Raw genomic sequence first — 278,770 nt, 5'->3', positions numbered from 1 at the left:
GTCGTTTTCTGGTGTCGATAAACATCGCTGAAATGTGAACAGCAAAGCTTGTTGACTGCTCCATTATATGTCTAGATATAGACTTTTAGTTGACATTAAATGGAATATATTTGATTTTATTGCAAATTTGTGCCACACTTTACATAATTACTAGTGGTTTACCTCAAGCTCAAACTTTGTGAGAAAAGTGTTACAGTCAAGACACGTCACTATGAATTATACATTTAAATAAGGAAAAAAAATATGAAAAAGGAGATATTGTGTCAGCAAATTTTGAGCATTAACAATTATGAGGTGACCCTGGTAGCATGTGAAATGATTTTACTTGTTTTCGTTTGCGAATATGCTCAAATCAGCTCCCCTCAAACTGCTTGTATGCACTTGGCGCATAAATCCAATTGCCTTTCTTTAGTTTTTGTGATGAGAAGGAACCAACCTTTGGTTGTTTGCTTTTCGGCTTTTTTTTTCCATGCCACTGGAGGAGAGAGAGACTTTAGAGATGGCTAATAGATGCCAGGGTGCTGCCTTTAGACTCTCTCCCGGCCTGGAAGGATTTGGGATGGGATATGGAAGACAAGACGCCATCTCAGCCTCCAAAAACCCCTGTCTTAAAATGACTGCGGGTAAGAGGATTAGGGCAATAATGCCCTTCTCTTCTTGAAGGGTTTTTAGAGAAGATTTCTTCTCCCGGAGCAAAACCGTTTAGGTAGGGAATTAAGGGCAGCGCAAAGTAGCCTTTTAATGTAAAGCTTGCATATTTTGTTGGGAGATTCTTTTGGAAAGTGCTTGGCCTATGACGCAGTTTTATCTCTGACCATGTTTCTCACTATTCTCACAAATTTAAACAGGAGACAAAAGATTTCGTGGAATGGAGAATATTAATGTTCATGAGTTTTGCGAATATTAAAACACGCAGCACACAACTGCACCAAAAATACACTTTTAAGGGACAATCAGTGGTTTTTAGGACATTTATAATAGTTTTCACTGGTAACTTGAAAGGTGTGTGTGCGTGTGTGTGTGTGTGTGTGTGTGTGTGTGTGTGTTTGTGTGTGTGTGAGAGAGAGAGAGAGACAGAGACAGAGAGAGAGAGAGAGAGGGGGGGAGGGAGGGCGTTATTTATTTTTTTTAGAATTTCTTGTAATGTTTATGTCAAAATAAATCTTGTATTTTAAATAATTGGCACCAGTCAGCCGCAGAAAATATCTAATATGAAAGTATTGAACTGATTTCAAATTTCGAAATGAACCATAAGATTAAATGAAATGAAATGAATAAAAATGGTGGGAGGGGCGGATTAAATACTGAATGTTTATTTGCTTAAACGTTGAATTAAGTATTTAAACATGAATAAATCATTGAATGTGTAACTGTGGTTACTGGCATATCTAACAAGAAAAACGTCTGGGCCATAGCCTATATTATTATTACTACTATTAGTTTTATTATTAAAAATATTATATTTTTATTATTCATACCTGGCATGATTGATGTAGTCGATTTTTTCTCTTTTAGATTTGTTTCTTTTTAACCACCTGAAAGTTTTTCCGTGTGCACTTCAAAGTCTGCCTCCTAGAAAACTCGTGTGCCTCTCTGGTTCTGTCGCCTTGGTAGGCTCCTATCACTCGGTTTTCTCCGAGGTCTGAGAAAGAAAGAGGATTAACTTGTGAACCAATGGAAATAAGAACTTAAACGGGAGGTAAATCTGGCCACTGTCTCTTTGTGAGGACCGTCTCTAAAGCAATTAAAGCGAGAAAGAGTTTCTTCTCAGCGCCTCTCCACCTAAAGCTCCTTAGAGCGACTAGAGCTGTCCAGCGCATCTGAGGGGCTTAAACGCCAAAAAACAGCTCCCCTTACCCCTGTACCCGGCGATGCACTGCTCAATACAAGGTGGGTAAACAATGACCTCCACGACGAACAACGTAGAATATAAAAATGTTAATTTGGCAGAGACATTAATGATCTTCTCCTTAAAAGTCCCGTCATCTCATTCAAGTTTTAACCCCCAAAAAGTGATGAAACTCTTCCTATTTGGGGGGAGGAGGGGGACGTCAGCTGGTTAAAAAAAAGAAAAACTATTTAGTTTTTTCTATTAATACAGATATGTAAGTGAACTTACTCTGCTTGTCTCTGCCTGTATTTGACAGAGGTATGAAGTACAAAACCATCTTTAATGCCGGTGAATTCTGCTCTCTAATAGCTAATTAATACTCTTAATGATGTTTCTGCAACTTCATGAATACATTAAGGTCTGCAATCCAGCAAGCCTCAGCCTCCCCGGCACCATTCAAGGGTATTTCAGCATCTGTTCATCCCACGGCAATTAATCATTTTGATGTGTAGTTTAAAATCGACTTCTTGCAGGAGACCTTTTTGACAAGAATAACAAAGCAATTTGCCAGGAGCCACCTCTTAGACACGTTATTAGCAGCACTTCCACAGTAAGACCCCGCTTTCCCTTTCCTTTATTTATTTTTTTTTTTTTTTTAAATATTTCTGGATAAATGAATTTAAAGAGACAGCGACAATTTGCGGTTTATTGTCAGCACCACGCCTCTGAATCCTCCTGAAATCCCTTTTATTGGTGACAAGATCTCAGGATCTCCTCTGCAAATCCCTTATCTAAAAGTTTTCAACCTGTCAGTTTCCTCTAAAAGCTGTATAATTCCCCCATCTCTCTTTTTCTCCATCCATCCCCTTCTCTTTTTCCTCCTGCCCTCTTTTTCTCCCTTGTCTCAATCCCTCTGTCTCATTTCTTTTCCTTGCCTTCTCTCTCCTCTCTCTCTCTCTCTCTCTCTCTCTGGCCCGGATCCCTCTGCACAAGGGGCCCCATTGTATAGTCCTAATCCAGAGGCAACACAGCTTTAGGGACATGCAGGGATAAAAGGCCCATCAAGCCCACAACTTTATGGGGGCAAATCTCTCCCTAATCCTTCGCTTTATCTAAACAAAAGCCCCTCTGCCTTAATCCACCTATGTGTTGAAAAAAGAAGAAGAAGGAAAAACTGGAGAGACTGACAGAGAATGAGAAAGAAAAGGAGAGCGAGAACAAGAGATTGTTGGAGAGAGAAAAAAAAAATCTCACACACTCATGGATTGAACGAGGAGAGATCATACTCCCCGTATGAGGTCGAAGTTTCCTTGAAGAGTTCAGTAATACTGACAAACCTCCACCATTAATATACCTGCAAGGAGGAAACTTCATGTGCCAACATTAACTCCTGCATGCACCATGATCCTCTTTCATTTGAAGACCCAGTTCATAATTTTGACCACATAAATGCACATATATAATATAAATTCATACTGGTGAAGAGATTATTAATAGTTTGATATTAAAATGGACAAATTGAAGTATGTTTTTTTAGTCTCTGCTGAGTGAGAGGAGGATGTTGTTGGGTGAAGATAAAGAGAGTAAGGCTCCGTACAAGAAATTAAACATTTTCACACAGATATAAATATATGAATATACATAATTAAACAGTTAGAGATATAGTTGGAGAGCTGGTAAAAATGTGGAATGGGTTTCCATAATTATAATTTAAAGTATATGGCCTGTTACTGCTTACAAACATGACTGATGTAAAGAAATTATATGAGCATCACAAAACATTAATAACTTTAGTTGTTGATTGAGGTTATCACATGTGTTAATAGCCATGTTAATCAATTTGAGAGTGACAGCAAGTTTTCTATTCTGCATTTTGATCTTAAGTTTGGACTTTCTGCATCTTGATAAACCCTCTTTAACATTGTGGTTCAGTGAGTGAGTACATAGTGACAAGATGATAAAAAACATCAAAAAAGCAAGGTGAAAAATGTTTCAATTTTCCTAAATGATGAAAATATTCATATTCCGTGTATTTACAGGTGTACATGTAGTGAGCCAAAGTCTCACCCTGCTTCCAGGCTAAACTCTGTCCCACCAGCCTCAGTAGTACGATGTGTTTTGGGGGGATTTCCTTCATCATTCTCAAAGACGTTGAGGATTTTCTTTTTATACTCTAAATGAAGACTGCACTACTGAAAGCCTATTGGGTGATAAAATGTGAATATCTAAATACTGTCATTTTAAAAAGATAAAACACAGAGTTTTTCTTTTTTTTTTTACATTTCAACAACGACAGCTCCTGTCACAGTGCCTCATGGGATATATTGTTATTGGATGCAAACAAAGTCATCTTTGTTTGACATTTGTTAAATTGATGAGGTGCTCAGATACACATTTACCTTACAAAGACTCAGTACCATGTTGCATCTTTTAGTTGTATCTGTTCAGACAGACACCTGCTATGAGAAACTATATTGTCATACAGTTAAAAAAGGGCTGAGACTTCAGCTCTCTGTCAGGACTTCTTAAACATTTACCTCCATGTCTACAAGTTTGAATTATTTATATGAAAGTATTTATATTTTCAATTACATAATTGTCATTTTAAAGTTTTGTCCTGGTTTATCAAAAATAAGTGTCACACTCAAAAATTGCCGGACTATCCACCTGTGATATTCTCCACAGATTCAAGATAATGCTATTTGATGCCAGTGCGGCCCTCTCTCTTATAACATCTGTTAATATTGACACTGGTTGTGACCTGCTTTGCCCAGATTCCTCCTTCAGTTAAAGTAATGGGTTCATGAGGCCAAATCTTAACAGCGATGACAATGCTATCCCCTGTAAAGCTCCTCTGTAGAGCCAGAATCCCTTCTCTTCCTCTAAAACATCTGTCTTTACAACAGAAAATCCCACCATATCTGCTCCACTACGGACAGTCAGACCTTAATCTGGAGCTGGGTTTAGGAGACTGAGAGCTCAGAGCTTGAAAGGGATAGGTGGTGGGACTAAGTATACCTGCAGCATTAGAGATCAATGTTTACACCCAAATTTGAATGAATTTCTCCAACTGTCCAGTGTGTTGAACATGCAGTCGTCTTGTATGATTGATGGGGTTTTGGCAAGGTTTTTCCTTTTTGGAAATCCCACTTATTTTCCTTTTTAAATGTAGTTTATCTGGGATTATTCCACATAAAAAAGCCCCACCAATCTGTCAAAGTTGGCAAAAGCAAAAGCATCACACTTCTACTTTTAATTTTAGCCACGTTCAGCATGGCACTCATCATGTTGCCTTCATTAACGCTCTCAATTACCATCTCCTCCTCGGCTCCGTTCCTTCCTAATAGAGCTAACAGAGCTAATGAAGCAAGTAGTTGGGACAATTTAGTCATTACAGGCAATTAAGACAATCCAATGCAATCCAACTCAGACCAAGAGACGAGTAGAGCTGTTGGGGAGAAATCCAACAAGCAGCCACCCAAACCAACACAGTCCTTTGTGGAGTCAGCCAGTGTAGAGAAAGCTGTAGACTGGATTGAAGGAATTTTCCCTCTGGTGGTATCACTCGTAATACTTGAACCATTATAAGGCTGATCAGCAGCTGGCTGAAGGCATCTGTGTTTCCTCCATGCAGGGATTACACCTGGCCTCAGGAGGGGGAAAAGTGTTTCCCAAAGAGGCAGACGGAGAAGGAGACGTGAGGCAGCCTCGATGCATTCCACCACAATAAAGTATAAATCCTCTTCTTCACAGCGTATTACAGGAATGAACATAAGGGATTGTGTCATTGTTGCCCCGTAATCTGGCTTTAAACTCCTTGTTTTACAAATGGTCCTCTTTAAAAAGCTTGTTCTTTTTGTGTGGCTCTTTTTTTTTCTCCTCTCTTCATCCTGTATTAACCTGCTGTTTCCTCATCAGCAGCCTAAATATAGCCATCCGCTATATTTGTAGAATCAGAGGTAAGGTCACCCTATGGTGATGCACTCAGGTGTTGTGTAAAGTGTGTTTGATTACACACAAGGAAGGTGGATCTGCTCTCCTTCTAAAGGTCATGTGTAAAATGCATTATATTTCCTATAGTGAGAGTATGCTCCTAACTTGACATGTCTCCAAAATAGATCATTCACACTGCAAGATACACTATATGCTAAGATATTGTAATTTTCCAAATGCCTTTCCATGTGTCCTTGCCCTCAAAAGCTAAGGGTAATATCCTATCCTGCTTTGGAAGTGGAGATGGCGGCACTTTTTTCTGTTCGTTGAACAGGCAGCCTGCATGAAATAACTGCTGATAGAAATGCTGAAGCTGTCATCCTGCCTTGCGTCTCCATCTCCTCTGTCTTTACTCAGCCATCTGAACAGATCAAATGTATTTCATGGTATTCAAATGAATGAGGCCATTTTTGAGTTGTCTTTGTGTTTTTCTACAAGCCTGCTTTAAGTCGGCTAGAATGATTCTCTACGAAACAGATTTTTAGCATTAAGCAGTAATCAAGTTATTCTGACCAGCTTTCAGTTCTTCATCAGTTTCTTATTAAGATGAATTAGTTGTGGTGATTGAGTTTTCAGAGACTTCTGATAGATTAGAGAAACAAGCAGCTGTAACTGATAAGAGATGTGGCTCAGTGAGTGTGGGGTGCAATGATTTATGGAATATCGATGTTTTGGCTTGCTCCAAATTCACACCTCTTATCTAAAAAAAAAGAGAAAATAACTGTGATTACCTTGTTCTTAAAGTTATAATCCTTAAGATTTTCATCATATAAAACCCACATTTTGTACCATTTATGACTATAATTATATCATATATCATTAAACATATCAATACATATAGTAGTTGCCTTTCTACATAGTAGTTTGCAGTAGTGGCGGAGTCCACCATTCTGGTGCTGGAGTCAAATTTGGAAGAAGCTGCAAGTGCATATTTTATGTAATTTGTGGACATGCAAATTTGTCACCTAATGACGTAATCTAGAAGAGCAGAACATTTTGAAGAGGAAACATGTTTGCATTTATACAAGTATAGCTACCGTGATTTATAAAGAAGACAGAGTAGCTGCTCAAAGTGTGCTTCCTGTTCCTAGTAATCGATAAACGTGTCATTTAGTGCAAAACTCCTGGACTATTATTATTAAGACGTTCTTAGAGTTGACACCAGTAACCACAGGTGTGACCAAATGTTTCAGAATTTAAATCTTAAGGATAATAACCCTACTGGACAAAAATATTTAACTTGATTTTAGTATTTCAATCACGTTGAAACAATCACACACACACACACTGACAGATTGGGGTGAGGCCAGGCAGCAGGTCTGATTTCAGCCTCTTCACTTGTTCGCTCCCTGGTTTTCTCCATCCTGCTCCTTGTTTGAGTCTTTCAGAGGCCCCGTCACTACCTCCTCCTCCTCCTTTGCTCTCTCCATTGCCTCTGAAAGGAACCTTGCTGGGCCCAACTGTCTGTGTAACGAGCTGGGCAGGGCGGTCACAGTCGGGTATGCAACGGTGTGTGTCAGTGTTTACATTTGTGTATATGTGTTTGCAGTGAGCACTTTGGGGTTTTTTTAGGGAATCTCCCTATGAAAACGTATACTTTAAGCCATATTTGCTGTCACTGCTAACACTCACATGTATATGCTCTCACACACACACACACGTTCTCACCTCTCAGTGATCCTCCAGTACTCTTCCACAGCAGGGAGCAGAGGGAGGAGGTGGAGCAGGAGGCTAATGGATATGTTTGTTTACCTATTTGTCCTTGACATGATCAATTGATCAGCAAGCTAATTCACTGCCACATGGGCTCATTACATTTCCATTTAAATTGCAAATGGATTTCTGCGAGTTTTCATCTCCCATTCCCACTGCGTGTGTGTGGCATGGATGTGCAGTAGGTGTGTGTCTGCGGACACCTCTGGAGCTCATATACTGCACAACATAATGCCTTTGTCTGTATAAAAAAAAGAATGAGACAAAAGTTGTATTCAGAGGAGAAACCCAAGCTGAGTCCCACCTTGTGTCACCTCTGTCTCTGTTTTCCTTGTTTTAATTTTTATATAGTGTTCAAGAGGGATTAAAAGGTTGTCATTAAGTCACACATACTAACACACTCTCCCATGGGAGGAGTGTGAGCTAATTCCTGAGTGTTAAAAGCCTGTGATTATGTGTTGCTGGGAAGATTACAGTGAACGATTACTGATGTGGAATTTAAACAGTGAGGAACAAACAGCCAAATTGAGCAGCAGCGGGAGATTGCTAAGCTAAGCGCTAATTGACACCATCATTGATCAGCTTCTGCTAAATCAGTTTGGCTGTAGTTCATGACATTTGAACATTGTGGGGTGATTTTTTTTTTATTTTAATTTATGTTAACTTGCAAATTTGAGCTCTGCTTGTGCCCTTTTTTTAGTGTTAGATAAGAAGATTGATTCCATTTTCATGTCTGTGCAAAAAAGACGAAGCTAAAGCCATGCAGGAGACGGTTAGCTTAGCTTAGTATAAAGTTTGGCTGGTCGGACATGAGAGTGGTACAGATCTTCTCATCTAACTCTCAGCAAGAAAGCATATAAGCATATTTCCCAAGATGTCAAACTGTTTCTTTTAGTGTGGAAAGTTAAAACAAGCACACTTCAAATAGGTCATTTCTGTTATTAAAGTCGAAAAATCGACTGATAGTCAGACAAACGGATGTATGGATGGATGGATGGAGACATGAATGGCAGGGCCTTTACTATGACATCTCAAGGGATTCATTTGTTTCATTGGCTTGTTTGGTCATAATGGGCTTTATATGATGACTCCTCACCCCTGTCAGATTCCACCATGATCCATACCAACACACACATTCATCACCACCAACACACACACACACACATGCACGCACAGCTGCGATCAATGGTCATAAATTTGATCCTTGACAAGCCTGACACTTGCACCCACGAGGCCTTTGGTCACTCTGTTTCTCTTGACCACTTCTTATGCAACACACACTCACACACACACACACACACACACACACACAGACAAGCACTTCTTTCCCACTCCTTCCTTCCCCTGACACACTTGTCAAGCGCCTCGTTGACCCCTGACCCCGCCCCACTTGGCACTGTTATTGATTTTTCCTCTGACCCTCTCAATCTGGGATGAAGAAGGGTGAGGATGGGGGAATTAGTCGCCATAGTCAGGTATAACGGAGGGGACGCTGAGGATGAAGGGGAGCAATCAATGCGTGCTGATGGCTGAGCTTGCAGCAGCAGAAACAACAGTCAGCCATGGAGAAAATCAAAAGGGCTTGAGGCAAGATGGGTGAGCAACACTGATGAGGGTGAGAGAGGGGAGACGGGGGGGAGAAGAGGGAGGCAGGAGGATTGGGGAAAAGGTGTTGTTTGTTGTCTTGTTGTGTTACAGATGCATTGAGTATTTATTGACATTTTACTAAACACTTGACACGAAAGAGCAGCAAAAAAATGTCCTAAAGATGGAAGATATGAGAGAAATAGTCACATATTACAATAATAACAAAACCAGAGCATTCCTTTTATCATACAATACAGTTTCTCATATAAGAACTAATGTATAAGTTTGATAGGAACTTCCCAAAAGCCTTGCAGTTGACAGTACAATAGTGGGAATGTTCAGTGCGACTTTCCTAAACTACTGTATGCACAGGACAGTTAAACATGACAGTTAAAACTGATTTAAAGGACTTAAAACATATATTTGAAAAGTTTTCATGCATCCTCTGATCCCTCTTAGTCTGTCTTTATTTTCCTCTTTGCCTCGTGTCTCCAGTTATTTAACGGCATAGAGAAGATTGGCTGAGGAAAAATGGACATTTAGGGAAGTTTGATTACCTTGATGCTTATGTATAACTGTTCAACTACTGCACAATGTGATGGGTTCAGACTAAGTAACTGAACTTCTCTTAAGATGTCAGTATACTCCAAATGAATATTGTTCGATCATGTCTGAAGGCCATCTGTTGTGAACGGCCACACTGCAAGGCGGGGTAAAAGCCAGCCATCATAGAGAGGGGCAAGATGCGATGAATTATTCAAATGGGCATAACAGCTCACACCTTCACTCAGTCCCTCCTCAAAAAGTGGTGGTAAAGTAATTGTGTGAAGAATGAAAAAAGAAAAGAGAGAAGTTCAAACTCTGCTTACTTTCTCATCCCTATACACCTGCCAATCATTGCAAAAGGTGTGTGTGTGTGTTAGGGGTGGTGGGGGGGGGGGATTCCAGATGCTGTTCAACCGTCCGACAAGCATGCTATCACCTTTACTATCCAAAAGTGTGCTGATACTCATCATGAGACATGACGCACCACCTGCCTCTGTGCAGTTTCACGAAAAACAGCACCTCATATCCACTGTGCTTGGACCTGCTAACCAGAATTAATCTGCTGAGCCCCTAAACTCCTCCTCCCATTCCTCCCCCTCGCTGTGCATTGTGTGCAGTATTCCTATACTGGAATATTACCTGGTCCAGAGTTAGCTGTGTGTTTAAATAGCAATGCAATTAGAAATCTGCACATTGTAAGCTCAATTTTCTGCTGAAATGATAAAAGCCTGCAAACTAGACCCCCTGGTGGTTGGTCACTTTGCCCAGTTGGTAATCCAGTCTAAATCCTCAACACCACTGAGAAGCAAAACAAATACAGAGAAGACAGCTTGTCAAATCTTCCACCACCTTTTTTCTTCCATTTCATTTGGAATTTTTACCTCTTCAAGCTCAACTCCCTTGGTTTTGCCAGATTCAAGTTTGTTAGAACTGGGAGTTAGTTGTATTACATAACTTTATCTAAAACACCTAAAAAAAATTGTCAAGATTTTGAATTTTGTAGTTTTCAAATGACTCTGCTTTACAGACTGTGTAAATAAAGTAAAGTGACCTCAGTGTTTGAGCTTCATTCTCGTTGTATGTTTGTCTGTGAGATTATACACGTTTCAAAGCAGAAATATATGTGGAGCATGTTTCACAGATGAATTCAGATTTCTAGCCAAGATGACACGTTGCCTCCTTTTGTCTTTGCTTGTTTTTGTAAGTCACACATAAAGTCGATACATCACGTAGACGTGTGTTTGATATATGTGTGTGTGTTCTCTCTTAGTGGAAAGCAAAAAGCTTTTTAAGCAACCGTTTGTCCTTTTTCAACGCGGCTTGCAATAATCCATCCCCGCTGCTCCACTCCACCACCACCTCCTCGTGGATCAGGTTAGAGATTTCACAGCAGTGTTCGGAGGTGACACACTTAAACATAATCTTTTTTTTCTTATTTAATTTCCCACCATCCTCGCAGCTGATTCTCCCCCTGTCACTTTAGACGCAACTGAGAGACTGATTTGGCTTCCATAATCTCTTCTTGCACTGCCCCCCCCACTCCTCTACTTGAAGAAACCTCGAAATATCATAAGGAGATTATTTCATTCGTAATTGATTGAGTGGCTCCTCACCACAGACCAAGATACTTCAAAGTGTCTGAATTAAGACTTGGGGTGGGCTGAGTGAGGTGGGGAGGGGTGCCAAGGCAATGTGGCTCCATGAGGCTGGGGTCGTACAGCTGAGCCTCTTTGGCTGGCAAATAAGAGTTGAATCTGATCCTGTGATGGGAGCTAATTGGCTAAAGGAAATACATATCGGTCAGGGGAACATTTAGATAAGGGTCTGTCAGCCTCTACAAACTGATTTTCAGGCTACAACTTGGTTCACAAAGGCTACTTATGAGGAAGAAGTTTGTAAACTTCAGACACCTTTAACCTTTTCCAGACTCACAAGTTTTGATACGGTTTTTTGTCTTTTAGCACACATTTGGATGCTGCTGTTGAAGAAGCAGTCAGACATTTTGGGAAATATGCTCAGTCGCTCTCATGCCAAGAGTTAGACGAGACGATTGATACCACTCTTGTGTGGTTGAATATGAAGCTAGAGCCAGGAAATATTAGCTTAGCTTAGCTTAGCATAAAGAGTGGAAACAGGGATAAAACCAATCCTGGCTCTGTCCAAAGGTCACAAAATCCACATACCGGCCCCTCCAAAGTTTAATAATTAACATGTTATATATCATTTGTTTAATCTGTACAAAAAGAGTGTAAAGATGACCAGTTGTGGTTTTGTGGTGGATTATGTGAGAGACAGTTTCTTGGCCAGGAGCAGTGACTTTCAGGAGTTTACTTGCAACAGTTTTTTGTAGAGATTAAAAGAGATATAATGTATTCATTAGTGAGCTTTAGAGGTGCTTGAGGATAGATTTTGTTACCTTTCAACAGAACCAAGCTAGCTGTTTCCCCTTGCTTTTTAGTCTTTGTGCTAAGTTAAGATAACCATCCCCTGATTGCAGCTTCATATTTAACAAACAGATGTGAGAGTGGTATCAATCCGCTCATCTAACTCTTGGCAAGAAAGTGAATATGCATATTTCCCAAAATGTCAAACTATTTTCTTAAAAGAAAGTTGGGGTCCAGAGGAATACAAATTATGTTTCTTAATATCAAGTCATTTGTTGGAGCATTTCACTGGAGGTTTCACTCTACACACAGACTTCACACTAGCCTCTAAAGCCCATCATCCTTCTCTATTACCTTTAAACGCTCAATCCTGCAGATTTCTAACTTCCTGAGCGATCAGCATTTGAAGTCCCAGCCTGCTCATACCTTCTTGCAGCCTTCAAGCTCTTCCCTTGGCAGCAGATATGCTGTTAGCTCCCAAGTTGTCTCTGGAGCCAATCCAAGTATCAGGTTAAGCATTATCCTGCCATTTCCTATCAGGGGGACGCACAGATCCCACATGATCACTTATGAGTCTGAAGCAAAGTCTTTGGGCCCTGAAAGCGAGAGGATGAGAAGGACAGTTTCCCCCCCAGTCTCCATTTCATATCTTTTCACCCCAAATCACCCATCTCTATCTAATTTTCTCTTCATCTCCCTTTTTTCTCCGTCCCTCCTCTCTTTCTGCCCGTCTTCCTTTCTCTGTTACTCATCCTTTTGTCCCACCATCACCCCATTCCTCACTATCAGTCCTGACCCAATGCTGATCTTAATCCTCTTACCTCACGGCTCCATTACCCACTTCAGCCATTTTTGCATATACACCAAAGAAAGAGGGGCTCCTCTCTCTTTCTCAAACCCCCAAAGCTCAGTCCTCCTATCCCTCCCAAATATAGACCCCCCAAACCTCATATACCTTTTCTGATTATATATGAATTCATTTTCAATCAAATGTGAATGTTTTTAAATCTGAGGGGACAATTTTATGGGGGCAATGAGGCTTTGGAGGGAGGGGGTAAATTATTCCAACCCCCTTTTCTTCTTCCAAGCCCTCATCCTTCCATCCAAATTGAAAATGGCGTAAGTCAGTTCCCAGGCGGGTGTGGCCGAGCTGTGGGATTATCTCCTGTTTTGTGTTGTTTTTAATCCCTAAATGCCACTTCTGGTCCCTTCAATGCTGGTAGGGAAATGCAAATGTTGCGCTACACTGTTCATTTTCTGTATAGTAATTTAGCACGTCATTGTTAATAACATAAGTGAACAAGAAGTCATCCTTCAGGCAATTTCTTTATTTATCTGAAACATGCTTTTTCATGCTCTGTAATTCATCATGTCAGCTATCTCCCTTTCAACACGGCCATTTATGATCTCTTCTTTTTCTCCCCTTTCTTTCCTTTCTAATTTACTATTTCTCTCTCTCAAGGGAGAGATTAACCCCTAATCCCCTGATGTCCCATGGTTAATTGATATGATTTAACTATTACAAGGCCCTGGGTGGTTCCACACTGCTACCTCAGAGAACACGCTCCCTCCGCTGAGAACCACGACCTTCCCTTATTCCCCCGTCTGACGCTCCCCTTGCCTCCCCCTTCAAGCCTCCTCTCCTCTCTTTTCTCTGCTGCTTTTCTCCCATCTATCTCTTTCATCTCCCATCTTGTTGTGCCTCCCCTTTCCCTCCTCCGTGTCCCTTCTTCTGTTCTCCTGTGACACCCCTCTCTCTCGCTCCCAAGGGCCACCATTCAGCAGCAGTTAGCGGGGCACACTGGGAGTTTGTCTGCACCATGAGACCAAAAGTTCAGCTGAAACAGTGAAAGACTTGAAGGAACCTTAAGTGCATTGGGATGGTGTGTATTCTGAATTATGTTTATAAGTAGAAAAGGAAAAAAAGCTCAGAAAAAGGTCCCTCTCCCAGTGCAACCTGTACAATATTTGATTTGTATGTGGACATGATGTTCAGTGTTTTCAAAGAAAAACTGGCTTATATTTTTTATATACTATTTTATAATACTTTTATTCACAATGCACATTCCAGTGATATATTTCACACTGAAAATGATTCTTTTCCGTATCCGTTGTGCATAAAAGTAAATTCTTGACCTTGGAAATGGTGATTTCACCAAAAAAAAGCAAACTGCATTGACTTAGGAAGATCATAAGATGTGATTGAAAGCACCATAAAAAGCGAATAAATGGTAAGTGGTCCTTGACTCAAGATTTCCTTTGTCAAATAATGTTTATAAATTTGTTTTTACAGGGCTTTAACTCTTGGATCCTGGTAAAGTTTGTGCTGTACCAACTGAGCTCTCAGGCTGTGGTTTTAAGAACAAAAGATAATTTTTGAGTCTTTCATTAATGGTAAAACCACATGCCAACAAGAACTGTTGGTGGTTCAAGGTCATATGACCAAAAAGCGAAAACGCTGTGTATCTCACAGTGGATTAAACATCTAAACCACGGTGGAAAATCCCAGGATTTTCAGGCATTTCCCACAACAAATCCAGCGATTAGTCTGAATCTCTGTTGCTCATAATCTTCAAATCTTGTTTGTCTCATGGCAAGATGATGCCATTAAAATCCCATAAAAAAGCGCTACTAAAGGGTTTTATACATTTCTTTTACGCCTTCTTTATTTTTGTTTTAATTGAATTAAATTAATCTGTTGATTATTGTCTTTCACCTCCCGCACACTGCCTTTCACTTTCATACTGTGTGATCTCTGTTACACTAGAGAGCCCACTCTCTGTAGGTCTTTGCAGTTTAATAGTTGCTGATAAACATAACACATGCTGCACTTAATTACTGTGTAATTCCACTCTAATTATCAGAGTAAAGCAGGTTTACAGCCTGTTCCACAGTTTATTCAGCAGAATAGACTCAGCTTTACACGTCTGGCTCCTACCAACAAAATAGTTCTTACATAGTTGAAATGTTCCCAGTTAGTGAATAATTAATTAGTGAAACATTGTTATGGACAGTGAATCCAACAAAAATGTGTGTTTGACTCACTTTGTCTGTTTGGGCAAGTGTGTTGTGAGTGAGTGTGTATTAGTCTGTGGTGAAGAAAAGTTTTTATTTGACACTCTTACATTCCTCATATACATCCTTCTGCCCCTAAACCTGTGCAGAGTGTGTTGACTCTATTATCAGTCCGGTGCTGAAATGTTACACCCTTACTGCAAATACGTAACATGAACTTCCCTCTTCTTCTTCTCTTTCTTCTTCCCTGACTCACCCTCCTGTCTCTCCTCTCTTTACTCTCTTTCCATCTTTCTCTCGCTTCCATTCCTCTCTCATTATATAGCCTATATATACGTAATCACTTTTCTCATGCATGTCCACCACCACACACATACACACACACACACACACATACACACAAATCCTTGCCTATACCTGTGCTGAAACCTGAGAGTGTGTCAGTGAAATCACTGTCATATTTCTCAGGTTGATGGAACATTCTGCCTGGGCCTGAAAACATAATAAATAGAGGGCCGCACTGTCTGCTCTCAGCTTTAGCATGTATTCGTAATGTGATCATCCTCAAACCCGCAACCTCCTCGAGTGCTTTTATCGTCGCCTCAGATCACAACTTCCTCCCCTCAGCTTTTAAAGTAGAAAGAAATAACAAAGACCAAAGGGCTGTAAGTGATGGACCTAAAGATGCATACAGTAGGTCCCTCCTAATACTGTCCCTAATTTACCTACATTACATAACATCGACATACATTTAGTACTTTTAAAAGTAGGATTTATTTATGCTTGAAGTTGTACTCAAGCGTGAGCATCATGTAAAGAAATAGACAGTAACAATTTTTTTTTTTTTTTTGGTTTGTGTCAGCTGAGGATTTGGCTGTATTTTGCTCGGGGAGCTCTATGTAGGTGTTGAGAGAACGTGTCATCAGAGGGATGGAGGTGTTTGGGGTTTGGAGAGTTAACGGGAGAGGGCCAAGAAGGTATCACTTCGTGTGTGTGTGTGTGTGTGTCTGCGTGTGTGTATTCCGGGTTATGTGTGTGCATTGCCCTGGCGTTTACCTTTTGGCTCACCTAAATGTCTGCGTCCACTCGTCTTTCTTCTCCTCCCACTCATCCTCCTGCCCTGCTCCTCGCAGCCCCTGTAAGCCACTGAGGTATTTCCACAGCTGTGTGTCAGTGTTAATATTTACTCTGATCTCATGGTTGGACAGAGGAGCTCCTCCTCGTCGCCCGGCGTACACCTCTCTCACCTCGTCTGCCATGTTTACAACACTGAATGCCAAAATTAATTTAATGAAAATATAATTGGCTGAAATAAAACTCCTGTATGATCATTCATGTTTTATTTCAAGTATTCAAACGTGTGTGGTTGCATTTACAATGTGAAACATTGCAATGGATGTTTATCAGTTAGTATACATGCTGTGGACACTTTTAAAAAAAAAATTTTTAGACACATAATGCACATAACTAATAACACTGATAACTGCTGCATTCAGTTTAGGTGTTTAGCAGATATTTAGACTTGTGAGAGGCATAATGAATAACATTAACAATGGATCTGTTGCACCTGTTACAACTTTATCATACTCATCAGTACATGCCATCCTAGCTTAACTCCACATATCTTCAACCTGAGCAGAAGTCTAATCAGCCAGAGAAACTGAAAACACCAGTGTGTGTGGGCCTTTAAGAGCTACAGTAAGTCATGCTGGTGAGTCAGCATGAAGCCATAATTAATGTTATTAATTACAACTGTGCTTTTCATGCTATCACATGTTTTTATCTGTAACTGCTTACCGCAAAGGTATCAGGCCCGTTTTTGTGGCAGAGGCTGAAATCTGGATACGGAAACCAAAACCATTCTTTTAATATACAAAATCAGGTTAGACTGCATGTTGTTCTATCTCAGTTACACCTTTTTCTGGTGCTCACTTTACTTATATGTTTCCTCCTAAGTTAGTGAAACATCTCTGCTAGCCTAAAGTACACAGTGAAGGGTGTAAATGTTTGTATAAAATAAAACAGCCACTCAAACATTTTCCACATGCAAAGCAGAGAAGCATGTTTCAGTCTTAAGTGTCACATCCTTTACTCAAAACACAACCTGACATTGTGACAGCAGTGCATTATGTTCTATTGAGGCAGCTCTGAGAAGAATTTCATATGATCATGGAGCATCGGTGCAATATAGCAACTTTAGAAAGATATTTATTCTGAGAGATTGACAGTCAAACCTGACATATTGACTTGTTTCAAAATTTAACAATTAAACAAAATCTGACATCTTATCCATGAAAAAAGGGCAACACAACACACCAAACAAAAACAAAAAAAACAGCTCAGAAAGCAACGGCATGTTGTGTTTTAGGATGAATCTTCTCTTTAAACTTGTTCTTCCCTCATGCGTACGTGCCTGTGTGTCTTTCTGTGCAGTAGTATGTGTGATGTTAGCATGTTTATCTTTTCAAAGCGCTGTCTCCATGGAGCTGAGTCGTCTAGGTCAAACCTCTGGGTCACAGGGTCGTGAACCCTGGGTAAACTTCAAGCTGCGGCCTCCCAGCAGGAGAGGCCCAGATCAGCTGCAGATCAACCATAGTGCTGCACCAAACGTCACTGGACTCAGTAACTGTGAGAAGAAACTTGGAGAAAAACAAGACGGTTATAACATTGGAAAAATTCTGTTTTGTTGCAGCATTTGTCAAGAAGTTCTGGTTGACCTCACTTTGTAGAAATACGTTTATTTTTTCTGAATGACGATGGGGCTTTTGAATTATTTCAGATTGCTGCTCAGGAAAAAGTCAAGTTTTCTTACTTTTGGGTTGTTGGCTGCTGAGGAATCACCTCAAACAAAAGCTACAAAAGACACTCATGAAATAATGAAATCTTTATTGTCGCTTTTCCTTTATCCCAGTCTAACCCTTATCAGAAAGTACTTTATCAAGCCTTCGATTCTGTCTTGTGTCTTGTTTTTCTCCAGATTCATTGTTTTCTTTGCTCTCACAGCGGACTATCAGACTTTTAATTGGCCCCTGGCAACAATTTGACAGTCAATAGAGCAACGACCTTCATTAAACACCTATTTCACATCCATTTGCTATTAAGAGAAAAACAGAAAAAAAACAATCAGCAGAGTCTGACTGCTGATTGAGAACAATGATGATTTAGTTAAACAGAAAATCCAATGCCTCCCTCCCTCAGCCCTGCGATCAGCACAGAAAAACACCTTATCCAGTCGATCCTACAGGACAAAAAAAAAAGAAAAGCTGGCTCCTTTTCTTTATCCCCAAAGCAGGATAACAGCCCGCGTTAGGGGAATATCCACGCCTGCCAATTGCAGTAATGGCCCCTAATTCCAAATTAATTCAGTCTAAATGAACTGTCAGAGGGAGATTGATTTGTTGGAGCTGCTGTCTTGATGAGTGCTGTCGTGGGAGGGGGTGATTAGGCGCTGAGGCCTGCGTCGCTCTCCCACAGCCTGAGGCAAAAAAAAAAAAATCTTTCTTTTTTAGCAGACCTAGACCTGAGCAGTGGCAACACCAGCTGTTTCTGGGATGACAGGTAAGGGGACATGTGGCCGCTTGGGGATGACGTCCACTGGGTAGATGGAAGTGGAGACCGACCGATCTGGGGCAAAATTTCTGTTGAAACTGACGGGACAATCTGACGCTCAGGGGGAGGTTGATAAGGTTTCTGAATACTGAGTGTGACTTGTATAAAGAGAGAACTTCCCAACAAAGAAGACCATCTCATTTTCAATTATTTCCACTGTTATGTCTTGTGTGTTTCTTTGTGTTTCATCTATAAATTGAATTCTAGCCTCCTCCACGCCAAAAAAGTTCCTCCTGCATATATAGTTTCAGGCTTTCTCCATGAAGACAGCCTTATTAATAGGCTCTCTTCAAAGTTAATTAGCTGTGGAAACGAGGCCAGGGGCACTGGCGTTTCTACCCCAGAGGACTTTGCTATCCCCGCTGATTCCTGGGCTAGGCTAATTATTTCCCAATAACCTTACTTACTGGCCATGCTCCCTCCTCTGGGCCTGAGCCTAACAAGCGTCACCCTGCGAGTCGAGAGGCTGTTCTGCTTGGAAGTTTTTAGCCGCCTGCCTCCCTGCATGCATGCCACCCCGGAGATGATTTCCTCCTCTTCCTCCTTCTGAGAGGAAGCAAGTTCAGAAGCTTCTCAGAGCCCCAACACGTGGAGAGGCGAGAGGGTGGTGGCTTTCTAAAGGCGCCGCTGTTTGATGTTGAAAATTAAATTCCTTCAAATTCGCCATTAACGCTATTACTTAAAGTATTGGACACACTCCTAAGTATCCCAATGGCATTATGTCTGCTGTCATTAATTTCGCCCTCTCCTGTAGCTCTGCCTGCAAATATCAATATCAGAAAAACCTAAATAGTTAACCTTATTACCCTGGCTATTTATTTTGACTGTTTATTTACTTTCTTATTTATATATTTCCCTCTCCCACACCCAAAGCAGACTTGTCTGCTCTCACATACCGCACATATGAATAAATATGGGCCACATACATATTCGGAGGGCTGAAAAGCTGTTTATCATGCAAAGAGGGAACATCAGAGGCTAAGAGGGGAGGTGGCTAAAATAGGCTGAGCTATTAGAATAGATATTGGAATATATTAGAATATTGGAAATTAAATTTGAACTTATGATCCTTTGACATACTTGAAGATGAAAGGAGAAGAAACACTTTAAAGACTAACATTTAGATAACAGTCAGGCTTTACCGTGTGAAATAGCATTTTCCAGGTGAAAGTCATGATAATTGTTGAAATGTATCTCACCATGAGAGTTAACAGTCTTGTCAAAGCTATATATTTTTTTGATATACCATATGTGCCCTTTTAATTACTGTACATGTATATGTTTGTTTCTACAGATCTTTACAGGAGTGTTTTTCTCATTCGGCCATACTGCATTAATCCCCCTTTAAAGCTGTCCCATTACAATCCTCACTAAGCACACAGCCTGAGGCCACTGCTGAAGCCGTACATACACTAACAGACCATTGACACTAATGGTCAGAGAAACATGTTTTTCTTCTTCTTCATTGATACTGATCATAACAGATTAAATCCGAGGTTTCTTCATAATAGCTGAAGGATGCATGACATGTATCTTTAGTAAGTTGGTTGTTTTTTGTTGCGGACTTGTCATGTATACAGCTTTAACTGTTAATTCCTGACAGAATCCAGAACATCAGCGTCTAAGAGATGTTTGTTGGGTAAGAAAAATATCTGCCTTAGACATGAGATGTCACTTTGTTGTTCTTGTAATCTCTTCGACAGTACAAATATTTTCCTCAGATCAAGCACAAAGTTGACAGTCAGATAACATCCTGAGGTTTTAGTGGAATACATATCAGATAGTTAGAGAAAAAAACACATTCAAATCATGTATCAGTATCAGCACACTTAATGTAATAAAGATCTGACAGGACATCCTCCTTTGGTGCCCTCTTTGAAGGAGATCTGCATCTAACTCGTAGCATCTAACTTGAGTTTAGAAATCTTGCTCTCTTCAAGCAGGTTTATGATATTACAATAGACATTAAATATTTAGGTTTAGCCTCCATTATTTGAACAATATTCGGACAATCATATGTCATACACATTTACAAATTAATTGAGATAATGTGGTATTTCCCCACGTTCAAGTTTTAATAGTATTTGTTCCTGGTTAAGATGTCCAATAAACATAAGATATATATTTTCTGTAAAACATGCAAAAGCATCAATATGTACCTGTAATGGTTAACTATAACTTAAGTTTAATAAAATAAAGTGAAATGAGCTTTCCTTCATCAGTTTGACTTTCATGAGTTTTACATTTGAGCACAAACCTGCAATGACAGCCTACTGTGAAAACTGCTAAACAGTGGTAGACTTAAATTGACAGACTGTAATTCTCATCATAAAAACAGAGGTTCATTCATTCAGATATATATGTAGTAGCCAGAAGAAGAAATGTTCTGCATCATATATATATTACACATACAGTATAACTATAATTTGTACCTATCCTCTATGCCTGACTATACAGTGTACAGGACAGCCTATAGCCATCAGGAACCACATCTGCAGATCTGAAGAAATCTCCCACATGTGGCAAAATGCTTTAATTGTTTTGTAAAGGAAGAATAAAACTCAAAAGCAGACATATATTGTCAAAATCTTCTTGGGAAACGTCCTTGAATGTGGAACACTGTTCGTACTTAAAGGCAGCTGCTTATCTGTACTGTGGCCAGTTTGCAGTAAGCCAAGATATGATTGTGTGTAGCTTCAGCCTGTACAGCAAACCAAGGTTGTCAGTTTAATGTGATGGTTTAACTGGATAAAATGAAAGGCACCCTAACAGATGGCAGCTGTTTTCTCTTATTCATTACTTTCTCATCTCTGAGTTTCTCTTTTTAACAGTAATACTAATTTGACCTTTAAATCTGAACAAATATATTTAGCACGCTTTCAACGTTTCCTGGAGATGTTTCTCTGTATAAACCTTTTATGGAAGTAAAGGATCAAAACCTGTGAACCATCGTAAGTGTTGTAATGTGAAAGGATGGGGAAATTGTATTGTTTTGGCAATTGGGAGCAGATCAGAAAACAAAGAATCTTCTCACTGAAATATGATCAAATATGTTGTGGTAAATAAACAGAGGTTCAATATAATAAGTAAAAATTTGAGCAACTTCTATTTACTTTAGTATTTTACAATTGATGCTGCTGCTTCATCCTTCTGCTCCGCTGCATTTAAATGAATATTGTATTTCTTACACCATCACATTTTATCTGAAGCTATCATTAATAGTTACTTTGCAGATTGCAATTTTACATACAAAATATATGATCAATATATAAAATTAGATATATTGTCACAGATTAAACTACAGCACAGTATATAAAGTCATTAAAATGAGCTCTCTCTCAGCCAGATACAATATTAAAATGCAGCTTATATGTAAATGCATCAATAATAATAATCCAAAAATTGATATATGATCATTTTTATGATAATAATGATCATCATTACATGATAACTTCAAAAACTCTGATAAGAGTTATTCTGCAGAATAATGAGTACTTTTACTTTTAATACTTTAAGTACATTTTGCTGGCAATATTTATAAACTTTTACTTTAGTTTTACTCCTACTTTTATGTTTTTCCACCACTATATAAGTATTTACAGTAATCTCTTTAAAGAGTCTGTTCATGAAGCTCAGGAAGAGCCAGTTCTGCATCCAGAATGAGGAAAATACAAAGTAGAAACACAGAAAAATAATAAATTCTTGCCCGTCATGTCTGCAGGAAGTATATGTAGAAAGGAGCTAAATGAAATGTTTTTTTTTTTTTTCACAATTTCAAAAATAAAAGCCAACACTTATAATAAAATTAATACAACATGTGGATTCTCCTTCTTTCTTTTTGTTGTCTACAATCTATTTCCACCAAAGTTTCCTTTTTGTCCTCCCATAATGCACCTGGGGCCATAATAGAACCCCAGCGTCTCATTTCCCTGATGGACCTGCGCTCTGCCTGACACCGCTGTCCACACACTCATTAACAACTTTACTCCTCCCGTTGCCCCCGGCAATGCGCTGGATGGATAGACGGCTGCGACGTCTCCTTGTCTAACTCTCGCTCTGTCTCTCTCCCTCTTACTCCTCCTCTCAGGTTCTTCCTCTGTCTCTTGTGCAGTCATCTTCCAGTCCTCCCTCCGCTGCACATTCTTCTGTTTCCTTGTTTCTTCCTCTTTGTTCAAGAAGTCTGAGCCATTCTGCTTTAAGCCCATTCTTTGATCAATACAGAGTGGAGCTTTCTGACTGCATACATTCTACACTTTGGCAGCTTAGCCTATCAATACTATTTAAATTCTCCTTATGGCCCCAAACAAGCCGCTGCATTATTTAGCAGGTCTACAGTCAATTGCACATTATCTACACAACATTAACAAGTAAATGGCGTTCATGTGGAATCTGTCTAACAGTGGTGGTTGAGCGATGTGGCTACTAGCAACTTTGTCACACTGGTCAGTCGATATGGAGGGTTTAGTCTCTGAATCCAATATGTAGATCTCCTTATCTGTCTCTAACTTATATGACATTTTCTTAATTCAGTGTAAGACAGAGAAATGCTGGTGTCTTTTAGTGGAAAAACTACTTAAAAAAAAAACTTCAGAGTCCAGCTATTAGAGAGGAAAAAAATGCACAACACACTGTTACAAACAGCAGGTAAACCCACTTTATTTTACCCTTTGAGTTTCCTTTGTTGCCCGCATAAAATGGAGCAGGCTTGTTCAATCTAAAGCGGCAACACAAGCGTAAGTGTAATGTACTTCTAGATGTAGGAAAGAACGGGCTACAATAAAAGCCGGGTCTCATTTAGTGTGGAAATGTTTTCCCATCTCCTGAGTTGAAAGGGGAAATATTCATTAAGGAATAAATCAAATGAGGCATGACTGCGACAAGGTTGCAGTGGAAATTCAATTTGTATTCATAAACAGCCACAAGCAAGGAGGTGATAATTCAGAGTAGTTGGGTTACTGAAGCTGTTTGCTACTTGTTATTTAAAAGACTCGTGTTGTGTTAGTGTGTGTGTGTATGTATGTATGTATATGTATGTGTGTGTGTACATATACAGTACATCCATATGTGCTGTTGCCTTTATGTGTGTGTGTAGGTTTCATGCTCGCGATCCCCTCATAAAAATCATAATGGTGTCTTTTGGATCTATTAGTGATGATCATTTTCCAAGTATTGTTTAAACTGTAAACTCAATCACTTGTAGAGCTAATGTTCTCCCATTAATGTAATGAAACAAGGTGTTTTTGTGATTATTTTCAAATGATTCTTCGTTAATGATATAAACTGCATGGAGGTGCAGACTTCATCATTGAAACTATTGTATAACTGGTTTACATGAGAGTCCTCCACACATGAAATCAGTTGTTTTTGTTCTTCTTAATGGGAATTAGTACTCATAAACTAAAACTTTTTTGCATTGAGGGAAAGGCTGAAGGTGGCTTTCACATTCTTCTTTCTTCCTTCTTTGTTCTTTCGGACAAGAGGTTGGATAAAAGTGTGGATTCAGTGGAATCAGCTGTTGATAGCAGGAGGATTTAGGGTTGTCTCTATAACCTCAACTTGTCAATATCAGTCTGAGCAAAGCTTCATCCATGATTTGACCCAGAATTGGTCACTTCAAGCTGGAATATCCATCACTACATCTTACAAATATGCCTGTTCGCTAAATACCTCAGAAGTTAAGATATGTGTATTATCCAAGTGTCACTCATTCAAAAAGCTCTAAAAGTCCAGCCCCCACAGGCTTAGAAGAAGCAATATACAGTATAGTGTTATTCATAATAAAAGCATGAGCACACACACACTCACTTGTGTTACGCACTAATCACCCTGTGACCTCTAATCCATACTCGCTCTGTCAGATGGTCTTTTTGTCTAGCAAGGATTTTCAGTTCCTGTTTGTCTGTATAGGACGGGAGCAGAACATAAGTAAACAAAAGGCACATTTCAGTTTTGATCATGTGGCTATAATGTTGTGTATGTGTGTGTGTGCCAGACAAAATATCAAAAAAAAGAGCTGAAAGCAGAAGACAATAGATGGAAGACAATCACAGACATACCAGTATAAAATATAGAGGTTTGTTGCTCACAATTACATTCATGTTGTTCTCAACAGTTGTGGTAACATGATGGTTTGGGGAATTTGAGTTGTTTGAAAGTTGTGTTGGGGTGAAACCATGTGTTTCATTTTACAATTATTACTATGTCTGCAGATTTTGTGTGTGGTTGTGTCCAAACTTTTGACTGGCACTGTATACCACTACATACAACATCCATACCACATTACTTTTGGTAGGAAAGCTCATTAAACCAAAGACCAAGCTCTGGTTGTTGCACAACTCTTCCCCAAGCTGACCCCTCCACCCTCCATAAACAGCTGGAGTCTTTTCTCTTCTCACAAAGTGTCTGCTGGGAGAAAAAAAAGAACAACAAACATATTTAGAGCAGAGAGAAAGGAGGAGAGATGAGAGATGGAAAGAGGATGAGTTCTCTGCTGTGCTAGAGAGGCCGCCAAAATCCATTACCTAAGTGTTCTTTATCTTTTCCATATGCTTTTGTTGTCTAATCTATCTCTGCAAATCCTGGATTCACAAAACAAACAAATGGATCAGTCCCATTGCTTGCCGCAACCAAATGCGCCACTGCAAACACCACAGAGGCACACTGCTGCAGCACTGCCCAGTGGCCAGGGGCAGAAGTGCAGGGAGACGTGTAATGATGGATGGATGAAAAGAATATAGACACAAGTGAGTGGATGATGGGGAAGATAAACAGAAACCGCAGCTGGAGGAATTCAAGGACAGGAGACGGAGTTGCTAACTCTACTTTCTGCTCTGTCATATCCTCTACTTTGGCCCTCGCATCCTTGATCCTCTCGGCTTTTACTCCCCCCCATCCCCCCTTCCCTCTCTTCTTTTAAGGAGGATTGGAGTTTATTCCAGACAATCCACCCCAGTTCAGGAAGTGGAACGAGAAGGACTCAGGGAAATGCGGGATCATGGACGGACTTCCGAGGGGGGAAATCGTATCACAATAGCGCTGGGACTCCTATCAGATTTAAGTGAAGGGGTTTGGGGTTTATAAAGCCAACAGCTCTGGCTCAGTGGTAAACTTTTAGATTAGTTGGGGGGAGGGAGGGATGCACTGATTATTGAAATGAATTTGAACCTTACAGGCTGCTAAGTTTCTCAACTGGACGGGAAACATAGAGGCGTATCATGCGTCACTGCTGCGGCACCCTGATTAGCTTTTAGCTAACACTGAAACAAGATGCAAACTGTGCTCTGCTGGATGCAGACTTCATACAAACATCAGTTAAGGATTTGTTCTCGGAAGAGAAGATTCTTCCCCCAACCTTAACTAAAACAAACTCTGACTTGACCTCAGCTTTTAAAGAAACAGTTTGACAAGAGAACACTTTTTTGCCTTTTTGTCAAGAGTTAGATGAGAAGGTCAATTAAAGCTGGGAGATGATTAGGTTAGCATAAGGACTGGAATAAGGGGGAAACATCTAGCCTTGCTCTCTACAGAGATAAAAAGTACTCCTATCAACACCTCTAAAGTACAATATATCTTTTTTGTTAATCCATACACAAACAGAAATGTAAAAACAAAAATTTGTGGTTTCAGGATGGGTTACGTACTAACTGGCTAACTATTTTCACCTGCTTCTAGTCTTTATGCTAAGCTAAGCTAATCAGCTCCTGTTCTTAATGCTGAAACAAGAGAGCATAAATGTATTCCCCCAAATATACCAAAATTTATTTAAACTAAACATTCAGTGCCTAAACCTTTAATCATACCTAAACTCTAGCACTTTTGGGATTCATCATTTTAGCATGCTATCACGGGTGTATGATATGTCAAAAAAAGCCTAAAGATGCTCTTTTTCCTGTGTTTAATATCAGTTAACTGCAGACAAATGACTTGCTGGAACACAGCCACACAGCCGCACACTTCTGTCATGCTTCAACCCTCCTCAAACCCCAGTCACGCTGTAGGCTAAACTAGCTAGCGATCAGTCCCAGTCATTAAGCCCTGCAGCAGCAGCATGCTGTGTGAACAAACATCCCTAATCACAGCCTCTTAAAGACTCCTAATGAGTCTCTGCTAATTAGGCCTCTCTCACAGAGTCAATCTTTTCTCTCTCTGCCTCACTCTGTTAGCCCGGCCTCATTTATCTGGTATAGATTAGTGGATGGAGGGGTGTGTGTGTGTGTGTGTGTGTGAGAGAGAGAGAGAGAGAGAGACAGAGAGAGGTTGGGCCAAATCAGCCTATTGAAAATCATCAGTAGTTAAAGTGAGGGTGAAGTTAGGATGGAAAGTCATCAATGATTAAAAGGGAGGTTTGTTCTTTTTAGGGGAATATTGTCCTTAGTCGACCCAAAAATGATCCAGATAACGTCAAACATTTCAACTTCTACTGATGTTGCTCACAAATGCCAAAATGAAACCATAATTATTCCCAAAACATCTGTGCTTTGTTACAATTATTAAAGTAAACATAAACTGTTTGGACACTCATTTGTGCTTCTAAATATCATTGTAAATAAAACTTTTTTCATGCTTGTGGAAAAAATGTCACAAATTATGCTTTTTCTGCCCAACAACCAAACAATATCCAAAGTATTCAATTTGAAATTCTATGAAACAAAGAACATAAAATTAACTTCTCAATTTGCAGCAAATATTAGCTACTCAAGTGACTAAAATGATTAATCAGTTGTCAAAATTGGAACCAGATATTTAGATTTTTTATGACACAACTAATCGTTTTAGCTCTATGATGTATGTACGGTAAAGTACATGGAACAAATCTTCCACAGAACAGACCTATTGGTTATTGCAGTGATTGAGAACTGTTACATATTGGTTATGGGACAGTTTCTAATCCCTTCTAAACTTGATCCAATCAAATTAATTTAATATCACAGTATTTTACTGCTCACACATCTACAATTGAATGTATTGTGTACTGGAGCATTGTTTTGCCAGTCAGATCTACAATCAGTAACATGTGACCTTTGTTGTCTCCCGATCTGTCCTCCATGTTGTTCAGTCTCTCTTCCTGATCCATGGTGGCTCCCAACCTGCATCATCCTCAGCATTTTCAGATATGTGCGGTCTTTGGAGGACGAGGCCTAATTCTTTGTCTCTTTTACCACATTCATAAATTGTTTAAAAGAAGATACAAGACCCAGCTAACTTCATGAGCTAAGACAGTCACAATCTCAGTGTATCTAACAATTCTGCAGGATAATATGTGTTATACAGGTACCTGACGTCACTTTGTGATTCCTCTGAACATTTTCAGAAAGCTTAACTGGGTCATCAGCACATCTCTTCACCTCCACAGAGTGAAGGCTTCCAGCAGCAGCTATCGACAGACTCCAAAAACCCCCAGATTCACATTCAGGCGGAACAATACAAATCCGGGACATGAGACACTACAAGAGAGACCTCATCATCTGCCAACCTGTGAACCGTGTGTGTGTGTGTGTGTGTGTGTGTGTGTATGTGTGTGTGTGTGAGAGAGAGAGAGAGAGAGAGAGAGAGAGATCAGATCTCGGAGGATAAGTTTGGAGATGAAGATGATTTGCCCTGGGCTTTCACTGACCACACACTCAACTGTTCCCTGTCTGTCTCTTTTTTCTTTCTCTCGTCTTTCTTTCTCTGTTTCAAATCTGTGTCTTAACTTGACACCAGTTTAAATGGGGTTGAATGTGACCAGCACTGTAGTAGACATCACAGAGCTGAGCAAACCACCAAACAGCAGAAATAATGAGCTAGTGTTATATCAGTTTGTGTATGAGTAACAGTATGTTGTGAATGATTGTCTGTGCAGCTCTGTGAAGATGGAGCACCAACAGATATTCAAACATAATCTCAGTTGTAATCTCAGGTGTATTTTAAATTTCTTTTTGCATGTTTCTTTGTCGAAAAAGTAAGTTTTTAAAGTTTTAAACCTTAAAGCTGCACTAACCATCATATTTTCAAATGAGAAACAGTTTAATTCTATGTTTAATGTAAAGGTTGTTGCTCATAGTGACAAACCCACAGAAAATTATTGCTTGAGTATTGTAATTTCTCTTATCTCTACTGAACTTTTTAATGTGGTTCAGTTCATGTTTTTTTGTTTTCTGGCTCACAATTTTCCTGTTGTGGTTCAGTCTCAACGCTCTCATCAGCAGCGTTTCCAGGAGCAGCAACAAGTTGTTTTCATCAAAAATGCTCTAAAAATCTACTGTATGTTACCCGCTAAATACCAAACATAGTGGAGCATTTAGCAGCTTAAGAGCCAGATATTTCTCTCTGGACCTGGTGGAGACCAAAAAAGAGCTACAGGAAGAGTAAATATTAGAATTCCATTCATCAGGTGGTGAGAAATACAAGTCCAAATGAATTTTAATGTTGCTCTATGTCAGCTGGACTTTATAAGGTGAAAACATATCATTGTTGTATTTAAACCTTGCTTCACTGCCCCCAAGTGGCTGATTATATCCTTAATATTTTCATTACATCAGATTATACTAACTCTCTGTATTAATAACACCTGACACCTGTTGTGTCTCCAGTGAATATGTGTCGACAAATAAATAGACTCAAATCTGAAGGATCATCACTTTAAACACTCTTTTATGGGGTATGACTAAGGTTTACTAGGTTGATACTGATGTGTGAGCTGCCAAACCAAATGGATTTCCTTTTGGCACTGTTGAAAACACACACATAAGCACACACAAGCCCTTGCCGTAGACTGCCAGGCAGCCGGCTGCCCTGTGAAGGAAGGCAGTAATGGCTTGTTGAGCTGCTATAAGGCTGGGCCTCGGGGCTGGTCACAGCCATATCTCACACAGTATCGATCAGCTCAGAGCTAAGTGTGGCCCAGAGCCCGTCATCCCTTCCTTCTTCATCTCCCTCTCCCCCTGTTCCTGATCCTGTAAAGTTATAACTGTACTCATGTCAGCCGGGTAATTATCATTGATCTGCTGCTGCAGAAGGTGACAAATTCCACTGTTGCCCTGCCAGCTGATCTGTGCTTTGTCACGGCCTGCTGCCCTGACTTCACCACAGTGCAGATGGGCACCTGTTGCCATGAAATTTGACCTCAGCTGGATGAAGGGATTTGACTGAGCATGGGGTATTTTACTGCATACTCATCATCACCCAAACCTTCTTCAGATTGATTTTAGAATATGTTTATTTCTCTTCCTCTGGCCCTTAAAAACAATACCAAATTTGAATGGATTCCTGTATTGGAGTTAAAGTAAATGCACCCAAAATTCATCAGATAAAAACAAAAAAAAACTCTTTCCTCAAGATCAGATTCTTGTTACTTATATACACAAGCCTCTTAGTTTTTCTCTATTTTAGTGATATGTTGGCATTACAGTGTTGTTATGTGCTAAATAAATGTTGACATTAACAAAAATAATGACCACTGTAGACTGGGCTGCAAACAATATAGAAACCTGCCAGTAAAAAACAAAAAACTGCTATATGCGCGATGCTCCTCATCATCATCAATTCCCAGCCCCACTTCACTGTTAGTAGTTTGCCTCCTTCTGTGTCATTCATTTTTCAGTTTTAATTTTCCATAAATCTTCTGAAGTTTAAGTTCAAGGTTATGTTTAAGCAATATTCCGTCATGGCACCTTTTTTGAGATCTTCATGAAGAGTTTGCTTTAGGGACCCCTTCCAAATTTCCAATTTCCCCTCCATTTTTTTGATTAAAAGTACCGGTCAAATGGAATGGGAAGGTGTGTCCAAACATTTGAGTGGTACTGTAGCATAATTGCCAACACTTTTAAAAATACAATACAATAACCATAACAAATTATGACCTTTCCCTCCTTGTCACTATGATAAAAGATTCTTTGAATAATCCTCTCATCTCCTGATCATCAGTCTTATTGCTGTACTGTTGTCTATTCTCGGCTACTAGACAACACAACAGAGAAAATGCTGTTCAAGTTCCTTCAGCACCACAAACAGCATCATCTGCTCCCAGTCCCTTTCTAATCATTGGCCATGAATTAGAGTGAGCTGGTGAAAGTTTATTATTCAGCAGACTCTGCTTAGTGTACATAGCAAGAAAAGTGATTTCTGTTTATGCAGTGTGGTTATAGCAGCACTGACAAATTTGATCAAATTTGATCAAGTGTGATCAAGTAGATTGATATGATCAACTTCCCTGTTTCCCCCTTCCTTTAATGTTTATGCAGTGCTAAAATTAGAAAAGTATTTGAAAAGTGGAACAGCGACTGTAAAACTTTCAAAAATTGGGGAAGGTCAAAATCACAATTGTATGGTTTCATTTAGTGAAAGAAAACAGAAAACATATGTATAAAAAAGTTGCAGACTATCACTTTAATTGTATTTAACTTAATTATCCGCCAGTGACAACGTAATAAAATTAAAGTGATTCACTGGCATCATAGAGCACCCTGACACTTTCATCCCACTTACCTGCTGGTACACACTAGCAGCAAGTTCATCATCATAGAAAAGAGTCTAGATGGTGTCACATCATAACAAATTAGGCGGACAGGGCAACAGGGCAGCAGATTGGTACATTCATCACAAGAGAAATAGATCATGTCACTGTTGTCTGTTCCATGGAGGCCTATCTGCTGCTCCTGTGGGCCTCTGGACGGGGCTGCTAAGGTACTACATCAAACACAACTGTAGGAAATGAGGCCTTTATGACAAGTAATAGGTTTTATTGAGTGGATGATTTCAGATATATCAGGACAGTCTCAGTGTGGCACACTTTGTACTTTCTCACAAAGCACATAAAGTTCTCCCTGTTCCTCTGGACGTCTGATGAATGATTGATTACTGAGGTGTGTGGAAAGATTTATTAGTGTTTATCCAGTCACCTGCGGCACTTAAACCACCAACACACAAGGCAACAAAAGTTGGTTTGAGTCTATACAAGTATTTGACATTTTTAATCTGCCTTTTTAAATGTGCTCTTTCAGTTTGCATTTAAGCACCTATCAGCATTCTCAAATCAAAGTCCATTATGGAGAGAGTGTGATTGCGTGTGTCTCAATGTCCCTACATCCTTTTGTAAAACACAACTGATAAATTCCCTTTTTGTAACCTCTGCAGGGTTCAGTGGCCACGTTCAATGACTGTGAGAGAGAAAGAGACATGGAGAGGAAGAGCGACAGGCAATCATTTTTTCTGTGCGAGCGGCAGAGCGGGTAGGCGAGCAGACGAAAGCCCATTTTCCTCTGATTAAGTCCTCTGAAAATATTCCATTTGTCAGTGCCACTGCAGCTGAGACAGGCCCTGGCCCGCACAGCCAGCCGACTGTATCTGTTGACTATGTAGCCACCGCGATTTACATCGCTCACTGACAACATCATCATTTCCTCCTTTAATGTCCTCCTTCACTTCTGTCTACACCACCCTCCCATCCCTCTATCCCTCCCTCCTCTCCTCTCGTCCCTCCACCTTCGCCGCTGCTTTCCCTCCTTCATTCCCCCGCTCTCATCCCATCCACAGTGCTCAGCACCCGTTCTTCACCCTCCCACACCCCACTCCCTGCCCCCCTAACAGCCTATTTTTGTTTGATCTGCCCTCATTGCAAGGTTGACTGCTACCAAAGAGGGGAGAGCAAAGAGGGACCTGGCTCTGTCTCCGTCATAGTCATTTTCAATGTCATAAATTTCAATTTCCAATCTTTCGGCCCCTTTTTTTCCTGCTCCTACTTCTGTTCTTCAACCCCCTCCCCTCCTCTCATGGCATACCCATCATGGGAATTTGTCAATTCTGTTTCTCTGTGTCTTTCTCTCTCATTCATTCTGACTCCCTCTCTCCAAACACCTATTGGCTATTATCCTGTCTCATGTCTTCCCAGACTTCTGCCACACAGAATGCAATTTTCCCCCGGCCGCATCTGTGATGAGATCCAAATGAAAGATCATTAATATTTGGTTCAAAAAGAAATGGAGTTGTGTCTCCTATTTTAAATATTGCCATTTTCCCCTCCGCGTGCTCGTCTGCCATTGAGATGCTCTCTCTCACCTCCACATCAGGGGGATGCAGATGATCACATTTTTTCCTGTTACCGCACCCTCTGATGGATGCATATGTGTGCATGTGTGTGCATGTGTGTGCGCTGGGCCTGTAAGAGCTTCGGGAAACCTGACAGGCATACAAAAAGATATTTGCTCTTTGTCTCTTCAGAGGGTCTTTAACTTTGAGACACTGACAGGAGCAGATGAAGCAGCTGTGATTGCTGTTGTGTCAGAAAAGACGGAGTGGCACCATTAACCGAGTCCAGGCCGAGTCTCTCTGAAAGATCGACTGAAGTATAAAGAAGGAGAAAGAATGGAATAACTAAGTTTATTTATTGATGGTATTGATGAACATGATAAGCTTTGATATTTAAGTGAGTTTAAGTGAGTGTTGTTTTATATTGTTATTTATATCATGATTTAGAAAGATGCTATTAGGTAGAACCAAAAGTTTTTGATTACTTTTTGGTGGAAGATTTTGAAATAATGAAACAACCTTCTGAAATGGACATTTTTCTGTGTCCACTTGTGCACGCACACATAAATAAAGTGTTGTATAGATAGCTTTGATAATGTGTCACTATTCTGCTTTTGTGTAAAGCATGTTACACTTTGTTATCTTTGGTTCGAGAACTTTTACAGTATCTGGTCTGCAGCAGTGGTTTGTCTTTCTCTGTAACATGAATGTCAACTGCCTCAAATCTTCTATTTATATGTGGTATTATTATGTGTAAGTATGTAATCCAATGTGGAATGGGACATTTCACTGCTATTCACAAAAATTTAAAAAAAATTTCATTCATTCATTTTGAGCCCCAGATCACAAGTTTGTCTCAAATGGATTTACAGTCTGTACAACATACAACAGCGTCAATCCCAGGCTTGGATGAGGAAAAAGTTAAGAGCTCATGAGAAGAAAATGAGCACACAACAAAAAACAAAGTGTAAAAATGATAATTTGTCATTTTAGGTGTGGTTTGTGTTGGACTGTTTTTTGGCCAGGACCAGTAACTTCCTAGAATCTGGCTGCTAGGTCCAGCAACTTACTTACTGGCAGCAAGTTGGAAGTCAGCAGAGAGCACAGTTTGAGACCACTTCAAAACCAGTGCCCACTTCCCGTCTCAACCGACTAAAGCGAGTGTTTTTAGCGAGACATCAGGACATTTGCGGCCCTTTTTCTAGTGAGAAAACCGGGTGTTTTTAGTGAGACATTGGCCATTTTTATTTTATTTTTTATTTTTATATTAACCCAAACCATGATCTTTCCCTAACCCTAACCAAGTGGTCTTTGTGCCTAAACCTAACCAGACCTTAGCCACAGTGTTGTCACACCATAAAACATCATTATTCAATGGGTAGAAATGTGAATATGCTACATTTGTGGAAATGTTGATATGATACGTTTTACACGTGTTGAACCGTATATATTCAATGTTTCTGTGGTTTGCAGAGACATTCAATGGCAGACAATGGCAATGTTTTCTTCTGGCGATTGGGTTGAAGGGTTTTACAATCTGCACGAGAAAAGACACTCTCGATCCTTAGACCCTGTTAGACCCGACATTGCCATATCTCAAGCCATGCCACTAATTTGGCTAAAAAAAGGGAAAAACCTCAAAGAAAGAAGAGATCTTTCTTACAGGATGGAAAGACCTGAAACACAGATGTCAAACATCTAAACATTCATCCGTCCAACAACCAAGTCCATACGTGAAAAATAAGAAACACAGAGGAGCACAAGCTTCTTGATTGGAAACAGAGCGAGGACAGTTGAGTGGAAGCTGAGGAATTATTTTGCTGAACAGTTGTTGTTGTGGTGTGAGTGACTACTGCTTCAGATGGCTTTAAACCTGAGTTTAATGGGGCTTTAAAGACATGCAAGTACAAATTAATGAGCAAAGAATACAACTGATTTAATAGACAGAAATATGGTTTTGATGAAGAACATACACCAGAGAAAAAAGAAACAATAAAGTTGTGAAATGTAATTTGAGAATTAATCAGCATTCATTAGCCCTCAGGGCCTTTCCACCCCAAGTCTCTCCTCTCATCTCTCCGTCTTTCTATCGCTTAATGTTCCCTCTCTCATCGAGGCATCATGGGTAGCCCACTCACTGCTCACCCAAGCATTGCCCATTTGCCTGCTGTCTCGCCAGCTCGCTCTCTAACCAAACTTTACCTCCTACCTGACACCCCCCCCACCCCCTCTCCTCATTAGCATCACATTAGCATTTCATTATCATGTCTTCAATCTGATTCAGTTCAAACTGCTCTGTTTCTCACATCCTTTGGTTTTATTTTCTCATTTCTCTGCCCTCAGTAGAACTCCTGTTTCGAGGAGCTGCAGCACCTAAGCCAACAAAAGATTTGGGTGACTTTTGGAAATTTTGGGAGATATTCAGAGAGAGTTACACATTTTCTGTGATCATTCCTTAAAGGCACAAAGTTTAAAGTACTATACCAGTATTTTTGCATATTTTAACTACAAAACTCTTTTGTTTAAAAGCTTTCTGATATGTCTTAGAGTTTTTTATTTATCACTCCAGATCAGTTTATCACTTTAACAGGACGTGTCTTTTATCATAGACAGTGATGTAAAATATCACTAGAAGGACAAACCTGCCACGCTGTACTGTATCATGACAATGTCAGTAACCTCACTTTTCATGCCAATGAAGCTTGAATGGAGTCAAATTCATTTCAATCTCTTGACTGGAAAGACACAGTAATTAGCCAGGTGAGCAGAGCGGGGTGGGGTCACGCTCAGGCAATTAAGAAAGTGACAGCCCATCCAGCACAGTGACAGGCCTATAGGCCTCACACACAGATACACACTACAGGATCCACTAATGCATTTACAGGAATACATGTATGCACGCAACCAATGTCCATGATGTGGCCAGTTTTTTGAAAAGTCGTCCAGGCTAATCAACATAAAAAGCACTGGATCTCTGTCAGCAGCTCTCATCTCTGTCTTACGTCCTCATCCTGTTCATGAGTGGAAACAAGAAATTCACCACAAGCATTTTAACCCACTAAGAGCCACTTATTACCAGTAATTAAGAGTATTGTCATGTTTTATACCATGTAGAAACAAAACTTATAATCATCTGTAAAGTCATGCAGGCTTAGCTATACTACAGGCCTAATTGATATGAGATAAAGTTCATTGTTGCCACTCGAAAAACAGTTTAAAAACAATCTCATCTCAAGGTCCGTTTTGTAGCTGTTCTGACCAGTGTGGACATTAAAGTGATCAGAATCAGAACCTCTTTTATTGTTTATGCATACAAGGAATTTGATTCTGGTTTCTAGTGGCTCTCAATGTGCTTACACACAACAATCTTTAGAAAGATACACAAGGACAACAAGCCAAATAAAGATAATTAAACATAAACATATCACTATTATGTACAAGCAAATGGGTGAAAAATAGATACATAAATATAGAAACAACAAGTGGACAAAAACATACAATGTCTATATATACAGGTGAAACTGTTTCTGTAAACTATAAACATGATACAAATAGTGCAAAGGTGTGTAGAGTGCAAAGAGGGCTGAAATAAATATTGAATGGGTAAAAAAGTGAGATACTTTATATACATAAATACATGCTCAAATGTACAGTAATGACTGATATGTATATATGTTTTTGCACATTTTGTATTTGAAGCTAAATATATATAATTTGTAGGTTCAGTGATCAGAAAAAAATTTAACATTCCCAAACACCATGACCATATGCTGACAAAGATCACGTGATATGGTCAAAAGCTCAGGAACAGCTATTAAATGGACCTGGAGGTGAAATTAATGATTGTATTGTTTTTTGACATAAAAAATAATTTGGAAAAAGTTGTCAAATCTGCTTCAACTTTTCAATATATTCCACTTCTTAATTCTGCAAAACAATTGGACGTAGAGTCGTGTACAAAAATTAATATAAAAACAGTTTTTGCTGGTTTTGTACTGAGGATAAAGAAACACACTATTGTGTTGGAGGATTAGCAGTTTGATTGTTAGCAGTTGATCAAAGTCACCCAAATGACAACAAACTCCTTGTTCATTCTCAGAATCTCAACAAACCATGAAGCTTTTCAAATCACATGATCTATCATACTGTATATTGATCAGGTGTACATAAATGCTATGTCAAGACATTGTGTGTGTGTGTGTGTGTGTGTGTGTGTGTGTGTGTGTGTGTGTGTGCTTGTATTTGTACCCTTATGAGGACTCATTTCAGTATTAAACCATGTGAGGACATTTTGCTGTTAAGTTTTTTGAAGGTTGAGACTTGGTTTTACGACTATGGTTAGAATTAGGTTTAGGGTTTAGGCAAGCATGTAGTTGTGATAGTTAAGTTAGGGGATAGGGAATGCATTTTGTCAGTGAGGGTCCTCACAAGTATAGAAAGACAAATATATGTGTGTAGCAGGAAGAGGGACGTGTTGAAACAGGTAAACAGACTAAAAAGCTCTTCAAACTCTAATTCGGGTATTTCATCTATAACTGCTGAGCACTGTGAACTGATGGCAGATGAACAGTGATATTCATTTTTAGTCATCAATTGAAATCACTCCCTCATTTTGTGCACACACACACCCTCCTGCATCCTCTCCCATACAGACACACACACACACACACACATCATGCACTGATCTAAGAGGCTGACTGTTTGGATGTGATGCGACACTTTTGCGCAGTGCTCATCTGTGCAGTTAAGTGTTAATGTGTTTGTGACATTAGCCAGAAGAAGGGTGCACTCTCCCTTTGTCTTCCATCTCTCCGTTGCCACCCCAACACCAAACTCTCAGTGTGTGCGTGTGTGTATGTGTGTGTGTGTGTGTGTGAGGTGGTGGGATATGGCGTCAGGCAGTTATAAATGGCCATCATTTCCCAAACCACTCTGTTCTCCATTGTGGAGCGCATGTCGCCGCAGGGCTGGAGGGAGGTGATGTGTGTGTGAGAGTGTGTGTGTGTAGGAGGATGTAAGGGTGTGTGAGGGGGTAATAGAGGAAGTGAAGGGGCTGATAGTCCCAGAGGAAAAGTGTGACAGTAGAGAGTAGCAGAGACGCACCACTAGGTAGTCTGGAAAGCTGTGCTGGAATCACTGTGTATGGAGAAAGAGACAATTATTGTCTAAATATAATACATGAGATGCAGATACTATATATTACAAATTGAACCAAATTCATACCCTGATTTCACCAAAATTCCCCCCAGTGCAACCCTGAATACACCAATTCAAAAGAAAACTGAATATTTAAAGTTGTTTCAAGTTGTATTTATTCATACAACTGTTCCATTGTATTTCCTTATATACCATCTACATGATAATCTAAATTCAGTTTTAAATAATTCTCCACATTGACAGGAATTTTGGTAGTTAATACTGGTGGAAAAATGCTAAAGTTTTTCATTTTACTTTAATTTATTTTTAAATTAACGCCACATTATAAGACCTTGATTCCAAAGAATATCAGAACCAGCTTTAAAAACTCACCAAATTTTCTGAAACAATACTTCAGACATGACCTCGGTGTCCTCAGCGGTTGCCACAGCCGTGTAGCTCTAACTGCAATTTGAATATCACCACCTGTTCAATGGATCTTTCTCTTCCTCTCTTATGACCACAGCTTTTTGAGTTTTTGTGCTTCAGAATTCTGTGTGACCTGCCAGTCATGCTGAGTTTCTCTTGAAACATCAGCAGGTTGATCAGTCCTTGATCAGTTTGATTCATGCCAGCTGTACGGCTGTCTGCTAGTGTTAAAGATGAGAACTTCAGCATGAAGGGATGTTCTTCGTTTAATCATCTCAGTGCATCTCAGTTTGCTGTAAACCATTTATTAACTGCTTCTAAATGCTAAATAGGGGGACTTCAAGTGTTACCTGTATGGGAAGTTAAATGATCAGCCACTAAAGGTAGTAGCTCAAATACAAACTTCATCAAATCTACTGAAAAGAAGAAAAATTAAATGAATCTTAAACATTGATTTCTTCTATGAAAAAAATATTGTTACAATATCCACTTTTGTTTATAAGGTTAAATAACATCCAGTTTAAATCTATTCAAATGAACACATTTGGAACATGAGGGGTGGTCATGAAGGTCATCTGATAGGACTGTTGGGGTACATCAGACACAAAAGGTTGAAATCCAAACTTCTGACTATTTCTTTCTACAGTAGCTGAATTTGCCAATTTGAATTGCTAATAAAGTGACAGTGCTGAGACTTAATTTCTCCACTGTGTGTCAATGGTTCATTTCAAGTGTTATAATACATAATACTCTCAGAAGCCATTCTTGGTGCCAGCTAAACCTTGGGACATAACTGCCTTTTGTTTTATTGTTATATCCCTCTTTTCCATCTCACTTGGCACTCTCTCCGAGCTTTAATTCACTCTACTGTATCTGCATTCATTCTTATAACTTAAGAATCTTTTCTTAATGGTATTTTGATTTCATTTGGCAGCCATAAAGTTTCTGATTTAAAACAGTTAATGACTTCTGGCTGTGTGTGCCCACTATGAGCTTATATTATCCTCTTTTCTCTTATGGTCTTAAAGCAGTTTGGTTACAATGCAAGTCCAACCATTGTGATTAAATTGGTCTATAAAAAAAAGCAACTCTTCGAAAGGTTCATCCAGTGATTTGGATTTCCGTCAGTGGATGTAATAGTAACAGATTCCAAGAGTTATTGTCTCGTTCTGCATGAAAAATGTAGCAGTTCTGTGAAATCTATTGATGTCTCTTTTCACAGTAATGCATGAAGTCGACTTCCCTCTCTTCTTCTCTGACACACTAAAGAAACATCTTTCTCTCAGTGCTGCTGTATGTTAAACCCATTTACAAACATTCAAACCACTGTGATTCCTGCTAATGATCTCATTACTCTTGTGTCACTCCGGACCAGCGGACAGCTTTTGATGTGACCACAACACCTCTTGTTCCCATAAACTGGCAACACTCCATCTTCCCCTCTCCCCTCCAAAAAGAGGCTGGAAAATTAAACGGCAAAACAGCAGGGGAGTATGTGTGTACACCCACTTCGATATATTACAAATGTCTCCCACTTAGGCCTATTTCAACTCTAATATGGTTTTTGATACAAGAGACAAGCGAGGCAAAAGCGAGAGGGCCAGTTAAGGAGGGGAAATGGTTGGTGTTTGACAGGAGGCCTTTCTAAATCCCACACTCATCCATCATAAGTGGCATTTGTGCACTCTGAAGGCCTGATAATAGCCTGCCTTTTGCATTTTCACACTGCGCTTTGCCTTCTGGATTTGATCGGGAGACAGAGAACGATGGAGGAAAAGGTGAGGAAGGAGGGATAGGACACACACACACACACACACATATACAGTAGTTTCATTCATTCTGTCTTTTTTTCCCCTCCAACTCATCATCATCCCACTCTCGTTTCTCCAAGGCTGCTTCTCTTCTCTTCCCCTACATTTTGGGGAAATCACTCTCTGAATTGGAAAAGGGACCCCGGGGCCACAGGCGCAGGGTCCATGTTTTTTTTCTTTGGATAATTGACTCCCGTTGCCTGGTAATTCATCGCTTGCATATGCCAGCTAATTCATCAGTAGAAGAGAAGCTGCCGACCTCACAACCTTGCATGCCCCACCGCCCCGCACGCCCCCTGAACACACACACAGACACACATACACTTCATATCTTAACACTTCTCACACCTCAACCTCACACATTGCTCACGCGTATATATGCATGCACATATATACAAACCCACGCACACACACACACACACACACACACACACACACACACACACACAGGAGGCAGAGTTCAGTTTAGCCCCCTTCACCACCACCACCACCCCCCAACCCCCCCAGAGGAGCTTGGAATAAGAGGAGGGAGCAAGCGGCAAGTTAGTGGATGAAAAACCTGAGATGATAGATGGGGCGCATTGTGGCATTATGAATGAATTATACCTCCCAAATACCTTGAGCAGTGTAGACTGTCAGCCTGTATCTATACTAATCTGGGAGAAAATATAGCTGTTTCCACATTAAAGGGGGCCGGCAAAGAACGGGCCACAGAATTAATTGAGCAATCAGGCCATTAGAGAGAAACATCATACTGAGCCCCGTTTCTGATGTAGCAACATTTATCATTGCTGACCAGGAATCTGCTTCCATTCCTGTGTTTTTTCCCCTCCTCTCTCTCTGTCTGTCTCTCTCTCGTTCTCGCTAATGTTGCCCCATCTTCAAACAGATTAGGATTATTGTGACAAGACAAAGGTATCTTTTGTCTTTTTCCATAGCGGTGTCAGTGCCTGCTGCATTTATCACGGTTGTCACACAGTCTTAAGGCTTTCAGCTTGCACACCTTGTCCCATTTTTCTCCCAGCTGTGGGTCCATGTTAAATTTGCAAAGAAAAGTACATTATTGGAAAATATACCCTGATGAATTGTAGGCTGGATTTCCAGATACACATTTGTTCGCAATTCTTTACCCCCTTGTTGTGTTCAATTTTATGTTTATCAGGTGGATCTTGACAAAATTTGATTTAGATTTTCCCTCTTCAATGTCATGGCGACATTCCAACTCAGTAGGTCCTGAGGAGTCCCGTTAGTACTGTAGGTGCTAAGAGATATTTGACATTAAGGTCAGTAAGCAGATAAAGATTAGCAGGCAGGAAGACAACAATGTGCAGCAATCTTTGATGTTTATTTTTTTCTTTTTTTTAAATACAGTAACCTGTACAGAAAACCATTGCCATTATTATTATGTATGACCTGTTATATCTTATTGTCAAATAGAATTACAGTATGACATATAGATCTTATGTGCCAGATGCAGCATGTGCACATATTTGAAGCTGTACAGGAAACACAGGCTAAAGCAGGATTGTCCTGGACGCTGGTAATGATACTGTGACATCGGAACAGCATCATTACAGCACATTGGAACTTGTCACAGTATTTAGACCACTTTGTCCCTCTGGCACAATGAAAGCAGATGACTTTGGGCAGTAGTCTATTCATACATGCATCTGTCATGTGTCTCTCTCTGTGCCACAGGTGCACGTTTGTAAAGAAGATCCTATTAGAAGAATTAAATTAACTTAAAAGCAAAGTAAGACATTTTTTCTCTCAACAAGGAGCATGTTCTCACTGTTATATACTGTATCTTCTCACCTTTTACAGTGACATGGCATTTGTTTTGATCCTCTAACATTTGTAAATGTCTATGAATTTGCCAAAAAGTTAACATCTACAGTGAGAGAACACACCATGGTTAGCATGCAAACTCAAGCCAAAAAACCCACTCATGTAAACCCATAAGACCATATAATAAACACACTAAACTAGATAATAAGTCATGTCCAACTAACTGGACGGGACAGTTTGTCTTGGTCATCCAATATCTAACATCTATCCCCCTCTAGTGGACAAATCAGAGAACTGTGCCAAGCTCAGTTAAATCTGCACACGATGCTCTGAAATCAATATAATAAAATATTGGATGTGTGCAAAATCAAATGTTGAGAGTTTTTCACTTTTTCACTATCTGTTAAAAGTATTCCTTGACTGTACCTGCCTTTCACTTTTAAATTATCTCAATTATATTAACACCTCAGATTTGCAGTTCAAACTGCTGTAAAATCCAACAGTGAACATTAAGTTACTTTATTCATTGTAATTACTGGCTTGACTTGATTGGAGTGGCAAATTTATTTGAGGAGAAATAAATAGTGACTGTATGTTTTTTTCTCCTTTGTTGTGTTCTGAGTAATTATTACTTCAGGGTGATGAATTGTTGTTTGAATTGATTGAATTTTATGTACTTATGTGTTTGATCATTATTTATGAATGTGATGTATTTATCTGCTAAAAGGAAAATAAGAGAGATTTTGATGTGATCTTCTCTATCCAACATATATATCGACACATATACTGCACATACATATATTTGACCACATACAATAATGTTAAATAAACAGCTACAATATTCAGCTAAATGTTATTTGGTTTTTAAATATGTTGCTAATAACATCAGAGTTTTGGGGGCAAATGTGAACTTAACAATAAAATAGAATAACTCATACTGAAAGTATAAAAGCAGATTTGAAGGGTGGTGTTGTTAACTGCTCCTCCCATGTGCAGAATGTGTTGCAGTTGTTATTTTGTTCACAGATTTGAGGGTCTATGTTTTTTTTGTTTGTTTGTTTTTTTTTACCTTATATTAGCTATATGTACTCCCTGTACACATTTGTAGACACTATTTTGAAAAGCTGTTAGAAAAGGTACATTTTTAAGTCATGTTCAAAGCGTACGGTTCATTCTTTGTGTTTGGGTAACATCTTTTAGAGATGAGATTCTTCTTCAGTGGTGCTCTGAGCAGGCCATCTGCTGGAGTCGTCACCACTTTCCGTCTCTGTGAGGAGAAAAGGAAAGAGCCACCGTTAATACACCATAATGGCACAGTACACTGAAAAAAGTCAAATACCCTGCCATGTGTAAGATGTACAATACAATATTCAGAGCACCTGTTTCAGTGTTCCTGGAGTCATAGATAGACTGTAGAGAAACCACAGAGGAACCATGAGGACTGAAGAGAAAGCTAGAAACACTCCAAGGGCATAGTCCCACCAGGGGTACTGGTAGGTGTTGTTGTATCTCAGGGGGTGAACTTGACCAGAGAGAAGACCAATATGCCCTGTGGAAACAGAAATATAACTTCATTACCACTGAAGCCATAATAATGGAACTGGAAGTAGTAAAGAAGAATAAAAAATAGTGCACATCTTCATATATTTATACATATGGGCACGAACTGTATAGTCTACTTTAACTTTCTTATATTTTGTTTAGTATAATTTACACTATTGTCACTAGAGACTTAGAGAAACAGTATAATATTTTATTTTACTAACTGTAGACAGACATGGGGTGATGAACCTCACCCCATGTGTGCCATTTCAAGCCATTAATGCTTGAAATGGCTTGACATGTTATGTCTTTCCCCAGTAACCAAAATATAAATAAATAAAGCACCATGACTCATGAAGACAGTACAATACAGTTTGGGATGTGGACTAATAATGTGGACTGATTCACTCATCGTCCACATTGTTGCCTTACCTGAGGATCAGCCAGACGCGTCGGATCAGGAGAAAGGTAAAATCAAATATCGTCTATAGCTCCTGGCAATGTCAGACCTCAGATCAGCAAAACTATCATCATCACATAGGGAAATGTGGCCGTGAAGTAGACAACCTGAGAGAGGAGCATATAGATACAAGTGGTGGACAAAATAAAAATAACATTATAATATCATGCATTACTACTTTGTAAAGATATTGTTGAGGATGTCAGGGAACAAGGGGTTGATTCAGTCCCTCAGTATCGTCAGAGATGATTGTTCAGTAGTTCACCTTTCCTGAAGACTTCACCCCTTTCCAGACACAGAAGTAACAAACAATCCAGCTCAACAGGAGACATCCAGCTAGATGCCAGCGGACACCACCCTTCTCCTCAATTCCTCCAGACAAACCCAGGACTCTCCTCCCAAACACAATATTTGTTTAGGAACAAGTCTGTAAATTAAGTGCTTCAATTACAATATCATGTAGCGCATATGTGAATACGCACTGCCAGAATTCTTCAACTGAAGATGTTGCATTCCCAGAAATGTTCCCATTTGCTGAATGACTCTGTGGGTAATCAACGCGGTCCCCTTATAGTGGAAAATTACAAATAACAGGTTAGTCTGAATCTTTAATTTCTAACTTTATTAAGTATGGCTTTGCCATCATCTTCTAGAAACATATTCAAGAACTCCTCCTTGCTTACCCAATTTTCTTTTGCTTTGATTTCTTTTCTTCTGTTATTAAAATATGAACTGTTGCTCCTGCAAACAGAAAGAGGAGTTGCCAAAAAAATTAATTGTAGTTCATGGAGTAGTCAGACTTTAGGTCACTTGAAACAGATCTTTGAGACCTGCAGGAGATGCTTTAAGTAGTGGCGAACAGTGAAGGCATGCAACAGGTGTTGTATTGGAGCTTCTCCCTTCTGAACCACTATAAATCTTTCCAACTCTGACATCCTATCATAAACTTTTGAATTGACCAAATAGCAGATGAGTATTCTCTAGTCTACAGGGTTGCTGGCCTCAGTCTGCATATTTGAGAGAAGAGCTCAGTGATTGAAAAGGACTTCTTTATCAAGAGGCACAGAGGCCTTAATCAGACTTTGACTTTATAGTCAATACTAACAATCATTAGAAGGATCAATTCATTTTTGGGATTCGTTGACAATAAGAAAACTACAGAATATTACCAGACTTAGCCTTTAATTCTCAATTGTTAAGCTTGTAAAATACTGTGGTACTGAATTAGAGTATAACTTTACTGTGTACCTGTTAAGGATATGCAGAGAGCCCAGTATTTGTATTTGTATCTGTATTTGTTGAGGCAGCAAAATTATTTGTATTTGTATTTGTATTTGAATGAAAGTGGAAAGAGGCTTAAAATCCTGTTTTTGTAGATTTTAGAAAAATAAAGTGTTACGATAAGTGCTCATGAATAAACTACCTTATGAAGGAGGTCCTCACACCGGGTCTCGAACCGTAATCTCCCAGATTGTAGACAGCTGCACTGACTACTGAGCTAAAACACTATTTCTCACCTCATTGCAGGCAGACCTCTACCTATTTATACACTCATAACACAGAGACAGCACACCATGTAATATGTAGAAGAACTTCAAAGGTGATTCTTGCTTTGCACTTTTCATTTATTTTTACAACCTAACTTTGTGGAAAGGAGAAGGGGAACAATAGGTTATGTAGAGTCCCTTGGGACTTACCCCTGATAGATATAACAGTGGAGCAGAGGAGAGAGACTGAGATAACGATGTAACCGACCTGCGAACTGGTATTGTTTGAACTGGCATTGTTTGAAAAGCACAACTGTTAGAGTTAGAAACAGCATAAACTGGAGGATTCAGTCTTATTAATGATTACAACAGGATGTGCCAAATTATGGTTCCTACAGTGTTTTCTCCTCTTGCTCTCTGTTTTCTTTTATACAGGTGAGACGTTTAATCACTCTCTTACCCCCTTCATTTTTGAAGCAGAGATACGGAAATCTCCAAACATTTCCCAGACCGATGATTTCTCCAACCACAGCTAAAATGAACTCCCTCTTGTTGGCCCAATGGCCTCTCATCGCATTTTGTTGGAGGATGATTTGGGTCGTTGTCATCTTTCATCAGATTCTTCTCTGGATTACCGGCTGGCTCCATGGGGACTGGTCTACTGTGCCGAAATGTAATGAGAAATTATTCATTTTAGCTGCTCTTAGTACATGCAAGACTTCTGCTTTACATTAAGTAGGTGTTCAAAACAGGGACGTCTTATCCAAAGTCTTTGCAGCAAGAAAAAAAATTGTCTCTAAGCCCTTATCTCACCCTTTTTTACACATCCTCCCTAGCTTTCTTTCACACTCTCATGCAATTATTTTTTTATAATTAAAGTCTCCAGTGACAGATCGCATCCTAGAGCTCTGCTAATAAAAATCTCACAAGTAAATCATCATCGTCTGAATCCATCTGTCAACACCAAATATATAATATGGTCAGTAATACATGTTAAGCATACATGATTTGTAATGTGCTGAAACAAGCCTACCTGTATCTTCCTTTAACTGCCAAAATTTGCTGAATTCTTTTCAGCAATATATTAATATGAATAAAACAGTTTGGATGTAGGTTATGCCATTACTCAGCCAGTTTCAGAAGCAAAATATTTATTTATGTTTAAAGCACATTTATTTTGGCTGTAATGGGAAAAATTCACAATCAGTAATATATTAAAGCTGGAGTGCAGTACTTTTGTCTTCCCCCCTCTGGCAGTGAGAAGGGTGCTTTGATTGCCTGACAGGCATGAAGCACGTTCTCATGTGCACCCTGAATGACAGGCACACAGAGAAGGCCGGTAAAAACATCTTCTGATGGTCCACTGTCCCACCGGGATTTGTCCCAGTATGCCCGATGGCCAGTACACCACTATAACCGACTGTTCTGCTGTAAAACAGTGGATTCGTCACCACTTTCCGTCTCAGTGGATTTCTGTTCCATTTGCTGAAGTACCTGTGCGTGGCGCTCTTGCACAAATTACTGGCAAGAACTTGGGTATGTGTAGCATTCTTGGAGTCATATAGTGCAAATTATTTCTGTGGATTTTGCTTAATTGTTAAATCTTCAGCTCAGTCGGTTTTCTCAGAGGACAACCCAAGTAGTTAAATAGCTTTCAATTAAGGGTATTTGGAAAAGAAAAACAATCCAGCCAACAAATGTTAACCTTGACTGTGGAGGACATGGAATAGGGTTAACTGCATTACAAACACTGTTGCTGAACATTATAACTATTGTGTTTTCATATTCTATCACTGAGAGGATGACTGTGTATTTAAAGAACTTTATTTTTATTGAGCATCACCAATTCTTCAAAGATCTGTACTCATCAAACAACTTGATTCCAAAACATCATTTCATGGTTTCATGGTCCACTATCTGAGGTGCATTTGAAAGACAGGACCTCTCATTCATATCTGGACTATGAGATTTGAAGCTAAACATTAATTTTTCAAAGATTGTGTGAAGAATTTGACAGTATCACTTGCAAGGAAACACCAGTTTGCTGTAGCTTATTACTGGGAATGCTTGGCTTTTAAAGAAGTTGAGTCTGTTCCAGTCAAAATATGTTTAAATGAAACACTGGAAAATACAGATGATGTATCGGCATGTCTTCACGTTGACTCATAAGCCACCGTTAATCTCACAAAAAAAAAAAAAAATGTGATGGAGTTGAATATCCTGTTGGCCTCCTTGTTTGCACAAGCACTGATGATGAGAGAGAACTGCCAGTGTTCAGCAAAATAACCTCTATTAATCTTCACTGCGGTAAAGTTGTTTTTGTTCTGACTGAACATGAAACTTGTTTCCATGACTATTTTCATGCTTTTCAAGTAAGTGAAAACATCAAGGACGATAGTGGTTCTGGAAAATGAGAGCTTAAGACATTTCAAATCTTTCGATGGCCAAATGTAATGTGGATGTGATTCACAATTTTACATATTCCACATAGGGATGTGGTATTGACAATATTTTTTATAAGTTTGCTGAAATATGCAAATTCTTTTAAATATTGTTTTCAGTGTCTTTTGCATTTGATCACATACCTTCACACTGTTGAGCTGCCCTTATAGCAACTTTTAATGTGAATGTTTGCTGTTACATGTTCACACTGTGAAGAATGCACTTTATGTTACTTTATGTACACAGTGTGTATGAACACACTGTGGATTTGTTCAATAGAATTAATATATTTTAGTAAACAATATGGTGTTTAGAGTAGTTAATTCTGTTGACTGTTAACACTATGAAAGAGTTCATATTAAATCAACTACAGCTGAGAGTAACATTTTACTCTTGAGTTGATTTTAACTCACACAGAATTTATTCCAAAGGCTAGAATTTGCTTAAAGTCAAACAATACTACTTCTGAGAGACTCAGTTTATTTTAAGTTGCAAACATGCTCAACATCCCCGCTTTATCTACATGCAACTCAAAGAACACAAAGAATTAAGCAGGATATTTGTAACAGTGATGCTGAGAATATCTGAGAAATATCTCTAAAATCAATCCCTGAATATTCAAATAAAAGCAAATCTGCACATGCAATGCTGCAATTCGATGTCTCTAGACCGAAGAGTTTGCAGTTTTCATTTTAGTCTCTGAGGTCTGGAGGGCTTATATATGTGCACAAAGATATCTGTAATTGTAACTTTGTGGTTATGGCAGGCTGACAAAACACCATTCAAAGTTGTTGTTGTTCAGTTGATTATGTTCAACAGCCTACGCAATTACAAGCTATGCGGAGTAAGAGTGGAGATTGGTCTAGCAGAATATTACATTTGAATCTAGAGGGGTGGACATAGTATCATCAACCCTTTCCAAGCAGTGCAATTCAAAAATCATGTCATGTTCATTTATTATTATCTACTGTTGTCTTTCTAATGACGGGTAGCATTAGAAAGCAGGAAGAAGTAATTAACTAATACTGTGCCACCCACAGACTTTATATAAAGAGGGCTGTAACAAGGTGTGACATTACCCACTTGTTTGCATTGGAGTCAGTTTGAAGCCCAGGGCGGCCAAGATGTCACGATTCCAGACAGACGTATTTTAAAATTGAGATTTGAATATAAATAAGTCAACATAACCCGCCTCTTACTGTGACTGATAGTCATGACAGACAACAACTTTAAAACAGCACCAACAATATTAACACTCTGAGTGCTGGTGAGCAAACGAAACTATAGTATGACTAGTGTTAAAGACAGTCATGCCTCCAGTGTGTCAAATTTTTCTCCACATTTCAGCACTGAGATTAGCAGCACCGAGCCTAAAACACAGAGTTTGCGTGGCTTTGATTAACAGAGGCGTGCACACACAGACTGCTCCAAAATCACAAATGAACTTTAGTTTTGCCTCTTTTAGCCTTCTTTTCCCATCTAGTCTGTTGAACTGTTGGTCAAAATACCACTATTAATGTGACTGAGTCTAGATTGAGTATACACAAGTTGAGCAACAGAATATGCTCTAAACTGTTCAGATAACCGTACTGTACAATTGTTCATAATATAGAATGAGCTTAATGCTGTATGTTAAGAGAAAAACAAATATTTCTTCCACAAAGATCATTAAAAGTATGAATACACAACCAGTAAAGTACTAGATCTCTAGCACTAAAACACCTTATAACACATACTCAATTCAACAGATGTATAACTGAGGCATCTGGGTGTGCTGGTCTCTTCTTCTTCCTATTGTTTGAACAGTCCTTTTGCAAACACTCAAAGCACATAACAAGTACTGCCTGACTCAAACCACCTTTATCCCTCATCTTCCTGAGCCATAGCCACTCTCATGTAGGACTAGTTTCCAACAATAAAGACCAGCTCATTCTGCAGCTGTCTTTCAAGTAGGTTTCTCAGCCTATACAATCAATTAACACATACACTGGATGGATGGATGGATGGATAGATAGATAGATAGATAGATAGATAGATAGATAGATAGATAGATAGATAGATAGATAGATAGATAGATAGATAGATAGATAGATAGTGGTCAATGTCTGGTTTCCTGGATAAACTTTTGAGCCCGGTTTTGTCAGTCTGTCACCAGGGAAGTCATTCTTTCATTCTGGTGAAGGTTCTCATATGCATTGCATTGAGCACCTGTAATGTAAAATCAGAAAGTACTTCTGTAACAGTGTTCATAGCATGTACTACATCCCACTGTAGCACTGTGGGATGCACTGGCCCTAGAGATTAAAATTTGAGCAGAGTTAGATTTTACCAAGGGGGAAAAAAACAGAAAGCTGTGGGAGACGACACACTTTTTCAGATTATGTCAAAACCTTGTTAGTCTGGACGAAAGAAGAACCTGTGTAATAGACAACGAGTGATAGGTGCAGTTTCCTTACTGGAGAGCTGACCAGAAGTGGTTGACTTCTCCATTCTCTAGTGTATAAGCATCTCTGGTGGAGGCACTTCTGGGTCACAGAGAGGAATGTTCCTTTAACAAATGAGAGACTCTTGAGCAGGTGGGGCAGACTTTAAAAAGCTCACGCAGGCACTCCTCGTACACCAAGTACTTCACCATGTCCTGCGGTGTCTTGGCAGATGCTCTGTTGACAAAGAAAACCAAAGGCAACAAAAAGGCTTGTTACAAAGTGTATTATTTCTAATTTCTCACATTCATAGTGAAATAACATGACACAGAATTCTCACATCAGAATAGAAATGCATCAAATTAAATAATGTTGAGGAATAGATTGTTCCTACTATTTCTGATTAAAAAGATCTATAACAAGCAAAGTTAACTTATTGTTCACTGGTGGTGTCAACCAGTTCAGACATGCTGGGGAGGTAGATGGAGTCATCTGGATCTGGAGAAGCTGGAATTGATTTCAGATTCCTGATAAGAGAAACTGGAAAAGGGAAGACTTTAGCCCTGATAGCTCACCACTTTGTTGGTGGGCTATCAGGTGGTGCTGCTTTCCACTGAAGTGGAGTTGAAGAACAGAGCGGAAGAAGCTGGGATGTGGTTTTGCCCACAGCAACACACTTAGGGGCTACTGCAGCTTGAGAATCGGAAAATATATATGCAAATAAGGACAGTTATAAGAGTTCTTTATTTTAAGTGTTTATATGTGTAATAGAGGTGGATCTATGTAAATAGAACTACCTTGTTAAAATTTTTGCTGTACTTCAACCATTAAATTTGAAAGATTTCATACACCTCACATGACATTTTTCAGTCTAAAATTTACCACTTTCTAAAATTAAAAGTGTAACTTACTGTCTGTGTTCAATGACTAATGAATAGGTTTTAGGTTCCATGAGTATGACAGGAGTGTTTTCTTTCAACAACTATATTTTGCATACCTAGTATGGAGTACCTAGAATCTGTCTGTTAACATCATTCACAAAGACAAACTAAGAACTTGACCTCTCAATATACTTGTATTGTTTCTGTTGCTTAGTGCTCTTTTAGACAGCTGTGTGGCCACAGTCCTTTTCCCATCAAAGCCTGTCTTGTCAAAGTCCATCTGACATTAAATTTCTCTGGTGACTCTCTGCATCTTTGACATCAACAATCATGATGACTGTTGATTTTGCAGAAGGCCTGAGAGCCAAAACATCATCTGAATAAAAGAGAAATGCATTTAAAGCCAGAGTCTGTGGCACTTTTTTCCTGCTCTTAAGTCTACTTCCAGTGATCAGCACCTCACTACAACCCTTGGTGTGTGTTACTTTTCCATTATAGATTTTCTGCATGTTGTTACACTGTCTCTCTTGTGGTTGGAAGGGACTGCTTTGTGAAAACAGATAACAGTTGAAATTACTTGTCTGATGAGTAAAATATACTGACACAAAAGTTTGTACCTCCTGACCAAATGACCTCCTGATAAAACTGGATACCAAAGCACAAGCTTTCTGATTACTCCTAACCAATTCTACTGAGGGGGATAATAACAGATAATAACGGATAATAACTCTTCTCTCTCTCCCTTGCTATAATATATTTTTGAATGTTAAGACCTTAAAATTGATTTTATTGTTAATGTGATGATTATAGTGGGTATGTATTTATTCACAAATGTGATTTTTCAATAAAACTACCAATATTCTCACTGTTCATTCATGATTTCACATATTTTTTGAACTCTCTAAAATCTCTTTAAAACAAAAAGAGTATATGTGTAATCAATTATTATAATTAAATTTTTGGAAACATATAGAATTGCCTTTTTTTTCATTTCTCCTTTCCACAAAGTTAGGTTATAAAAAATAGGCAGAAAATGAAAAGTGCAAAGCATGCATCGCCTTAAAAGTTCTTCCCTACAGGTTACATGGTGTGCTGTCTCTGTGTTATGGGTGTATAAATAGGTAGAGAGGTCTGTCTGCAATGAGCTGATGCATAAAGTTTTAGCTCAGTAGTCAGTGCAGTCGTCTATGATCTGGGAGACTCCAGTTCGAGACCTGGTGTGGGGACCTCCTTTGTAAGGTAGTTTATTCATGAACACTTATTGTAACACTTTAATTTTCTAAAATTAAAAGTGTAATAAAAACAAAAACAGGATTTTTAAGCCTCTCTCCACTTTTATTTGAATACAAATACAAATACAAATAATTTTGCTTCCTAAACAAATTTAGATACAAATGCAAATACTGGGCCCTCTGCACATCCCTAGTATTTAGCAACTGTATTTTTTTATTATTTTCATTTTATTTTATTGTCATTGTCCTTGTCTGTGTTACAAGACTTGAATATAATTTTAATTCACAATGTTTAAGATTTGTCTTTGTCTCCAATTTTCTGTAAATTGACTAAATCTGGGCAAGGGCTTGTAAACCAACAGGATGTGACCAACACAGATGAGTAAATACAATCCTTGTGCTGCTCATCTCAAACTGGAAAAGAAACTGTCTTGTATTTTAACATGCATGTGATTCAGTAATTAACAGAGAATAACAAACCGAAACACTTAAAGGATGGGTTCACAGTTTTTCAGGTGTGTCTTAAAACAACAGTTAGGTGCCCATATGACTACTGAAATCATTCCTCCTGTTCATACTGGCCATTAAAAGATCCCCTTTAAATGTGCTTTCAATGTAAGTGATGGGGGCCAAAATCCAAAGTCCTCGCTTTGCTCAAAAATGTACTTAAAAGTTTATCTATAGCTAATATGATGTTCCAGCAGTCAAAATTAGTTAAATCAAGTGGATATCTTCCGAAGTTGTTTTCTTTTTAGTATAACATTCCTTCTCTTTGTTCCCTCGGACAATGTTTCCCTGTTGAGCTAGTACGAAAAAGAGGGACTTTATCACTAAAAAAGACTGTAACTGAAAGATATTCACTTATTCACTTGTATTCAAAGGCTTATCAGATGCCAAAACACTGCAAAGCAGTTTGTAATACTCACAGACAGGAGTTTACTACTCTGGAAAGTTATCACTGTGGCAACTACTTTGTCTTTCGTTGCAACGACTGCGAGGTAAACAGTACATGCTGCATCAATGCACTGCCCCCATTGAAATGAATGAGAGGGCTGCATTTTTTCATGTGGAGCTAATATTGGTCTGAATGCTGCTTTGATGTCAAGTATGAACAGGAGGAATGATTACAGCAAGAAAACCCTGTTTTAATGTTCAATTGGGCTCTTGGCTGTTTTAATAACCCATCCATTAAATGTTTGGCATTCATTCAGTTCTAAGTAAATTGAGAAGTCTATCCCATCTTAAATCAATGATGTATTCACCTCACCTCACCTCACTTTGAACCCTGGGGACTGAAAAAGCAGGTGGAGTTTTCATTGTCCGAACTGGTATATTTCTAGTGTATTTCACCACGTTCCCCTAACATGTTGATGACTATTGGATTTATAATGACAAACTTTGCTTTGTATCTGGTTAAACAACATTCTATTGTTCAGTGACAAAGCTGAGCATGACTGATGAGAATATACAGGTAAACTAAGATAAAGAAAAATTGAAGAAAAAAAAAACAAAATTATCAGCAAAATTGAAATGAAATATGTCAGCTATAAACAACTGTGTGTTTGTGGGTTTGTGGGTGTTTTAGGTGTGAAAGGATGCTGGCAGCCAGATGTTAGCCTCATATTCTCTTTGTGTAGGATGTTTACAAGTTTTAGGAAGTTACAAGTATAAGAACAATTGCTACAAGTATGGAAAACTTAAGTTTCTCTTCATTTGTTATGTACTTAATATCTACAATATCTTGTGCTGTCTTCACGACATTTAACAATGCATATCCTCCTGCTTGCAGAGACTCTTTCTTCATTTTGTCTGTTTAACAGTTTACCCAGCTTTATTCTCTGTATACAAAAAGGTCAGTGCAACAGTTTTTGGACTGTATTCATAGCTTTAAGTTGTTGATTTTATTGTATTTGATTTTATTATTTTCCTGTGAGATGGTTTGGCAAAATGATAAAGAGGATGGCTTACTACACAGCAAATATAATAAACCTATCATACTTATTCACAGAAATAAGCTAAAGAGCATGCAAAGTTTTAGAATTACAACCATAATCAATTCAAATACCTGCAGATAGATGAATCAGCAGCATTATAGGAGCCAATCTTGGCAGCTAATTATAAGGAGCATCACTAACTAATCTATTGATTAATTGCAGACCCAAGTGATTATCTTGCTTGGAGTGGACAGTCAGGTGTAACCTCTGGGGACAGGGTTGCAATACGTAACTCTGGCTTAAAATATCAATTACAGTGTATATTAACTGACAGCTTACTCTAAGTTGATCACTCAATTACATCACACTCAACTATTACTTTTTCAAAAATCACCTCTTTATATGAACATCTCTCAATCAAGATACCCTTTAAAATTGCAGTCTATAAAGAGAGCCTGCCTGAAGCATCCAGCTGCAGCACGTGATGCAGAAAGAGCACAGGTGCATCAAATAACTTGATGAATGTTTTCTTTGACAAATAGTTACTTCCAGTTGTGATTGCTGTAACCACATGACCAAACTGGTATAAATTAAAATGTTTATATGAATACTTGTGAAATACATATGTATTTTTTTTTAAATTATAATTATGAATTATTAATTTTAAGACTGAATGGATGCATCATAGTGCACACAGTGTAATAATGTGTAAGATATACATTTAAATCTGATGAATAAATACTCATTTCTGTTTTCCCTCCTTCCTGACAGAGGCTGAAAGTATCAGGCTCTCCAGCAGACCAGATCAGTGCATCAACAAGTTTTGCAGGCTTGAAACAGTCACAAACCGAGTTGTGTGCTTTAAAAGTGAATGAAAGTCCAGTTTTGATGGTGTGGTTTTTGATGGCAATGCCCGAATGAAAATACCAACACTGAGATGTGACGACACAGGTGATGCTGTGTGAGACAACACATGGCATATTTTTTGTATATTTCATATTTGTGTTGCATGCTTGTAATTAGAGAGAGAAAGTGCACTTTCAACATTTTGAGTAATGTTATAATTCATGGGTGGTTTAAGCTGTATGTCATTTTTGCATCAGCAGTAAGTTCTACTTATTTGATGCATTGTAGTATTAAAAATCAGTGTAAATCTGGTACAAATTTAAAGGTTTGAGAAAAAAATGGGCTATTCGGGTATAAATGTAAGGAGGTGGCTTCACTACATTATAAAAAGCAGTAGTTTCTCACATCACTGTTTTGTATTTACTCCAATGGGAGTTGATTGTGATGCATTACACTGTTGGGTCTTCTTGTTATTTTGTACCATACATGATTATTTATTTTTTTGCCCATGTGTTAGCTCATTGGTTTACATTATATATTCATGTACAGTATGTGTATGTGTATGCACATTAATCTAAATATATTTTTATGTATGTCTTTGTGAGGATATATATCTGTTTTCCTCGAGGTGCAGTGTTTATACTTTGGGAACAAATTTCCCCTCAAACCATCATCAATCAACCTTTATCTTACCAGCTGTCCTGACTTCTATGTCCTTATCTTCTACAAGTCTGTAGCACTGACTGACCAGAACTTTCCAAAAAATGCTGCATGTTCCTTCTTTGGTCTAGTTTAGATCTGACTCTTCTTTTTCAAGGAGCATTAGCTTTGTCCTTCGTTTGTTTCACTGAAGAAATTCTATTGCATATGAGCTTGTAGCTGCCCACTTAACTGCCCGGACTCTGTATGACCTTTAAAACACAGAAATTACCATTTTGATGCTGGAATAGCTGCAAATGAAGTGACAGCAACTGTAAGGAAAGACGTGGCAAGTAAATGCAGCAGCCAGGTATCAAATGTGCTGATTCAATGTAAATCAAATAAGCTGAACATAAGTTTAATATCTTGTGGTGATGGATGCAAAGACTGAATGCAGGTTCACATGTGATAAAATCTAAAGAATTAGATAATTATACAAAAAGGGTTCAATAAGTAGGCAGAAATTGGAGTAAAGAACTCATGTGGTGCATGTATGTTGTGTACCAGGGCTGACACCTGCAGGAAGAATAGATGGAATCATCTTTTATTCTCTTTCATCATCTGCCACCATGACGTAGATCTGTAAAAAAAAATCCGGTTGAGATAGAAAGTCTATAAAATGTACATAACCACAGAGTAAAAACCATATTAAGGTAGTTAATATGGTTAATATGTAATTCAAATCTGATGAAGAAAGCACATCTGTGAAAGTGATCTGAAGGATTGCAATGAGTCAGCTAACATCCTCAGTCAGGTTCTCCCGGAGTGTCTTGGGGCTCAAAATATGAACATTTAGCACAAAGTGGGAATATCTGTCATGTTCAATGCTCGGCACAATGCATTATTAATAAACTGTTTTTGAGTGTGCAGCCAAGCTTTTTCTCAGCGAGTTTTCACTGCAGCCACCAAGTGGCAGCATAACATCCCATAACATCCATAGCAGGACGTCCTTTCACTTCCGTATATGTCATTTCTTTGTATTAGAGAGTCTGAATGGTCTTCTATAAATCTGTCTTTTCTAGACCTGTAACAATGAATCTATTAATTGTTTAATCTGCAACTATATTGATAATCAATTTATCGTTTATGTCATTTTTCTTTGAGCTTTGGACAGTTTGGGCAGATAAGACCAGATGTTTAAAAACATCACCTTTGGCTTTAGGAAACTGTGATGGAAATTCTTCACTATTTTCTGACATATCACAGATGAAACAATTAATTGACTTATCAAGAAAATAATCATCGGATTAATTGATTTGGAAAATTTGTGTTAGAAAATAAGCATTAGTTGTAGCTCTGATCAAGTCCTCATCATCCAGATGTTACCAGATTTGAAGCGTACTGAAAACTGACATTCACAGTGACCAGGAAATTAAAATAAAATCAAACACTGAGCAGTGTTGTTGAAGTTACTCTTTACAATTGTACAAAGTGTCACAGACTGAGTTACAACAAAACTATAGCTTCAAGTGAAAAAAAGATTTCGGAAACAGATTACAAACTTTATGAATCTGCAAAGTCATATAGCAAAATCAGATAACATTGATTAGATGATTACTGTGTAAGGGGTCTGCCATGATAGGCTTCTTAGAAACTAGTTGTCCAGACACAGACATATTGCAAATAACTGTATTTTTAAAAATATATATATACTCTAAGATGCTACCCCAATTTAATTTCATCACATGCAATTTTCATATCTAATTCTTTATTATAACTCTCTTTTCCTCCTTATTTGTGACTATTTTTGTCTCAATACACTTTATAGTTACTGTTTATGTTTTGTTTTCTAACATAAGTTTTTCTTATTCATGTTAATCTTTGAGGCTGGATTTATTATGGACCAGACAAAATCAGGAAGTGTTTCCATGCCCCAGGTGACCCCAGCTCTGGACATATTCATATACATATTCAATTCAAGAACATTCAATACAGTAAATTTAAAAAATGTAATTGCTTATAACTAAATGTAAAATAGCAATAAATAAAGGATAGTAAAGAATATGTAGTGTAAAACGTCGTAGCCAGGGGTGATACTAACCATCATGAATGATGCAGGTGTGGTATTTATAGTGGTTCGCTCCACGCGCCAGTCTTTCTCGCGCCAGTCCTTTGGATCTCGCGCGCCGTTTCGGTAGGTTTTCGCACGCTCCGCAGCGGACCAATCAGCGGCCAGTTTTTCTCCAGCAGCGTCCCGTTGCCATGCAGTCACCCAGAAACCTGCCCTGTCCTGTCCTGCGCAGCAGCGAGGGTGAGTCCTGCAAACAAGTTATTCTCTATATTATATTATTAAAGGGATGAAGAGATTAATACAGTGAGCAAAAATATATTTTCATATGTCTATAATATATTTCAGTGTAGTTTGAAGTTTATTTTCAGCTCACTGTGAGCTTAATAAGCTAAGGTGATGAGGGTGTTTAAGTTTTAAGTTTGGGGATATTCAGCGTTAGCCACAGTTGTGTACATGTTATTATAACGTGGCAGAGGAGTGTTGCAGGCTAATGAACTGATTTTATATTTGTCCAAACGTCAGAGGCCAGCAAACAGCTGCAGTTACGGTAGTAACCCGGTTGGAGACAGACACGCCTGTTGCTGTGTGTCCGTCCAATCCCGGTCAAGAGTCTACAGGAGAAATTAGCATAGAACCAATGATGAGCGCTATGTAAATGTCCTCCTGACTCTCATTGTCCCAGACGGGTTTAATGTGAAGCTGCCAGATTTATCTTTCAGTTGCAGCACAGTGGACGACAGATAAAGTGCATGTTAGGTCGAGAAGATACCAGGATAACGTAACAGTACTGCACTATTTGCTCTAAAGTGGATTTGGATTTTATGTACAACATGACATTTGAGGAACTAAGTGGGGATTATTCTCAAGAAAGGTAACTACATGCATTATTATGATAACTCTTTTTTCTAATATTTCAACTATAACTAATGCATTTTTACATTATCGCCAGCACAACGTTACTATTGTGTCTGTGCTGCAACATTACATGCAATAATCAGACTAATGCACGATTTAAGTAATTTCAAAGCAATTTGTAGTGTAACTAATAACTGTACAGTGTCTTAACAGCTAACTGTTAACTGCAGATATTACAATGCAGCTTTGTCAGTCCACTTTTCGGTAAGTTAGCTAACGTTTACTCAGCGCTGCACGCTGGCTTTAGGTGAACAAAAAGTATATGACTACTTGACATGTCAGTCCTTAATACGCTTCTTTACTTTCCTTCAGCTGTCAGAGAGATTTTAACCGCAGAACTTATGACAGTTGACGTTTTACGTGGCGAAACTAACCTGTGCATGTCTATCAGTTGTGTGTGTGTGAGACGATGCCAGCTGGTTAGCTTGTAGTCCAGCTAACGTTAGCTTAAAAAAAAGGACGGTGAAAACTTTATGAGGCTCCGTTGTAACGTCGTTAATGGTCAGTTGTTTGACTCTGTGTTGCAGAATGGATTCAGTGGCGAAAGCTTTGGAAGAAGTCCTCACCTCTGCGTTACCTCAGGGCTGCATTACAGTTGGGGTCTACGAGGCAGCCAAATCCCTCAATGTGTAAGTACAAGGTTATTATATCACAGAGCTACTGGCTGCTGTTGGAGGTCTCTTGCAGAGTTAAAACATCCTTTTATATACATATGTGTGTGTAAACTTTTGTTAGATTTAATTATGTCCAGCATGACTTATACCATGCTTTGTTAGAAAAGTAAGAGCCTCTATTGTCTCTTTCTCTCCTCTTCAGAGACCCTGATAATGTGGTTTTGTGCATCCTGGCTACCGATGACGAAGATGTGAAAGATGTGGCCCTGCAGATCCACTTTACGCTCATTCAGGCCTTCTGCTGTGAGAATGACATCAACATCCTGAGAGTCAACAACACCCGGCGCCTGGCAGAAATACTGGGTGGAGGAGGAGGTGGAAAACAGAGCGGGGGTGAACCTATGGACCTACATTGTGTGCTTGTCACTGTAAGTATCTGTTCTTATAAATCCACATGTTTATATGGCTACATGAATGTTGTTTTGTTGTGATTTTACATGAGATGTCGAGGCATGTGTACATGAGTGAAACTCTTATTCAAGGGAGAACTTGCCAGTACTTGTTCTTGTGCATTTGGTAAACATGTGCATGACTCCTCCCTCATATGACTTCTGAGGAATTTCAGTACCTTGTATTTGCACACAAGCAGGAACTGTTTTAGATTAGTGCAGTACCAACCAAATTAACTGGTATCTCTGCATTTTAGTCATTTATCCTCTTTCTATTTTTATTTCCAGAGCCCACATTCCTCATCTTGGAAGGACCCTGCTTTGAGCAAAGTGAATTGCTTCTGCAGAGAGAGCCGATGTATGGACCAGTGGGTACCCATCATCAACCTGCCCGAGCGATGAAGTTTTTGCAGCGAAAACCTGTGAAAGGACTTGTATCTGCACAGGAATGGACACATTACCACCCAGAGATCAAATTCCAAAGCACTGCTGATGGGGAAAGAAAAATATGGAGGAAAAAAAAAGACCCCGCCGTCTACATGGGATGTATTAAAAAGAGAAAAAAAAGCAGGGGTGGGGGTGGATTTCCACTTGGACTGGACTGTTTGCAGTTGCGTCTGTCAGTTTTGGCAACCAAGATGAGATGGCGAGGCACTTGTACCGTCTTGAGGTGGACATTTGTTTTAAAAAAAAAAAAAAAAAAGCATGTTTGCTTTTTAATGTGAAGCTGGACACTGTACAGAAGGATAATATCATGTGTTTGTTGGGTGAAGCCTCTGTGACGAGTCAGAAAAGTGGGGAGAAAACCAGAGAATGGAGCTGTTGAGTGGACCAAGGCCTCGGCCTCTCTGCAGAAACAAAGCACTTGTTGAAACACTGGACCTTTGCAATTTCACTTATTTGATTTCAATTGTTAATGTTGACGTTGCTATTGTCATAATTTAAAAAGGGAAGGGCTAGACATCCAGTGAAGACATTGTGTGTATTTAGTGTTTCCTATGCCAGCTGGTTTTTTGCCACAAGTAAAAATTGTTCTTTTGTTACAATTTAAGTTATTTCTAATGATATTTAAGTGTATTTATGTTTCAATTTTTTTACCTTTAACTACTTGCAAAGTCTGAATGCAAAACACACACATGTATTGCTGTCAATAAAAAAAAAAAAAAGTATTTTTGGAGCCAGAACTACACGCGTTTTCGTTTCTCATTTCTGGAAATTTAGCAGAGCCGAACTGAATTCTGACCTTTAGCAAGCAGTTGTAAAGAGGAGTCACGTGCGGATCACAGGGGTCATGTTGGCCTCTGTGGCCTCGGTGCCATCCCTGAGCTGAAGAGAACAATAATCCTCAGCGCTCTCTCTGCACAGGCTTCTGCCTCGGTCAGCAGGACCATGTTCATTCATCCAAACTGTTTCCCTTTTCACCAATTCTCTGCAATTTGTCGGGCAGTTTAGTTTGCGTTTTCACCAGCTGACTTCCTAGAAAAGAGCATGTGACAGCTGCACACAAGGGGGAATATGGACACAGTATCTATATTTCAGATATGTCCATACACAGAATATTCATTACAGAACAGTTACATGTGCATCAAGTAAGTCACATTCATACAGTGAGGTTACATCAGGTGTTTTCATGCTATTTATGCTGCTGCCCTCGGGACCTGAGTATGTGGTGTCTCACTGCAGAGCACATGACTGGAACAACTTGGAAAATTTTGTAAAGGACACAGTGGCATGCAATCTGTTGTGCAAGAGCCGGTCTAAACTGCTCCTTCCACTCCCCCGCTCCTTTCCTTTTCCAACTGTGTCAAACACACACACGCAGGCTGACGCACCCACACACAGGTGATCTCTCTCTGGTGTTGAATGTCGGTGATGTCACTAGGATGATTGAAGGCAGGCAATCCCCTCTGAAAGTGCAGAGTCACGATCAGGAGAAGTGAGTGAAGGCAAAGGCTGTCCTTCGGTTGCACAATCCAGTTCAGCTTTTCATGTGAGAGGCATCATGTGACAATATTTCATATTACAAAACAAAAATCCTTAATAAAAATCTGGCAGATAACATCCGTGGTAAAAAATGATTATACAATATTGCACCATTTATTTTTACTCTACCACTATCGTCATTTGACATAGTTTACTTGAGTAACATCGCTATTTATTTGTGTGTTTGCATGTTTCCTCCCACAATCCCTGCAGGATAGGTGAACTAGAAAAGCTAAACCCTGAACAGGATAAACAGGTATAAGGAAGAAAAGATGGATGGATGAATTATCACTGCACAGCCTGGTAGAAATTAAGCATGTACTACCTACAGTGACACTTTGTCTCCCTATTCACTACACTACCCAGAAGCCCCCACTATAGAAATAAAAAATGATAAGTGAACTTAGACAAGTAAATGCACTTAAAGCTATGTGAGGTCAACATGTGTAACCTCATGTAACACACAGGCAGCACCTGACTGATGAAGTCTGTATAATGACAAAGCATTAAGGATTTACAGTTGTGTAAATAAACACTGGTACGTTCTGTCACAATCTGAAAATTATTACAATTTCCTCTAACCAGCTAGGAGTGACACCTGTGTCCACGTGTCCGTCTGCCCTATAAAGTGTCTCCGGCCTCGTGGTTTCAGTTGGCAGTGTGTGAAAGGTTTTCTGGCGTGTGACTGCAGGGTGTGACGCTGACTGATGTAATGTGGCATTGTTGTGATCGAAGGGAAAAGGTTATTTTAAGATGTAAGTGCTGTAATGCCACTTTTGCCTTCCAGTGAAGTCAGTCCAAAATAGGTTGAGGTTTGCATTGATGCCTTGTGGCTGCGCTGTATTGTAGGTCAGAGTTCAGATGCAGCTTTATCTGTGTGTTTGTAAAAGTAGAGTAAAATTTGATTTGCACTTTGAATTGTTATACAGTATATGGTGCAAACTGGGAATGTATTGCATAACCTAAGTCTGTGGTATAATGTACAAGAACCTGTGTTAAAGTCCCTCATTGTGCCAAAGATATAGAACATATAGAAATCTGTGCAATCTTCTGGGTTGAAAGGAAAAGGTAAACATCAGTTTAATATATAACGTTTGCAAAATAAAGGGGGAATTCAGCACTGACATAGAAGTCAGACTGTGCTATTCTGATAATTTTGGTTTGATAAGGTGGCAATGGTTTTCTAAACTGGAAAAATGTGCGTCAAGACATGAACAAATGAAGTGATACATTTTAGTGTTGGTCCTTTAACTGTGTGGATTAATGGACCTATTGATTGAGATATTCCTCCCAAATACGGTTAATTTGAATGTAGCCATCCCAAAATCACAGTAAAATCTAAATATTCACTAATTACATTCACTATTTAAAACAGAACAGTACATCATTGTAGAAATGTAGTATAATGTTCATTTTAGGGTGGATTGCCCCTTTATGTTTGCAAGTCATAGTTGCACAATTATGAATTGCAGAGGTGGGAAGAATATTTAGGTCCTTAAGTAAAAGTAGCAATACCACAATGTAGAAATACTCTGTTACAAGTAAAAGTCCTGCAAAAAGTCACAATTCTAGTAAATGTAATTAAAGTATCAAAAATGGAAGTACTCATTACACAGAATGGCACCTTTCAGAGTGTAAGTTTGGGGCCTCCAAGGTCACAAATAATTATATTTTTATTTATTTTATGCTCACAAGTTATTATCTTGTGGAACAATGAAAAAAAAGTTTTTCAGGACTTCAGGGGCTCTCCAGTTAGTTTTGCTGTGGGACAAGTTAGTACACGGCAAAGTTTTACACAACTCCAACCTGAATACATCTAATCAGCATATTTGAAAACTCCTGTGTGGGCATGTAGGGGCCTTTAATCTATAACAATGTATCATATTTTATACGTTGATTGTATGTTTTGAACTGTAGTGCAGTAAGAGGTACAATATTTCTTTCTGCGATGTTCTGGAGTAGAAGTATAAAGTACTATAAATTGGATATACTGAAGTAAAGTACAAGTGTCTCAAAATTGTACTTCGCTACAGTACTTCAGTTTGCTTGCCACTGCTGGTTTTGGATGAATAATGTACTAATATGGTAACTATTTGAACACAACCGCCCACTGGAAATCATTTGGGTTGTTGTCACTGCCAAAAGCATTTACATGGAGTTAAATTTAATCAAGTATCTGTTTTGTGTATTTCTCTAAGCAGCTGGGCCTACCAGAGGAACAGAGGTGCCACTGCAGTCCGCTTCGTCAGCCCACACCCTCACCCTCCGGTCCTCCCTCCCTCCCTCCCTCCCTCCCCTTCCTCTCCCCCACATCAGCACATTCCAACACACTGACACTGTAACTGCCAGGCCAGATTTTCATAGTGAGGCACATGGTCAGTGAGCCGGCCTGCCAGCCAGCCGCTGGCCATATGCCCCTCTGATTCTCACATAGCTGCACAATGACAAACTGGGATTACTGCACAGTCTGTGCTCTGGTGGGCGACATGCTTCAGGCCTGCAGGGGCATTCATGCTTACAGAGAATATCCAGTCTGTGTCATTTGTGTGCATGGCAGGTGTGCGCTGAGATTTTAAAGCGTGCATTATGGTTTTGTTTCACCGTGCGTTCCATCTTTGGTATTCAGCGAAGGTGTTCGTTCAGTCTACACAATGCTAATGCACCTGGTTTTTCCTGCAGCGACATCTGATCTTTCAGTGCACAATACGTGAGAAACTGAGAATAGAAATGCCTATTTATAATTTAAACAATCCTTAACAATAAATAATAGGTGTCAATGTTATTTCATCATTAGCCTGCTTTATGTGTGAGAGCTGTCATATCCAATGCAGTATTTCTACACTTGTTACAATAGGTGACAACAAGTATTATTCCTGTGTGATCTTCCCATTGTGTGCAACTGAATAATTGAACAAGCTGTTTATCCACCAGCTGGCCAGAAACAAGGTCAGACAGACCCAAGTGGCCACCAACAGAGAACGAAAACAGACTCTCAGGCTAAGCACACATTTTCCCAAAATAGACCTCTCTCCAAGAGCGGAAATCAGGGTTTGGTACATTCTATATTTAGCTCTCTTGTGTTCTCTGGTTTCTGACAGCCATGGTGAGAGGCCTGAGGTCTCTCCTCTCCTGAGTCAGATATATATAATTGCTGGGCTAATGAGAGGAAATGGCCCCAGATACAGTGTGGGTAGATCTCTTGGCAGGGTCCATCTGAACAATACAAGCATAAGAACGGGTAAAAAGTATCAAGACAAGCTCAAATCTTCTCACTGTGCAGCACAACACATCTTTATTGAGATATTAGTACAGTATTGTACTGTAGGAATGCTTCACTTAATTAATCTTAGTTAAGTCTTCATACAAAGGTTGGTATATTAATAAAGACATTTATCAAAATGCAGATTTTGACAGTTAAATTAATCTATCAGTGGTACAATAAGGCCGTTACGGAGTTGCTGAATGGACAGAAATTATGACATGGCAGTGGTAATCTCAGCTTTTCCTTAAGAGGCATACAGGAATGATTTATTGCAAGTAAGAAGAATTGACTGTTAAGAGACAATCATAAAAAAATACACTTGGATAATAACACTAGATCTTGCTGATTTGAAGACCTGAAAGTACCCTTTGGAGAAGGCAACAATACCAAAACTGCTGAAAAGCGGAGCACCAGGCAAGTCAAACACGATTTAACATGTTTTACAAGAGACACGTGTAGACAAAAACGATGGCACAATATTGTTACAAATCACTTTCATCCCGCAGATAAAAACATTTGATAGAAACATCTTTTTTTTGTTGTTTTAAAGAAAGTCCTCCCAGTAAGAGTGTTCTTCATAATACAAGGCAAACATAAGTAAGGCTTTAGAGTGTAAGAAATTTTAATTTATACTATCTATTCTGTTTTTGTTAAATTTACCATAGCAGATACGTTCCCCCAGCGAATCACAACATGCAGGACATGTTAGACTGAAGATTGAAGACCTCCACCGACACAAATGTTAGAGTTTAAAGTGAAAAAAAAAAAGAGAGCAATCTTGGGAGATTGGTTTCATCATCAATGCACACTACCATTTGTACCTGTACCTACGACATGCCAAAAACACTTTAAGACAACGATGTGCGCGTTCGCTTGACTAAGACACTTGTTGTGATGAGCAAGTGGGCGTGGCTCACAGTGTTACGTAACACTTGCTCCTGTTAGCTGGCTGACGTGCTTCAGTGATAGCAGCGTCATAAGAATAGCGTACCACAGAATTTTTTTTTTTTTTTTTTTTTTTTAGAAGGAATGGCTAAAATGGTCCCATTCAGACACATATTTTGATGTTTTGAAATGCTGTATCATTGGTTTGGCTTTTAAATATCTTCTTTACACAGTGTTGCCTTGCACCAAATGTCAGCTGACACTTACAGTAACAAAAATATAACTTCTGCACTGCTTTAATGTTACACTGTTGACTTCAAGAGTGCAAATAGTGCCCAGGAGGACTGATAAAGCATTTTGCATTTTAGCTTCATTCACTCCATTTCCAAAAGTGTCACAGCGCTGGGATCATTTTGTCCCGTCGGCTTAAAATCTGAGCAGAGATGATCTTGGAATCTTATTTCAACATGACGATTCATTAAATCAGCTAAAGACAACACTGTATCATGGATGGATTAAATGGGATGTGGATTGTCGTGGACCTGTAAGTGGTGGTTTGCAGAATAATTTATCACCAGATGTTACAGTCCCAAGAGCAGTTACTACCTATCTTAAAACTGATCTGCTGTAAAGGAGCGAAAGGGAAACTTTGGCTGTATGAAACCACTTGTGGCAAAACAGAGAGATAATAACAGTTGCTGCCCAATAGAGATAAAATACAGATGAAGGATCGAATCCATTACCGAGGAGTGCAAGCGCTGTTAAAATATTCAGAGAACAGTATTTGTAGTCAATTATTTAAGCGACATAATGTACCTGACACCATCGCAACTCATGCAGCCAAAGTCTTGTTAGTGGTCAGAGCTCAAACTGACCAGCGGCACCGAGGAGAACAGTTGCAGTGAATACAGGCAGCCACACACACACAACACTTTCTTTGCTCTTTACAAAAAGCTGTTTTTGTGGAACATCGTGGATGAATTGGTGAATTGTTAACAGAACAGGTGAACACATGGTAATGATACGATCACAGTCCACCCCTCGCTCCTCCCAACAAAAAGAATACAGCGACATTAATAAGCAAAAATAAAACACATAAAGGCTAAGTGGCATCCACTACAATATATTGCAGGGTTTTTTGTCCTTGAAGGGATTGTCTGAAGCGGGGATGCCCATAAGGAGAGGATCGTTCCTGGCGTGTTCGCTGCAGTAGTTCATAAGGTCCGCGGAGGCCTTGGATACCTAAAGAACCGATGGATGACAAAGACACAGGGAGGTTTAGCGAGGATGCTCTCATGCATTCAGCCAATTATATGGTTAAATTATATGGAAAAATTAGGGTTTTTTTGTGTTGTTGAGGGTTTTTTTGTTTTTTTTTTGTTGCACTGTACCTTTATCCTCTCAATGCTCGCCTCTATCCTCAGCTGCTGCACCGTCCGTCGGGCATGGGCGATGTTATTGGAATTGTGAGCTTTCGAAGACATCCTGGGCAATCAACACTGCAATGAAGAACAACAGGGGAAAGCTTGAGTAACACTGAAGACAAAATGCATCAGGAGTGAGGCATTAATATTGTTTTTACATGTTAAGCAAAGGTATAATAAGGCTAAAACTCATTTACAATGATGCAACAGTTTATTTCTTATTTTGCATTTTTTGTGTCTTTCATGGACAGCTACAGAGGAGAGATGACAGCAAATGTGAGAGTGGAGAGGTTCATTGGCTGAAGCTTCAACTCTCCTCAAAATTATCACTCAATTCAAGTTGGTGACAGTCATGCAACAATGTAATGAACAGACAATAAAAACAATTGTGATCTTATCAAATTGGGAGTGCACCACAGTGATGAAGAAGGAAAAGCCACAGTTGTTTCCAGCACTATGAAGAACACTGTAGAGTTATTTGCAACTCATTTTGCATACTAGATTAAAAAAAGTAAATATAATAAAAAAGAAGGAACATGGGCCAGCAGAGAGAGTGTTGTATTAATATTAAGTCAGTTTGTCAATGATTGGATTGCGTGTGCAGCAGATGAATGTTGTAAATCACACAGCTGGTCACGCAGAAGCAGCACAACACAGTTGGTTTAAAAATGGGTCAACAACTCCTCTCCTCCATACTTCCTCTTCTTCTGCAGGGTTGTTCCCAGAAGTGGCATCATAAACATTTCATTTAATTTGGCTCTGCACCAACATGCGAAATCATTTGTTTAAATGCTTTTAGGAAGTGCAAACATGTGGTGAAAAGTTCCAGTGCATTTTGAGCGGTTTTTTCCCCTCTTTTGTTTATAGAGGTTCAGCACAGAGTCACTCTTGCAAGCATCAAAGCAGTGAAGTACTGCTGCTGCCAGACATGACATTATAATGCCACATTGTTCACATTGTGTGTGCACAATCTGATAGGTGCTAAACTATGACAATCTGACACTGCAGGATATCTTTATAGAAACGAAAAGGTACAACATTGTAAAGATTTCAGTGTTGAAATGTGTATGTGACCAAGGGGCCAATGTCTGGGTTGGAATAATGATTCTACTTCCTGCAAATCATTTACAGACTGGATGGGAACAAGCCTGGACACATCCTACAATCCATGTGGGAGCTCTGGCTCCAGTGTCTCTCCCCTGCGCTCTCTTCCTTTTATGGCCACTTGTCTGTTTCTCACACAAAAACACATTTAACATACTGCAAAAAAAACACACAAAGATGTTCTTGTGACACACCTCTCTTTAACCAAAATGTTTCTCAGTAGGGAACAGGAAGCTTCAAGTATGGTTTCTCAGAAAGTTCTTGTGAAATCCACAAAAGAAACTAAGGGTTCATTTCCTTAAAAAAAGAAAATAAAAAAAAATTGATGTTGTCTGATTCATGTTGTAGCTATTAAATATCCATATTCTTCCATCTGCATATTGTCAGCATGTTTCCTTGCATGCTCCAGTTTTGCAAAAGTACATGCAAGTTATAAGTGCTTTGTAATCCAGCTTCAGTCACAGTAGCTGTAAATAAACAGCATAATAGGAGAAGTAAATGAGGCGGCTACATGTAAATGTGCAACATGCATGAACTCACTGTAGCCATAAACAGCCCTAAAGCCCTCTTTTTATAGCAAACCACAACATGCTGGACTGTGTTTTGTTAGACCCTTTGCCCTTCAGGATGTAGTCCCTCCACAGTAGTTTCTGATGCTGTAGCTGGCTTGTATGGCTCTTTTGTTTCATGAACAAAGATTGTAGGAGGAATACAGGCAAAAGGCGGAAATGGGAAGGGAAGGGAAGGGAAGGAAAATCTCCATTTTCTGACTTTTACTTGGGAGTGACTGATTAAAGAGTTTTAAATCCAACTAAAGATAAGGAATCATTCCAAAGGAAACAAAGCCAGAAATTGCTCAAAGAGCTCAAATGTTATTGATAACATGAGTGAGACATGAAAGGGTGAACAGTACAATGCAACGTGAACAATCATCCAGAGGAAACATTCTCAGCTTAGTCATAAAGGCGAGGCACGACAGGTGAAGAGGGCAAAAAAAAATCCTTTCATCCATACATGATGAGTGAGGGCATTCATCTTTAGTCTGATGGAGGTCTTTAGAACGAACTTATGCAGGCTGAGTGCCATATAGTTGGTTCTCTGTCAAAATTCAGTGAAGTTATTAGGCAATGACTTCATTTTCATTATGCTGCAACAATAGTTTAAAAGCTTCATGTAAAAAGGACATTTTGATACTTTTTCAACCCTTAAAACACAATTCACCACTGGAAAAGATTGTAGTCATTGTGAATCCAAGCTTTGTAATTTTCTATTATTGTAATAAGGTTTTGATGTCAGATGTCTGCGTTAAACATGGTCAAGTTTCAAAACTTGAAACTCAAAGTTGCCTCTACTTCCTCCTCATGATGACATCAGATTGTTCGCACATGCCCACTAATGGCCATCTATTCCGTAGCATTTATTGCTAAGTTTGTTCAACGGGTTGTTTGCACTGTCCGCTTGCATATTTCGGAGACTCTGGAGCCGCCAGAGGTCTGCAGAGAGGCAGCTTCTGGGAGCTGGCCAATCAAAACAGAGTGGGCTCACGGGAGGGGGGGGCTTAAAGAGACAGGAGCTAAAACGGCTTGTTTCAGACAGAGGCTGAACTGAGGAGCTGCATAAAGGGCCAGTATAAGACAAATAAGGAGTTTTTTGAACTGTAAACCATGCAAAGTAGTAGCAGTAAAGCCCCAGAATATAAATATAGACCTGGAAAAGTGCATGATACATCCCCTTTAAGTCTACAAAGGTTGTGTTTCGGACTCAAAATATACAGTAGATTTCTGGCTAAGTATCACTTAAGTAATCACTTCAGTGACAAGGTCAGTCGTTTATAACAATAATTAACTCCATGACTTCTTTCTCAGCTAACTGGTGATCGTTTCAAGATTTTTTGGGGGGGGCATTTTTGCCTTTATTGGATAGTGGGAAGTGAAGAGGCAGACAGGAAACAAGGGGAGAGAGAAAATTGGGTATGACATGCAACAAAGGTCCCTGGCAATAATCAAACCAGGGAAGTAGCCTGGCAATCATTTCAATAAATCTTCCGTGGCAATCCTTCAACTAGCACAAAGCTTAGTCAACAACTTCTTTTGTATTCTTGCTTCAGATGCTTTTCTGTGCAGGTAATGTACTCTTGCCTGATAAAAACTGTGACCTCCCGACGCTATCAATGAAAACCAGATTGCATAGTTTATAAATTGTGCAATATGCAAACACGATGCAGAAGCTGCTGATCAATGTTAAATTATTTAGAAATGGATTACTTACAAAAGCACAGCATGCTTATAGACCATGGCACTCTACTAGCGCTGCATTAATACACGACTGATCAATGGTTAACATAATATGGATGACAGGAAACTAGTTGAGACTGGATTTTACTGCAGCTTTTGATGTCATTGACTACATTATTCTTATTGAAAAGCTCAAATGTTATGATTTTTCACCCTTAGCTCTTGCTTTGATGAAGAGTTACCTCTCTGGCAGAACACAGCAAGTATTTTTCAATTGCAGTGTTTCTGACAGCAAAAAAATATCTTGCGGTGTTCCACAAGCGAGTTGCTTGGGTCCACTCTTATTTCCAATCTTGAGAAATGATTTACCAACTGTTGTTAAAAATGCAGATGTAGTTACGTATGTTGATGACTCAACTTTGTTCTGTGTGTCACCAACTTCAGTGGGGCTGAGAGAGAATCTACATGTTTAGTTGCATAGCATTACGAAATGGGTGAGAATGAACAAATGAGTCCTAAACATCGCCAAAAATAAATGTATTGTATTCAGTAATAGGAATGTTGCTGCTAACGCCTATGCACTGCATCTCTTTATAGATGGGATACCGGTTGAGCAGGTCACTAAGACCAAATTACTGGGTGTTAAATCAGATAATTTATTGTCTTGGTCTGATCAGATTGATCACATTCTTTCCACGATTGGAAAGGACATTGCAGTTTCAAAGAAATGTTCTGCATGTGTTGCATCTTCCGTTATGATTAATGTTGTTCAGTCACTTGTTCTGTCACTCCTGAAGTACCACCCACTTATTTGGTCAAATGCTGCTGAGAAAAATCTAAATCTTGCACAGAACAAAGCAGCCAGACTAACCCTTCATGAGATGCATAAACAATTATCATGGCTAACTGTTGAGGCTAAATTAAAATCTTGTCTTCTGTTATTCATGTAAAATGTTATTTGGAATAATACACCACACTTCTTTTGTGAAAAACTAGTATATACTGTTTTTTTCATGGGTATAATACATGTCAAGTGAGCACTGGTCATCTGGTGGTGCCAAGTCCACAAACAAATCATATGATGAGAACTGTTTATAGAGCTGCTTCTGCTTGGAATCTGCTCCCCTTCAACATCAGACAGACCAAAAGTAGATTCTTTTAAAAAGTTACTAGATCAAAAATTGATGAATCTCATATAGATGTTATTGTGGTTTTTGCTGTTTTGGAACCTTTGTTTGTTTTTTTGTTTGTTTGACTGTGTTTTTGTTTTTATTGTAGGTTACTATTGTTTATTGTTTCATATGTAGAGTCATTTCACTTATTTTCTGATCTTTATATTTGGCTTGTTTTGCCTTTTTTAGTTTACTGATACAGTGTGATTTTAATTATCATTTGTTTTTATTATTGTTGTTTTTGTGTGGACCCCAGGAAGACTAGTGACCCCTTTGTGGAAGCTAATGGGTATCCAATTAAAGAATAAGTACAACAATGAAAAAAAGACATAACATGAGAAATGCAAACAGCCATCACACGAGAAAAAGACACGACAGGGCTGCCATGAAAGTTACACTTGGAGAACTCCTTCCTCTTGAAGACCATACCTGCAGAAACTTAAGAGCTAATAATCCATGACTTGAATTGAACTCTGCTATCTCAGCTGACAGTGTAAATATCGATTAATTTTCACCAGAAATGTTTGCTGCCAGGAAAAAAGGGAACAGGATTCTTAATCCTAGAACAGAGATGCAAATAAAACCAGGGCAGACAAACTGCACTCTATTGGCTGTTAGCAGCTGCATGGATTCAGGAAAGTGCCCTTGAGCAAGACACAGAAAACAAAAGAAAGCTCATCTGTAGCTGAACCTGAATCTCTAACATCCCCAAAAGGCCACTGAGCACAGCGAAAAAAAGAGAATTTTCCCAGTGGGATGAACAAGGCATCACAGAAACCTCCACAGCTGTAATTTGAGATGGAAAAAAGACAGAATTAATAGTCTTCTACTCTCTGGCGCCAAACCAAGCATGTGAAAACGTAGGTCTTAAATCCCACCGGCACTCAGAAATGATTTTCGCAGGCAACCCATCCCAACTGAGTCACCCCAGTCAAACTGTGCGGCTCCTGTGATGTGATGCCAGCTACTACCAGCACCACCGGTCTGACTGAAACTCTATGGGAGGCCATTGATGTGTGTGTGAGTGTGTGGCATAAGCACTACCATGTACATGCAGGAGCCTTGCAAAAAAAGCTACCTCCAAGGATCAGAAATAGACCACCTCATTAGAGCCCACCCTATCACAATACACACACACACACAAACACACACACACACACACAGCAACCAGGACCACCTACTGCACAGAGCAGCACAGCCCTGCTGCTGTGCTATACCTTACACGCACAAACCCACCCGCACACATGCACTTCATTATCCATTATGACTCAGTGCCATTAACATCAACACTCTGAGATGAAAAACTGTGTGTGTGTCTTAGACTGCTACTACACTGCAGCTCACACCCCAAGAAAACTCTTAAATTTTGCTGCTGACGAATACAAACGACATCCATTAAAAGCTAAAAGAAGAGTCAGTCCTGTCAGCTGTACAGTGCAGTATGTGTGGTCCCTTCAGTGAGTTATCAGAAGCTTTTCACGCTGGGGGCAGCTTTTATAATAAAGCACCGCTAAAATAAACTGCTTTAGGGCTTAAAGTATTGCCGGCTGCATTTTAGACTTGACTGACACGAGGTGATGAGAGGTAGGAAAGGATCATGCTTTTTCCACATCCAAAGCCTTTCATTTAGTTCAACCCAAAAAGACAAGTTAGTCATTTTCAACCCGTCCTTTTGAGGTTTGTAGGACTATTAAAAAACACAGTAAGTTAGCATCAATAAAGAAAAATGATAATAGAAATTGTATTAGAATACTGGGCTGGAACTAACAATTATTTCATTATCGATTAATTTGCTTATTATTTTTTTGATTACTGTATTTCCTCAAATAAAAGACTGTAGTCAATTAAAAGCCAGATCTCAGATAATGGCTGGGAGCCGGCCCCAAAACAGGCCAGGGAAAAAACAAGGGTGGATAAACTCCTTGTGCCTGTTATACAATGTGCATGCCAGCGAAGTATAAATAGTAGTTACCTGGATGTAACTCCAGTTCTCCAAGTGCATGCACAGCCCTCTAACCGACCGTCATAGAGAGGGGAGAGGGACTGAAGAGACGTGATATCATTTAATACGGGGATAACAGCGCATATTTTAATAATAATGACGGCAGCAACAAATAAATAAAGGCCTCTCTCTAATATAAGCCTGCTTCCAATAAAGGCCTGGTACTCTCTGCAGGTGAGGTAAATAAAGACCCCGGCCAGTATTTGAGGAGATACGGTAATCATTTTGTCTATGAAATATCAGAAAATATTGCAAATTGCCTGTTTTAATTTTGCAGAGCTCATGCTGATGTCTTCAAATGTCTTGTTTTGTTGGATCAAAAGTCCGAAATCCAAAGATATTCAGTTTACAAACACATATGACAAAGAAAAGCATCAAATCCTCACATCTGAGATGCTGGAACCAGCAAATGTGGCATTTTTCCTTGAAAAATGACTACAATGATTATTCAATTATCAAAGTAGAGTATGCATGCAACAGCTGGCCTCATTAGCATGAATCATGAAACAATAGTGAGAAGATAATGACTGAATTTTGATTTTGCTGTGACTTATTCCTTTAACTATGCAAGTAGAAATGGATGCAGAAAGACACCTCACTGCTAATTAAGTGTTTTATATTGAATCAAGGCTAGTCTTCATGCACATGCTGTAGATATAAATGACCATGTACAAAACATAACTTTCTTATCTTCTAAGTTGACATTTTACTGCCTCTTTTGTAACACTTTTGGCAATCCTGTTAAAAACGCCCTGAAACATCGACTGCCTGCCCCGGCGTCTGACTTTATATACCAGCTGACGAGTGAAGAACAGCCAGTTGTGGAAAGGCGATATTTGGAGTCTAGACAGATGTCTGCAGCTTTGAACAAAAGAGAGTTCAAAGACCTGGGCCCCAGCCACAAACCAGTATATTGGTTGTTCTCCCTTGTGTATCCGCACACACGCACACTCTCTCATGTACACCCCTCCCCCCTGCAAACTCTCTCTCTGCAGGCACAAGGTTCCCAGTCTGCAGGCAAAGCTAAAAGTAGCCTGATCATACTCTCGGCTGCCAGTCAGCACTTTTCCAGCTGAATGAAAAACCGTCTCCTGCTACACCTTCAATATGACTCCGTGCTGCAGTTCGTTGATGTTCAGATCAGATCAGAGCTACTGTGCAGTCTTCTTCACTTTACTATAAACACTGACTCGTTCTCACTCGGTTACCGTGCTTATCAAACTCAGTAATCCTCAGTCATCAGTCCTGTTGCTGAGTAAAGTGGGATTGTGTTTATGAGCCAGAGGGAGAGACTCTGCTGAGTTTTTTGGTGTGTGTGAAAGAGAAAGGGGTGAGGCAGGGAGGAGATGGTGTGGGCAAACTCTTGTTCATACTGTGAGAACCACCAGAGTGACATCACTGCTTTCCCACCAGCAGAAAGAACGAAGTTGCTGTTAGTGGGTGGTTTCTTTGGCAGCTTCTGTCATGCAGCTGAAACTAGAAATATCATGACAGTTTTGTTCACCTGGGAAAACAGGGACGATTTTTAAACTGGAGTCTGAAGATGGGTAGAGGAGTTTCATAAGTCATCTGCACTAGAAACTGCACAAATTACTTCAAATTCTACTCAGTGTGTCAACAGACCCAAACAGGGTGTAATGGTTTATGTATTCGTCCCGAACAGTTCAGTCAAAATAGTTCAATAATCCACTCACTCCAATGTGTGGAACAATAATCTCCAGCATGAGTTCAACTCGGAACATTTTGGCAGTGCACCACTTAGCTGTAGCGTGCTTATGGATGTATGCTCGCTGCCTTGGCAAAGTTACCCTGGTTACCCCGGTTACCCATGCTCATGTAGTGTAACTGCCGTCTTTTTTATTAAAATATGTGCCGTTATCTCCATATTTAAACAATATTGCGTCTCCTCATTCCCCTCCTCTCTCTGTGATGGTCGGCTTTTCACTTCAACTTTGAGTGAAGTCGTTCAGAACTATAAACATATTTGATTTCCAACGTCAGACAGCACGTCGTAACAACCAGTTCTGAGTGACCATAAATCATCATAAAACAGCTGTCAGGTGTCCTGACTCCCTGCAAGAAACAGAAAAGTTGTTTTCTTTTTCCGCTGCAGCACAACTTAACTGTTTCAGTAATAGTTATGACTAATAGGCCATTGTTGGATTTTTACACTTTTCTAAATAAAGGACACTTTATTGCCACTTTATTCTCTGACCCATCTCTCCAGTGTTGTTGGCACCAACAATGTGCAGTTTGCAGTAAGAGTAGGAAGTAGGCATTATATAAAAAAAAGGCCTGGTTTATCAGCTGCACACACAGTTAAGAAAAGACAGCTGAGGGAAGCAGAAAACTAGATCATACTGTGGTTTAGGGCGAACTATGTTGAGAGGCAGAGCTGCAGCACCACCCGAGAGCGGCAGGTATGGCCGCTGAGATAAGTGAAGCTGACAGGTCCCCGCCCAGGCCACTGGCTGCACACTCAGTACAAAGGGAATACTGGGAAATACAGTGCTCTCTACGCCGGTCTGTGAGAAAGCCAGATTGTGATTGGCTGAGGGGGTATCCATTCTTCCTGTGTAAGCAGAAATTTCCTGGAAGAGCTACAGGGCTGTGCAAAGGTTAATGGAAAGTTGTCCAGGTTAAACATACGGCACTACAAATAACACAACTCTGTGTTATTTCTGCATCACCATGAAAAACTTGCAGTTAAACTTAAACCTCCATACAGTAAGTTCTTGTGCAAACTGCACAATCCTGTAAGTTCTGTGGTTTTGCAGGATTAGAAAACAATCCAGCATACTGTAGCACAGAAGCACAGTGTCTAGACAGAAGACTAGACTGGACTCATTTCAGCAGGATTTCTAAATCCTAAATTCATGCGCAATTACTCAAGGCTCATTCCTGTCCAAATAAACTATGAATGATGCTTTGTTTTAGCAGAAGCACAGACTAGATGGCTGACAAGTTCTGATGCAGAAATTACACGAAGTCAGCCCGGTTTATTGTGAACTTAAAGTATTCAAAAACACTTTGCAACAAAAATAAGAAGCTGCATGTCAAGACAGTTAGATAAGGTGAGCACATCCATGAGATAGCAAGCAAAGTGAGCTAACTAATGTCCTTAAACATGATGATATTTAGAACAGGATTATGTGGACGTACAGTAGCATGTGTGTCAGGGACTCTGCCTGACATAATGACAGATAGCAGTGATAACACAGGGGGGCAAGCAGCACTCTGCTATGTTTGGATTATGCAGAGGCGAGAATTCACATGCTGAAATGAGACAATCTCTCTCTGGGCAATCTCTAATTACAGCACAAAACACACACTCATCTACTCGACTAATGTTGCCTAATTTAGACTTGCAGAGTAGTGCTGCAGCAGAGATTTATTGCAATTCTTAAAAAAAAAAAACTCCTGTCCTTGACTTACTCTATCTCTCCTACGACACCAATGAGTCGGGTGGTAAAATATGATTCCTGAACTGCTGAGCAGGACGTTTCAAGCTGGCAGGGTCAGCCATGCTGTTACGCTATTGTTGAGATTGCAAATCATCAGTTGTGTAATCCTAAATGTGGGTGTAGTGTGGTTTAAGTGTTAGGGGGAATGTAGTGTAAGTGTAGTGTAGGCGAGTGAAGGTCTAATGGACACCTGCAGCAGGTGTAGCGATGGGCCGGCGTACGGACATCGGATCAGAACACTGAACACTGTGAGCTTTATTTACAGAAACTATCATGGGTGGCGCCTACTAAACGATGAGACGGTGCCCCTGCTTCAACAATTATTGTTGGGTTGAGAGCAGAAAAGATTGGTCGAATCCTTTACTGACATTTCTGATAATCAGTTAATGTTTTATAATGTGTCCCGCTTCTCAAAATGTGAGGATTTGTTTCATGTCTCTTTTTTATATCGTACATTGAATATCTTTGTGTTTTGGTCTATAGAATGAATAAAAGTTATTTGGTGACACCACACTGGTGAAATTTTTAAAATTTTTAAATTTTTCAAATTAATCGATTGATCACAACAAATTAATTGATGGAGAATAATCATCAGTTGGTATTCATGCAGGTTTAGTAGCACAAGTATTAATAACAGAGAAAGGCTTGGGCTGTGATTTTCTGCAACTTTTTATATCGACAGTCCAGTTAATAGTGTTGTGCATATAAGAAAGACATGGCTAAATTATATATTTCATATCATCAGACAACCTGTTATAACCCTTCTACATCTCAAGGGGCTAATTCATATGTCAGACAGAGAGAACAAGAACAAAGAAAAACTGCAAGAGGTACAAAGACAGATTGAAAGTGAGAGCAAAGGTTGACAAGAACATGTTTCTCTTTTCCATTGATGTAACTGCCAACCGAACTCCTTGCATTCTTTCCACGGGAGGGGCCGGACATAATGAGCCAATTCTGTACAAGACTTTTGTTGATGCTCAACAAGTATTCAGACACATCTCCTGGCTTTACACACAGGATGCCGGGCGTCTGGGAACACAAAAACAGACTCAGAGGGCAGTCAGCGCCTCAGTGATATCATTAGCAGCTAGAGTATGCACTAAAAATAGCCAACAGGCCTGTATTGTTGCTGGCTACTGCTGAGCCGCTTTCAGCTTCTAACTTCTCCAGCAGTAGCTAACTATTACCAAGCTGAATGCCAGCTGGGTATCATCCAGATTACCAAGGTCTCTGCAGTTTCCACCGAGGTGACTAGGAGCCTCTGGTTCCCCAGTAATGGGCCATTATCAAGCCCAGAGCAGCCCAAAACAAACAGAGGCCTATGGCAGATAATGCCCTTCAGACGTCACTGCAGACGCACAGAGGGTGACATGCAGGAGACACAGGCGACCTAGGCAGAGAGGCTGCCAGGCAGCGTCTCTCTGCTCTGCCCTCAGAAAACAAACAGCATTGTTGTCGAAAACTGCACAAAAGAAAGCTTAGTGCAAACTGAGTGGAGTTTGCTGGAAATGGATGCAGGGAAGGAATGAATGGTGGGGCAGAGAGCTGTAGAAAAAGACGTGTGCTTGCGACTGAGACTGAGAGAGAGATAAGAGAGTGAGTGTGTGTGTGTGTGTGTATGTGTGAGTGAGCAAGCGGTGCAGCTGTGTGTATGTTGCATTTGGTCTCATGCCAAAAATCTGCTACTGGCGACAGGAACGCCATAAAACTTAAAGCTATTGTGAGTCCTTTGCCTTTCGCCTCAGTCCCTCTTGCCTCTGAAAGCTACTATTCATGACGAAGGCAGAGAGATACTACACAATGGATCCCAACACTGCCCTGCCTATATGGAACAATAAACAAACGTGTTCAGTCTTTCCAGCCTCCACCCCTGAGCTGCTCTGACTACATGTACATTACCACTGTGACAAAAATGGAACTGAGAAGGCCAAAGGTCCATAATGTTGCTAGCTGGCCATCATATGTCCCCTCCTCCCTGCTGGAGCTGAAGTAGGAAGGGTTAAACAACAGCGTGCATGGATGGAATAATTGATAATGGCTTGGACGTCACTCAGTTCATTAGAAAACAACGTAAAAGGTCATAAAGGAGAGTTTGTTTTTCAACTAAAGAGGAAACGGGATTAGTCACAGGGGGATATAAATGGGGTGAAGTGTGTGTGCATGTGAGAAAAATATTGCGTGTGTGTTTGTGTATACTCAATATGTTCAGTGTTAATAAGCAGGCTTGCACTGCAATGATCAAGTGAGGGCAAAAGACTATATATACAAAGAACAATAAAAGTCAGCTCTGAAATCAATAGCAGCCAACAACCTTGTAAAACAGGACAAAGGGATTAGTGGTGGAAAAATGCAGGCGGCATGATTTCCTCTGTCAGGAGGGGTGGAAAGTGAGAGAGAGAGAGAGAGAGAAACAAAGAGAGAGTGAGAGAGAGAGAAAGCATATGAGCTTTTTATAATCATCAGAAAACTTCCACAAAAAAAACCCCTTCTCATTTTCTCATTTTATATAGTGGCAAAAGTCCCCATTGAATTCAATAAAATCTCCTGTTTGGGGCATCTACTAGAAATGTCCCATGCTACTTCCAAGGTAAAGGAGAGACAAAGCTGTGGAGTACCATATTTCATTGTGAGACATGTTCACACAAAGCATTTCTATAAACAACAGCAGAATACTAAGAACAAATGGCCATAAACACATTTAACACATCACTGTGGAGTTGAACGATTATTAAATTAATTGATTGACAGAAAATTAATTGGCAACTATTTTTGATATCAAATTTCGAGAATCAATTTTTTGTTTAAATATTTCAAGCAAAAATGCCAAAATCTGCTGGCTCCAGTTTCTCAAATATAAGACTTTGCTGCTTTTCTTTGTAACATATGATGGTAAACCTTGTGCTTTCAGCTGATGTCAAGATGTCACATTGTGCTCTTGTGATGGGCCTTATTTTCTGAGTCGCTCTCCAAAAGGCTGAGCAAGTATTTAAATTATAATCAGCCAACTTGTAAACAAGTCTGTTCCCTGCAGGGTGAAAACACGGAAGTACTCCAAAGAAACTGAGACAACATGCTCATAATAAAATGCAAATAAAGCATTGGAAATAAAAGTTGGAAGCAAGAGAACATGTGAGCACCTGCATGCACATTTCAGAGTACTCATATATCCTGTTGCACGAGACATTAGTCAATGTTTTTCCACTGCCTCACTAAATCAGCAGACATTTGAGAAGCTATGCTCACTCTGGTGTGTCTCTCTCGGGGTGAAATTTATTTGTCTACAAACTGCTGACCTTTGTTCTCGCAGGTCAGAGTTCAACAGGCCGACTGGGACAGTATGGATATCATTTTCTTTCCTGGGTCTGAGCAGTTTCCTCTGTTTGTTTGTCATCTCTGCACTTTGATAAGTGGAAAGAACGGAGGGCTAGAGATATACAGGGACCACAATACAGAGGATATCAGAGAGCTGAAATCCTTAAACACCTTAAATTGGGGGGGCTGGGCCTCATAATAGTTTGAAAGTCATAAAGTACCCATAAGCATTGGTCTATTTTAAACAACAGGGAACAGTTCAAGACACTCTGTAACTGGTAGCACTGCACAGCCTTTCAAATGTGAGGCTTTGTTGCTTTTCTCATGAAGAAGCACAACTACAAAACACTCAGTGGGATAACTTTAAGAGTGATGAACTATGAAACATCTTCTCATGGTGTCTTTATCTTTAGCACTGACTGTATGCAGTTCAGGACCCAATGATCTACGTTATCTGCAAGTGAGGAGGGACATTTCTGAACAAACAAGGACAGGAATGACAGACATGTGGGTAGCAGACAGATTACTACATGTGACCACTCAAGACAAGTTACATGAGAAGAAGGAACCCATGCACCCCCACACACACACAAACAGGAAGAAGTTAGTGGAAAGTGTCTGTGGGGTCAAGTGGGTAGCGCTGATGTCTAATCTCACGAGTTACAGCTGGACAAATGCAACAGTCACTCTGACAAATGACATTATTGGAGTATTGACACGGCTGCAAACAGGAAAGCACTGTAAGTGTTAATATCTGAGAGATATGAACACTTGATTGACTGCCAAATCCAAACTGATTAGTACTATCAGCAGTGTTTCCTCTAAGTGTACAGGCCTGGCAGGTTGCCAGGCCAACAAGAATTCCCTCAAGGCCTAAACAATGTTTTTAATGCCAAAAATAACGCCAAATATCCATTCATTTGGAAATCAATAACACTTGGGAGCCTCTGTGCAGTGCTGTTCTGAAATGTGTGTCAACCTCTGTGTGGTTGCGTGACAAACCCTTGGTAGCGTAGCTCCTTTTAAGGAATAGGGCAATGCCCTGTGTGTGCATAGGGAGTGTGTGATTGAGCAAGCAGCAGAAAAGTAATGGTGAATAATAGTTGAGCAGAGGAAAATGTTAGCAGTAAGTTGTCAATCTGGCAGAACATGTACAATACAGACTATAGTGTGTCAGTTAATAAACTCTGCAGCTCCTCAACACAAAGAAAAGTCATGTCTGTTGTTTCTCCAACTGCTGGAAAAGTGAAGAGAGTTAGCTCCAAAGTTAGCACCACCACCACCACCCCACAGCAATCACCCTCAGAGAAACACTGCTATCAGACTACATTCCTACAAAAACTCTGTAAGCATCTACTGTTTCAAAGGCCAGGTAACTGATTTTATGATCACTTTATGGCAGAGTTGAAGGTCTCAGTCGACGCTGCAGGGGCCACAAGGCCAAGGCCAGAAAGAACAAGACATCAGAGTAGAAATGAAAGTAAAGCTGTGTCACACTGTTTACAGGAAAAAGTGATTAAAAATAAAAAAAAATCTCAAGAGTTTATTTTAGTTTGCTTGAAGAAATAGGTGTAAAGATTATACACAACTATAACAAGAAGGCAAGTGAGTGTAGCTGTATAGATTGGAAGACAATGGATTTATACTATAGGTACTATTATTCATTCATTCTTTTATATTTATATTATATGTACTTTTCCTGATAAGATTCCATCAGGATTCAGACAATCTGCAGTGTGACAAGTCTAAGGCTACAACTAATAATTATTTTTATTAACCAATGATCAGCAGATTATTTTCTTGATTTATCAATCATTGTTTGATTTATAAAATCTCAGAAAATGATGATAAATGCCTATCACAATATCCTAAACCCCAAGGTCCCATTCAGTAAAAATTCAGTCAAATTAATCCATTATCAAAGTAGTTGCTGATTCATTTTCTGTCCATTAACTAACATGTATCTGGTTTAGACAAATGCGAGAGGGAATTTCATGACGACTTAAAATTAGAGCAAAGTCACCCAAAATAAGGTAAAACAGTCCTGATGTAACTCATGATGTTGCACACGGGACATTCAGGGTGTCTGCAGGTCACAGCAATCCAAGTCATGCACTGAAACTCAAAAGTACTTTTGGTTTTGTTTTACAAACATTTTCAAAGTTACATACAGAGGAAGAGTGCAAAAAGGGAAAGAGGGGAATGAACTGAATTCCCCCATTGCATCATTTAAAACTTTCTAGTCTGCTGATGTATTTCTAAGAGCAAAAACCAAAACTGATTAAATGAAAGCAAATGAGAAATGACGGGACTGGATATGGTTACAAGACATTTAAGAATGCAAGACATGAGAGTTAAAAAAAAAATACATCAAGAGTAGGGTCAGACACACTTTGAGACACAGCCAGATTGACTTACAAACCCCCCCCCCCCCACACACACACATACACATACACACAGACACACACACAAAGGAGATGCTATTAATCAGGAGCCACATGAATGGCTGCACCTCCCTCCAACCACTGCGACTCTGTTCATCTCACAGTTTCAAAGACATGTCGGGTGGAGGAAGAGGCTCACACTGTGGGTCACACTGAGGCCACTTCCTCTGCAGCCCACCCTGAACCCCTTCAAAAATGATCCTCATCCTCCCTCCGTCTCCCTTTACTTCCTTTCTCTTCATGCTCGATCCATTCTGAGCAAAAGAAGGTCAACTATAGGTCCACCTGTCTCATTCATGTAAGTAGTTTTGTTTTTCTCAGAAGGGACCGCGCACACTTCCATCTGCAGTTGAGAATTACGTTTATTATCCACAGTCACGTCTGTGTCAATGCAGCAGTTAAGAAAGTTCAGGGAATGGCTACACCAGCAAATGAACAACAATAAAAGGGCAATTTATGATGAGGAGTAATTGATTTAAAAACATTAAAGCTGCACACAGAAAGCAGCTTGGCCAATATATGTGTCTTTTTAGACTCTCACAAGGTCACATCTCAAGGTAGAAAGTAGAAAATCTGAGACAGAAGTAAGAAGTCTGTCTGTGTGAACACAGAGGTGTACTCACTTTGTCCAAATACAGCCAGTATGAAATGTCTGCAATGCAGATGACGACGCTGATTGCTCCCGGCGAGAGAAAAAAAATTGTTGCACACAATCAGATAACTGTCTAGTTTTCAAATAAGACGCCCGTGGAGAGAGAACATTGCCTATTTGTCTCAGTTCAGGTTCAGGAGGTAATTGCACAAGGAGCCACTGTACAAGAATAATTTCTGGACAAAATGTGAGGTCTTGTTCCACCGCGCACCACACCAGAGTAAAATGACTATAAATCATAGCCAGGCAAAGCCTTGGAGCTCTTTAAACGTGGATGAATTTGACAAGAGTGTGAATGAGGCACCTGATTTCCGACACCGAGGAGACTGTGAACAAGGAGACAGGCTGTGACTGTGCATCTCTCTGACACCTGTTTCTGCTTGTTCTAAACACAAAAACATAGTGTGGCACCAGACAAAAACTTTGGGGCCCAAGGACTTTAAGGCAACAAAAAGGGGTGCAATTTCTTCTCTCAACCAGCAACACGTGTGACACACACACTTGTAGATGCGTCCCCCTCTCCTACAGGTGTCAAGCTCTTTTCCAGGGTCCCGACTACAAGCACACACACTGGCCTTTGTTTGAGCTGCCAGCTAATTTCCCCATAGACTCATAAAGGGCTCTAAAGAAATGAAAGAATCCATCAAAGTGACACTGTTTCTCCTACCCGCTCACACTCTCTCTCTCTCACACACACACACACACACACAGCTGAATTTGCACTGATTCCACTATTATGAATGCTTCATTTGTGATTGGAGCCTCTTTTAAGCTGGACTACATGCTTCTGTTGCATCTTAAACTTTCCTCCAGTTAGTTTCAGAGGACATGCTGCTGCCACAGCACCACGCAGGAAGTCATATCCTAGTCAATCTTACCTGTCTGACAGGAAGCCGCTTTACGGCGGCTGGACTCTCTCCCTATCTAACAGGATGTGCCCATATTAGGGCTACAGTCTTATGAAATACTGTGTATGTCAGAGGAAATAACATTAGTGAGGTGAGTTGTGTCCTTACAAAAAGGTGCGCCTTCCTGTGAGTGGGAGTACTTGAAAGCACTTTGACCAGTCCAACCAGACAGAAAGATGGTTTCACGTAACATTCCTGCAACCTCAACTTTACTGGAAAGTGTTATAAACCCTGAAATAATCACCTTTTCTAGAGGGTAAAGAATGTCATGGCAATAAGGTGTCAATTATTCTGTAATGCATACATGAAGTAAATGTATGTATGTATATGTATAAAGTATACATGATATTGCAAAATTAAGATCATTTGGGGGGAAATTATACTATTTTGAGAAAATTATTCATTTTTAAGATTTAAAATATAGAAGATTCGGTCTGTTAAAGTGTTAATATTGTTTCAATGATGTCATCTGCTATTCTGTTTAATAATAATTAATCTAATTTGATTGAATTTTTTCTTTACATGACTTTCCTTTGATCATTACCTTCATTTTTTTCTTCTCAACTTTGCTCATACTCTGAGATGTTGTAATTGTTTTTGCCTTATTTGTGTACTGCAGTCTTAAATATACATTAAGTTTAAATAAGCATGTTATCATTATTATTATTATTATCAGCGTCACTATGATACTGTAACCATGTCAGGAAACCCTCTGAGGTAGGTTACCAATAAACAGCAGATGATCTAGACAATGACCTCACCTGTCGGCCCTATGTGTCAGTGTTAACGACACTCTGCTTGTGTTGGTTACTATATAGTCCTTCCAGTAAATAATCCAGATGGCAAAATGATCTACAGAGGTTTACATACACTATCTGAGCTGTCCTGCAGGACAGATCACTGAAAACTGACTCACGTCACAGGTGCGACATACACACAAACACTCACACATCACACATATCTGTCATTCCCGTGAGAACAGACAGAAAGTATAATGGGCAATTTTAATAGAAGCGACAGTATGTTGGAACCACCTGTCCATACCAGAGTGACAGATGGTATGTGTGTGTGTGTGTGTGAGAGAGAGAGAGAGAGAGAGAGACAGAGAGAGAGAGATAATTGGTTTAATTGTCTGGGGGGGGGGGGGCATACAGAAAATTTGGCTTTCAACTTAACATCAGTGTAAACACTTGAATTTAAAACTGTTAGTGATGTTAAAGAGCAACCTCAAAGTACACAGACAACTCGTCACATTTACACTTTTAAGCTGCACCACTGAACATCTTCTAAGCAGCCAGCAGCTAGAGGGAGGAACATCAGAGAGCAGCCAGAGAGCACCACCATGTGACAAAAAGAAGGAACTGTAGATCTGTGGAGGATAATTTGTTGATACACAAACACTTTGTTTTCAACGTCACATTTCACGACTGTTTAGTCCTCCGAGTCCCAAGTCATTATCAGTATTCAATAAGGTGCTTCTGTCTACTCAAACCCATCCACTGTCCTTTCCAGCTAACTATAATTGACAAAACATTTCTCACCACACTGAAAACGTATCACAGTCCTTCCTTTCGCTTACCACCACTCAAGGGGCTGACTTCAAATTATGCAAAGTATTTAAAAAACACACACATGGTTCTCAAAGAAAATCCCACAAAATGTGCTTTAAGGCTTAATATTCTGTGGGAGACACACTATTCATTTGTTCCTACAGATGGCCGCCGGGTGTTAAGACACTGCCAAACATCATCCACTCCTGTGACATTACCACTGAGAAGGAAGCAGAGCATCAGACCAGCAATACAAGTTACTCAGAGGAGAAAAACATCTACTTCCTTTCCATAATCCGTCTGAAATCAGAGAAAGTTGTACTAACACTCCTTTGGACGAACCTAATAATACCCCAAGTATCAGCAGTTTGCAGCAGTTTGCTCCCTCCCATCTCTCCAGTAAAACAGTCAAGTTGAACAGCTGGTGGACAACAGAGATACGTACCTGCATGTGGCAGTTTGAAGATGACACTGAGCCTAAAAATAGAGATTCTGTTGTCACTGCTGACCTACTATATAAATAACCTTCACTCCACACTTCTTCTCATCATTTACACATTATTCTCCTGTTTGTTCACCGCCCTTATGACCATAAACACACACACACACACACACACACACAGAGCCCTGTCAAGCTGGACTGCACCATGTTTCGACCTTCAAATTCTAAATAAGGCATCTGATGTCCAGGTAAAGGCTCAATCTGTCTTTTTTTTTTTTTGCAATATAAATTTAAAGTGTATTCATATACATATATGAAAATGTGTCAATTATTTTTGATTTATCAATAAATAATAGAATCTAAAAAGAAAGGCAGATAATGGTGAAAAATGCCCATCAAAATCTACGGGAGGTTCAAGGTGATGTATTCAAATAGATTGTTTTGTCTGACCAGCAGTCCAAAATCAAACAGTCAATTTACAATGATAAAAAAATGGAATGCAAATTTTAGCATTTTTGCCTCATAAATGACTTAAATCTGATCATCAAAATTGTAGCGTTCCGGCACTACTAGGAAATATGTCTTAACTTACATAATGTTGACAATACACTCAATTCAATCTTGTGTTGAGAAAAACCTGAATAAAATACACTTAAACTTTATCAACAGTGGCAAAGCAAAAAATAACAATTTCTCAATTTTTAACGACTGATTGCAGGTTAAATGAAACATAAAAAGCTTTATACTTCTTTTCTTTTCTCACTCTTCCACATTCTAATTATTTGACTAACAGATTTATTAATTGATGTATTTTTCACTTATTTGATGGCTTGTGCCTTTTGTCAGTGTCGGACCTCCATATAAAGCAATGGTTTTCAAGTTAATGTTAAAAACGGTGGCTTCTTGTTGTATAAAAGTTGTTTATGACAGTCACATACCTGTAAACATTTTGACACGTAAACATTATATGTACACATTTGACATTTCCGTTTGGTCATATATATTTGCAACTATCTCATTTTAATTTGATATTTGTACATTCTCATCATTCACATGTTGTAAAAAGGAATGAAATAAGCACAGGTGCTGTTATTAAGAACCATGATCATTCACAGTCACAAGCCTGCAATATAACAACTTTACTAATTAATCATTCATTTCTAAATTTTCCCTCATCTCTGCTTAGTTTCACTCTTGAACTTACTGGTAGCATGATCTTGATTACTGACGAGCAATCAACTTTGCAGCTAATTTACTAACCTTGACAGTTTGAGGGACAGTCACTAATCTAACCTCAGATCAGTGTCTGCGAGGAGCTTCAACCTAGTTTACACTCTAAACACACCTATCTTATCTGCTTCCTTCTGCCTGTCCAATCAGAGCAGAGCAAACAGCAATGTACTGACAACCATCTGAGGCCCACTGAACAACCTGAGCAAAAACACTTGTCTTACGACTGAAATGTCGCTGTCTGTTTCTCCGAAGGGTTTGTAATGGGGCTTGGTTAAAAGTATAATTCTTTCACTGCTAAAATGTTTTGCAAAGTCAGTGCTAAAATGCAATATAAGTGGTTAAATGTAGTTATTTGACATTACAGTAGTTCAAGCCTTGCAAACTGGCTGGTTGATGGCAGCGATATAATAAGCTTTTACAGCAAGGAAAAAAAAAACTACCATCAATCTAGCACAAAATAAAAAGACCTAACAGTAACTTTGACCTCTGACTAAGCAATACTAGTCAAAAAAACAATTCACCTGCTGAAAGTACAAAAAGAAAGACTGACTCAAGATGGCACTGTTGAGTTGACTCGTTGACTCTAAATCCCTCATAGTTTTTTGCACATTTTAAGATGCATACAGCAAAAAGCATCATGCAAAGACAGCACACTGGCTTTACTCTACAGACAACACTGTTGCATCCATAAAAATATTCCTATAAAAACCCGTTTTAGCTCATAACATGCCGTCACAGGCCCCCAGCGCTTGTTAAGCACTGGCAGGTCACGACATACCAAACAGCTGTTAGGTGTTATTGCTTAAATATAATTTTCCATCAAGACTGAACATGGACTTTATTGTTTTACCTCACTATTAAAAGATACTAAATCTTTATAATCAGGCAACTATGCAGCATTTGGGCTGCAGAGCCTCCACTCAGCATGTCAATGATTAAAAAGCAGCTGGTGTCAGTCAATTAGAGTCGATGATTGTGGCTGTTTGTAGGGTCAAAAAGAAAAAAAAAAGTGTTGATTTACTGAGAAGTTGATCAACTGAAAACTAATCAACAATGCAAAACATTCACTGGTTCCAGCTTTTAAAAGATTTGCTACATTTTTCCTTATATACATACATACACAGTATGTCCTCCATATTATTGTAAATAATATGATATTTAGGGGTTTGCAGCTGCTAGTCAGACAAAACAAAAAAGTAAAGATGTCAATGTGAGCAAATGAAAAGAAATTGACAGTTTAATGATAAAAAGAATTGTTAGTTGCAGCAGCCCTCGTTGATTTGGCTTCAACTTTTTACCACACTGCATCTATCTGCAGAAGATGATGCATAGTAGATTGATTTAAGGATGACACAGGGCCTTTAAGATGAGCTTTGTAGCTGTGAGGAGGAAGTTGTGGTAACAAAGCATTCCTTGGTTTCTACTCCCACATGGATTTTAGGTGCTCCTTGTTTGGGTGGAGACGCCAGTTCTACCTCTCTGTGTGTCACCCGTCTCCTCCGCTCAGACTGACAAACATGGCTATAGGAGCTCTGCACTGTAAAAACAGTTTTTTGCCATTGTTAGCTTGCCTATGACTAGTCTCTTGTAGGAATTAGAGGTAGACGATGAAGAAGGTGGAGGAGGAGGAGCAGAAAGATATAAATCGTGACAAATCTGTGACAACAAATCAGAATCAAAAAAACTTGACACATTTACGGTAATGAGGAGAAATTAGGTCTTTCTTAACTTACCTTTCTTACCTTATCTGACATGGTTGCTATGACAACATTTCCTGCTCGGCGCAGCAAATGTATAGGCTACATCTGAGGTTGATGTCAATCTGATTAGTTGGCAAGCTCTAACAGCGCCTTACTTCCTGAAGCAAGCAGTGAAAAGACTTTCATCTATCATCCATCCTTACAGTTCATTCACTTTAGTTTCTAATTAATACTCAGAAGAGAAAAGATAGAAAATAAACAATATCTTGGAAAATGTCTCTGCTTTAGAGCAGATATTTCACTGAGTTGGTCTCTTCTGAGCCAATAAAAAGATCCAGTAATGCCTGGTATTTCATGAAGGCTAGTAATTCTGCTGCCAAACCAACAGATGGGTGTGACTGTATATCCGCAATGTCACCACCACTCCTCTCAGTACATCTGCTCCTGGGTAGGGTGGAATTCAAGCAAACCAGCCACTGTAGGCTAGGCCTTGTGACTACCAACACACACAATGCAGAGCATACACACACACACACCACAAACACCAACTTGGGAAAGCATTTAAGGGCTACAGTACATCTTTACATACCTCCAAAAAATCATGGGTAGCTTGTGATGAGACAGGGAGAACGGAAGTTGAGGAGTTCTTGTTAGTGTGCCAGTGTAGTTATATTAAATTTATTATAGAGGATAAGAGAGAAAAAGTTTAAAAACACATTTTTTTCATGTTGTGGAGACGTACAGTGGGACTGAACCTCAGTCCTTTTTTTGTACCAACTAAAATGTGTTGACAACACACAACTGACAACTGTAGGATTGGGCAATATGAATTAAACTATATTTCAGTATGTGTAGTTTTATATCACAATATTAATACTGTATATTGTGATACAGTAAAATTTCTTGAGAATTAATTGTCTCAGCATATTATATACCTGAGAATAAAGTTACTTAATTATGTTGAGGCAAAAATCAAACAAAAATCCAATATTTCCATGAAGCAGTCTTGATCATTGACTGATTGTCTACAACGGTCAAATACACAGAGATATTAAAGGGATAGTTGCCACTGTATAAACAACAAAATCTCATTTGACAGTTGATAAAGTCATATCATCTCAGAGTATTTTCATATTCCTGAACAAAACTGTCTACTACCAAAAGCTGGCGTTGAACATCTGGTTTATTTTGTGATCTTGTTTACTTATTCTTTGATCAGATTGTGGCTGATATGAATAAAAATGTTGCCGGTTTTATACTGTTTTCATTAGCAGCTAAAAAAGTGACTACCGTAAATAGCTGCTTGTGTTTTGACAACATTTAACATTTGAAACGTTTGGCTTCTTTTGTTAAATGAAAAAGTGATTTCTACAAAAGCATGTTTGAATTTCTTAAAGTAAGAAAGTATAATTGTTGCACTGAAACTCAGATATTGTATCAGCACTAGAATCAAAAACTTAAAAATTATTTTCATTATGGATTAATTAAACATTATGATTCTCATCATTTCCCAAAGCACAAGGTGACATGTTTGAATTGTTTATGTTTTTGAGAAGCTGAAAACAGCTAATGTTTGACATTTTCGCATGAAAAATGACAATTAATCAATGACCAAAGCAGTTGTCAATTAATCAACTAATTGTTTCTACTCCAAAAAAAATTTCAAATCATACCCAGCCCTATACATGACAGAAATAACTGTTTCACTGAGCATGTAGTTACATTATCATGAGAGTCAGAAACAGAAAGACATTTGTGTGTGTGTGTGTGTGTGTGTGTTAAGTGTGTGTGTTCACATGTTGAGAAAATATGTGAATCACTCAGCCCAGTAAGGAAGTAGTACGATCACTTTAGGGACACTGATGCAAGCACGCACAGGCATGAACACACACCGACTCATACTTCAACAAACATTCTACAATGAAAGACCTGCGGGGGGGGGGGTCCCACAGCACTATGAGGAAACAGATCCTGGCAGATGAGAAGCTCAGGCGGCGGCCAGCGCTGCATCTTCCTCCTGCACCAAAACCTGCTGTTTGTCAAAAACTCACCGACGGAGCTGCCAATCGAGTCAGGCAGCATTCTGTGTCAAAGGAGATGCACACTGCTGCTGCTGCTGCTTCCAGAACAGCCTTTTAGCCGATAAGGTATTAAAGCATTGGGTACAGCTGCGTGTGCCACTTCCCACATGATACAAACAGTTCATCCATTGTTCCACAAGTTAAACTCATATGGAGACAGAGGAAGGAGATTAACATCGATCCTCCCCTCAATCACAAGCTGCACAGGGAGTTCCCTACCCTATCCTTTTTTATCTAATCCTTGCATTAAGCGAGTCATTGTTCCTCATCTCGACCACCTAGTCCCCTCTTCCTGTTACTAATCAATTTACATGCATCACACGTCATAGTAAATCCTGCCAGCAATCCGGACTAACCTACTCACAACTCCAAATGCAGGCCATGCCACCGAAGCTGGTAGAGTCAAGAGAGGTAATGAGTTTAAAAACTTTCATGTCAAAGGTCAGGGTTTTTTTTTTACCTCTACATTAAACACACATCTCAGTAAGTATTGTACAGTCAAAAGGAAAGGAAATTTAAAAAAAAAATAGTGAATGTACACATTTTGCTAATACAGGGGGTGAAAGTTTGTTCAGAGAAATTGCACCAAACAGCCTTATGATCAGACCTGACAGCATCAGACAAGGAAATTGTTCACGGCGGACATCATCTCCGTTTCTAATAAAACAACATCTTCCTGCTATTGCCAGTGAAACTGACATACGTAGGTCATGAGTGTACACGAAAGAGACACAAGTGTTTCACATATTCTGCATGTTGCTGCCCCTTCACCTCTTTCTACGACACTTCCTTTTGGCTGGTGTCTGTCATGAAGCCATTCACTCCTTCATGATAAAACTTAGTTACACCGAACCCAAAGCCCTGTCAGCATGAAGGGAGGAAGTGTGTGGTCCTCAGCGTCCAGTGTGTGCAGTGCGGCCCACTCATGTTGATGGGCGTTGAGAGGAGGCCTTGATGGTGGTGAATGGGGTACTAATGAGTTGGCCTTATCAATGGCTGGTCTGTATTCTGTCCTCCTAATGGCCAGGGGACATCGACAGAGCTGTTGATGCTCCATGTAAACATCTCAGCCTCTTCCCTGTGTGGGGCCTCCACTTCAACCATCACACCGGCTTCATAATCCAATTGCTTCATGTTGGACCACACTGGCAATGTTGCAAGCGATTACCATTGCATAATCGACTAATGTGAAGGAAGTGGCTGGTTTACATATGAGTTAAAGTGTTATAATGCTCTGGAAAAAAATCTATTTGTTTTACAAAATCATTCATTATGTGGCAAACACAGTAGGTGGGGCCTGTAGGGAATAATCAGGACACCAGGCCCCAGAGAGCCCTGTGCTGAATAAACCTTCAGTTCCAGCTATCACCTGTTGAACACCAAATCTCATATTTATGTGTTGCTCACACAGATATGAGCAATGAAACATGGGTGGACCTTGAATTAGCTGTGGTGCCTCATTAAGTTGTATAAACGGATGAAAACTGTGAGAGCTGGCAGCAATGACAGTAAATATGTCTCATATACAAGAGCAGATTGGGAGCAACAGTTGTTGTTAATGAGGCAAGTGTATAGACACATGGCAGTCTTACCTGGCCGGGGTAATGTACAGTCAGGTCTGAGCCGTGTCTCCTTTCACTGGAGCCAAACTGTATCCGTCAACAGACTGGGAGGAGACCTTTTCCCTCTGCTCTGTCGCTCACGGCGCAATGTCACAACTACACTAATGTGTTTACACCACAGACTGTGGAAAACCAGCTCTCCATGTACCACAGTGTCGACTTCAAAGCTGCCGAGTCGCGCCGCTTTCACTTTCCGCTGACGGGTGGTGTTAATATTTAATTGTCGTTTACTTTTTTTTTTTGCTTCCTAGTACGACCAGTCTCCCCCCTCTCCTTTTCTTTTCCTCCTCCACTTGGACGCTTCGCGACGACAACAGCCGAATTTTGACGGGAGGGAGAGGCGGACCAACCGAACACGAGCGGATATTCGCCAACGTCAACTAGCGTTATTTTTTTCCCACCCGCATTCTGAGAAGACCCGCCCTCCTCTGCCTCTGATTGGCTGTGACCCTGACACTCTTACCCTGATCCAATCACCTCTCTCGTCGTGCCTAAACTGAACCAATCTAGCCAACGAAGGTAACGTATACTAGCCAATTAGAGGCAGAGTAGGACGGGTCTTTCGTGGAATGCGGGAAGGCATCAAGCTTGCTACTGTTGAAATACCAATTCCGGAGAAGCTTTTCACAATAAAACTCACGATTGAGTCAAAATTAAATGTTGAATTTTGAGTCTTTGAAAGTAAGTAGAAGTGGTTATAACTGAAAATGTACCCTGCCAGTGTTACGAATTTGCATGTTACTGCATAAAATCTAAAATCAAAATAATAGCTGAACTGTTACACTTTACATCTCACATCCCTTGTTTAATCCCTGCATTGCTCATTTTCATATATTATATCAAACTGGACTTAACATTGTACATTGCATTCACCTTCCACTGTTACATCATTTAATTATTGCACGTCACATTGAATTTCTTGCACTAGACACCATTTCTTGGTCTGTAGCACAGTCCATATTTCCTCTGTACAGTCAATGTTTCATTTAAAGTTTTATATCCCATTTTAAAAGTATTATTCCATTCTGTAAATAGATTTTAAATTTTTCATTTAATTTTAGTACTACTATGTTTATTTCATTATTTCATCCTTATTATTATTACCTTACTCTCATTATATTTTATGTTCTGTGTTGCATTTGTGGGTGCACACACCAAGACAAATTCTTTGTATGCAGCATATTTGGCTGATAAACTGATTCTGAAAAGATAAATTACAGGATTATGTGCTCTCACACAGGTTGAGAAAATTATGTAAAGGTCTTTAGGATAATTGTTAAAGAGGATTGTGTTATCAAGCTGAAACAAAGTTTTTTAGTTTTAGTCATGTTTTCTTATTCTTTTGATTCTGTAAAGCATTCCGTTGACTGTTTTAAAAAGTGATATACAAATAAAGCTCACATTATTATTTTAATTATCCCAAACAATAATACTTAAAATTTTACACCAAATGTAAAATCGTAATCTATAGATGAACAGGGATCAGTCACATGTTGCAGTCTCCCGAAGTGTATATGTTTGAATGAAAACTGTATTTGTATATTGCTGATGAAGCTCAATAAATGCAAAAGCAAGTGAAATTTATTCCCAGAATATTCATCTCCGCATATACTTAAAAATCTATAAAAAAAGATAACTTCCTGTCTCACACTAGTTGTCTCTGTCTAGCTTGACCAACATGAGAAAGTGAAACTGGTTTGTTGTTCTGCTCTGAGCCTTGCAGAGGCGCACTCTGCCCACATGAATACATGTTCAGATTGAGGCACAGTAGTTAGACACAAAGTCCAGTTTAATTCAAACAACTCTGCAGCCTGTGCCAAGCATTTACAACAGTTTATTATACAATTTTTCTTTAATTTATTGCCAAATAAGACTATAAATAACGACTTGCAGAAAGAATATGAGCCAAACATTTAGAGCAAGGAATAGGACAATACATAAAAGTATTAAGCAAAAGTTTTTTTATTTAAATTAGAATAAAAAGCAAAACAAAAACAACTAAGAACCATGTATAATGAGCTACAATCAACTTCAAACCTCTTTGTTAACATTGATAGAGCTTGATGCATATATTTTGTGAAGCTGAAAATAAGCACTTTATAAAAAATAGATATCTACAATGTAACATAATGACCGTACAGTATGAATTTCCCAAAGTGGCTATGTGGTCTGTACATTTCCCCCAATGATATAAAAAAAGAACCACCACTTGAAAGACTAACAACAGTGTTCCACATGATCTACTTTCTATGGAAGAATATGTGTTTGTGACAGGCTCTGAGGCCTCGACTGAGAGTATTACAGGTAGAAATGAAAATCAAACCAAGTGGCAAATTTGCATCCAAAAAACCTTCCTGTCCATCTGTATCAAAAGCTCAGGTCTTTACAAACAAGTTAAACCTCACTGAAAAACAGGAGTGTGACTGCTGCAAAATGCAACTTTTGACCACCAAGAAATGTTTTTCTTTGCACTCAGATCTCTATAAAGCAGCTTTCACGTACCTGACTTGGTGACAAAAGAGTTGTGCAACATTTACAAACACAACATAGTTTACATAAAGTATGAAATGTAAAAAAAAAATCCACCATGAAATGAAAGGAACTGATAAGAGTGTTGATAATATTCAGTCTTTAGGGGATTCAATAGGGACTTTAGGGACAATAGGGAACAGGGTGGCACGTAACAAGTCACACAGCTAAAGATTTGGTGCTGGGAGGAGGGCAGCGACTGTGGGACTGGTAGGTTCATGCAAGGTGGATTGTTGATGCTGTTTGAGCACCAAGAGATGTCGAGAGAAAAGCCTGTTTGATTACATATACAAGGGAGGGGATCGTTGGAGCAGTAGGTAACAGTGTGAGATCTACTCTTGGGCCGTTTTGCCAGTCATCTTGTAGATCTCAGTGGGAGCGTCAACATGTGTGATGGTGGTAGTCAGCTGGATGTCCTCTCCACTGTTTGCTCCGGTACCTCCTGCACACACAGACATGACACATCATCAGTATGCCCATGACGGATAACGAGAATACAAAACATTTTAAGAGCATGTAATTTGTTGTTTGGGATCTCGCTGTCCCCATTTCCCTGTTTATTCCTGTGTATTGCTGCAGACAATCCGCTGCATATCAAGTCGGTTAAGCTGAATTTCATTGACATAAATACTTTCAGCTTGATCGAAACAGAAGTAAAACTGAGTGAGCTGATAAAGTAAATCAACACAGAGAGACAGAGACTTGGAGAGAGGCAGCCGTCCCATAAGATTGGTTGATGCGCTTCAGGGAAAGCTTCCAGACCTTCAAACCCATTTTTTTCTCCTCTCTCTGTGTCACTGACGTCAGGAGATGGATGGGTGGTTTTCATTACTTCCCCGCTCTCCCCTCCACCCCCTCTCTTCACTGTTCTCTTCCTTTCCGTCTGGAAGGAAGCCTGGTGTCCATTAGAATCACCCTCTTGGGCCAAAGAGACCTTTCTTTCCCCTGGGAATCTGGGTCCTTCTCAAACCCCCCCTCCCCCCTTCCTCCAAAAACAAACTTTAGATGAATAGGCAGCTTTACAGCAGAAGACAGGCCGATGCTCTCCATCAGAATGAGGTGAGAGCAACTGACATTAATGTCATTTAACCATTTTAATAACTTTAATACAATGAGAAGACAACATGGTTAGGGCTTAATTATGTAACACTTTGAAATACAGAATGTAAACTAACTGTAGTAAGTGTTACATTACACTTTCAAAGATGTCAACCCTAATCTCTATTAAAGTAAAGATAAGGACAAAGAAAAAAGGTAAAGATTATTTTAAAAACTATTCAAGCCCCTGAAAACTTATTTTCTCAATCAGCTTCTACTATGAGTGACAGGATCCAACATTAACACAATACTTTCTGCCAAGGTCAGAGCCATTTTGGTTATTTCATGTGACAGATTTTGTTTTTTCTATTTTGCTACGTGCTCTTCTCACTGGTTTGATGTGGGCGGAATTAGTTAGAAAAAAGGTGATGTCACATACTTCCCATCAGGATTGAGCAACATTTGAATCGGAATATGACGACATTTGGTGGTTTGTTTGGTTACTGTCAATCAGATCTGATCAAACCACACCCCCAGAGTCCTGATGCATTAGTTGACTTTTTCACTTTCACATTTAAACTTTAATGTTGCTTATTTAGTTGTGAATATTTAATGTTAGAGAAATACTTAAGAATTGAAGCTACGTCTTCAGAGACTTTAAAAACACATCAGTGAGCCACACCGTTGCACTGTGTGACATGTTCCTTCATTATGATGAACATGGGCACAGTACTTAATTTTTTAGTTCATCCCACGTACAGCGCATATTACTCCACAGCTTAAAATAGCCCCCAACGAATACCCTGTTTATTCATGTTTGCGTAAAGTTCACCTGTTTTAGGAAAAAATTAAACTACATTTGTGGCTTGTTTTTATAGATTTATGACGTCAGTAGGAGCAAATGGCTTTAGGGCTCAGTGACACAGGCGAGGTAGGGAAGTCAGAGAGAACTGAGTGACAGTCCGTGTTATTTCTTTGGATTGTTGGTAGAAATAAATAGTTACCAGTGATACACTGACCACTTGATTGCTCGTCTCCGTAGCGTTTGTGAGATGGGGCGTAGAGGAACATGATGGCGAAGACGTACAGGTTCCACATGCCGTAGATGCCGGTGAAGAAAGCGCTGTTCACCTGTACAGTGTGTTCTCCCCAGTGCCAATGACCCTCATTCACCTGGGCAGACAAAACATAAACACATACTTTGGAGAGCTGTGTGGTAGGTTGTTTGTGTATTTGGGGACAGTAGCAAAAGAGCTTTTATAATCACCTAAGTGCTTCTAACTGAGAGGGGCAACTGTCCTGATTTTACAACATTTTACAACAATATGGAGACTCACCTGACTGATGATGAAGAAGATGACAGTCATGGCAGCACAAAACAGAGTGACCAGCATGAGGAACTTGAACCTGAAAATCAGACCCTAAAAGGGGATGCAGGGGGATGAATTAGTAACATAAAAACATACTCAGTGTAGCAGAGCAACTTGGAGATGCAAACACGAGAGTGACAAATGAATCAAACCACACACACCTCGTAGTGTAGGCGTCGGGCCTTGGACATGGCAGGCAGTGAAGTCCTCTTACCGCTGATGTTGCGGAAGACTTGAAAGACCATGAAGCAGAGGAAGAGGAAGTAGAGACAGGCACAGATCCCTGCCACAATTATGAATGCCATCTGAGGCAACACCAGTCAAGGAAATAACCAAATAAGATAAAAAAAGAATCTGATCTGCAGCAAAAGCAAGTAGACTGTGCACTGGTATGCAGCTTCAGCTGTACATCCACCAGAATGTAATGTAACATATATTGCAGACTGAAAATGGGCTAATGAGTGGGAAAGACAATAAATAAGAGTTTTACAAAATTGCACATATCTACATTGTAATCAGTAAATGTAAATCCAAAAAAATTGCTGTTACATGCCTTGTTAGTCTTTGTCTCTTATAAAACCTTTACTGCAGTAGAAGGCACAGCAGAAACTTGTCAGCAGTGGGCCTTATAAAGATTTGATGACCCTGGTTATAGACACTGTACCAAATGTATTCATCAAACCACAGAGACTCAAGAAAACGTGGCAAGCTTTTCCTTCGGAAAAGGCTCGGAGAGGGAGAGGGGGAAGGGGAGAAAAAGACAGAGAGGTGTTCTGGCACTTGTTTTTGACGATGAATCTTGCATTCCTCAGCCTGGCAAGCACAGCAACAAACAGGTACACACACATAAACACATCATGTCCAGACTCTTGGCAATGCTCTCACGTATGGCATTACTGAATTATTTCTCATCTTATTAGTCTAGAGATCAGTTTTTCAGCTCATGCTGAGGCCCAGCAAGAGGAAATGTATATGTACTGCAATTATAGGAGGCAAAGCATTGAGTCATGATCACCAGTGCTTTAAAAATAAGACAAAAATAAGTAGTAGTTTTGTATTTGGCACAGTATTGGTAAAGACATGACTTTGTTCCAACAACAAGAACATAAACATGGCGATTTTTATTGGCTGCTAAACTGCAAAACATGATTTACACTCACAGAGTCTTTCCTGTTTAATGAATGTACAACATTTGGCCAGACCAGCTGCTCACAGAGGTGATGGACAGCTCTTTTTCCTGTTGCTGAATACTTCAGTAATCATATGTTGTGTAAAAAGGATACAGCCAGCTCAGTTCCTACATCAGAAGCCCAGATGCTATAGAAGGGGTTTGTCAACTGGACACCCCTGGTAACACAAAACAACAACAAATTCACATGCTGCCTGTATTGAGAGTGTGACAGCATTTCATGTCATATGGCTGAAAATATGGACATGGCAGGCATAAAAGTAAGAAAAAAATACATAGCAGAATTTCAAATAAAGATGAAATATTATACTATATTGCACAATGAAATGTAGAACTTTTGTGAAATAAGTCTGCTGTTTTAAATAGTGAAGAAAACACTTCTCACCTCTCACACATGTCGAAGATAAAGAGGCAGAAGGAGCCAAACACGATGGGTCCGACCTGCTTCCAGTAAACTGAGAAACGGTTCCTCTCTGTCTGGTCCTGAGAGAAAAGGACAAAATAGATTCAAAGACGTGATATACTACATTGAATGAGTTCACCAGGACAAACAGGCATCCACCCCCCCCCCCCAGCTTTAAAACAGTGTCTCCTTGTTCTTCTTCAGGGGTAACCCTGGCAAAACCATCAAAATGTTCAGGTGACTATGACAATATTTACACCCTTGGACATTTTAATGTTTGAACCTTTGCATCACAACAGATGTACAGGTAATGTTAATTGTTCTACACTGATCAAAAGAATGTCAAAGTGACACAAAAACACAAAATAAGTGATTCATTATGACTCTTCTGAATCATGACAGGTGCAGCCAACTGTTTTTTAGACATTACATGGCATATTAAATGGAGCCAAAAAGTAATATTTGTAAAAACAAAAGAAACAAAAAAAAAAAAAGAGGGCATCTCTCCATTGTACGAAAAGGTGACAATACAAAATAACAGATATTCACATGGCTGCAATCAAGCACTGACAGACAGACATGCACAATGTGTACACAGCAATCAGTGCATTATATGTCCAAAGACTGGGAGATCAAACGTCAGGTGCTGCACAGACGAGTGTACAATGAGGTGCGCACACACACACACACACACACACACACACAGGACTCAATGAAGGGAACCCAGAGAACAAGCAACCAGCTTTAGTATTGGATAAGAAGCGTATTATTAGTTAAGGCAGAGAAGCACAGTCATCGCATGCATCTTCTGGCCTCTCAGAAAGCACTACAAGCGCGAGGTGTAGCAGAAATGTGGAGTGCTGCTTTGATTGAAGCGCAAAGGGGAGCCTTCCTCCCCATAAGATAGCAACAGCCTGCTGTGCAGAACATACTGCTGGCCAGAGAGCTGATTCTGACATAGACATGAAGCTCATCAAACAGGTCAACAAGTTAATGGTCCCTGCTCCTTAGTGAGGAATGTCTGACAATCTCTGTGACTGCTCCAGTTTCTGCCAAACTACAGATGCTTCTGCAGCCAGATGAGAATGACCTGCAATTTATTTGTGGGCTGAAGGCCATGTTCAGGGAAGATTTTGATGGCTGGTACACAGCTCTGACACATCTTCACTTCTCCTCTGCTCAGAGCCAATGCTTCAAAGAACTGCATATCCTGGACAAAACGACAGCAGAGTCAAGATCGGAAAAACCTTATTCCATAAAACACAATTTAATTTTTATTAGTAGATGATGAGCAAGAGCAGTGTGTGGGATCCTCCTTTCTCAAGACAGTAGTATAAGTCTTTAATTGTGTCACTCTTATTGAAAGCTGGAAGTGCGCTACACTTTTTATAAGCTTACATTAGGCTGGAATAAGAAAGAGGAGAAAATGCATGGACGTTAAAGCATTCCTCTAAACAAGCATTAAGTCTTGTTCTCAGAGAAGCAGGCAATTGTTTTCATTAACCAGTCAACCCAGAATTGCTGTGAAAGAACTTAAAGGCTGTAGGTGAGATGGCAGCTAGCAAGTGACTCTACAGGTCAGTGAGGAAAACAAAAAAAAATACATAGAGCATGCCAAACTTTAGGTTAAACTGTGCTGTGTTCAGTACCATGAGGTGCTCCCCGCAGAAGATGATCCAGAAGGAGAGCAACATGGAATAGAAGATTCCCTGCCTGATGTCGCCAAAGAGCAGCATCCAGGTCCAGTTGAAGCCAACAGAGAACCACTCCACTGGGATGTTGATGAAGGTCATGGAGATGCCCAGAGCTAAGATTACCCTGAAGGAGCAAAAACATTCTTAAAACTGGAATATGTCACGCTCATTACCTACTTCACATTGAAAGGTCTCAACAACAGTTAAGAGTAGTAGGATTACAATTTTTTTGATGCATTTGTGGCATAATTGACTTCAACCAGGCATGTATATTTGTGTTTATCTATCATCAAGCTAGCATCAACAGAAATTTAATAAAGAAGCTACAGCCCCTGACAGGCTTCCCACCAGAATCTGGACTACATCTTTAAACAGCGAGGGTACGTCTGTGTCTGCTGAAGCAAACTCATTAGATCTCAGGACATTATTGATTAGCCATTCGGCTACAAGCACAGTGTGTCCCCATTGACCTGACCAATTCTATATAATTCACTACTTTTCCAGATAACCTCATTATTACAGCTAACATCCCCTGACCTTGAAATCCAGACATTTAGAGGAATAAGGGCGAATGAGCAATCAACCTACAAAGAGACAGAATAAAAGCTCATCTTCCCAGTGTCTGCGACAGGTCTCTGCATGCCTCCAGTAGATGAAAGGATGATCGTAAATATAGTGAAAAGGGCAAAACAGAGCTACACAGAGAGAGTGTGTGTGTGTGTGAGAGAGAGAGAACAGAAGAAAACAAGCAGATTACGGTGATCTGAAGCATCTGCTTTAGGTAGAAAACTTTTTTGCAACCACTGAGTAATACAGGCTCTAAGCAATGCAGCTCAACACAGTGATGTTTTACAAAGTGAAACCACATTTGGGTGGTATGCTGGGAATGCGCCCTGAGCAAAACCAACACAGACGGGAGAGCTGAGGCCATATTCTGTCTGTGTGAATGTGTGTCAAGACAAAGACAAAGAGCTTTGTATGTAAAGAAGTTAATAAGGTAGGGGTCTTCACAGCAGACAGGTGTAAGTAATAACATTAGTTCATGGTGCAGTTCCAAAGCGCTGGTATGGTGCATGCTGACTCACTGAGAGACTTTATGGAACACAGCCATTGTTAATGTTATCAATTATACCTGTGCTTTTTTCTGCTATGACAAGTAAAAATGATGGCTGTGAAAAAATCCATAAATGTGCCAAGCACAGAACATTTTTCAGATTACAATTTCAGGAGAAATTTCTGCATCAGAAAATGAAGATGATGGATGTTTGCGTGTAATAACCTATTATATCATCCTTATCCATTTTCCACATTGAAAGGACCCCACTCACACTCTGTCCTTTTGAGTTTAGAGGAAGTCTGAGGTTTACCATTCTGACACCTCTGTGGGCCAGCATGACAGGGAACTCTGGTAAAGCTTTTACCAGCATGAAAAAATCATCCACTGCCCACAAATAGGTTACGAGTCGCACTTCCTGAGAGCTTACTGGTCATTTGGGAATAAAAGCCTTGAGCCGGAAAAGATAGAGAGAAGGAGAGAGACATTGACTGTGTGTGAGTGTGTGTGTGTGTGTGTGTTGTCTCAGCGAGCTGACGTGTATGTCCCAAATGTGTGTCGAGTGCTAGCTTGCACATTTTGTAACGTGTTTCATGCTTCAACAGGCACTTCCTGTGGCGCAGAACACTGCCTCGTACTGATCCGTCTTCCCAGCACGGCAGGGGGTTAGACAAACACTGGGCTCTGAGCATGCCTCCAACTTTCCCCAACATGGCATTCAAACCATCTGCTTCAGGCAGAACTACCTGGATTTGCAGCTGTGATCTTTGCAGACTTGAATTTCCAAAGTTTGGTTAAGAATTTGACACTAATATCTGGTGTTCTGAATCTTTTTTTTCCGAGAAAGAGGAGGAATGCCTTTTTTTAGTGTAAAGTTCAACATTTTCTTTGAAATAAAGTAATAATTTGGTAGACAGTCAAAGACACGTCGGGGGTTGACTTTGAAATACTAATGACTTAGAAATTAATTCAATGATACCAACATTTAAACGCCATTTAATTGACTTGCTGAAAGACGAAAGAGAAAGAGAGAGAGAAAGTGCACATATGGACAAAAGAGAGATTAACTCTATTTAACTATGATTACATGTAATTCAGTGTAATTATTTTGTTTACCAGTGAAGTGTATGAATTGAACTACACTGCGCTGGAGTCTCTGCTAACAGTTAAAAGCAGGGTGACAGCTGTCTCGTATCAGTCGAACACCCATTTGCTGTTAGAATGTGTTTTGTTTTGTTTTCTTAACACATTTGTTTGTTTACACCACCTTACTAATTATTTAACATGCATTCACAAAGTTGAGTGATAACATTGTTCCACGTACGCGGGATGAACAACACCTTCCGATCTCTGTGACCTTCAGTGTGCAGAGTTAGAATGACCTACTTCTATATTTCATCCATACTTAATATGTGCCTTCATCCAGCAGACACACTGATGCAGAACCTCAGCATCATTTAATGAAACTATTACTCTGAGTCCTGGCTGTGTTCATGCAAACCACTGAACAAATGTCGATGTAATTGTAGGTGATAGGCATTTTGGCATTTTCCCTAACAACAACAACAAAATAATAATAATAATAATAATAATAATAATATATGGTTACAGAACAACACTGACACCGATGAAGGAGCAGTCTTACTTCTCCAGCAGCACAGGAGGTCTGCTCATGAGGGTGATGCGTCTCCAGTACCAGATCATGATGATGAGGATGCTGGGTGTGAGGAACGTCTTCATGGCGAACCAAACTTTGGTGAAACCTCCATTCTGGTGGATGCTCTTCGAGGAGAAACAAACACAAGTGTCAGCTTGTACATACAGTATGTCATGTATGTCATTTATTGCACAAATGCACCTTATATTCCATCATCATTTTACAAATAATATCACGAGCTAGTAATACATTATATCCAAGGTTTTCTCCACTTAAGTCCAACTATGGCCAAAATTGTCACACTGGCACTCTTGAAAGGAATCTCAGTTCTGTGCATCAAAATGAAAGAGTGCACAAGTAAGCTTCAGGTTCCAAGATACAGTAACGCCAAACAAATCAAAAGTCAACTTACAACCAGACGAATGTCCTTGATTTCTCCAATCCCCACGTTGATTTTCTTGCGCTCATTGACAGGCAGGCGGATGTTGAGGAGATAGTATTTATGGGCCACACTACCAACTTCCATGAAGGGCAGCGTGTCACAGTCGTAGTAACGGCCCTCATTCTCAAAGGTCTGGAGAACACACAAGCAGCACACAGTGTCTGGTTAAAGCACATTCATCTGGAGGCAGATGCAATAAGGCCCCTGTAATTTCAGCCTCAATCAGGCTGGGCAGCAGTCTGCAAGCGTTAATTAAAAATGGTCACATTTCCCTCAAGCTCGACTGTGGAAATACTCCCATATAAATGTGGTTCATTAGTCAACAGTTTACATCAGCTAAGTATCATTACAATTTGCAGCAGCATGGTGGACTGAAATCCCCTAACGAATATTGGAGGATATAAAAAAAAATCTCAGATCTCATAATGCCATGAAATCGCAACATAAACCAATTACTTAGATTCATTATACAAAAACAATAACATTTGTGAAAGCTACTAGCAAGAAATAACAGACAAAATACATCATATTAGTGTAATAACTCTGTCCGGACTCACTATTTAACACCTAATATTTTAACAACTCAATAAGTTGTTTTTGGTTTATTGGTTAATGTAGAGATGTGTTATCATGAAGCACACAGTGTTGTTTCCACACCTTGGCAGTAGTGAAGCTGCAGTTGAGCTTCCGCTGTTCAAAAGAGCGAGCCATCTCCGTCCACTCGCTGACTGTGTCGTCTCTGTAGGCCAGGCCCACATCAACGGTGACCAACGCTCCATCCTCTGGACACAAGAATGACCCAAGAAATTCACTCTCGGATCAATACAACCATTTGGTAGACAGTTTCTTGTTGAAGATTTGGCAATGAATACACCCCCTCCGAATCATTGAAAGTGCAATTTGTGCAGTTATGATTCAGACTTGAACTGGCATCATAGTCATTATTTCTAGCATAGTGTATGAAGAACAGAGAATTTATTTTCCAAAATGCAAAAATGGGAAAATAAATTGAATAATACATTCATGTTCCAGTGTGTATTTCAATGCCTCCTCACTGCACAACCCTGCTGCCTGCTACTATCCCTATGAAGGGATAAAATTAAGTCCTGATGACAGACAGCCATGGCCTTTTAACTATACCACCATCAAAGTGACTACACAGCCAGCACTGACAAGGAGACATTCCCGACTGCAAACGTACTGTTCGTTTTCAGTTGACATGCTAGTGTTTTTGCTTGCTTATGTATTCAGAGTGGTACAGTGTAAAGAAAGTAATGTGAAGATGATGTTGTACATTTTAAATCATTAATCTTCCGTACATGGCTGCAGCTGGATCTGTCATAAGAATCATTCAGTTGATTCAAGAAGGCTTTATTTGGTTGGTTTATCCTAAAACAAACATGTTTATACAAGGTCAAACCAATTAAGTGTTAATATGTGATCCCGTCACCTGGAATGGGCCTGAAACAGATTAATAGGATAATTTCTCTGCATGTAAACATAATCAGTGATTCAGTCTGCTCTCCATGGTGGCCCAAATCTAGGTTACTTCCTACTTGACATAAACTTCAACAAGACCTTGAGCTGGCCTCCAACAGTCCAGCCCAGTGAATCGAACAAAAGCATCCAAAGCCAAGCTATTAAAACTGCATCTTTAGATCACATTACAAAGCCAAGTGTTCTCTCCTCCAGCCCTCCAGAGTGCCTCTTGTGCTGTTATGAAACAAGCTGGAATGAAGAGAAAGAAACCCAGTGGCCTGTGCTGTGAGAAAGGAAAAAAAAAAAAAAAAAAAAAAAAAAGGAGAGGAAGGGGGAGAGTGAACCAGATGAGAACTGGCAGCAGACTGTCTCTGTATTGCCCTTTACTCTGCCATTGGTCGAGCCAGACGCCCTCGAATGTCAGTTTACTTCATGCAAACATTCCACTCCAGTCCAGCGGCCATCGCCACGGAAACTAAGCCTCCTCAACAGCTGTGTTATTGCTGGACCCCGGCCAAGGGGTGCTTGGTGCCTGGGTGGAGTGGGGCAGGTGGGTGGGGTGGTTAATAAGGGCGAAGCTCTTCCCTGGGACGAACATTGTTACACAGATAAGCTGGTCAAGGAAGAGATAGCCTTGTGTTCATTTGTCATACAGCTGTGGAACAGAATCCGCCTACCTTAGGCATGGCGAGCATTCTGGTCGGGATTAAGACGAGGTGACACCATTTTGTTAATTGTGGCTCCATTGCTTCTAAGGTTGAGGTTTGATTTATTTAAAAATCTGAATCCATTACCTAATCAGTTTATCTGAATCCTATCAAATCTGTTTAGGTCTAATTAAACTATTTCAATTAACAAAAATTATGAGAGAGTTGAATTTTTACCAGAAAGAATGCAGCTTTGCTATTTAGCTCAATGAATACCTGAATGTTTTATACATTGCTCTTTTATAAGAAATAAGGAGTATTTTCCAAGACGAACGAATCTATATTTTACCAAAACAAAACTGGCCGTCAGAAACAAACCATAATATGGTTGTTTCTTTACTATCAGCTTGCTAGATAAGGATGTTAATAATAGCCGTCAAGTCTTTCCATGTACTGCTGGATCACATTTTGCTTTGCTAAATAAAACAATGAGAACCTAGTTTTAAAATGAAAACAAAGACAACTTCCAATCTATTCTGATGTATAAATGAGGTAGTAGCTGTAGTTTCACATAATTAGATGGCATTTGTTATCTGATGCCTACTTAAAATCAGGAAATTTGCCTTTTACTTACATTGTTACTGTAAATCAGGCGAAGGTATAATTTTTTTCTTTCTGTCTCACTACAATATAGGAAAGGTAGTGATGCAGAATTCTAGAAAAACTGAATTCTAGGAAGAAATTGTACATAAATGAATAGACTGAAATTTGTCAGAAAATTATGCATTTTAAAATAATGAATCCCACTGCTGGAACACCACCTGGTCTCTACCTTATGCTGCATCTACAGTACTCAGTTCTCAGAGTCCCTGCCGTAGCGCAGAAACATCTAAATGAGTCTGCAGCATCTGACAGAGAGACTTGTCTGTGGTCCAGGCTGAATCACAAACTCCGTCTGTCTGGCAGCCAGGCAGTAAACAACCCACAGCTGAGGCCAAGAATGTTAGCAAGCTAATTATGCTGATGACTAGGACATCATTGTGACATGACTTTTTAGACAAGCAAGGCCAGAGTGGCTGGGGCATACAAAATTAAACCGCAAACATTTGAACTTTCTGTTCTCTACATTGTTTAAATGACCTTTATTTTACTTAACCATTTTTCTGCTAATGACACGGTATAAGACAGATGTTTACCAAGTTTTACAAGCGTTTGTTACTTTAGACACGATTCTGTAATCGCCACAAAGCTTGAAGTGATGTTTGAATAGCTATACATTACAGGTGATAAAGGGAATGATGTGATTGAGAGTCAAAATTTCTTTCCCGGGTTAGACTCTCTCTTCATCCTCTCTAATCCCTTCTTTCATGATCCCAAGCACCCCACCAGGATACCAAACCCTGTCTTCTTTGAGACACCAGTTATCTCCCTCCTGCTCCCTTTCCTCTCATTCAAGCACTCCAACACTGAGATGCTGTAGGTCTGTCTCTGATACACTCCACAACAGTGTTGTCTGACACTGGGTGGGGACACAGGATGGATTACAGTCCAGTTGACAGTGTTTTTTCCCTTCACAATAATGCAAACTAGATATGTGACAAAGCCTAGGGGGCCAAAGATGAAACTAAATTTATTCAGTTAGCAAGTCTGGATCAAGAGAGATTTCAAGCTTAATCTTTACTTGTTTGCCCAAAGCTTTAATGTCACTTAACATTAAGACCGCTAGGAGTGTAGGAAGGACGAAAACAAGCATTAGAAGAGGCATGATACACCACAAAATGGCCCAATTAATCACCATGTTACACCACTGTCTTGGTCCCAAAGAAAATACAAGACAATAACAGCAAACATGTATTGCCACTCAGAAGGGGGTCGATTTAAACAACAATTTAAAAATGAAGGTGTTTGTGATATAAAATGATAATCTAAATATGGAGAAAAATGTCAGCACACCCTGTATAAATTGATATTATTAGTGGAATCTAAACATTGTACGTTAAATTGTGCCAACCTTTGCACAAATTATAATAACTTTAAATTATCCTGAAAATGGGGGGATGGAGAGGAATTTTGAGAACTGAAATCCACTGCATTGAGGTTATCTCATATTGTTATAAAGTATGTAAATCATTTGTTTCTGGTTCTCAGGAGCGGATAAAAGGACATTTCATTGCTGAGAGGCAACCAGCTATGAAACAGGGTGCAGATTACCGCTCCTCTCTCTTTATACCTGTCTCAAGAGTGTCTGTCAAGCCCGTCTACAAAACCCCCACGGTCTATGCCACTATAGAGAACAAATAGCGGGACATCCATCATTGTTTGCTGCCTTTCAGTGTAACAGAAATCCAATCTACTGAAAAAGACGCATTCCTGTAGGTTCCTCAAGCGTTCACTGTGATAGACTGAACCAAGAACTTGAGACAACGGCTTACCAGCATGTCTTGCAAGAAAGGTAAAATTAAAAAAAGACATAACAATGAGTATTACTGGTACAGTTATGACTGCACAAATGACTCTACACTTGAATTTAGGACGTGAGTGATTAGAAGTGACTGGATGGATGTGAGTATTTCAGAGGCTAGCTTGGTCTTACCAAGCCACTGTAAATATTTGCACACAGATAATCAAACTAAAAGGAATAACAAAGAGACAAAATATTGACACTACCGATCGAAAAATAAGACTCAGGCACTGAAAAAATGTTGCAGAACAAAAACTAAGACACTGTAGGTCACCCAAACTGGAAATACAATTAACATAAGTGATTATTAGTTGGTCCTTTAAGATTCCTCACACCAGATCCCATGTAAGACAGCATGGCCCCTTAGAGGCATATTAGATTAGATTTTCTTCCCACTCCTACATAGAAAGTCATGTCCTGAAAGAGAAACATGAGCCGTGTTGTCCTCACCCATTTTTTTGAAACCCATAACAAAGCCTTGTTTCTCACCTATCTGGTTGTACATCTTAAATGCGATGTCAAACTGCAAGATGACCAGCATAAACTGGAACCAGGGGCTCATCTCCTTGTTAGGTAGAGGAATGTGGACAGCAAACACAATGTTGTTGGCCTCAATCTTCTTAGCCATGGCCTCCTCGAAGTTCTGGATCTTATCGCACTGGTTTGGACCCCAAGGCATGAACCATTTTGTTTCCTGACGGCGGTTGACTATGTCCACACACTTGGTGGCCAAGTAGTGGACCGCTGTGGTGGGGCTGGGAGCTGGTGAGACAAATACATAGTGGAAGAGATATAAGACTGAGTGTCATGTTGAAATACTGCAGCAAAGTGTTTCAAGGTCCTGCCAAGCCAAATTTCCCTTCAAACTAATAAATCACGCAAAAAGTTTGAGTACAAATCAATAAATAAAACTTGAGCGCTGTGGATTAAACTGTGCACGGACAATATTAATATCTTAGCAACCATTAGGAACAGTCAACAGGTTGGGCTTGAGCCAAATCCAGTCCAAACACTTTGGCAATTACTTTTAACACTGTTTAGAAAATGCCTGGTAGCAAGACTCTCTCTCCTCTGAAGTGACGGGGAGAGAAAATTCCCGAAAGCTCTCAGGCACCAATTACACTGTTTATGCATTGAGATTCATGAGCTTGACAAGACGTGGTGTTTGTAGTCTCTACTCACGGGATTTTAGTAGTGCTTGCGAAAAGATCTGTCATTATCATGCAAACACAAAAACTTCAGTCTTCTGTTGTAAAAGCTGGAAGTCTGATGTGAACGAAACCTGAGAGGTCTGAGGGCCATGGTGTAGCCTCAAGGCAAAAGCTTAACTAGATCTTTTCGGATATTATGAAGATCTACATGTTTAGTGGGTCTGGTTGATTATTTGTGGCCTGAGTTCACTATTATCTCATTATATCAGATACAACACACTGCATGGGGGTTAAGGTTGATCCATAAAGACAATAAACAACCAGAAAAGTTTGTTTAATCTGTAGAAACAGACTCTAATGTGTAAATCGGCAGAGGTCCCCTTTAAGCACATGAAAATGTATTTAAAAGTCATGTGGCCAATTAAGTTGACTGGACATAAGAGGTAAATTTATGTGTGCATGCAAAGTGGGACAGATGGCATGTCAAAGAAACTCTTCCATGAATTGTAAAGCAGTGTGCACTGAAAGAGAAGTCATACATGAGCAAAAGCAAAACAAGTTTAACAAGTTTGAAAATTGCTGCATGCACCTAATAATTAAGAAAACAAATATGGAACCATCATAAGCTTCCTTTAGCTGTGCTATGTCACCCCCTTGTTCACTCATTCACTACTCTCTATGTAATAGATATATAACACTTTACTATACAGCAGCTACTGCGAGAGTGATAAATCATCCAGGCCAATAAACCATCCAGGATGACATATCAATCGATATTAGTTTATTGCAGATTTTGCATATCTGTGTATACACTCAGCGAGCATTTTATTATGAACACCTGTGCAATCTAATGCAATCCAATACAACAGCTCTGCCATAAATTCTACTTTTACAAAGCTTATACATTTTCAGTTTTTGTTGACGTTGTCAGAAAGATGATAATTCTACATTATGTTTATTATTGAGGTCATAGTGGGTGGTGGTGTACTGGAGTGCATTATATTGAAAAGTGTTGCTAATATTTTGCCCCCCTCATATATGTTAATGGAGTGGACGAAATATTAGAAACACTTTTCATCTAATCTAATCATCAAATCTAAGAGACCCATACAAAGATTGTTTTCAGAAATTCCTATCAGCCAATTTATCATTATGAATATTTGGAGTTATATCTGAGACTGATATCAGTATTGGTCTAAAAAAAATACAGTATCAATCAGAATATATACAGTGAGCAGTTACTTATTTGACACTTATGAATCATCATTTTGCTTCATCACTGACAGGTGTAGTGTCACATGTCTAATTTTTGTATCTATAAAAACGTGATGCACTGCATCGTAGGACTCAACAGGAAGAACTGTAAGTAGTGGTGTAACAGAAGTAGTTGTTACCCCCCCCCCCCCCCCATCGGATCTGAAAAATTATCCGATGTGACTCAACACCGTGATACGATCTGAACCGTGTGTTTTGTGATCTATTGCACCCTTAACTGTAAATACCAAGACATGGTTAATACTTTTGCTCCATTATGGGAATTTGAAGGAATTTCCAAGCTCATCCATTATCATACGCAACATCTACTGTAAAAATGTGATTATTGAGGAAGGTCTTTCTCAGATTGCCAAATTCTGTAATTTCTGTGTTGATTTGTGTTTCAACATGACTGTGGACCCAGGCATACAGGCTAAACAACTCTGAAGTGGCTTCACAACATGGACATAAAAGTCCTGCAAGTATCCTCCCCATTCGTTTATCAGATTCGCAAGAAAGAGTGGGACAAATACTCTAGCCATGTTTGTGCCAAGCTGTAAAGGGATGTATCCAAAAAGACTCCAGAAGCTGTAATTACTGCCACAGGTGATTCTGGGAAGTACTGAATCATGGGGGTGAACATGAAAGTGCAGAGTTTCCAGATTCAGCTCATGAGAAAGATTAGTGACACATCTGAGAAGACTTAAAGCTGTAATCACTGTCAAACGTGCTTCTAGCAAGCAGCAACCCAAGAGGATTAATACTTGTAGATAGCATATTTCAGTATTTCCTAGTTTCCGAGGCATACTAACCAGGATTGCAAGAAAATGGTACCAGCCAGTACAGACTCAGTTATCTGTACATCTGTTCATATCTGTTCAGGCATGACAGAGAGCTGAAGGGCGGACACCACAAACACCCTTTGAGTTACACTCCATAGTGTCATAAAACTTAACAAAGGATGTCCTCAAGGAAACTTTAATTGTGTAAGTGTGTTAACAGCTGTGTAAAGTAATAAAAAAAACACACATACGCACACAGAGCAACAAAGTGGAAACCAGACTGAATTAAACCCAGTTATCTGGAACCCCTCTGAGTTCAATTATCTAGTGACCCTGAGAGTCCAGCAGCACACCGGCTCCTCCAGTCTCCATCGCAGTGTGTCCAGAATAATGGCCGTCCCCTCAGCCCGCTGACCCCATGCCGTGTTCCCGGGTTTGTTGGGAAACAAGGGGAGAAAAAACCCTTTCTACTCAATTACCCCTGCCGCCCCCGGCCACCGAGCAAACACAAAGGAATCTGGCTTCATTAAAACCATCTCAGCCAGGAACGAACCAAACAAGCTAATTTATCACCAGCCATCTAGTGAGCGAGAAGGACCGCGGGGACACAAGAGAGGCTGACTGGTGTTTCGGAAGGGGTGGGGGCGGCTGTGGGTGGTTTCCAGATTCAAGCCATTAGAAAGATCATACACATGGGCTCAACTTCTATCAACTGTGTGTGTTGCCATTGTGCATGTGTGTGAGCGTGTGGGTGGATTTGAAGAAATTTGACAGCAAACTCTGATGCGGTCCTCAAGGCGAGATGCAACTTTGACAGCTGTGTGCACTTGTGCGTTCTTGTGTCTTGTTGTGTGTCTGTCTCATTGCAGCTGAAGCTAGAGGAAGAGGGGGAGAGGAGGAAATACACTGTGCCTGCGAGGGGATAGGGATTTGGGGAGAAGGGGATACACACAGGGAGGAGGACGAGGAGGAGGGGGGGGGGGAAGGAGTGAAAGGAAGGTAGAGATGCTGCCTGGGGCCCCACACAGCAGACAGACATATATGGGAGGAGGGGTAAGGAGGAGGAGGAGGAGGTATGAGAAGAGAAAAGGGGGGGAAGAACATTCGAGTTTGGATCAAAGAAGTGAGAAAAAAAAGACACAAAAGGTTGGATGTATTTCAGAGTGTTCCTGCGTTGAAAAGCAGACATTTTACCCACAAGAGTGTTATTTTTAGCCTAAAAAAATAACGCCACCGCTTGTGGCATGCAGACAGTCAGGCAGGCAGGCAACACCTTGATACAAAGCAGTGATTTAGCTGAGGTGCACTTCGGCAGCTTTGGTGTCCAAGTGACTGTTTCAAAGCACATTTCTTTATACACAGCTATGTCAATGCCTTGTAGGTAAAACGCAGCTGAAAGTTGTCGCTTACCGGTCTTTTCTTTTCTTTTAAAAACGTCTATTAACGCTGGTATGGAGGTATTTACCGAGCTGCCCAACTTCAAACTTTGCCCTTTTACCGTTTAGAGACATTAACGGTTAAAATTCAACAGGCAGAGACGTGCAGGCTAACGTTAGCTAAACAAAACATAAAAGTGAGGGAAAAACTTACCAATTAAACCGCCGACCATGAAGGCAAACGCCTGGAACAAAAGCAGAGTAACACCCACTATCACTAACTTTTTCGTGCTCATATTCTCTATAATAGCCCCCGCCATTGTGAAGGAAAAGTTGGAGTTTTCAAAATAAAAAAAATCACACCGAGCGACTAAAAAACAATAATGTGGCTGAAAAGAGACGAATCCGCTGCATCAACGGCCGGTAATGAAGTCGAGCTGGGCCCCCTCCACCGCTCTGCTCCTGCCTTTCAACTTCGAAGGAGGAAAAAGAGGAGGAAAAAAAAATAGGAATCACATGACCGAATAGCACTCAGCTTTATCCCCCGAACAGCCAACACCAGAGCGGGGAGAGGTTTGTGGAGCGCCGCCGCATTGCAATAGAGGCTGCTGGTAATGCAGGTTACCGTGTCATTGAACGCCTGTAATAGCCTGTTGTGCGGGCGCAGCCTGCAGGGCTATTTAAAGGAAGGTTTTAGAGGTCCCATCTCATGTTTAGTGCTCAATACCCGTCAACACATTGTCCTTCAAAAGCTATTCTTGATTCACATCAAAAAATAGACATGGCTACTGCATTTGATGTGTGTGTCATTTTCAGTGTTACAACATTTTGCAGTTTTGAGTTTGTGGCAACATGATACACTTGTGTGAGTGTTGTTTTATAATAGGTAACGGATTTAAAAGGGGATTTAAAGCTCCAATGCAGACCACAACACATCTGACTGAACCAGCCCCTTGGTGTGGTTTTGTGTCTTGACCTTATTTTCTTACCTCAATTGAAATTTTCCACCAGATGATGGAGCTGAGCTAAAGATTTTCTTGGAGTAGTTGATATGACTACTCCAAGGACTCCTTAAAAGCAAAGCTGGATCCCCAGGGGTCCCAAAAGCCCAGGTTTATGTCACACACTTAATCTGTTTAATCACAAATGTGTTAGAAAATTGCAGCGCTGAAGTACAGCATCAACTGTGTCAGGTCCTTCATCCTCCATCTTGTGGTTCTGGTCTCGAAGAAGGACCCTGTGTCAAAATCTAGTTTCAAGACTTTAATTGTTTTATCTTATATTGTGCTCATTTGTTGGTAAGTTGTGTTTTATCGAATGGCACACAGAAAACTGAGGGCAAGGTTATTTTCATAGGGATGCAACCAATAGGTCTGACAGTTATTTTCTTAATAATAATTGATTGTTTAGCATAAAATGTCAGAAAATAGTGAAAAATGCAGATCATTACTACCTGATGCCCAAGTTAACATATTCGGATGACTTGTTTTGTCTGATCATCAGTCAAAAACCCAAAGATTAGTTGAGTATACTATCATGGCAAACAAATAATATATAACATATAACAAATATTCACATTTGTGAAGTTGGTACTAGTCCGTTTTTGGCATTTTGTATTTTTAAAAAAATTAAACAAATAATCAATTATCAAAATTGTTACCAATTATTTTTTTTGTCAATAAATTAATTGTTTAATCCTTTCAGCTCTAGAGTGTTACCATGTATACCATATTTCATGTTTGCTCTGCAGCCCCATAGGAGGTTAATCCAGCCAAGCTGAAAAGAAACCAGATTGAAACAGCTGGAATTGGATTTTTTTTTAAATTTCATTAAATCATATTAAGAACTGAATATTAAGATACAACAGTATGTGTAGATGGATTTTTTTTTTCTCACTGTAGATCCTGGTTAGTGGTAAATCTTTCTCTTTAGGGTTCTTGAAAGTGGTTTTCATTACACAATACCTTTGGCAGTCTGTGGACTCCAAACTGTTGATATATGAATGTTTCAGTGACAAAAGCTACTCTGACTAAGCATACTTAGTCACATTTAGTACAGACGCACATCCTCTGAAATTAAATCATACAAATGCCATCTTTTAAGAGGTGTTGCTTAAATTGTTGGGGGGTTTTTTCAATTTCACAACATCTGTCCATTGAGTTTGTACTTATGAATAATGTAGATTTAGATTACATTCTACTCAATTGTAGCATTGCCGGCAATAGACATTTTTAGGTTGTAATAGTTGCTGCTGTTTCTTCTCTAAGAAACCTGTGTGTCTGCACACCCTGAAGGACGGCACAGCTGTGAACTCTGCTTTCATGTCTTCTTCCTACTTAGACAGATGCTGTGAGCTGCAACTAGATCCCATTCTCTCTTCCCGAGAGAAAGACAGAGAGAGAGAAACTGACAGTTTCTGTATGCAGAATGGGTATTTGGGGAGGATGTGATTCTTTTACAAACCAGTCTTGAAGATGTTCAAATACGAAGCACAGGTTTGAAATTTTGGGAGTTTTATTTAAAAGCCACCTATGTGAGCATTTCAGGGTCAAGTAATAAAGAGTTGATACAACTGACATGCGTACACATCACTGTACACCTTTTAAAATTCACAAGCACAGAGTATGATAAAAAAAAAAATGCAGCATGCTAGTATGTGTCCAACATTCCAGTACCAACAATAAAACACAACACATGTAGACATAGTGCAGCAATGAAGTAAACTGAAAAAATGTCTGTGAAGACAGAGAGAAAGGGAAGCATGATGGTGTCCTCTTGACATTAATGTACTGCAATGACAGAAAGCAGAGAGAAACAGAGAATATATCCAGCTGCCTAAAATGGCTTCCTTTCCTTTTATCCAAGTTCTTATTCAAATTAGAGCCTCAGATGAAAATGTGAAGGCAACAAGCTGTTGGATGCAACAGATCAATAAACTACTTCTATCAATTAAAGATAATGTTACAAGAGGAAATCATATGAATACTGATGTGATGCATCTGCCGCACTGCAGCATGACAAAGGCATAGAAGCAGCCGTTCAACCTGATAATCCCGGTGATAACATTTTGGTTTTGGCACTTACGGATCGGAGATAAAGATAAACAACATGGCAATAGGAAGTGCTGGATAGGTAAGGAGTCAGAGCAGAAGAAAGAGTCTGGACTTTGGTGTTCAGAAACGGGCACGAATTCTGTCCAATGGATCTGTCTCCCACATCTTGGGGTCCCAAGCCTGGAACCAGCCAGTGAAAGTTGGAGGCTCCGCTCCCTGTTTAATGGTGGTGATGGGCAGTCCTCTACGACCAGAGGGGTCTGAGTCCACATAGTCTTTAGCTGTATGAGAAATAGATTGAGGGAAGGAAAAATAAAGAGAGAAACAGGAGACAAAATGAGAAAATTTGCAGACAACTGACTTTGAATAAAATACATTTAAACCTGCATTTCTCTATTTTTGCCCACTTAGCTGCAAACAAAACATTGACATTTTATTGGCTGTTTACACATTCAGCAGACACAGAAGAACATAATCATTAATTTTGGCAAATGCAAATCCAATACTCACTTTCCTTATAACTAGTTTTGATCTCAATGACCCTGAGGGTACTACTGGTCGATGAGAGCAGTGAGAGTGAATCAAAAGTGGTTTTACAGCCCAGAAACTGCTGCAAGCCATAAAACCAAAACAATAAGCCCAAAGAGGCTAAAACACTCCGTAAAGCTGAGGGGAACTGTAGAATCGAGTGATAATTCTCTGTTGGTTTGTCACTAGGAGTGACAACTTTCACATTACATTTTTTTCCATTGTTCCTTAAAAATATTGATTACTGCAGCTTTAAAATGTTGTAGCCGAATACTGTTTTAAACTACGGTAAACAGATTAATATTGCCCCATAACTTAATTTGAATACAAGTGAAGTTCCATCTGCCCTGAACACTGTTACAAACAAGAACAAAAATGACATTATTATATTTTATAAGGCTAATCTTATTAATGGTGATAGTGGATCCTTGGAGCTACAGAGAAATGTTCTCATTGTAAAGTGACTTTGTGAGTGATTCTTTCAGAACTGACAGACGATTCCCAATCACACAAAGTTTACTGTCATACTGTATGCAGGATGCCTTGATAATCCCAATTTACCTTCAATATACCCAACAGCTATGTAATGTTTTCTGGCAGCAAGTGTCTGCCTTAAGACAGTATGATCTGAGTGGCACATGTGTTTCTCCCTTTAGGGTTTTAGTGTAACAAACCTATTTTGGGAGCTCCAGTAGTTTCCTCTGCATTTGCCTCCTTGCCAACCCAAAGGAAGATCTATAAGGAGGAAGAAGAAACATTCACAGTCAGACAGTCTTCAATGCAGATCTTTATACAGGCCTCTATCTCATCTGTGGAATATCTCTGAAGTCTAAAAGTGATGCATTGATAATTGTTTTTCAGGCTCCAATGATGATGACAGAGAGCTCATCTTACCTGGTCCCAGGTGTCCAGGAGCATGACATCATCAGTGGCCAGGTCCGACTGAGTGAAGTCTCCTGGTACTTCTTCAACCTGAGTGCAAAAAAAAATAGTGTAACAAAGTATATTAACACAACTGTGTTGATAGATTAGACTAAATAAAATCTTCTACACATGTAAGCTACTACTAAGAAAAATAGACTTTTATTATTTCACTTACAATAAGTCTTCCAGTTTTGTTGGAGCAGCCAAACAGACGTGGGGGTTTGACCATGTTCTGCAGGCTCTTGGAGGTCTGGTAATCCTTCTTGCCGCCCAGAGCAGACCAGAACTCAGCTGGGAGGGAGGAAACACAACAGCCATTAGCCTCAAGTAGTTTGTCTCATATTTTGCGCTTTGTTTGTTTGAACAGGAAGTGAATCACGTTCAAGAGTCATGGAGGCAATCTTTGGACCAGTCAGTAACAAGATCATCCCTCAAAAATTCATCCAAACCAGACCAGGAGTGCAGCAGTCATGACTTATCAAAATCTTATAAGACAAATCAGCCAGCAGGGTAATTTGTATGAAATCTAGATCTGTAGGCATGATATCACACGAAGCAGTTAGACATGACTGTGTAGCAGGTAGGCTCTTTCAGATTTGGAAACTTTAGTACCTTCATCAGCTCAATTGGTGCATTTTTTAAATAAAATCAGAACAGTTGAGTTGCTTTGTTCCTTAAAGTTATGTCAAAATTAGATCAGTGATGTCTGAGATTAAGTTTATCTGTTAGTTTGTTTTAAATTGTGACTTTATATTATTGCGTAGTCATTAGGCACATGTAAAAGTGCATCATTCCTCCATATCTGTCAAAATGAGAACAGCTGTGTCTAAGATATTCTCTAAATATCACCATCGACAGACAAAGAAAAAGCCATCCTGACCAGCACCCCGCCCCAGTTTGTCTTCATAGAGGAAGTATCAGGTAACAACCTTGTTCAACAGTTGTCCTGCAGTTGATTTACATACAGTATGTTGAACATCAGAGGACACCCACCTGGCTCCTTGCCCTCTGACACTTGGCTGGCACTGCCACCCAGGGAGCCCACCACGTGCTTGGCAGCCGCCATCTCGTCATCGCTGGCACCCACGCCCCGCCACACAAACAGGGCGCTGGGGGATTTCAGCACAAATACATCGTTGGTGTTCAGATTGGAGGCAGAAGCCTCAACCTAAGGAAACAAATGCAGATCTGTGAGAGGTGGAAATAAGGAATCTCTACACACAATGTCCTGTACTCAAGGACACACATGAACCCATATACTGGAAAACAGCTCACCTCTACAGCGCGGGTAGCACGGGAAGAGCTCTGCCGGATGTGGAAGAGGCGAGTGCTGCTGGCCTGCACCTGTCCACCTTTACGTGACGTTCCTCCGCTGTGGATGATCATGGGTTTGCCCTGGAACAGGCTCATCAGGTGGGGAGGCTCCTGGCCCTGAGTCACTCTCACCTGTGGATGATAGCTGAGTCATTAAGACACTCCACAAGAAGGTCGGTTGTAACTGTCCTAGTTTAGACGATATGTAATAGAAAATGAAGAGAAGAATGTAACTCTAAATTATGTAGCAATTATAATTCTATAATGTTTCAATAATATACCTATTTGTTGCCGTACCAAACCATAGCACATAAAGTATTATGAAATGTTTAACAGTAGACCGATATGAAAATTTAAAGGACTATTCCTTTTAGCTCTTGACCAAGTATGATTTTTTACATTTTTTGCTCACCATTATTGAACAAATTCTACACATTTTGATTTTTGGTTTAGCAGACTCCTGAAACTTGCTTAATGTTGCGTCACAGGGATTTGTCAATGTTACATAATCATTGCATGGTAATGCAGTGTGTTCAAATTTCTCAAACACTGTGTTTCGCAAATGATACCTGTGATGTAAAGCAGATGTGTTTTGAAGTAAATGGGCTAAAACATAAAAACTACCTAAAATACATGTATGCTACTTTAAGAAAAATGTAAAAAAAAATATATACTTAAGTAAGTAAGTAAGTATAAAAATGTCTGGAACAGTTTTATGTCTTGATTATTATTATTATATTATTGTTATTGATGTTTTGACGCCTACATTGTCGCAATAGAGAGTATCAAGAATGGGATGAATGAAATGAAGCTTCACATTTCAGAAGGTGATGTAGAACCACTTGTTGATCAACTCTGTTATGTTCATGAAGATACTTTAAATCCTACAGTTATCATGTGCTTTGTAAAGAAGTGCTACAATAGCAGGTTGGGATCAAAATGAAAATTAAAGGAACATCGCCCTCTGCTGGTTATCCTGGGTTCTTGTTTTTTTTCATGACAGAAGAGTGAAGTTACTATTGAGATAATAAGTGTTGGTCAGTTGTACTAAATCCTCCATAATAATTAGGAGTTAATAGATCTGAGTATCATTTTTTATTAATTCTGTCAGCCAGGAGCTAATTGCTTAGACGGTAAGTTTATATGTTGTTCTTGTGTAAAAGTTTCAAGTTTGGTTCTCCATTTTGACAACTTAGCTGCAACTTCTTACCCCACCTCCACAGTCTTCTTCTCATATTCAGAGAGAACAACTCATGCAACTGTTGCTTGAAAAAACAAAGCCCCTTCTTATGACTTTTAATATAAATTTATCATTATTATTATTCCATTTAAACTCTTTAGTCACAGTCATTTATGGTGTTTAATTGGCCAATTAACCAGATTTTTACACTTAAGAAATCAGTGTGCTTTGTACAGCTCAGAGACCATTATAGGATTGTACAGACTTGGAACCTGTTTTTAAACATGAATGACAGTAAAGCTGTGTCATGCTCTAACCTGAACTGGGGATCCTCCCATTGAGTCATCCAACTTTACTGTGAGGAATGCTGAAGCTGCCAGTTCATCCTGCGTGCACTTCAGCCCCTGCCTGACAAAGTCACACACACAAACACACATAGTCTTAATGGTTTTCCTAGAATCAGGTAATCAAGTTTACAGTATGTGGTCTACGTGTGGCAGCTCGTTCTACCACAGCTTTTGATTCGTACTCTCATGCAGTAATAACACCGTGCATGTTTGTATGTTTGTATGCATATTTACAGCCCCACCCACACAGACACATACTCACCAGGTGTATATAATGTGTTGCTCCCGGCCTCCCAGTCTGTAGCTGTAGAGGATGAGGTAACAGTCTCCGCCGTAGAACTGACCGTAGGAGGAGGGATCCACAGGCACCTTTTCGCCATTCTCCACACGCCAGATCTAAAACCCAAACCCACAGCTGTTTTACTGTACACAACTCACCAACTACACTGCTTTATCAAGGCCTTTCTTCACTATTTAGCACACTCTTACCTGAACCTTGCCCTTGCCATCGTCCACCATGCCGTGCTGAGCTGCCATGGCTATGTTAGAGTGCAGGGTGGAGGCATCGAAGGGCACCTGTTTCACTTTGGCAATGCGGCCAATGCTGTAGGCCTTACTGGGGCCAGTACTCTCGTCCTTGTCCCTCCAGTCACTGAAGAATTGCTTAAACAGGGTCGTCTCTGCTCCTGCAGGAAGCACTTGGATCTGCAAGCGAAACAAGCCAGAGAGAGATTGTAGCCTGTGTTTAATTATCCGCATCTTCCTCTTCAAGTGTGGAATCGTATATGTGATTTATTGGCCTCAACAGTTTTTATATACATTTTACAACAGAGGAAAATTCCCACAAATCATAATAATTATGTGAGTGGAAGCGAATGCGAGACATTCATCTTTTCTGTCAGAGTGATAATGTACGTGACGGCTTTACCTGCGTCCTTTTGGAGTATCCCTTGTCTTTGATGAACTGCTGACCTGCTGACATGGCTGCTTTGCGCTCTGACATGTTGGCTTTGGGACCTGGTTGGAGTCAAAGAAGGATGACATGATGAGAAGGCCATCATTCTCAAAATGTGTTTTGACTATCCTTTGTGCTACTTTGAGAATATGTAAACTAAATCCTACCAACAACCATCAGAGAGTTTTACAAAATTTAGAGTGACTCAGGGCCAAACAGCTGATTTCATGAATTTGGCATGCAGTGTGCACTATTTTTTTCTAACTTGCTTTTCCCAATATGTGCAAAAAAACAGTGGAGTGGAAAGCTGAAAAATAATATTAGGAGTTTATTTAGAACCATTTTCTGCTGTGTTATGGAAACTGTAACCCTGTTGGCACCTTTCCACACAAAGATGTTATTGTCCACCCCGTTGTCCAGAATGTAACACTCCTCAGGAGACAACATGGCCTGTTTGAAGGGACTGGATGGAGCCACGGATGACACCTTCATCGAACCAGATGCATCAGAGATCTGCAGAGTAGAGTGATATCATCAGCTGCCAGATCAATTTTCAAATTTTGGATACGTCAGGATGTGTTTGTTCACTGTCCTTAAAACTACTTTCATTGTTACAATATTAAAATTCTACTTATAATTGCAGAATGTAATGGTGTAGACTTTATCATATGAACTACATTCAAGGACTCACAGTATGTGAAACATGCATCATCTTGACATTTTCTCTATTACAAGCATGATTTATAGCTTGGTTTTAGAAGATTATTTTCAGTAGTTCATATATGGGGACTAGATCCAGGCTTTAATGTTGAATTTTTGGTTTTCAGAATAATTTGAAATCTTATTTTTCACCCAGAAGTCAAAGCCACAGACACAGTATATACTGTACAGTATATTGAGTTGAATTCAGCTTGTGTTACTCACCATGTAGAGGGCACCCTTCTTCCTGTTGGATGTGTCCACCTTGTCATCATCAGGAGTACTGGGGGCAATGGTGGATTTGGGCCCCAGAGCCTACACAAAAACCAGACAAATGACTCACTGTGCTCCTTTCTTTATTAAATCACTTGTACACAAAATGCACACAGATTCCCACATAGTAACCTTGATAGCAATTTGTTTTTTAGACTCTGTGTTTTACAGTTTTTCTCAGATTAAAAAAAAGATTCAAAATATACTCCGTAAACCAACCCCCTCCCCTCTCTCTCATTAGGCCTCTTTGGACTTAACCCTCCTCGCTTGTTGTAAAGGAAGTGTTTACAATGCCGCCTTGGCACAGAGTTGGCACATGATCAGCACATTACAAAGGACAGCATTGTGTCTACTCATTCCCACGCCAACTAACTCGGCTGTGAAAATGCATCAACGGCACTTATAGCTTCTGAGCACAAGAGATCACCTTTGGGGTGGCTGAGATCCACCAGGAGAGGGAGAGAAAATGGAGGAATGTATGTGTGTGTGTGTCACCTCTATGATTGCTGCCGGCTCCTCCCCCTCTTCCACCATGTGCAGCTTAGCTCTTCCGTTCCTCTCATTATCTCTGATGTCAATGGCGACTGAAGAGGCCTTCAGCCTCTCGAAGCGGTTGCACTCACTGCCACACCACTGGTAGACGTCCTACAGGAGAGGAAAGGAAGGAAAAGATTATTGAGAAGTTGGAAACCTTAATTATTTCACAGTAAACATACTTATCACAGTGCAGAGCTATGCCATTATTATTACAACAGATATAGTAATTATTAGTCACCCAGTCGGAAGCATATGCACAGATACACACTCTTGTACTCTTGTTACTCGTGTAACTAAATACATTTACTCAAGTATTGTACAAATAGTACACATTTTAGATACTTGTACTTTACTTGAATATTTCATGTGAAGTCACTTTATACTACCACTCCGTTAAAATTAAGAGTGAAATATTGTAGAGACTCCACTACATTTATCTGACAGCTTTAGTTACAAATAACTTTTCAGATAAAGATTTGGCATCATAAAACATATGATGAACTTATAAAATACTCTGTTGCTGCTGCTTTTACATTGTAACAGATTAAACTACCTAACAGTATAGAACATAAATTAAAATTAGCTCCACCAACTAAAACAGTTTAAATGCTACTTGTGCAATGCATCAGTAATAATATTCATATATAATAGTATAGCCCTCATAGTGGCCATTTTCCTTCCTAACAGAGTACTTAAATTTTGATGTGATTTGATTGATTTGATGAAGTTATGTTTTCAAGGCTAGAATTTTACATTGATGATGTATAATTACAGTATTGCTACTTTTACATAAGTAAAGGACCTGAGTTCTTCCTCCATCACTGACACACAAACAGATCAAACCCGCTCACCTTTCCCAGGTCAACAATAAAGCAGTCTCCCTTGTTGAAGCTGGCCCAGGACATGTCCACCTCTGTGGCTCTGATGGCCCGCCGACCCTTGATGTGAAGCAGACGCTTCACATTCATGTCATTGGTCACCACATGCTGAAAACCTGAGGCCACACCCCCTTTCTGCGACAAAAAAAAAAAGATTTTTGTGAGGTTATGTTCGGGTACAACTAGCTGAAAATGAATATGTACATGAGCACAATTAAGGCAAGAAATAGCTCCTAAATTTACATCATATACACTTATCATATTTAGTTTACAGCTTCTGCATGGTGCCAAGATAAACAGAGTCACGAATGCATGAGTAAGAGATTTGAGGTAGGATGTGTGGAGTCAGATGATTTCATGACAAAAGGAGCTCAAAACTTGCTGCACAGTGAAAGTGAAATGGGTTTTACACAACACTGTAAAACCTCAAAGTACAAAAGGCCGTAAATTCTACTGCCAAATAATGAGAGTAACTTACGTACTATAAATCATAGCTAACACTACCAATAAACCTTAATAAACCCCTTATCAAATGGGGGAGAATATAACTAACATGATGCCGCCTGCTCCTGGACAGAAGGAGGATCATGTTCTGTGCAACAGTGTTGTACCTTGGAGGCAGGATTGTCTCGTAATGTGCCGTCCTTGGTGAAGCCATTAAACAAAACAGGTATTTACAAGACATGCAAATGAACAACAGACAAACACACTTTCTGCTGGAGGAAAGTAAAGTGGATGAACCTTTCAATGTAAAGAAACTAAAGCAAACTTTAACCTCTTTCGGTGCATGAGAACAAAAAGAAAAGGGGACTTCCTTGTTCTTTAAATGTCCTTTGAGGGCTTGGCATTTTCCCCTCAAAGGCGCAGTCGTGTTAGCTTCTGGGGGAATGGCTATTTTGGCCTCAAAATGAAAACCACATTCATGCTGCTCGTCTTTGTGCCTTTCTCGAGAGAGAGGCAATAAAATTTTCCATGGCAACAATGCAGGCACTGTTTATTCTAATGGAAGGATTGTTTCCTAACAGTGGAGTTACCAAAACTATGAGGAGATAATGAGTTTTAGTTCTGTCTCTCGCTCCGTTACTGAAGAACATTATGTGATTTTGTGTGTGGAAGTGAAGTTCCTGCACATATGCAGAGCAGAGTTTCCACTCTCTGACTTTGCAAACCTAGTAAACAAGTATTTGGGCTAATTACATCCAACCCAAGCCAGGAAGGAGTTTGGATGGTTTTTTTATGGCAATGAAAAACAGATGGGTGGTAAGAAGAAAAAAAAAGTGGCCTAGTTTGTGTCTTTCAAAATGTCTTCCTTTGAACAGGCCGGTTATCTTGGTTGCAGTCAGTCAGACACACCCTGTGATGTAAAAAGCCAAAGAGGGATCTTGTGTTTCCTCTGAACTTCAGACCCATCGACTAAACTGCGTAGCAGAGTTCATGTAGGGCTGACAATCATTAAACCCAGTGGACAGTGTATATTTAGGTCAAAGACAAATTATGAGTCACCTTGACTCTCATTGTTTCGGTTCCTCTATTCACTACATTCTGTGGTGCACATTTATGAGCGGCACACTGAGAACATGAAAAGATGGCATTGTTGTAAAGATCATTGTCTAGGTCTGTTCCTTATTCATACAGTCATTCATATGGAGCTAACCTTTTAGAGCTAACCATGTTAGTGGCTCTAGGGTTGGCAGTGTTGGTCTGTCCATTTACTGCTTTGGTCCAGACTGAAATGTCTCTTCAGCCTCAGGAGTACTTTGTGTTTAGTGTTAATTAGAAACTACGATGGCAAACATTATACCTGTTAAATGTCAACACTGTGAATCATTGACTGTATATAAACTGTGAACCCTTAAACAAAGCAATGTTGCCTAGCAACCCCTCGTCATATGGTGCATATCTATGAATTATTAGCAGTCCATGATTTTTCCTTCACAAACCGTTTCATTTGAATAATTTGTAAAGGCCAGAAGAAATAAAACTATACAATATTTCAAAAGGAAAAAGCAAAAATTAGAGAAAAGTAAACCAAATTTTGTGTAGCAGAAATGAACTTTTTCTTACTCCCTACCATAGTTTTAATCTCATGACATCTTAGATCACTTACACGCCTTGTGGGGGTCCAAAACTACTAGAATACCTTTCATTCAGTTACTGACAGCACCCACCCACAGCTGTCCCTGCTGTACTGTGAAGCTCACCTGGTACTTGATGCCTGACTTGAAGTACCCCAGAAAGGTGTTGGATTCAGAGTTCTGCACCTCCCTGTACTGCACCGGCCCACCACCCAGGAAGTCATCCAGCTGTGTGGCAAAGATGGCTGAGGCACCACTCTCATCCTGTGAACACTCATCGCCTGGAAGAGGAAGTCATTTGTACTCTTTTCACATCTTTCCAACAAAGTTCTTTAATAGCATCACATCAGTGCTCAAAGATCAAGTTTCTCTAAAAGCATCATGTTACTTTACATTAGCAGAGAAACTTGTAGCATGCAAGTCTCTGCAGCGACCTTAGGAGACCTCTCAGTCAGGCACGGAGGCTTTGAATCACATTGACCACATCTGCAGCGGAGCCGCTTTGTATCCTGCTATTACTGCCAGATGGCACACAACATGTATAAAACTATTCCAAAATTTCACATGACTAACATTGATCCCAGACAGTGGGATTAATTATTTTCTTGTGTTAATTCTGCCGCAACATCTAACAGATGGTTACACTGGCAGCAGAGGACTAAAAGGCCCGTCTGCCTGCTGACGGTAGAGGAGGCCTGGCAGGAAACAGCACCAACATGTAGGGACCAGTGCCTGCTTCTCGTGGCCTACAGGGGTATTCGAGATGTGAGTCATGCAGCAGACTCGTTTAGGTTTTTTTTATGTAACTAATAATTAAACAAGCATGAGAAAAACCTTGAGTGTAAGATTAAGAATTGCATGTCATAGTCTGTTCCTCACAGTCCTGGCCTATCATCAAAGCAGACACCACAGAGAGGGAACTGTGTGTGTTTGCAGAGAGGAATTTTACAAACTGCTGTAACTTTTAGAGTAGAACATTTCAGAGACTCATACAGGAGAGAATGTTTCAGCACTGATGTCTGCTGCTTCATCTGATCTATAGTCACTCAAAAACCACAGCGATAGCTGTTAACCATATGAGGAAGTTTGAGATGCTCTCTAAGTCACATAATACCTGAAGTGACATTAGTGCATCTGCCTGGGGTTTGTGCGAAAGTATTTAAATGCAGGAATGTTTACTGTCGTGCACAGACAGTCTGTGAGTCAACTTTTGAGGACATTAACTTTTTAAAATGTATGAAATGTTTTACTTAAGTTTGTCTTACTTTAAAAAGTAACCAATTAAATACAGTTACTCTTTCATAAGCATTATTTAGAGCACCTTAAGTCACTTCAAGATTCAATACTTTATTGCCGTTTAAATTATAGAAATTTACTTGGGTGAGCTCACATAAAACAAACCTCAGAGTATCACATAAACACTCTATTCATAACAATGTGGTGGAAACATAAAATGACAATTGTAAAACAATAAAACCATAAAATAAAATAACAGAATAGTACATTAAAAGTGATATCATCCCTATGGGAACACGCTAAAGCAAAATGGCTTCTGATACTTAATGTGTTGTAGATTATTTTTTGAAAAAATGCAATGAAAGACTGTTCCTGTTTCGAAAACAATATGACCATGTCCTTTTTTAAGCAAGATTTGCACAAGATTTCAAATAACTAAAAATAGCAAAGAAAAAGTAATAAGAAGCTAAAACTGTATTATTAGAATGTGTTAAATTGCTGGTTATTAAAAAGCATAATCTGACACTGATGAGAACATTGTGTACCCTCGTCTTACCGAGCCACATGTGTATGTTGTATGAAGGGGCTGAGGTGGTGAAGAGCAGCAGGTAGGCATCTCCGGTGTAGAAGCTGCCATGCAGGGCCTTAGGAACTGGCTTCAGGTCCAGGTTCTCAATACGCCACACCTGCAGTCCCGGCTCCTTCCCTGCACCCACAAACTCCTTATGGGAAACCATGATGGCTCTGAGAGAGATGAACAGATGGCAGGAAACGAGAGGAAGAACGAGGAGGGGAGAGCAATATGGAGATGCAGACAGAGAAAGACAAGGAGTGATTTTAATGTTTTTGCAATGCAAAGTTTTTCTGCAAAATCCTAAAGTCACAGAGGACGAGAGAGATGCATTGAACAGGATATGCAAATATAATGGTGAGTTTTTTTTGAGCTGACATACTTAACATTAGACATGCTTTGGTAGAGTTGCCACAGCCCACAGTGGTTATAAATACATGTTATCTTGAAATGAGGTCTCTGTCTATATTTGGGCTTTGAGTGTAAAGTGTAAACCAGATAAACTAGTTCTTAAACCTGTTATTTGACATCTACTGCTGCCGCTGTCAAATATGTTAATTGCTAAGATGCAGTAGCCATTGGAGGGGTTTTCTTACATAAATTGTATCATTAATCATTGATTGACATTTATGACAGTGTAAAAGCCATCTTTCTTTTTTTAAGTACAGATTGAGAAAATTCCCTATAGCAGTAAAACCCTTTAAAAACACTGTGGAATTTCTTATTAATGCATCACCAAAAACAAAGCAGATTTTTATGAAAAGTGCGGAGATCATATTTGAAGTTGCCTTGAGCCTCAGTCTGTCGGATCGTGTTCATGTTGAACTCCAAAGAACAATTTATAAATTGTCACACAGGTGTTTGAAAGTGAGAAAACACTCAACCTAATTTAACCTTAGCTAACCTACTGTTCTAGCTTAACCTAAACCTGATCTCACTTCTGAAAATAAAGCCGATAAAACCTGTTACACCATTTTTAATAACTGAAACCAGACTGATACAGGAAGCTTGTACTGTGTGTATTTAATCAGTTAATAACACTTCTGCAAACAACTGAGAGGACAATTGTATCAGTATTAAAACAACTCAACGTGCATGACATACATTTTTTAAACTACCTGTTTTGTTTTTTTCATTGCTGATATGGAGTGAACACAAAACTTATCTTATTACTACTGTATGCGCTCGACTGCAGACTGCTCCAATAAATTAATCCCCTGAAATAACTGTGGCACATTCCAGTATAATTCCTCAGCATCACTGACGCAGAGGAAGTTCACTCTAAAAAAAATAAACTTAAAATTGTGATGAGAGTGAGCCTCTGAACCACCAAGGTTGCAAGATTATGCAGATTACTGTTTTCCCCGATTACACAAGAACCAGATTACAAGTCAGTGTGGCACTGGGATTATTGCTGCAGTGAGAGCTGATGTTGACTGTGATGACACAACACTGTTAATGTCCATACACAGGGTATAAACTCCATACTATACATCTATGATCCACACACTGCAACCACATCTTGCTGCTCGATGTGCATGACGTATTGTTTGCAGTTCGATATCAAACATCACACTGATTAATAAAAACCTGCAAACCACACCAACCGGAGATAATCTAAACAATCACCTATCATTTCCATCGCCTGAAGGAGTAATATTATTGTGGAGTTTGTTCAGCTGTGTGTTTAATGAGCAGCCTGCAGCTCAGGTTTCAGGGCAGAAAAACACCCAGACTGGCTTCCTGTAAAAGTCTGATCAATAAGTGCTGCATCATGGACAAACCTTCAGTCCACTTACATTAATGAACAAATGCTGTCTAGAGACCAGAGTTAATAACAGTGATGTGACATAATGCTGCAGGTCTGCTGGGAAGAGCATCTCTAATGACTTCATCTCATCTGCAGCTCTGCTTTTCCTCTGCTGAATAATCAACAACATGTCCGTTTATTTATTTATTTATTTGGGGAAAAACATCTGTAAAGAATAAGAGAATTATTGCTTTCATTCATTTTGCTTTCACATTTTGGACAACTCCAATTTTTTTCTTTCTTTCTTTCTTTCTTTCTTTCTTTCTTTTTTTTTTTTTTTTTTATTACATAACATCCAAACAGTCACTTCCTGCACTTCTAAATGGCTCTTCGCTCTCAAGGTATAACTTTGCATTTACCTCATGACAAGCAATGCAATTTGCCACTAAAACTAATCCAAACGCGTCTTCTAATTGCTACTTATTGCCGTCCTTTCACTGGCAGCTGTGGAAAAACGCTGTTGCTGAGGGAAGCGAATACAGCTCTCAACATCTGGAATTACAATCACCTCAAGCATTACAATTATTACCTGAATCCGCTACACAAGAGCAAAAATAAACACAGCGATCACCAACATAGTTCACAATGCGAGCTGTGCAGCCTTTATTAAATAATAAATCCTGCACGATTTATAAGCTCGTCAGATATACCGCCTGTGCCAAAGTCCAAAAAAAGTGGCACAGCGTGAACGCACGACTACTAAAAGAAGTGAACTCACAGTTTGCAAGATGAATCACACAGGAGAGAGGAGCAGAACCGCTGATGGAGGCTGTAGATGCGGGAGTGAGCCGAGATCAGGTCGTCTTTATGTTTTAATGTGTTTTGGAGGAGGAAGAGGAGGAGGAGGAGGAGGAAGAAGAAGAGGAGGAGGAGGAGAAGGAGGAGTGTGTGGTCGGTCTGAGAAGAGGAACCCTGATTGGTCGATAGTGGCGACAACGATAAAGATGCTTCTGTGAACCAAGGGGGTTTTCTTCTCAGATGCAGTTGAATGTGTTTGTCATAATTGAGGCTCTCATCTGGTTTTCAAGCGTGTGGCTTCTTGTGCTTGGCGAGCTTGACTCTGTTCTCCATGTTGTTTGCAAAGGGCTCAGATGAAGAGGAACAAAGTTCAAGAAGTTATGCTTTCTTCATGAAGCTGAATCAACAGCGTATCTGTTTGCTGTAAGGAATCCCGGGATTAAAACTGAGGAAAAAGGTGCCTCCCTTTGATTTCCTGCAGAGCCAAGCCAACATAATTATTATGAAAAACTATAAGAAACAGTGGCACTGGCTGCATAGAAAACTGATTAATTAGTTTTGGGGTTGACCCAGCTGACATATATGTTTGGATTTTAAAGAGGATTTCAGTTTTAGATCACTGCACAGCTTCAAAAAACATGTCTGCAGACATTAGATACAACAAATACCAGTAAGAGAGGAAGTGAAAATGTTGACTCTGATGAGCACGATATCATTAAACCCAGACCAGGCAGATAATTTACTCCAGATCTGCCCTTTGTTACCACTCTGCACAGAACCTGCTGCACCGCCCAGTAAATCCCAGTTCAAACCTGAAGGCATGCTCATACTGGTCACACCCAGCCTCTACCTCTTCCTGCAGAAGGCTGTGGAGCAAACGTGTGTGTTTATCCATGAGTGTTATGCACACAAGGATGACAATGTGTATATATCCTGCAGAAGCAAAACCATATACAGGCGCGGACTTGAAAGCCACTCTGAAATGCCGCGGCAGGTAATTAAATGTAATTAAAGCAGGTTATTAAATATACTTATTTGAAAAGGACATCTGGTTTGCCTGTCAGTGAATTTTCCAACTAAACAGGAACCGTCTTGCAATTCAGCTGAATTCATGAGTTGTTTTTTTTCTGAGAATTTAGCCGTGTGAAGAAAATCCTCCTCCTCTGCTACGTGATGAAGAACAGAATTTCAAACCTTCTTCTGCCCACTTCTGCTTTTATCAGATGGATGCAGGATCTAGGATGAGGAAACACATTAGCAGCAAAACAACATGTTGCTGCTGATGCTGATGAAAGTATTTGTGGATTTCACCGCTTGGAAGGAAGTAGGATTGGGTGGTAAACTGTTCTCACACATCATTTCATCATGTTTTGCGGAACATTGTAATCTAAAACTTTCCTAAAGTTATTGTTGGCCTGTATGTGGCATCAGTTTGTCCATAATGCAAGTTAAAGCAGCTTGTAATCATCAGTGTAAAGGTCCCAGTGTTTGTGATTCATTAAATATGGAAGACTTCAACACCTGGTCAAGTGATCACACACCACAACATCAAACAACCAAAACAAAACATGTGATATTCGTGTCTCCTCATTTGTCTGATGTTAGTTGATGCGTGTGTATGCCACAGTAGCTCGCTTCAAGTAAAATTACATTCAAATCAGATTTGACGAGATGAGCTGAACAGATCAGTAAAAGGAGGAAACATCTGTGCCACCGTCTTTATGGCTTTCATCCCCTGGGATCAACAGTTTCCTCCATCCATTTTCTGCATATAAAGTTATTGTTTTTTTATAATATTGATTTATCTCCTATTATGTCACAAGTGAGGAGGCTGCTTCACCCCTCTGAACTCATTTGTTTATCTGTGGGCACTGGGAGCTCGCTGGTGCCAGACTGGGGGTCTTTATCATTCAACAGGAAGTAACATGCAGGCTGAATGGCTGTCCTGAGCCCCATTGTGGCCCACACTGACAGCTGACTGATGCACATCCTCAGCGACAATACAACCAACCTAAAATGGATTAGAGTCTTATCATCAGAGGCTTATACTGTGAGAAGTGATGCCACCAAAATATATTAAGGGAAGAGAAATGAAGCAGAAACGTTCCCCCAGTGAACAATCAGGATGTGAAGGCAATATAAATTAACAAACAATAAATTGAAGTTTGCCTGGAGAAGCCCTGTGGGGTTGTTTACAGGATGTTACAACATTATAACAAACTTTAAGTATAACTGAAGACATTTTGAGAAATACACATATTTGCTTTCCTCTTAAGAGTTAGATAACAATTTTATGTCTCTGTGTTCACTATGAAACTGGAGCCAGTTTGTTCCAGTTAGCTGAGCACCAAGACTGGAAATGGGACAACAGCTAGCCTGGCTCTTTCCAAAGTAGGACTGGGCGATATATCGATATTATATTGATATTGTGATATGAGAGTAGATATCGTCTTAGACTTTGAATATCGTAATATCATGATATGGCATAAGTTTTGTCTTTTCCTGGTTTTAAAGGCTGCATTACAGTAAGGTGATGTAATTTTCTGAACTTACCAGAATATTCTAGCAGTTTTAGTATTTGCCTTTACCCACTTAGTCATTATGTCCACATTACTGATTGTTATTTATCAAAAAGTTTTAATATTTTGTGAAAGCACCAATAATCATCCCTACAATATTGTCGCAATATCAATATCAAGGTATTGGGTAAAAAATATTGTGATATTTGATTTTGTTCATATTGCCCAGCCCTAGTCCAAAGGTAACAAAATCCTCATACCAGCACCTCTAAAGTTCACTAACTAACATGTTAGAAGAATTTTGTTACCTTTAGAAGGAGCCGCTTTCTCTGTTTCCTCCTGTTTCCAGTCTTTATTCTAAGCTAAATTAAGCTAAGCTAACAGTTAGCAATCTTTTCTGTAACTCTTCGTAAGAAAGTGAATTTACCCAAAATGTTGGAATCAAATTCTGACCTGTTGCACATGGAGCAGCAAAATGACTAGTACTTCAGACTTAAAGTATTCATTAGAAAACTAGGGTTCACTACCTAACCTCAATACTTTTTTGGAAGTGACACAAATGTGTCCGTTGCATCGAATATCAAAAACAGTTATAATACTTACAATATCTGTTCAGATTCATAAACTTGTTTACTTTGATCTGATATCCTGATTTAAATTTTTAAAATTGCTCATTTCAGACTGAAGGGCAAAGGTCTTTATTCAAGTTTTTCTTCTTTTGTTAAATTGTCAAGTCAAGTCAATTTTATCTGTACAGCCAAATATCACAAATCACAAATTTGCCTCAGGGGGCTTTTGAATGAAAAGAAGAAAGGTTTGTAGTAAATGAGGTATTTAAAAAAAGTTTGGTATCAGTACTAAAACTTAGAAGCATGTTGCTGTCAGACAGCAACATGTGGCCCCACAGGTCAGTCTTCTCTCACCGTTATCTAGGTACTTATTCAAGAAAGTGTCCGCAATTAGGACATGATAACTGGTTTAGACATGGAGGGTCAACAAAGTTGCTCATGACACAGAGCAGGGACTGTGGGGGTCACTAAGAGCAGACCACAATGGTCACTCAAATCCCACAAGCTCCAGGCTCAGAAGCAAATGGCTGATATAACCTTGGATTGTCATTGAAACAGTAACTAGGATACCCACTCCCACCTTTTTCTGTATAAAGACTGAGTTTAATGAGGGAAAGGTCAGAAACAGTGGGCTGCAGCTTGGTGATTGTGGAGTACTGTGGGAGGAAATAACAATGACCTTTCAACAATGTCAACCATTAATGCTTGTTTTCCATCGTATCGAGGCAAACTGCGCCACTCCTCTTGATAAAACTTGATTGGGCAGACTCCTCTGCTCCATGAAGTCCACGAAAACTCCACCCAAAGAGAGTTTGACCAGGTTCTGCTTTGGATACTCAATATCAGCTTCTTCTCTTGATGAGGAGTTAGCCTGATAACCTCCACATTTGATTTGCAAGTTTCAATAAATGGTCTAGATTGTGGAGCTTTATCCAGTCTCCCCACATGGATCATTAAGTTTTAATCTTATCCTGCACGACTGCCAGTAAGAATGGAAAAACTGACTATACATAGGTGTGTAGGACTAGTTAACACTGGTCGACAAGGACAAGTAGAGACTTATAGATTTCCTAGTCCATGTCAAAGGTATTGTTTGAGCTCCTGGGTGTGCAGGCAGTCAGATAAGGATTGAACAGCTCCTTGGTGACTGGTATAGAGAGGCATTTGTCACCATCAATGTTATGAAGGAAGCTGTCAAGGACACGGACACAGATAACCTGTATTGTCCATCAGTCTGACCCTCAGGTTAAAAACATCTGTAGATTTAAAATGCTGAATTCTAACCAGAACAGATCACATTTTGTAGGTTGAATTGCAGTTGAAGAAGCATGACGAGTTTAGTTGGTAAGAACAAAGGAATACAATCAAACCCGTACATGTTTGAACCTGACTTGGTTCTGTGTGTCCATGGCAGTGCTGTTCAGGCAGGTTTTACCCTCTTCTTCTGATTCAGCAAAGCAGCACAACCCACAGTGCCAACATCCTGATGATACAATGAGCAAACAAGGATCTTGTCACTTTATACATAGTTTGTTTTATTGCACAGTACACTCTGCATATGTTTTACTTGATAATGTCAGCCAGCACATTGCCAGCTGTGGTTATCTTGGGTGGCAGACAGCCTGTTTTCCCCCACAACTCTTGTGTGTGTGTGTGTGTGTGCCATTGTGGTTAAAATCTACCTTGAGATCAAATAGGCACACACGCCAGCCTCTAACAGTACAGTATGGCTGCTCTGGTTTTCTGTGCATGCTATGTATGCAACTTCAAAATCCTCACTTCTTCGTAGTTCTAAAGCAGCAAGAGTCCAGTGTGTTCAGTGGTGAAGTATTCATGTACTTTAGTGGTAGTAACTGTGCTTGGAACAATAATGTGTGTATTATGGTGTTTTTTTTTTTTACACAAAAAAGCATTAAATCTTTAAAATCTACTCCTTCTTCCTCATTTGAATCTATGAATATGAATATATGAATATATATTTCATTTCAGAAGTTTTCCTGCTACACAAGATGTCTCTTACTTCACTTAAAAGTCCACTCTCAGTGTTTGTGCACTGGAGGCTTCAAGTTTCCACATCACATTTGTGTAAATTGAATATTGGACCAAGATTGGCTTCCAAACTTGTTCTAATGTCATAAATCCCGCTTGTAGGCCCACCCCTAAATATTTGAGAACTGAAAAAACCTTCCACTTCCAACTGAACTCTGCACATACTGTACATCATTCTGCACAGTGACAGTCAAACATCCAACTGTGGGAACAAGAAGAAAAACATATTTTTGAGTGGATGAGGACTTTAAGTTAACGTACAGTAAGTAAGGTATCATCAGCAACAAAAAAAAACAAACAAAACAAAGTGTGTACAAATTTCCTGTCTCAGATTACGTTATTGCTGCATTAGAAATGTTGTCAGAAGGGGAAATGTTGAAATTGTTACCTCTATGACTGCAAGCCATGCTGGGAAGTAAAGCATGTAAAACATGGTTTTTGTGCAATACATTAAGTGACAGTAAAAATTGATGCGTACCAGCATATTGTGAGATATTGTGCCTTAATGTGTGTACTGGATATTAACAGAAAATCCAAAGTATTAACAACAGCCTACTCTTCCTTCCTTTAATGAAGGTGGATTTTTATTGTTGCCGGATTGTTCAGTCTTCTTAGAGATCTGTAAGTAAACCTGAATGACCTCTAGTTGATTCTTAGAAGGTCTTATTTTAAACCTCACAGTCATTTCTTCTCTTGTACAGAGATGTTTGGTGTGCTGCCAAGTATATGGGCACCAGGATTGATGTTTGAACTGTTGTCAGGTTGTATAGTGTACATTTATTGGAATATTTAATACAAACATTTGAATATAAGACTCCTGAATGTGGCTATATTTGTTGTACTCTGATTTTAAAGTTATCTGTGCAGCATTTCGCACTTAAAACAGTGTTGAGTTGATTGCTGTGCACTTTAAAACAATGTGGAGTGAAAATTAAAAAAAAAAAAGTATTAAGATTTATCTATACAAAGACTCACTGTGTGCCAAGCAGATCATGTTTAATTTCCTCTTAATACTTCAATTTTCAGATCAGAACAAAACACACCAATTTTTTGTTTGGAATTTTAAAAAAAACCCTCAAAAGATAAAATTGAAAACAGATGTTTTAGGTAAGTAATACAGAACTTAAATAAATGTACTTTCTTACTTCTTGTTGAAGAGTCAAATACAAATTCTGACAGTCAGAGGTAAAGTGGTTAAAACATCGTCATCAGCTGCGTCCATAGAGAAGTGAAAACTGCTCCTGTTTCTGTGATAACATGTATTGAAATTAGAAAGGTCGGTGTGGGAACTTAGCTAAATGACACGCAGCACACTGCTGAGCAAACCACATCTACTAAACCAGAAAGGGTTCATCACATACAGAAAGCAAAAGAAAAGGAGAGCAAAAAAACTAAATGGATGAACAAGCCTAAAAAAATGTTAACTTGATTAACCAAACAAAAATGCTGAAATGCTGAGAATAACTAACAGGATCAGTCACAGCAGCCTGGAATGATCTGTCAGCTCATGCAAGCTGTTATGTTCGACCTCCCACCCCCACTACATTAGAGTGAGGAGAAAGCTGGTGGGTTAGTTTGCCTTCTGTCTCCAGTAGCAACACCCACATCCACACATACTCAGCAATAAACCTTCTACCGCACACAAACAGACACACACAAAGAGAGTATATCCAGTAAACATTGAAACCTGTGGTGAGGAAGAGTAAATATGAACAGCGCCCCTCACACGCATGTAGGTAATCACTCACTTCACCATTTCCAGCATACAGCAGCCTACTGATGCTCTGCCTCCAAACCAAACACCTTTTATGACTTGCATGATTAAATCTCAATGCTGGAGTGGAGATTGGAAAAAGTGACAATTTTGCTGTTGTCACATCTGATCTAAGTAACACTGTAGGCTCTGAAAGAGAGAGAGAGCATACCGACCACTGAGCACAGACAAGGAAAAGCCACCCAACAGGCATATTTATCCAAAACAACATAAGTAGATTAACTGACTGCTTCAAGAGTATCACATCTTGGATGACTAACAACTATTTGAAATTAAATGAGAACAAAACAGAAGGAATCAAAGAAAGATAGAATTATACTGTATGTGGTCTGAAAACTGGTTCAATCAGAGGCAAAACATCTGGCTGTTACCATATCATGACCTGAATTTTATAAAACACATTGACTGTGACATCAAAACTGGATTTTTCCACCTAAGAAATAGGTCAGACCCTGTTTGCCACAAACATGCGTCAGTGGCAAAGAAGCAGTTTAGCACCTACATACTTGGTGTTTTTATGCAATTTATGCATAGTCGCTTGAGCTGCATTTCACGTATGTAAGGTGCTATACAAATAAAGTATATTATTATTCCTCTTCACTTTAAACAGAGGATCTGGCTTTGGGGGCCCCTGACCTCTTGGGCTCCTGGGCCTGTGATCCTGGAGGCCAGTGTGGTACAACTGTATCGTCCTTGTGCCGATAAAGATGGTTATTCATATCAGACTTTGCAACAGGAAAGTGTTAGACAGAAATCTTCAAAGATTTCAAACTGTAAAAACTTTCATTTGTACAAATAGTCACAGTAGCACTTAATCTGATGAGTAAAAAAGTTCTCAGCAGTAAGAATCATTCTGAAACTATCCACAGACCAAACGTTTATGGTGTTCTTGTTATGTAAGTCGTATGTGAGTGCCAAATCCAATTTATCCAGCTCTGGGTCTGTATTAGATTCAGCATGGCCGCCTCCCTGGTCCTGAGCCAAACATTCCTCTCCCGGAGAAGAAAGTGCCAGTTTTTTCTGGTAACACGACCCCACCGTTACCAACAGCATGGGAACATCCAGCAGATGTTAACAGAAACAGACCTTTAAATTTCTCTGGAGAATAATACAAAAATCACAGTGGTAGATGAAAAAAGCCCAATACAAACAACAAAAAAACTAAATACTTATTTAAAAAAAACATGTTTTATTTACTTAAGTTATATAAAATTGTGTAAAAATATATAAATATTTCTTCAGAAGAAATACAACATAAAACTCAAATGCTACATTTCTATGAAACTTCACAGCAGATCACTTACAGACTGGAAAGTAATGGTCGTCTAAACTGGACTGATAATTTTTCTTTTCCATGTCGGACAATATTGCAGCTTGATTTTAATAACATACATTAAAGGAACAGACTCAATGAGAAATTTTACTCAATGTAGGACAACGATATATTATAATGTACACTGACACACACAAGTATGACAACAATGTAAACAACTCTACTCCTCTCTGACGTCTCCTTGGCAACTCAGTTTCATGTGTCCTTGATGTCCCTCTAAAAGTGAAACAAACATGCGTCAGTGGCAAAGAAACAGAGCAAACTTATCATTTAACTCCTTAAATGTAAATATTTGGTCCAAAGTGATTTCTCTATTAAAGCCCTGAAAACAAGTGATGAGTCCTACAAGAAGAGGAAATCTTTTGTCAAAGTTAGAACAGTTTTGTTTTTTTCAAGAGAGATTTCTGTATTTGTGATTTTTGTCCTTATTTTTCCTGCTGGTTTAAAGTTGGTGGTTAAAGTCAGAAAAAGAAGAATTCACATTCCTCCATGCTCCCCTACAGAGTCGCTGATGAAGCAGATTAGCTCAAATTTTGAGAGTTCAGTCCTTGATAAATAATATTTGTTTTTTATTCCTTTAACTTCGATTGTTGCTTATTTAGTAACATGATTATTTTCAATATCAGTTAGTCTGTCAATTTCATTATTGATTAATCATTATATTGCTTAGTCTATAAAATATCAAAAATAAGTGATACATGGCTATTATAATGTCCCTGTGCCCAAGGTGTTGTCTTGAAATTGCTTTTTTTTGTCAAAAAACTAAAAAAGCTTCACTTTACAGAGATCTAAAACAGACAAGAGCAGCAAATATTCACAATGTAGAAACTGAATGAAAGAATGTTTGTCATTTTTGCTTAAAATTAAAATGATCAAATAAAATGATCAAAATATCTGCAGATTAATCTCCTGTCAGGTGGGGTTGTTACCTGGCTGTGTCCACTCTGAGATAATCCTGTGGAGCTCCATAAGGAAAGGTCATCCTGCATCGCTAGCGTCTGGTTAACGAACCTCAGCATCCCTGTCAGTGAACTCATGTCCACCTGCTCCTCCTCCTCCTGACCTACCAGAGTGCACACAGAGTCCCTCCTCGTCTCACTCCCCTGCTCATCATCTCCCTCCTGCATCAAGGTAGCGTCCCTGCTGAGGTTTCTGTCTTCTTGCCTGTCCACCATGTATGTGAGGGGGTTGAAGGAGAGGTCGGAGGATGCTGTGACCTCCATGCCGCTGAGGCCCTGCCAGCTGTGGTCCACTGTGCCTGGGAAGGAGGAGACAGAGGGGGAAGAGGACTCCCACGGCTGCTGGCGCAGCGCCTCCCTCAGTGTGGCTTTCAGGCTCAAAGGGAGATCCAGGGAGGAATCGATACTGCTGCTCTGCAGCCAGTTGCAAGTTTGGTGGCTTTCAGTTTGGTCTGACAGATGAGGGACTGAGGTGAGCTGAGGGTCTGTGTGAGCTGGGGGTGATGAGCGAGTTTGTGTGAGAGTTGAGTGAACATGTGAAGGAGAGTGGACAATTGTTTGAAGCATTTTGGGTGAGGAAGGAGGAGAGTGAGCAAAAGAGCGATCTGGGGAGTATGTGGATTTGTGCAGAGCAGGGAGGGAGAGTGTGTGATCGTATAGAGTCAGATTCTGGCGGTCAGCAGCTCGCTCCAGACTGGAGATCTTGGCTTGGAGACGGGTCACTTCAGACTCCTGCAAGAAGACAAGAAGAAAAACTTAATCAAATATCTAAAAGCCATTTTACTACAACTTCAGTAGTGTTAATTTTGTCAGCTATCTTTTAAATTTATTCTTAGTCCCATGTCAAATGTCCTTGTTAGATTTTATCATATTTAGTCAACCTCATCCTGTTTCTTTTTCAGTTTTAGTTCACTAAAATCTTAATAAGCATTTCAGTCTTATCTTAGTCAAAGAAATCTGTAACTAATTTAGTTGTTTTAGCCAATGAAAACTTTTGACATTTTAGTCTTTTTTAGCCATCAGATTATATTGAACATTCCAATCATTTTTTGACATTTTAGTCAAACTTATTTCACATGAGATTGTATCTTATTATCTGATGAAAAACAAAGGTTGAATGATTAAGAACACAGCTTTACAGAAAGTGTCTGGTCTGATGGTAATTTAAGGAATACATCCAGACATGGAACATATTCTGATTTGCATATTTATTTTGAGCCGACATGATTCAACAACTGAGGCCCAAAACTCTCTTTAAAACTATTATAAAACAATGAGAACTGTACAGACAATAAGACATTTTGAAACTGTTCTGAACAGAAATAATAGTAGTTAACCTAATAAAACTGAAAAAATACTGTACACACACCAATTGCAATCTACTAGCATTAAAAAAAAAATCTGAGGTCGGTGTTAAAAAGAAAAGGAAAAAAAATTGTGCCCCATGTACTTAATAATGACATTAGTTTAACAAAACAAGCTGGTTCACATGGCATCATATTAAAGGTTAAACAAGGCAAAGTTTGCTAGAATAACAACAACCATGATAAGGAAAGGTAACACTGCTATTTTAATCAACACAGCTGTTTACACAGGCCGCGTAATGGTTCGTGTTTCACTCATACCATATATATGTAAACGTGACCTGAAGTCTATTTTCCTCCGTTTTATGTGTGTAACTACAGTCTTGTGTTTTGGGCTCTGAGTGCTTCCAAAACATGGGTGACCTACACTCAACACTGCACCTGAACGCCTCCAGTATAGACACACAGATGGAGCACTAGCTGATGCTGCTGCTCTGTTAACATGCTGCTCAGGCTACGCCTCCTGTGAGTCTATAATATTTTGTCTTCTCTTTTTTGTCAATGAAAATAAAGAGAGATTTTAGTAAAGTTTTAATTTTTTAAAATACATTTTAGTCATGTCTTTTTTCGTCAACAATATTGGATGTTGATATAGTCACAGTTAGTGTTTAATGACGTCAGTGCATCGCCTTGTCTTATTCATGGTCGTTGATGAACCTATTTAGTCATAGTCTTCGATAACGTAATTAACATTAAACTTAAGTTACACTCGCACTTCTAAAGAACTTTACCTTGATGAGCAGGGACTCGTTGGAGGTCTCCATGGACTTCTTAGAGGTGTGGAGCTGAGTCTGGAGCTGAGCAGTCTGGACTCTGGCTTGATTGAGTTGGTTATTGAGCTGGTCCAGCTGCACATGAAGGTGATTGTTCTGGGCCTTGGCCTGCTCGTACAAAATCCTGCTCTGCTCCAGCTGGGTCTTACTCTGAAGGAACTGGGTCTGACTCTGGTCTAACTGTGTTTGGAGGTGACTGGCTTGTGTCCGGGTGCGATCCAACTCAGCCATAGTTTGTTCCAGCTGGGCTGAAGTTTGGTCTAGCTGGGCTTTGATTTGGTCGCACCGAGCCTTAGCTTGCTGGAGCTGGGTCTGGCTCTGCTGAAGTTTAGCAGTGAGCTGTTCCTGGGAGGAGCGCATGGTGGAGGAGATCTGCTCAGAGACTTTGAGGAGCTGGCCTCGAGTCTGCTGCAGGGACTCCAGCTAGGGATGAAGGGAAAAACAGACTGATGAGGCAGGAGGACAAGGTAGAGGACCATCACAACTATCAGTGGGGAAGATGGGAAAGAAACTGAAGATAGGAGAAATGAGGAACTCACTCAGTTGTTGATGTTTGTTTAAAAAAAAAAAGAGGAAAAGAAATCGGACAGAAACAGATACAAAGAGCAGACAACAGAGCCAGCCAGAGTGCATGATCCAAAACCCACAAGATGGAGAACAGAAAGCACACTGACAGATGAGGCACTAACATTAGCCAAGCGCCAAGTTTCACAAAATGACACAAAGCTGCACTACAGCACCTTGTTTCCCCTCTTACCAGTTATTTTTATAAAAAGTTTTTGGCTAAAAAGTCAAATTTAAGGACTTATCTGAACAGAATTTTTCAGCTGTAGTCACAGAGACTTGACTTTATTTTAATAGATTGATTTGATGCATTAGATGGAGGAACCTTGAAGCCTCAGTAGTCACTGTACCTCCTTGCTGTGCTGCTCCCTCTCCAGCTCCAGCTCCTGCTCTAAAGAGGTGACCATGCTCTGCAGTCCGGCCTCCGACTGCCGCCAGTGCGCCTCCTTCAGTGCCAGCTCCTCCTCCACACGACACAGCCGGACATCCTGAAAAGACACGCACACACACACACACACACACACACACACACAAAATAAACACAGAGAAGGATAGTCCTGATTTTTTTTATCTCACAGAAAAATCATTGGTAGTAGTATTTCATCACCTTCAACAAGTGATGCATTGCCAACATGTCATACTTATCCCACATCAAATATAATAAGACGATTGTTTGACTTCACCTTCTCCTTCGTCTGAAGCTTGGTGGCATCCAGCTCTCTGGTCAGAGTATCACAGTGATGCCGAGTTTCTTCAAGCTCTTGCAGTAAAGTCTGAAGTTTCTGTTGACACACATGCAGCTGCTGGCCAAGTTCTCGGGACTCCTTAAACACACACACACAAACACAAATATTTGATGTTATATGATATATATGAGTTTTATGATCTACTGTATATCATAAAACATTTCATTCCAGGTAACTATACTATAAATGGCACTAATCAAAATGAGTACATCTATTTATTTGCATCACAATTTGCTGGTTTTGGAAGTGAATTGCTGACACAAGACAGTGTTTTTTATTAGACTCAAGTAATACATATATTGAGATTATTTTGTCTAATGAAATGATATTAGTTTTATGAAGTTGCAACACAAAACAAATGCAAACATTGTATCATCAGGGATCACTATTTAATCAACATTTCATACTGTGTGCTCCTCAGATCTCATATTAAAGCTGATAGCAACCAGATACGTTGGACAATGGGGCCATAATCAAGTGCAAAGTGCAGGCAACAGGGACTGTAGCAGAGGATGACGTAAAGATCGAAGGAAGTGAGAGCGTGGGAGAAATTTCTATTCCTACTCTGTATGTTTTGAAGAAATATGGAGGTAATATCTGAATTGCACGTTTAAAACTCTTCACAGTAAATATTAGAGTCCCCTTCACTCAAAATATGTTTTGATTATTGTGAGTTCACTTGGATGTTTGAGCTAAACTGTGCAGAATGATGTATGTTCAGACTTTAACCCTCAAAGGTTGTTTTAACATTCACCTGCTGAAGAGGGAAAGTTAATCTGAGCTCACCTTAAATGTTTAGGTTTAAAGCGTGTATTTACAAATATGATTTGGAACCAATCCTGGTCCAGTGTGCAACTTACACAAGTGTGATGTGGACACTTGGAGCCTCCAGTGCACAAACACTGAGGCTGAAGAGTGAAGTAGAAGACATCTTGTGTCCAGCAGTTGAACTTTTGAAATGAACAATATTTGCATATTTATATACTCTGGATTTATCAATGAGGGAGAAGAAGTAGACGTAATTTTAAGAATTTCTAACAAGGTAATTGAACTTTTTTGTGGAAAAACCATATCAGACACAAATTACTATTCAAAGCAGAGTATTTTATATATTTAAAACATGTCTGGAGGGGGTCTTTAAGTTGCAAAAAACAATGATAAATGGAAAAAGAATCTCAATGAAATCTATAATCCATTTATAGATGGCTTTGGGATCCAGGTCTGTCATTAATAATGTTTCAGTTTTATTTTTCATTTATTTGAATTTTATAATTTATTAGGAAATTGACTTTTTATCATCTTCCATTAACAGAACCTCCTAAAAAAAGAGAGCAAAATCCTTGTAAAACATTGTGCAGCACAATAACAGCACAGTAATGTTGGTTATATTGTTTTCTTCCTGTATGGTGGTCACTGTTCAGAGCTGCACCCACACTGATTACACTTCTGGTGAGAAGCAAAGGTTAAATATTACACTGGAAACCTCTGACACAAATTTAATTTAGTACACAGTCCTGCTGGCTGCCAACAAGCCATTGACCGTTACACTTTGTCCAAGTCATCACACATCCGGTTTCAGTCAAAAAGTCCCCTTGAAAAGATCAAAAATGTGTCACTCCACATTCTTAAAGGGTGAGTTTACTTTCTCACATGTTTTGCCCTCTAACCCGGTGACTGCTCCTGACCTTCATGTTTCTGTCTGTGAGCTCCTTCCGCGTGTCTCTCAGCTCGCTCTCTCTGGCTCCCAGGCTCTGCTGCAGAGACTCCACCTTTCTCTCCATCTCCTGCTTGTGCTCTTTGATGGCCACATCCAGCTGACCCAGCTGAGGATCAGAATGACAGAATGAGGAGAGAGATGGTAGCGTACCGTATTCTGCAAATTAAATCAAATATACATAAAATATTTGTGTGTGTTGTACCAGATTTGCTCTCTGTTGGAGCTCCCCCTGTCTTTCCTTCAGTGCACTGTCCATGTCTAAGATCTCGTGCGTTCTCTCCTCCAACTCCCTCTGTGTTTCACTGTGAAGCCACACACACACACATACACACACACACACACACACACACACGCACACGCGCACACACACACACACACACACACAGACTTTTATTGAATAGTTTAACAGATCAATATCTTATTCATACACAGAAGACCTGCACTGAGTAACTTGAAAAAACAAGATTGGGAGTATGATTCTGATTCTTATCAAATGTGGGGAACAGATTGTGAAGAGTTTCTTTCTCTCTTTCTTAAGTTTATTGTTGAACATTTTTAAATTGACCTTTAGTTTGAGTTCTCTTACAGCGTGACTCAGGGTGGACTTATTTCAGTGTGCAAAGGGGCTTATGACTGTAACACAGACCATGAAAACTGCTTTAGGAGGAGCTATCTTCTTCTATAAAGGGTATTTTCCGTATCATCTGCATGTCCCTGCTATTGCTATTGCTGTCCCTGCTGTTCCAACAGGAACGGAGGGAGTGAGTAATGATTAATGAACTTCTTCTCTTACACAAGGAAATTATCATTCATTCATGGGTGTCCGTCCCCTTGAGTGCTTAATGTACAAGAGCTGCACACAGTGTGTTGCGCAGTGTATGTGATTTAAAATGTACAGTTTTTTATCTGTGTCGGCAGTATGTCTTTAAATATAAAAATATTACATCACAAAACAGAGCATGTGTGTAACAAATAAGGCACAACAAATTACAAATTACAAATCACATGACAAATTAACACAAGATCCATCTCGGATAAAAAGGAACATGACTTGAACATTGAGTTACATTAAATGTTATGGTACAATTATTAACAGACATTCATATTATTACATCTTCCATAGCAAACAGTTTCCTCAGTAAAATGTATACAAATGTCATTATTTCATCTTGTTGAAAATAAAGATTATCCATGACATTATCTTTGAACAAAGTGCGAGACTGTAAGTGGGACACTGGAACATCACCAGGGTCCATGACTGTGTGTGTCTGTTGTTGTGTGTTTGTGATACACAATATCCATATTGTTTCAAACACAGAAGACACAGATACAATGGAGGATCTTATCTGAATGAAAGCACATGGACGATTTCTCCATCAGAGGCGTGTCCCTTGTCCCTGTGTGCAGAACAACATTTCACATGTGCGCGTATCCTCACCTAAGTTGGGTAGTCAGTTTTTCCACCGTGGATTGCTGCTCATCAGCGATGGTTTGGGTCCTCTGCAGAACATCCCTGAGTTCCTGTAGCTGTTCCAGAGTGTTGGTCAACTCTCCACGCACCGTCTGCAGCTGTCCCTCCAGGACCTTGACCCGCTGAACACAGTTCAGCCTGTCTGCCTCAGAGCGATGGAACTTCTCATCCAGGTCTGCTACTATGAGGGGCGAGAGGGAGAAGAAAAATGCGTAAGAGACAGAACACAGAGTGAAGGAGAAAACAAACTGAAAAAGCTAAGCCTCTCGTTGTCTCATCTGTGCAAAATGTAAACGTAACATTTGCTACAACTACATGTCATACCCATCTCGCTCTTGTTGTCGAGCAGGTTCTTTGTCTGTTGCAGGCTCTCCTCCATGCGGTTGATCTGAGATGTCTTGGCAGCGACGTCCCTCCTCAGACGCTGCAGCTCCGACTCTTTAGACACCAACTCCCCTCGACACTTTGTCATCTCTGATGTCAGATGGCTTCAAAGAGATATAAGGAGCAAACACATACAACAATAATCAGTACATTTGTACAGCAATTAAAGGTGGAAAATGAACCAAACAAACTAATGTGCTGCACTAAAGGGAAGACATGCTGCAGAAAAAAATAATACATACAAAGCATCAGGCAGGGTACACACTGCAGTCTTTACTATATGACTACTGGGGTCATGCAACCATTTCCTCACCTTAATGTGAGCAGAGCTCCCATCGTAGACTTAGAGAGAAGGACACCCCTCCAGAAATGTTAGAGAAGCTAAACTAAGCTATGCAAACATGCCTTTTGATGGCACATTTAAACAGCCAACATAATTCTCCTTTGGAGTCTTTCAAAACTTCACAAAGATGAAGATATCCTGTTGCCCAGCGGAGTGAAGTTACTTCAAGCACAACTGGCTTCTGTCTCCCAGTCTCTGACAAGGGAGATCTCCATTTATATACACATGTTCATGGATCATAGAAGCGGGGAGGGGAGGGCTACTTCATGCCTACAGACAAATGGGATGTGGTGTAATCATGAGACTGTCTCACAGACTGTTGAGGCACTTGATTGTCTTTGCAGGAGGTCAAGAAGGACAGCATACTTGAAAAAATCTTGTTAGTCACTAATAAAAGTCTCAGACAAATGGCATGGGAAACCACACTTAGTACTATAAGTTTGGTAAAAAAAAAAAAAAAGATTGCATTATCATCAACAAAAGTACTACAAACTACTGAAAAAGTGTGAACCAACACATACTGTCAAAATATTCATTGAATGTAATGAATAAACAAATGTTTTAATTTATGAAAATCCCACTCGTACCATCTCCAATCTTTAAAAATTCTGTTTCCTTTGTTCCACAGAGTCTAACTTGAATGCCTTGGTGTGTACAGGTGTTCTTACCTGACTGTCTCAGACAGTTGTGTGTTCTGTTGGTTCATCTCCTGCAGGTCCTTGTCTTTCTCCTGAGAGTCTTGCTCTCTGTTCCTCGCCTCGTCCTGCAGAGACGCCCGGGTCCGTTCCAGCTGCTGCTCCAGAGAGGACACCTACAGACAGACACAAAGTCAGTTTTTGTGTCACATATTTTTCAGTTCTACAGTATAAGCCAGGAGAGATCACAGGGACCAAAGGTAAGAAAGACACTAGAGAAAACATCCAGTATTAGTGCATTTTACTGTTTTATGATTACATTAACTCTGGCCTAAAACTTAAAAAAAGTCTTCTTGACAGTCTATCTCTACAGGTGATCTGTGTTCTCCCAGGGAGTCTTCCCGACTGCTTAGAAGAAGGCAATTGTAACACCAATTTTTAAATCTGGCAACCCTCCCACCACCTGCAACTACAGGCCTATCAGCGTCCTACCAGCAGTACCAAAGATAACAGCGAGATGAGTTTCCACTGAACAACAGCACCTTTTCTCTGCATCCAATGCAATTCAGATTTAGAGCCAAACACTCTACAGAGATGGCTAACTGCTTCTTTATAGAGAGGGTGGTGTTGTTGGGGCTGTGATCTTGAGAAAGCCTTTGACACTGTAAATCATGCTGCCCTCCTCTCTAAGTTATCTACCTTCAATGTCTCTCCTGATCCCCTTAGGTGGATAGAGTCCTACCTTTCTGACTGATCTCAAATTGTCAGTTGATAACCATCAGTCCACAGCTCTCAGCTTCTCCACTGGTGTCCCACAAGGATTCAAAATGGGCCTACTTCTATTTGGCTTATATGTTAATGATCTGCCATCCATATGCCTTAAGATAGAGACTCAAAAGTACGCTGATGACACTGTAATATATGTACAAAGCAATACAAAAAGCCAAGTTCCCATGATCTTAATCAACACAATGGCCCATGTTACCAAATGATAATGGTAAACCACTGCTGTCTACAAATAAATGTGTCAAAAACCATTAGCATGTATTCCACAAAGAAAGCTAGCAATACTGTTGAGCCACATATACTTGTACTTTGATTAGATGTTGTCATAAAATACAAATTTCTTAGAATTGTGATAGACTTAAATCTCTCCTTCAAAACCCAGGCTAAGAAGGTTTGCAACAGGGTCAAGTACAACCTAGCAAATCTCAGATTAAAAGGAATTGCATGAACCAATTCCGAGGCTGCTGGAATGTACATGAATACTATGATCATATTGCACCTAACCTACTTTTAGTCACAGGCAAGTAGTTCAACCTTGAGGCCACTAGAATTATTATATAAACAAACCGTGAAAGCCAGTGATAAGAAACCTAATAGTTTTCACCACTGCAACATATTGGAAAAATATAACCTTCTGAGCTCGGAAAACCTGATCAAACATGGAAATATATGTCTCATCAATAAAATGATTCATGGCATGGCTCCTCCCCCACTAAATTGCTTTGTTGGGAAATGAGTAAATACAAATCAGATTAAAAGAGGAGTCACAAGAGGAAACTGCATCATCTCACTAAGAAAATCTGCTTTCAGTCAATCTGCCTTTTCAATTAAAGCAGCACATGAATTGAAAGCTGTACCAGCCCACATCAGGGAACTTACCATTTACAGGTCCCTTTCTAGACAGTTAGGAACATGGCTTACAAACCACCAAATCTGTCAGCGCTAGTTTGGGTGCCTTCATCATCTGGCAAATGTCTGTCAATACACAAATTGTATGCTGCTAACCTGCCCTGTTGCTTGACTTACATTACTGCTACTGTTGCCCTGTTGCTCATTTCTGTCTTTGCTCATGTCTGTTTTTTGCAAAGCTGTTCTATAATTCAAGCTGTTCTGTAATTGTTTGTTTTTGCTTTGTTGAACCATAATTTGCTCTGCTTTTATTTCTGTCTGTGTTCTGTTTTTCCTGTAATTGACATGTCTTACATCATGATTATTGTTTTAAACTTGCTTCTTGATTATAGGCTGACTTTAGGCTGCCAACTTCACACCTGGCCAGGGACTACAGATGAAAACGAGCCTTTCAGCTGATTCTGGCATATATGGAGTGATGTTTATTAATATGCACTGTCCCTGAGACAATTAAAATAAGAAAAAGAAATGAGAAAAATAAAATAGACCTTCATGTACAGAAGGGCTCCTCGTTACTGTCCCTGTACAGCTCTGCTCCCTGAATGAAGACCATTGTGCTCTGCTTGTTGTAAGGGACAGAAAGTACAACCACCAGCTAAAATATGCAGCGCTATAAATGAAATCACAAGCTCAAACTGCAATTTCCCTAGAGCAATACCACAGGAGTGTGATATGTGCAGGCTATATCAGTAAGTTTGCATATTGGACCACAGTTACTCTGATGTGTCTTATGTTCTGCTCTTTATGCGCTTCTGTTTGCTTATGCAATCTAAACCTTCAGTAAAATGTTCTTTGTTAGTAAAAACCTTCTTTTTCACTTTAGAGAATATTCCAGGCTATTTCTTGTGTCTTTTGCTTCACTATTTTACTTTGCTAGACAAAAAGTGAGACTTGATAGACATAATGTGGGAATGTTTAATACTAAAGTAGTGTTAAATAGCTACAAAAAATGTGTGAACTCCATCACAGATGTTGCACTTGACCACAAAACTGAAGAAAACAATTGTTGATATAGCAGAAAAGACCCAAATAAAATTAATCTAAATTAGACAATGGGAGAATTGAACAGACTAAACACTATTATCACCTGTGGCTTAACTTTGTGCAACGGGTTTTAAAAAAACAAAAAACAAACTGAGGTAAGGCATTCTGTGTAATTCGAAGTACAATTAAAATGTTCCCTATTATTCTAAATACATTTAAAACATAGCCTCCAGACTTTATAGCGACCACAAAATCTGTAAATCTGTCTCACACCATTACAAGGCCCTTCAATGCCAGAAGACCACTGAGAAAGTTTTTCTCAAGACTACCTGAAATGACTCAAAATAGTCCTCATTTCACTCAGCACAAACAAATTATTACCAAACAGAAATAAACATATCTGAAGGAGCTGGTAAAGTATAACAAACACATATTTTCCAAGATTACATAATTAATTTAGCGACAAACAAGCCTGCAATACATAACTTTGATTATCAAAGGCAGTGTGCTACACAGCTGCTCAACATGTAACAGAGTGTGACCAGCAGAGACAGAGAGGATCATTGAAGTCATGAACACAGAAGAAGAACCAGCTCTCCAAATCAACGTTGTATCACCAACACGGCAAATCGGGAAACTGAGGGCCCGACAACCTCAGGAGACACGAAGACTTTAGGTTCACCATGTAGCAAATAGTTTGTGGTATTTGATTTATTTAAATTTTGTTTGGTAATAGTCCATGAACCGAAATAATTGGAGCTTTACACAGCCGTATTACCAAATCAAGGCCCCGTCTTGTAGAGGTTTATACTGTGCTTACATGATGCATATTCCTAAATAAGTGTATAAATAATAAAACTACCACAAACTAATTTCTAACTACTAACTAATAAATACACAGTTCACATAAAATGGGAGAAACAGTTGTCAATAAATGCCCACAACTCATTTTTTCCCAAAATATGTCTTCAAGTAATCACTTTGACAAACATGTCACATGATCACGTGTATCTATTGTGTTTTGATTTAATGTAAATAAAGTTCATTTGAATTGTATTGTTGTTTCTATGTTTATGTCTATAATTACTTTCTGAACACTAAAAGAAATCTGCCTGACTTTTCTATGATATAATAGTTAAAATAGAAAGAAATCCAAATGGAGTCACTATTTTTAGTACAAACAAAATTCATTCAAAAAAGCTTCATGTATATATTTTTAGATGCTAGGTATCCTGATATTTCCAAAAGAGTTTCACTTACTTGTCTCTGCAGCTGGCTCTGGCTCTCCTCCAGTTCAGCGATGCGGGCAGTGCTCTCAGTCAGCATGGTCTGCTGCTGCTGGAGAGAAAGCTGAAGCTGCAGGTTCTGCTCACTGGAGCTCTGACAAACCAGGCTGGCACTTTGAAGCTTTTCCTGCAGAGAAGACACCTGAGGAGTGAAGAACAAGGGAGAAGATAAGCCTGAGAAGTGGACTTTGCACAAACAAGAGAGGATGGAAGATCAGAGATGGAGGTGCATACAAACTCTCTTGCAGACTGTGACGGACAGTCTCACAGTTTGCAGGACTGTATCATTGTATCATTGTACGTTACACTGTACCTTGTCATTGTTCCGCTGCAGCTCAGTTTCATAGTTCTTCTTTACCTCCTCCATCTGCTTCTGATACAAGTTCAGCTCCTCTCTACATTCCGACAGAGACGACTGCAGCTCACACACCTGACACACAGACATCAGTTATTATTGGTGCATTCCAGTGGCTGTGGTGAACTTATGAATACAGATGTTTCTGTACAATTAAATCTGGAAAGATCTGTCTTTAGTTCTTCGTTCCAACCTTGGCAGCAGACTCAGCTGCCTGCTCCTTGAGACTCTGTAGCAACTCGTCATTGTGCCTCACTTCAACCTGCCTCTCCTGAAATCAAAGTTATCATTAATAAACAGAACATACTGTTCCTGTGTTAAATTGCAGTTGATTGGCTTTTATTTTAAGTCTCAGATAACTTTTGTGTAGTTAAAATGGTCCTAATTGAGTAGTGTCCTGACCTGTGTGAGCTGTTCCACAGAGTTCTGCAGCAGGAGAGCCGCTCTCTGAGCTTCGTCTCGCTCCCTCTGGAGTGAACTCAGCTCTTGCTCCATCTCCAACATCCGAGACTGAGCCTCTTCTACAGACAACTGCAACTGCAGAGGAGATAAAACACTGTAAGTTCTTGTGCAACTTTATTTTCATTTTGTAGTCTAAAGTATGCTTGTGTTTTTCCACTGGCTCAAGAGCTCCGATTCTCTCCATTTCCTTTATCATCATTTATGTGAAACTACTTTCTAGATAATACCAAATCGGTTTGTTGAGCAAGACAAAAAACAGAGATGTAAATCACCATTTCTATTCTGTGCTGTTGCTCCGTACATTGTTGAGCTTGTGATTTTTTACACTTCTCCAAAGACTGCTGGTACTCTCTTTGCTTTTTGGTCATCAGTGATTGGTAATGCTGAAGAGTGCTAGTCTTCTCCTGTTTTTAGAAATAGAGAAGCATAAAATAAAAACAATTCTATAAACAAGCAAGCAACAGCTAGCAAACGGAGAATACATTCAGAATGTGCAAATGATCACCCACAACCTATCTCAAGAAAGGTTGTTAATTCTGGGGAAAAAAATGGTGACAAACATGACAAAATTGTGTGTGTGTGTGTGTGTGTGTGTTGTACCACTAGCTGATTCTCGAGCTCAGTGTTCTTCAGTGCAGCCAGACTGTAGGCTGATGTTTTTTCCTGTAACTGTTTTTCCAGCGCAGCCACCCGTGCACTCTTTCTCTTCAACTGAGTGGCAACAGAGAAAAATAAAAAAGCAACAAAGTTTATTCATAAAACTGATTTATATTGTCCTAAACACTCACAATCACACCAGTTTTCATTCTATCAGCTTCCTCCAAACAGTTGAGGAATACAAAGAAAACATAAACAAAAATGAACAAAAAAAAGAAAAAATGAAGAGAGAGAGACGAGAGATGACAGAGGAGGAGATGAGAAAAGTGACTCACTTCTTTCTCTGTGTCAGTGGCTTGGCTGACTTTGTCCAGCAGCTCCGTGTGGAGGCTCTGGTAGTGGGAGGCTCTCTGGGCCATGGAGCTCTGCAAGGAGGACATCTCCTCCTGGGTTCTGCTCAGACGCTCCTGAAGTCGCTCCACCAGGCTGCTCTGTTTAGTCCGCTCCGTGTCCACTGACTGCAGCACTCGCAGCAGCTGCTGGTAGCCTTCACATGTGGGCAGTGAGAGAGTGATGGAGGGAAGGAAAATAAAATGAGTGAAATGGCTTTGGGGGAGTTTGTAATCTAAGTGATTAGGTTGTGTAAACTTCTTTTAAAATTTGAAGATTTTCTTTGCATGATGCGGATTGAGTAAGTATGTACTGTATGTAATGAAGTAGCCATGAGGTTGGTCAGGATACCTGGCTTGAGGTTCAGCTGGTGTGCAGTTCTTGGATAGTCCACTGGGGGCAGCATGCAGGGCCTGACACAGAGTGACCCCACAGCACCCTGAAATTTAAAAAATAACCCATGACAACAGGAAACACGTCATACCCTACGCATAATCAGCTATAAACATAGTAACTTGTTTGCAACGGTTACTATGGCACCAAAGATTTGGGCAAACAAATTATGTAACTATCCCTTTGATTAAACAGTATGGGGGACTTCTTAAAAAAACATGTGACGTGGAAACACAAAGGACAATGTGATTGTGTGTAACTGCGTCACTCCACCTCTCGTAGATGCAGCAGGGCCAGCATGGCCTCCAAGCTGGCCAGCTCTGCCTGGCTCTGCTGAGCCTCTCTGTGGCTTTGGGCCACCTTCTGTTCCTGGCTCTGGGTCAGGGTCCGCAGGTCTTCCAGCTCTCTGCGCAGAGAGGCCAGCTCCCTGTACTCTGCAGCCCGCTCCACGAGCTGCCGCTCCAGATATGAGGCCCGTCGTCCGGCCTCCTCCAGCTGAGCCTGGAGGTCTGAGCGCTCGGCAGCTGAGGACTTTGCCTGCCTCACCTCCTCCTTCAGCTGGCTGTGAAGCACACCAGGAGGAAGATGGAGAATTAAATGTGTTAACCAGCAAATCAACGATATTTCCTCTGAAAGATTTAATTGTTTTTTTGTTTACACATGCAAATATGAAGAAATCAAAGTTACAGAAACAACGTGTACCTGATTGCTTGACTCTGTTCTGTCTTCTCTCTCTCCAACAGAGTGCATTTCATTTCCAACTCTTCTTTTTCTCTGTCACACTCAATAAGACTCTCTTTTAATTTGCTTTCACTCTCCATCACCTTAAACCACAAATGAAAGCACATTTTTTGGCAATGACATGCAATAATATACATTTTATAAATAACAAATAAATATTTGAATAAACTGTACCCTCTGAAGTTTAATGGAAATGGTGGCCTTGTACTCTTTGAAAGCTTCTTTGAGTTTTTCTGCATTTTCAAGTGCTTGGTTCCTTTGCTGCTCAGCCCTGTGAGGGATGAGGTTGAACATACAGTAAGTGAAAAAACAATAACTCCATCATGTTGAGAGTAAAATAAATGAGATATGGACTTTCTGATATCTGTTATGCCCAAGTGAATCTTTTCATTTAGCTCAATCAAAATCCTGAAACAAAACAAGTAAAAGACACTATTACAAGACAAAAAAACATTGTAGCAGATCAATTCTGTGAGGAGTCCATGCTTTTCCCCAAAGTGTTAGAACTGTAATGAACTGTAAACTGAGCTGTAATGAAATGAACACGTGTGCTGAATCCAAGTCCAAATAAAAGCATCACCTTTTGCACAGCGCTGTCTTGTTGTCCAGCTCTTCTCTGAGTGTTCTCAGTTCATCAGTGAGAGTCGCTACCACAATATCACTGTGAGCTGCTGCTTCTTCACTACACTCTGCCCTCAGCTCAGCTGCCCTGAGAAACACAGACAAGGATGGGATGTTAATACGACGTTCACCTCGAGGTTAGTATAACAAGAAAAGATGTAAACTGTAACTCATGAAGGTTCACAATCAAGCTCTCCATGCTGAGAGTATTTATAACAGGAATAGGGCCAAAGGTTTACAAACAAGTATCATATATGTATATACTATTATTGTATGAATGAATGACTATCAGTATTTATTATATATAAATAGTCGTGCATTTGCCACATTGCAGTTACATAATAGCAACATACAAAGCATCTGCTGTGTCAGCTCAAACTATACGTTACAAGGTCATGAAGTTACTTTAGTTCTTTGGCATTAGCCTCCAGCTCTGCTTCAAGACGACGTATGTGCTCACTCATGACCGCCACATTGTTTTTAACCCCAACCCTGGGACCTCGGAGGCGGACCTGAAAAAGAAAACACATACAGTACTTGCATTCAATTCAGTTACTGTTGGTTTATATCAAAGATTTTTTTTAGATCAAAACAATTTCTTTGGCCAGTTTCTGAACAAAAATACTCAGACAAAGAACTCTGGTTTCACACTCATTTGAAGCACATAAGGATTAAGTACAAAATACAGTGCTTTAAAATGACGGGATCTTCATTCACACAAACATTTGTCTAGGGGTGAGTGTTATACCTGAGACTTGGAGGTGGCCAATTCATCAAGGTCACTGATCAGCTGTTCATCCTGCATGGTCAGACAGGCGTTCTCCTGACGCACACAGCCCACCTTCCTCCTCGCAGGAACAGACTCCATCTCTGCTGACCTCACCTTAACTGAGGCAGACTGAAAAGAAAGAGAGAACACAGGTGTGTGTTTGTGGTTAGAGGTGGATAGTGGTTTGTTTTTTGTTTTAGTTATGATGTTATACTGACCCTGTTTATTACAACGTATCTTGCATAAAGGTTATCTATTTTACATTAACAGCCTTGTGTAAAATGGATTGCTGCACAGACCACACTGCCTCATAAAATTTTGATATTTTAAGTAATGAAATCACCTCATTTATTGATGCTGATGTGATTACCCTATGTAAATACATTCTGTGATTAATCATCAATCCATTCTTGTTTCACCTGGCTGGCTGTTTCTTAATTTTTCACTTACACGTATACACACACAAATATCCTCGCTCTCACCCTAAAGTTGTAGGACTGTGGGCTAAGACTGCCAGCAGCACGTCTCTCAGCTGTCCCACTGAGAGGCCTCTCCTGGCAAACACAGCCTGGCTGGAGCAGAAGAACATGAGGTGCCTGCAGGTCTTGTAAGGTCAGGTGATCAGGACTTGGCTGCACACACTCATCATCATGTCCTTCTGACTGACTATAAAAGGAAAGAAAAAATCAGTGAGGAAAAAGGATGCATCATATAAACCCTTTGTAGTATTAAAGTGATTGCAAAGTGTTCGTTCCTCAACTCTGTAATACCAGCAGTGTGTGTAGTTATCTACAGCTGGTCCAGGTCATTGCAGTTGACTCACTTCAGTTGTTGTCCCACACTTTGCAAGCTGAGCTCCGTCAATCTAAGCAGGTTCCTCAAACTGTCCACATCTTCGCTTGAACTATCTTCGATTTCAAACATCAGACTAATGATGGGTGCATGACAAATTTCAGCTCATCGACACCTTGTCTTGACTTGTTGAGACTGAAGCTTTCAGTTGAGTTTCAGCAACTTGTGTAAATAGTTGGATAGGTAAACGAACAACACACTCACAACTACTTATCGATATAATAATACGTGTTATACACCAGTGATGCGAGTAAGTAAAGCATGTCAGCTAGCTTTGCTATGGTCGCAAAATGTAAACAAAGATGCTCGCTGGATCAACAGGTGGCTAGCTAAATCAGTTAACGCTATTGTTTAATTTTTAGAGCGAAAAAAGCCACCGAATAACCCGACACACGACGTTAAAGTTTTAAATGCAGTGTTAATTTTGTTGTCCTTTCATATGAAAGAATTAAACATACTCTGAAACTTCCGAGTTGAACAAATCTTTCAAGGTTTCCCAGTCCAGTGTAGCTGTAACAGAAGCCGAGGTAGCCAGGACAACTTGAAATATGTGTACGCCCACATTTAACAACGCGTTTTGCGATTGGTTAAGCGAAAGCTAGCTGTTAAATGATTGGTGGAGAAGGCTGTCAACGACACAAGCCGCGAACAGTGGCGCGTACGTTGAAACTGTAAACTGCAGTTTTGACCGAGTGTTAATACAGACTATATTCAGTAATTAGACACCCAAACCACAACACAACAGTTGAAAATATCGGCTTTTATTTATCCTTTAACAAAAACAGGCTCAGAAGTTACACGTCGGCCTATATAATGATGTATAAAAATGTAATAAGAACACTCTCAGAGACAAAGCAGACGTTACATGTATGTTCTTTGGCTGCAGCAGCCTGCTGGAAGCCAGTGACAGCGACATGTAGGCTGAGACGCTGGCTGAACAGAGGAGAGAAGCTTCAAATGCACTGACTACATCCTTACACTTAAGAGGTATCAGTGTCACAAAAAGGTCTGTCCATTTTAACAAAAACATCTCCAAAAAGAGACACTAACCGATTATTTACCTCTTGCAACATACAGCACGTTAGTTTTCCAGTGATTGTTTTCTGACTCAGTATAAACAAGCATGTGTGGCAGTTACATGGACTACAAATTATTTTGCTCATAGAAGAAAAAAAAGAAGAAGAAAAAAAAAAAGAGTACATACATACAAATGGCCCAAATTAATATGACAAATGGAGGACCTGATATAAAAATACTGACCAACAACATTTACTGAATAACTTACATCAAAACCTCCTGTCACGCTCCAAATGCTGGCCTATGCAATACAGTGAAGTATTTGGGCAATGGGCATATCCTGAGTGTGTGGACTAAAAAGCAAAAACATCCAAGTGCATTTTTTTAATGTCAATATTTAGTTGCACTTGTTGCACAAAAGAAAGACGCCTGAGTCAAAATCATCACGACAACAATGCTGAAGCTCCCCTTTTTAAAGCCGTATGGTCCAATTATATGACTGAACATTTTTCAAAGACTAACTTGCATAGGCAGCACAAACAAACAGAGCAATCATGGACTCTGGGTATGTGAACTGGGTATACAACAGTCATCTGATGCAGCACTTTATTTTATGACTAACTATTTGACAAACTAAAAACTCAACAGGTCCTTAAAGATTTCAAAAGATAACAGTCATTTTTTTTTTAAAATCAATTTCAATCATAACATTTTAAAGGATATGTAGACTAAAGATGTCAAAGCTTCTTGAAAAAAAAAAAAATCTTTACCATGAAAACAAGATTTACATTACATTATATGCTGGAATAACAATCTGAGGATCTTTTTAGAATCTCATATTTGATTTAAGCTGCTGGGCCCCACATAAACAAGATTTACAAAACTGTATCTTGGATGAGAAATTATGCCATAATCTGACTTTTTCAGCTGATCGGTTTTAAATGAGATGACAGTCTAACATATAATTTTATGTGCAATCCATTATTAAAAAAGAAGAAAATCAGAGAAATCTGCCCTACAAAACAGAAAAGGGCATAATGAGGAAGTACAAGTAGAAAAGGTAATAATAAATGTAGTATAATTCTATATAAAATAATAAACATTTGCAGCAGCACATCTCTCGTTTTGAGATCCTCCTGAACTGCTCTCAAATGAGAACTGAAGGATATGTCTGCCAAAGGCAACAAGAGGTACTCACAGCTGGGACTAGAGAAGGAGGGGACACTAATATAAAAAGGGGACACGTTTTGTAAGAAAATAAATGTTAATCAAACGGATGTAACTTTACCCTGCTTGACTGCAGTAGTAAAAGTTAATGACAGTTCTTTTTCCCGTTTCTCTTATCCACCACGATTCACAATTTTTTACCTGACTGACTACATTCTGTCGAACTTAGTTTCATACTTAACTGGTCTGAGAATGAAAAGCATATCACTGGGTTAAAAAAAAAAATCGATCACAATAACGGTTCACTGAAAGCCTAAAGGGTGCAGTGCACTGATGGTTATTTACCCCTGAATAAATGGGGGTTTCTGTAAACATTCAAAGCAGATAATGAGAGTTAAAAGCAGAAGAACACAAATATGGTGGTATTATGACAAAGCCTCGTCTTTATCAATGAACTGTAATCTTTAAACACATGAAGAAGAGACATATGTTTAAATGCACTATACTTACACTGACTGGACTGCACTGAACCAGTAGGCTTTGCAGTAAGCTTAACAGGCAAAACTTGCTTCTGCCTAAACTAAACAAAGGCATATATCAATTAATGCTCTGAATACAGGCTGTGTACACATGTCCTTCGCACAGCCGTACACCTCTTGTAGGCGCTAGTTAAGTGATGATGACAACCGAGACAAGTCTAGGAGGCGGTGACTCCTTCCCACTCCACCAGGTACTGCACCTTGCCGTCCAGGGTGACCCGCCGAGCCAAGACTTTGTACTTTTCCCCACAAGCCAGCCTCCCTGCTGCTCCGAAATAGCTGCTGATGGAGCTCTTGAGGTGGGAGAGCTGGCTGTTGGGGTCCATGCCGTGAACTATGTCTGTGGAGTGCAGCCCTGGGAGCGCACTCAGCATCTCTGTGGCTGAAGGGTGTGGGTCTGCGTGGCTGGGAGGGGGAATCTCCGGGTTTGGGGGCTGCAGGGCCCGTCGTGGTCGCCCACGTTTCCTTTTTAAGGGTGGAGGGGAAACAGGCATGATGCAGGCTGTGGTACGAGTCTTGCTGGAGCTACAGAGGCTGAGGGGTGTTCGATAGGAAAAGAGGAAGTAAAAGAAAACTGATGTTAAATCTGAGGGTAATAACGAAAGAATTTACAAAAAAAAAAGACATGGGATGAGTGTCAAAGTGAGACAGGGGACAGCAGTTGCATAGCAGGCGTACCTGGACTGCCTTGAAATGCTGGTTGAGGTAGTTTCTGTGGTGCTCAGGGCTCCTATGGATTCCACATCTGAGGTTCGAGATGACAGTAAAGATCTGTCACTCCTGGTGTTGTGGAGATGGTAAAAGAGAAAGAAAAAAAAAGGAGGATAAAACATTAGACACAGAAAAAGAAAACTGCTGAAACTTATCATCACTGTACACAGTGCAGAAACCATTTGTCAAGTAATCAGGAAATTAATAGGCAATAATTTTGATCAGAAATCAAGCATTTTAGTTAATTTACAAGAAAAAATCTCAAGCTGGTTTCAGCTGATCAAATGTGTGGATTTATTGCTTTTCTCTATGCTGTTTAGCTTTCAATTAAATATCTGAGTTTTAGGACTGTTGGTTGTTCCATTTAAAGATATCACCTTAGGTTCAGCGGCTTCACCTCAACACAGTGGATTACATTTTGCACCACATTTGCTCACTTACTTGATGGAGGTTAAGTGATCCAATGCGTGGGACTCTAGTGGTAGAGGCTTTCTTAGTTCCTGTTAATGACAAGTAAAAATCATTAGCATTTCTCAGTTCGACAGGTTCTCATTATCTCAGCAGAAACGATAGTTTGTTAGTTTTCTCAAAATAATGGCTGTGTGCGAGCTAAGACCTATACAGTATAATGCCAAAACACCCACCCCTCTCAACAACTATGTATACACCCAGTTTCCGCCCACTAAAAACATACATACAAACGCATGCACACGCACACAAACACACACACCTGGGACAAGAGTTCACTGGAGCGTCGTGGTTTGGCCAGAGCCTCCAGAGAGCGTGTTCCTTGCTTCCTCTTTTTCTTCTTTGTTTTCTTCTCTGTGCCATTGGTTAAAGTACTGCAAGTTCTAGAGCAACAATAACAACATTTCACAACAGTTTCACAAGTAAGGACAGTTGTGCATTAATAACATCTTAACTGTTAAGCAGTCACACTCCCTGAAATGAATTACAGGGTGCAGGACAGTATGAAAACACTGCTCGTTCTAAGTTTTATCACTTTACCCCTCTCTTGCCTAATTTTATAGCTGGGCCAGAAGTATGCCATCAGTCCAACAAAAGCCTTTTGCAAATTCAAGAGCTTACAAAGATGACTGTTAAGGGATATGTGCAGGTTTTAGTGTCATTAACAAATGCTCTATTCATATTTAAAGGTGATGAGAGCCTTACTTAAATTAAGATGCGATATCCCATCCAGCAATTTTAAAACATGTAACTTCAGATCTTCAGAAATACGTCTCACATCTCACCTCATGCCCGTCAGGGCTTTGTTGGACTTGCATCCCTTGATGGTGATCTCATGTGAGGCTCGCTCCATCACTCTGCTGTTAGGCTCAGAGTTGGGAGGAGCAGGAGGGAAACGGATCCTCAGCCCAAACAAATGCTTCTTTTTCTTTACTTCCTTTCCAGACATGAACCTGGCAGCAATAGAAGGAGGAGGGAGAGTAATGATATGCAGAAACACATACGAGTATAAACATAGACAGTAGAAAAGAAAAATGGGAAAGATGTGAATTAAGAAAAAGATAGTGTTGAACACTTTCAGGGATTTAACAATGAACTAATAAAAAGGAATTACTTACATGCTGCTGTTGTTGTTTAATGCCGCCAGAACACTTTCATATCGCTCTGATCTTGGAGTGTTGGCAAGCTGCAGACACAGGGGAGGGGAGGTAACCAAACAGATATAAAATAGATAAAAATGTTTGAAAAATGGTTTTAAAGCTCAAATTGGCAGCCAGTGTAATTTAGAAGTAATTAACCCTCTACGACAAGCTGACCAACAAAAAATGTGCTTTGTTGGTCACATGGTGACTCAGTCATGGACTGGAACTGTGCTGATGGACAAAACAAAAAATGTCTAAAAATTTTTAACGTGTGTGTCCAAAATCGGCCAGCGGCGTATTACAAATGGAAGTTGATGACTAGTCTCCTTACCTCCCCCAGCTGCAGCAGCTCCCAGTTATTATTGATGTAAGTCATCAGGTCCATCTCAGAGTCAAAGTACTTCTTCTTGTGGATCACACTCAAGTTGTACAGACTCAGGTGTGTGACATCCTCCCTGCAAAAGTACAGCAAAATATGTTTTCTTTACTTGATCTGGTTTTAAATGAGTGATCATAACAAGAAAATCATGAGATACACAGGTATAACAGCACTTTTATTATATTTCACTACCATTTGGTTTGAGAGGGGGAATTGTGTCTAAAAGATTACTTTTGAAAGAAGGGCAATCACATGCCTGTGTTCTTTATTAAACAATATACTGTTTTAAAGCAAGACTTTGTGTCAAAGTTAAACATATATTTTTAGAGTCACTTACCATGTGAGAGACAGCCGGCTGAGGTACTCTGGTCCACCCTTGCAAACGGAACAAATAAACCGATAAAACCTGAAGGTGAAGAAACAAGAGATGATGTCAACTTGAAGAGGTCATATTTTGGGGCATAGTGCAGCAATTAAATGCGAGGACATGAAAGGCAGTGTCACACATGCAACAGTAAAAGATAATGTGTCCTGATATATGAAAACACAACATGGAAGTGAGGCAGACCACCCAAAACAAAGCACAGTATTGTTTCCTCCACTGAACTTACAGTATTTTCTTTAGCTGCAGTTTAAAGGGAAACTTGGCCGATTTTCAACCAGCATTGTATCATTACAGTGTGGGTAGTTTATGAAAATGAACGATGTTTAACTGCCCTTCATGTTGCCTGCACCCAGAGCTCCCCGCTCACTTGCCGGCAAAGTCCGCCGGGTGAAGAAAAAAAAGCGTCATCCCACAGACTCAGGAGATCTGCATTAGACTACAAACTACATTGCCTCATTTTCAGTAGTGGTGCCTTCAAGGACAGTAAAATGTGGGTCTCCCAAAACACTCCCATCTACCATGTTATGCCAGCGTTAGGGAAAAGCAGACACTAAAATATCATACTGTGAAATACTTTAAAATATCAGTATATTTGAAAGAAAACTAGATTCATGATAAAAGGCCGAATACTGCAGTGTTGAATCAGAGACAACAGAGTCTGGAAGAGGAAGCAACCACTGGAGCGGAGCGATGTTACAGCTTACAGCAAGTTTCTCTGTGATTCGTCCAGAAGTTGCCAGCACACACACACACACACACACACACACATTATAGTAGTAATAATAATAGTGGCATTTGCACCTATCTCCATAGAGCATGGGCATCTGTAAGCAATGAAGACAGGCCTCATGGAACCACTGCTGACACCTATTACACTGCAGCATCTTCAGATACCAGCTACACAGAAAGAGACAAAGAGAAAAAGAGAGACTGGTTAGCCCGATCAGGTTATATGATATTACAAATCTTAAAACATGGGAATGCAGGAAATTGTGCACTCAGATTCTTGGGTTTCTTCTTTCGAGTTTGGTATTACTCACTCTCCTGGACCTCCACAGTAGCAGTAGCATTGCTGGATGTTAGCCTTGTGTTCGGGGTCCCACACTAGCTCATCCAGCGCGTATGGGAGGGACAGGTGCAGCTCCATGTGTTGCTGATGGTGCGCCTGCTGCAGAAATCCTTTAGCATTCACTCCCCTCCTATGTGCACTCCCCCTCTATGAAACACACAGATAAAAAAACAAACAAACAAAAAACACACACAAAGCATAATTACTCCAAGATGAAGCTACGTACAAAGATCCATAGATTATCTTGTAGCTACTCTACATCTCTTATCTTCATTTTACTATATAGTTAAAGCAGAGCACCTATAGAGTCTCACAAAACAGCTATTTGCAATATAAACACACACTCATCTAAACAAAAAAAATTATACATTCGGCTAAAGGTATTAAATATTTATAGTATTTCAAACTAGAGCTGTACCTTAGGCATAGCAGTGGGCTCACACTGTAAGCAAAGCCACTTTTCATCGGAGTCGATGACAGTGGCATCAATGATGGGAGAGTGGCACAGCTGATGGTAGCCTTAAGACAACAAACACATTTACATGCAGCTGCTACATTAATGAAATAAAAAATTCGATAGTTGATAAAGAATTTTAAAAACTGCTTCCATCAATGTTGGGTATAAACACATCATTGACAGCGCACAGTACCTTGTCCACACTTGTCACAAATGACAATCTCATTGGGTTCTTCTGAAGTTTCATCTTGGCATATGGAGCATACAATGTCATCGTCCTCATCATCCTCATCATCTTCATCTCCTAAAATGGACAGACAAAGGCAGGGCAACGAATCACCACCGTGATACAGGATATTTGTGAAGAAGTAAAAACTAGCCAAGCACCTAAACTAGTGTTTCAACACAGCAAATAAAAACTGTTTACAGGTCTGGATTGTCCAGAGTAACCATGACACAGTTTCTGAAAAGACAGATTAATTAAAAAAAAATAAATTGATGGTAGAAGCACCTCAATACAAAATTCCATGTAGCCCCATAGTGTTGGGGTGATAGCTGAAATTTTAGAGTGCGATATCTAAAAACCTGGACAAAAAAAACAAAACAAAACTATAACTAAACCATCTGCGTGGATACACACTAGGGTGAGAAGATGCATTTTAAAGAGTAATAATACCATGCTATTGGTCTGTTGCACCTATAACCACATCGAACAGTGATGAGGGTATAGTGCAGACGCCACAAGTACATTTCTACACCAGTGCAGCAAAGTGGCAACTTCAGCCACTGGAGGTCAGCAGAAAACATGACTCTGAACTGCTGTTAACTTTTTATATCAGCACCACGAGACTGTACATACAGCTGTGCAGAAACATGTGAATCAGCTCAGAAGAATGAAAAATAAGTCTAAAAAAATTTGCATGGTGGATTTTTTTTTAATTTTTTCCCAATCAGGCTGAACTTCATTATAAAAAAGGAAATTTGGGTCAGACACCAGTCTCTTTGTATATCTCCCCTACACTGATCTTCACACGTGGGCCTGTTCACTGGTGCTGCACTGATGGCAGGCTGACTCTGTGGACAGTTAACTGTCAGCAACAGCAGGGAGATAAGTCTGGCTGACAGGGGTGTGGACAGCACAATACTGATCTAGTAATAAAAGCTAAAATGAAACTGTACATAATCGAAAAAGGTACAAAGTGCAGATGTTACCAGGCAATAAAATAACATACATATTAACAATCACTGCAAATTATCATCAGGGACACACATTTTTATTCAATAGCAAGCTCCAAATATTTCACAATCATGAAGTTGACAGAGCTTACCTGTCTGAATATCCTTCCAGAGAACCCAAGACTTTGAGCGATCTTCAAAAACAACAAAGCATCGCTGCTTGTCCCGATCTATCTGAAGGAGAAAGCAAAAATAGATTTGTTTTCCTAAACACCTCACTGTTTTTAAAACCTTAAAATGCACTGTCCATCTGCAGAAACAAGGAAGCAGCAATTTATTAAATACTACCAAAATAATCTCAATTGTTGTAGGCCATGTCAAACTGAAATGTTTTGGTGATGGTTATGCAATTTGACAAAAGGTTTAACTTAGGATTTCACTGTCTTTCAATATCACAATTTCCTTAGCAATTTTGAAAGACAGATAATCATGATCAGATAATCATGTGTGCTAACGTCTCTGTGTCAACACACTGTATTACCCAATTAGATGACATTGATACCATTTCACCATCTCCAGATATTTATAAGGAGCGTTTATCTTTGCAAACAGAATTTGACACATAACTAACAGACCAGGCTACTGAACTGCTTGTCAAGTCTAGGAGCACTTACTACGAACAAAGAGATAAAGCCAGTAAAGCCATCAGATTCTTAAAATTCGTATATCGTTTGGGATATCATTAGACCCCAGGGGGATGATTGATGAGTTCAAGAGATTTTACCTGTCTTTATATACTTCTGAAAATGAAGCAGAGATATTAGAATTGGATGATTTCTTTCACTCCCTTGCTGTGTTTGTAGTCAGCCATGATTTGGTTAAAAAATTAGAGCGACCGATCACTGTTGAAGAATTGTCTAAAACTGTCAAATCCCTTCAATCCTGGAGAAGCCCAGGGCCTGATGGCTACTGGGCAGAGTTTTATAAAAAAGCTTTTTTCCAAAATAGTCCATATTCTAAGTGAAACGTACAATGAAGCATTTGTAAATGGTACTCTTCCACAGACTCACTCAGGCAATCAATTGGCTTATTCTTAAGAAAAAACAAAGACCCTCTTGACTGTGCATCATACTGTCCAATTAGCCTTTTAAATGTCAACTATAAAATTCTAGCCAAACTCCTGGCAACGCGTCTCAAAATAGTCCTCCCATCAATTCCTGATCAAAACAGGATTTATTAAAAGTAGACATTCTTCAATGATTATTTAATATCATATATAATCCCTCTGTCACCAACACTTCTGAGGCCATTATATTCTTTGATGCAGAGAAAGCGTTTGACCAGGTAAAGTGGAAATACCTTTTTTACACTCTAAATTCAGCTTTGGTTCTAAATTCTTAACTTGGATAAGACTTCTGTACTCATCACCTAAAGCCTCTGTCAGGACTAATAACACTCAATCAGGATGTTTCCCTCTGCAACAGTTGACATGCCAGGGTTACCCTTTAAGTCCCTTGTTGTTTTTCCTCGCCATAGAACCCCTTACAATAGCACTTTGCTCCAACCCTCTCATCAAAAGGTATAGTCAGATGCGGACACTAACACAAATTGTCTATACACAGATGATTTATTGTTATACACATCCGACCTTTCTGTTTCTGTTCCTGCAGCCCTTGCCTTCCTTTGGTCACTTATCAAGGTATGAACTGAATCTTTGTGAAAGTGAACTGATGCCGTTTAATGTGGCCACAAAAAGTTTCTTCTCTACTCTCCCTAAATTCAGTCGACAGCCTAATTCTTCCTTTTATATGGAATAAAAAGACTCCTAAGATACGAAAACAGCTTCTGCAGAGGCCCAAACCAGACAGAGGTCTAGCGCTACTAGATTTCTGGTCCTATTATTGGGCTGCTAATCTTAGGATCATTTAGTACTGATTGCAGACCAGAAATATATCCCCACCCCCACTTTGGCTGGAGATGGAGCCTGCCTCCTCTATAATGGCATCGAGCAGTACGTTCCGAATCCAATACTTCTACTTTTTACTTTTAGTACGAACTGCAGCTGCCCTTACAAAGTACGTACTGTTGCATGCAGTATGCATACATTTGGGACATACTACTTCATCTGCCATTGTGGCATCTGTCAATGCGTCATTGGTCTATGCTCTCTCGGCGGCTCAGTTGTATGTGACGCATCATCTGCTGTGCAGAGGATTGTGGATCAGAGTAGCCAGAATAGCATTCTGGCTCGCAGACTGCGCTGGCATACTAAATAGTATGGTAGTACGGGTATCGGACGAACCCACCATCTTCCCTTGCTCACTCCTCCATTACAGGCTCTTACTACTCCACCACCAAAAATGTGTCAAAACAACATTTAAGATCTGGAATCAATTTAGATACCACTTTGGGTTTCAGACAACCTCTTTTCCCACTCCAGTAGCCTCCACTCCACCCCCCCCCCAATCTATGGTTGATAGTGTTTTCTCAACATGGTCTAGTCTCAATATGAAAAGAATTAGAGATCTCTGTCAATACATTTATTAAGTCTGAGGAATTATCAGTTAAATTTGGTCTCCTCAAACATAATTTTTTTAGAGACCCGGAGTAATGTCCAAAGCATGGATCCCAAATTATATATATATATATATATATATATATAAAATAAAAGTGTTTTCCCTCACACTAACCTTTGTGATTGTCCCCAAGTAAAACAAGCCATCTGACCAGCGGGCCAAGACGTCCTGTCCCTCTGTGAACCTGTCAGACATGTCGTCTTCTCCATACTCCACCCTAGCAGAAAGGCTCGTGGGGGACAAGGAAACAGCCTGCTGCTGCCGCTGGGGGTGAGCTCTCTGATGGACAGACAGGTGATCCACAACCCCTGAGTCTCTGGAAATCATGGAGAAAGGGAAGCGGTGGAAAAGGGAGAGACATGCATTTACAATAGGGAATGAAATGAAACATATTTTCAGGTGGCATGCTGTTCTCTGCATAATTATCAGCTGCCGACAGTGTGTTTGGTGTTTCATTTTACAATTAATAATTATGTATGCAACAATGCGTTCTTTTTGACCAATAATGATCATTTAATCGACAGTCAGGGTACAAAAAAACAGGTACAAGACATAAGCTTGTCACACATGCTTATGAGTTGTTGTTTTTTTTGTTTTTTTTAAATAAGTTATCTCTCAACAATGTAATCTGGACCTTTGCTGAAATTCCTTTTTGAATAGCCAATAGGTTTTATGTCTAGACCTGTGCATCTCTGCTGAAACACAGTCCTGAAATATGTAACGATGATGGAAAATAGAGGTATATCTTGTGTGATTACAGAATATCTTACAAAACAGTGACTGAAAATGAAGCACATGCCATTTCCCGTCCGGTGGATACAAACAACAAGTGATTATACTCATAATTGGTGCTAATTAGTAATTAACCACAATCACGCAGCCAGCTATATGGCTGCAGGACAATGCTGGAGTATTTCTAAAAACCTATCTCGAAACAGAAATAAACGCAAAGGTTATTGTAGTCCATTTTTACCACTTAACGTTGCATATACGCTGACAATTGACAATGACAGTTGTTAATTTGACTTCAAAGTGTACTTAAAGAGTGTAAATAACACTTGATATTTCTATATAGTACTGCAGAAATATATTCAAGCTATGTTAAAGATTGTATGGCTTTTGTTTTTCTGCTCTCTTTAGACACTGTCCGTCAGTCCGAGACTCCCTTTGTTCGGATACTGGGCGATTATGGCCAACCAGCCACTGAAAAAAGGATAAATGAACAGCATGGGATAACGTTGCACGCTGAAATAATGTCTTGTATTTGAATTAGAAAGCAACCAGGGCCTAAATGTTAGCTAGTTAGCTAGTTGATACTAACTGTTAGCATGAATAACCCACATGCAGAGCAGTAACCCCGGCCAGGTCGCTGACCGTCGGACCCTCCCCCCCCAGTACAGGAGGAAAACACGATGACAACAATACCTCATTCGGTCACCTCCGCTTCTACAGATAACAAATACGACAAAAATAACTGGATGTGAGTGACCCCGCTGTTAGCCCACTCCGGAATTTAGTTAATAAAAAGTATGTCTCGAAAACTTGCGGGGCTTGTGCCTTCTTCAGAAAATAACAAACGGCTCGTTTTCCCCAAGCACGTTCGCCATTTTGGTTTCCCGCTGATGACCGGGGAGTGCATTGTGGGAAGCGCTTTAAGTGCCGCGGCTGCTTGTTTCTGCTGCCTTCATCTTTTTTCAAACATTTGAAATAGTAGGCAGGACTTTGACTAAACATACCCGCCTCTTAAAGAAGCACAAGATGTCGTAGTTACTCGAACACCGCACTTTTTTTGTTTTTACTGCGCAGCTTCTTTTGTTGGTGCAGATACATCAGATACAAACTGCCTTTACTGTAAGTGTCATATATATATATAAGCTAACGGTCAGACACGTTCTACGTAGATGACATTAGCAAAGCTTGACCGTGACGTAGCAGAGTTTAAGTGAAATTACAGCCACTCTGTGACGATACAAAATAATGCAGTTGTGACAAGTCATTTTAATTTTTGCATGTTTTGACCGGAAGTCATTTTTTTTGCTTTTGGGCACTTTTTTTAATTATGAAAGACGCAGCGGAAGTTTGTTATACTGCTGCTTGTTAGCTTGACAGCAGCCCCAGACTTCAGCGACCACACACTACATTCACAATGACTCGCTGGCTGATATGAAGGCAGATTGTGCGGCACAAGTGAATGAATGCACTTTGACACATTTGCGTCAGTTTGGTTACTGACCTGAAAACTTCAGATCGGTTTGTTTGTTAGCAGAACAAATTGCGCCTGCGCCCTGAACCTTTCGTTTAGTTTTTTTCCCCCTCCAGCTTTTGGAGGTATGTTGCTCTGCTTGAAAATCAGCAGCTGCTGCGAAGAGCAGAGGCGCAGGCAAAGTGTTAATATCAGACCGCTTCACACGGACAAGACAAGCCGGCAGTCGGGGGCCGAAATCAGATAATATGCATTCATTTGTGCCTGATCTTTGAACGAGGCGTTTTGCACTCATTGGAAGACGTCTCCTCCCGTGTGTTTTGGATGGTCTCCCTCAGCCAGGTCCACGTATTGAGATGATCTATTTTTGTGATGGCGAAGGGTCTATTTCCACGGGCCTGGGTGAAAAAGTCTTTCTACTTCCAGGTAAATATCACTGTTCGATCATTGCTCCATACATTGTGATAGCGTTATGTGCAGCGGGGCTGTGTTTGCATTGATTGTGTAATGGGGGGTCGTCGAGGTGTCACATCAGGCTGACAGCTGGCAGTAAACATTTACGTCCTTAGCCTGCTCTGATGGGCACAGTAGCCGGTTTCATAATACCTGAGGAATGTGACTGCTGGTGAAAGATTAAGTTGACAATCCTTCAGCTGATCCAGAAGAGTTAACACAGATCAGAGAATAGGCCCACCACAGTGTCTGTGTGAAGTAGCTCAGGAGAAATTGTAGTAATGCCAGGATTTATAATATAGGGAGGGAGGAATCGCTGTCGGGACCATTTCATCTTTTTTTTTAAGTTTTCTGCTCCTCACATTTGACTGATTGGCTTCCAAGACTTTCACTCAGCGCTCACAATTGTTTCATCTCCTCCAGTATTGCCAGAGCAGCAGTAATCCTTTTGGTTGGATAATAAAGGTTGAATTTGCAGAATTGGGTAATGCTGGCCTGCTGCCAACAACTACTCCCAGTACATTAAGGCAAGAATACAGGGTCGCATCTGCTCTAGGGAAGCGTAAACATATTGCTGCATTAAAACATATAGTAGAGAACAGTCAGTTTAGTACAACTTTGGGCATGGACAACAGTCTGATTACTGAAGTCCTCTGACAGCTGAGCCATGTGGAGCTCAGGGGGGGGAAACATATTGGCAGAGAAGATTTCTCTATTCATAGGGGAAGTGAGCATATACTGTGTATTTTTAGCCACACTGGTGTTGTGTGAGTTTTTATACAGTATTATGTCATTTGCCAAGGTTGCTGTTATGCACAGCGCCTGTATCTGCAAAGTGGAAAAGAATATACTATACTTGTCAGACATTCATATATTTCTGATCTTACTTCAGTTCAGATACTGTTGGCAGAGGTCTGTTACAGGATATGGTGTGTGGTTTGTACCAACGTTCACAGAGTTGTTCTAAGAAGCAAGTTCACAGGCTTATCTGGATAGATTTGCTGAGAAAAACCCAGAACAGACCGATCCATTTTCAGGGTTTGAGGGAGTCCAGATTTTATCCAAGTTTATCCAGTAAGTCCATTACTGCTCTTTGGAACAGACTCCACATCTACACATTAACACACAGCTTCTGTACTGAAGCTAACCTTGCACTCCCTAAACTCCTAAAAATCTATTTAAACTCAAGTAGGACAAAAGAGCTTTTGAATTTCAAAGCATTTTTTTGATCTACTTGAGTTCAAAAAGCAGCATGAGAGTTTCAGATTTTGTGTCCTTCCTGCTTTGCACAGACAGTTTTGGGTCTTTCTTTGATACTAACATTGCAATTCATAAGCACTGTAAAGACGTTTTGGTTATGTGACAGCATCAGCTGTCTTCTACAGTACGTAATGGGGTAGGGACATCTCAAAGGACAGACAGCTCTGTCTTGAGGAGTTCTGTGGACTTGATAGAGGAGATGGGAGAGAAAATGATGGACAATACTTTCCAATCCCTACATGAAACCCTAAGGGCCTCATCAGGTCTTTCAGCAACAGGCTGCTCCATCCACAGTGTAGGAAGATGACGTGATACTGCAGGTCTTTTGTCCCTGCTGCAGCGGCTGGACTATAAGACAGTCAATACTTCATGAGGGTTAATGCCGAGTAACTGAATATAACTGCTGACAGCAGGTAACCCTACAGTTTGTACTACTGGTTTTGTGCAGATTTCTGTGAGACGTTTTCCTGCCTGCATTAATTATTACTGGCTTCAGTTATCATCAGTGTCTTCATTATCTGCTGTAACCTCAACTGTCTGTACACTAAGATATTTTACACCCTTTTCATTCAGGAGTAGATTTTATTTTGATCTATTTCAATGGTTTCCAAGTCTGGTTCACTTTATTTTAAACATTACTGTACAGCAAATTTTTGCATTTACTTCATTGTATATGGTATTTTCAGATTATATTTGTCAACCTTTTTGACACTTAAATGGGATCAGTGAATATCTAATGCTAGCTTAGCTAAGACAGACACCACATATTAAGTTCCACAGAAGAAGAGACACTGTGAAGGACCATAGAGAGTAAGGGACGGATTAAGCTTTCTGCTGCTCGGGTTTCACTTCTTTAACTTCGAGGCTACATCATGTGTTTGCATAGACTTGCCAAGACACACTAAACAGGCAGCATGCGCACATGACTCAAAGTCAGTCACCCGTTACTATGTCAGTTTCACATATTTTTGGCCTCAATGGCTTTCCGTATATTTCAAACATTGTCCTTTATCTCACCATATTGTTTGTGTGTGTTTCATTCATGTACACACAGCACCCACATACGTGCCAAATGATCTGATAGTAGTGTGTAGTTGTTTTGTACTCCCCTGATACCTCCTGTGTCCCCCCTGGAGGCCCACAACTATCTGTTTGTTCATCTCTTCAGGACACAGCGTTGAAAAACAGCAGCTCTGAAGAGGGGCTGTCTCTCTGGTTCTAACCTCTATGTGCTGTTAAAGTTGTAATGGATGATTTGGCAAAAAATACCAAGGGGACAGCGAGGCAAGGAAATTACGGTTTTCCTGTACCTCCTTTTGCTTTTTTGTGAAGTCTGTAGTTCAAAGTGGAGATGTGTTGCATATTTTATGGGAACAAACTCCATGAAAAAGCCCCAGACCTCATAAAGGTTTTTATCATGTTCAAGACCTGCAAAGAAGTCACACGCCTTAAAAATTCTAATGAATCTAAACTAATGACATCAATTAGACCGTTTGCTCTGATTCTCTACTTTCTGCCTCAGTTTATATGAGCCCAAAACAGACAGATCTTCTGTCCAGACCAGAGCTGTTTATACAGCACAGTGATCACAGCGCACCAAAGATAAAGAGGTTTTCGACTCTGTCCCTGCCGCACCGGGTGCATATTTTGTTGGGATTTGGAAACAGTGCTGAAGCTGAATCGAGGAGCCCAGCTCGCTGCCAAGATACACAACATAAGCTGTTCCTGCCATGTGATCAGAGTGAGAATCAAAATCACTTTATCCCCCGAGTGCAGTAATAGTGGTTGCAGAAAAACTCCCTGCAGTTTTGTTTTAGTAAAAAGTCACAAACTGTAGCTGACACAGCAAGTTTGACCTAAATTCTATTTCACCGCTCCGCTGCATGTTTTTACTCAACATGGACAAACACACACCGGATGATATTCACATTCACACTTGTATTAACAATTGTATTTCATAGTAGTCACTGACTGTATGTACTGCTGACATGATTAATAGATTTGTCAATAAAAATCAGTTCTTATTTGGATACCAGCAAATATTTGCTCTATACGGTTTCATCATTTGAGAGTTGTTACAAGAGTTGTTTTGATTTACTCAGTTTTATAAGATTATAAATGCAAGACTGAAATGTTTCATTCAGATGTTGTTCAGAAGCAATTCTAAGACATTACTCTGGTAACATTTGATGGGAATTCATTATTTTCTGGCATTGTAGTGTAAATACCTAATATGTTCAAAAAAAGGATAGTAAATGGATCGAAATAAGTCATTAGTTGTAGATCTACATGTTTATCTTGTTCTATTCTTTTCAACTGTGTTGCCTCACTTTTAGTTTTTCTTTTGAGTTGAGGTTTTTCTGTAAGTCTTTGCACCTTCAATGTTATCTACACAAAGTGTGAGGTCTTACTATATTTAAGAGTTTTTATCACTACACTTAAATAAGTTCCTGACTGCATTAACTCGCACATTGTCACAGGAACAACAGGACCTCTGTCCAAGAGTGTATTGTAAGACATGTGATGCGCATCCTGTGACACGGGCTGTAATTTGATTTTTTTCATGAATCAGATTGGCATGTCACATTGGAACAACTGGATCTGCACCTCAGAACCGTTCTCCAGTTTAACGAGCTACTTTTGCAAACGGCAACTAATCAGCCAGCCAGCACCTTGTTATTGGTCACCCCTCATGCTGTCACCATGGTAACCTATTATGTGATTAGGGTTGATTAGGAAGTGCAGACCTGTTGTTTGTATCTTTGCCTGTATAACACGTTAATACAGGTAGTACATCTTAATATGGACACACAGAAATGTAGTTTCATAACAACATGAATTGAGAAAATACATTAAAATTGTGAGGACTGCACAGTAGGGTGATCTTATTTATACAGAGATTATTGGACTAATCTATGCTTGGTCAGTCTGACTGTAAGGGAAGAACATTTTCATGATCTGATCCATTTCTGCTCACTCTCCACAGGCTCGGATCTCCTTTGTGCGGGTGAAGTATCTGTTCCTCACATGGCTGACTGTGCTGGTGGGGAGCTGGGTGCTCTACGTGCAATACTCTGCCTACACAGAGCTGTGCAGAGGACACGAGTGCAAAAACGCTATTGTGAGTAATCACGTTCTGTTTAGATCTCATTATTCTATTTTTAAAATCGACTTATAACCACAATTTGTTCAAAGACGTTGTCCACTATATGCATGAGCATCACACGTGTTTGATGTAATATGTCAGTTTCAGGAATTCAGAAGTGGTTGCTAATGATTTCTCAGGTTTGAAATGCAGACTTGACCTCTGATGTCTTTGTGGCGAGCAAAACATGTTATTTGAGTTGAATAAAATGAGGACAAGACTTGAAGATAAACCACACTTGTCTGAACTCTCTCTCTGTCTTTCTCTAAGTGTGATAAATACAGGAGAGGAATCATCGATGGCTCTGCCTGCCGTAGTCTGTGTGATAAAGAAACACTCTACATGAGCAGGTGTCTGTCAACACTGCCAAACAACCAGGTAAGAGATCATTTCACATCAATATTTTTTGGGAATAACACATGTGACTGTGTGGTTATAGTCCATCCTTTACCACTGTTTGATCAGGTGTATACAGGAAGTTGGGGAGACCATGATGGGATTATTCGCTGTAAGTTGGGGGAAGTTGTGCACTATGAGCTGGGCGAGGAGCTGGAGCCACGGAGGGAGGCCCCCGTGTTTGACAAGCCCACCAGAGGCACATCAGTGGAGAAGTTCAAAGAGATGGTCTTTAATCACCTCAAGGTAAGCGACCTTACTCGAGATGTTCAGAAACTACAGAACAGTTTGTGCTGAGTCTGAGACGTGAAGGACTAAAGCCTGAAACATTTTTTCAGTTGCATTCTGTTACAGTAGATGACATTTTTTCTGTCTTTCTTTGTCCACCAGTCCAAGCTTGGAGAGCAGGCTAACCTCGCCAGCCTGGTCAGCCAGATCCTCTCTGTCGCCGATGGCAACAAAGACGGACGGGTGTCACTGCCAGAAGCCCGCTCTACATGGGCCCTCCTACAGATGGACGAGGTATAAAAACGGGCTGCTGAAAAGGAAAATGAACAACTTTTCCTGACCTGTTGTTGTCTTATCGCTCAGTGTGGAAGAGCGAGTGTGTGTGTGTGTGTGTGTGTGTGTGTGTTAACGGGAAATTAGACTTGAATCCAGCTGCAGATAGATTAACAGGTTTCTGCTGTGTTCTTTGAGGTGCTGCTGGGCCTGCTGCTCCAGGACCGTGGACACACTCCTCGCCTCCTGGGCTACTGCGGGGACCTCTACATGACGGAGCGTGTCCCCTACGGGCCCCTGTACGGTCTGTCTCTACCCTGGCCGCTTGTATCCTGGGTGCCTAGTGGAGTACAGCGCACTATGGACCAGTGGTTCACCCCCTCATGGCCTCGCAAAGCTAAGATCTCCATGGGCCTGCTGGAGCTGGTGGAGGACATCTTCCATGGCACCTACGGCAGCTTCCTGATCTGCGACCTGGCAGCGGCACACTTTGGTTACACTGACCACCACGAGCTCCGCCTCACTAACGCTAAAGCGGTGGTTCCTGAGGATGAGTTCAGACGCACCATGCGAGCGCTCAAGTGTGAGACAGATGCCGACTGCCTGTATGGGGTGGACTGCCAGACGTCCTGCGACGTGTCAGAGAAACGGTGTAGGGAGGAGCCGGTCCAGCCAAATTTGGCAAAAGCATGCAGCACACTGAAGGATTACCTCCTGCGTGGGGCACCGTCAGCACTGAGAGAAGAACTCGAGAGGCAGCTGTACGCCTGTATGGCTCTAAAGGGTAATGCTGGACAGATGAACATGGAGCACTCACTTATCCTCAACAACCTGAAAGCTCTGCTGTGGAGACAGATCTCACACACCAAGGACTCGTGACGAGGAGAGGAAGTCCTTCTCAAATAATACCAGTCAGCTCTTCAGATGGAGCTGAGTGGTAATAATGCTGTGATACAACATGTAAGAGTAGCAAATTTAATGAAGTCGTTTTTATCAACTGTCAACACTAATGAATGGACAGACCGATGGAGACTCTACCTCCTCTATCCCAATCTCAGAATTCCAGTTTCAGAAGTTCGGGGCCTGGAAAATATGTCTGAGTACTTTGAGATGTTGAAATTGAAAGATTGCATGTTGCCATCAGTCACACTTAAAATAGTTCTTTCAACCACAGTGTATTGTATTGTATTGTTCATTACAGAGGAATGTTTCGGGGGCACTGCTGGAAAAACAAACTTGTAAACAGTGTTTTACTCTTGTTAGTCTCTGTGCGCTGGAAGACTAAACAGCTATTTCTCTGGCAAAAATCATGCTGTTATGTCCGGGCCAACATGGCTCATCGTAGAGAAGCTGAGGAACACAAGGATTATGAAGGAGTGATTATAGCTATAAAAAGCTCCAGTTTACAATGGAATGAAATTAGGGCTGCAACTAAGATTATTTTCATAACTGATTAATCATTTTGATCTATTTCCCTGAGTCCAGGTGACGTCTTCACATTGCTCGCTTTGTCTGACCAACAGTCCAACACCAAAGATAAATTTATAACAGAGGACTGAGAAAAACTGTAAATATTCACATTTGAGAAGTTGGGACCAGCAAATCTTTGGCACTTATGCTTAAAAAAAAACTTAAATGATTTATTCATAAATTATCAAAATAGTTACCAATTAATTGACTTTTTCATCTCCAAATGAAATTGCACTATTTTATGTTATTTGTTATAAAATTCCCCAAATTTCCTTCCTCCAAGCTCGCTTTTCAAACTCAGCTGTGAGCTAAAATGGGATTTTAGGACTTAAAGATGCTATTGAGCACTGTACAGATGGGTGAAAAATGAAAGGAGAAACTTTTAAATGAGTGTGGAAACATGAATGCAGATGCTTCCATTCAGAGCACAAGTGGTCATGGAGTAGTTTAATAAGCGTGAAAAAGATGTGAATCATGTGCTACAGCCTTTACAATCACCAGATCTCAACCCAACTGGGCACTTATGGACGACTTCAGACTAACATGTTAGTCAGCAACACCAAATGAAGGAGTATTGGAAGAATGGCAAGAATTCATCCTTTTCCTGGAGCACTGAAGCTGTTATGAGAATCGTGGTGGATTTTCCTCTCATTTGTCATCCATTGGAATGATAACATGTCGGGTCAGTAGCTTAAAAATGGACAACATGAAGGTATTTGTCAGTATTAGTCAGTATTCTTCACTATGCTGTAAAGTCTCTACACCTGTAACCCTAGTGACATCATCAATGCTGCATCACTGACACGAAGAGAAACGTTAATGTATATTTGTGAATGTTACCTACTTGTATTTTTTTTTCTCTAGGAAGAGGATTTGTGGTAATGTACTATAATCATGTTATTTTTGGATTTCACCTGTCACAGTGCCATAAGAGAAAACGCTGAAATCATTTTTATGAATGTTAAAGCACCATTGAAGGTGGTGATCTTTATCAAATTTTGTGAATGCTGTAGAAAAAGATGACTTTTCATGATCCCTTCCAGACGTCGCTGATATGAAGTGAATGAGTAGCGACTTGTTTAACCACTTAAAAACAGACATGGACCTGTAATTTCCAGAAAACTGAGCAAGCGTGTGGTCAACACTGCTGTTTGAATTTTAAAAATGTTTAAAAAAAAAAAAAGTGTTTACTTATTGAAGAAACCAGCATGATTTTGCACAATTAAAACTGCATACCACTTCACTGTAACTTGTCAAATCTGTCAAATACACTACTACACCATAAGCCATCATACTTTGAGTTGTTGTGTGGATTAAAAGATTATGACTGTCGATATTAGTCGTGGGTGTAATTTGAACATGAATCAAAAGTAAACAAGGTAGTGACATTCCCAAGTATACACACAAGTATTGACGGACACAGAGAAAAGCTTGAGTTTGCAATAAATTTATTTGTCTGTGATGTGTGTTGTGTCTTCGTGGTGGAGCGCCACGCCGAGCCCCTAACCGTCCCCTTCTTCTTGTTCTTGTGCTCGTAAGAAGCTGGCCTTTTTCTGGGCGACGCGGTCCTTCCTCTGTGCCAGAGATAACTTGGCGCGATTCCACCTGCCCGGAAAGAGGGACAACAGCAGCACCATTAACATTCAGCACAACAGCGGTGGGAAATGTTTGCCCGCTCAGCACTGGGATCTTCCCAGTTAAAGCTATTCAGTACTCTTGACAGGGAGTTGGCGTTGAATGAGGGCGGTTATTTTCCCCAATAGTGTGATGTAGGCATTTAGATTAAATAACGTGGAAATTAGGAACCCACCTCTTCTTCTTGATGTCTTTTTTGGGTTTCTTTTCGTGTACGGGGTTTGCTCTGATGGCGGCGTGTGCTTTTTTGTACATTTCCTCTACCTGAAAAGAACAAACACATTCATGTTTATGCACCAAGTCGATACATTTCACTCTGCGCACGATGATCCGTCTTGCTTCTCTCAGCCCCGTCTTGAAAGGACAGTAAACATCAGCCAATGCAAATGAAGGACCAACTACATTTTGCTCAGCGTGCTTTGTATCATCATCAAGAAGCAAAGAACCAGTAAATACAGCAGTGACAAACTACTGATAAATGTATGAGCTCTGACTAATGTACACGTAGAGTGGGTAGAAAACTTTGGGGAATCTATCGATTGACCACAGTGTGTAAGAGCAGAAGAGGCTGTGGTTACGTGCAGCATCAGACCAGATTTAATTTGCTTCTGCATCTGACAGTTTGATACATGATTTGGCACCTGTGCAATATTTAAAATGGTAACTATTTTTAGAAAACGGCATTGTACATATCCTTTGTAGTTGTGGTTGGAGCCGTGTCAATGTGCACTAATGATTCAACAGTGGAGACGTGACAAGTCATTTCCACACTGAGCTTCAGAGATGTTTTGGATGAAACTGCAGTATGAGTCCACTGATACAGACCAATATCAGAGAGAAAAAATAATAATGATAAAACATAAACAAGTGTTGAGAATCCCTTAAATTAGGTAATTAATGAATTGTGATCAATATATTTACTGAGTGGGATATTTTAGATTAAAAAGTGCAGTGCACTCTGGTGGACAAACTATGTAACAGACTGTTTTATAAACTACCTCAAAACATATTGTTGGCATTACTTACTGGCAAACATATAAGCTAATACTGAATATCAATGCCCATGTTTCCTACTGTTGGTACTTTACTAGATAATTTACTACTTGAAGAAATAAATTAAAATATAGTTTATTTTAGTCATACATAGTAAAGTCAAAATTCCTAATTGAATATATCAGCTTTGTCGCAGCGTAGCGTTACAAATATATCTGTAATGTTTTATATTGGACCGTCAAATCACCTGACAAGTCATTTCATACATCTCAGCCGTTTCAGCAAGATTTATAATTCAGGGGAATTCATATTTAGCAAGTCTGGTCGTTAGATTGGATGCTGCACTTGTAACCATGGCCACAGACGCTCTACTGACGTCTCACGTGTCCCCTTAAACGTACTGTGTCTGGTGTGACTCCGTTCTTGATGAAGCGAGAGAACTGTTTCTTGTAGGCGTCCTCGTCCTCCTCCATCAGGTAAGACATGTAGTCGGCCACATTCATGCCCATGATGTGTTTCCGGTGCACCTCCGCGTTGAATTCTTTACTCTCTGTGTCGTAACCAGGGAAGCGTTTTAAACTAGAAACAAGAAGGAGAAGAGATCACATCTGGATTATTAACAGAGTCTGACAATTCAGCACTTCAAAACACTTGATGATTCTTTTATTTTTACAGAACATCATGTCATTATAGTTATTCTGCTCTTCTGTTAGTCATCCTGGGAGGACAAACCATTTGTAAAACAGATAAAAATGATCAATGTGTGCAATATGGCTTTTAAATCTGTAAATAAAAAAATGTTTTACAAGCAACAGCCATCAAATATTATTTTGATGGATTACATCCGTCAACCGATAACTCAAAGATGGACGTGTGCTTTGGTTCGTCTTGCTTCTCTCAGCCCCGTCTTGAAAGGACAGTAAACATCAGCCAATGCAAATGAAGGACCAACTACATTTTGCTCAGCGTACTTTGTATCATCATCAAGAAGCAAAGAACCACCTCGGCCACATGGACACCAGTCAGTTACCAGTCACACATGTGTAGGTATGAAAAATATGCTTTTGTGAGGCTCCATTTAGTGCAAAAATGTGTATTTCTGCGCAAACTGAACTCTTTCATTATACTCTGAATTGGTGACAGATTTTGTTTGGAAGTAAAATTAAGAACACATTCTTGTTGTTGCAGCATATCAACACTCTGACCCCTCACCTGAAACCCTCAATCAGTCTTTAACATCAATATTAAGCAGCGTGTACCACATCACATCCTACCAGCCATTGTTTCATACAGACCTGTGAGGAATAGCCAGCCCTCCGTCGACTGCTCCCTTCAGCGCTCCGAACACCTTGTTCCCTGTGGTCGTTCTGGCCAGGCCTGCGTCCAGGTAACAGGTGAAGGCACCCGGCTGACCGTCCACACTCTCCACGTTGAACTCATCCCCCGTCACCTCCACCTGGCCCTCGTACACCTGGTCCATGCCGAACTTGTGCAACAGCTGAGAAAAAAGGAGACGGGAAAACACATGAATAAGATGGACGATGAGAAAAAAAATCTGTTCCACAAACTAACTTGGAATCTGATGACTAATCTGACCGGTTGTGAAACACTGATGGTACACAACTGACGTCTGACCTGCTGTTTCAGCACAAATATCACAGTCACATTCATGTGCTGGCTGCTGACACCTGCAGATTTCTCTACGTGTTTTCTTACCCGGCGGGCCAGCAGCAGCCCGGTGCAGTAGGCCGCAGCGTAGTTTGTGAGGCCTACAGTGATGCCATATTTGGGCAGCTCGTGGGAGTAAGAAGCACACACAATCTGGTCTCCTTCAATCTTTGCATAGGCAATCTGGAAAAAACAGACAAGACAGGAGAGTGTGAATCAGGTCATTGTTTCAAAATGTGAGCCCATGAGTTTCATTCAAGTCTCTCAGACACTGACCTGGCAACAGATGTCCCTGTTGGAGAACCTGACAATCATCCGGTACTTGGGTGTGTTGTACTTGTTCTTGTCCTGCACAACCAGGCGCTTGCGGGCGAAGAAATCAGTTTTGCCCTCTGTTAAACAAGATGCAAAGCCAGGGGTCACTTATAGGCTGCTTTTAAACAAACTTAAGAGCCTAACTTACTGGTGCATGCTCAGTATGCAGGCTGGTGTACTGGGACTGTGTACTTACCTCTCCTTCTCCTGAATTTGACTTCATATCTCTTGAAGTAGGCCTTGCTCTTCACCACCTTAACGAAACCCTGACAAGAAAAGAAGAGTCAAGATGTTACATTTCCGTTCATTAACACAGCAGACGTTACGTGTTTTAAGCGTCACAGTGTTGACACTGGCATGTAATTGAGGTTAAATAAGTGGGGTTATTTAATGCTCTGGATTTGCAGGAGGTTTCATCAGCCATTCATGAAGCGCCACGCTGGAGCTGAGCGGCTCGCCGGGCCGGACAGCCGAGCAGCCGCAGACATCCAGCAGCATCTAACCCTCACACCGCTGGAAACACACTCGCCTACTATCACAAACATCTGTACACACACACGCTGCCTGTATTGACCATCCATCGAGACGTTTCACTCACCATTTTGGGGGATTTTGCTTCTCTTCCTCTCAGACTCTGAAGTCGTCTCTGGGTTGCGGAAGCCTGACGTTGCAAGTTTTTTGCTGCTGCAGCAGCAGCAGCTCCCCCTGCTGCACCGGAGTACGACAGCACACCCGAACCGACAGGGGGCAGCAGGGCCTCATTCACGTCCTGCTACACTGATTTAGTGTTCTCTCTTTGCTCAAGGTGAACAAGGTGATGACAGAAGATTACAGTATAGTTTATTACATTATCATGTTACACAGTTTGTTTTTTGTTGACTGTACCTAAAGTTCAAATAGAGTTTGGTAAAAGAGCTTTTATGTATGCTGCTCTGTGTACTTGGAATCTTCTACAAAATGAGATATGGACCGGTGTGTAGGATTTAGTGGCATCTAGCAGTGAGGTTGCAGATTGCAACCAACTGAATACCCCTCATCCTCTCCTTCCAAGCATGTAGGAGAACCTGTGGTGGCCGCAAAACTTGTGAAAAACACAAAAAGCCCTCTCTGGAGTCAGTGTTTGGTTTGTCTGTTCTGGGCTTCTGTAGAAACATGGCGGTACAACATGGTGGGCTCTGTGGAAGAGGACCCACTCCCTCTGTAGATATAAAGGGCTCATTCTAAGTAAAAAAAACACAACAATTCTTAGTTTCAGGTAATTTTACACTGATGAAAACATACTTATGAATATTATATTCCATTTCTGTCAATAGATCCCCTTAAATCTTACACACTGGTCCTTTAAAATTACTGTCATTGGTTTAAAGCTTTGCTGCAGGAACTCTTTTCATCATCTTCTATCTGCCAATGTCAGTGGGGTTTCTCTGAGGTTTTTTTATGCCTCACATTGCTGCTGTTTCTCATTTCAGTTCAAGTATTGGTTGGTATTTTTATTTTTTCCTTTGTTGTAGTTTTGTTCATGATTTTATTATTTTATATTGACTGACGAGAGGTCTGTCTGTACTTGTTTTTATGTTGTTTCTCTGAAATTTTATGTTGCTGCCTGTCTTGGCCAGGACACTCTTGCAAAAGAGATTTTTAATCTCAGTTTTCCTGGTAAAATAAAGTTTAAATAAATAAAAAAAATATATATATATATTATATAAACCTAATAAAATATTAATGCCAATGGAAAATAAAAGAAAATAAAGAGATCTGCTCGGAAATTGTCCAAATAACATGAATGTTGACCTTGAAAACTGCTGTTTTTGGAGAAAACTTGAGCCAGTTGGTTAATAGTTCTTTCCAGTTAAATAATAATAACAATGTTAACAAGTACAAGTACAACACCGTTCATACACAAAATACAGCTCAAAGTGCTCTACAAAAGGATCATCACATTGTACAGTTACAAGATAAAAGTGCATTTAAATAGAGGATGGAAAGTAAATGATAAACAGTTAAAAACAGAACAGTAATAACATATTCAAGGTGAAAGCAAGGCTAAAAGCAACAAGTGCTAAAAAGTCTCAGTTGAGGCTTGTGAGATCAGCTCTGATGATGTATCATCTGCACATGTTGTGAAATCAAGTGATTTGGGCTGGAAAAATGTAAATGATTTCATCATAATATTTGACTCCTGAATCAGAATCTGAGGCATACTTTTGTCTGAGCTGGCTGCACACCTACGCACAAACATCCTGGACATTATTATCATGCGGGAAGTCGTTTAATGTCTCAGTTTTCTACCTTGAATGATATTACAACTTTGTCACTTATGCTATTATAATTGAAACAAGGACGCCTTTGTTGAGTTAGAAGGTTCATAAGGTCTTTTTCTCAATAGATGACTGATTACTTGAATTCTAAACGTTTTTGATGTGGTAAGAAAGTAGTTATGTTAAGTGATAATAATGAAGGTCCTGGAATGATTTGGGATCACGTGATGACATTCAACATTGCATTTACCTGTATCCAGATAACAGGTGAAGGCGTCTGGCTGCTCTAACTGCCATGTCATCACTTTTTTGAGTCTATAATTGAGATGATTTCATAACTTGGTAGCCTTTATACATCACATAAACCATATTATCACCAGTACAGATAATCAACTAAACATAATGTTTAATTATGAGGTTCCGTACTATAGTTGTGCCCTCCACTGCCCTAACTATGCATTGTTTTTGTTTAATCCTAAAAATGGAAAACTGTATAAAAAATAGGATCCTTGTCAATGTGGCTAAAAGTTTATATTAAAGAGAGATGTGAAGGAGATAAAACTAATCTAGAACTAAAAGATTTTGTTGATTAACTTAAATAAAATGTATAATGCTACAATAAATCTTTGTTCATGCTGCTCTTCATGATTTAATCACTTCAAGGCAGGTTAGGCAACATGCTCAACACTTGCAATGAGATGATATATGACAAAATCTACATTTACAAATAGCATGAAAGTGGTAAATCACAATATGGTACAACAATAGCAACCATACTTTCCGTCATTCAGTCCCACATCTCTATTTATAGTAAAATCACAGTGTTGAGTAACTTGGAAAATTACCATGATACACTGAAAGCACATCACAAGTGAGCTCACATTGAGCAGCAGTTAGTAAGAGTGATATGAGCAACAAGAGCAGTAGCAGAAACATGCTGCTCACACTGTGGATCCACCTATTCCCAAACACCACCCAGCGATGCAACGCTCCTGTAATTAATGTGACATCATTCTGGTGGTGTCATTCAGAAGGTTCAGCACAGGTCCCAGAGTTCATGGACATGGACAGAGAAGTACTCAGACACAGAAGAATTTTCAGAAAATCAACACCAAACACCAAGAGTACATGAATCATACCACAAAGCAAAGCAACTTCATGTTCTGCCTTTTTCTGTCTGGGAAGGAGAAAAACTGATTATATCTCCATGATTTTTGTCCATTGGCTCAAAACTGATATGTAAGTCTCTATAATTCAGTGTAATATTCACTGTTTTATTCTGTTCTACTCTTTTTTTCAGGTATTGTTGTCAGCATATTAATTGTTTTACTCTGTTGTTTTATTGTAAAGTATATATTTGTCATTTTGGTAAGAATAGTGAAAAATTTCAAACTCTATATTATCACTAACAATGTTGACATACAATAATAGTCTACTGCAGTAAATAGCTGGTGTTATTTCATTGTCACATTATTTTAAACAGTGGTGGAAGAAGCATTCAGATCCTATACTTAAGGAAATAGTTTGACATTTTGCGAAATTCGCTTATTCACTTGATTGCTGAGATGAGAAGGCCGATACCACTCAGAAACCCTTCAGTCAAATATGGAACTACAGCCAGCAGCATGTTAGCCTAGCTTAGCGTAAAGACAGGAACAAGGAAAACAGCTAGCCTTGCTCTGTCTGAAGGCAACAAAATCTGCCTACCAGCACCTCTCCCCTCCCAGTCCCATCCAAGGCATGTAGGAGAACCTACGGTGGCCATGAAATTCATGAAAAACGTGAAAGGCCCTCTCTAGAGTCAGTGTTTGGTTTGACTGTTCTGGGCTACTGTAGAAACATGGTGGTGCGACATGGCAGCCTCCGTGGAAGAGGACCCGTTCCCTATGTAGATATAAAGGGTTCATTCTAAGGTAACGAAAACGCAATTCTTATTTTCAGGTGATTATACACTAATTAAAACATACTTATGAATATTATATTCCATTTCTGCCAAGTCCATTCTGCTAGATATCACTAAATCTTACACACTGGTCCTTTAAACTCAAGTATTAACACGTTATATACATTGTTTGTTTAAACCTGCAGTGTGAAACTTCTACATATAAATGAACATCTGTTACATTCAAGCCCTTGCCAAATGAGTTCCCACAATGCTGATTAAGCCTATCAATGGCAGGTAAATCTCTCTGTATTTCACAGTATACAGAGTTTTTAATCTGGTGTCGGATTTGACATTCCTGTGCTGGCTGGATGAATGCAGTCTGACTTCTGCTGGCCGAGCGGCTAACTTCCAGTTAGCTCTCTGCTAATTTGAATGGGGAGAAAACAATTTGGTCGTGTGGCTCTTCTAAATGGATCAAATTCTCAATTTATCCACCATTTTACAGCTGCAACAGTGGCAACAGAGTAGGCTACGGTGGAGCCAGTGACATAAGCATGTGGAGACAGTGTTGTTGTAATTACTCTCACTGCTAGAAGGGGTAGACAAAAGTCCTGCACTGCACTTTAATCTGTACAAAAATTGAAATGTCAAAACAACAATCAGGCAAACTCCAGGAAACACATAACCCCCATAAAACCACAATGTGTCATTTTTATAGATATAATGTATTAATTAATGAGTTTCAGAGATGCTGGAAGACAGATTTTATTCCATTTGTACCAAACCAGGCTAGTTGTTCCCATTTATTTCAGTCTTTTTGCTAGCTGCTGCCAGCAGCTCATATTTAGTGTACAGATGTGAGAGTGGTAACAATCCTCTCATCTATCTCTTAGCAAGAAAGCAAATAAACATTTGTCCTAAAAATGTCAACCTATCCCTTTAAAATAGCATAAAGTGAGGAACTAAAGTGACTAACTAAAAAGACTAAAAAAGAGCTAGTGTATAAAAATAAATGTACTTATTTATGTGCACTGATTTTAAAGCTGATGACATTTTTGAGGGTGACCAGAATGCAGTGAAAAGTTTAGATTTGAAATATTTTGTGTAATACATGTCATACATATGATTTTTGTTTGAGTCGTATAAACACCTACTCACTAAATGTGTAAGCATTACATTTCAGTGGCAAGTATATTACAGTTCACTGCCTAAAGTCATGTTATATAAGATGGTCAACTGTCCATTTCACACATTTGTTGGGTGAAAAAAATAATTTAATACTTTCTCTATTGAAATTAGTAATGCAGTGGGAGTCTATCTGTTAAATCTCTCGGTAACTGCTGAAAAAAAAGGAACCATGATCTTCTGCTTTTCTGTTCCAGCAAGTTAGATAATATCCCTCACTGTCACTCTCTGTGCAGATGTTCTCAGTGTTGATAAGAAAAGTCAAAGTCACTCTTGTGGACAGCTTTTACCAGTCGTTCAAGCTCTGTTTCTGCAAAACTGATTTCACAATGATGAGCAACTGTCCAGTCATCTGTCAGCGGCAGTGGTCAGCGGTTATTAAAGGTTCACCCTGTGGGCGGAGGGTGTGGTGGGCAGATGAAGGGGTAATACTACTTGTGCATTTGTCCGCTCTAAATGATCACTTCCTGAGGGGATCCTGAGTTTGAGTTTTTGTCATGTGTATTTGATCCTTTGCTTTTAGTCACCCGTACTGTTGTAATGCTGATGCAACCGCTTGATCCACTGGTTGTTTTGTGTGTTGCACACTCATATTTTCATCCTCAAAGTCACAAAATAGAAATGAAAGACGATGACTTGGTGAGGTTATGGTGGATTGAAATGACTTGCAGAAAGTCACACGTCAACAAATGTGCTTGCAGGCACACCACAGATAAGAACACACTCTTGTCTTTCCTGCCTTTTTTTTCTCACAGTTGATTACATTTATTTCCATTTGCATACAGACACATTGTGACGGTTTGGATAGAAGAGTACTCACAATGCTCATAAGTTTCATAAAGACAAAAGAGAGGTAGTAACTCTGTAGTATCTCTTGTAGTAGGTGATTTGTTCATTTCTAACAGGGGAAATGGCCCAATGGGAGGGTTAGGGTAAGAGTTAGTTAAATAACTACCTAACCTGAGAACTGCAGGATTATCATATAAACCTATCCTAATTCTTGATACTATAATTGTGATTACTAACAGCAGTGTGTCTCTATGATCCTCTCTACACGTTGCTACTTGTCACTTTGATCATGATGGTGTTGAAGTGACACTACTCTATGGAGTATATCAGCTATAGTATAGAATTGAGTATTTATAGTATAAAGTTTTGAGAATATTATAGGTCCCAGAAGAAACTGACAGATGGGTTGGACTGAGAGAAAAAGGCGCGATAACAAATCTGTCTGCTACTTGATCGCCACGGACAGCGCCATGGATTTATCAATACACAGCAAAGTTAGGCCACTGATATTTCAGAGCCATGGTCAGGGCCATAGATTCTAACTTGTATAAACCTCATTCAAACCTTAGTCTAGTCAAGCAGACTAGACTAACATATTCAACTAAACAACCCCTCTGCTCCTGCACTCTCTCTGCTACTAGGGGATGGAGAAGGGGGATGGCAGGTTAACAAGGAGGATGCATTTTGGTCATTTTGCTATCAAACCCCTTCCCCCTAAAATTGCCTACTGGGCGTAAGGATTGCATATACAGTAGCAGTCAAAAGTTTGGACACACCTTCCCATTCCATTGAATGAGAAAATACGTCCAAACTTTTGACCTGTACCTTTGACCTGTATTAATTTGTCAACACAATTCCAACATTCACACAATTTTCAGTGTTTGAATACTATGATACTATGTATGTAATGTACAATTTAAGTTATTTGTCCTGGATGACGTAAAGCAGGAAATACCCAAGTATATGATACACACTGAGTTCAGCGAAACCAAATCAGTTCTGCTGAAACCTTGAATTGAGTTCTGCTAACATTAACACTCGGCAGATTATGTGAGTTTCTGTGTGAAAGCCCAGCCTTTTTTTTTTTTTTTTTCACCCGACATGTGACCAGTGTTTTACACCCTATGCAGAAACCAACAGAGTGATGTTTTTCGTGTGAAAATATGTCCGTCACATTTCAGAGCCTCAGCTAAAAGAAACTTTAGCAGTGCAGAAATGACAGAGGAATTTGGTTCAGTTAGGAGATATTTTTTTACAAGAATAAACAATAATTTTATAGCTGAGTTTAGGCATTTGTTTGCAGTTGAAAAGGAGAGGAAAAGCTATGAAACTAGATTAAAAACATCTGACAGGAAACAAATAAATGCATAGAAATACAAATAAACCACAGGCTTGACTGTGTCTGCTGAACTATGACCTTTAAACACAATGACCAGGAAGTACTGAGCAGCTTTCCTCACATCCACACACCAACGTTCCCAATGAGATTCTTAGTATGAGAGGGGAAATTTACAACCAGAAACGGGCTGGTTGCAAACAAGGAGGAGCTGCTGATCACAGTGATGGATGAGGGAGGTGATTTGTGGACTGTTTATAGCATAAATCCAACTGAGTTTCTATTCAGTGTTTCTTCCGTTTTTCACACTTTCAAGGTTTTTCTTTTTTTCAGAATCATCAGAGTACATGATCACACAGCAATAGTCAGAATTAAACCAGAATTATCATCCTAATAAGTAAATCTTTGACATCAATCAAATCAATGTACAAGTCAACAGGCACAAACTACCTGACCTGACTGCAGAGCGGCAAGATTTGAGGTGAGAACACGCTAGAAAAAAACAGTCGTTTGTGAAACTCTTGTGTGAAAGAAGAACTGTCTTGTGGTCAGTAGCGTCCAGTAAATCATATTCATTGTGTTCACGCTCGGCTCCTATCTGAGGGCTGCAGTTGGTCCCAGCTGAGAGCTCGATGAGATTCAGGCCGGCCACTCCCAGGCGGGGGTTGCATGCGGTTGAACCCGAGGAAAAGGACTAAAATCAGATTGTAGCTGCAGGGTAAGCGACGGAGATAGTTTAAAAGAGAGAGGAGGGGGTGTCACCCTGTGGTTAGGGCTTCTGGAGCCAAAGGAACCTGTGAGGGGATGAGATAGCATGATGTGGTTTTCATTGAGATGCCACAGCAGTGTGGAGGAGCAGAGGTAAACGCTCTGACTGCTAGCGCCTGGACTAAACAAAGACATAAGCCAGGGAAAGTCAGTTTAGCCACAATAGGCTATTGTGGCATGAATCCATTTCACGTAGTATATTGAGTAAAATCAGCTTCACATGATCATGCACTGCAACTTTCTTTGGTCTGAATTTCTGGAAATGGTAAAACTTCAGAAACATCAACTGAATGACTTTTTAAACACTTGAGATGTGTTTATTTTCATCTGCTGCTTTAGTTTCACTTGTTAACAGTTTTACTCCTGGAGGTTGTAGAAGTCTAACCTTTTGCACTCAATTGACTTAAAGTGAAACTATGTGAGTTTTGAGTGAACAAATAACACATTTTTTTCTCTGACTAATGAAGATTTAAATTCACGAGCAATTAAATGCAGCTCTGCTCAAGTCAATACACTTGCTTCTATAGGCTCACATTGTCTGATATGACCAGTAGCTTATGGATGGTAATGTTAGTTAACTTTAGCTTGATAGCAACAGACTTTACTGAGTCAGTCCACTAACTTGACCATTTTCCCTGCTGGTACAACTTTTATGTTATGCTTTGGCAATTATGTGTTCACATAGCCACAGAGGCCACTGCTCAGGAAAAGTTGTATAGTCTAACTTTAAAGTGAACAGCAGCAAATCACAGTGTTGGGGAGTAGCTAACTACATGTGTTTCAATTACTAGTTTAACTACAATTTGCTGTAGTTGGGTAGTGGTTTAACTACATTCACATCTCAGTAGCTTTTTCAGTAGTTATCTACTTCATGGTCATGTAGTTTAGGTAGTTAATTACAAACTACGTATTCATAGTATTCTCATGATGTTTTTGCCATACAATATGGCACAATATGGCACAGCTCACTGGCCACAGTTAACATTTAATGACAATCACCTCCTGTTTGATTAAAATCACCTGTGGTTTGTGACCAAGATGTCTGTGATCAAATACTGTGAAATTTAGTTTTTCCTGGTTCCACCTCAAGGATTGTTCCCTATCCTCTCCTTAAAAAACATCCTCAGGCGGCCTAGTTCCTAAATCAAACACACTTACACAGTTGTTCCTCTGTGTAATAATATGAGATTGAGATTCCAGACTCAGATTTGTATGTGGTTCGGATGTAGTCGAACCAATTTTTGAAAGTGGTTTCAGTTTGATAAGCTAAATGTATTTGAGAGTAGTTAAGATGTAGATGAACTACTTTTCATTGTGAAGTAGCTAGTAGTTTGATAAACTATAGTTTGAACTGGCAAATCAAGACAACGTTGTGTGAAGCTGCTGTGCACTCTGCTCTTCTTGTAAGTATTCACATACATGCGGTGTCAAAGCTGCAGCCTCTGGTATATTTTAAACTACGAGGAGTCCCTACAGTTTCTCTCTGTCCTCACGAGGGTCAAAAGGGGGCTTCGAGGTTGAGCTTGAGAAAATAACCTCATGGCTCACCAGCACAAGTCTTTATTTAACCTTGCGACTGTGATCTGCACCTTTGACAAGGTACACTGCTGCAAAAAGCAAAGCAAAAATACAAGAACAACCCCCCATCACCCACCCACCCACGCACACACACACACACACTTTCTCCCCCTGTGATCACTGCAACTGGGCTTCTATTTCAATCACATACTTGCTGTAAGACTTAAAGAACAAGAATCAAGGCCTGTGGGGGTAGAGATGAAAAGGGGGAGGCAAGAGTTAAAGACTGTGGCAGCACTGATAGCGTCTTCTCGACTTCGTTTGGTTTCCTGTTCTGAGTCAGTGTCTAACCCTGAGTTTGAACGCTGTCACATCAACACTGTCCTTCTCTCACTTCAGGTTTTTTTTCCTTACAAGAATAATCAGCAGCTGAACGTCAAACAGAGCTTATTTATGATAATCTAGATAAAAATATTAATTCGTATCTGATTGAATCTCTTTTATGGGATGTGACGGAGCAATCATGTGCTAGACAAAATGTTGCATGTGGCTGCATCTGCAGTTTACTGTTTGTTGAGCAAATTTTGAGATAAACTTTAAAATTTTAACTTTTGAACTTGAAATTCTGTTACTTTTTTTTTTGCAAAACTAGTGTCTGATGATTTGTGTTGCTCATACTGTGTGAAAAATCATTTCTGTCTGCTCAGGAGGAGAGGTGGGAATTTGTTCTTAAAAATTGTAGCATTGTCACATTTTATGGACTGATTTCTCTTTTTGATCTAATTCAGAAACCAAAATGGATATCAGGACCTCTAAAGAAAGTGACATGACATGAGAGAAATGTCAATCACAGATATAAAATATGTTCTGAAATAAAAATGAGTCACTAAAATGTAACATTTTGTATTTATATCTACAAACAAATATATATTTAAATTAGTGGGAACGCCAAAGAACGTAACATAACTGATTTATTTTTGTCCAATGCAAATGTCTTTTGGTCCCAGTGGACCACTTTATCAAAGCATGAATCAGTGTTTTTGTTTGACTGCCATGGATGACTAACCTGAAAATTAATTTCTGAGAGAGGGAGGGAGGGAGATATAGAGTAAGAGGGTGTGTGTGTGTGTGTGTGAAAGAGAGAGGAAGAGTGAATAAGTTTCAGTGTGAAGAGCAGAGGTGCTTGTGGTGGCTCTCTGCATTTTGTGACTGATATTTTGACACTAAGTTTGGACAGAGGTCAGGACTGCGTCGTTGTCTGAGCTGCAGTATCAGTGCTGTGTGAGTATGGGACATGTGTTTCAGCTTCATGCCTCGGCTATCTGCGCTTTGCTTGCAGGTATTTAACTTGTTGCAGCTGCAACAAACAACCTCGGTTCCCACATGGGACACGAATCGATACCGCTTTGCTTTGGTCCGACCTTGAACGGAGCATAAATCTTCGCTATGATTTGCATTTGAGACCGACAGATTTCTACCTGAGATCTCTTCCTATATATGCTGATTTCAATGCCTCCCGTTGTTATTATTTGTATCTTATCCTGCAGTTCTTTCAGTGGACAGACTAATTAGGCTGTGTATGGGCTGGGAGGGAGGGGGTTTTAATGATGTAAAACAATAAGGCTGAAGTCAGTAAGCAGAGTCTCTGTAAGGGATACCTCTGCTCCTCCACCAGCAGGCTGTTGTGCAGAGCGGCCGTGCGCGTCTCATTAACAGGATCACTTTACAACCAGTCAAACAAATAGGTCATTATCCATCACAGCCTGGCCGGCCTGCATCGGCCATCCACAAAAAAACACACATTTTATGTCTAATCACATTCAGGTTAAAAAGTTAACAGCCTGTTTGTGAATCATACGGTTTGATGAGACTCCAAAAAGACCCAATATTTGAATGAAATGATAGTTTAGATCAGCAATCTCAACAAATGCAATCTCGAGTTTAATTTTATTTAATTTCTTGCAGTGTTCAAAAGTATTTTCAGCTGTGGACGCCACTTGAAATGGATGTATAATAGGGGAAAAAAACCTCAAAACAAAAACAAATAGGAATTTCAGGATTATTGTAATCTTTTTTTGTTTAAAAACAGTCAAATTAACATAGTTAATTAATATCACTAACCTACTATGATATTAATTTAGATCATAAATGTTTAGTCTAAGTCAACAGAAAACATCCCTGTATGAAAATGTAAACTTTATCTTCTTTGATTCCGACACATTTAAAGCTATAAGTTCAGCACATACATTATGTTCTCTCCAATCCCATAAACGCTATCTACCGAGAGCCTTCGGGGGGGACGGTGGTCCTGCTTTTGGCCACCTGCCACGCGACACCTGGTAAACGATACAATCACTCTGCGCATGCGTAATAGCCTGCCAAAAATCCCAACGCCGTCTCGCCTGTCAACCAATAGTGTTCCAATCTGTCCAGAGATAAACTCAGAGCGGCGTGGAGCGGAGTGAAGTGGAGGATTTCAGACCTGAGCAGCCCCGACTGTCTGAAGAAGAGTAAGGAAACATGCCGAGGTCTTTCCTGGTGAAGAGTAAACGGGCCCACAGCTACCACCAGCCCCGGTACCCGGACGATGACTACAACAGACTGGACACTATTCTGGCTCACGTGTGCGCAGGTAGGTCCATATATGCGTAATTACGCATGAAAATGATTAAAAATATGAGAGATTCGCCTCATGGAAATTATTCATATCTTATTTTCCTCATTAAAAAACAGATTCAATGTCTTCTGTTATACAAATGGACACCAGTTGCACAGTCAGTCAGTTTGATTGCTCTCCATTGCTGTTATTAGAGAGTAAATCTCAGGTGGAGTTTGAGACCAGCTCGGAGCCACAGGAGGATGTGAGCGCTGGCGCTGACAGGCTGTCCCCCGGGTCCCGGCTGCTGTCTCCGGGATCGCTGTCCTCCAGCTCACCGCTGAGCTGCGGGGGCAGCGTGTGTGACCGATCCTCCGACTGTGATTTCTGGCGTCCCCCGTCCCCCTCCTCCTCACCAGGTCTGCTTACATTTATTTTCATCAAGACTTCTGCTACTACTGTTGTTTCAGAGGCGAAAAAGGGGCTGTGACGAAGAACCGCAAAGTGTTTTTTGAACTGTTAGGGTGGCATGATTAGGCAGGTGTTTTGTTCTGCTGCCATAAATCTATATATAAACTGTGAGTTGTCAAACTTTTAAACTTCTGAGCCTCAATTAGTGGCTAATTAATAACTTGAAAACAATCCGGTTATGGTTTTATTATTATTATGGAATACAAAAAAATCAGAGACCTTTTTAATGAAAATAACTAATGCAGGGATATATGGGTTTAATGAACACTCACACTATATTTTCAGTCGTTTCTTTTGTCATTTGACTATGACGCACGTCATGTAGCCATTTCCAGTTAAGCCTTATGCAATTTCCAAATCATAAAATTCATCCTGAGTAAGAATATCCGCTCACACTCATCTAAATTCATTTCCAGATTCAGAGAAATGCTCCACTCCCGCAGCGGAGGACGGTCACCACTTCAACACCCCGCTCTTTCCTTATTCCTGGACATCATACTCCGGCTCTGAGCTGAGGCACCTGGTTCAGGGGACATACCACCATCACCACCGCCACCACCATCTGCAGGGCCACAGGGAATCTCACTCCCCCGTCAGCCTCTACGAGGCACAGGACAGCGGCACAGAGCCTCTTTACGCGCAGCGCGGCCCCACGACAGGATGCTACCAGGATTATTCTTCAACGGCTCACCAAATCTGCAGGATGCAGGACGCAGACAAGCTATATCTGGATGTAAAGCAGAAGCCCCGCGGGTCGGAAATCAAGACTGAGAGAGATTTCGTCTGCTCTAGCCTCGAGGCAAATGGTTCATACAAGTGCATTAAATGTTGCAAGGTACGTCTGTATTTAATTAGTCAGTAAAAGAACAGCAGCAGTTATTGTTTAGACTAATATTCAGATTACATATACTTACTGATGTTTCATGAGGGATCAGGATACAACATCTTGGCAATTATTTTTATGTGTTCAAATTTAATCCAATTGTAATTTTAACCATAAAACAGTGACTGGTCATGTCATATTTGTGGATAATCTTCCTCGGATTATAAAAACAGTATATTTTTCCTCACCATGGTTTTGAAATTCAGTGTTATCTGTATATTTTTTTCTAAAGGTGTTCTCCACACCTCACGGTTTGGAGGTTCATGTGCGGCGGTCGCACAGCGGGACGCGGCCTTTTGAGTGCGGGGTCTGCGGAAAAACTTTCGGACACGCAGTGAGCCTGGATCAGCACAGGGCGGTCCATTCACCGGTACCTCAAATTACTGCCATAAGAATGTAAAGGCCTCTGGGCCCACATCCTGGCTGTAGGGCCACATCTAATATGTTGAGGCCTTCCACACTGACAATTGACATTTCTTACAGGAGAGAAGCTTCAGCTGTAAAATCTGCGGGAAAAGCTTCAAGCGCTCCTCCACGTTGTCCACGCACCTGCTCATCCACTCGGACACGCGGCCTTATCCGTGCCAGTACTGCGGCAAGAGGTTCCACCAAAAATCAGACATGAAAAAACACACTTTCATCCACACAGGTGAGACACTGTAGAAACCGAAAGTCATCGTAAAATGCAAAACAAACAAAAAAACAAAACAAAACATGGCACTAGAAATCTCGCCGTGCGTAACGCGTAAAAACGACCCTTAACTGACATTTCCAACTGCGTGTTTTTTTTGTTGCTGCTGCAGGTGAGAAGCCGCACAAGTGCCAGGTGTGCGGGAAGGCCTTCAGTCAGAGCTCCAACCTCATCACACACAGCAGAAAACACACAGGATTCAAACCTTTCGGCTGCGACTTGTGTGGGAAAGGTTTTCAGAGGAAAGTGGACCTGAGGAGACACAAGGAGACGCAGCACGGACTGAAATGAGCAGACATCGATGCTTTAACATTAAATCCTGCACTTTTATCTACTATGAATGAACTGTGGATATAGTCTTGTTTTATTTTTATTTTATTTTATTTTATTTTATTGTTTGTTGAATTGGCATTTTCCTACTGTTGAATTTTAATAATTATTTAGCCTGAGATTCTGGTTGACTTTGAATAAAAGTTTATGAAGTGTGTTTTTACATATTATTGTTATTATTATTAAAAAGCTTAAACATTAACTTCCCAGGCTGAATATTTCCTAATCATGTCTGAAATCCTGCTGCGTCCTTAGTAGAAATACGCTTTTTTAATTTTGTCAATTTGTTAGATTTATAATCCGGGATTAAACATTAACTTTTGGAGCTCAGTTGTCAGTTTTTCAGTTAGGAATTAACTTCAATCTTTAAACATTTATTTTCTTATTAAAATGATAAGAAAATCTTTCTCATAATTTAGTTTTTTTTCTTTAGGTTTTTAATCCACAAAAGCACATTTAAACACTGAATACATTTTAAAAATCTTTCTCTATTACAGCCCACTGATTGACTGTACGTTGTTAAAAAGAGAAGCTGTGTTAAACCATGAAGGCCATCAATCACGTCCCCAATCTATGACAGGCTAAAGTTATATCTCCAGTATTAAACAGAAAAACGTTTTGTTGCATGCGCCACCTGGTCAAAACCAAATGCTTACACACGCACTGTCAACATACCCATATAACAAATTATATTATAGTGCCATAAACTTGCATGTGAAGGAAGTCACTTTTATGACTGCAAAAAGCTCCTTCAGCAGAGCAATAAGCAGCGTGTCCACATGGCGTTTTCACTGGGAAAACCTGGGTGTGATTTATTTGGCCCTGCAGAGGTTAAACATCCAGAGCTCTAAAACATCAAGGATCTGATTTGCACTTATCTCTCTGCAGATTGTGTACATAGAGCTGCTGAACAATATACACAGGAAAAGAGACTCCAGTACTACATCCTAGATCAGGCTGTGCTGACCAGGTCACTGTCATGTTTGGTTAAACTTTCAAGTGCATTATCTCAGAGGGAACTTTCAGTATAGTTAAGGCACCTTGTGCAGAAAGAAAATGACAAATATCACATATATGTACATGTGTTCATAAAAAAGACCGTTTAAAAAAAAAAAAATCAAACAAAAAATGTATTCATGGAAAAAATCTCTGATACCCACATATTTATTCTGTTCAGTCACAGATCCTGAGTATGTATATTTATTATTCATATGTCCATGTCTGACTGTAGTGTGTGTGTGTTGGTGTGTGTGTTAGCATGCTGGGGTTTTAAACAGCTGGACTAAGTTCAAAAGGTCCTGCTCCTGTAGACCGAGCTCCTCAATCAGCGTGTTTAAATACACTACTGATGCCGGCGTCTCCAAGGCCTCTCGAACCACTGGAGACACATCTGACAACCTGAAACACAAATCACACAAGATTATATATATATATACACACACACACACACACACACACACACACACACACACACACACACACACACACACACGCCAGACTACCACTGTTGCAGACTCCCCTTATAGACCAGACACTAAAACAAAACTGGAATATTAAACCGCTTATAAATGTAATGACATTTTTGGTGAACGCACAAGGATGCATTTAACACTGATAATAAAAACTGAAATAACATCTTCAATAGTTATTATGAAGCTATTAAGTTCTTATTTAAGACATATGTTCTGTCAGAGGATCCACTGCGCTGGGGTACTGAGTGCTGAACAGGGTTCACATTTTAAATGAAAGCAGGTTTATTGAGTCATATGATAACTTGGTTGAGTAAAATGCAGAACACTTTTAAATGTCAATCTGTGTATCAGATTTGAGAGGGATTCTAGTTTTTACTGAGCAAAGTTATCCAGATAATTCCGTAAATACACAGCACATAATGCTCAGAATCATCCAGTCATATCTAAACTTCATGTGAAAACGCTGCCCACTAAAAGGAAAGAAACTACACTCTATAATCTTTGCTCACAAGCATGCTCAATAAATATTTATCTGACAACCAGCATTATTTTAAGAATTCCTGACACACAACATACAGCTTACTAAACTTTCACACTCTCCTCCTCTGGTCATGTGTGTGTTTAGCCTGTATATATATATACAGCTGCATATTTAATAAGTACACTTACAGCAGCTAAAATGGCTGCAGTTTAATACAACAATCCTGAAATAAATCCTACATAGGACAAAAAAAGTGTTCAGATCTTTACTCTCAATATAGAGAGTCATAAAGATGTGTTCATATTGCTGATTTCTACAAGAGTGACTTTGAATTTATCCAACATCTTGCACAGTTTTAAAGATCTCAGCTGCATCAAGCTTCTCTGTGATGAGGTGACACATGGAGGCTCATGTATCTGCACATGAACTGCGTGATGATCTATCAAGTCAGCACAGATCAACATCTATATTTCTAGCTGATTTCTCGTCCCCTCTTGAACCTTCTCCCCTCCCCCATACCTCCCTCCCCTCTCTACCTGTCCTGTCTACCTGTGTGGAGGTGCACTGCTGGTTAATCTCCGGTTCACCCCGGGGTCTAGAGTTGCAGGTGGGGCATCCATTATTCAGCTGGCCTGAACAATAGAGGCCAGACTGGCTCCACAGCTGCCATGCAGCAGATAGATAAGACAGCACGCCAAATTATTCATGATGGAGGAATGGAAGGACAGAGAAGCTGGAAGTTAAATAGGAACCAATGAAATCATAGAGTACCGATGGGACACATGACAAAGAGGATAAAAGTTTCCAAAAGGGCTGATGATGCAAAATGGATGAAATGACAGCAAACTGCCAAACAGTGCATTGATAAGCCAAATTTGCAATAAATACTGGTTCATCAGATAAAATCAAATCTTAGAAGCAATAGTTTAAAACATTTACCTCTGGAGATCTACTCATTACATGACATCACCTGTCAACATTATAATATATTGTCTCTATTTTTGCCAGAATCCAAACTCTTCAGTTTTCTGCCTTAATTTTATTTCCTGAGCATTTATGGAGGCAAACAAGGTAAAAGCTATTTTATTTCAACCAAAGGTATATCATACAACCTAGCCTTATTTTTCAGGGATTTTAAAAGACTATGATAATATCATTTAACTGGAAACATCTGAAGACAGTTTGTTCAGTATAATTTCAAAGTCCAATTCCAGTATCTGACATTTGCAACCTGCTAAATTTTGTCTATTGCTGCTTTAGAGAACAGTTTACAGTCACAGGTCTCCTTTTTAAGACTGTGACATTCATGTTACCTTCCTCATGTTGCAAAAGACTCCTTTGTGAACGCCTTTGTTCAGTTCCTGCGAGCTTACACTGCAAGTTATGATATTGCTGCAAACTGACCTGCGGCCACTGAGGGAGTCATAAATCAGAGTCAGCCGGGCATCAGGTGAAAGTTTTCCCAGCCAGGGCAATTTTAACATTGCCCGTTTTGCTTGAATGTATCGAGAGGAGCTATTGTGTCTGTGTGTTTAACTTGACAGTGTACAGGGCTGCTTGTGTGTGCCTTGTGTCCTACATCACGGATCTGGAGAGGGGCAATCAGGTGAAGATAAGGCCACATCAGGTGGCGTCTGTGTGTACTCAGACGGGAGGAGCACGGAACTGTCCATGAACTGCCAGCATGGCACACAGATGCACACAGATGCACGCGCGCATACGCGCACACACACACTATATGGCACGGGCTAAACAATGCCACACCACATAGCATCTTGTCAAATGCACCATGAAGCTTTAAAGCTGAAAGATTACTTGTTTTCTTCCTTGTGTGAGGAACTGGATAGTTGGTAAATGTCTAAAGCTGATGTGCAGCTTTGATTTGAGAGTCGGCAATTAACAGACAAATATAGCGTGTTAATAATATAGTTTTAGTTATGACGTGCATATTATCATCATTGCATCTGATCTTTCACCACACTAAGTGTTGCTTAATCCTTTAAAAACAACAGTTAGTGTAAAACACTTTATTGTTGTACTGACAGCTGCACGCACACACAGGCAGTGAAGGACAGTGGTTTTGAGTTTGCTGACAGGGTGTATTTCCAGGGAAACAATGGTCCTTGATTTCCTGGTCATTTTTTTTCTCTCATTACTCTGAGAAGCAGGCTGTGCAGCTGTCATGGTGCATCCTCCCTCACCTCTTAATACTGACACAACACATTCACACTATAATATAAACTTACAGATGGAGAAGTATAACAGCAATCAGGGTCCATTCGGGAGTTTTGTGGATGATGTTTGTGTTGGTGAACCTGTTTGGAGAAAAAAAAAAAAAAACAGAGTGAGCAACAGGTCACCACTGCTGAGTCAAAGGTCAGTCATAGCTCAAAGATTCATGAATCTAATCAAAGAATACATGTGAACATACATACAACTGGAGGTACGAGCAACCGTCTCTTGGCAGGTGCCAAAAACACACAATCACCTGATCCTGATGATAAGTAAACTAGCAAAATAAAATGTGCACATGGCCAGACCAACCACCACAAACACTGGCTGCAATAGTGCAGTGATGGATGTTTCTCTGACAGCGTTGTGTATATTCTTTGGTTTGAGCCTCTTGTCAACGGGGGCCTCTTGACAGCAGAAAGAGAATTCCTGGAAGCAGGACTCTGGAGGTGTTACCCTGCTGTTAAATCACTGACACAGTGATTTAATAGCAATCCCCTTGAAAACATCCTAACCAGCCAATGGGAACGAGCAGTAGCTCTATGGCAGGAAATGTTTAATTCGGGAACAAGATTTTTTTAATGAAGTGAGATACTAACTACGACAGTGCAAGGAAAATATGTATAACATTTATATTATGTAACAAATGCCACATTAAAAAAACTAAAATGGTCTTATAAAGCAATACACTATAACAAAGGCCAGGAATGAAAAGGGACTACACACTCATGCTCCACACACACACACACACACACACACACACACACACACACAGGTGTTTTCACTCATTTTTTCACAAATTTTGCCTAAATTTCTCGGACTCTCTTGTTAGTTTTGTTGCATCTGTTTAGATGGGGAAAATTGCACCTGTATCATTCTTATAGGCATTTTTATTGAAGACATAAATGATAAAATTAGAAATGGCTGAATTCCATTTAGCTCCTTCAGTTTCAGGGTCCTGGTATTGCGCATGCTGGCTGCTGTCACAGCTTACTGGGGTATTTAAATGAAGCAGAGACATCGTTAATGTGGTTCTGCTTCCTGTGCTGTTTCTACTATGACAAGTCAAAATGATTGTTGAAAAAAAAAAAAGGCCTATTGGTTTGTGAAGGTCCAGCACAGCTCTACTGATCTTCATGAGCAGAAGTCTGATCAGAAAAGAAAAACACGTGTAATACAGTGTGTAGTGTTTGCAGCAACAATGATAAGCACATGGTGGATATTTTGTGTATCTTTACAGATAACTGCATTTCCAAAAGGCAAAAAATAAAAGTCACAAGGTCAAAGGGAAACAGCACGTCCAAAGTCAAAAACCACACATAGATTACATCTATGTTGATTTCTCAGACAAGCACACACACACACACGCACACACACACGCAAAATACATCTGTTAAAACACACCAAACACTAACTTGTTGAGTTAATGTGGTGAGACAATAGAGCAGTCATTTTGACTTGTTACAGCAAGAAAATCACAGGTGGAAATAATAACATGAATGATGACTCCATTCTAGTCAAGAGTCCCTGAAAGTGATAACAGTGAGCCAACAAGCACAACACCAGCTCACTGATAACAGAAGCATCTAAATGAATGCAGCACTAATTTATTAACAACAATTACAACAATTACACCTGTGCTATTGCTGCTACGACATGTTCAAATGTCTGCTGTGATAAAGGCCCATAGCTAAAGTTACTGAAACCCTTATTATTGTCATGTGTCAAAGCCTGCAGGGGGCAGCAGAGCAGTTCATCAAATTTTCTCACAATGTTCGGCAATTTGAAATCAATTCTGTTTTTTCATTACAAGTTTAACATTTTAATTTCTCTTACAATATTACAGCGATTTCCTGTATAGATGAATTGTATGTTTTTGTTACAGCTAGCAGAAAGTTACATTTGCAGAACATTATGTCTTATCATGAGCTAATATTGCAGTTTACTGTAATTATGAATAAAGCAGTAAACAATCAACAGTATATCCTGTGTTATGGTGTCCCTCACTAATTTATTATGAAGTTGATTACATCACTATCTCATGAATGTTTCTGCAGAAATGCTGCAGCAGTGATGTTTACTGTCATCCTATTATATGCAGAAATCAGGCCGCATGTGAAAATGATCATGCCAAAAAAAGTGTGTGTGTGTGTAAGTGTGTATATCAGAGTTTGTGTGTTCTGACCTGAAAGTCCTGACCAGGTTGTTCAGGTCGGTGGTGACCTCACTCATGGTGAGACGCAGTGGACCCACAATGTTTCTGAGACTGAGAGGCAAAGAGATGAGGAACAAAGACAAAAAAAAATACCGTTAAAAAATTGTTATTGTCAAATAATCTATGCTATTAATTATTAGGCTTCCAACAGATACAATAAATACAGAGCACAGGAATAAGTTGATGTATATGACGTTTATGAAACCAACATAGTACTATAACTGCATACCACACTGCTAGAGCTCAACAGATTCTTACCCACACTGGCCACACATGTAAATAAAGTACAAACACACAAACTGTGAACAGTTTAGTGCACCAGTTTGGTACCAGCCAAGCTACAGTTAAAATCATGCGTTCAAGTTAATACGGTATGCATATGGTACATTTGCAGTGACATAATTTGAAATAATTTGAAGTTGTTGGAGCCTGTCAGTTGAATTAATTAAATTACTAACTGGTCACAGCTGAAGAAGCACATAAATACACTGATGCAGGACTTTGGATACAAACATGCAGCAGTGTCCACAAAATGAAACACTTACTATTTAAAAACAAAAACATATGCAAAGCAATTCATACAGTGAAAAGCGTCACACATGTGGATGCAGGTGCACAAATAAACCACACACACTCACCAGCTAGTGAGCTTCTCCACTGTGATTCGTTTCTGGATGAGGTGCTGAGCTTGAGAGTCCACAAGAGGCAGGACTGGATCTTTCGTGCTCTTGTTCTGGTCTGTCATCTGGTGGGAGAACAGACAAGATGTTTGAGTGTTTTAGAGAGAAAACTTCAATACAAAACTCACTGCAAATTTGTTTTAACATCACATTTTTTTAATATAGTGCCCTCATGTGGCCACTGAATCTTACAACATGTGCCTCTGTTCCTTTCTTCCTTCACTCACCTTATTTCCGTTCAGCTCCTTTACTTCCTCGGGCAGAATCCAGGTCCCCTTGTAAAACTCCCTTACTCTGAGCTCCAGCTGCTGGGTTTCCTTCCTCAGCATCTTGAAGTCCGGAGCTGCGGCTGAAGGTCTCTTTTGTACCCCAACGTCGACCCCTCCTCCGTCCTCCTCGCTCACTTCATCCTCGAGGTCATCTTCATCCAGCTCCTCGTCTTCCTCTTTCTTTTCTTCTTTCACATCAGCAAAGGGGGAGCCTAGTGAATGCTCGGCGCCGTACAGGAACCTCAGGGTCTCGTCTGTGCTCCATTCCTTTAATGTCCTTCTCAAGTACTCGAGAAGATTCAGCCGGATGGAGTTGGGTTTCGCTTCGGCGGAGTGGTTCTTGAGTAGATCCCGAAGCCCCGCCGCACCTCTCCTGCTCATACCCACCTCGGTGATGTTGAGGCCTGCAGTCAGAGTTGAGGAAGGGAGATCTGCCTGAGGTCTGGTTTCTGTTGAGGGGTTTGACTCAATTAATGGAGGAGAGGTGACTGGAGATGTGTGGTCTGTCTGTGAGGGGTTTGAGTCCACAGGGAAGGGTGCAGTGTGAGTGACCGGCTCAGATAAACTGCACAAATTCATCTTAGCGGTAGCTTCTTCAATACAGCCTCCCTCCTCTTTGGGTGCCTGCTCTCCGCTAAGCTGGGCTTTGGGTTTTTCGGTTTCACGTGGTCTTCTATTCTCATCTTCTTTCATTTTTCCCTCCTTCTCTACATTCCGACTTTCATGACGCTGCAACTTCTCTTTATCTCCTTCTCTATTCTGTTTCGCTCTCCTCTGCATCTTCCCTCGATCTCCTTTCTCGTCTTCATCTGTGCGTTTCGGCAGGTCGCCCCAGTGCACTCTGGGTCCCTGTCGCTGGGAGACCACGCTGGAGACAAAGTCCTGCTCCTGTTCTGCGTCACTGCTGTCGCTGTGGCTGAGCCCGGCTGCAGCAGAACGCTGCTGAGAACCGAGAGTCTCTTCTGGTTGAGCAGTCAGCGGGTTGTCAATGTCCTGCTCTTGGAGACGCTTCTCTGACAGCCTCACCTCCTCACCAGAGCTCCCACTGGACACACATGTTAGTTTCTTTATTATTAAAACTAGATTACACTTAGAAACATTTAAAAATGACAAAATGCATTTGTTTGCTAGTTGATTCAGTACTGATGCTAATACGTACCCATCTCCTTTCTTCATCAGTTTAATTTCTGCAGGACTGTCAGTGAGAATGGAAGCAGTCACACAGTCTTAATATGCACAACATTATTGTATTCAGTGATTAGTTCATATTCTTGATTCAGGACATGGAGCAGCACACGTACCTCTCGTGCTGCCTGAGCCAAAGCGGTGTCTTCGATATTTGTAGTTCAAACTCTTTGGAGGCTTTGTAGCAGAAGTTACTGCAAAAACACTAAACACAGAGAAAAGCAAAAAGAGTCTTTTTCAGGAAAATGGTGTTGTGTACAAAATATTCATTTTTTTAAGCCACGTGTTGCAGCACTCACCTTGCGCTCTGTGATGTCATACACCTTGTTGGTCTTAGTACATATTTTGTACTGTTGAGTTGAGATCTGTAAAATGAACAAAAGAAAATAGTTAAGACAAGGATATTTATTACTTAGAGATGATTATAAGGGCTGATACAAAGAGTCTTACCTTGCCTAATTTATTTGGACATGTAGGATAACCACACAGTTTAGCGATGGATCTCTCCTCTACAGCATCTTTGTAATTATCAGAAGTGATGAACCTGGCCTATGAAGAAAGCAACAACAAGAGTTAGAAATAATTCTCATCTCATTTATTTTCATGATACTCTCATTGTCGGTGTATTAATGGTTCACCAATTCCATCATTATTAGGGAATAAATTTAGCCTGTTTGAAAAGTTTGTTTATCACCGAGGGAACAAAAAGCTTAAATATCAAAATTTAACCTGAGAAATTACTCGTAGGCTGACTGATAGATGTGAACTTTAATGCACTGAGGGTTGAATGTTACACAGTCTAGACTAGATGCTGAGACATTTTACAATCTGGTAATTTTAGATGTTTAGATTCTTATCCATTATGCAATACTGTACCATCGGGGAGGCGTCTGATCAGTCCCAAATTTATTCTGCAGCATGACAACGACCCAAAACATACAGCCAGAGTCATAATAACACTGAAACCATCTAAAACATAAACTCTTCAGCCACAAGAAGAACAAGGAGACCTGCAACAGATGGTACGGCCCCCACAGAGTCCTGATCTCAATATCATGGAGTCAGTCTGGGATTACATGAGGAGACAGAAGCAACTGAGACGCCTAAATCCACACAACAACTGTTGCAAATTATCCAAGACGCTTGGAATGATTGACCTGCCAAGTACCTTAAAAAACTGTGTGCAGGTGTACTGAGGAGAACTGCTGCTGTTTTAAAGGCAACGTGTGCTGACACCAAATTGATGATTTAATTTAGTTTAATTTAATTTCTTCTCTTTACTGAACTTTCTATGCAGTTAATTGATAAATAAAAACTATTCATGCCATTATTTTTGAAAGCGTCCTCACTTTACTTTTTGTGCCTAAAACTTTTGCACAGTACTTTATGTCCCAGTTGTTTAAGATGAAGGTCGTGATTGGGGTATGATTATTTATTCAACATAAAATCAGAAAAATCTGTAATAACATTTTGTTGTTTTCACAAATTAGAGCCAGATCAGTACAGGCGAGTGAGCTCTAATGCAAAAGCCAAAATTCTCTGGTTCCAGCTTTTTAAGTGTGAATATTTTCTGGTTTCTTTTGTCCTCTATGATAGTAAACTGAACATCTTTGGGTTGTGGACTGTTGGTTGTGGACAAAACAAGACATTTGTTATTTCAAAAGAAGGCTTTGGGAAACAGTGATCAACATTTTTCACTATTTTCTCACATTTTATAGACCAAACAACTAATCAATTGTAGAGGAATGAGGGTCAGGCAACTGAAGAAAATATATATATAAATAATGGAGAAAATAATCAACAATGAAAAAAATCATTAGTTGCTGCCCTAAAATGTTCCACAATTTGTTCAATGTCACACTCACAAATTGTAAATCAGGTTTATCCTAGTCCCCTTCCCAAACTGAGCCCGGATAATACATACACAATCAACCAGAAAGTCGTCAGCCACACTGTCCTCCAGAAGACGCTCCACCACCTGCAGTGCTCTCTTCTCCAGCTCAAGCTTCTCTCGCAGCTTCTCCCTGATTTCTTCTCTCCTAACAACAAACACGAAGGAGTGAGTAAAGAACTGAGCAGAGACATAACTTTACAAGCAAAAATACACTTCTAGTTAAATATTAGTGTAACGTTACAAAGTAATACATTAGCTAGATATTATTCAGGCGCTCATTTGTGCCCACTGCCATCAGACTGTACAACAAGAACCGTAACCACCACTATCCTCACCCTACCTAACGCACTCCTCCATCCCATGTATATGTACAGTACGTATATGTATGTATATGTATGTGGATGTGTATATGTGTGTGTATGGTACTGGTCGGCGGTTTGAACACACTTTCTCATTCAAGTGAGTACTACATAGCTACATCTACCAGAACCATTACTTCTGCACATATGTTGCACAACTCTTAAGTCAGGTCATGCAGCCTTAGTATTGTACTGTGCATAATGTTTATAATGTACATAGATTGAATTCCATTTACTTGACTTTTTATTTTGCTGTGTTTATTACTTCTAGTTCTCCCTCTGGGGATCAATAAGTCTTGTATTATTAGTATTGATACAGTGAACAGATGCTCTTTCACACCTTCTTGCTTCCTCTTCAGCAGTCAGCGCTTTGACGCGTTTTCCACCTGCCAAGACAAACAACAACACGGTTAAACATGCTAAAAGAAAGACTGTCATATGGTCCCAAATGAGAATAAATCACTATGTTACGAAAAATACGCGACGTTGCTACGTTTCAATTCAATCAACCAGTGAACGAGCAACGACACAAATCGATTTTGTACTACATGAAAACACGTTTGAACTCATTTCTGAGCTCTGTTAGACTGTAAACACCTTCAGAAATCTTAATATCTTCATGTAACACCGAACTGTGAAGGAAAAACAACCTTTTTTGGAAGTTTTAGAGGCGCCTCCGCTGCTTCTTCTCCCCACGGTCTCCATGCTGTTTCTCTGTTTTGCTCTTTTTCAACTTTGACCGATGACGTATTTATTCCTACGGCGACCGCGAACGGACAATCTTAAGTGTCCGTCAGGTAGCGTGGTTGTTTTCACCGGGCTGTCAGGGTGAGTATCTACCTTAACATTGTCCTGTTTGTCACTTTTATATTCGGCCACAAAGCTTAGTTTTGGCGACTGTGTGTATCTAGCTAAGATATATTTAACATATCTTGTCAGTGTAACGTTTAAGCTACTTTAGCATAACTGAAACTAAGTTAGCATCCATCCTGCACTTCTGTGTTGACAATATATCGTCCAGTTTTCTCTGCCCACTCTCTCACAGGGTTTATGTGACGCTAACCTGAACGTAACAAAGGTGTTTGTTCACGTAAATGAATGATTAACAGTCATGTACAGCCAGCTAGCTGCGGGACTCTCATGTATGATGTGCATTGTTTTGACATGTTTTGCAGGATTGCTGTGTACAGAGAAACTCTACCTGAGACAGCAGGGATGGCTCTGGAGCAGCTCAGTGATATGGTCCAGAGATGTGTGAGTATATTTGCAATGATATGAAATAAAGATTCTCACATTTGAGAAGTATGAAATAGCGGATCTTTGTTTTTTTAAATGAATTTTCTGTCAATCAACTTATTGATTTATCGTCTAATTGTTTCAGCTCTTCTTCCCTGCAATAAAATTTCAATGTTTTCTTTATTTTTATTTGTTTCTCTTACACACAGCAAGGGGTCCCTGATGACAGCTACACCACAGAGGATCATGATGTTTTCACAATTGCCGGGCGGACCTGCATTGAGGAGGGAAACAGTGTGCAGGTCCTCAGTATTGTCCTGGATGACAAAAATCAGGTACGATGCTCAACGATGACCCTGACCCATCTTTAAGCATGTAAATTTGTTTATAAGTTAGTTACAGATTGCTCTGCACACGTAACACTGCTCTGTCCCTTGTTCTCTAGGACATAGTGAGATGTATGGGTTGGAATCTGCTGCCTCCCCTGGTTCAGGTTCTGCTGAAGAAGGAAGACAAGAACCTTCCTCACTGCCTGGCCATTTTCAACCACTTACTAGAGGTTATCTGCTCAGTAGTTGATTAAAATCATGGGATTGGATATCAGAGAAAATACGCTATAATCTATTAGCTCTATTGCCTTTCTTAAGATGTGTCTAAATGTGTATCTTACTGTAAATGTGTTCTTTGCTCCGCTCATATTGACAGCTGCTGCAGCCAGACTTATATTCTGTGTATGTGTTAATGCACTCAGCCAGTAAAGTTGACTCTGACTCAGATTCTGAGCTTTGGTTTTCCCAGGTGTGTAGGCCCAAGGAGCTGCTGATCGGTCTGTTGGAGCAACTGGAGCAGGATGACCCTGACACCATCGCAGAGAGCCTCCATCTGCTGTTGAACCCTCTACAGAAAGGTAAGGAACATTTATTTGCATATGTCCTACAGCGTAAATAGTCCAATCATTGTCCTTTCACCCACTCAGCCTCCATCTTCCAATATTTATCTTTTCCCATTTCTCAATCTGCTTTTCTGTTTTCATCTCGTCTCCTTCGTCTCTTCCCTCCCAGTGCTGCTGTGTCTGGGCAGCCGTAAGGCGTCGTCCTTAGGTATGACCCTGTCATCTGTGCTGGACCAGGTGGCCAAACTGCCTCTACCTCACACCAAGGAGCAAGAGGAGGATGACGTCTTCTCACTTTGTCGCTGCTGCACTGACCTGACTACGTTTGTCAGGCCCTTTGTCCGAGAGGCCAGGCAGAACTTTCTAAACAGTAAGGTGATGAGTGAGAGCACAGGCAAGATAACAGTCGGAGGGGACAGGCCGTTACCGGATAAAGAGGAGCTGAGGGCGGAGCTGCTGAAGTTGTGAGTGACAAATTTGAAATGTTTCCCAACCTGGACTTGCATTGAAAACATCTGCCCATATTTTATTTCACTTTATACTAAAAAGCTGTATGGACCCAGATACTGATGTCAAGGTTGCCTGTGTGTGTGTTTCTGTCTTGCAGCTGTATGAAGACTCTGAGTCACCCTTTCCTGGAGGTACAACTCAAGGATCCTGACACCCTGGCTGTGTCTCCCCTCAGGAATTTTGCCACAGAGATTTTGGTACGGCATTAAAAACGCCACACTACATTAAAAATCAATCCACTCTGATATTCTGGAAAGAGCTCATATCATCCTGTAAGTGTAAATGTCGTGATGAGTCATGCTAGTTTGGCTGGTTTTAATATGTCATTTAAGATCTCAATTTTTGTGACCACTGGCAATTCTCTTAATGAGTTGCACTAATTATGATCACAGTCTTTTGAACTACCACTTACTATTCCTACTCATTACAAAGTCTGCAAAAAATCCAGCAAAAGAACAGCTTACTTCCATAAAAATAAGCTTATTTAAAATATACTAGAAGTTGTTTTTTTGGGGGGGGGGTTTGTTTATTCTGGACTCACATCCAGCTGATGTTAGATGTTGTTAATGGTGAGTGTTTCTGTGTTGTACAGAACACCCTCAATGCCATCGGAGAGTCCGTCCCCAGCCTCGTGTACCAGCCTCTGTTAAAGAGGAAAGAGGTTCCGGGCTTTCTGGAGGAGGAGGTGCGTTATCCCAAAGAGTCACTAGCCAGCCTGGCTCACCTGGTGTTTGTCCATCATCTGGCTGCTGATACATTCCCTAGTGTTTTCAGGTAAGATAGAGGAAACGTCAAGGATCGTAGGATGTAAAGTTTCCTCAGGCTTTGCTGGAAATGAGGGCCGGACAGTTTCGATGAAGATTCATGCTGTTTGAACAACTATTTAAAATATGATTTCAAATTCAAACACCCTCCTAACTCCCTCTGTGTCCTTGCAGTCCTGTGTTCTGTCTTCGGTGTAATATGGAGCACGTCTGCCTCCTGTTGTCCAAGTGAGTACGTTGCATTACAATATTTTTTATGTGAGCATTTTAAGCTCTTCAGTTTGATCTCAGTCAAATCAAAAGCACATTATTAAGAATTTGATCTATCTGTTAATATATGAAGTTAAATCTTGATTGATCTGTGTTGTGTATTTGAATTAAACACCTCATAACCTTTTGTTGAATTATTTTATTGTCAGAACTGATGAGTCCAGGATTCAGAAAGGACTGGTGAGTTAAAGCTTTTTCAGTGTTGTGACATACTGGAGATTAATATTTGGGAAGACACGTTCACAAAAACAAAATTGTGACAACAGATTTCTTCAAGTCTGTGTACTTGTTTATTTTAAGAGTATGATTGTAAAAGCAAGTAGAGCTTTTTAAGTCTAACTTGAAAAAGTTGGAAAGACTAAAATGAGCTTAACTGATTTTGATGCTCATCTTGACTGAGGGTCTTTAGAACTAGTTGAATAACTTTCAATGGAAGTTCATGAAAGTTTATGAGAAAGACAAAAATCTGTAGCCACGCAATCAAAAAAAACTGTTGGATGAAAAACTTTCATCTTTTGTTAGATCGTTACCTCTAACAGTCAGTTTGGTTTCTAATCCCGTCTTGGAATGTTGGGTGTTTGCCTCGTGAAACAGGAGCTGTACGAGAAGAGTCTGGTGCGGGTAGAGAATGGCAGTCTGCCTGCAGATCTGTTGGAAATCAAAACCTTCCTCACGGTGCCTCAGGTAAACACAGCTACACCCTCAGCTTATCCATACAAACCTGTTTTTTTACTCTGCTGTGATTCTCATAGTGAGGTTTTTGTTTTGCTGGCGCTCAGTTATTGATTTCACCGTTGTTTTTCAGAACTTAGTGAAGGTCATGACGATATGTCCGAGGCAGGATTTGGTAAGTCTGTAAAAGTTGGTAAAACTGTAACATTAGCTGTAGTTGAAGATGGTGTCAACCCCGACTTTTTCTTCTGTTTCTCTTCTGATTTATTTATCTTGGAACATTTTATTTAGTGTTGAAAATCTTTATATTTATATTTTTCCTCTTTGTCACCAGAGAACTAAAGGTCTGAAGGTGTTCCAGCTGAGCATTGATAAGTTTGGCACTGAAGCCAAGTACAGTTTTTTCCAGTAAGTTCCAAAGTCATGAGAAACATTACTTTGTTGTTCTACTTCCCAGTGTAACGACTTGTATTGGTCGTCTTGTTTCAGGTACATGTTGAAGACCAGTAATCACTCAGGAGTTGAAGGCTACGTCATCAAAAACATCAGAAACCAGATAGACGTTGCCCTGCAGGTGAGATGACGTTTAAGATTTCACTGTGACTGTTTGCTCTGTCACTGCTTTTCACTGATTTTGATTGAAGTGACTTAGAGCTAAATAAATCTGTGCCAGTTGTGATCACAAATGGTCTTTGTCTCGCTCCGTCTTCAGCCCGGTAACAGTAACACCTGGTTCGAGGGAGTTCACCTGCTTCCTCTGCTGCGGAAGGTTTTCAGTCTCCCGGACGGCCCAGAAACCGACCTCCTGCAGTACCTGGACAGGTCAGCACATGCATTCATTTACTAAAGGCCTGATCAGGGGTCACAGTGGTTTGGAGCCAATCCCAGCATGCACTGGGCAAGAGGTAAATGTACAAGTCAGACTGGTAACTTGTACACTGCCTCGACCCGCCCTGTGATAACACATAATACCGTTTAAGGAAAATGTCACACCCAAGTTGTGTTTATTTTCTCTCACTGCAAGATTATAAAACATGTTAATGAGCGCTGATCATTTTAACTGAACTCAGTTTAATAAGATAAACAATTAAAAGGTTGACAAAAAGGTCACGTTATGAAACATTATTTTGCTTCATAATGTCACATTGAAAGACACTCAAGGATTTGAAAAAGTGTTTTCTTTGGAGTAACTGGATGTTTAATGTTTATCAAATATTTTTCCTTTGGAACTTGAAACAGAACAGAAAAACATTTCTTTTACTTGGTAGAATTATTGGTGTTCTCAGTAGAAACTGGTAGCAAGGTTTTGGTGAGCAGTGATAACCATCACATACAGTACGTACTATATAATCACTCAGTGAACTAAATACACAGTTTTATTCCATTTTTCAAGTGAATAAAATGTTAAAGAATACTTTAAAAATAGACAGTCATTAAATTAAGTAAAAAACATTTAAGCAAGAGAAGTTTTTTTTAAGTCATAAAGAAGAAGAAGAAGGTAGAAGTGGAACAAATGAGGAAGCATTATAAAATACCTTCTTACACTCTTTCTGTGTTTGACTAAACAATCTCAGCTCAACATCTGTATGTTAGCTTTTCTCTGTAGCTTTCAACCTTATTACATGATCTTAACTGGATAATTGGAAAAAGCAAGTAAGTGGACCTTGATTGGGGACTGTTTTTTCAAATGACTATGTCTAAGCTGGGTTTTTTTTGTGTTGTTTTAAACAGAGTGATGGAGTCTCTAAACCTGCTGCGTTACCTCGTCATCAGAGACAAAGTGACTGAGAACCAGGTGAGATCATCCGTCAGTACTTATCTGATTAATACATAATGATAGTTTTGTTAAAATGTTATACAGAGTTCATAAAGAGTAAGGCACACTTAAAGGCAAAAGACCAAAATCAGTGACAGGTAATGATGGTTTGATACATTTTTGTGATTAAGTTACCTGCTGTTATCTCATGTGGTCAAAAGGACAGCTGAACGTCCAGCCACATGTTCCTGATTCCCAGAGTGCATCAGAACCAGGTCAGTCAACCTCAGCTACACTCATCATGTTTTCCTGCTGTCTGTTTTGATCTGGCAGACGGGGATCTGGACAGAACTGTATAAAATAGAAGATACATTCCTGAGGCCCCTACGTGTTGGGTTGGACATGTCGAGAGCCCACTATGAGAGGGAGCTCTGCAACACCATGGAGTCCAAGAAGAGCAAGGCCAAAGGTCAGACCGAAACGTGTTTACTTAAACTTACACCGACCTTTATCAAACAACACATCAGCTCGTGTTCTGGTAGCGTTCTGACAGCATATATGTGTGTTTTCCACAGATGAGTCTGTGCTTTCTGTGTCTGTCGGTGACGAGAAGCTGCCAAACATGACACCAGAGTCCCAGATTCAGGTCAGTGAGTGTTTTATACTGCAGCTAAATTACACAACACCGATGAAGAGCACGATGACGGCCTGACTGACTGAATTTGAATGTGCTCTTTCAGGCTCTGCACTCAGCCCTGCACACGTTCGACATGATCAAGAGCGTGTTGGTGCGAATAGAGGAACTCATCGAGGTGAAGGACAGTATTTAGACTGTGATTTAGTTCCACTTCCAGACATCCTCATCATCTCAGGGCCTAGCAGGCAAAAAAAAGCCTTCTGCTGCTTTTCTGTTTGGTTTCATTTTGTTGAAAATTTGAATGTGGATGCATCATTTTGAACGGTTAACAAACTGTGCTGGTAGTGTTTCAAGTTGTTTTCAGCAGGTCTGCTGGCTAATTAGAATGAGGTGTAACTGTAAAACATTGCATACAGTGTCTGTAAAACATCCAAATAATGGCTGGGAAGTTTGTATCACTTCTGTAATAAATGTTCATACTTTTATACACACCAGTTTAGTACCTTCTGTACTATTTATTCTAACAAGTGTGATATTTTCTATGGGAAAAACGATATAAATAACAACAATAAAGTTGTGATTGGTGATATATATTCAGAATATGGCGTCTGTACTTAGACTCCAGTCACAACTTACAATGTTTAAATTAATTTTATCAGTTTGTGAAGCTATTTATTAAATTGTCACCTGAGTAATAACAACTACAAAGCTACTGGTAAACAAAAGTAATAAAATACAGTCAGTGATCACTCTTTCCTTATTATTAAACCATCATTGTTTTGTCCTTTGATAGTTTCTATATACAGTCTTTGGTTACACTTCTCTTACATTTAATTTAAATTTGTCCCACCGTGCCACATAAAAACTGAATCACTGGTGAGCTGTTGACCACTGACACAACTATTGTACTGTAAGGTGGAAAAAATACATATAAGTAAATGTAACAAATAGTAAATTACCTATTTAATAAATGTAAAACTGTTCATCCATGGACACAACAGCCAATAGTCACACCAATATAACGTCCTCAGTTAATACTTTTAACTTTCTTTAAAAAAAGACAGCACTTTGTTTTTGTCTTTATTAGAAAATCCAAAGTCAACTGAGACATTTCTCATAAAATACAGATGAGATTCATACGCACCTTCAAATAAAGCCCTTTCATTTTTTAGGAAGGGTAAAAATGTGTTTTGGCAGCAGTGACACTAGTAAGTATAATATTTCCCTTTTGAAAAGACCTGGTTCAGACTAACAAGAATATTTGTTGTATCTCTTATTTAAAAAACTTTTTTTTAAATATATATATACAAAAGGACGTACCTGACCCAGTGTATTACTGTAACCTACAGCAATAACAAGGCTCTTTGAGTTTTGTATTATTTTTTTGATCTTCGAAGTAAAAAAGTACAAAACGTAAAACATGAAAAGTGATATAATCAGACAGTCTGGTAACTGATTCCATGTAGAAGTCAGCAACACCTGCAGGGTTGGATGTTTATTTAAATACATGTAAAACTGTTCACCCAAGGAGACAACAGTCAATAGTCATGCTGGTATAATGTCTTCAGTTAATGCTTTCTGATCTTGTTACTTCACAACACATATATAAAGCCCTACACTACACCATAGCTGCCATGAAAACAACCAACTTTAACTCTCAAATGCAGGCCTGTGAATCAACAACTGAAACTTGTCTTGAATGAATATTAATGTTAAAATCTAATCTAAAATTATTTAAATATGAACTTCTCCCCACTCTGCTTAAATGAACCTGTGTCTAGCAGGAGTGGACAAAAAACTTGCCTTTAACTTACAGTTTAGGATTAATATAAAGTTGTGTAATGTTGATATGAGGCTCCTGGTTCTGTGGTTTCACAAGTCTTTGAACAGCGGGTGCTGCAGGGCCTGGGCAGCTGTAATCCTGGTGGCCGGGTTGAGATCCAGCAGTCGGTCCAGCAGGTCGTAGGCCTCATCAGGAACTTTGTCCCAGCCCCGCTCATCATCCTGCACCATGCAGTCTGTCTCTGAGGTCTGTTTAGCGGGGTGGGTGGAGGTTTTTGTACACCCTGAACGATCCTGGTGGGCTTGGAGGCGAGTGCGGTTTGAGAGAGGCCGAGGAGTTTCACCTGCTCCGTCTTTGTGTTTCTTAAATGTTCCTTCAGTGGGACGGTGTGTAGGCGAGTCACCTTGGATTTTATGATGAAGGGTGGCGGGTGAGTCTTTGCTGCCTTCAGTAAGAGGTGTGACCTCATCATCTGGTGATGGTCTCCGTCCCCTCAGCGTCTCACACAGCGTCCTGAGATCCTGCCGAGGAAGCTCCCGACTGCACAACACCGCCTTTCCTGAATACGAGGTTCAAACCAAGAACAAGTTTCACTGTTTGAACGGAGACTTCCAAAACCGTAAAGATGGACTCAAGTTCCCCTCCGACATCATAGTGATTTGACTGTGGTGATAAACTACTGAGAGGTAAAAACATTAATACATACCGAATGTCTTAGCAGCCTGGATGGTCTCTCTGGAGCCTCGTATAGTCATGATCTGAGTGAGAGCGATCAGGTCGTCGCTGGCTTTGAAGAACGGGTAACGGCCACTGAGCAGTGAGAGTAGGATCACACCAGCTGACCAAACATCTATGGCTGAGTGCAGGATAAAACACATTAATGACAGTAAAAGAGGATAAGAGGCCTTGTCATTCTTTAGTTTAGAAAAACCCCACAAAAATTCCTCAGGTAATACACACAAACTTTTTTTTGAGATACCGACCTGTCCCTTGGTTGGGGCACTTTGTGAGGACTTCTGGTGCTCTGAAGCCTGGAGTTCCAGCTCTGGGAGCCACCTGCTGCTTCCTTTAGTCAGTAAGAAGGACATCAAGCAGGAGTTCAATCAAAATGAAACACACCAGAATTTAAGTTGAATTGCTGTACTCAAAAACTCTATAAGGTCATATTTCAACATTTAAGCTGTTGCTATTATTCCTCATATTTTTTTCACCTGGACATGCAGATGTTGCAGACTCGGTCGGTTAGGTGGCAGTTACAGGTGAGACTCTGGTGTACGCTCCTCTGAGGTTTCTGACTGCTGCTCTGAGTCCTGACAGGCAGCGGGCCTCGGCTGGCTGAAGAGTATCTTCGACTGACTGGGTCCTCTGTTCTGCCAGGTTTTACCAGCTGAATAAACAGTTTTATGAAGAGTGAAATTCAATGACTGCACTGAAAAATAAATGTCTAGAATACTCTTGAAAGGTTTCTCTTCAAACAAATGAAAATGTTATCTGCCAATTATGCAAAACCTTCACTTACATGTAATTTTATCAGTTTTAAGATAAACTGTGCCTGTAGTAATATAGATCACAGAAAATTCTTTAAAGAAGTTTTATGAAACAGGTCACAACTAAGCTAAAATACTAAGAATAGATATTTTGGCAATCCAAGTCAGATAAGTAACTTTTAATGATTAGTGAGTACTGGTGTGATGTGTTCCTGCAGTTTTCCAAGACACAATATTCAGAAGAAGAGATCTCTTTTTCTTTCTGAAACTGACTTTTTAACTTGCTTACTTCTGTCTTAATGGCAGCTTGTTTGGTGGTGGACGGAGCTGGAGTGCAGCTGTTCAGGTTCCTCTCTCCAAACACAGGCCGCGGCACTTTGCGCAGACCTGTCAAATCCTTGAAAAACAAACATGGAGGAGTTAAGCTAGAAGCAACACATTAGTGCAGAAAACAGAATGCAAACAGATCTATCCAGAAATACCTTCACCCTGCTTCAGGTTTGTGATCTTCAAATAAACCTTAATTACAAACATTTACCATCACCAGTAAAGGAAAAATGATCAATGTGGTGCAGACACCTTTGTGTGCTTTGTGCGAGAGGTGGAGGTGGTGACTGTGCTGGTGGCACAACGTGCTTTTTTAAACAGTGCTTTCCGAGAGGCTGATGAGGACGTGGTGGTGGTGGAGGAAGAGGAGGAGGAAGGTGGCAGGGTTGTGGATTGTCGTGGAGGCAGAGGTAGTGAGGTGGAAGCTGTGGTGGTGGTGGTGTGAGGGAGTCTAGGTGGTGCTTTGCTCCGCTGTGTGGTGTCTTGTTTCCCTGTGGACCCTCCACCTTTCTGCGATGACCTCTGCCTCACTACCTTCAGCAGCTCGATCTGGGTGTCTGCTGTACCCTGAGCCAGGCCGAAGTCCACTAGGGCGTACCTACACACACAAATACACACAGAACAACACTCACAACTCCCATCTGCTCTGGGCCTGCCGTAATGTGACCAGCCTTGCACCTAAGTTACACAGATACTGAACATCATGCCAAAATAGTCAGACACTTTTGCTCCTAAAGTCATTAGCGTTTAGAATTTTATTAGAAAAACAAGTAAAGGAAACATTTCAGACGTAATAACACAGCAGTTACATTTGGTGAAACTACTCACATCTTGGTGTTCCTGTTGTAGAGGAAATTGTTTGGTTTGATGTCTCGGTGGATTATACCAAACTGATGAATGTGTCTCAGGGCCTTCAGCAGGTGGTAGATGTACAGACGGACTTCTTCAAAGCTTAATGAGCCAATGATGTCCTGATGAATACATTTTGATTGGATCAAAGGTTCTCAGTTACATCTGAGCAAACAAGAACTATATGAAGAAATTCACTAGATGATGTATGTTTTATGTTTTGGGGATCACATGTTTACAAGTTACAATGATCGACTCTACTTCATACCACAATGGCTTGATGCTCCATATAAGGCATAACAATCACTACGTGGTCCTCCTTCCTGAAGCAGTACATCACACCCATCACATTCTCTCTGCCTCTGCAAAGAAAACAAAAACATGCATTGAGACTGCAGAACTCCTTTCAGTGTTTTCTGTGATTTGTCCTCAAGTGAAGATGTTGGCGAGTCACTGCCAAGAATTGTAACAAAAGTACTGATTGAACATAAATGTAAAGCTTGATGTTGCACATGTCTTGCCAAACTGGCTATCAATGTATTGAGCTGTTCAGCTGAATCGTGCAACGCTAAACAAATGAGGAACCCACACTACAATTTGTTACGGCATAAAAAAAATAGACTTAAAAAAGCAAGAATCAAACCGTTATGATACGATTGAGTTCTTCAATGTGCTATTTTGGAATTTGTGAGCACGCAACTCTCATTATGTGTCAGCACTGCTTCATGTTTGTAGCAAATATAAAAATATGGTATCCTTTAAATCTAGCACATACATACAGAAGGTCTCTAATGGTTTTAAACAGCAAAGTAACAAAAAAAAGTATTATTGAGGAGCACATCTGCAGACAGAAAAACTGAACTATTAACTCCAATAATACTCCTTTTATACCAAACACCAACGCCTCATAATAATAGTATGTTAACAGTATGTTATGTGTAAACAGTTAGCTAACTCGTAACAATCAAATTAGAGCTGCAACGACTGGTCAATTAGTTGCCAACTATTAAATTAATCGCCAACTATTTTGATAATTGATTAGTCATTTTGAGTAATTTTTTAAAAATTCTCTGATTTGAGCTTCGAAATGTGAATATTTTCTGGTTTCTTTAGTCCTCTATGATACTAAACTGAATATCTTTGGGATGTAACTTGTGGACTTTTGGTCGAGACAAAAGAAGATGTCATCTTTTGCTCTTGGGGAACAATGATCGACATTTTTCACCATTTTCTGACATTTTATAGACCAAACAACGAAGCGATTCATCAAGAAATTATTCAACAGATTATTCGATAATGAAAATAATTGTTAGTTGCAGCCCTAAGACATAAAAAATAAAAATAAAAATAAAAACAAAAAACATAAAATATAAAAAGGTCACAGAAATCAAAATCAGTAAAACATTATCGCTTTATAAACACACAGCAGTATTGTACTCACCCAGCGACAGTGAGACACTGGAGCTCAGCAGCAATGCGTGTAGGATGGCTGGTCGGGATGAGGTGCTTCAGGGCGAACATCTCTCTCCTCCCATCCCGCATCTGAGCCTCACCCAGGTACACTGAGCTGAACGTACCTGATGCACAGATACACGTCACAAACAAATCACTTTTGCTGCCCAAATAAATCCAATGAGGTGAACAATGAATACTGTATTTATCCTGAACAAACTCCAAGTTTTATTCTGTAGCAAAGTCTAGATTTTGAGACACCATTCATTCAATAATTGATGGGAAGGTTGTGTAGAGCATGTACCTTCTCCAATTTTGTCAGTGATGCGGAAAACTTTAGCAAGCTGAGGAACAGCTTTGTAGAGAACCTCGATGTCGATCTCCACATCCCCTGGAAGAAACAGGAAAAATATTAAGGCTGATTTTGATGCTCTCATATGTTTTTATTTAAACTGATACCATATTTACCTACCCAGATCAGCCACATCCAATATGTGTTTTTGTACAGGTTTTAATGCAAAACAGGTTAAGCTTTTCAGGCATGCAATGACAAGGTCTTTCTATTAACACAATGGTTCTTCCCCCTCCATGGAAGTGAAACTGTCACTCAAATAAAACATAGGTATAAAGGTAGTCTGATGAGAATCATATCAGCATTCATAGATTGTTAATGAATAGAAGACATTCAACAGCACACACAAAGGGAAAATGAGAATAGGAACTCAATATTGTAATATCAAATGTAGAAGAAACACCAAACCACTAGTTCACAGACATGGAGGGAGATTTCCTGGAAGAATTTAATCAGATTCTTTATCACGCCTAAGCTAAAGAGTCAACACTTGAACACAAATATTGTGTTTTGGAGAGAATGTGGATCTGTAAATGTTGACGTGTATTCTGTACAATGCCCCAAAATAACCAAATTCCGGGAAACAGTATGTACAGCACTGAAAAGAATATTAAGATATAATGTTCCTATGGATATTTCTCTGCTTTACTTTTGTAGTTTTTCAAATGGTCCTATACAGCTAAAGGATGAATATCTGCTTAAAATATTAATAGTGGCCTGTAAAAAGGCTATAACACAAAAAGTGGGTAAAGCTGACCCGCCAGCTCTGGATCAGTGGACACAGATAGTCGGGGAAATCTATTTGATGGAAAAACTGACACAATGTAAGACTGCAAGGGACCCTAATTGAGAAAAAGTGGGAGAAATAGACATTATCCCAAAGAAAGGAAGCAACACTGTAGAATAAATGGAAAGTGACAAAGACAATGATCTGTTAGACATATATGTTAATGATCTGATTTACAGATGTTTTTCATGAGCTCCTGTGTGTGTTATTGTTTTGCATATAAAAAAATAAAAGTAAAAAAAGACGATGGTTCTTGTATTTTCTGTCTAATTTAACAGTTGTATTAAATGGCATGGATCCAAATATATATATATGTATAGCTATCCAGTCTATTAACAATAAGTGTAATACTAACTTAAGTACATATATTAGCCATTACCTGTAACATGCTGATATATTAGTGCATCTCTGCTTAAATAATGTGTGTATTGTCTTCATTGTGTCTTCATCACATCATCATAAACGGTTGAACTCACTTGAGACTTTACTTTTCCTGTGACCTCTGTCAGATTTGATAACACATTCTTCAGTGCAGACAGGAGACAACTCCATCTGAGAGACAGAGAGAAAGAAATTAAAAAATTAGGCTGGAAATGACAAGAAACTGAGACATTTTCATGATCGTAGTTAGTCGCTGTCAAACTGACTTACAGGAAGTCAGGTTAAGTTGGACAGTTTGTGTAGAGCTGTATCCACTTGATAAAGCTTCTGGTTTTTGGCAAACTAGCTGGTTAAATTGCCAGATGGATAGAAGATAAGCGCTGTTTGTACTCATTTCTAACTTAAATGGCCATGCTGCTGTCAGGCTAGCTAACCACCCCTTGTTGAGTAAAAAAGAAACTTACCGCTTCAGTTGGTCGTAAAGTGCGACAGTTTCTCAAATAAATATCAAATGAAACGCCCTGCAGTCATGAGCTAATGCCGCGCTGGTGAAACATTAAGCACGGAAACCACAGTAAGGCTGCGGCTGAATAAAATAATTTGTTCAGACTTTTTGAGACTAAAAGCTTTTCCGCCAACAACAAACTCCGCGCTAAAAGTGACGTCAGCGACTTCTCGCGTTACAGCAGCACAAATCACGTGACGTCAAGAGGACCGCCCACATGGCACCACAGAGGAAGAGGATAACATAAAGGAGGTTTCTTTCAAACTCACTCACATTTATCCAGCTAAGCTATAACAATAACAATCCAGGAAATATATTGATATCAGTTCCTCCCCTGAGGCTGCTGGTCAGTTATTTTGGCCTTTTTGTGAGACTCTTGGAATAACGTGTATCTTTATCAACAGCCATATTGATGAACAGTTTATATTATTTTTGGAAGCACGTACTGTTTGGAAAAGATAACTCTTCATTGATTTACCAGCTATCTATTACAAATCTTTTAATGTTCCTATTCATAAAAGCAAATTTATAGGTAAAAAGAGGAACTTATTGGTCTTCACAAAGGAGGTCAAACAGGACATCGATTCAGTTCTATTTTCCTTTATTTCCTTTACTCAAAGGCTGTAAAAACAATTAATACCTGTTTTTTGTTTAAAATCTTTATATGAACTGTAACTCCCCCTAGCTCAGAGTATCTTTTCATCTGCAAACACTAAGATTAGTATTTTGATATTCTGTATATGCTCACTTTGTTGAAGAGGAAATTGTAACTGTTTTTTTATGTTAATAAAGGAGAAGAAAGTGATAAAACATCCATGACTCAAAGAGCTTGGCAGTTTTATTAATACAAGTGCAAAGGCTGCTTTCTGTGTGTGGACCTGAAGGGATGCGAACATCTTCTTGTGACATCAGAATTGTATCCAGTTGTGACAAATAAATACACACAGTAATTTAAAGCTTTAAGAGGATTAAGCCCTCATCTATTTACACATCTAAAAAACTTTGAAGTTAAAATTAATTAACAAAATGGCAAAATGAGTCAGACTTTTGGGGGAAAGCCAATTCTAATTAAACAACAAACTGATTTACATCTTGAGAAATTACTCGCTGAGGCTGCACTGAATCATCCAATAAGAAATAAATAAATAAATGCATAAATACATAAATTACATTAGCAATACTGAGAAGTAACATTAGAAACCATTTGTTTCATTTACAATATAAATATAACATGTACACTAACAAGACTTTAAAACAGTCTATAACGTTTCTAACAGGTTAAATCAACAAACATAAAGAAAACTCTTCATGTTACTGACATATTTGTCACAGTTAGACATGCAGTACTTCTAAAATATACCATCAAATATCCCGATGAAAGCTTCCTCCTCTTTGCTGTTGTGTGGAAAAAAGAAGGAAGGGGTAAACAGTAATATAATTAAAATTATATTCTATAAACGATTATTTTCATTATTTACTAGGGGAAATATTGTAGTGATTCTGGCTACCTTCTGTTGCCAGACAAGCTGGCACTGGATGGGACGCTCATTGTTGAGAAGAAGTCAAATCTTTGAGTCATTCGGGTCACGAAGGTCTCAGTTTGTTTTGGGAGATTTTCTGGTGTCTTTACTGTGATCTCTTCACTGAAAATGCTTGGTCTCTGCACAAGGAGGGAGAGAAGCAAGTGTCACATGTACCGAGTCACTCTACTACTGACCATACCGCAGTTCAGAATTTAGTCAGATTAAGCTGTTTACAGGCACCTTTGATTAAGCTTGACTACATTTAACCTATGAGTCTGAAAATCCTTAGATATAAATAACCCATCAAATATCCCTGTTCACAGACAGAAAATCCCACAACCAAGAGAGTAACACTAAATTGTAAATTTTGCTGACATTTAAATGTGTCCATACAGCTGAATGAAGCTGAAATTAAAACAAATTTGGAGGAAACAAAGAAAGGAGCTAGATGTTTGCATGACACAGCAGCCCGGCTAATAATAATATGTACAGTATGTAAACCGAGCAGCTCCATTGTGTTTTATGTGAACCTAGTATAATATTTACTGGGTTAAACAAAACCCAAATCAAGACTGGTTTACTTGCGTAACCAGATAAACAAAAGTGTTCTTCAGCTAAGTAAATAAAGATACAAACTCTGCAAAAGTAACACACATACATGCAATAATCTCTGCACAGACACACCTTTTTATTCCAATCAAGTGTGATTCTATTCTGCTGTCTGACTGGGACATGTGAGGGTCCTGGTTTTCTGATTTCAGGACTTTCAGTTGGTGAAATTGACCTAAAACACACAAACATGACAAAGGTTTTAACTTAAACAACAACAATATGAAGTCTTAGTGAATGAATTTGTATTTTCTGAAAGGTGATTTAACATATTCCACACACATTAGTCGACATTTGCAGCTTCATTCGAGGTAGTGTGTACATGATTGTCTGGCCTTACCTCAGTGGTGCTGTGGTTACGCAGGGTTTTACTTGTGAATGACTGAGGAGTACTGGTGCTGATGTAGCAGCATAGTCTGCACATAAAAACCAGGTATCAAAATCATAATGATAGAGAGATAATCCCACATAATCACACATGTAGTAAGTCACATGAAAAGCAAACAGTCTACACAAATATTTTCAGCCTGTATCTCCTGAGTTGAACAAAACTCAAAGTTCAGTTTACCTGGCTGCTGGACTTGAGGTTTAGCATTAGGTGCACATGAGGTCAGTGATGTCTCGCTGGCATGCACCAAGTTCTCATCATCAAAGTCGCCCCAGTCGTCCCATTCATTTCCAAGGTCAAAGCAGACAGTTGGTATTTGTGACAATGACACGTTGTTACTGTGAGCGCCCTGATTTGATAACACAGTGGACCTCTTTGAGTTGACTGTACTGATCTGGTTCACATGCAGTTTAGGGTTCTGACTCACACCAACACTAAATCCAGGGTTCATCCACACCGAGGAACCTAAAAAAGATGAATGCAAAAAAATTACAACACTTCACATCAGGTTGTCATGGATTCAATCTGAATAAAGTATGTGCATAAGAAGACTGTATTGGTGGTTTTAGATCATTCGAGTAGGAATGTGCTTCATAGTTGATTGTGTCTGTCTGTCTTGACCAAATGATTGTCATAAACAATATCATCTAAATTATTGCTGAATTGAATAAACAAACAAAGCTAAAATTATTTCTTTAAGGGGATACAATACTTTTTAAATAGAGCATGTTATGTGTAAACAGGTGCAACTTTCTCCTTTTTGTGTTCTTCTGTCTCTGCCGACTACATCTTATTTTTACCACCTAACGCCATGATAAATCTGTATTTTCTGACATTCTGCCATGATCAGTTCATAGTGTTTATAGTGGCAGGGTTGGTTGTGAGTTATTGTGATAATGACAGTAATAAAAACTAAAACTACAGAACAACTGATGTTTCTTACTGGTTATTTATTTGCAGTTAAACTACTGTCCAGCTGCTAAATTTACACATACAGTACTTTAATTTACTTTAAATTGTATTTATTAAATTATATTCCTAAAGCATAATTTAGTTTTTTAGATAGATTTTTCTACCTTGAAGGCAGCCAATGATTTCAGTCCATTTCAGTGTTATATGAACCTTTTGTCGCCTTTTTTGTCAAAGGTGTATTGTTACTCTCCCTACATTCATCCTTTTCACGCTGTCCATGTTTGCTTGTTGTTTATCTCCTGGCTCATGAACGCACTGAACTGTGCTGTAAATGAAAATTCCAAGATGATTTTCTGTAGTTCACTGAAATTAACTAATAACAATGGCTACAAAACCTAACCCATATAATATTGAAAAATAATTGGCAGAATGTGAAGTACATGAGATTAATTTTCATACCTTAATTTTTTCAAATTTTCTTAATTTACTTATTTAATTCTAAAACATGTAAAACTTTGGGTGGGCCCCTCCATCATCCTTTGCATATCCTTGAGACAGTCATATAGTAAATAAAATAAATAAATATATAGTCAGAGCACATGTGATTGTTAACTCCTTTATGTTTACCACTGTCAAAATCATCCAGATGAACTACGTCTGGCAGTTGTGAACAGTCTTCTCTTGTCAGATCCACAGTCTCAATGTGAGGTCTGACCGAAGCTTCATGCTGATTTCCTCCATACCTTCAAATCAAACAGAATACGATGTGAGTATTATCAAGCATCAGCCCATCAAATTTCCCTGAAACAAAGCTAATTTTCACAAACTTTACTGTCACACTTTTGAAGAAGCTAATTGTGATCACCTGGAAAAAGTCGGTAACCTCTCTTTGGGTTTGTAAGAAAATTCCTGCATGTTGACAGACACAGACTCCTCAATCATTTTCAGCTAAGGAGATTAAAAAAAATGACTTTAATAAAAACAATAGGGCCATAATTCACATTCAGATACATCAGACACAAGGCAGTTATTACTAACATAATAATTAGCAAACCTCATAGTTAATCACAAGAATTATAGTTACATGCATAGTAGTTGTTAGTAGTAGTAATAGTTGTTTTTTTTTTCTGTTCCTATCCTGCAAAATGTTTGAGTCTGCGTTTGTTACATGTTAAATCCAAATCTCTCTCTTTCCCTTCATTGATTTCTCTACTGCACGTTGTGTAATAAAGGGCTTAAAATGCTAAAAAATGCCTCATCTGTTTTCTTCCTCACCTTAAGTCGTTTGACAGGAGTCTGGTCGAGTGTGTCACACCTGCTCCTCAGGTCTTTCAAATAGGAAGAGAAACTGGATTCTTGATTTGCTGACCTCTTCCGTGCCACAGCTACACCTACTTTACCTCGGGGGAGACACATACATACTCTAATTCACAGACTGGAGGAAGAAGACCTTTATATTCTTGGCACACTCAGCACACAAAGTGATGCGCATGTAAATAAGTACATGTACAAAGATTCACAAGTGACAGATGTGTGACTGTACTCACAGCAGTCATGACCACACTGATCCTTGTTCTTGCAGAAGTGGTTGCACTGTCTTTTATTGCCTACATCTGTTTGTCATGTTTAAATGAAGAAAACAAACAAATATCAACATCTGTTTTAAGAAATAGTACATCTAACCACTTCATATTTTAACAACAACAAAATCATCAGTGCCGTGCCTTGGTCTGTAGAAAATGTGGCTGTTCTGTTTTGTGGTGCAGCCTGGTCTATGGACTGTGGTTTCAGTTCAGGGTGCTGCAGTCTCTGTCCAGTAGGATTATACGGTTTGTTGTATGGATTATCAGTACCAAACCTCCTGGCTCCAGGAAAGTATACGTGGAATTTCTGCTGGATGTCCAGGCCCACTATAGAAGAACAAAAGGCAGAGTAAGTCGGTATTGTAAATGTAGCTGTACTGCCAAGAGTAGTTAGGATCCACAGAAACAAGATGTACATAATATATGAAAGTCTGGCAGCTCAAAAAGCCTTTGCCTCAATTTGATCAAATTTGTTGTTCTTTTTAGCATGTAAGAGAATTGAAACTGTTCAATTTAGCTTAACACACTTATCTAGTTGTTTATCCGTAGTATACAGTATACAGTACAAAAGTAGTGCTTTACAACATAATAACACTACTATATGAGAGATATCTCAGCTCAGCAACAGCAATGAATTGCTGATATGTATATGGTATAGTATACCAGTATAGTATAAATGTATTTCATGGATTATTGCTTTACCATATTCTGAGCTGATGAGATTGACACTGATCTCCTCTCCTTTCGAGGCCTTTGCCACCTCAATCTTCTTCGACCAGCTGCAACACTTGACCAGAACCAAATCCCTGGAAAAAGAACAAGAGGATGCCAGCTAAAAATCATTGTACTGTTTATACGTATACTGTAAGTTGTGTCATGTTTTATTTTTCTTACATAATGGAGAAAGGTCAGAATTATAGAGAAAAGAGGGTAAAAGTAAAAGTAAAAGAAATCAAAGCCAACATGAAACTGATGGGAGCTTGAGGGAAGCAGTATTTTTCCTCACGTGAGTTTCTGCAGGAAGACCACATTGTTGTCAGAATCTCCGATTATCAGAGTCACATAGTGGCGGTCTGGAGACGTTCTCCTGGGCAGCAGCTGTGCTTGGTTTTTTAGGTTCACCTTAACCACAATCTCCGCTATATCACAGCTATACCTCGATAGCTGCAAAATACAACAACTTTAGAGAAATGATGAATAACAGCTACCTGATGAGAGCAACCCACCTGCACAAGAAAAATTTCAAAGTCTGACTAACAAAAAAGGAAAAGCTCCATTATGTGATAATATTACATTGTTTCTTTGATAAGAAAAATTTGCAGCGCGTTTTACCTGCTCCAAAGTAACTTCATACTTCGGGAGGTGTATGACTGATTCTCTGATTTGGTTTCCAAATGGTGGATGTCTGTTGAGAATCTGTGTAAAAAAAATAATAAAGCTGGCAAAAATTTGATGTAAATGCTTTATATATTAAAGGTACAATATGTAAGAAACATTCATTCCTTCTCATTAATGACACCGGTGGCCATTAAATGAGCTGCAGTCAGCATCTTGTTGCTCGCACTCCAACCACGTGACCGAGCAGTGGCGTGAGATTATTGTAGTTAAAACCACAATATCACAACATATTTCACATGCTTTGCAGTAATGTTAGCTTACTCGGACTCTGTGTTGTGGTGGGTGCCAGTTGTTTGTTGATGTTAGTGGTCTCCATCTCTAAGCTAATGTTAGCTAGTGTTGCACCCTGCTGGTGCTGTAGGGGGGCAGGAGAGAGGCAAGGCACTTGGGAGAGCGCCTCCCTTACATAGAAATCAGCCCAGAGGCTGTAATAAGCAACCAAGAAAGTCGGGGAGGATCTCATTTTATTATTTCTTTACATTCTGTTGATAATTTTAGTTAATTTTTGAATGTTTTAAACCAAAATATTACATAATTCTTACATATTGCACCTTTAATTATCTGAAATCTTGTCATCTGTTTTTGCAAAAATTAAGATATCAAGACAGCTTTTTGAGACAATGCTAAATATAACATGAACTGTATAATTTAAAGTCAACTAAATTAATTGTAAGACATAAGGTGAGGTCACAAATGATATATCACAATGTGGTGAAGCTGGTGAAGCTTCCTACTGAGCCTTCAGAAGGTTTTGTTGGTTGAATTAAAAAAACATCTGTGATGGAAGACTATTTGACAACCAAAATGTGCAGATAGTATGTTATCACTGCCCTTTACACGAATATTAGAGCACATTGTGTCTTCATAACCACGTGTTTTAACAGCTTGACGGATGGTTAAATGCTTTGTTTTCAAACATGTCTTTGTCACTGTTACACAGACTGACCAGCTCAAGCTCTCTGGCGTTGGTTTGCTCTATTTTGCTGAAAGTGGTGAGTCCAGCATTCACCATGGCCGTTGACAGGGTCTGACCTGAAACACAGTGTGCATTTGAAAAATTAAAATGTTTTTAAAGTTTGAAACTGCATGTACATCTAGTAGAACGAACCTAAAATATACAATATCATACAAATGAAAGTCCTTCACTCAGCTACTGTCTGTGTAGCATATTGACAGAGCAGCATACCCACCTATCTTCTCCAGCTGTTTAGAAACATATGGCGAGTTCTCCCAAAGCTTGGCTCTGAAGCATTTAGCCAGGAGCAGAGAGTTGAGAAGAGCAATGAAGCCTGTCTTGGATCGCTGACTCAGAAACTCTGACAGGCCTAATTGGCATCAAAACACAATCAGAGTTCAAATATGTTTGGAGAACACTTTATCGGTGTCCCAGTTTTGCCCTACGTACACTTGCTGATGCGCATCCCATTCCTGAAGATTTTTGCTGTGTCCTGTGTGAGTCCAAACTCTTGAATTGAGATTGAACCCAACTGAGCCTGAATCAAGCTACAAGGAGATAAACACACTGAATGTACAGTGGACAGTCCATAGGAAAACCATAATATAAAGTCTGAAATTAATTCAAAAACAAGTATTTCCTCTTTTTTTTTTTTTATCAAACATTACTTTTCCACTTTTCCAGGGAACACACTGAATGAATAAACCTACCAGTTCACTTTCATCTCACTGGTTTTGATTTTTCCCTCAATGGGAAATCTGGAGAAAAAAATAAGGATCCATTTTACTATGACTTGTACCTACTTCCACCGTTATGCCTCTCCAATCCAAAATTAAATTAAAATGGTGCAAAATGACACAACACAGGTTGTTTTATATACAAATGCCAATCCTACAAATGTGTCTGACCTGATGGTGATCCTGTTCCTATCCCTGTTCAAAGTGTTCAAAGGTCTCTTCTCATTCATTCTCAACTGAATGTCGCTGAACTCTCTGCTCTTCGACATCAGCTCAATCTGTAAATAGATTTTGATGTGAGTGTTGTTTTCTGTATGTCATACAGGGTCAGCAGCAAAATAAATGAAATTAATTTAAATTTCTTTAAAATCATTTCCTTTTGCAGAAATCTAGCCTAACAAAATATTAATATATTTGGATATTTTGATCATATAAATTACTACTGTGCAGTCTGCTCATAAAACCTACCAGGTCAGACAGGTTCTCTGCGCCCGCCACTTTGCTGAACTGTTTCATGGTGTCAAAGGCAACACAGTACCTAGCCATCAACCTGCCAGCCTCTGCGAGGAACAAAAATAAACAGTTTTTTGTAGAAATGAAAGGTTCAGTTGAAAAAGAAGAATGTAGTTAAAGGTGTACATTTCACTCACACCACTAAACATAATGTCAATTCTAACTGCCCCTCTACCTGTAGGTTTGATATTGATATCCTCATCCATGTTGATCAGACCGATGGAGGACAGAGAGTTGAGGTTCTTCAGACACAGTTCTATAAAAGGACAGGATAAACAGCAATTACCTTTAACTAAAATGGTGTGTAGTAGAGTGCACAATAAACAAACAAGTGTTACAAGAGTACAGTGAGCTTGGATGATGAGAGGATACTATTAACACACATTAAGGTACTTCAGAAGAACAGTAGCCCACCTTGCAATTTTGCTTCGATTCCATATCTGTCTAAGTTGGCAGAGAAACCTGAAATGAAAGTCAAAGTACGGTGCTGACTGGTTTTACATTCCCTTTAATATTCCTACATTGTGGGTAACATTGCTGTTTAACAGCGACATAGAAGCTGGACACTAATTCTGACAGAGAGTTTGTGCTTTGAGCTCTGACCATAGTGTGTGGGGTTCTTAAGGGCTCTGATGTAGAGGAAGGTGGAGCGTATCCAGTCCAGAGCCATGTTAACATCACTGATGGTTTGGAGAACAATCTCGGCATTCAGATGCTCCACCAGGTGACTGTGTAAACTGGGGAAACAAAGAATACTGTTACCTCATGTATTACAATAATCATCTCTCTCCTATTAGGGGAGCCAGAGACAGAGAAGTAAAGAATGACAGCGAGTTAGGAGTAAAATGACTGACAAGTGACTGACAATACCTGCTCTCAATGATTTCCATCCCATTCATAAGTTTCATATACTTGTCTTTGGTTTGCATTTTAGTCATGATCACTGCAGTGGCAGATGTGTCAAACTAGCAGAGTAAAGAAAGAAAAGCAGTGATTGAATAATTTTTAAAACATCTCATTTTAAGCCAGGTGGTAAAAACATTTTCGAAAGACATCAATTAAATATTCTATCATAACTCTGCTATTACCTGTGGCCTTCCAGCCCGGCCTATCATCTGCAGCAGGTCAGCTTCGCTGTACTCTTCACAGGAGCCTGCGACATACTGCATGGTAGACTTGATCACCACCAGATGAGCTGGCAGGTTCACCCCCATGGCCAGAGTCCTGGTGGTAACTGGGATATTAGAAATCAGACCATCACAGAGAAAATCAGTGCTCATAGCACAAAGAGTGAGATTAAAATACTACAAAAACTTGTGAATCCTACCAGCATGTGGGGATCACTGGTATCAATTGATATCAGCTTTAAAAAACAATATTGGTACCTGTCCAATATTAACTTAATGTCCTATATTGAAATACTATTTATATGATCTTCATTGTGTCTCTAAATGCAACTGTCAAATTAAAAACATATTCTCATTTGTCACTTATGATAAGCACATCTAAAAATCTTGGCCTGTTTTGCATCTGCATTAGTATTGAGATTCCAACAATCAGACCCCTGTACTGTAGATACAAGGCTTTGAGCTGAAGCCTTGCAATGTTTCAACACAATATGGCTGTAACACTGCATGAGTTGTTGCAACCTGTGACACTTGTCTTTCCTGTTTATGTCTGCAGCATTAGGCAGAAATAAAAACACAGGATCATATTGCCCACAAACAGTATATAGTCACTTATCTATCCAAAAGCGTTGAGTCAAGAGCAATTCGACATGTTGAAGACATTACGCCTCATTGAGAAGTCTTTCTACTTGTTGTAGAAAGAATCTGCAGCCAGTCGAGTTAGTCTTGACTCAATGCTTTTGGATATACCATGACCTGAATGACTGAGAATCTTCAAAGTCATAGTCATATATCTATTTAAAGCACAGGACATAACTATATTAAGTGAAGAAGTCTCACAGAGGACTGGCAGGTCTCCCAGAGTGAAGGCCTTCTCTATCAACTTCCGATCTGACATGTCAACTCCTGCGTGGTGGTAACCAACTCCTAACATAACCAGATCTGGACCACAAATACAGCACAAACAATGTTATGCAGGTGATAATTAGAGCCACAATCAAACTGACATGTCCTTTCTTATTAAGTCTGGATAGAAATGGTTCCATGTGTATGTCTGATGGGTCCTGACATCAATAAAGTAATAAATTTACATTTTTAAATAAAGCAACAATATATTTACACAACAGGACCAAAGTTATGTGGACACCCGAATATTACATCCTTACATGATGGCTGAGTTTCTTATTTCAAAGCGGTTGGTTATCAATCTGCTGCTATAACAGCCTCCACCTTTCTGGGAAAACTTTCCACATGATTTTAGATCCTGGCTGCAGGGATTTGCATTTCCCATTCAGCCACAAGAGTATTAGCAAGGTTAAGTTCTGCCACACCAAACTCACAATACCATTTCTTTATGGAACTTACTTTGTGCAAAGGTACGTTGTCATGTTGAAACAGGAAAGTGCCTTCTTCAAACTGTTGCCACAAAGTTGTATCATTGTATGCTGTACAAATCTAATTAGAACTAAGGGGCCAAGCCCAAAATATGAAACCAGCTCCAGAGCAAAAGTATATGTCCCCAAAGTTGTGGTCATATAAAGTAGCATCTGTTGAACTAGTCACACTCTGTACTTGTGTGATGATGTGTCAACGGGATTTAAAAGTTGTCCAAAGGACTCACCTCTGAGCTTTGAATCCACAATAGAGTTTGCGTATTTCATCAACCTGCAGAGTCAAGCAGATCATAAAAGTCCAGCAGATCAAGCATTGAGTGAATATAGTTTAACTGAACCTAACAAAATATTCTGATGAAAAGTTGCATATGCATGAACATGTAACTGTGGATAAGGAAGCATCATACCTCTGCTTGTGTTCAATACTCATGATGAACCGAGCATCCTTGGCCAGAACTGTAGCTGACTGCTGGACTCCTTTCCTCGTGGAGCAAAACTACAGAAAACATCATTGTTAGTAATCTAATCCAACCACCCTTGTTAACTCTTCATAACCTAAAACCCTCGTTCAATGACATTAGAAAATTATGAAGGAAAAAAACTCAAAGAAAGAACAAGTATTGTGTCGCACCACTAGTGCAGGCTTCTGGTCAGAGTAAGTCTGTATGATGTTGGCCATTTTGTAGTTGAGTGACAAATCAAACTTGAACTCTGTTTGGTTTGTGCTGCAGGGGAATCCCAGAACCACCTTTCTCAGCTTCACTGGACGGTGGCTCTCATCCATGTCCAGATATGTAGCTGGACCAGTCTCGTTAGACAGCCAGTCTGCTATCTAGTTACAGACAGATAATTCAAGGATGTGACACAAGTTATTGCTCTACCCTAGAGATACAGAACAGTACAGTATTTTATAGTTTTGTTTCCCTTTAAACAATACAGATGGGACTTTAAACCCTCCTCACACACACACACACACACACACAATGAATAGATTGAGCAATAAATCATTTCATTCTGAAAGTTTTGCCCTTATTGACTTTTAAATCATCTTCCTCTAAACTGGGACAAATTTTTGACCTACACTTTTATTAACCCCTCTCAGCCACTTACATCAGATATGTTGGGTATGGTGGCTGACACAGCCACAAACCTCATAGAGAGGTCTGACTCTGGGTTCTGTGCTGTCCTGTAGGCGTGTACGGCCTTCATCCTGCTAACCACCACTTCCAGAGTGGCACCACGGGTCGTGTCCTTCACCACATGCACCTGGAAGAACAAAATGTGTCATCTTACAGTTAGCTTTAGAAACATCTCAGAGGCTCAACGGGGATGTTGGCGTGCAGATAAAATAAAATCAACTCATCCTTCATCACTGTATTGCATTATTAACATGAGGAGGTGCTTCTCAGTCTAGAAAAATTAAGACAGGTAGTAAGCACTCTCATAATACACAGACCAAGAACATGGTGTGCTATAACTTTTTAATGACTAACCTTAAGTGAAGTGCTGAGGGCAGAGGCTAATGATGTGCCATCACACAATGTGGCATAATAAAACACAGTATAATCAGTATATCTTCTCACTCATGAGGCACAGTGAGGCACTATAATGCAGGCAGATTATTAAGTACTATGAACATTGAAAAATGTGCCTGTGAACAACACATCCGACAAACACACTGACCTCATCTATAAGGAAGAGTCTGACGAGCTGTAGCAGACAGTTATCCTTCCATTTTCTCGTCATGCTGTCCCATTTTTCCTGTCAAAATCATATTTACAACATTATGTATTCAAGTAAAACTGCGGCTCACATTTTTACTTTTGGTTCTAAACTTTCCTCTCCTCGAAATATCTGATTTATTTGTTTGAGCATTGCAATTGAAATGCTTATTTGTGTCACACACAGGCGTGGTCAGTATGATGTGGGAGTCTTGAATCTCAAAGAAGTCATCAATCTCTGTGTCGCCCGTCAGCTCCTTGCAGTTCAGCCCCAGAGGACCAAATTTCTTCCTCCAGCTCTCAAAGCACTGACTGCAGAGAGCTTTGATAGGGGCCACTGGCAAGTACAAACAGTGAGTCTTATCACAAGACAGTTCTTTTCATCTCAGAAATACCCTCAATCTATAAATGAATAAAAAAAATCAAAACACGCTGGCAATGTTACACATGAGTAAGTCAGAAGAAAAATGTTCAGTGTCCCAGTGTGTGATTATAGACAGGTGTATTGTGTCAAAACACTGCTTCCCTTAATTGACTTTGTTTAGGTTCTAATTCACTAGAAGTAGGAGTTCCTTCACTTCCCCTGAGCTTTGATACAAAACAGTACATAAAAGCACATCCTTTGGTTATGTTGGCAAGGTGTATGAACAGATCTGTATTTTGTGTTTTAAATTAGCTATAAATGAGGAACAAAATGTTGAATTTTCATTTTTTCAGATCTTGGGGGTTCAGAAAATACAGTTTCTGAACTTTTTGAGTAGGAATAATTTGCCAAAACCTTGAAATGTAGTACCATATTAGCTCTAGAATTATTTTAGTCCAAATCTACTCAGACTGGGGCCTTAGTGGTATATTAACAGGGTATGTATGCTCACTGTATACAGCTTTGACATCCCTCCAGGGCTCTGAGGTCTCCATTAGCAGGCGAATGATGGCCAGCTCAAACAGCACTGTTTTACCAGATCCAGTAGGAGCACAAGCCACAAAGTTCTTACCTGTGTAGAGAACCTGTGAACACAGCAAGCATAAATGCACTCCAGGAGACACTCCTTCTAACACGTTATAACAAGATGTGAAAACTACCATATTATTCATACTCCTCAGCATTCTGTTCATAAAGGTTTTCAAATAATGCTTACGTCATCAAGAGCTTTGGACTGTACGTAGTTGAAAAAGGGGAACTCATTGAACACGGATCTGAACTTAGCTGCTGTGTTAGCATGATTTAGGAAATCCAACCACATTGTTTGTGAAATTGCATTATAAGCATCCTAGCACAACTCAAACACTGTCTAACAACTTGAAATTCTGTTGACTTGCACAACAACAAAAAGGATACGGATTTCAGAAACAGGTCGCAAAACTCCAGACCCTGAAGACCCTATGTGCACAATCCAAACATAACATTTTCAGCCACACACTTACTGATTCAACACTCATTCCACTTCATGTTAATATGAGATTTAAACATTTTTATACAGTAAAGTTAAGAGATTCTGTTTTCTACTGAATTTAAAGTAAACCTGCAAAAAGAGACTAAGGTTTGTAGTCTTGCTGTCTACTGCTTCTAATGCCTCTACTATCCACCATCTAATGACCAGCTTGTTTCATTACAATGGAGCGGTCAATGGGGGGAGCTCACCTCATTTCACCTCATCACACCCAAACACATTGTGGCAGCTGCTGCCATGGCTAGACATGGGCATGCTCATTAGCTGCAACACTTTACAGAAGCTATATGAGTGGTATATGGAAACCAGTCATAGACTGAGAGCACAGCGCCTGTCTATGACTATGTCAGCGCAGTGCAGCACCTTGTATGCGGAGCGGCTGTGGCGTCATGGGCGGAACGAAGGCTCTCTTTGTGCCCTTGTCCTGCATCTCTGCATGTGCTGCCTGCTGCGGGGGTCGGCCACTCGCTGCAGATGAGCCCAGAGGAGGGGGGGAGAAGGGGGGTTTGGGGTGGAAAGGAGGAGCTGCCTGGCTAACTGTCGCCCGTGGTGGCTGAAGACAAGGAGGCACCGTCACCATGGTAACCTGACTGAGAAAAGTTTGAGGTCTGGATGCTGTCTGGCTGCTGCTGCCGCTGCTACTGAGGTCATCTGTGTTTGACGAGTCACCTCCACTGTTCAACACCTGAACCTTGAACAAGCTGTTGTGGGAGGGAGGAGAGGATATGGACGGAATAAAGAGCTGAAAGAGGATGCAGATAGAATGAGGAAAAACTATTACTGCTGCAAGCTTGAAAGCTTTTTTGAAGAAGGCCGGGCACTCTGGCCTCTAACAACAACAATGATGAGATGCTTTAGCATCTCTTCATTTTCCTCTCATGACACATCCTGTAATGCAAAAATCTAGCCCCTTCATGATATACTGTATGTTCCACTTTAACTAAGCATATCCAGGATTCAAACAATGAGGGATTAAAGAGTGAATCAGCACTACATTACATTTTTTGGCCAGGCAAAACTGGCAAAATGGCTTTTATATAGCGAATAACATTAATCCTACGGATTTAAGCATTTCTAAAATCATGTTCTGCATCTGCATACAAGCAAAAACATCCTTGTTGACCTGCTTTTTATGGCCTTAAACCTTTACTATTTTGTATTTAAGGCCACATATCAATCTTTGGCACTTTGAAATCAGAAATTTCAAGTTCCCTTTAAGTGCAGATTTTTGCCCATCTTTCTCAATTCAAAATCATGTAAATGTCTTTGTGACAAATAACTGACACTCGCCTTCTCCGTAGAGCTGGGCTTTTGCTGCAACCCAGAGACAAACATCTCCTGCTGATGGTTGCATGATCAGAGTCCTGCCGGATTTCATCTTCATCTCTGCTACTCTGACAGGCACCCTGAGAGTAGTCCCTGAACCCTTCACCTCCCCAAAGGCCATCATATCTGTTGGTGCTGTGGCTCCCGCCCTGAGTCTCCTCATTTTCTTTCTCATCATTGTTAAAACTGTAAGAGCTGTTTGACAGCAACACCTTAGGGCCAGTTGATTCTTTCAAAGGAGACAGGAATTTCTGAGGTTTTTGTGAGAAACCTGTGAATAATATTGAAGAGGGAGAAAGAGTTTCATCAAACTAAGTTGTTGGTAGCTGTAATTTGGTGCTTTTTTTATGGGTGTGACTTAAAATTAAGGCCGACTATTTTCCTTCACTGATTTGATAAGAACAAGAAAATTAATAGCAGGGAACTTGCTTTCCAATTATACTGATGATTATGAGAATATAACATAAAACCCAGAACCCAGTTTGTTTATACAAGTCAAGGAAAATTAGGAAAGCTTTCAAGCCTATTCACGCTATCGTGTCAGTGAGTCACACAGTTAAATTTAGCAAGGCTTCAATAGGCCAGATACTGAGCAGTTTACTCAAGTCAAGTGAAAAGGAATTCACCCTAATCCAGAGCACAACATACTGTATAGGGTAGAAAAAGACTCTGCCTCCTCCTGCATATCCTCAGTGGCTGGAATCTGAGAAGGAGATGGAGGCACTTCCAGCTGCCATGGACTGGCCTCCTGGTGCAGTGGCTTTCTATCAAATACAATCCAGATGGCAAAACATTCATTCAACTGAGAGAGGAATAACAGAAAGAGACGATGTGGGGTATCTCTCCGTACTCACACTTTGTGGACGATGGGTTTCTCAAAAAACAGATTGTCCAGGGACAAGGTGCAGTCATCTGAGTCCCACATCTCATCAGATCATGTGGGTGCCCACACATTTGAATGCAAAGTCGGATAATGACACTATGGATCTTGATGGAACATTGAGAGCATCTGGCTTGAAGCGAAAACAAACATGATGCAAACACTTTATGTATGCAAACAATAAACAACATATTAGATATGTTTTTTTTTTACCTTGGAAATTGTATCCTTTATATTTTTTCCAGTCCTTATTTTAACTCTTGCTCTTATTGAAAATATATGATAAATAAACCTTTTAATCTAAATGTATTGATAAAGCTATGTATTTACATGAGTATTTATGTGGCTGAAAGCAATTTGAAGGTTACATAAGCAAAAATAACTGCTTTTCATGTGTGATTAATGTTGTGTGTTACCTTGACCTTTTAGTGTGTTGTTTTTTATGATCCATTAACTTATATAAACTGTCTCTGAGTATTCTGAATAGGCTATATACATAAAATGTATTATTATTAACAACTATTGTTAGAGGCTTAGAGCTTCTTTGAAGGTTTGTTGAGGCAACAAGGCCAAGGTGGGAAATGGTTTTCCAACTTTTCATTTTCCTTTCATGACATATCCTCTAATGCAAAAATCAAGCCTGCTAATGATGTAGTTACATTTTAACTAAGCACTTTACATTATGGATGCAAACTATTTGAGGGGTTAAAAAATAAACAATAGCTACATTGCATTTTTGACACAAAAACAAAGAAACATTTGGCTTTTATATAATTAGCTAAAATCCTGCTAATTTAGTTTAAGCATTTAATACAACTGCAAATGCTCTCTAGGTTAATTAGCCCAGTTTCAGAACAAAGTAATATGAACTTACAGGTAAGTAATAGACTTAATTAGGGTATGTATCTCCTCTCTCCCTTTTCAGGGCTAAAGCAGCCTAGGTAATGGGCTTTGCTCACGTTAGCTAACAAGCTAGTGAACAAACGGCTAAGCAAACAGATATTTCAGGTAGCTAGCTCTGAAGTCGATTACAATAGCATAATTTGAGCAAGAACCTTTGATATTTTATACAAGTTATTTTTACCATTTTCTCACTGTGTACCCACCTGTAATAAGGACATTACATTTTCCCCAGATACTAGTTTAAACTGGTTTTAAATCCTTGACATTTTAATTCATGTCTCTTTACCAGTGTGCAGGAAAATTGAACCACTGATCATTAACTTAATTATTCAGCACATTTTTCATCTACACTAAGGCTACTGTAGACTTTTGCTAAAAAAATTATTAGCTGTACGTTAGTGTTCTTAAATTTAAGTAGGCCAGCTGTAACATATTTTTACGGTATATTTAAATTATTATTTTGTTGAATATGTGTTGGAAACGGGCGATACTGTGAATAACTGATGCAGCGAAGGCAACAAAGCCCTGAGAGAAGACACCCATGGGGGCAACATGGCAACATCTCTCCTGTGTTGGCTTACAATTCTTATCTGTGCGTCAATGACAAGTTTAAATACCAAACCCGAATGTGTCCTTTAAAAAAACAACGCAAATAGCAACTGAAGTTTTATTTTATGTTACCAATTAAAACGGTGATTAACCGCCATCAACCTTAAAAAAAGAGATGTTCATTAACTCTGGGTTTCTATGTGGACTGAACCATTTTCAGATCTTTCAGGGGTGTGTGGCGCCGACTCGTAACATTACGTGACGGAATTATATGAGACGATAACTTGGGTAACTTTTTAATAATAGCTGTTTTACAAAATAGTTCCACAATGAAACGAAATTGTTGGAATATATGTTTGTTCTGTTACTATACAGCCAAATGTATGTAGGGTTACCCATACAAAAGAAATGATCTGTCCCACACCAGACCACCACGGAAAATGGCGACTGTGAAATAGATGGAAGACGAAAGTAAGAAATTATTCAATGCAGCGTATAAATTGTGTCCTGTCTCCATCCACGCCGTTCGGAGGTAACGTTTGCTTGTTTTTCAACATTTCATTGATGTCTGTGTAGTGAGTAGCGATGACTGATTGTCACTAGCTGTAGTTTAGCCTGAGGAATAGGTTTTGGTGTGGAGCAGCCTTAATGAAATGGTCTGCAGCTCCTGCAAGCAGCATCCAACAACACAGCGTGATATAAACGCCAGGAAAATGCAATTATACCTTTACGGAACATTATACATACAATCCAGTTTGCTCTGTAAGCAGGTATCTTTGGAAGCATACCTCAACTTCATTGTGGGTTGGCATATATCTGAACTACTGTGCTGAAAGTTTTAGCTCTATACAAAAATCCACAGACGCTCATCAAAAGCCATTTACAAGGTCCATCCCTTTGCAGTTTTGTTGCTGTTGAGCAAATGTTATGTGCATCTTTCTTTTTCAAAGGAGCGTTCACTTGGTATGACACTTTTTATTGTCCTTCAGATACAAGACCTCTCACTCCTGCGACCTTGTAGCGTCATAAATGGCCACAATTAATCATCTATGCAAAGTGTCAAGTATATTTCACATTTGGCTATATTCATTTTGTGGTCAGTAATGCTGATTGGGTTAAGGAGATAACTCTGGAGACATTGTGGCTAACTGTTCATGGTTCACTATCAAAACAAGCACATTAAGATAGGCAATCAATCAAATAACCACCTATTACAAATTCTAGCTTGTAAAACATAGGTAACATTCAAATTTGGACCCATGAAAGCTTGAATAGTCTCATGTGACTGTTACGTTACAGACAAATGTGGCGAAAAGCTGAGATTAACCATCTAAACCATCACTGATTTACATCTGCATTTTCGATCATTATCGACCAATGTGCCTATTATTTTCGTGATGAATCAACTAATCGGTTGGTCAATAAAATAGTAGGAAATCGTGAAAAATGCCTCTTAAAATTTCCTAAAACTGAAGACTGTGATGTTTTCAAATTGTTCGTTTTGTTCTTCCGACAGTCCAAAAATCCAAAAATACTGAGTTTACAATCACATAAGACAAAGGAAAGCAGCTAATCCTCATAGCTGATTCTCAAATGAATGTGACTAAAATACTTAAGCCAGTTGCAGCTTTTAGTGGCTGCAATGCTCATTACACCCTACTCTATAAATGTGAACGCAATGATTTTTTCGTTCAGACCAAATCTGGCAATGCGTGAAAAACTAGATTTCCTGGATTGTATTTCCTTGTCTCACTGGTAACTCAAACAACACACCCCCACCAACACAGTCCCTCGTAGTGTTTTAACGCAGGGCTGTTTTCAGTCTGAACATCGGCTAAATTTGGAATCATTCTGCTGCAGTGAAGTGTTGCTCCATGCGAAGCTAGCCATCTTAAAAATGCGACTAAATGTTGCTGCCACAGAGGCTACACGGAGACGGCAAGAACTGAATTTGGTCACCTTAGCCTATTGATAGGCAGGATGACATGGAACAGGTTTAGAGTTAGCATTCTGCTCCTTTTTAGTACCACCAGACAAATTTTGTTATTTAGTACAACCATTTCCAGTGCAAACCTTTTTTTGTTACAGCTGCAGCTTTGTCAAAAAGAGAAATAATTCAACACAATTATTTTGTGTTAATAACGGCTGGGCTAAGTCAGAATCTTTTCTGTGGCTAGATACATTTGTATTTTATTATCTAGCAAAGCTATTTCCAGAGCAAATATTCTTCTTGCTACAATTTGAAAATGGCAAACAAAAGGATTTACTGATTCATATATGTACATACATACAAGATGCGGCTGCCTCAATCAACCAACACAACCGCAGATCTAAACGAAATTCTTTTAAGTTCTATAAAAAAATCGAAACATCTGTCAAAAAACTCTTTCAATTATCTCTTTCGCTCTGTGCTCGACTCTACAATGGTAGAATAAAACATGGTAAACTTTCATGGTAGTCTTGTCAGCAGTTGACATATCTTGCTTGTTTGAAACACACTGAAAGACAAACATCACCATTCCTTTAAACCGCACTAAGACTGACATGAGCCATGTGTGAAAATTTGAAGTGCGTCGATGCAGTGGATGTGCCAACACAGGCGGTGCCAGCAATACAACGCAGCAAAACGCAAACGGAACGCAAAAAAGTTGAACCAGGAAAAACCTTTGCTGCAATGCAACATCATCTGGCAAGGTGCAGCATTGGCCAATCACATACATGCAAGTGCTCACAACTGGTTACACCAGCAGCTCAGCTTTTACGTTTTTGTTTGTTTTTTTGTTTTTGTTTTGTTTTTGTTTTGGTTGTTTGTTGATTTTTTGAACCAAATACCGTCATATACCATAGACCCTGATGAAATGTCAGGAAGGTATGAAAAAATAGGTACCACCCAAGCCTATTACAAACCACTGTCTGATAAGCCTTTAAATGCATTAATCCGTAGCTCCAAGTGAATTTCCTGGATCGTATTTAAAGGTCCAATGTAGAATTTAATGACATCTAGCGGAACGGACTTGGCAGAAATGGAGTAGGCTATAGGCCTAATATTCATAAGTATGTTTAATTAGAGGATAATCCCATGAAAATAAGAATCTTTGTATTTTTGTTACCTTAGAATGAGCCCTTTACATCTACATAGGGAGCAGGTCCCCTTCCACGGAGCCCACCATGGTGCCCCACCATGTTTCTACAGTAGCCCAGAACGAACAAACCAAACATCTGCTCTAGAGAGGGCCTTTTGCGTTTTTCGCAAGTTCGCAGCCGCCATAGGTTCTCCTACACACTTGGAAGGGGAGGGTGAGGGGAGTAGCATTGAGTTGGTTGCAATCTGCAACCTCACGGCTAGATGCCACTAAATCTTACACACTGGTCCTTAAATTGTTTCGACAACACACCCTTGCCAACACAGTCAACTATGCTGGTCGTAATCCCTGCTTAGACCCTGCCACTAGAAGGGCAAAAAACTTGCTTGCCATCTAGTTTAGACTTGTGAAGGTGTTGTATTGCTATTTGCTGGTAAAAATTAAACAGTATTTTATTTCTTCTAGGATTTTCATCAGTGCAATCATTTGTTTAAAGCCCAGCTTGAAACGGCACTGCCAACCTTTTGGAGTTGTGCTAGAAGTCCCATTCATGAGTCTAATTTGCTTTGGGCAAATAGTGCTAAAATAACTGCCTGTCTTTAACCCCATCCACTCACATTGTGAATTAGGCCATGTTGTGTAATCATTAACTGTTTTATTACGTGAAAGGAAAAAGTTAAAATTTTGATATGTCTCCCCTTGGTTGAACCAAAGGCATTGACACATTTTGGTGAGATTGGTTGAATGCAAAGATTATAATTTATGTCAGCCGGCACCAAGGTGACATGGGTACAATCAAAATGGAAATGCATACCAAGCAGTATTGGCAATGAGAGCAGTGTTTTTCCTGCAGAAATCTTGAAATATTTTGCCATTGTTGCAGCACCATAGAGTAAGTGGTACGAACACATTAAACCTCACCACAAAATGCATTACGATGAAGCTATTACCTCACCAGGCAAAGTAGCATGCCTGTTTAAGGCATCACCATACGTGACAAGCTCTCAGTCACAAGGACATTACAGCGGTAATATATAATTATAAGAAATGGGGTCCCTTTAGAATAATGAGTGAAAATTCTTTTGCAACAACCCTGTTCATCTGTGGTACCGAGACTGACCAGTTCTCTGGCTGAAGTGAAAAGGATTTAAATTTAGCATCTAGCATACTATAGTTTTAAGTGTAGATTGTGTAGTGAATCCTTTGTGATTGAGGAATATCTAAGAAGGTTTTACTTTTCTTTCTTTAGGTCATGGCAGCTGAAATGTCATGTCTGGCAGGTGTTGATGGAGATGACAAAGATGCAGATTCTGAGATCAATGCCCTTACACTCCTGCAAGAGCCAGTGAGAATGGCACAAGAATCAGCCTCTTGCAATGATTCTTTCGGCAAGCCTTCTCTGAAACAAAACAGTGTCCTAGATGTCCTGTCAAACACAGATATGTTGTCTCCGGTTGGCTTGGGAAATGGACCTTCTTCGCATCAGGCTACACAGGCCCATGAACTCAACAACATCTCCACAGAGAAAGAGGAAGAAAAGAGCATCACCCCTCTAAAAACTGTGCAGGAAATTGACACTGCAGGAATATGGGGGTTTGACGAATCACCTGAGAACTCATTGGATAATTTCAGTAGTGCCAGTGACATCCATTGGGACCCTCACAAAGAGTTTATGCAGTTTCTGTGGGAGAACCATGGTGATTCCCCTGGTGAGGAGCCTAAAGATGAAGTCCTGCCTCCAAACAGCCAAAGGAGAAGGAAACGGAAAATGGACATGGTTGTCATGGTGGATCCCTCAGAAGACCTTTACCCTGATATGAGCCACAAGTCATCTGAGGATTTGTCTGATGCAGAAGGCCAAGTAGACTCCATTCCTGTCAGAAAAGTCAGAAAGTCAAGGAAGTTCTCCAATTCACAGTCGTCAACAACTGGGAAAGTTACAAAGTATCCTAATGGAACTGTAAAGGCCATCAAGCAAATTCTTTACAATGCACCTGCAAGAAATTCACATGAGAACCGTCTAGGTCATGGGCTTTCACCATTGAAGGGGAGGCTCTCAGTAAATTCTCATTCAGAGGAGAAGCCATCATGTTACCCTTGCTCAAAATGTAAGCTCATTTTCAAGAAAGAGCATCATTTGCATTGCCACATGAAGTCTCATGTGGACCCTCCGAATAATTCGCCAAAGCCTTTTATATGCCAGGAATGTGGACAGTCTTTCAGACAAAGTGGTTCACTTATTGAGCACATGTCCATACACCAGGAAAAGAGATCAAGACTCACTGAAGAGATCAAAGACAAAAGTGATAAGAAGAACGAGGGTAAAAATGCAAAGCTTTGCTGTCCTCAGTGCTCATTTGAAACAAACTGCCCAAACACGTTTGTTCAACATGCGAAAACACATGAGAAGGACAAAAGAAAATTTAAATGTGACAAATGTAGCTTCAGGACTCTGAGTGAGAATGATCTTAGGAGACATAACATTATGCAGCACACTGTTATTACAGTTAGAAAGCAGATCCAGAATGATGACTCAGAAATCTTCTCTTGTAACGTTTGTTCTTATAGAGCTTTTAGCAAAAACGTTTTTAAGAATCACCTTCTGCGTCGTCATCAACAAACTTTTGAGGAATACAAAGCTGCACAGTCTCGTGAGAAAAACGCACAACCATCTAAAGAGCAGCATGTTCCCACTAGTAAAACTCCTGTAGAAGATGCAGAGTTAACATCTAAAATCTTAATAAAAAATCAAATCTCTTCTAAAACAACTTGTTCACCCAGCGAGTCCAATGACATTTCAGACTTATTCAAAAATAGCAAGATTAAGAGAAGTCTCAAGTCTCAACTAACAGAATCAAAGCTTGACAAATCCATTAATGTTCTCCTGTCCCGACAAAGACATGGAAAGAAGACTGCAGAACAGAAGAAGGAAAGCAATAATTGCAGCACATCTGTTCAGGATTCTGAAAGTGACAAAGATGGGTCTGATCAGTTGCCAGGAACATTGACTGTCAAAGTTGAAGATTCAGCTTTGTCCCCAAATGGCCATAGAGTGCCATCCAGAGAAGCTGAGAGAGATACCAACAGAAGCAGTGTACCCAAGTTGAACATAAATCAGTCAACCTTCAAAAAGTCACCATCTAAAAGAAAAATGTCCACCCCATATCGCAACACCTCTGATCAAGACTCATGCTTCATCTTACCAAAACCTTTGCCAAGTCCCAAGAGACTAAATCAAGGAGAAGTGGAAGACTGTGACGAAAAAGAAATTTTCCAGTTTAAGGATGCAGATGCCAACACTAACCTTTTTGACAATGGAATCAAGCAAGAAAAACAAAACATAATTTATACCTATAGCAGAAGAATGTCAATGAGGGGTGCCCTGCAGGCATCAAAAATGCTGTTTGAGAAAATTAAGACTGAAGAGCAGGATCAGAGTGACCCTGAAATCAAAGAAGAATGCATAGAAACAGAAGTATTTCAAGAAACCTTTGACTCCCACCCAATACCATTGAGAGAACCCTTCACAGACGATCTGTCAGAGTTGGAATCAGACCGCAAGACCTGTCCATACTGTCCTGCCATCTTTGAATCAGGTGTTGGATTGTCCAATCATGTCCGAGGGCATCTTCATAGGGTCGGACTGAGCTACAATGCACGCCATGTAGTGCCTCCTGAGCAGGTGGCTTCTCAAGACAGGAGACCACGAATTCGACGGAAGATTTCGGCATTCCGGCGATTGAAAAAAGGTACTTGAGTACTTCCTCCATTTTCTTTCTATTAAAGGAAAATTACTCTTTATTACGTCTTGGTTTATATGTTTTTGTGGCCATCAGCTGTTGGTTGTGATTTAACATTGAACTTACTAAATTTATTACAGAGATTTCAGAATGCAGCGCCATCGCTAAAAGTTGTAATAAACTGCAGTATTCCTTTTATATGTACTTTAAAATTTCCTGTATTGTGCTCCATTTAGTTTCATTGTACTAATGCAAGCTAATACTATTGTATTGTACAATTTTTATGTTTCTGATGGTGTTTTTTGTTTTTTGCAGCATTACAGTTGGAGTCAGAATCTGAGACTGTGAAGAGTATTCACTCCTGTCCATTATGTGGTGATTCATTTGATAACAGGACTGGGCAGTCCAACCATATACGTGGCCACCTCAAAAAGCTTGGTAAAAGCTTTGCAACAAAGAACAAATCCCCATTATTTTTACTCCGGGAGTTGATGCGCGACAAGAAGGAGTTCCAGAGGGCGCTCCAAATTCTGGGAAAGAGGCGGAACCATTTCCAATATGGTGCTTCACCAAAGCTGTCCAGTGTTGATCGTTTCACGCCAACCCCCATTGGAATCACAAAAAATAATTCTGTTTCAAGTGTTTGCACTGATGCCAAACCACTGATGCCCACATTTTCTTTAGCGGAAATGGAATCTGAAAAAAGGCAACTAGAAACTAAGTTGGATGTTAAAAATTCACTCTCAGGCACGAATGCCTTGATAGGAATTCTGAAGAAGAGGAAGTGTCAGGAAGACTCCAAACTAAAGGGGTCTTCTCAGATGTCAAGAAACATGTTAGCAGTTTCTTCAAACAGTGAGCACAGTTCAGGTTCAAGAGTTTCATCTTCACTGCCAAACTCAATATCTGGTAAGTAACCTCCTTACAGTCATTACCAGAAAGGTTAGACAGGAAGTGGAATACTGCTTAAGTGTTTTGATTAAGAACAATCCACCCTGTACTCCTTTTGATATTTTTTATTTACAAGAAAGTGAAAAATCTATGTTGCATTTCATCTTTTAAGACCTCAGAAATTTACTACAGTAATGAGACTAAAATTTAGTTGAATAGCACTTCACATGAACTTCAGTGTGTCAAAAGCAGTGCTACAACATTGACTGAAAATCCAGTATAATGTACGTAATGTATGACATTTGAATTTTCAAAATCAGTACTGTGGTTAAAGATATTTTGTCCAATATTTGTGTTTTTACATATATCAACAAAATACATTTGGCACAGCAAACATTTTTGGATGAATCCATCTATTATATTAGTGGAAAAAAGGGACAATTGCACAGAGGCAGGATATTTTACAGATATCAAACTTTAATGATAAAAAATGATAATGTAGTAAAAAAAAATTGAACAATAAAACTCACTGTGAATTTATTAACTATAAATTAAAATAACTACAATACAAAACTATTTAACCTGAATGAAGAAAAGTATACATAAAAAATGCATAGTTTATAAATTAATAACTTAAATGTTCTTCAGTGTACTTCAAGTGTTTTTTTGCATATGTCAATTATGCTGATTCAATATACCTGTGACAAGCCAATCTGCTTATTAATTATTGTTTAGGCTCTATTATCATGTTCCAGTTTTTTTTAAAGACCAGTGTCAGATTGATAGATTGTAAATTCAGGCTATAAAAAAACTCCTCGAAGGGGGGGGGGGGGAAAGATAAGTATATGACCTTTAATCGACAAAAAATGCCCTGCCTCAGTTCTATAGCAACTGTTATGTGTTGTGTTCTGCATGCAGCAAATAATTATTTGAAAGATTTTCATAATTTGGCTGATATACTTGCAATAAAGGAATAAGATGTTCATTTTAGTGTTACGTCAACAGCACCTATTAACATAGTAATGAGAATTGAATTTTAGAAACTTTTTTGTTAAATTTGACAGGCCTCCTGCTGAGGCACAGATGTTACAGACTATGTACTCTTTAATTGGTCAATTGTCATTGTCAGAAATAGGATATAGTGTCATATTGTCTTGTGTACATCAGAAAGAGTCATATAGCAGAAGCTATATTATAACTTAAGCTATTCTGTTACAACTTGGTAGGCATAGATCAAAGCAAGACAGCTAGGCAATAGTCACACCTCTAACCTCCTCAGCAAATTACATGTTTTGCTAAAATGCCTCAAATGTTATATATTTTGTGTATACAGTTTAATGACGGAATCTAGCATGTAGAGCATTCTTCCTCACAGCTATTGTCTTATTTCTTAACCTTACTTTTGCAAATATAATAATATTGATCACGATAATCTAATTTAATATAAGAGCAAAAACTAAAGACAGTGAAAGTGAAATGGCTGATGTTATAGGGGTTAGTTTACAGTTAGTATACAGATACAAAAAGTACCTGTTGTAATGAAGTCAAGTCCTACAGCTCCTTAAAGAGTAACATGATATTAACCAGAGAGGCTAGTGAAACACTTCTTTGACCACCAACAAATAAGGATCACTATATTGATGGGGTTTTTTGTGTTTATTTGTTTGTCTTTGTATTTTTTGTCTTTTACAGAGAAAGGTGAATTCAACAGGAAGGTGTGTGTCCATTGCAATGCAACTTTCCACAGTGGAGTTAGCTTGTCTAATCACCTCCGGGCATATGCAAAACGAAAAAGGAACGCCTTACTAGAGGGAACCAGTAAGTGGCATCAACAACAGCATTAAATTAAAAGAAATCATCCTTTTCAAGTATCAGTAGCAGTCTGGGGTGTATAGCATGTTCTACTACCAACAGTGTTTACACAAACATTTTCTCAGAAAATTTTGCCTTCTCTAATTTCATTTATTTCTGAACCATTTTAAGCCAGTATAGAGGTATAACCAGTGCTCAGCAAATTCAAACATTCATGTTCTTGGGCAAGGGGGTGGTGCAGTGGTTAAAGTTCCTGTCCAGCACTGCAGAGAAATGAGGTCAGTTACTGGTATTGATACCTCTAGCTTGGTTGTGTGTTCCAGTGAACAAAATTGGCAGTGTTAGGGGGTTGGGAAAACCAGTGCAGGTTCTCATCCTTGTTGGTGCACCAGCAGCTTCTCTGGTCACCTAATTGCATGTAGAAGGTCCTTTTTGCAAAATAGTTTTCAAGTCAATTCCTGGACCCAAATTCATCATAATCTCAGACTAGAAAGTCTGTAAACTGCCCCAAAATTCACAGGGTGACACACATATGGACACACCTTTACATCTTGATTCCACCAGGCATGGCTGCATTGTATTCCGGCTGCAACGTGGTTTTGTTCTGTACTTCGTTCTGTGTCATACCCCACTGGGAGCATTATAGAAGAGGATAATTTTGTTCTGGCAGTGCCAGAGAGAAGAGCTACCACTCTACCTGGAGAGGAAGCCAGGGACTGGGACAGTCATGGCAGCAGTGGGGTCATATAAAATCTTCCATTGATTTTCCATTGATGAACCTTTGTCATCCATGGTGACAAATATCCTCTGAACATTTGACTTCTAGCCTGGCGCAACTGATTATGTTGTGTTCACACCAAACGCGAAGCAAATTTTCACCTTGCATTATTCGTGCAAGTTTGATTGTGGGGACATACGTTTCTATTCACATTACTCGCGTGAGTTTGATCGCGGGAACATTTGTGTTTATTCACCCCAAACAGCCAGCAAGCAATGGCAGGCACTGACTGGTCCCCACCCGGACAATAGAAGCCAAAACAGTGATGTTACTGAAGCTCAGCCTGCCTGCCATCAATCCTCCTGCTAACAGTCACACCAACACTTATCTGTAAACACTGAGAGATACATTATCAACTCTTCTCTGTTTGTTTTGCTGTGATAAACTCCATTAATCCGTCACACATAACTCTCCCCAAAAACCTGTTGATTTACTGTACTTCCCAAACGACAACTACAGACCATAAAGTGGTCTATTGGTAAATTTGCATCATTCGCTTTGTCTGGCATGAATAGACACAAATTTGTGTCTTCTTGCCTCTTTGCATAGACTTTGTATGCACTGTCGTCGCGCAAAAAATTCTCTTCGTGTTCTGTGTGAGCACACCATTATAACGTATTATTGATGTAGTGATGTGATATACAATCCGGAGTCCGCACAGGGTGTGTTATTTTGAAAATTGACCGGATGCTCTATGCCGTTCCTGTGGCTGACTTCCTGCCTGGCTCAATCTGCTCTGTGCAGCTTGACACAGCTTCTGTCAAAAATAGAGTGGGCACATATTTTTAGCTGAGCAGAGCGGAGAGATGCTTCTGTGTTGCTTCTCAAATGCACTGCAGCGCATCTGATGGAATCACAAGCATTGACTAGAGTGACCACAATCTACTCCAGCGGCCATGTCACAGCTGAAATGGGGCTCAGACGTGCCCAGTGGAATCAAGCCTAGGCACTCTTTCTTAAAAAAGCACTCTGTGTAGTTTTCATGTAAACACTCTTATGTTTACATTCACTTTTTCCTCACCAAAGCCAAAGCCATTTTCGGATATTTTAAAACCTACATTGTTAACATCTATGTTTGCTAGCTAGTAGTCCTCTTTGTGTTACTGTCACCAAAGGGGTGTTTCATAAAGAGAGCTCAGAAAAGCAGGACTGATTGTGAAAAGCCTGTCTTGAAATGGCCTATAAAACTGAACCAGGATCAATCACTTTGATAAAGCCAACAGAATTTCTAGAAAATAAGCCTGACTTACTGAAGGAAGCCTGGCTGAACTTGTAATCTTGTTGTATGAAGCACCCCTAAAACCATTGTGAAAGTGCATGATTTATATAGCGCTTTTCTAGTTTACTGACCACTCACACAAAGTGCTTTACAATACATGCCAACACTCACCCATTTACACACACCATGTTTCCAATGCTCACTCATCCATTCACACACATACACACTGATGGCACAGCCATAAGGAGCAGTTAAGGGTTCAGTATCTTGCCCAAGGGCACTTCAACATGCGGACTGGAGGAGCCAGGGATCAAACCACTGGCCTCCTGATTAGTGGACGATCCGCTCTACCTCCTGAGCTACCATCACCCCCAAAGATGGGGATACACTCATAAAAACATTGCTCTATACCACCACTATTGGTCAAAACCTTCACATTGGACCTTTGACAGAGGAGAGTTGCATTTCTTCACCAAGCTTTTAAAGAGGACTGTTAGTCATGAATGCTTTGCATCATATAATTATTCCAGGAGCATATGAACATATATTCCAAGTGAATTACTTACACAGTATCAACAGATATCATTGGTCAAGCAATCTTAAATTCTTATTGTAACAAGGGCAAATTCACATTTGAAAAGTTGATTCACCCTACTGCTAGTGGTAAGCAGCCATGCAGGAAGTTTCAGGTTTTGAGATATCCCCTCATGCAATGGGGCTGAATGCAATTTTGTTTAAGCTGCTCAATACATTGAAAACTATTTGAAAAATTCAGCCACAATGTGTCTTTACAGAAACAATGTCCCTTTTACTCAGGACAACACAGACCTCACTGTGAACAATTTTGATAACTTTTGCAGGAGGCAAATTCTACCTACCTAATAGTACCCAAGTAACTTGGTCACTGTTTCTACGACCGCTCAAAACACTTTTTGACAAATGAAATTCCATTCACTTCCACTGTATTGAGTTGGCAGCAGAAATCTCAGACTGATATCTCAAAACCTCAGCAGATACAACCAAAAGTATCTGTGACTACTGGCTAGATACCACTAGGGTGTGTGACGTCATATCATAGTTATAATTAGTGTACCAGTGGTTATTTGTGTCCTCCCCAAGGTAAGGGTCTAGAAGGACATCGGCAAGTGATGTATTGCTAAGATTTTAATTTTGAAACTTGGTGGGTGCATTTGTGGGAGGAACGACCTTTTCAATGCAAAAAACCCTCAGGGCCTTCTTTGTCTGCAGGCACAGATCATCACCTATATATTGGGTCTTGTGTCTCAGTCGCTTTGGATCAGCTAATGCAGCTGAGACAGAGCTAGACTATTCACCTCACTGGCACAAGGCCAAACAGTATGAATAAAGCCAGTGCTAATAATGTCCAGACATCCAGACTGATGGATTTACTGAACTAACAAAATATGTTGTGTGGGAATGTACTATTGTTGGAACATCATTCAACAACATCCAAATGTTCTAGTGGTTATCATTGTCTTTTGTTTATTCAAAATGTTAGATTAGCAGGCTGTGCTGTACTTTCAAAGGTAGTGCTATACATTTCTAAATTAAATTCTGTCTTTTAGCATTTGACTGTAAAGCAAGAAGGCAACGCTCAAGGCCTGGCTCAAAGAAGAAGACACTGCCCTTACCACAAACTCCAGAGGAAATGTACAGACTTACATGCAGGTAATGTTTTCATTTCTTTCATACTATTCTTGTTATACCTCTTTTTTCTGGTGACTGACAATATTGCATCACCAGTCCTATAGGCTACTGTCAAATATTTTGTGTGGTCTATTCACTCTGTTGGCAGCCATTTTTCCTGTATTTATTTAACAAACTGCCTAGGTGAATGAGACACGTCACAGTGATGTAATCCAAAAATCATGAGACTTTTGAAACTGGTTGTGGAATAGAATGAGTTATAAATCATAATCTAGCATCATAAAATAACAGACAGTTATATCAAGTCATTTAATAAAGCCTAAATACCTCAAAGAATACTTAATACTCAAAAATACTTCATTGGTGCATCATCATCACTTTCGCCTTCTTTTTACAGGTTCTGTGACCTCGTCTTCCAGGGTCCCTTGTCGGTCCAGGAGGACTGGATAAAACATTTACAGAGACACATTATGAACACTAGTGTCCCCCACACTGGGCTAGGCATGGTAGAGGTCACTTCGCTGCCCACAGACCCACCTACCCTCAAGACTGACCAAGACAGCTCTCTGACAGCCGCACATGCTGCCTCATGAAGCCAATGGGGACCTTTTTAGATTTCACTAGACTGTATGTGTATGTACATTGGATGTTCTTTCACTTTTTTTTTTTTTTTTTTTTTTTAGTCAATGAAATACTGGCCAAAAGTACAATATTGTTCAACGATGGAGAATACTGTACGTTTGGACAGATAAAGTTAATTATTTTGGATATTGTTACCTTTTTCTGTTTTTACATGGTCCATTTTTTGGAATACAATTCCAAATGGACAGTTTTCTTGTTTTATGCAGTAATGTAGTGTGGAATCCATTTCTAATGAAGACAACTTTTACCTCAGATTTCTCATGGTTTGAGTCCGTTTTTGTCTAAATTTGGGAGCACCTCTCTTCTGTATCAATATTCACATTTATAAGATACATAGATCATGTTTCTTTTGTATTGCAACATGTTCAAATCAAAGCCAATAGTCTCTGTTTTCAGGGCATGGAGTTACTGAGATGAATATTTTGACCGGAAGTGATGGCACCTGAAAGCTCTTGAGATACAGTTAAAGAATCTCAAGTTGGAAAAGTGACTATACAAGAACAAAAAGGAAAAATGTCTGCAAACTTGTTATGCATAGAAAGTGTTTTATAGTATTTCAGTAACTGCATTGTTTCTAATACAAATACAAAATTAAAACTGAGGGTGGTTGAGAAAAAAAACCTAACACACACAGCCAGTGCTGACAATGCCCTTCATACATGTCACCTATATTTAATGATTAAATATACTGTTTTGAAATAATTTAATTTTAAATGTACTATATCACACAGATACAATGCTTAAAACATTTGTGTTGTTCTAAATAAAAAAGCAAAGAAACAAGACTTCTTCCAATCATTTGTTCACAAAACATTGGATCTGTAAATTTAAAAAACAAACTGACTTTTTAAGGTGACAAAGATGATGACCTGGGAGTACTGTAGCTAATGTTAAATTGACAAAATGTGAAATGACAAACCAGGTGCAGTATGAACCAGTATACAAAAAATCCATGTTGTGTGCATAAACCTGTGAGGATGCCTACATGTATTCTGATGACTCTTCAATGGCACATTAACAGTGTGCAAGCTTAGCAATGTGTGGTGCCACAGGGGTTTCTGTGGTTGTGATTCAAAGTGAGCTGTTGTCCTAAAGTCCATTGTTGTTGATCTGAAGCAAACAGCACCACAATGTAAACTGAAGTCTGGGGACACAGATGGTTTCAGTCATACAAATGGGCTGCCAACCTGAAAGAAAAGAATCAGTTTACTAGTCAGATAGCTGCACATTTGGGTTATTTTCCCCTTTCTGCAGACCTGGATGCATCCCAAGTGCAGTTAAATCTAGTCCAGTTAATGATTAGTAATTACTTATAGCCTTGTAGAGTACCATTTAAGTGCCACTAATTAGAGGTAGTGTACTGGGACTGAAAACAAACACATTATTGAATGCACTCCATGTTAAGACTTTATTTAAAAAGTGTTCTTCACTCAATTTGGAAATATTTGGTTTTGCATTCCCCCTGAATTCAGTGCAAAATCAAAAATAGTTACAAACCTACCTTACTTAAAATTCACAAATGGTGCTTTTTATGCAATGTATTGCTTTCAGATGTTACCTTTCCATACTCACACAAAACTATTGTATTGTATATATATTATGTCAACATAGAGTCTACACAAAAGTTTCCATTTTGTCATAACCAATTACTCCATTCTACTGCTTTTTATATCAAACTTGCATACTTAAATGGTATATCTTTTACCTTACTGAAATAATAGAACATCATTGCAATGGCAAGAGGTAATATCAAGTATCCTGCACTTGATTTGCATTTTAAATTGCTCACTTTTTTGATTGTTCAACAGGGCCGATTGATACACAGTTTAATTGATGACCCATTTACTTACTGTCTTACAATTACTTTAGTAATTTGTACTTTCAAATGACTAAATTTGTTTTTTTTAAATTAGGACTGCAGCTTATGATTGTTTTCATTATGGCTTAATCTGCCAATTGTTTTCTTGATTAATTGTAAATTAGATGGTTCTTCTATTCAACCAACAGTCTGAAACCCAAAAGTTTTCAGTGAACCTTACATGAAAAAGAAAAACGGCAAATGGTCACATTTGAGAAGCTGGAAACAGCAAATATTTGGCCTTTTTGCTTGAAAAATGGTTCATTTGAAAACGTTGCAAATTAATTTTCTGTTGATTTTGATTGATTTTCTGTTTCAATTCTACTTTTAAATGAATCATGTATCCCCCAAAATTCTCAATTTCCATCCCCACTTTTTTGAGCTCCATAATATAATGTATTACTAACACATTGTTACTTTACCTTTAGAAAGTGTTCAAACTGAGGTTTCAACTCTGTCATCATGGTTTCTGCTTTGTCAAGGCAGGCACGTCTCTGCCGCACTTCAAACTCCTTCAGGAAATCAATCAGTAAATTAGTCAATCATCATCAAATCCATTCTAGTCAATGACAGATTTTCAGAAATTTTCATTTCTGTTATGCTACACAGCAGCCATGTTACCTTTGTGTTGGAGAGGTGTTCCTGAGAGGTAATATGACTCTGCACTGAGGATGCAGATGTGGATATGAAGACTTGGCAGGAAGCACAGTGGAACATTTCAACCTTTGTCATGTGGTCATTTTCCTGCAGAGCTGACAGATAAGGACCACACTGTATTTAGACTTTGTTTTTAATAGAAAATAGAAAAGGCTTTCACAATTTGTTACTGTTCCAAGTTATTTACCTTGAAGTGCACTGTCCTCTATGGCTCGGCTACACTGACGGCTTTTATACAGCATGACTTCCTATAGGAATAAAAATGTCATCATATTTAGGTTGAAAAAAGGAACTATCGGGAAAAAGCCCACTGTTGCACATCAATAGGATGTCTTTCTCCATACTACGAATCATCTTACCTGTAAGAAGGCTATAGCCAGGTCATCATAGTTATTCTGCTGCTGGATATGCTCCAGTGTATCCCAGTGACTCCTGCTGTCCAAGTGATCTTCCAGCTCCTGCCCATTGGCAAACTCAACCTCACAAAGGTCACAGGTGATAGGACTGAAAGAAAAATATTAAGTATTAGCTATTTATCAGAGAAAAGATGATGTTCATACAAGACTACTGTGATTGTACCAAAGACCGGACTTACAACTGAGAGATTTTGAAATTACAGGCCCCAGACTTCAATCATTGAAGATTAATAGTCCGAGCAGATATTATTTCATCACAGATATATTGATATTGTGTATATGCCAGTCAATAAGTAGCATGAGGTTGCAGTACATCAATGCTGTATGTTTATATACAGCAACATACAATACATATACATACATATAACATACGATATGTTTGACATAATTTAAACATAATGTCTCTCTTCCATAGTTTTTCTACTATTCACAGCAATGATAAGTGTATTTTTAGCCACACAAGTAGCATGAAATCCTAATGATTCTGGTGATCCAATGGTTTTTCCTTTAGCGCCACCATGAGGTTGGCATGTGGTTTTAAGTGAAATTTCTCAACAACTATTAGATGGATTGCCATGAAATGTTGGTTCACACGTTGATGTTCCCCTCAGGATGAATCGTCATCACTTTGGTGATTCCCTGACTTTTCATCTAACATCACCGTCAGGTAAAATTTTAAGTTTTCCAATACTTTGGTTTATGACTCAATACCTGCAAAAATAATGACATTCCCATGAGCCTCAGCTGTCCTTGAGTTTCCTGCTAATTAGGAAATGTTAATTGCAGCACTGCTATGCTTACTGTACAGCCTTACAGAGCCGCCAGCATGGCTAAAGACTCTTATTCTTACATCACTGTTCTAACCTGTTCCTCCCTTCAACAGACTGAAGAGAGAAAACATGAATGTATACAGAAGAGGTGACATAAAAACCTACCATGTTGCAAATATGTGTAATGGTAAAGGGATCCGTAAATGTCACAGGGTTGGTTCTTTAGGACTCAGAGAGCTCAGTCAGTCATCAAACTGTTCTCACATGATATTAAGAGACTCTTGCTTCCAGTGTTTGCTAAAGCTTTGCAACTACAGTGTACTTTGTATGAACTAACAAAGTTGTAAAGTAATAATATAAAATTTTATTAGTTTGAACAATGCCAAGTATGCTGTCTGTTACTTTGGTGACTCACCCAGTGTTTATTCTGTATCACAATGTGTTTATAACTGCAGTGGCTGATATATGCACGCTCACATTTTTGCAGAAATATTTCAGTTACAACTGGACTGAGCTATCTGAGCATATTTGCAGAGGAATGTGGAAAGTATTAAATTTCGACAATTATATTACTACATTACTACCAACATAGCAACATAGTTGTATGGATTTCCTCTTCTTGACAGTATACTAGTACATAATCCTGATTATCACATTTAACTGTGCAGCAACAGTTGATCAACAGAATTTGAGCCAACTAGTGTCACATAATGTACAGAGCGCAACATGGAATTAAACATTCATGATGAGAATATAACACATGATATCCTTGTGCGACCAATTTACTATGCTGTTAACATTTATATGACACGGTGCTTACTTGTCCATGATCATACTTCTGCTCCTGTTCTTTGTCACCTCTTTGGAAGGTGTGATTTGCTCCAGTCCTGCAGCACATTAGTATTATATACAGAATTAGTTAAGTTCACAGAGGAAATACATATGGCAAAAATATTTTAAGTACTGCTTTGCTCATTCAAAAACTCACTGGATTGTTAATCATTAGCTTTCCAAACTATATTCCCAAGTATGTAGTGCATGCAATCATGTTCTTATACAGTAACAGCAAGCAAACTGTCATTACTTCATGAAAATACCAACCTACCCGTTCCCACATGTCCCAGCTGATGTTGATAGCCCCGCTCTGACCTGGGTGGGGATAATCTAACAGTAGTGGCCATCTACAGAGGAGAGAAATATAACAAAGTACATCTAAGGAGCGCTGCATCCTGCTGAAGACCGCAATTCAACACTGAATGTTCAGTAACCACAGAATCCCAACTAGTTGAGAGGCAACTTTGATATTCTCAGTCTTACTGGTGATACCTCTCTCTTGTATTCTGGCATTGTTACCCTCGCTTCTCCGTTAGTCCTCTGTCCTCCATAAGAAGCAGGAAACTGATGGGTAGAGGAGCTGTGAATAAGCCGGTCAGGGCTGCAACTTCTGTGGTCCAGAGGTCTACTGATGGAGCCATACCCAGGCCGGTCAAGTGATTCAATGTCTGGACTGTAAGCCCGTCTTTCAGGTGGTCTATGACCTGGACTGAGACCTCGACTCTCAGCGAGTCTGGTTTCAGGGTTAAAGTCATGTCTGTCAAGGGGTCGGCTCCCTGGTTCAGAGAGGGACGAATCCCAGCAGCGGTTTTCACGACAACCTCTACCTGGAGACACACACTGTCGTGACAGGTTGTTATCCTGGTCAGGTAGGGAGTGGTTGTGATTTGGGCCCCGTCGTGGCATGTCGGAGTCTGATGAGATCTCAGAGTCTGATGAGACGGGATCATAAGGGTCAGAGTCTGATGAGACGGGATCATAAGGGTCATAAAGCTCAGTCCTGAGGGAGATGGAAGAGGAATTACAGTTTGAGTATGTTGGAAATAAATTCACTATTCTGTTATGGCGTTGGCAATTTATCTAAAGAGCTGCTGCAAGGATATGTTACCATTAACCACTGTATGTTCATGGACACTAAAACTATGTCATTAAACTACATAAACTGCTGGTGTGAAGGGGAGGGGGGGGCAGCTTTTTTTGGAATGAGAAAACTAATTAGAGGCTGTGCACATTTACTGGAATGTGTCCATTTATTAAAACAGAGTCACTAAGGCACTGCGTGTTTCCTGCCACTTGCACTTTTACTTTACAAGGTCCACCTGGAATATTCCTAATGAGGTCACCTTCAGACAGACCATATTTCAACATTTTTTGTCGCCATGAGACAAAGTCAGAGGCTCAAATGTGGGACAACCTGGACTGCAACGTCACTCTCTACCTGTCAGTGACCAGACACTTTGTCACAGCCTCTTGCAGGAATGGAAAAAAAAATCCAAACAGCAGATTCAGGTGCTCATTGGGTCAATGAGTGAGAGGTTTTCAAGCAGAGGGTGGCAGTGTCCTCGGTGAAAGGTGGTTATCATTCAAGGGGCACCACAGAACTTCTAGCAGGATTTACAAATTAATTATGAAGGGCCACAGAATTCCTGTATACATCCCTGGTGGTAGCTGGAAGAGGAGGTCACATAAGGTATGTTTTCAAGGCTTTTTTCAGTTGTTTTAATTCCTTATGATCAGTAAAGGTAAGGTTTCAAGTGCTGCATCTTCATTTTGCCAAATAAACATACTGTATAAAGGCTTACCTTTCTAAACAGTTTGTGCTTTTGTCCTGAGAATTGCCATCTTGACTTAGTTCATCACCTATTGGTTTGAATGAAGACTTCCATTTACCAGCAGAAGATTGAGCTGAAGAATACAAAAAGCTAAATGAAAATGAGGGCAGTTCATCTGGACAGACTGGATGCATTTAGATATGTAATCTAAAGAGTACAACTAACTGCCAATGAACTGAAGCAAGTTGTGTTTAATTTCTGTTGACTTTATTAGTAACTCGGATAAGAACTAACACAATAATCCCCAATTATAAACTGACCATTGTCGATGGTCAGCATGCATGCCACACCATTTATGGACACATTTTTCCTGCAGTTTTAGGCAGAGATTAGTTTCCATTAATTCATGTATAGTATCAAAATCAATTAGCAGACTCATGAAACTTGCTTGAGTTGTGTAATCCATAACAGTGAACATCAAGCCTGCATTGATTTTGGTCAAAGTTACATTGTCATTGCATACTGATGCAGTTTAGTGCAAACTGACATGAAAAGTCTTCACTGTCTGCATTACCTTTCAACAATGAAGTACTTTATACACAAATGTGACAAAAACATTTACATATTAAAGTGGACTTTATGGAAATACTAACTAATACTAACTAACTATAGCAGCAGCATGGTTGGCAATATGGCTGCAACAAACAATTAATTCTAAATTAAACAGTTGTTTAGTCAATAAAATGTCAGAAAATAGTGAAAAACACCATTACAATTTCCCAGACCCCTGAGTGATATCCTCAAATTCCTTGTTTTTTTTCCAAACAACTGCCCAAACCCAAAAACATCACAGAAAAGCAGCACACCCTCACATTTGAGATGCTGGAATGAGAAAATCTTTGAGTAGGATTAATTGATTATCAAAATACCTGCCGATTACTTTTCTGTTATTCGACTAATCAATTAATCAACTAGTCATTTCAGCTCAAGTTTGCAAAATGGTTGATTATGATGCAATGAGTAATATGCAGCAAATTGGCTAAATCGTGTAAAAGCATTGGTTTAAACCTTTGTAGGATCCTACTAGGAACAAAGTCCACAGAGGTTACCTGCACCTCTCTGAGCTGATAGTTTCTTTGCAGCCATGTCAGATGTCCTGATGTTTGAGTTTGCTGTCTTCACGGGGATGTGTATCATACCCTCTCTGTAGTCTTGGGGTGTTCTGCTTATCACAGAAAACACACACGTGAGAGCAATACAATGAGACAACTGGATATCACATTGACAGCTACTGAACATGAATGTTGCAAGGTAGCAAGGCCTTTTATCAATGCTAATATCAACAAATCGGCCTGGTAGACTGAGCTAGCTCAGCAGTGTTTGCTGTTAGCTTTAGCCACATAGCTACACACAGAACAGATAGTAAACAATGCTGGAGTTAGCTTTCAGACATCATGCTCATTCAAACAACAAAAAGACAGTGTTCAACAAGCACCTTGCTCAACTTAATAAATCTGAAACTTCTTCGTATGAATGCAGCTACAGTAACGTTGGCTAAATGTTATCATAACTCCAGTGAATTACCTTCCAGTTTGCTGTTGATTGAACAGGCCGACTGGAGCAGCTCCTATAGCTGCTGCTGAAGTGTTGAAAGGAACATTACTCTGACGGTTCATTATTTATTCACTAACAGGAGCAGGTCAGTTCGTATGTGAGTGAAGTGAGGGTGCCTCATCTGCATCAACACAGAGCGCAGACAGTCTGTCTGCAGACCTCCTCTGTGGGGACGCTTCCGGTGCAGGTTCCACTCTGAGGGCAGCTCCACTGTCAGGACCAAAATGCCACCAAAATAAAAAAATAAATAAAAATTTAAAAAAGACCACAGAACTATTGACTGTCACGGCAAATACATGTTGCTGTTTAACACGATTCGTTATTAATATATATTTAATAATTCTGCCAACACAGTGACAATTTAGTATCCTATGAATTCTTTAAATGTAGCGACATATATCTATCAACATACCATAAAGTGATTGACTCTGCCAATATAATGATTCATATCGATTCAATAATTATAGGCTATCAATGTAGCAGTATTATTTAAATAGTGAATGTATTGATTTATTCTGTCAACGTAGCACATTGTGATAACTGTCAATATAGTGATATTTATTGATAGATTCATAAACAAATATAGCCTATAGCTCATTGATTCAACAAACACTGCTTATTGCTTAAAGCCTCTCCTCAGCTTTCACAGACACAAACACATGCACTGTTCTCCTTTTATTCACAATGTCTGAGTTCTCTTTGCAGACAAATTATTTTACTGTGATCAGGTGAATTTAGTATGAAAAGCTGACAATCGATATCTTATTACATAACACTGTTTTGATTGTATTTAAAACCTTTAAAGACTCTAGCCTATATATCTATTGATATATGAGAAATCTACCAAAACAAGCTTTATATTAATATAGCATATGTGGAAAAGCTTGCTTTGTGTATTTGAAACTGACTTAATAAGCTAACACTAGCCACTGTTGGCATTATAGATATCCTGACTAGATAACATTAAGTAGTTGAGGTTATTTAGATTTACACAAACTGATAACATAACATAAACTATTTTAACAGCACAACTAGTACGGAGCAAAACATTGAGACTAGTTGGTTTTGGATAATGCACATTTGCGCATCACTGTTTTGTAGAGGAAGCTTCAAATAATGATCAGAACAGGTGTCGTTCAAACTGAACATTTTACTCACCAATATGCTGCAGTTTTACAGAAAAGAAAGTAAGGAAAAGACTTTGTACCCGATATCTTGGACACAATATCATCTAAAGCTGCAACAAAGCACAGGGTTACTTCCTTGAAACTATTAAGCACGTAACTCAAAACAGTGTATTTTCAGTATCTTGTCCATAGTAATACTGAATAAATACCACTGCCAGGTTTCCCATGAATTCATATTTTCTGTGAATAGTATGTGTAAGATACTGAGTGTGCGGGAGAAGAAAGAGTTAGAGTTAACTCACAGTAACTTACACAGGCTACAGAAACCTACACAAGTTGCATAGAGCGCAACTCACAACAACAATAAATTACCATTTCTTTGATATAGTTACTATTAAAACAACTAAACATGAATTGCTTTATTAAATTACTTTAAACCAAACAAGTCACAGTCACATTGTCACCTCTATGAACAGCTCTTGAAAACAACCATGGACATGTCTTGTGTTTTCTTCTACAGTTGTTAATGCAGGGCTTAGAAAAAAGAAAAAAAGAAAACACAAGGTATTATTTCCTATCCTGACAGTGGAGCTGCCCTGAGAGCGGAGCCTGCAGCGGAGGTGTCCCCACAGAGGAGGCTGCAGACAGACCTCTCTCACTTTAAAAGTACTTTCACCTGCCAACAGATGGGGACATACTGCAACATATGATGGACCTCTGGAGTATGGCATGTTTCAAGATGTATGAAAAATACTCCATTTGGAATGATAATAAGTGTATGTTTTTTCCAAAAAAAGATCAATTACCTTGTTGATATCCTTAAAATGCTTTAATTATTATTATTACTATTATTATTTTTTTGATTTACCTATTTCACCCCAAATCTACTCATAAAGATTATTTTTATTTTTGCCCTTTCTGCTTCTTGCCTTCATGTTTTACTATGTTGTTTTGTCTGAACTCTTGAGATTGACTTCCTGGTGTTTATATTTTATATGTCATTCATATACTGTATATCATATCTCCCTTTTTTGTCTGCAATTCTACATGTTCATGTATATGCATATTTATTTACTTGTCTCCCCCTCCTCACTTTTTATTTTATTTACTTTTTTCCTCACCCTCCCAGATGCATATTAATCATGCTTAGTTATACCTTTGAATATGCTTAGTCGATAAACGGTCCGATGTTTGTTTGTGCTGTGTTTGTTTGTTTCTTCTTGAAAAATCAATGAAAGAGATCTGTCTAAAAAAAATAATCCTTAAAATGGGTATCTCCTCCTTCTCCCTCATTGAAAAATCCATAATCTGCATATGACTAATCAAATATTTTTAATTTCAAAAGTTTTTCTGCTGGACACAAGATGTCTCCTTCTTCACTGTAAAATCCATTTCCAAGTTTCCACATCACACTTGTGTAAGTTGAATATTGTACCATGATTGGTTTCCAAACTAGTTGTAATGTCACAAATCATGCTCACAGGTCCTGCCCTTAAAATAACATTTTTAATGCTCACAGAGAAGAAGATGAATGTGAAAACAGCCTAATAGTGTTTAACTCTTCACATACATTATTCTGCATAGTGAAGATAATTTTTTGAGTGGAGAGGGAAATTACAAACCTTATATAAGGTACAGAATGATACATTTGTATTAAATGTCATGAACTGGGGTTCCCAAGTCTATTTGTCTATCTATCTATTTCTGTGGTTCATTATTTTAGTGTCAGACCACAATTTATAACTACATGGTCAAAATTTTCTTCCTGGTAGTTTGATAACAAATGAGAATAATCATCCCAAAATATAAACACAATATTATCAAAACTTAACTGAATTATCAGTTACCCATATTCATTGTGTGTCTATTGGTTTGTGATAATTTCATAAACTGCAAATGTTTGGAAATATGCATCACAAAGGCACAATGTCAAATGTAATGATCAAGGCCTTAATATGTGTTGTTTTATTACCTGTCTTGTCTACCTGTGTCAAAATATACATCATGCATATTCCTAAATAAATTTACATTTAACTGAATCACTGTATACAAGACATCTCAGTTCATTTTTGCCCTGAGGACCCCCAGAAATGACCCCAATAAAAAAGTTAAATCATTCCTGGTTTGTCTGACCCTGAAACCCCCCTGAAACCACTGCGAAGCTAAAGTATCATATGCTCAGTTATACTATAGTGCAGAGTTTACAGCAACTTTAATATGAGGAAAAACTGAACCTTTATATTGGAATCTATGAAGAAACTTCTTCATGTATAATAACTATTGTTTAATAAAGGCAGACACCTGCTTGTGCTTTTGCTTAAATAATGTGCAGAGGAGACAGTAGTGTCTGCTAAAAGGTGAGGTGAGTCTAAACAAAGTGAATGAGATAAAACATGACCAGACAGACTATGCATGATTATGTGCTGACGCTTTCAGAACCAGGATAGGATATCTCAAGGACAGATACATTGTGATGTAAATTCTCGGAGTATGTTCACTTATTGAGCATATTACTGCAAGGCCATCAGTTAGACTGCTGAACAGAAGGCTACATACATGCATAACACGCATGACCTCTATGACCTGGTCAACATGTACACAGAGACAGTGAACCTATTGTTCTTCCTCCACAGGACTCATTTGCTCACATTAACAATGTTACTGGTTTGCAGACGACCATTATAAGTTTCCTGTATAAATCCATCCCATGCGCTCACGAATATATGGTCTGAATTATAATTTTGGCAGAAACATCTTCTGTAGGATCATATAGATTGATGACATTCATGTTCATCATATTAACTTTAGACATCTGGTGAAAAAGATTATGGATGATGTTGTTGAAGTATCATCAAAAAGTGCACTGTCAGACAAAGAACTGGAAACAGTGTGTGGACTGGTTTGCTTGAGTGTCTAAAACTTGAAAAAGGTTTTTTGGAATCGTAATCCTGTTCCTTACGACAGATTGACGTCACTGTAATCTTTTCCACTGTCTGTTTGTTGATGACATAAACAAATGAGATTTGGCTCATTTGTACAGAGCATGAGGGGTCATGAGCAAAGACCTTTTTTTCCAAGTTTTTAATGCAGATGGGAAACTATTTAGTGGACCAGAAACTTGTGAAAAAGTTATAATTTAGGGGGGATAATAGTGTTGCATTTCATTGCAATAATTGACCACAAGAGTGATAATGCTCTGAAAAAATCTATCATTTGGAATTCAGATTATCAAGAAAAGCAAAATGACACAACATGTAAAATACAAGACAGATTTACTTTTGACCAAGAGGAAAAGAAAACTGGAGACTATGGAGAAGAATATAGCAGGAGCTTTATGTCTTTTGTAAGTAAAATCTCTGGCAGTTTGGACAAAGTTTATCTTGTATTTGAATTGCACAACAAAAACTAGTGAGAAATATGCATGAAAAGAAACATACAGTCATGTTCTTGATAACGTTATTTCAATGAAATTCAATTCTACTCTTGTTGCAGTTGATAAAAATGCTTTCAGTTTATGTGTAGGTGGGGGGATGTGACATTTTTTGAGTTGCCAAAGTGGGACATGTTTGGACACCACTGCTTTACAGGCTCCATAGTTTTGGATGTGAAATCATTTGTGTTAAAAATGAAGCCTGAACTGTCCAGATTAGGTAGAATGTATACAGTGTATATGTTTAGGGGATTTTCCATTGAAGCAGCATTAGGAGTTTACTTTGAATTAACTTAAAAATACCTTAGAAATTTCATGCAAGTTTTCACAATTCAGTTACCGCAGTAGTGTTCAGTGCACACTTAGAGTAGAGGATTAATGATTGGACATTCATCTAATATGTTGTTTTATTGTGCCATAAAGTTGTGAACTTTGAGCAAAGGATCACCAAGGTGGTACAGCAGCTCTGACGAACACTTAGATGTAGATATGTAGGCCTACACAGAGATACACTGAAAAGAATGGAGGCAGACAGGTTTATCATCATTACACAATCAGTCCAAGCCAATTTTATTTCACATTTAAAATTTTAAAACATGATTAAGAAAGATGGTCAAAAGATTTCCCTTTTATCAGCTCATGCCGGTCTAGGAACATATTATCACAAAAGATATTCACTGATCTTTATATCATTAGGTTTTCAATGTGCAAATGAATTACTATAGGCCTTAGTATACAATCTCTACAAAGGTAAAAGTTCATTTCTGGTGCTTAGTCTCCACCTGAGTTTTACAACTCTGAAATCATTCTGTTAGCTACAAGACATTGAGGAAAGTAAAGGTTATGTGAGTTAAACAAAAGTTAAAAACTACCAGGAAGGGAGCATTACATTGTGTTCTCTTCCATCACATATAGAAATTGCTGTGTGTTCATATTAAAAGTGACAAGACGACATGAAATTGTCATTTTTGGCCTTTTGTTTGTGAAAGCCCTCACTGTAAAAAAATAGCAGCAGTTAAGGCAAAAAAGATTGTTCCCCATGGTTACAATTATACCTGAGTACCTAAAACAATAGTGATAGATCTACATACTGTGAGCAAACAGTTTTGGTCTACAGAGTATTAAAAAGAGAAGCTAAATTCCTAATGTTTTATTGTTCAAGGCTATGAAAATGCTAAATACAAAAAACCCCCAAAATGCTGAATTAGGTGATACATACTCTGCAACAATAAAAGCAATCTGCATCCATTTAGATACATAAGCAACTAAGACAACCCATTAAAACAATCAAGAAAATGCATTCATTTTTATGGATATTATAATAATAGTAAAAAGAACATTATTTCATCCCATTATACAGGCTACCACCACAGCTACCAGCCTGTCTGAGTCGTCATTGTGTATTTTTGTGCTATAAGCCACTTGTAAAGGACACGTTGGTCTCTCGGCTGATGCTCTCCTTAACATCCACAGGCAGTGTGTCAAAGAGATGGTCCTCCACAACCAGGGTGTTTTTGCGCAGCATGCGGCAGTTGCCCAGTTGAGCAGGCAGTCTGTCCAGACAGTTTCCTCTCAGCTCCAGCTGAGTGAGCTGGACCAGCTGGCCCGTAGCCTCCGGCAGCACCAAGAGTGCATTGTGCCCCAGACACAACACCTTCAGCTTGGTGCACCTGAACAGAGGCTTTGGCAGCACCTCTAGCTTGTTGGAATTGATGGCTAAATGCTGGAGGTTGTGTAGGAGACCCACATCCGGTGGCAGCACTGTGATGGAGTTGTGGCCCACGTCCAAGTGCCGCAGTTTAGGTAGAGTGAACAAGGCTGGAGGCAGAGACTCCAGTTTATTGTGTGACAGGTGGAGAGACTCCAGGGACTTGACCTGGCCGATGGAGGATGGAATGGTGATTATTTTGTTGTGCCACAGTTTAAGGCACGTCAGCCTCTTGAGGTGCTGGAAGCTTATGATCTCCTCTATGGTTCGGATGTTGTTAGATTTCAGGTCAAGTTCCTGCAAGTTGGTCAAGCTGAAAATAGCATGTGGAATCCTCTCCAGTTCACAGCTGTGCAGCTCCAGTTCAATTAGATTCGTCATTTTTTTCAGACTATTCAGTACCAGCAGTTTCGTACCATCATTGTGCACCACTAACTTAATCAGGTGTGGCGAAAGCTCTGTGATGTTTGTGGGCATTTTTGTGAGGTTACTCTTCAGGCATAATGTCTTTAAATGCCTCAAATCTCGCATGGACTCTAGACCGATCATCTTGTTATTTTCTGAGCTCAAGTTCCCAATTAGGTTAAGCTCCCGCAAACTCCTCAGCATATATACCCAACCTGGGATCTCAGCAACATCCGTGAACTTGACATGAAGGCAGCGAAGATGGTCACGGAGGAATGCGAAACCTGTCTGCTCTACTTTGGCTGGACAGTGGCAGAGATGCAGCTCCTGCAGGCTGGTCATTTGGGAGACTTTTGCAGAGAATCTCACCTCAGGAATCAGCTCCAGTTTGAGCACTTCCAAGTCAGTGAGGTCAAACACTGCATTTGGGAGACCAGAGAGCATAAAAAGATGCAGCTCCTGCTGGTCCTGTGCATTACGGGTCACCAGCTGCCGTAGCTTCTCAAAGGTCCACTCGTGATTGAGGCTGATCTCCCTCAGCTTGTTTTCGCTGACCTCGGACAGGAAGACACCAAAGCGCTTGGAGTAGAGTTGGTCATACTGGTCAACCATGTGTAAGAGGAATGCAAAGTCATTTTTGACATCAGGAATGTCACTAAAGCTGCTCTCTTCCCTGACCTTCTCAAATGAGTACTCTTTCAGAGGTCGACGGAATACCCAGAAGAGAGAGTACAAGCACGCCATCCCGTAGATCAATATCAAAGCCATGTAGCTAATAAGCAGCTTGTTTAGCATGAAAGCCATGTTGTGCGTACAGAAGAACTTTCTGTATCCAGTGAGCTGTTTAATATCAGGTTCACAATCATGCTTAAAATTAATTTTAGCCAAAAAGGTTGAGGTGTACGACAATATCAAAATAAACTTGACAGTTTTGACAATGGTCTGAGCTACATAAAGCTTGTAGATGAAATCACTGTCCTCCACATGAGCTCTGAATTTTCTCACTTTCTCAAAAAGGGCTTTGGCCTGCTCTCCGTCTTTTTTATCCAAGATTGTCATACTACTTGGGACCTCCGCAATGGGCTTCTCTGCGGAAAACTTCACCCCAAGCATGGGTGTGGATGAGTTGACATTTGTGCCTTCTTCTTTCCCTTCTAAAGATACCTGCTTTGGTGCTGAGGGGGCGCCGGTTAATCTCTGTTTGTTCTCCTCGGAGTCCTCACAAGCCGTTTCAGATAAAGCCTTCGTCGTCCAAGGAGACTCAAAACATCTACCCAGAATAGAAACAAAATGTTCAATCTTTGAGCTCGTTTTGGGGTATTTGAACCAGAAATTGCTACTGACCATGAGAACAAGGGTGTGGATGAGGGTGAGGTATGGAAAGTACTTGGAGTACCAGGGCAAGGCAACATGGTAACATATTTGGTTGATAAAGACATATTGTTGATAGTCCAAGTTGGTCTTGACCCCCGTCGGTTGAGGTTGACTGGGATATTTCTCTGCCTTCACAGCAGTGTGCTGATGTGTGACGAGGATCTCATGGACTGCTCTGTCCGGTAGGTCCTTAGAGACTAGTGGGATGTTGGTTACAGGGGTCCCAGTGGCTGCCTCCCGCGTGCTCTGTGTGGGGAACGAGTTATGCTTAGCTCCTGCAGGCTCCTCCGTGTCCTCCAGACAAGGAAGGCAAGCCACCTGGTCCTTGGTGATCTGCATGGTCATGGCAAATATGGCCAGCATGAGCATCACCAGCCCCAGGTAGTCCATGAAGACGTCCCACCATGGCTTCAGGATGCGGTACGTCGGCTGGATGTCGTTCAGGGACGCAACCTCAGTGAGTGTGAACATCACTGCAACAAAGTGAATGTGAGTAAGTTAATCTGCAATCAATTAGTTATAGGTATTAATGCAAAAGACTGACCTTTACATTACAGCTGAAACAATTAGTCAAATAATTGATTAATCGACTTTATCATCAACTATTTTTTGATCCCAGCTTCACCAATTAGAGAGATTTGCTGCTTCTTTGATGTTTTACATCACTGTAACTCTATTGCAATTATATATTTGTAACAGTGTATTTGGATTTTGGGCAATTGGTTACCTTTGAGGATGTTAACTTGGAAACAGTGATGGACATTTTTCACAGACATTTAACAGAACAAATGGTTAATCAAGAAAGTAATCAACAGATTATAATGGTGACATCTTTCAATAATGAAAATAATTGTTAACTGCAACTCTACTTTAAATTTTAAGCTTTGTTATGTAACAATTCCTCTGTTTAGTCTGAACCAGAACAGTTTTTCATATTCAGCTTTCAACAGATTCTCCTTGTCATTAGTAATCTGTCAGGAAAGTAAAAAGGAAAATTCAAAAATAACATTCAACATGAGCTGAAGCTAGACCGGCAGGTTACACCTTTAATCCATAGCATGTTGCCAAAAGTGGAGCGCCACATCCTGTTCCTAACACTGCTTGAGTAACGTTTAACCCCCGGCTTTACAAGGTGTGAATGTGTAGCTGTGAAGGCACTGATGAGTGCTGGTGTGCTCCATTATTTTATCCTGGTGTGTTAAATTCAGCTCTTACTTCCTCTCACTTTTCAGTCTTGTTTCATTCAGTAATATTTTAATGATGTTTAAGAACCGAGCTAAGCGTGTTCTAAATCCAGACGTCTTACAACATGCTGTCGCTGGAACATTGCAGAGTCCTTTGATGTGAGCATAAGTCCACCAACTGCTCTGACTCACTAAGAAGTTTGGCACGCATGTGTTTCATTTAGTGAATCACCACAAAGTGTGTCCCTTTTTTCCTATTTAGTAGATGTGGCACTCTCTGTATCGTCTTTCATCTGGTGCCTGCTTCTTATCCAAACACACATCTGAAAGCAATGTAAAAAAAATGCAGTGTTTCTATGAATAAATAAATACGTTTTTATCTGACCATTGTGACTGATGATTTGTTGTTTCTTTAAGCCCCCGGGACCTCATGGTAATTCAATATTTACCTGGCACATTTTGAATATTTCATACTGAGTTGCAGCACTGAAGCAGAGGACATCCTAAATAATAGTATCCCACTAAATTGTTAAGAAGAAAATATATATTTGACTATATCCTTACAGTGACGTATGGATGGCATCTTATTACATGTACAAGGTAATTTGCCAGTCTGGCCCTTGTGGGTCAAAATGTAATCTTTTTCACAAAATACATTTTGTTTTTCTAGAATTCACTAGAAGTTTTGATTGTTTTGCACATTGTGGTACTGTACATATTAGAGCAGAAATTCCTTTTAAAGGAAGTCTGTTTATATGATGTGTCACATTGAAATGTGCAGAAATAGGCCTCTAAATTAGAGGGTGATAGCATTAAATGTTAAGGCATCACTAAAAGTTGTTGACAGACAGCAGAATTATAATTAAAAGCCAGCAGTAAGAAGTTGAAAAAGAAGGATTAATTGTGTGGTTTATCTGTGAATAAAACACAACATGTTGATGTCTTGACCTTTATCTGAATTTAAGATCAGTAAAGTTTCAGTTCAGCCTCCAAACATGCAAACTGCATGTGTGAGTACACACTTCCTGCCTTCCTGCATCATGAAGGATTATGCCAAAGGTCTTCTAATACGATTTCTATTCTGCAACAGATGAATTAAAGAATATCTTCTGTCCAAGTCAAAAAGTCAAAAACAAAGTCAAAGCAGCTTTGCTATTGGCTGCTATTGCAAAATGTTTGTCAAAGTGTTGTGTGTGTGTAGTAGTGGTTTTGAGTTGTAGCCAGTACTGAATGTATTGCCTCGCAAGTCATGTGTGGTTAGGTCTGAAGTTTTATTTGCGTCACGGGGCTTTTTTTTAGTTTTAGTTTTTAATCAGTTGTGCATATTACCATGACAGCATGTTTTTTTTTGTGGGACGTAGGTAAGATTTTACTTTAGGGGCTCCTAATGTCATAATCATTCTTAATCATTTCTCCAGTGCATTTGTTGTTCCTTTCATGATTTTTGCAATACTGAAACGGATGTCAAATCTAACTAAAAGGGGAAGTAATGGTTGATCATAAATTGTGGCTATATTCAAACTATATCGGAGTAAAGTCTTATATTCAGGCTCCTGATTTATTTGGAGAACGCAGTGATGTTTATGTCCTGCAACAGCAACAAAGTTGATAGTGACTCCACAGTGGTTTATAATTACCAGCCCTTCCCCTGTCTCTTCATGCATGGCAGAAGAAACACATTCAAATAGGCTGTGAAAAAACAATCTTTTGTTTCGGGGGGCCCCCAGGAGGGGGAGGGGCCATGGGCGGGCCCTGGCAGCAGGGCAAGGCTGTTGAAAAGTCCCCAAGTTTTCACACTGGTTTGAACCTATGTATGAACAGACAGACTGCAGGCAGACCACATAAATCCGACTTTACCACGTGCGTGTAAAGTGTAAATTAATCCAGATAGATGATTAATTAAAGCCACCAGACAATGTTTAACAAGTTAAACCCAGTTCTGGACTCTAGACAGAAGGAAATTGGTTTCACATTGGCCATGTGAAAAAAAGGCTGCATGATTTTTTTTTTTTTTTTTTTGTATTTAGACAGACTTTTTCCACCACAAGGAGGAAATAGACATTTCTTTAGTTGGAAGAAGAAGCGTTTGACCTTTTTTTCCTCACGTGAGCAGTTCTTGCGCAGATCTGTTGCTGTACTGGGTCAGGTGACTTGTTGGAACATGTGAAATAGAGGATCAGCATGTGTCCCGGTGTTAAACATTCACACCAGGTAACCAGTTTCTTATCTGCACACCATTATCTAATGGGCCACGCGGGATTAAAGAGCACGCCATCACCAAAGTTATTGATTATTAGAGAGCTTCAAATGATTTGGAAGTAATGAACTAGTAAAAGAAAATATACTTACTGCCTGTGTGGCGTTATCTCAATCCAATTATTTCTTCTTCAGCCTGCATGCCACTTTTCGCTGCGTTCTTCAGGTGCGTCTCTAACCTAATTTCTCAGCCCAGTTAAAACTGTAGGAATGACGCTCGGCAGTAAAAGAGAGGCCCGAGGAGCATTTGTGCGTGACAGCGCGGTTTGTCGGATACACCCCTCATACCTGAGCCCAGGAAGCAGAGCCGGCAGTGCGGCCGTAGGTCAGACAATATGCGCAGGCAGACCTCCAGTGCAATTTCTAAGAAAAGGCAGATCCAATATGGAGCCGCACAGACCGCTGTTGTGGGTGTTATGGGCGCCTCTCATTGGAGGATGACATTACGGCAACTTTCCCGAAGACACCGCCTGCTTGGTTATCTGATGCTGCATTCAGGGCGTGTCGGGAAAAGGGATTGCAGACAGCTACACACAAGTTTACATCTATCTCAGCCAAACATTTGTGACCCCAGCACAAACATTTACATGACCTTAAAAGACCCTTACCAGTTACAAAGCAGTGGGTTGTAATGGCAGGGTATTTTTGTGGTGTCGCAGGTGTCTGGTGTCTGCTCGGGGCGAAACTGACATTTACATCCAATCCAACATTTTGAAATCCAAATGTTGAATTTAAATGCAGGGTCAAACATGCCATCACTCCATAATATGTAACGATTGGATTTTGAACTATGCTGAGTAATTTGAGTGCTGAGGTCACAATAATGCCCCATTTACCTCAGCCCAGTATGTAGCACTTAATTTATTTAGCAAGGCAATTAAAGTTATGCGATATATTAAAATTATTATGCCCGGCAGAAAACATGTTTTTTTGGTCTTTACTGCCCTTCGTTTAAGTTATAATAAAATCAGGTCTTTTAACTGAAAGCTGGCTCGTGTTGCACCAGATTCTGTGACTCAGCAGATTCAGTGACCCAAATAATAAAGAATAAATAAATAAACTCTATTGAGACTGCAAATGTTTTTTTGGTTTTTTTTAGAACACTTTTATTAAAAACATCTAATAATTTATAATATCATCATTTATTTTGAGTGTATATAATACATACATTTTGATAGGGTCACATATTTTAACAGCAGAAACGGTAGAGTGTAGGTCTGCCAATAGAGCACTAACACCTCACCTGTTTGTCAATATTTGTTTTTTTTTCATACGGTTAATGCTCTACCTTCACAGTATCTGACAAGTCACACATTTTTGTACAATTATGTGCCCTATTGAAATGCTATAAGGCATGTTTAGGAACAGATATCAAAAAAGCAGCGGCAACACTGCTGAACTTACTACTCAGATCATAGAATCTATGATGTGTCTCAGACTTTTGTGTGACATTTTACTCCTTGTCTCTACTGTTTTTCCTACATAACTTGAACGCAGCACCAGCTTCCCCCAGTTTCTTTCAGTCTGAGACGCCACAAAATGCTTCATGGTGGTGGCGGAAATAACCTTGCTGACTAATTAAGACTTGACTTGAGCTTTTTGTGCACACACCACGTGTTTTACATGCTGCATTAAGTGACCACAGTAAAACTATCCTACTGTTATTAACTTGCAATAACAAGGCAAAATTCTTTATGTTTTGTTCTGCTACCTACCTATCTGTCTGTCTGTCTGTCTGTCTGTCTATCTGTCTGTCTGTGCACATTATTGGTATTGACAAACTCAACAGTCAATAGGACCCTGAGTGCTGAACTCATGCATCATTTCCAGCTCTTTCTGGATTTGGTTGATGATGCACCGGGTGGAGGAAGTGTCTCCTCGGTTGCTAGCCATACAGGTTTCAACCGGTCCTGGGCTGCTGGCTGTTGGCACTCTGCTCTCACTCACGCTACCCTTGTACTTTGAGAGGGAAAAAAAAAACAGAAGAAGAACAAGGGAGGGGGGGGGGAGAAAGAAAGCAGCCACTGGGGTGTGTTGTTGTGTGATAGTGTGCCAGGTTAAAAGCTCAGATGTGAAGGTGGTGTGTGACCATACATACCACATGCAGACTGATTACACTGATAATTGGTCTTCTCTGTGTGCTTTACAGAGACATCAAGTACATGCATATGGTATGTCAGATCTGCTGTTTCCACTGTAGGGCCGAATTCTCAGAATTGAGTGGCTCAGTTTTATTAATTCTGTAGTGGATCCTCAAAGAACCGCAAACAAAGACAGAGTGGATAAAGTGAATGAAAGAAGTCAAAAGTATAAGTGCATGCAAATTCACTTAACTTTCTGACTAGGGTCACATAATTTCACGCTCTGAACGACAGCCTCCACATCTTATTTCCAAGACGTTGTTTGCAATACTGCATTTCTTCATTTTTTGATTTTAGGCAGGAATCCTAGCCTGAGTTTAAACAGCTAATGACAATAATTATGTAACACACCGTCCCGTCCGTCCTAAAAGGTACAGAGATGCTGTAATGGATGAGTTTGTTATCACACTGGGCGGCAGTGGGAGCGGCGGTTGGACGGTATGGGGTTTTCTCTCTGTGTGGATAATGCAGCTAACAGCTGAGGAGCCCAGATGCCCCTGGCAACCCGTTCAGTGTGTAGAGAACTGGCTCAACAAGCTATGAATTATTAAACATAGACCTCCCTCTCCAATTTGTAAAGAATACACCAACACTAGCTATTTGTATAACTGCACGTCAGATACACACATGTGAGTTCTCTGTGTGGAAGCAGCAAAAGATATTCATTCAAATGTTGCCCAAAACCGCAATCCAACAACAAACCCAAACAAACAGTTTCTATGGTAATTAATTTCCTGTATGCACAGTAAACACAGAGTTGTCTCACCCACACACACAGTGGGGTAGGAAATTCAGGATTAGGTGAGGGTAAGTGCTGGGGCATGTAGTGGAGAGGCTTAGTGGTAAGAGGATGAATAAGTAAGTAATCAGTTAGGGTTTTTCAGGTATAGTACGACAAGGAAGAGTGTGTGTATGTGGTGAAATTACATACAACACTCCAGGTGTCTGCACAAAGTATATTTGCCTGTGCCTGGATCCTTTTGTTATTACTAAGAGTAATAAGGAATGCTGATGTGATATGATGTTGCAGTTGGGAAATAATGAATAAACCGCTCCTGAGGCACCAAGGTATTCTCTGTGTGTAATTGAAAAGAAACAGACTAAGATCACGTGCCATTTTTTCCACTGTTCTGAGACCTGCATGCCGGTCTCTGCTTGCTTTCGGTCTGTTTGGTGCTTGATATCTGTCATGCTGTGACTTGTAAGTGTAGTTTTCACTGTCACGGTCAAGCCAACAGAGGTTCTTCAAAGTCAGTGGTATTAGACAGCATGCATTAAAGATTTGTGCTTCTCAGGGATGTGGTGATGCCTTTTTTCAGACAAAAATCAGCTGCAACAGTAGAAGTGTTGCAATATACTGGTATTGATGATATTTAAAAAATGAAATGTTGATATCATGTTAATAATACACATATGATAATATTGTGTAAATAATCCAGCACCTCTTAAATCATTTCTATTTCTGTTCTCACTTTGTCTCCCTCCCCCAACGTCCCACCCACACACACACACACACACACACACACACCTTGTGGATCTTTTGTTTATCAGTTCATCCGGTTGTCTTTTCACTCTCCATTTAGTGTAGTTATTTATATTTATGGTTACAGCCTCTCTCTCCACCTCCCTACACTTGTATTTTCAGTGTAATTCATTTACGAGGAAAGAGACAGAACACACAATAGGCAAAGTTAAAGATGATTTGACTGATAGTGTAGATATCATGATAATATCGTTATTGCAACTCTTTTGGCCATGATAATCATGTCGTGAAAAACTGATATGGTGACAGCTGTATGCAACAGTGTAGAAAACATTTATAAAAGCTCATGATGGCCACATTTTCTCAACATTTCTTCCTAATCAGCAGCAGCACACACATACACGTGGGTGCTTTTTATCATTTGCAGTGCTGATGAGATGGCGACATCACAGTTGTTTTGCACCAAGGCAGAAACACTCACACTGGACTCAGAGATCCACATCACTACAAGCTGCCAACACTAGCAGATGTCGGATAAAATTGCTCACCCCAGGCGATGCATAATCTGCTAAATGTGACTGTACAACATGGCAGACTAAGTGTCATTTTACCATTCAAACAAATATGACCTCAAAGGTAGGAATTCCAATATGTTTGACCACTGAGATCAGTTTTGAATGATCTGTCCATGAAAACTAATCCCTGTAATCATCCTGGAACAATGAGTATGACTGCCCAGCCAGGGCAACTTGAGCGTTTTCCAAACCTGATACACTTTTTATTTGGCTCCACCTGCTGTTGTCTTGATGCACATTGACATTCTTGACTGCTACTGTTGGGGTAATGATAAGAAGTGCAGGAAATTTGTAAAAGAAATACATTTATGTTGCCACACATGACTAGTGTGTAGTTTATGTTTAGTGATACATACTCATAGATATTTCTTTTGTAGACAGATGTAGATTTGTTATTCTGTTACCACAATAACTGGCCCAATCAAATGACTCTTTGTGACTCTGTGTGGTTTCCTTCACAGACGAGGAAAGTACTGTACAGTGGAGAGGAGCGGTGCAGTCACAGAGTGGTACAGTGAGAGACAGGCTGGCACTGACCGACTTCGGTATCAGGCTTTTTGGAGATTACTTGTTGCTGTGCAAATATTTTCAATCGGCCATTTATATATTTTTGTCATAAAAACTGGAAGCATTAAGCTGCATTTTTTTTTTTATTGGTAATCCGGTGATGGGTTTGGGTGACCATGTAGGGCAGAGTAGGACAGTGAAGGTCACATTTTAGTGCAATAAAAGGTTCCACTTATTTACCACCAATCAAACCATGATTAGGCAACAGAGGTGTAAAATGAATACCTCTATTTCCTGATAGTGGTTAACACTTTGTTTTACAGCTGCA

At 39.7% G+C, this 278,770-nt stretch overlaps 16 protein-coding genes across 38 annotated transcripts; 5 read left to right on the top strand and 11 right to left on the bottom strand.

Moving 5' to 3' along the window:
- The first annotated feature begins 57,962 nt into the window (after positions 1-57,962).
- On the top strand, positions 57,963-60,966 carry gadd45aa (growth arrest and DNA-damage-inducible, alpha, a). Of its 2 annotated transcripts, none has more exons than XM_067605446.1 (4): positions 57,963-58,043; positions 59,246-59,347; positions 59,535-59,760; positions 60,070-60,966. In XM_067605446.1, exons 2-4 carry the CDS (start codon positions 59,247-59,249, stop codon positions 60,181-60,183), a joined length of 441 nt encoding a protein of 146 aa, XP_067461547.1. In that variant the 5' UTR covers positions 57,963-58,043; position 59,246; the 3' UTR covers positions 60,184-60,966. The 2 variants fall into 2 exon arrangements, with proteins under 2 accessions (XP_067461547.1, XP_067461546.1); XM_067605445.1 differs by lacking the exon at positions 57,963-58,043 and adding an exon at positions 58,472-58,674.
- Positions 60,967-65,028: 4,062 nt separating this feature from the next.
- On the bottom strand, positions 65,029-93,658 carry gng12a (guanine nucleotide binding protein (G protein), gamma 12a). The gene is made up of 3 exons (XM_067605444.1): positions 93,229-93,658; positions 67,303-67,410; positions 65,029-67,153 (listed from the first exon to the last, which is right to left on the bottom strand). Exons 2-3 carry the CDS (start codon positions 67,393-67,395, stop codon positions 67,028-67,030), a joined length of 219 nt encoding a protein of 72 aa, XP_067461545.1. The 5' UTR covers positions 67,396-67,410; positions 93,229-93,658; the 3' UTR covers positions 65,029-67,027.
- A 1,544-nt stretch (positions 93,659-95,202) lies between these two features.
- Positions 95,203-114,416, bottom strand: wls (Wnt ligand secretion mediator). 4 transcript variants are annotated; one of them, XM_067605440.1, is made up of 13 exons: positions 113,999-114,416; positions 109,711-109,983; positions 105,292-105,416; positions 104,605-104,766; positions 104,181-104,317; positions 101,437-101,605; positions 100,878-100,997; positions 99,770-99,867; positions 99,479-99,542; positions 98,357-98,500; positions 98,163-98,246; positions 97,830-97,998; positions 95,203-96,229 (listed from the first exon to the last, which is right to left on the bottom strand). In XM_067605440.1, the coding sequence occupies exons 1-13, from the start codon at positions 114,102-114,104 to the stop codon at positions 96,120-96,122; spliced, it is 1,761 nt and encodes a 586-aa protein (XP_067461541.1). In that variant the 5' UTR covers positions 114,105-114,416; the 3' UTR covers positions 95,203-96,119. The 4 variants fall into 4 exon arrangements, with proteins under 4 accessions (XP_067461541.1, XP_067461542.1, XP_067461543.1 ...); XM_067605441.1 differs by having other exon boundaries at positions 97,845-97,998; positions 113,999-114,415; XM_067605442.1 differs by lacking the exon at positions 100,878-100,997 and having other exon boundaries at positions 113,999-114,413.
- A 1,864-nt stretch (positions 114,417-116,280) lies between these two features.
- Positions 116,281-131,015, bottom strand: scinlb (scinderin like b). The gene is made up of 17 exons (XM_067605439.1): positions 130,883-131,015; positions 128,340-128,527; positions 126,674-126,828; positions 124,446-124,607; positions 123,553-123,702; positions 123,010-123,099; positions 122,466-122,598; positions 122,059-122,147; positions 121,620-121,835; positions 121,393-121,526; positions 121,101-121,191; positions 119,565-119,735; positions 119,283-119,457; positions 118,465-118,580; positions 118,260-118,337; positions 118,040-118,100; positions 116,281-117,118 (listed from the first exon to the last, which is right to left on the bottom strand). Exons 2-17 carry the CDS (start codon positions 128,518-128,520, stop codon positions 116,958-116,960), a joined length of 2,163 nt encoding a protein of 720 aa, XP_067461540.1. The 5' UTR covers positions 128,521-128,527; positions 130,883-131,015; the 3' UTR covers positions 116,281-116,957.
- Positions 131,016-138,982: 7,967 nt separating this feature from the next.
- ccdc18 (coiled-coil domain containing 18) lies at positions 138,983-157,796 on the bottom strand. Its single transcript, XM_067605438.1, has 26 exons — positions 157,219-157,796; positions 156,878-157,061; positions 156,375-156,524; positions 156,032-156,138; positions 155,586-155,714; positions 155,180-155,276; positions 154,967-155,088; positions 154,538-154,826; positions 154,223-154,310; positions 153,817-154,034; positions 153,485-153,595; positions 153,157-153,288; positions 152,825-152,959; positions 152,616-152,693; positions 152,381-152,497; positions 152,042-152,209; positions 148,136-148,278; positions 147,065-147,228; positions 146,708-146,921; positions 145,472-145,571; positions 145,238-145,375; positions 143,490-143,630; positions 143,157-143,294; positions 142,201-142,665; positions 140,076-140,837; positions 138,983-139,362 (listed from the first exon to the last, which is right to left on the bottom strand). The coding sequence occupies exons 1-26, from the start codon at positions 157,317-157,319 to the stop codon at positions 139,342-139,344; spliced, it is 4,512 nt and encodes a 1,503-aa protein (XP_067461539.1). The 5' UTR covers positions 157,320-157,796; the 3' UTR covers positions 138,983-139,341.
- Positions 157,797-157,992: 196 nt separating this feature from the next.
- Positions 157,993-169,961, bottom strand: mtf2 (metal response element binding transcription factor 2). Its single transcript, XM_067605434.1, has 15 exons — positions 169,759-169,961; positions 168,448-168,649; positions 165,910-165,991; positions 164,775-164,885; positions 164,543-164,643; positions 164,096-164,271; positions 163,857-163,952; positions 163,008-163,076; positions 162,623-162,746; positions 162,268-162,335; positions 161,935-162,102; positions 161,412-161,532; positions 161,123-161,181; positions 160,649-160,750; positions 157,993-160,504 (listed from the first exon to the last, which is right to left on the bottom strand). The coding sequence occupies exons 1-15, from the start codon at positions 169,761-169,763 to the stop codon at positions 160,129-160,131; spliced, it is 1,860 nt and encodes a 619-aa protein (XP_067461535.1). The 5' UTR covers positions 169,764-169,961; the 3' UTR covers positions 157,993-160,128.
- Positions 169,962-170,312: 351 nt separating this feature from the next.
- dipk1aa (divergent protein kinase domain 1Aa) lies at positions 170,313-179,223 on the top strand. Its single transcript, XM_067605435.1, has 6 exons — positions 170,313-170,962; positions 175,236-175,370; positions 175,665-175,772; positions 175,860-176,036; positions 176,181-176,312; positions 176,490-179,223. Exons 1-6 carry the CDS (start codon positions 170,909-170,911, stop codon positions 177,168-177,170), a joined length of 1,287 nt encoding a protein of 428 aa, XP_067461536.1. The 5' UTR covers positions 170,313-170,908; the 3' UTR covers positions 177,171-179,223.
- Positions 179,193-183,126, bottom strand: rpl5a (ribosomal protein L5a). Its single transcript, XM_067605437.1, has 8 exons — positions 182,971-183,126; positions 182,569-182,638; positions 182,334-182,449; positions 182,106-182,240; positions 181,685-181,887; positions 180,791-180,968; positions 179,572-179,660; positions 179,193-179,366 (listed from the first exon to the last, which is right to left on the bottom strand). Exons 1-8 carry the CDS (start codon positions 182,971-182,973, stop codon positions 179,264-179,266), a joined length of 897 nt encoding a protein of 298 aa, XP_067461538.1. The 5' UTR covers positions 182,974-183,126; the 3' UTR covers positions 179,193-179,263.
- Positions 183,127-189,996: 6,870 nt separating this feature from the next.
- gfi1aa (growth factor independent 1A transcription repressor a) lies at positions 189,997-197,407 on the top strand. 2 transcript variants are annotated; one of them, XM_067605433.1, is made up of 7 exons: positions 189,997-190,306; positions 194,545-194,743; positions 194,923-195,126; positions 195,595-196,013; positions 196,294-196,431; positions 196,545-196,710; positions 196,865-197,407. In XM_067605433.1, exons 2-7 carry the CDS (start codon positions 194,632-194,634, stop codon positions 197,041-197,043), a joined length of 1,218 nt encoding a protein of 405 aa, XP_067461534.1. In that variant the 5' UTR covers positions 189,997-190,306; positions 194,545-194,631; the 3' UTR covers positions 197,044-197,407. The 2 variants fall into 2 exon arrangements, with proteins under 2 accessions (XP_067461534.1, XP_067461533.1); XM_067605432.1 differs by lacking the exon at positions 189,997-190,306 and adding an exon at positions 193,234-193,392.
- Positions 197,408-198,230: 823 nt separating this feature from the next.
- rpap2 (RNA polymerase II associated protein 2) lies at positions 198,231-208,624 on the bottom strand. Its single transcript, XM_067605419.1, has 12 exons — positions 208,520-208,624; positions 208,210-208,255; positions 207,541-207,655; positions 206,067-206,165; positions 205,916-205,981; positions 205,733-205,821; positions 205,591-205,626; positions 204,390-205,476; positions 204,121-204,227; positions 203,453-203,533; positions 201,282-201,350; positions 198,231-198,480 (listed from the first exon to the last, which is right to left on the bottom strand). Exons 1-12 carry the CDS (start codon positions 208,572-208,574, stop codon positions 198,336-198,338), a joined length of 1,995 nt encoding a protein of 664 aa, XP_067461520.1. The 5' UTR covers positions 208,575-208,624; the 3' UTR covers positions 198,231-198,335.
- On the top strand, positions 208,597-215,098 carry glmna (glomulin, FKBP associated protein a). Of its 2 annotated transcripts, none has more exons than XM_067605420.1 (19): positions 208,597-208,697; positions 209,045-209,123; positions 209,315-209,440; positions 209,551-209,664; positions 209,904-210,012; positions 210,167-210,461; positions 210,605-210,704; positions 211,100-211,281; positions 211,446-211,499; positions 211,691-211,721; positions 212,136-212,225; positions 212,347-212,388; positions 212,548-212,621; positions 212,703-212,787; positions 212,926-213,035; positions 213,945-214,008; positions 214,303-214,438; positions 214,545-214,615; positions 214,710-215,098. In XM_067605420.1, exons 1-19 carry the CDS (start codon positions 208,612-208,614, stop codon positions 214,797-214,799), a joined length of 1,938 nt encoding a protein of 645 aa, XP_067461521.1. In that variant the 5' UTR covers positions 208,597-208,611; the 3' UTR covers positions 214,800-215,098. The 2 variants fall into 2 exon arrangements, with proteins under 2 accessions (XP_067461521.1, XP_067461522.1); XM_067605421.1 differs by lacking the exon at positions 208,597-208,697 and adding an exon at positions 208,750-208,947.
- Positions 215,099-215,907: 809 nt separating this feature from the next.
- On the bottom strand, positions 215,908-222,696 carry cdc7 (cell division cycle 7 homolog (S. cerevisiae)). 3 transcript variants are annotated; one of them, XM_067605422.1, is made up of 12 exons: positions 222,489-222,696; positions 222,120-222,195; positions 220,809-220,895; positions 220,494-220,629; positions 219,321-219,414; positions 219,032-219,174; positions 218,456-218,801; positions 218,166-218,273; positions 217,601-217,776; positions 217,373-217,455; positions 217,096-217,245; positions 215,908-216,948 (listed from the first exon to the last, which is right to left on the bottom strand). In XM_067605422.1, exons 2-12 carry the CDS (start codon positions 222,193-222,195, stop codon positions 216,479-216,481), a joined length of 1,869 nt encoding a protein of 622 aa, XP_067461523.1. In that variant the 5' UTR covers positions 222,489-222,696; the 3' UTR covers positions 215,908-216,478. The 3 variants fall into 3 exon arrangements, with proteins under 3 accessions (XP_067461523.1, XP_067461525.1, XP_067461524.1); XM_067605424.1 differs by having other exon boundaries at positions 218,738-218,801; positions 222,489-222,695; XM_067605423.1 differs by lacking the exon at positions 222,489-222,696 and adding an exon at positions 222,295-222,378.
- A 653-nt stretch (positions 222,697-223,349) lies between these two features.
- On the bottom strand, positions 223,350-240,645 carry hfm1 (helicase for meiosis 1). 8 transcript variants are annotated; one of them, XM_067605413.1, is made up of 39 exons: positions 240,153-240,645; positions 239,021-239,179; positions 238,815-238,930; positions 238,131-238,437; positions 237,204-237,541; positions 236,729-236,770; positions 236,529-236,599; positions 236,265-236,397; positions 235,575-235,726; positions 235,352-235,429; positions 234,779-234,934; positions 234,300-234,500; positions 234,076-234,164; positions 233,896-233,939; positions 233,115-233,216; positions 232,236-232,381; positions 232,018-232,112; positions 231,751-231,884; positions 231,562-231,609; positions 231,323-231,403; positions 231,103-231,194; positions 230,806-230,912; positions 230,608-230,655; positions 230,348-230,445; positions 230,133-230,267; positions 229,889-229,974; positions 228,877-228,960; positions 228,551-228,708; positions 228,247-228,350; positions 227,686-227,871; positions 227,509-227,574; positions 227,237-227,355; positions 226,827-226,909; positions 226,589-226,704; positions 225,230-225,514; positions 225,002-225,077; positions 224,737-224,836; positions 224,038-224,189; positions 223,350-223,924 (listed from the first exon to the last, which is right to left on the bottom strand). In XM_067605413.1, the coding sequence occupies exons 2-39, from the start codon at positions 239,089-239,091 to the stop codon at positions 223,879-223,881; spliced, it is 4,545 nt and encodes a 1,514-aa protein (XP_067461514.1). In that variant the 5' UTR covers positions 239,092-239,179; positions 240,153-240,645; the 3' UTR covers positions 223,350-223,878. The 8 variants fall into 8 exon arrangements, with proteins under 8 accessions (XP_067461514.1, XP_067461515.1, XP_067461508.1 ...); XM_067605414.1 differs by having other exon boundaries at positions 227,237-227,352; XM_067605407.1 differs by having other exon boundaries at positions 227,237-227,361; positions 240,153-240,644.
- A 185-nt stretch (positions 240,646-240,830) lies between these two features.
- On the top strand, positions 240,831-255,116 carry znf644a (zinc finger protein 644a). Of its 2 annotated transcripts, none has more exons than XM_067605416.1 (6): positions 240,831-240,969; positions 244,831-247,330; positions 247,637-248,230; positions 249,905-250,030; positions 253,608-253,710; positions 254,087-255,116. In XM_067605416.1, the coding sequence occupies exons 2-6, from the start codon at positions 244,834-244,836 to the stop codon at positions 254,280-254,282; spliced, it is 3,516 nt and encodes a 1,171-aa protein (XP_067461517.1). In that variant the 5' UTR covers positions 240,831-240,969; positions 244,831-244,833; the 3' UTR covers positions 254,283-255,116. The 2 variants fall into 2 exon arrangements, with proteins under 2 accessions (XP_067461517.1, XP_067461516.1); XM_067605415.1 differs by having other exon boundaries at positions 240,831-241,030.
- LOC137193951 (DBIRD complex subunit ZNF326-like) lies at positions 254,332-262,447 on the bottom strand. Of its 7 annotated transcripts, none has more exons than XM_067605425.1 (11): positions 262,223-262,447; positions 261,748-261,863; positions 260,669-260,771; positions 259,350-259,866; positions 259,138-259,213; positions 258,853-258,919; positions 257,206-257,350; positions 257,034-257,094; positions 256,811-256,941; positions 256,612-256,701; positions 254,332-255,518 (listed from the first exon to the last, which is right to left on the bottom strand). In XM_067605425.1, exons 1-11 carry the CDS (start codon positions 262,312-262,314, stop codon positions 255,498-255,500), a joined length of 1,419 nt encoding a protein of 472 aa, XP_067461526.1. In that variant the 5' UTR covers positions 262,315-262,447; the 3' UTR covers positions 254,332-255,497. The 7 variants fall into 7 exon arrangements, with proteins under 7 accessions (XP_067461526.1, XP_067461528.1, XP_067461529.1 ...); XM_067605427.1 differs by having other exon boundaries at positions 261,754-261,863; XM_067605428.1 differs by having other exon boundaries at positions 259,359-259,866; positions 262,223-262,445.
- A 5,505-nt stretch (positions 262,448-267,952) lies between these two features.
- On the bottom strand, positions 267,953-274,183 carry lrrc8da (leucine rich repeat containing 8 VRAC subunit Da). Its single transcript, XM_067605417.1, has 2 exons — positions 273,830-274,183; positions 267,953-270,769 (listed from the first exon to the last, which is right to left on the bottom strand). Coding segments are annotated over exons 1-2 (2,550 nt in total). The 5' UTR covers positions 273,831-274,183; the 3' UTR covers positions 267,953-268,220.
- Positions 274,184-278,770: the final 4,587 nt, after the last annotated feature.

This window comes from Thunnus thynnus, chromosome 12, assembly GCF_963924715.1.
Source record: "Thunnus thynnus chromosome 12, fThuThy2.1, whole genome shotgun sequence".
In the NCBI taxonomy this organism is placed as follows: Eukaryota; Metazoa; Chordata; class Actinopteri; order Scombriformes; family Scombridae; genus Thunnus; species Thunnus thynnus.
Note: the sequence above shows the minus strand (reverse complement) of the source record. Positions and strands in the feature narration are given on the sequence as shown.

Excerpts from the sequence above, each read along its gene's own strand:
- rpl5a (XM_067605437.1), bottom strand. Across the intron at positions 182,241-182,333 it reads ACAGGGACATCTGTTGCCAG|ATTGCCTATGCAAAGATTGA; the intron begins GTCAGTGTCTGA and ends TGTTTTTTCCAG. Across the intron at positions 179,367-179,571 it reads AAAGACATCAAGAAGAAGAG|GTGGAATCGCGCCAAGTTAT; the intron begins GTGGGTTCCTAA and ends CTTTCCGGGCAG.
- hfm1 (XM_067605407.1), bottom strand. The coding sequence starts at position 239,091 with ATGTGGGACTCAGATGACTGCACCTTGTCCCTGGACAATCTGTTTTTT. Across the intron at positions 231,885-232,017 it reads ATGGAAATCATTGAGAGCAG|TTTACACAGTCACCTGGTGG; the intron begins GTATTGTCAGTC and ends TTGTTTCCCCAG. Across the intron at positions 228,351-228,550 it reads GTCTTCCTGCAGAAACTCAC|GGATTTGGTTCTGGTCAAGT; the intron begins GTGAGGAAAAAT and ends TTCTTTTTCCAG.
- znf644a (XM_067605416.1), top strand. The coding sequence starts at position 244,834 with ATGGCAGCTGAAATGTCATGTCTGGCAGGTGTTGATGGAGATGACAAA. Across the intron at positions 250,031-253,607 it reads CGCCTTACTAGAGGGAACCA|CATTTGACTGTAAAGCAAGA; the intron begins GTAAGTGGCATC and ends TCTGTCTTTTAG. Across the intron at positions 253,711-254,086 it reads ATGTACAGACTTACATGCAG|GTTCTGTGACCTCGTCTTCC; the intron begins GTAATGTTTTCA and ends TTCTTTTTACAG.
- rpap2 (XM_067605419.1), bottom strand. The coding sequence starts at position 208,574 with ATGGAGACCGTGGGGAGAAGAAGCAGCGGAGGCGCCTCTAAAACTTCC. Across the intron at positions 205,627-205,732 it reads TGGCTCAGGCAGCACGAGAG|TCCTGCAGAAATTAAACTGA; the intron begins GTACGTGTGCTG and ends TCTCACTGACAG. Across the intron at positions 198,481-201,281 it reads GCTGTTATACTTCTCCATCT|GTTGTCAGATGTGTCTCCAG; the intron begins GTAAGTTTATAT and ends TTTGTGTTTCAG.
- glmna (XM_067605420.1), top strand. The coding sequence starts at position 208,612 with ATGACGTATTTATTCCTACGGCGACCGCGAACGGACAATCTTAAGTGT. Across the intron at positions 211,282-211,445 it reads ACATTCCCTAGTGTTTTCAG|TCCTGTGTTCTGTCTTCGGT; the intron begins GTAAGATAGAGG and ends GTGTCCTTGCAG. Across the intron at positions 212,622-212,702 it reads GCCAAGTACAGTTTTTTCCA|GTACATGTTGAAGACCAGTA; the intron begins GTAAGTTCCAAA and ends GTCTTGTTTCAG.
- gadd45aa (XM_067605445.1), top strand. The coding sequence starts at position 58,625 with ATGTACAACATGACATTTGAGGAACTAAGTGGGGATTATTCTCAAGAA. Across the intron at positions 58,675-59,245 it reads GGGGATTATTCTCAAGAAAG|AATGGATTCAGTGGCGAAAG; the intron begins GTAACTACATGC and ends TCTGTGTTGCAG. Across the intron at positions 59,761-60,069 it reads TACATTGTGTGCTTGTCACT|AGCCCACATTCCTCATCTTG; the intron begins GTAAGTATCTGT and ends TTTTATTTCCAG.
- dipk1aa (XM_067605435.1), top strand. The coding sequence starts at position 170,909 with ATGGCGAAGGGTCTATTTCCACGGGCCTGGGTGAAAAAGTCTTTCTAC. Across the intron at positions 170,963-175,235 it reads AAAAGTCTTTCTACTTCCAG|GCTCGGATCTCCTTTGTGCG; the intron begins GTAAATATCACT and ends CACTCTCCACAG. Across the intron at positions 175,773-175,859 it reads CAACACTGCCAAACAACCAG|GTGTATACAGGAAGTTGGGG; the intron begins GTAAGAGATCAT and ends CTGTTTGATCAG.
- cdc7 (XM_067605422.1), bottom strand. The coding sequence starts at position 222,195 with ATGGAGTTGTCTCCTGTCTGCACTGAAGAATGTGTTATCAAATCTGAC. Across the intron at positions 220,630-220,808 it reads CACTGACAAAATTGGAGAAG|GTACGTTCAGCTCAGTGTAC; the intron begins GTACATGCTCTA and ends TCTGTGCATCAG. Across the intron at positions 217,456-217,600 it reads TGCAACATCTGCATGTCCAG|GAAGCAGCAGGTGGCTCCCA; the intron begins GTGAAAAAAATA and ends TACTGACTAAAG.
- wls (XM_067605440.1), bottom strand. The coding sequence starts at position 114,104 with ATGGCGGGGGCTATTATAGAGAATATGAGCACGAAAAAGTTAGTGATA. Across the intron at positions 104,767-105,291 it reads GCAGCTTCACTACTGCCAAG|ACCTTTGAGAATGAGGGCCG; the intron begins GTGTGGAAACAA and ends TGTGTTCTCCAG. Across the intron at positions 98,501-99,478 it reads ATGTAGGAACTGAGCTGGCT|ATGGCATTCATAATTGTGGC; the intron begins GTATCCTTTTTA and ends GTGTTGCCTCAG.
- LOC137193951 (XM_067605425.1), bottom strand. The coding sequence starts at position 262,314 with ATGAACCGTCAGAGTAATGTTCCTTTCAACACTTCAGCAGCAGCTATA. Across the intron at positions 258,920-259,137 it reads GCTGGGACATGTGGGAACGG|GACTGGAGCAAATCACACCT; the intron begins GTAGGTTGGTAT and ends AATGTGCTGCAG. Across the intron at positions 256,702-256,810 it reads AACACCTCTCCAACACAAAG|GAGTTTGAAGTGCGGCAGAG; the intron begins GTAACATGGCTG and ends GATTTCCTGAAG.
- scinlb (XM_067605439.1), bottom strand. The coding sequence starts at position 128,520 with ATGGTTTCCCATAAGGAGTTTGTGGGTGCAGGGAAGGAGCCGGGACTG. Across the intron at positions 118,581-119,282 it reads GTCAGAGGGCAAGGAGCCAG|CTGAGTTCTGGTCTGCTCTG; the intron begins GTGGGTGTCCTC and ends CCTCCCTCCCAG. Across the intron at positions 118,338-118,464 it reads ACAAAACTGGAAGACTTATT|GTTGAAGAAGTACCAGGAGA; the intron begins GTAAGTGAAATA and ends TTTTGCACTCAG.
- gng12a (XM_067605444.1), bottom strand. The coding sequence starts at position 67,395 with ATGTCTTCGAAAGCTCACAATTCCAATAACATCGCCCATGCCCGACGG. Across the intron at positions 67,154-67,302 it reads CGAGCATTGAGAGGATAAAG|GTATCCAAGGCCTCCGCGGA; the intron begins GTACAGTGCAAC and ends TCGGTTCTTTAG.
- ccdc18 (XM_067605438.1), bottom strand. The coding sequence starts at position 157,319 with ATGTTTGAAATCGAAGATAGTTCAAGCGAAGATGTGGACAGTTTGAGG. Across the intron at positions 152,960-153,156 it reads AACAGCACAGAATAGAAATG|TTGCAGTTGTCTGTAGAAGA; the intron begins GTGATTTACATC and ends TCTCCTCTGCAG. Across the intron at positions 152,694-152,824 it reads CTGTGGAACAGCTCACACAG|GAGAGGCAGGTTGAAGTGAG; the intron begins GTCAGGACACTA and ends CTTTGATTTCAG.
- mtf2 (XM_067605434.1), bottom strand. Across the intron at positions 163,077-163,856 it reads CCCATGCTCTATGGAGATAG|GTTTTATCGGTTTATTTGTT; the intron begins GTGCAAATGCCA and ends CTTCACCTTCAG. Across the intron at positions 161,533-161,934 it reads AAAGCCCTGACGGGCATGAG|AACTTGCAGTACTTTAACCA; the intron begins GTGAGATGTGAG and ends TTGTTGCTCTAG.
- gfi1aa (XM_067605433.1), top strand. The coding sequence starts at position 194,632 with ATGCCGAGGTCTTTCCTGGTGAAGAGTAAACGGGCCCACAGCTACCAC. Across the intron at positions 196,432-196,544 it reads ACAGGGCGGTCCATTCACCG|GAGAGAAGCTTCAGCTGTAA; the intron begins GTACCTCAAATT and ends CATTTCTTACAG. Across the intron at positions 196,711-196,864 it reads ACACACTTTCATCCACACAG|GTGAGAAGCCGCACAAGTGC; the intron begins GTGAGACACTGT and ends TTGCTGCTGCAG.